At 38.1% G+C, this 288,358-nt stretch overlaps 2 protein-coding genes across 2 annotated transcripts; one reads left to right on the forward strand and one right to left on the reverse strand.

The window, feature by feature from the left end:
* Positions 1 to 16,317: 16,317 nt before the first annotated feature.
* Positions 16,318 to 39,077, reverse strand: DHFR (dihydrofolate reductase). Its single transcript, XM_065874250.1, has 6 exons — positions 38,992 to 39,077; positions 38,617 to 38,666; positions 36,068 to 36,173; positions 29,173 to 29,299; positions 24,130 to 24,245; positions 16,318 to 16,396 (listed from the first exon to the last, which is right to left on the reverse strand). Exons 1-6 carry the CDS (start codon positions 39,075 to 39,077, stop codon positions 16,318 to 16,320), a joined length of 564 nt encoding a protein of 187 aa, XP_065730322.1.
* Positions 39,078 to 39,333: 256 nt separating this feature from the next.
* On the forward strand, positions 39,334 to 222,407 carry MSH3 (mutS homolog 3). Its single transcript, XM_065874063.1, has 24 exons — positions 39,334 to 39,540; positions 40,795 to 40,915; positions 51,969 to 52,189; positions 56,192 to 56,398; positions 58,031 to 58,147; positions 58,540 to 58,657; positions 59,612 to 59,757; positions 70,391 to 70,557; positions 97,535 to 97,647; positions 100,271 to 100,385; positions 105,802 to 105,886; positions 108,275 to 108,384; positions 126,651 to 126,783; positions 140,308 to 140,495; positions 141,226 to 141,394; positions 146,969 to 147,033; positions 149,425 to 149,541; positions 154,982 to 155,089; positions 160,823 to 160,934; positions 188,050 to 188,207; positions 207,322 to 207,508; positions 212,346 to 212,475; positions 219,176 to 219,347; positions 221,657 to 222,407. The coding sequence occupies exons 1-24, from the start codon at positions 39,334 to 39,336 to the stop codon at positions 221,763 to 221,765; spliced, it is 3,375 nt and encodes a 1,124-aa protein (XP_065730135.1). The 3' UTR covers positions 221,766 to 222,407.
* Positions 222,408 to 288,358: the final 65,951 nt, after the last annotated feature.

Raw genomic sequence — 288,358 nt, forward strand, 5'->3', positions numbered from 1 at the left:
GTTTTCTTGCATGTTTGTTTCTCAAATAGACTGCGAGCTCCTTGAGATCAGAAACCATGTGTTATTTATCTTTGGATCCCTAGTGCTGCTATGACTTCCAGTACACGCTTATGAAAAAGAAGGAAGGCATCTTTAACACTAAGTCTGCAGTGGGGCTGTAGGTGGGACGGTTGGGGCTGCTTTCAAAGATACGATCTTGTTTGATCCTGGATGGTCAGCTCCATGAGGGCAGATATACATCAGTTTTATTCCCTCTTGTAACCCCACTGCTAAGCACGATGCCTGGAAAGCACTCAATCAAAGTGCTTCATATAGAAGCTCAGTAAATGCTTTTGGGTGGCGCGGTGGTTGGGAGTCCGCCTGCTGATGCAGGGGACGCGGGTTCGTGCCCCGGTCTAGGAAGATCCCACATGCCGCGGAGCGGCTGGGCCTGTGAGCCATGGCCGCTGAGCCTGCCTGTCTGGAGCCTGTGCTCCGCAGCGGGAGGGGCCACAACAGTGAGAGGCCCACGTACAGCAAAAAAAAAAAAAAAGAAAAAAAATTTTATTGAAGTATAGTTGATTTACAATTTTGTGTTAATTTCTTCTGTACAGCAAAGTGATTCAGTTATACATATATGCAAATATATGTAAATATATACATTCTTTTTCATATTCCTTTCCATTATGATTTGTCACAGGATATATTTTTTTAAGTATTTATTTATTTATTTGGCTGTGCTGGGTCTTAGTTGAGGCACACGGGATCTTTGTCGTGGCATTCAGGATCTTTAGTTGCAGCATGTGGGATCTTTAGTTGTAGCATGCGAACTCTTAGTGGTGGCGTGTGAGATCTAGTTCCCCCACTAGGGATTGAACCCAGGCCCCCTGCATTGGGAGCATGGAGTCTTAGCCACTGGACCACCAGGGAAGTTCCTGTCACAGGATATTGAATATAGTTCCCTGTGCTATACAGTAGGACCTTGTTGTTTATCCATCCTATATATGATAGTTTGCCTCTGCTAATCCCAAACTCCCATTCCTTCCCTCCCCTACCTCACCTCCCCCTTGGCAACCACAAGTCTGTTTGCTATATCTGTGAGTCTGTTTTTGTTTCATAGATATGTTGATTTGTATTGTATTTTAGAGTCCACATATAAGTGATATCATATGTTATTTGTCTTTCTCTTTCTGACTTACTTCGCTTAGCATGGTAATCTCTAGGTCCATCTCTAGGCCCATGGTCCATCCATGTTGCTGCAAATGGCGTTATTTCATTCTTTTTTATGGCTGAGTAATATTCCACTGTAATATGTATACCACATCTTCTTTATCCATTCATCTGTCTATGGACATTTAGGTGTTTTCCATGTCTTGGCTATAAATAGTGCTGTTATGAACATATGGGTGCATGTATCTTTTCTAATTATAGCTTTGTCTGGATATATGCCCAAGAGTGGGATTGCTGGATCATATGGCAACTATATTTTTAGTTTTTTGAGGAACCTCCATACTGTTTTCCATAATAGCTGCACAGATCTACATCCCCACCGACAGTGTAGGAGGGTTCTGCACATCCCTTCCAGCATTTATTATTTGTAGACTTTTTTTAAAAATTAATTAATTAATTTTATTTATTTCTTTTTGGCTGCATTGGGTCTTCGTTGCTGCACGCGGGCTTTCTCTAGTTGCCACGAGCGAGGGCTGCTCTTCGTTGCGGTGCGCTGGCTTCTCATTGCAGTGACTCCTCTTGTTGCGGAGCACGGACTCTAGGTGCTCAGGCTCAGTAGTTGTGGTGCATGGGCTTAGTTGCTTCGCGGCATGTGGGATCCTCCCAGACCAGGGACCGAACCTGTGTTCCCTGCATTGTCAGGTGGACTCTTAACCACTGTGCCACCAGGGAAGCCCTGTAGACTTCTTAATGATGGCCATTCTGACTGGTGTGAGGTGGTACCTCATTGTAGTTTTGTTTTTCATTAATACATGATTTTGAATGCACGAGTGATAACTGTTGGCTGCGCAGGTGCTAGCATCCTAATACAGTTGAGGAACGGTGGTCTGGGAGAGGTTAAATAACCTGCTTAAGTGTGTTGGACAAGCCAAGCCTCAGAATGCCTGGCCCGCCACATCTCTTTAGAGAAGGAAGGAAGTGGGCTGCTCAAGGCAGCCGATTGACCAGGGGAGGGCCCTTGTCCCAAAGCGGCCAATCCTTACTAGGCTATTGTGAGGCCTGACTTTAAAAGCTGGAATAATCCTATTATTGCTTGGGAATTTGAATTAAGAAATGTGGAAATTGAGGAGTTAGTTAGTAGTGGGATCCCAAAAAAGGCCTTTGGGGATGGTAGGCTGGAGTTACAAGGGGCACACAGAGGAAATCAGACAGCAGGAAAGAAACCACAACTGACAACCAGCACAGCTCCATCCCCCCACCCCCTTCCCTACCCTGCTTCTGCTTCCAGATGGCCTTCACCTTCCTGTTGTAGTTTATCTTATGACAGGGCCGAAAGTAAGCTCATCACACGAGATGAATTTTGCCGAAGCATAGCAGTAGAGGGCTGCCGCTCGCTCAGGCAAAACAGCACCGTCTGTCCTGCTGTGGTAACTTTTATTAAAGCATTATCTAGATTTACACTTTAAGACTTGTTTTCTTAACATTTCAGAAGTGCCAAAGCGGCAGCCTATGTTTTTATTAATTATACAAGCAATAACTGGCTTTCGTGAGCACCTGCCGTGCTTCGTCCTTGAGCGCAAGAACATTATTTTGATTATACTGACGTAGCACAAGGACATTTCCTTGCGTTCCCACCACTCTGATTATACTGAGGACACCTCATGGATCAGTGCCCAAAGCACTCAATGCTTCTTTTGCAGGCCCCCGGTTTGCCGGGGGCTGGGTGGGGGGGGCGCTCGAAGCATACAGAACTGTTCACAACTCTGGCTTATTCGCATGCCCCCGGTTTGCGGTGGTGGGGGGGCGGCTCAAAGCAATCAGGACTGTTTGCAGTTCTGGCTTATTCGCCAGCCCCCAGTTTGCTGGGGTGGGGGGGCTCATGGGTCACGTCTCCTTTCCATGTCCTCAGTTATCTCACTACACCTTCCCATGTCAATTTGTGTGTATCTTTACAGTCAATACCCTGTCCCACCCAATCACATGAGGTGATTCCAGTGAGGATCTGTTCCTTGTAACTAAGGTTTTTAATGAACATTCCAGATTGAAACCCAGGCCTTCTTTCCCTGAGTCCAGTGCTCTTTTCACAATTTCAGGGCTAGGGATGTTGGCTTTGTGCAGATTTTAGCAGAGGGCCATGCAGAAATGGTGCATATTAAATGTATTTAATGAAAATGAAAAGAGCTGTAACTGAGTATGAATGGGAGGAAACAGCCCGTGAGGAGCACCAAATCCCCTCTCAATTTAAGCTAGACCAGTAGGACTTCCCTGGTGGCGCAATGGTTAAGAATCCGCCTGCCAATGCAGGAGACACAGGTTCGAGCCCTGGTCCGGGAAGATACCACGTGCAGCAGAGTAACTAAGCCCACGTGCCACAACTATTGAGCCTGTGCTCTAGAGCCTGCGAGCCACAACTACTGAGACCGTGTGCCACAACTACTGAAGCCCACGTGCCTAGAGCCCGTGCTCTGCAACAAGAGAAGCCACCGCAATGAGAAGCCCATGCACCGCAACGAAGAGTAGCCCCACTGACGACAACTAGAGAAAGCCCGTGCACAGCAACAAAGACCCAACGCAGCCAAAAAAAAAAAAAAAATATATATATATATATATATATATATATATATATATATATATATATATATATAAGGTAGACCAGTAGGAGGGTCCCAAGAAACCAGAAACAGGCCTTTAACGGAGTGCTTATTTGTACAATGCATCCATCTTCTCTGCTCTCTTTGGACCTAAATCCCTGGGTTTCCAGCTGCCCCCTCCCACCACTTCCACCTGCTACCCGGCTTGCCAGGCAGGCCGGTGGGAGAGGTTGATAGGTGGCCACCAGGGCACGTGGGCTTCTGCCCTTGAAGTCTCAAGGCTGCAGAGTGCAAAGAAATACCAAGATTATGGTTTCTATCCACGTGTGGCCTTTTGACACACAAGCTAATGAATATATTCCAGGTACAGATCATTCTCTCCGATGAGCTATTTCTGCAGGTCTCCAACGAGACAATTACTGGTTCCACTTAACAGAGTGACTCAAGGATGGATCTGACAGCTGGCTCGTATTGAAGCCTGGTTGTTTTCCTGCCCTCTTCCCCGGCTTTAGAATTTGTGTTGAAAAGTTACAGTACAAAACGCTGAAGCACCCCCACGCACCTGCCTATGGGGGAGCAGGCTCCACGGCTCCTGGCAGGCGCTCAGTGCCACTTTTCAAGGGCTGAACGGGCAGGTTCACGACTCTGGGCAGTGACAACACAGGCCCAGAGGGGTTTGCTCACCCCTGCGTTTCTCTGAAAAGATGCTTCTACTTGACGATTACCTACCTGGGGATCATCTTTTGAAACCGACTGAAGAGAGCTTATTTCATAATCAACATTTCCCAGAAATCACTCACAAGCCACAGGCTATGAAAAGAAACAGATTTTGACAAAGTTCATTCAATGTACATTATTGTCAAAAGTTCGCAGAGCTGAAGGCCAGCCCTTTGAATGTTTTCAGATTTGATTTTCCAAAGGAATGTTTTTTGAAACTACAGATACTTGGAGGCACTGATAAAAAGCAAGAGTGAGATGTTGTGTTGGAGCTGGATTTTCAGGGGCAAGGGGAGACAATCTGAAAAGTTAGAGTTCACTTTTTATTTTTAATCTAAGCTTGAAGCATCACTGAACTATGGAGGAGGTGACAATTAAGACCCAATCATAAATCAAAAACCTCCAATCTGGTTGATATTCCATTTAGACTGAACCACAAACTCTTTAAGAAAAATCATCCTGATAGACCAAGAAGTGTGACATTAGTGCTTAAGAGACTGTTGCCTTTATTTCAAAAAGCCTCCTGAAGTGAAAAGGAAATAACTGTAAGGAGGCATATGGCACGATCACATTTTTGATTACTTTGATGGTAAGTTTTCTGGGTTAACTTGGCCAGGCTGTAGTACTTGGTAAGTTAATCAAACATGAATCTAGGTATTGCCATAAAGGTGTTTTGTAGATATAGTTAACACCCACAATCAGTAGACCTTAAGTAACGGAGATGACCATTAACAACATGGGTGGGCCGGATCTAATCAGTCGGAGGCTTTAGAGCAAAAGCAGGTTTTTTTTCTGCCCTGATAATATTTTAAAATTGAAATATAGTTGATTTACAATGTTTTTTCAGGTGTAAAGCAAAGTGATTCAGATATATACATATTCTTTTTCAGATTCTTTTCCATCTTGGTTATTCCAAGCTATTGAATACAGTTCCCTGTGCTACACAGAAGGTCCTTGATGTTTATCTATTTTATATATAGTAGTGTGTCTGTTAATCCCAAACTCCTAATTTATCCTCCCCAGTCCTTTCCCCTTTGGTAACAATAAGTTTGTTACCAAAGTTTGTTACCATGCCTATGGGGGCGCAGGCAGGATGAACTTTCTTCTTTTTTTTCTATGTCTGTGAGTCTGTTTCTGTTATGTAAATAAGTTCATTTGTATCATTTTTTTTAAGATTCCACATATAAGTGATATATGATATTTGTCTTTCTCTGCCTGACTTACTTCACTTAATGTGATAATCTCTAGGTCCATCCATGTTGATGCAAATGGAATTATTTCATTCCTTTTTTTTTTTTTTGCTTTTTTGTTTCTTTAATTTAATTTTTTATTTGTTTTTTTACTTTTGGCTGCGTTGGGTCTTCATTGCTGCACGCGGGCTTTCTCTAGTTGCGGTGAGTGGGGGCTGCTCTTTGTTGCAGTACGCAGGCTTCTCATTGCAGTGGCTTCTCTTGTTGCAGAGCATGGGCTCTAGGCACGCAGTCTTCAGTAGTTGTGGCACGTGGGCTTCAGTAGTTGGGGCTCGCGGGCTCTAGAGCGCAGACTCAGTAGTTGTGGCACATGGGCTTAATTGCTCCACAGCATGTGGGATATTCCTGGACCAGGGATCGCACCCGTGTACCCTGCATTGGCAGGCAGATTCTTATCCAGTGCGCCACCAGGGAAGCTCATTTCATTCTTTTTTATGGCTGAGTAATATTGCATTGTATATATGTACCACATCTTTATCCATTTATCTGTTGATGGACACTTAGGTTGCTTTGATGTCTTGGCTATTGTAAATAGTGTTGCTATGAACATTGGGGTGCATGTATCTTTTTGAATTACAGTTTTCATCAAAAGCAGGGTTTTTTGAGAAGAAATTTTGTCTCAAGATTGCAACGTCAACTCCTGGCTGGATTTCCAGCCTGCTGGCCTGCTCTGCAGACTTCAGGCTTGTCAGTGCTCACAATTACATGAGTCAATTACTTAAAATAAATCTCTCTCTCTCTCTCTCTCTCTCTCTATATATGTATATATATATATACTTTTATATATATATACTTATATATATATATATATGCATGAATTGACATAGATATTTCACATTCTATGGAAAACTCAGACCAATTCAATCACATTTGTGTACCTGAGTAATAGCTGTAGTTTTTAAGATGGAAATTCAGAACCATTCAATCTGGATGAACTTTCTTCTTGCCCCTCTGAGTTTGTACTAAATGAATTGACAACACTCTTAATTTCAATTCAGATGCTACAAAGTCCTATCTGAGGGAAGTGAGAAAGATGTTTGGATGTCAGGCTGCCTGGAGATACACACAAGAGAACTCTAGGGAGTGAGAGGACCAGCAGGGAGCATTCACTGAATGAGACCCACAGAGTTCAGACCCGATTTCCACTCACAACCTGAAATCTTACTCCTTCCAGGAGTAAGTTTTGAGGACAGAATATAGAGAAGTCTGTGCTACTAATGGCCTGTTGGGGAAGGACAGGCTTCCTAGTCTAGAGGGAAGAGCCAAACAAGAATATATTCCACAACAGAAGAACACTTTTTACCTAATATAATGACACAGGCAATGAGAATATAGGTAATATGGAACTAAATTACAAGCCCAATCTGTAATGTTAAAAAAAGACTCTAAATGACAAAGTTATTTCCATGTGCAAAGACTGGTATTACTCTTTCCATTCTTTACAAGAGAGATCTAGTCTCTGCCTATGAATGAGTCACTTTCCTAAAATATGGAGTTCTTTCCTAAGAAGACCTGAACTCTGCTTATATTTCTCACAACCATTAAAGAACAATTAGCATTAACTCCTTCTAGCCTAATATTTTCAAAAACCTCAAGGACCCTTACTAGAAGCAAGAGGCATTTCCATACTATTTACCCACATCTCTTAACCCCAGAACAAAGATGCAAAAATAGAAAAATGGAGAAGCAGAGGTCAAGTTATAATCCTGGTATCTTTCTCTTTTCCTTTCTACCTAGCTGTTCACCAAATCTGTTTCCTTTATCTCCTGCTCCACAGCTAGACTACAGCCTCCCTGCAGTTGGGTGTGGTTATATGACAAAGTTTTGGTCAGTGGAATGTGAGGTAAAGTCCTGTGTGCCACTTTGCAGCCTGCCCTCCCCTTCAGACCTCCCACATGTGACCCTCCATGCTCTTTCCTTTTTGGCAACAATCTTGGAAATCCCTAGTTGAAGATAGAAGCCACAGGATGGAATGACCCTTGATCCCTGAATCACCACCTGGAGAGCTGCCTGCTGATCAGAAACACCTGTGTTGGACTTCATCTGAGCAAGAAATAAACTTCCATTGTGTTAAAGCACTGTGATTAGGGGTTTATCTGCCAAGGCAGTGAATTCTTTTTTTTTTTTTGCGGTACGCGGGCCTCTCACTGCTGCAGCCCCTCCCGTTGCGGAGCACAGGCTCCGGACGCACAGGCTGAGCGGCCATGGCTCACGGGCCCAGCCGCTCCGCAGCATGTGGGATCTTCCCGGACCGGGGCACGAACCCGTGTCCCTTGCATCGGCAGGCGGACTCTCAACCACTGCGCCACCAGGGAAGCCCAAGGCAGTGGATTCTTAATCAACACAGTGAGTGAAGAGCATTGCTGTCACCTTTAATGTACTGCAGGGAAAGCCCACAAGTTTATTTTAATCTATTGATTGGGAATGTCATTTATGGCAATGTGGCTGATATAATGAAATGCCAAATCAGCCCCAAATGTGGATGCCACATAGAATTTATTTAAATGAGATTGAATGTATGATAGAAATTAAATATGACTCTTCAGTTCTAGATTGCAATTCCCTCCACCCTCCAAGCGCTGTGTTGGAGTGTTAAGCCTTCATGGCCTGGAAATTTTTTATCAGCTGTGGAGAGTGGAGGCACTGGTAACCAGAGAGGAAAGTAGATGCAAGCTGGCTAGGGGCTGGGGGCAGCCAATTCTTTCCTCTCTAGGTGTTTTGCCTTCCTAGGTTTTCACACACAGCCGCCAGACACACAGTGAATAAGAGAGAAATTAGCATGTTTTTCTCTACTCTGTTCTTACAGAATAAAACCAACTAAAGAACACTTCATTAAAAGAGCTGTGTGTTGATTGTCTTGTTGTTGTTGCTATTATTATTATTGCAAATAACTCATTTGTAAATTGATTGTTTAAAACTTGAAGCCCATTTCCCTAAAGAATCAATGTTATATAGGCTATGAGGTTTCAAAGATGATATACAAAATTTTATTTAACCCACTTTGTTATCTATCTATCTGTCTGTTGGGAAAGGCAGTCTCATATGTGCCTTTCAACCCAAACTGCTGTAAGGCACATATTTTGACCCCTGCTTAGGCATATAAATATGGGCCTTGGGCCTAGAACGCTTCCTTACCAAGAGATAAAGAGCCACACAGCCTGTGCTGGGTTTACCACCTTGTGTAGGGTTATCTTTCCCTATTTCAGGCTCAATGTGGGCTCCTTTGTTCTGCTTAGGTATCTGCATCAATGACCTCAGGCACACTCCCAGCATTCAGTATTTCAGACTCCACGGAGTAGAGGTCGGGGTCCTTCTAGGACAGCACAAGATGGGTGCCAGTATGCCATTTGCCCTGCATTGGCTGCCAGGCGGACCTGCTTGCCATGGGGAACCATGTACACTATTGGAGCTGCTTTTGCTCTCTTTCTTCTCTATGTGAGTAAAGTGTTGTTCCATCCAGTGCTTGACTGTATTGTGTTTTCCTTGGCAACTCCGATACTTAAGATGCTGTGGGCAGAAGCGTTTGGAGTTCTATTCCTGGTGGCTGGCATTGTGATGATCTGTGCTATCCTCCGTGCAGTTGAATTCCTCCCCAGGCATGGTCCTCCCCAGTGTACAGTCCTCCCCAGTGCATGGCATTCTGTTCATCCATCTGTCTATCGATTGATCGATCAGTCAATCAACCAATATTTTTGAGATGTCAAAAACCAATATTTTTGACATCTTGAGGGCAGACAGAGGTGAATAAGATGTAGTTTCTGCCTTGAAACAGCTGTCAGGCAGAGTTGATGTAGCAAAAACACTGTTAATTATAGTCTCACATCCATCTTCCTGTCTTACTTGACAAGGGACCTCTGATTTTGTTGGGGTGGGGGCAATATACCAGCCCCAGGTGATAGATCAAGATTAGTTTTAAACCAGCGATCCTAAATTCTGATGTGCATGAATTAGAATTAGGCTCTAGTGTTAGGAGGATTTGGGACAAGTTTTGTTTTCCTGATGAAAGAAATGTGCCTGACATTGCTCCCTTTCTCTCTTCCTGCTGTGACCATGGACTTTGTTTCTGAAGCAGTATAAGCCATTCTGCAACCTTGAGCAAGAAACCAAATTGTTCTAAGTCAGCAAATCCCAATTTGCTTAAGCCAGTGCCAGTTGGGTTTTCTGGTACTCGCAGCTGAAAACATTCCCAGTTGATGAAGGAGAGATGAGAATAACATATAGCTGTGAGGCAAACCGCATTTAAGGGCTGTAACAGACAGGTAGTGCTGGGTGATTCAGAGAATGGTGAGATGGAAAGCTTCATGAAAGAGGTAACATTTTGGATTTGGGCAGGGCTCTGAGGATCAGGTACGGCTTAGACTGGAGGATACGGGGAGGGAGGAATTATAGGCAGAGAGAACTGCACAGGAAGGACATGTGTGTGGCAAAGCTTGGGTCTGTTGGGGGATTTGTGAGGAGCTGAGTGTGGTTTGTGTATAACATGTGGGGAGTGGAAATGGTAGATAAGTTTGGAGAGGTTGATCGATGCCTTCTGCAGAGGACCCTAAAGGCCAAGGTGGTACTTGTTCTTAGCTGGGTGAGCTTTAACGAGGTGAGACAGCAACATAATCAGAGATGCAGTTCAGAAAGCTGGTCTTGGTGGCCATGTTCATGAGAGATTGTTGGGGAAGGAGAGCAGATATGGAGAAACCACCAATTTAGGTTCCTCCAACTGTCTAAGTGAGAGAAAATAAAGACCTGAATTAGCTATGGTTTTGAAAAAGAACAGATTGAGAGGCACAGTGAAGGTGGAGTAGGCACTTGGCACTTGGTGGAGGCAGGGCCTATAACACCTACCTTCCTTGGTAAGGCCTTGTCCCGGCTTCTGGAATCTGGTTTATGGTCAGGCCATTTGAGATGGTCGTTCTCTTGCTCTCTGTATATCCCCTGCTCAACCACTCCCCGCTTCACTCACATGACCATCCAGTCTTCTTAATTATAGGGCTTGATTAGTAACTGGGTAACTGATGGGGCCACCTGACGTCAATGCCCCCTATAAGTGGTAGCCCCCTTCTCCCCGGAGTACTGAAAGACTGCTGCCAGGTCCCGCCTGCCCTCTGCTGCATGGGGGGGATGTCACTGTAGGACTTTGCTTCAGATATGCAAGATCCTCCTATCCAATAAACTGCTGATGTCTCTGTCTCTTTCTTCAGTCTTGAGGCTGGGTAACTACAAGGCTTGTGGGCCTGCAGGGTGCAACCCAACATCTGGAGATGAGGTTTCTTCATGGCTTTCCCTCTGCCTGGAGCATACCTCTGCCTTCTGCCTGTCACTCATCACCTCTCTAGACCTTTCAATACCAGGCTCAAATCCCACCTTAAAAGAGCCCTCATGGGGACTTCCCTGGTGGCGCAGTGGTTAAGAATACACCCGCCAATGCAGGAGACACGCGTTTGATCCCTGGGCCAGGAAGATCCCACATGCCGTGGAGCAACTAAGCCCATGCACCACAATTACTGAGCCTGCATTCTAGAGCCCGTGTGCCACAACTACTGAAGCCTGCCCGCCTAGAGCCTGTGCTCCACAACAAGAGAAGCCACCACAATGAGAAGCCCATGCACTGCAATGAAGAGCAACCCCGCCCGCCACGACTGGAGAAAGCCCGCACACAGCAACGAAGACCCAACACAGCGCCCCCCCCAAAAAAAGCCCTCATGTCCATCAACAGGAGAATGAACAAACTGTGGTACAGCCATACAATGGAAGACTATTCAGTAATGAAAAGGAACAAACCAGTGATACACGCAACAACGTGGGTGAATCTCAAATAAATTTTGCTGAGTGAAATAAGCCAGACCAAAAGAGTACATACTATGAAGTTCAGGAACAGGAAGAACTAATCTATGAGAAAAAAAGCCCAGAATAGTGGTTGCCTCTGGTGGGTGGGGATTCACTAGGAAGGGATATGAGGGAATTTTCTGGGGTGATGGACAGAGGTTTGTGTCACACAGTCATGCTTTTGTTAAAACTTGTAGATTGCTCCACGTAAGATCTGCATTTTGCTATGTAAATTTTGCCAGAATAGAGTAACAAATATTGAAATATAGTTAGTTAATGATATACAAGCTGAAGAATCTATGAATGAAGCATACTGATACCTACAATTTACTTTTGAGATGCATCAAAATATAAGATGTATAGATGGATGTTTGGCAAAAAATGTGATAAAGCAGAGACAGCAAAGTGTTAACAATGATAGAATCCAGGTGATGGGTAAATTCTCCCAACTTTTCTGTGTGCTTGAAAGAGTTCATAATAAAATGCTGTTGGTGGGGGTGGGAAATGCCAGGTTTAAGTTATGCTAATTCACCTCTCGGAGAGGACTGGCAGTGCAAAACCAACCTGTGGGCAAACTTTGGCCTTTTGAAGGGGGCTGTGACCAGAGGCTGAAAAAGGGGCAGTCTCATTCAGGGTCCCTTTCCCAAATGATTCTGGCTGGTAGATGGAGTAGAAAATCTCTGCTCTCTACAGTTTTTCCTGAGTCCAGTATCACCATGTCTCCTTGCAGATTAACCCTTTATTCCTTCAAGTGTTTGTGTTCTGTGTGTCCTATGGCCCTGGGGCAAGGAGGTAGAGGACACCTAAAATTTGTCTTCCAATAAACACATTTCACATTTATTTACTTTCACTATTGATTGCAGTTATTTGAAATAGCACACAACAACGTGATTTGCTCTTTTTTTGGTCCCTAGGATAAAGAGGTTTAACAGAAATGTCAATGTACAGCAGCACCCCCTTATCCAAGGTTTCTCTTTCTGCAGTTTTAGTTACCCAAGGTCAACCACAGTCCGAAATATTAAATGGAAAATTCCAGAAATAATTAAAGTTTTAAACCTCACACCATTCTGAGTAGTGTGACGAACTCTCACACGGTGGCCCACTTTGTCCCTCCCAGGACATGAATCATCCCTTTGTCCTGCCTGTTAGGACTTAGTAGCCACTCATTTATCAGATCAACTGTTCAGGTGTGCATCACCCCTGATTATTTGGCTGAGTATAGATTTATCAGTTGAAAATCTCTCAATTTTGAAGGCATTGTTCTATTATTTGTTTTTTTTTATTCCCTCTCTTTCTTTCCTTCCTTCTTTCCTTAAAGGTATCTCAAATTCAGTGGGTCCAAAGCCAAAATCAAACTCCACCAGAAAATCCCGTTACCTCCAACTTTTAAAAAAATTTAATTTTACTTATTTTTGGCTGCATTTGGTCTTTGTTGCTGTGTGCAGGCTTTCTCTAGTTGTGACGAGCAGAGGATACTCTGTTGCAGTGCACGGGCTTCTCATTGTGGTGGCTTCTCTTGTGGCAGAGCATGGGCTCTAGGCACGTGGGCTTCAGTAGTTGCAAGACACGTGTTCAGTTGTGGCACATGGACCCTGGAGTGCATGGGCTTTAGTAGTTGCTGTGCATGGGCTCAGTAGTTGTGGCACGCAGGATCTAGGGTGCGGACTCAGTAGTTGTGGCACATGGGCTTAGCTGCTCCGTAGCATGTGGGATCTTCCTGGACCAGGGATCGAACCCATGTCCCCTGCATTGGCAGGTGGATTCTTAACCACTGTGTCACCAGGGAAGTCCCTAATTCCAACTTTTAAATCTATCCTAAATCAAATATTTTTACTATGCCCAATCCTCTAGTCTGAATTACCATCATTCCTCTCCTGAACTTCTAATTGATTTTCCTGATTCTGTATATATTAAAATTGTAAAATATTTCAAACTAACTATGTGTGGCTTTATACTTTTTACTATATTAAAAAGTATGAAAATCTTACATACACAATCTTAAACATATGGAATTGCTTTAAGTGTTTAGCATTCGCTGTTCCTACGCATGCCAGCAGCCTTTTATTGCAAACACCTGGGACTCTAGCAGCTGGAGTGTGTTCAATACACAGGTCAGAGAGCTGACAAACCTGGGAGCAGCCCCAAATCAACGAGTTAGGGATAAATACTCCGGATTTCCTCCCCTCCATTTCCCAGATATTGCAGCACTATTGAGTTTGTTACCCAATGGGAATCTGCTCACTGACCTTGAACTGGCCTTCTTACCTTCCCGATTTTACTTTTCCACATACCAATTGGTGCTTTCTGGTGTCATCTATCAAATAAACTGCTTCATTCAAATTCTAGTCTCAGGATCTGCTCTGGGGGAGACCCAATATAAGACAGTAACGTACTCATTTTCTTGTCACTGGACTTGCAGGTTGTTTTGTTTTTCAGTTACAAACAAGGCCGCAACATTCTTCTACAAACTTCTCAAGATTTATGTAGGAGGTTTTCTCTTGGTATTGAGTGGAACTGCTGGGTCAAAGGGTATGTGCATCTTCATCCTTAATAAATATTGCCAACATTTTAACAGTCTGACAATGTTAAGTATTGGAGAGAATGTCACATCTGATGTGTATGGATGGTACCTTGCTGTAGTTTCATTTATTTTTAAAAAATTTATTTATTATATCTGTTTTTGGCTACACTGGGTATTCGTTGCTGCACATGGGCTTTCTCTAGTTGTGGCGAGCGGGAGCTACTCTTCGTTGTGGTGCATGGGCTTCTCATTGTGGAGCACAGGCTCTAGGCATGCAGCCTTCAGTAGTTGTGGCGCATGGGCTTAGTTGCTCTGCAGCATGTGGGATATTCCTGGACCAGGGCTTGAACCCATGTCCCCTGCATTGGCAAGCAGATTCTTTTTTTTTTTTTTTTTGTGGTACGCGGGCCTCTCACTGTTGTGGCCTCTCCCGTTGTGGAGCACAGGCTCCGGACACACAGGCTCAGCGGCCATGGCTCACAGGCCTACCTGCTCTGCGTCATGTGGGATCTTCCTGGACCAGGGCACAAACCTGTGTCCCCTGCATTGGCAGGTGGACTCTCAACCACTGCACCACCAGGGGAGCCCCAAGCAGATTCTTAACCACTGCACCACCAGGGAAGCTATAGTTTTGCTGTAGTTTTAATTTGCATTTCCCCAATTACTAGTGGGAAGGTACAACTTTTTATATTTTTGGCCCCTTGAGTTTCCTCTTCTCTAAATGGCTTGTTTCTTTTTCTTATCAGTATCTGATATCTATAAATTCTGGATACTAATAGTTTTCTGGTTATGTTCCTTGCAGAGAGCACCACTGTCTTCTTGTGGTTTGTAAGTCTTAGTCCGTATTGATTCCTATTCTTCTGTGTGATCTGTTTTTTTCCCTCTATGGAAGATTTTCGGACATTTCTTTTTATTCCTGATGTTCTGTAACCTAATTTTACTGCTAAGCATAAAGGGCTCAATTTATCATTTTAAGTAATTTTTCATGAAAATAAGTACATAATGCTACAAAAAATCTAATCACAACAGACATACCTAACGCAGAAAATAACATTCCCAACTTTGATACTGTCAACAGTTTGCAGCACGCTTTTTCCCACACATGAACATTTATTAAACATTTTGAGTATTATACACAATTTGCTTCTTTTATTTAGCAATTTTTGGCATTTTCCTGTCAGTATTTCATTCTTTTTAACTGCTGCAGATGTTACACTTTATAGACATATTGGTTAGTTATTTCTTATTAATCAACATTTGGGCTGTTTCTAAGTTTGAAAAAAAAAGTTGCAACAAATACTCTTGGGTCCATACCTTTGTTCAGGATTAATTTCTAGAAGTGGAAGTTCTGGGTCCAAACCCAGAATATTTTGAATTTTAATTGATATTGCTAACTTACACTCTAAAATGTTTGTACCAATTTATAAGGCAGAAAATGCTATTTTTTTTGGATACTTAATCTAAATCTTTGCTAACGTGATGGGTAAAACATGTTTTAATTTTCATTTTTTAATTCTGCGAAGTTTAGTTTCTAACTTACTAATTTTGGTTTCTAGCAATATTCATTCTCAATTTATTACCTCTTTGAATTTTTAACTTTAGATATTATGTTTGATATTAGATTATTCTTTTTCGTAAAGAGCAGCCAATTCTTGTTCTATCATTGTAACATCCCATGCACTCTCACTGAAGATCAGGAACAAAGTTTTTTAAGGTCTCAAACCTTCTCCTTTAACCACTGAAAAGGTAGTCTCGTACCTGCCTCTTTACTATCCCTGTGGAATATCCTGGACTTTTCAACTTATTGACTCCTGGTCTGAGTGAAGGGAATTTTTTTCAGAAGTGTGATATAAAGTAATTCACAGTCCCTCTTTTGATCTAATTTAAATAACTGAATGCTAGCTCTTCTGTTTATAATCCATTTCTGACTTTTGGACCCATCTGCCTAGCTCCTAGTGCTATATATAGGCTCTGGTTTCAGCTCATGCTACGAGGGCACTCTCCTACTTTGGGCTGTCTTGGTAGATATTCTACCCTAGGCAGGTGCTGGTTACCTGTTCTTGACTCTTGATGGGCATTCAGGAAGTTACAGCAAGATATGTTTCACAGATGGTATCTGATACAGTCTAGTTAAGATTAATGGGGAATAAAAGTACTTGGCTTAGAAATAATTATCCATAGATCTAATGTCAACAAAAGTCTTTACAACAAAAAATACATAATTTTGCTGGGGGAGGAGGAGGCTTGAAATAGATCAGAAAACACTTTCACATTAATTGTTCTTTTCATATACTTCAAATTTGTACTTAATGCCTTTCTCCTCCTGGACATCAGAAGGAACACCTGGATATCTGTAAAAGAAAAAGATGTATAATTAAATATTATGCAAATACACTACACATGCAAATAGTAAGAAAAATTTCAAACTACAGAAAGTTAGAAAATAAAAAGTATAATTCTTCCTTTCCTTCTAACTCCTAGTTTTTCTCCCCCAAACTAACCACTGTTAGGAGTTTCTCTTTTATGTTTCCACTCTTGTCACCCAGCTAATATGAAATTTCTTAAGAACTTTTTGCAAGTCTTACATTTGGTATCAAATCTCTTGTGTGAGCAAAGAAAAAATAAAACACAACCTTTAGCTGTTAGAGTGGAACTGAAGTTGTGTGTGGTGCATGGGGATTCTTGATTTGTTTAATCAGTGGACACCACATTGCTCTAATTCCCCACTGTGTGGCTTATTTCATATCCTTTACTAGAATCACTGTTTATCTGATCTTTTCTACTCCTAACACTCACTTAGGTGTGTGTTTCCTTCAGCTTCTAAGTCAAAACCCAGGCCCTCCTTTGGGTATATACTTAGAAGTGGGATTGATGGATCACATGGTAGTTCTATTGTTAGTATTTTGAAGAAACATCATACTATTTTTCATAGTGGCTGCATCATTTTACATTCCTACCAACAATGTACAAGAGTGCCAATTTCTCCACATCCTTGCCAACACTTATCTTTTGTAGTGATATTTGCACTTCCATGTTTACTGCAGCGTTATCCACAATAGGCAAGATATGGAAACTACAGTGACAGATGAATATATAAAGAAAATATGTATACATACAATGGAATATTATTCAGCCTTCAAAAAACAAGGAAGTCCTGCCATAGCAGCAACATGGATGAACCTGGAGGACATCATGCTAAGTGGAATAAGTCAGTCACAGAAGGACAAATATTGCATGATTCTACTTATATGAGAAATCTACAATGGTCAAATTCATAGAAACAGAGAGTAGAAGGGTAGTTCACAGGGGTTGAGGGAAGGAGGAAACAGGGAGTAGCTGTTCAAAGGGTATATAACGTTTCAGCAAGATGAGCAAGTTCTGGAGATCTTCTGTGTAACGCTGGGCCTGCAGTTTAAAATAGTGTATTGTACACTTAAGCATTTGTTGAGAGTAGATCTCATGCTGTGTTCTTATGACAACAAAAAAATTATTTTTCACTGAACACCACTGCCCCCCCCACCAACAAAAAAAACCCCAAACCCGGGTCTTCCACTGAAGGCTGTTCTGACCACTCTTGTCCACAACCCTAATCTTGGTACACTTCTGTAGGCTTGTGCTGGCTGTATCCACTGTGCTGGAGGTGAGGGGTCAGGAAGACTTGCTTTAGTCAGGCTTGTGTTTGAACCTGGTTCTGCTGTGTGACACTTAGCTATCAATAAAAAGTCTTCATCCTTATAGAGAATTTAGCACTGTGCCTGATATATTAAGTGCTCTACAAATGTTACCCATTAATGATATTAGTTTGTTTTGTCCCAACTATTTTCTAACCTCATCGTAGGCAGAGATAACATAGAAAACAAATTTAAGTCTCTTATGATACCCAACAGAATGCTGAGTAATAATAGGAATTAACCTTTTGTTGACCAATTAGAGATTATGCCATTTTGAAAAAATATATAATTAGAAACATGAAATAACAATAGCATAATAATATGTAAGAAAAAAAGGAGAATATATTTCAGAGGAAGAAGGTATGTTTGTATTTACTAACCATTTCTTAAGCTGTTTCTGTTCTACTGTTTTAGTAGCAATATAGTTTTTTCTTTGTTTAAAGAAATGATTTTACTAGGCCAACTTTAAACCACAATTTTACTTTCTTAGATGAGTCACCAAAAGCAACATTTACATTTGTGTGTGTGTTTAAAATTCTCAAGAGTATCAAGATTGTCAGCTAACAAGATAAAAGCAAAGTATCAAATCAAAGCTATTTCTAAAACCATGAATAATAATGATTTAGAAATAACTATGCTATGGGCTAGATATGGTCACTAGTCATGGTAATAATGTTTATTTTCTCTGTGAAATGAAAATTTAATTCTGCTTAAGATTAATTTTACTTTCCACAATATTCACATATTCAGTCTGTTTTAATAATGATAACTACCTCATAATCATAATTCCAAACTTTTCTGAAGAACAAACTGTCTAACAGCAACCTTTGAACTCCAAGTTTAAGTCTAACAGGATTTGGAAATACCACCTATTTATTATGAACCACCCAGATAGATGGTCTTTTCTAGAACCTTCAAGCATTAAAGAAGCAAATGAATCAAATAATCATAAGATCTGAACTGACAAAGGAGCATGAGAATAATGCAGAGATGATTTGATGGAAGGTCTAAAATAGAGGTAAACAGAGTTCCTGGAACAGGTATCTATAAGAACCAAATCATAACTAAAAATGATGACTGTACAGGAAGCACAGGCCCAGGAGGAGAGGAATCTACAAATAATACGGACAAATATGCCAGGATCCTGTTGGACAGTCAAGAAATAATGGGAACGGAAGAGGAAACGTCAAGCCACCTAAATCCTACTTCAAGTGTCTACTGGTGAGGGGCATCTGTCCCAGCTCTGGAGCCAATTACTGCCTCAAAGGCCTCTTCTGGTCTTTAATCCTATTTGACTACATGGTCACATGCAAGGTTGTTAACTAGAAGGAGAAGTCTGTTTGGGGCTCATTAAGTGGGAAAACTGCTGCTATAAAATATTTTGCTCTGATGGTTTGGTTGGATCCTGGTGTGAAATAGTCTGAGATAGAAAGACTTCTTCCAGGCAAGATGAATAAGGGCAGAGCCTTAATGGACAGGCTGGCATGGTGCTGTCAAAAAAAACGATTGTATTGACAATGACCCACTGGGAAAAAAAGGGAGACACCAAGTAATACCATCTTACTTCGTTAATATTCTGCTTTTAGACTTCTACCACTTGTGGCTTCATCTACATTTTAATTTATTCTCTTCTTGCTTCACAGTAGTCCTCTTTCATTTTTATTTCATTATACGGGTGCTTTTATTACCAGGAAGTTTGGTGTTAATAAAAGATACTGTGTTTGAACTGAAGCCTATGTAACCACAAGAGGCCTAGGATAGGGATAATGGAAGTCTAAACAAAGTGGGTAGCTGTGGGGAAAGAATGAAGGGGAGTAAAGAGTGATCAGAACTCATTTCTGGACAGTAGGGAGCAATTCTAAGTTGCCCAATGTAGAGAGATTTGGAAAGAAAGCTCCAGAATTGAGCAGTGTTACAGACGTCCAGGGACAAAGCATATTCTCTTTGCTTCAGAGGTTTCCTTTTTCTCTATTTCATGAAAGATTTATACTACTTCATATCTCCCTTATCCCTTAGGGGATTCCCTCCACCCCATGTTAAAGAGGCTGTTACTACGTTGCTACAGGCTTGAAAGTACAGATGACTACGACGTGCTGCAGTGGAAGAAAGGACTTTTTATTTTCTTCCATAGCCTTGTTTAGAATGTCCATTTTGGAGCAATTTCTTTGAATTTTGGCTTTGGATAGCAATTTCCTATCTCAGTCTATTCACCATTAAAAACTTCTCAGACATTTAAAGAAGAATTAACACCAGTCCTTCACAAACTCTTCGAAAATGTAGAAGAGGAGAGAACACTTCCCAACTCATTCTGTGAGGCTAGCACTATCCTGATAGCAAAACTAGATGAAGACGTTACCAAAAAAAAACCTACGGACCAATATACCAATATCCTTATGAATATAAATGTAAAAATCCTCAACAAAATATTAGCAAATGGAATTCAGCAACATATAAAAAGGATTATACATTACTACCAAGTAGGATTTATCTCAAAAATGCCAGATGGGTTTAACAGAAAAATCAACTGATATAATATACCTTATTGATAGCATATTAAGTATTAATTATATATTTTGTCTTATTAATGACAAAAACCACATGATTATCTCAAGAGACTCAAAAAAAAGTATTTGACAAAACCCAATACTCCTTCACGATAAAAACACTCAATGAATTAGAAATAGAAGAGATCTTCCTCAGTGTGATAAAGGGCATGTATGAAAGACCCACAGCTAACATTGTATCTCTAAGATCAGGAACAAGACAAGGATGTCTGCTCTTGCCATTTCTATTGAACATCATACTGGAGGTTCTAGCCAGGACAATTAGGCAAGAAAAAGAAATAAACAACATCCAGATTAGAAAGGAAGAAGTAAAACTATCTCTATTTGCAAATGATATATTCGGTATCTAGAAAATCTGAAGGAATCCATTTACAATCAGAATAAATGAGTTCAGTGAGGTTGCAGGATACAAGCTCATAAACAAAAATCAATTGTATTTCTATATATTAGCAATGAACAATCTGAAAATAAAATTAAGAAACAATTTGATTTACAATAGTATCAAAAAGAACAAAATATTTAAGAATAAATTTAACAATGAAGCACAAGGTTTGTACACTGAAAGCTACAAAACATTGCTGAAAGAAATTAAGGAAGATCTAAATAAGTTGAAAAGACATCAAATGTTCATAATACTGATGTGATGGCAATACTCTCCAAAGTAACCTACAGATACAGGGCAATCTCTATCAAAATCCTAGCTTGCTTTTTGGCAGAAATTGACAAGCTGATCATAAAATTCATGTGGAAATGCAAAGAACATAGAGTAGTCAAAACAACAAAGAACAACAAAGTTGGAAGACTAGTACTTCCTGATCGCAAAAGTTATTACACGGCTGCAGTAATCAAGACAGTGTGGTTCTGGCATAAAGATACACATGTAGATCAGTGGAATAGAACCGAGTGTCCAGAAATAAACCCTCACATTTATGGTCAACAGATTTTCCACAGAGGTGCTAAGACAATTCAGTCGGGGAAAAGAACAGTCTTTTCAACAAACAGTGCTAGGACAACTGGTGTGCTACTTACCAAAGAATGAACTTGGACCTCTTCCTTATAGCATACATAAATTAACTCAAACAGATCATAGACTTAAATTAAGAGTTAAAACTATAAAACTCTTAGAAGAAAACACAGGAAAAAATCTCTGTGAGCCTGGATTAGCTAATGGTTTCTTAGGTATGAAACCAAAAGGACAATTGACGAAAGAAAAAAAATAGAAAAATTGGACTACATAAAAATTAAAAACCTTTGTGCTGCAAATGATTAGGAAAAGCGAAAGTCGATTAGGAAAAGCGAAAGTCAATTAGGAAAGTGAAAAGACAATTCAGATAATAGGAGAAAATATTTTCAACTCATATATCTGATAAAGGACTTGTATCCAGAATATTCAAAGAACTCTTAAAACTCAGTAATAGAAAGATAAATAACCAAATTTTAAAAATGGGCAAAGGATGTGAATTGATATTTTCCCGAAGAAGATACAGTATATAAATCTCAAATAAGCACCTGAAAAGATGTTCAACATCATTAGTCATTAGGGAAATGCAAATCAAAACTACAATGAGATACCACCTCATCCCTACTGGGATAGCTATAACCACAAAGGCAGACAATAACAAGTGTTGGCAAGGATATAGAGAAACTGGAACCTTCGTATGTTGCTGGTGGGACTGTAAAATGGTACAGTCACATTATCAAAAGTTCAGCAGTTCCTCAAAATGTTATTCTTCTCCCAGATTATACCCAAGAGGAATGAAAATATACACCCCCACAAAAACTTGTACATGAATGTTCAAAACAGCATTACATTAACCAAAAAGTGGAAATAAATCAAATGTCTACTAATTGGTGACTGGATAAATAAAGTGTAGTAAATCTATACAATGGAATTCTTTTTGGCGTGAAGTACTGATACATATTACAACATGGATGACCTTGAAAACAGTATGCTAAGTGAAAGAAGCCAATTCCATGAAAGAAGCCAATTCCAAGAAGGACTTCATATTATATGATTCTGTTAACATGAAATATCCAGAATAGGCCTATCTATAGAGATAGAAAATAGATTTAGTGGTTCCTAGAGCCAGCAGGGGAAGGGAATGGAGAGCGACTGCTAATGTGTACAGGGGTTCTTTTTGGATGGTGAAAATGTTCTGAACTTAAGATTGTGGTGATGGCTGCACAACTCTGAATATACTAAAACCATTGAATTATATACTTCGAATGGGTGAATATTGAGATGTGTGAATCATTTCTCAGGAGATGTTAACATTTTCTTTTCTAAGAGTCAAAGAGCCAGAATTGTATTTGTTTTAAGTTATCAAGGATCTTGAAGGGTCATAGCTTTGGAAGAGGTCTAATCGAGAGTGACAGGGTTTACAAAGGTATTTAATATGAAGCTGAATCACACGGTAATCTATTCTTTTTGTTAGTAGCAAAAAGAAAGGAAAGAAATGAGGGATAGCAGAGATCAATATCCACATAATGTGAGAATCAGCCATCTAAGCAGTATAAGAGAAAATAAGGTGGGACAAAGAAACACAGCTGATTAAAAAAATATATATATATATGAAATCAATGTGATTTTTCTAAATAGTCACCTTTGGAGACTATAAGCAAAAGCTTGTACTTTAGCCGTTTAGAAACTTTTTAGAGTTCTTAGAATTTCCAGTTTTCCTTAGACCTAGTTAAGAGCCCAAGAAAATCAGTCACCAACTTCATTTGATTTGAGACCATTACCTATATTACTCTGTAAAGTAATATACTTTATTCTAAAGCTTGGCCATTCATTTATTCAGACTTGGCTCTGAATGCTGCTTTTAGGAGGTATTTCCAAAATCAAACTTGCACTCAAAGAATGACTGTTTTCAACTGAGAGTGTTTGAAAGAATGTGTTAAGTGCTAGTCTAAAAGTGTTGATATAATTAATCTTCTACTCTGCATAGCCAACAGTTGAAAAGTGCTTTTAAACTAAAATGTTTTCAAAAGCAGACAGTTTCATGCTAAAATCAAAGTAAATTACAGAGTAAAGCAAGTGTAACATCTTCTTCCACCTCCACCACTAAGTTAGTTCCTTCATCTTTCACCTGAACTACTGTAACTGGTCTCCCTGCTTCACTCTTGCCCCCTCCAGCCCACTGCCCATAAACAGAAGAGTATCACTCTCTATTCAGAACCCTCTAAACCTGCCCTGGGTCTGATCCCTCTTGGTCTCCTCCTCGCTCACAATGCCCACCATGGCTTTCAGGTTCAGGGAACACACCAGGCTTCTTTCTGCCCTCAGTTCTCTGCGCTAGCTACTTCTGGTTTCCGGAATGCTCTCTCCCGGAATGCCACTCCCGTCTGACTTGCAGTTTCAGCCCTTTGTGTGGCTGGCTTCTTGCCATTTAGATCTGGTGTAGACATCACTCTTCAGAGAGGACTTCTCAGACTACACAGTATCTACCACATCACAGTATTTCAATTTACCACACAGCAACTCTTTGGATGTTTATCTATTATTTGCCACCCTCCTCCTCTACTATAAACCATGTAATCTCCTGGAGAATAGTGACATCATCTGTCTTGGTAAACACTGTATCCCCAATGCCTAAGACAAAGTCTGATGCTAAATAAGCACTGATCTTACAGAATGAACTAATGCCTATTCTCTAGATTTCAGTGAAGTCATTGAAACCTGAACATTCCCAAGTCTTCAACATTAAAACATATCCAAAAATTCCTATAGTTTTTGTCTATAAAACACATTGCTACTTCGAATTCAATCTGAAGAGACATTCTCTTTTCTATAATTCTTAAGCAGGAAAGCCAAAGGTGCTTCAGACCAATGAATAACATTTTACTTACTCTGGGATAAGTTTATATTTTTCCAAATCAATTTCTGGAAAAAATGTGTCACTTTCAAATTCCTGCATGATCCTTGTCACAAATAGTCTAAGATGGCCTGGCTTGTTCATGGCTTCCTTTGAAATAAAACAAAAGGCATCAATTTCCTTATTTATCTGTGTCAAAAGTTATAGAAACTCTAATATTTTTGCTTTAATTACATACTGAAGTTTGTACTAGGTATTAGAGACATGCTACATATCTTGTTACCTCCAAAGCATGCTATTTAATTATCCTATTCTTTAGTTTGGGACCCTGCAAAGTATGACCTAGTTGGCAATGGCCCTAATCATTTATCAATAATTACAAGGGTGAGTTCAAACATACTCTGGGCTCTAGTATGCTTACATGAAATCTTTTTTCTCATTTTAAGCATTCAATTTTGTCTTTTATCTTTGGTTGTTGTTTAAGAATTAAAAACCCCAAATTATCTAGTTACCCTCCACAGAAAAAATTTACATATGTATATATGGATAGGATAGTAATTTCATGAGACCTTGACTAATGAAAATCCCAAGGGCATGCTTAGTACATATACATAAAATTTAATGCCTCAGTTTCTCAGCAGATAGTTACAATGCTAGTAGGTAATTTATTCTGTCTCTTGTTGCTAATGACTGCATTTGGCATTATATTGTTAATGACTTCTCTATTACTGCCTATAGTACTATTGATAGTTTATACAGAAAAAAAACTGCCCTGGAACAAATATCTTAAAATTCGAATACAAAGTCAGGAGTCCCAACTGCAACTCTAAGAAAGCAATAACTCTTGATTTTGAAATAGCTTTTGAAACAAAACAAAAACACATATACATATAAATTCAACTGTGTGTAATCCTTAAAATTCCATACAAAGGGCATAGAACAAATTTTACTTTTTATTTTCAATCCTATGGCTTACATTAAATCATTTATTCTCTTGCCCCAATCAAATCAGTATTCTACCAATTCTTACTGTACCAAAAATTAGAAAAATTGAAGGGACTAATCACAGCAGCATTTGAAGATCTGTATCAAAGTTAATGATATATGGCCCAACTTTTCTTTTTCTTTTTTTAACATCTTTATAGGAGTATAATTGCTTTCCAATGCTGTGTTAGTTTCTGCTGTATAACAAAGTGAATCAGCTATACATATATATATACCCCCATATCTCCTCCTTCTTGCATCTTCCTCTCACCCTCCCTATCCCACTGCTCTAGGTGGACACAATGCACCCAGCTGATCTCCCTGTGCTATTCGGCTGCTTCCCACTAGCTATCTATTTTACATTTGGTAGTGTATATATGTCCATGCCACTCTCTCACTTCGTCCCAGCTTACCCTTCCCCCTCCCCGTGTCCTCAAGTCCATTCTCTACATCTGTGTCTTTATTCCTGTCCTGCCCTATGGTTCTTAAGAACTGTTTTCTGTTTTTTCTTTTTTAGATTCCATATATGTGTGTTAGCATATGTATTTCCTTATTTATTTTCATTTTGGATGATCTGTCCATTGGTGAAAGTGGGGTGTTAAAGTCCCCTACTGTTACTGTATTGTGTTGATTTCCCCTTTTATGCCTGTTAGCATTTGCCTTATGTATTGAGGTGTTCCTATGTTGGGTGCATAAATATTTACAATTGTTATAACTTCTTCATTGATTGATCCCTTGATCATTATGTAGTGTCCTTGTCTCTTTAATAGTCTTTATTTTAAAGTCTATTTTATCTGATATAAGAATTGCTACTCCAGTTTTCTTTTGATTTCCATTTGCATGGAATATCTTTTTCCATCCCCTCGCTATCATTCTCTATGTGTCCCTAGGTCTGAAGTGGGTCTCTTGTAGACAGCATATATACAGGTCTTGTTTTTGTTTCTATTCAGCCAGTCTGTCTTTTGGTTGGAGCATTTAATCCATTTACATTTAAGGTAGTTGTTGATATGTATATTCCTATTACCATTTACTTAACTGTTTCGGGTTTGTTTTCGTAGGTCTTTTCCTTCTCTCGTGTTTCCTGCCTAGAGAAGTTCCTTTAGCATTTGTTGTAAAGCTGGTTTGGTGGTGCTGAATTCTCTTAACTTTTGCTTGTCTGTAAAGGTTTTAATTTCTCCATTGAATCTGAATGAGATCGTTGCTGGGTAGAGTAATCTTGGTTGTAGGTTTTTCCCTTTCATCACTTTAAATATGTCCTGCCAGTCCCTTCTGGCTTGCAGCTTCTGCTGAAAGATCAGCTGTTAACTTTATGGGGATTCCCTTGTATGTTATTTGTTGCTTTTCCCTTGCTGCTTTTAATATTTTTTCTTTGTATTTAATTTTTTTTTTTGTTTTTGCTGCACGTGGGCCTCCCACTGTTGTGGCCTCTCCTGTTGTGGAGCACAGGCCCCGGACGCACAGGCTCAGAGGCCATGCCTCACGGGCCCAGCCACTCCGTGGCATGTTGGATCTTCCCGGACCAGGTCACGAACCCATGTCCCCTGCATCGGCAGGCGGACTCTCAACCACTGCGCCACCAGGGAAGCCCTTTTTATTTAATTTTTGATAGTTTGATTAATATATGTCTTGGCGTGTTTCTCCTTGGATTTATCCTGTATGGGACTCTCTGCACTTCCTGGACTTGATTGACTATTTCCTTTCCCATGTTAGGGAAGTTTTCAGCTATAATCTCTTCAGATATTTTCTCAGATGCTTTCTTTTTCTCTTTTTCTTCTGGGACCCCTATAATTTGAATGTTGGTGCATTTAATTTTGTCCCAGAGGTCTGTGAGACTGTCAGTTCTTTTCACTCTTTTTTCTTTATTCTGCTCTGCAGTAGTTATTTCCACTATTTTATCTTCCAGGTCACTCATCTGTTCTTCTGCCTCAGTTATTCTGCTATTGATTCCTTCTAGAGAATTTTAAATTTCAATTATTGTGTTGTTCATCATTATTTGTTTGCTCTTTAATTCTTCTAGGTCCTTGTTAAATGTTTCTTGTATTTTTTCCATTCTATTTCCAAGATTTTGGATCATCTTTACTGTCATTACTCTGAATTCTTTTTCAGGTAGACTACCTATTTCCTCTTCGTTTGTTTGGTCTGGTGGGTTTTTACCTTGCTCCTTCATCTGCTGTGTGTTTCTCTGTCTTCTCATTTTGCTTAACTTACTGTGTTTGCGGTCTCCTTTTCGCAGGCTGCAGGCTTATAGTTCCCATTGTTTTTGGTGTCTGCCCCCAGTGGGTAAGTCTGGTTCAGTGGGTTGTGGAGGCTTCCTGGTGGATGGGACTGGTGCCTGTGTTCTGGTGGACGAGGCTGGATCTTGTCTTTCTAGTGGGCACGACCACGTCCAGTGGTGTGTTTTGCTGTGTCTGTGAACTTATTATGATTTTAGGCAGCCTCTCTGCTAATGGGTGGTGTCGTGTTCCTGTCTTGCTAGTTTTTTGGCATAGGGTGTCCTGCACTGTAGCCTGTTGGTCGTTGAGTTGAGCTGAGTCTTAGTGTTGAGATGGAGATCTCTGGGAGAGCTATTGCCATTTGATATTACATGGGGCCGGGAGGTCTCTGGTAGACCAATATCAGTCTCGGCTCTCCCACCTCAGAGGCTCTGGCCTGACTCCCGGCCGGAGCACCAAGACTGTCAGCCACACGGCTACTACTGTTGGAATGCTCCTGCAGAGGCGGGGGGTGGCTGGGGCTCACCACGGGGACAAGGACACTGGCAGCAGAAGTTCTGGGAAGTACTCGTTGGTGTGAGCCCTCCAAGAGTCCACCATTAGGCCCACCAAAGGGCCTGTAGGCTCCATTGCTGGTTTGCCTCAGGCCAAATAATCCTGGTCCACCTTTTCTGTACAGGGTCAGATGGTAAACATTTTAGGCTTTGTGGGCCATATGGTTTCTTACCTTTGTAGGCAAAAGCAGCCATAAACAACACTAAACCAATGGGCATGGTTGTGTTCCATTGAAACCTTATTTACAAAAACAGGCTGGTAGTCCTGAATGTTCTGTAAGTCAATGTGGTGTGAGGCGGATAATGCAAAAACCTACAGATTCTACTTCTTTATTATTTATATAAGTACAGATACATCAAATTATATAAATGTATTTAAGTACTTATATTGTTTAAAGAATACATTTTCAAGTGACTATGGTATTGAATCATTCAAAATGTGATCGGCACTGAGCAAAATAAACAACTTATTTTCTTAGAAATTCATTCTTGGCTGAAAAGATCAAAGGAAAATGTCCATTTCCCCCCTATTACAAATGGAGAATGTTAAAGATTGTAGAAACAGGAACCCAAGAAACAGAGTTTTTATAATGCCACCTAGGATCCTGGTATACTTCTTTCTAAAATAATTTGTGTTCATATATTATGACAAGCCACAAAGGGTAGGGGCTGATTTTTCCTCTCCATAAATGTCATCTTTCCTCAGTGTTATAAAAGAGTTATAAAATTCTATTTATTATCCTCAAAAATTTTTAAAGCTGGAAGTCATCTGGTATCAAGAAAAAGGAATATTTTCTATTTAACACAGTGTCTTCTCTTATGATACGAAATCATGTAACACTTTCCCCCTACCCTCACTTTATATGAAAATTGTTGAGGGAAAGTCTTGTGCTTTGAACACGTTCACATACATCTAGTCAGTGTATCTCAACGGAGAGCCACAGCCTCTCCTCAGCAAGGGACATAATATTTATCCTTGAGGAAAAGACGATAGCTTAGTGTACTTAGGTACATCCAGGGAGGAGAAGACAATGCAGTGCAAGTACAATTCTCAGGAAGGATTTAGAATGTTTTAAAAATTGGAAACATCAACTATTTTGAATTGAAAATAGACTGGTACAGACCTAAAAACTTACTTTAAAATTTTCATTTAGTTTGTATGACAGTATCAAAAAATGAATAGTGCAAATTGGCAATATGTCTAACTTCCAGGAGAAATAACGTGCTTCCTTTGCTCATGGCTTAATTTTTTAAAGTTGAGATGGCAGGGAAGCTGAAAGAAAGAGGGTAGACTATTTCCTTATAGTCCCAGATAACGTTACTTACCTTATAAACAGAACTGCCTCCCACTATCCAGACCATGTCCACTGTATTTGTTAATTCTGGTTGCTCAATAAGTTTTAAGGCACCATCCAGACTTTTGGCAAGAAAATGAGCTCCCTGTGGAGGTTCCCTGAGATTACAAGAAAGAATTACACATAATTTCTATAAACCCCATTCATACTAGTCAAATAATCTGACTAGGAGGCAGTAATTATAAAATTAAAATCATCATAAATATGAAACCTTTCAATAAAAAGCATTTAACTTCAGTATGGCCCATGGCCAATAATGCAACCCACATTTGTGTATGTATGGTCTACAATGAATCAAAAACAGAACCACTTGTGATACTGCATGATATTTGTGGTGGGAAAAAAATCACAACAGTAGTTATTTCCGGAGGGATGGGGTAAAGATTCACTGGGAAGGGGCTTGAGGCAGCTTTCTGGGAGTGACAGTAATGTCCTATATCTTTGATATGGGGTTACATAGGTGCATATATTTGTTAAAATATAGCAAATGTACATGTAAGACTTGTACATTTCATTGTACATAATATTTATTTCAAAAGAAAAAAAACAGTAAAGTAATATTAAACTAGTTAATGAGATATATAATGAATTATTTAGGGGAAAATATACTAATGTCTGCAGTTTACTTGGAAAAGCATAAAAATAACAAGACTGATGGATGGTTGGATGGATGATAAAACAAGCATAGTATAAAATAATCTATGTGGTAGAATCTATGTTGTGGGTATACAGGTGTTTACTGTAAGATTCTTTCTATAGGCTTGACAGTCTTCAGATAAAATGTTGGAAAAAGAGTGATATGTTTGAGTGACTGTAGTTTGGAATGATATTCAAACTGTTAATAAGTGGTTACCTTTGGGGTGTGGGGAAAGGATTCTCATGTTTCAAACAATATAGAAATAAATGAATTATCAAAAAATGAGCATGTTATTACTTTTGTAATTAAAAATCCCAAAGGGGAAAAGTCAATTAATTTATTGTTTATATTGACTAGCTCAGTCTCTCCCAACCTCCAAAAATGTTATTTTGGTGAGAGTTTGCAATTCCCTTTATAAATGAAGAAACATGCAGAATTGGCTTTCAGAGTAATTAGACACAACAGAAATTACAATTCAATGTCAAGTTCTTAGACTGATGCTTTGAAAAAATAATGTAATTGCCTTTGAACTAGTAGTTCTAACAATGATTAACTAAGAGCTAATGGGGACTACTCATTCTCTTTGCTGCCTCCTTTCTCACCTTCTTGATATCTATTTGACTTACTTCGCTCTTTGTCATCTCTCAAGGAGTTAAGATAGCACAAAGAATGTATTTTGATTCAAAGCTGAAAGAAGTCACGGAGACTAGGGTGAAGCTAAAGGTGCCAAGGGATCCCCAAAGGTATCAGGGCAGTTGCAGTGACTAGGATGGACCAGGCCATTCGAGGGGAGAACTGAATTTAGAAGAAACAGATTTGGAGTTGGGGGGAGAAGACAGTCTAGTTAATAAACCAAGTTTACAATGACTTTGAAAGAGTCAAGATGGTTTTAGTAACTGAGGATGTTTAAATCAGGACTGCTGACAGGAGTTAAGGTAGGATGTAAATCAGTGATTTAGGAACTGACAGACAAGGAAAACAGGAAGAGGTATTCTAGAAGTAGGTGGATTACGCAAAATGATTTAGAAGGTGGTATACGTGGTTGGTGTGGACTTCAAAGAAAGGGGACAATCTTTTTGTGAAGACTGTGGAACAATGGCTTGAGAATGATTCAAGGGATTAAGGTAAAGACTACTTCTTTGCCCTTTTGCAGTGAGTCTAAAAAGGAAAACAAAGAACAGATTAAGGATTTGTTTCCGATTTTAGATAAAACAAAGACATTGAGTAAATGCTTTAGCACAGTATTGCTACTTAGTGGTATAGAAATGTTTCACAAGAAACACTTGACCCTAGATGGGCAGAAAATTAGCAAAAATTTGAGCCAATGGTTCATCAGCCTCTTCACAGCACAAATCCTAGAAACTAACACAATAAATACCATATGGCAAGCACTCAATATTGTTACTTATTTCATTGCTAAATTTTCTTTCTATAATTATCTCAATCTGATCCAGATTGGATTCCCTCACAAAGGACAGTTGGTATGTGGTAGCACACACACTCTACATCAAGAAGTGTGTGGCCATGCTTGATATTTTGCTTGTTACCCAGAATCTTGAATTCCCTGAGGGTTGGCATGAAGATCAAGAGATAATGCACATAGCAGGCACTCCAGTGATACTTCCATCCCTTTCCTTAAAAGCCCTATTCAAGGGAGGCTGCTTTTTACCTGATGGATAGCTGTATTACAAAGAAAATATCTAACATTTATTGAGTGCCTACTTGCTCTGACAAGTAGTGGGTCAGGCAGTGCTTTATACTCATCATACCATTTAATGTTGCCAGCAGTCCAATGTAGGTACTATTATCCCTTTTTACAGATGAGGATGTTGAGGTTGAGGGATTAGGTTGCCAATAGTCACACAGCTAGGAAGTGGTGGTCCTAGGATTTGAGTTCCAGCAGCCTGACTTTGGGGCCTGAGGGGCACTTCTTATTTAGACAATAGGCTTTCAACTGGTGGTCATGGGCTACAAAAGGTGTTAGATTCTGGTTCCCTCAGGCTCAGATGGTGTGGCCTAGTTTAGGCAGAGCCCTCAGACCAGTGTTTTCTGGCCTTGAGCTGCCTCATTTGATTACTCTGGGGTATTATATAAACATTATCCTTTCCATTGTGCCTGATGAAAGAGGATGGCAGATAGAATTCTGCCCCAATTTCCCTGAGGACTGTTGGGAAAACAGTTAAAAACAAAAACCCTAGGCTAGAATCACATCTTAACCAGAATTCAGAAGTATGTTCACTTTAAGACCTTTAATACTCAGTCTTTAAAAATGTGATTTCTAACTATTAAAAATTGATTCAAATATGCTTCATCCTCATAATTGAATACTATGCGGCCACTAAAAATATTTATAGAAATTAATCTTTTAACATATTGAGTGGGGAAAAGGCAGGTTACAAAGTGTTGTTATGTGGGATGATTCTATTTTTATAAACTGACTACAGACCATTTATTCCATGAAAATTCTGGAACCCCTACTTTGCTAGGAGATATGCCAGGTGCTTGAAATAGAGATTTAAAAAAAAAAAGCACTTCCTGTACCAAAAAGATTGTGATGGCAGGCAGAGAAAGAGCTCAGCAGTGCCCATAAAAGTGAAAAGGACATGCACTGGGGATGTATGGAGGATGCTAGATGGGCACAGAGGTTGTGCATCATCTGGCTGGGGTGACAGGAAGAATTCTCTTTGGAGTCTGATCCCTTAGCTGAGTCTTGAAGGAGGTAAAAGCATGAGCAAAACACAGAAGTGACAGGCCACTATAAATATTATTGAGGCTTACATTAAGGTTATTTAACACAAGAAAGCTCCAGGAAAACTGAGAGAAGAAAAGTAATCTGTGGTGAGGTTTAAAATACTAAAGGACAGTATAACAGAGCAAGGTCCTGAGGACAGAAACAAAATGGAGTCTAGAATAAAACAGTGGAGGCGGGGGAAGGAATTGATTTTAAAAGCAGGGGATTTTTCTGTCTCAAGATTGAGGGAAGGAAGAACAAAGTGATACGTTAAGGTGAAAATAAGATCATGAGCCTGTCCATTGTGATCTCATTAATATTAATATTTTCAATAAGCTACAAAATTTTGTAATTTTGGTAAAATAGCAAGGACTGGGGGAGTAGGACCTGATATCTGTAGGGTACCTTCTGTGTGCCAGAAAGTTAACATATAAAATATTAATTAACCCTCAAAATCACCCTAAGAAGTTGTCATTAATTCCATTCAGTAGATAAGAAAGTTGAGGTTCAGCAAGGCTCAAAGTTAATAGGTGCCAGAACAGGTATTAGAAGCCAGGTTGCTAAGTCTTTGCTACACCAAGTATGTGAGTGGTGGGGAGAGAACTGAAGCTTTATGAAGAGAAGAAAGTTTTAATCACTGTGGAGAATATGATAGCACGACTGTAAAAAATTATTCTGCTATGAAATGTTAGACAACTTCACGGACTGAAGACAGTTTACAACATCTTATATCATGCAGGCAATTTTGGATTTTCTAAAGATGCTGCCAAAGCTGCAGCATTGCAGTAAAACTTCTTTATTTGATTTTTGGTTCCAAAGACTTTAAAGCTTATTCATGTTGTAGCATATATCAGTACTTCATTCCTTTTATTGTGGAATAATATTGCATTGCATGGATATAGCACATTTTGTTTATCCATTTATCAGCTGATGGACATTTGGGATCTATGAACATTTGTGTACAAGTTTTTATGTAATCATGTTTTCATTTCTCTTGGTTATACACCAAAGAGTGGAATTGCTGGGTCATATGATGATTCTATGTTTAACATTTTGAGAAAATGCCTGTTTTCCAAATGTGGCTGCATAATATTTCTTTTAAAGCCACAACTTGATTGTCTAGAAAGCTTTAGAAAGGCATTTTTCCTATACCTTATTAAGGGAACAGTTATGCAAAATGACTAGTATCTGGCAGCAAATTTTTGGATTACTTTGAGGATTCAGTTTCTTTTTACATTGTGGGGTGGTGGTGAAAAATTGAATATCTCTAAAAGCTTGCATGAGCAAGAGATTTACATGTATAAATCTCCCCCCTTTTATTTAGGACCTAGCAGTGCCTGGCACATAGCAGGTGCTCAGGGTATGTGTGGAACTGACCAGCAAGTAGGGAAGCAGAAGGAAGGACAAAAAATAACTCTAAATTTTTTCTCTAACTGGTATCCCTATTTCCTTGGTGTGCTTGGTGATAAAGATTTTAAATTTTCTCTATGCCTTAAAAAAAAAAAAGTGAAATGCACCAACAAATGTTACATAAAGGTTTAAAATTTTGTCTCTGCCTTAAAAAAAAAGTGAAATGCACCAACAAATGTGACATATAAATACATAAGAAACAACTGACTCCAATTACGTACACCATAGGGGGGTCATAAAGAAGAAATAAGACTCATCATTTGAGGAGATATGCCGGCCCAACTGAACATCTACCCCACTGAGATTTCTTTATGTTTGTTTTAGCTCAAGCTGGCCATAAATAAACTTGAGTAGTATTCAAGAGTATGTTATTAAAGAGTCTCTGGGAATGGCAATACGGTCTGTGAATTTGGATTCTATGAAGTAAAGATATAATCAGAATATCCTAGCAACCAGGAGAAAGAGAACAGCATGAAGATCGGGGCAGATGGCAAGATGCACATCAACATATTCCCCACCACCCAAAGGCAATCAGTGAAATATTCTGGTATACTTTCTTCCAGGTTTTTAACCTATACCATTCTAGGAGGGATTTAGGAGAAAATCTATATAAGCCTGAGTCCCCTTAGGCTACAGCTGTGTAGTGTTTTTCCTTCCGTGGTTGCATAGTCTTCAGGTGTTCACTTGCCTAGGCTATAGTACTGTTATTTAGACACTAATCTAGGTGTTGCTGTGAAGGTATTTTGCAGATGTGATTAAAGTTGATAATTAAATGACTTTTATCTGGGTGGACCTAATTCAAGGGGTTGAAAGGCCTTAAGAACAGATCTGAGGCTTCCTTGAAGAAGAAATTTCACCAGCGGGCAGCAGCTTCAGCCCCTCCTGCAGAGTTCCTCCCTGCCCTTCCTGATGGCCTGCCCTACAGATATCTGGACTTGCCTACCCAGCCCCACAACTGTGGAATTCCTTGCAGTAAAATTCTTTTATCTATCTATCTATCTTCTACTGGTTCTGCTGCTCTGGGTGAACCCTAATAATACACATGGGAAAGGAATACTATGACCACCGTTATTAAGCAAGCAGTGCCCCAGGATGCTGCATTTTTTTGTGTGATTATATTATTAGTTTAAGAGAGAACAATTACCATGCCAGACCTAAACCTTCCCTTATGGTATAATTCAGGTTCCCCTTTCCCCCCCGCACAGTAAACTCCTGCAAAACCCCTTGGGGTTCCAGAAGTTATTTTAGTGGGCTGGGACCAATGTAAAAAATAACAAAAAGAAACAAAATAGCAATCAGTTTGCACTACATGTAGAGTAAATGCCATGGAAGCCTTGGTGAAGGTAAAAAGCACTGGAGTTGACTTGATGAAGAGTCTTAATGCTTTTACCTAAACTGCTTCCCCCTCCTCACCCTGCCAAGTCCCCAGGGCATTTCCAGGCATCCAGAACTATGTTACCTAACGTTAAATTGGTAAACAGGAATATTCCTCCCCCAGGCCAACTAGAGACACTCCCTAGAATTCCTAGGAAATGCTTCCATTTCAAAACTTTGAAAATTTTAACCTTCAGATGCTGGGTAAAGAACAAAAGCACAAAATATTATTTGGCTGTTGTGGTAAACTAGAAATAACAGGGCACAAGACTAGGACCAGCTTTTAGCCCATCCTAAAATTTACATCTTATTGCATTTAGGGCTAGGTACAGAGACGGGATAACCACTTAAGTTTGTCAAGTTCCATAATATATGTATTTTGATTTTACATGAAACTAGAAAAGCTTATTAAATTACATTATATAACTGATATTTAAGTCTACTGAATAATGGTTCAAGGAAACGTGCAAATCTATTATTACCATAGTTAGATTTAATGTAATTTGTCAAGGTGATGAAATCAGTCACTTGAGTAACAGAATAAGTTACTGTCATACGGCATAAATAACTGCTTATTTTCTGTAATCACCTTTATGATATTAAGTAGCTTCATCCATAGTTACATTCATACTATTTTATTTTGTCCTATACTGACCTCTACCATAAGAAACGGAACATGATTTTCTTGTGGTGAATTTATGGTACAGTACTTACTTGAGTTCTCTACTGAGAACTATATTAATTCTGTCCTTTAATGGTCGATTCTTCTCTGGAATGGAGAACCAGGTTTTCCTACCCATAATCACCAAATTCTGTTTACCTGTAAAATCACACGCAAAAGATAAATATATTTTGGGAGTATACATATATATTTTTATATATTCATACATATACACATAGATCGTCATAGGGACACCTAGTGGATCTGCTTTAAAAAATTAAAATTTAAAACAGCTTTATCAAAATTTACCATTTGTCATCCATTATCGAAGTCTAGTAACTGTTATTTCCTTTGGCTTTAGCCAACTTATAACCAATATATACTTTTCATCAACTGTAGTCATGTATATTATAGTAGTTAAGAGCAAAGATTCTGGGTTGAAGCGCTCAAATTGAATGTATTCTGTCATCTACTAGGCGAGTCATGTTTATCTCCTGTGTCTTATTTTCCTTATCTATAAAACGGAGATAATGGTAGTTCCTACTTGTAGAGTTGTTGTGGCAATTGAAGACTTACAATACTCAGCATCTAATATGTACTGTAATAACTGATATAACAGTATTATTCATATCTGCATACTTTATACATTTAAATTAGTCATTTTTTTTAAAGACAGCTGCTTAATATTCCATGCAATTAGCTTAAAACTTTATCAATTGTGCCTCTGTGCATCTAGTTCAAGTATAACGCTTCTATAAAAACTATACACATGTAAAGCTTCCATTTTTGTTTAATTACTTAGGAGAAAAAACCCTTGGGAGTCAGGTATCTGGATCAAAGGAACATACTCATTTCTATGATTCTTGATATGTTCTGATAGACTATCAAAAGGAGTGCATGTATGTTTTCTTTTTTCAATGTAGTTTTGTTTTATTACTTTTTAAAAAAATTATTTATTTAATTTATTTATTTTTGGCTGCGTTGGGTATTCGTTGCTGTGCGTGGGCTTTCTCTAGTCGCAGTGAGTAGGGGCTACTCTTCGTTGCAGTGCACAGGCTTCTCATTGCGGTGGCTTCTCTTGTTGTGGAGCACGGGCTCCAGGAGCATGGGCTTCAGTAGTTGTGGCTTGCGGGATTCAGTAGTTGTGCTTCACAGGCTCTACAGCGCAGGCTCAGTAGTTGTGGCGCACGAGCTTAGTTGCTCCGTGGCATGTGGGATCTTCCCGGACCAGGGATCGAACCCCTGTCCCCTGCATTGGCAGGCGGATTCTTAACCACTGTGCCACCAGAGAAGTCCCTGTATCTGTTTTCTTAAAGAAACATCGTTTGATTTTATTTAAACAAAAACACTAAATTTACAAACTGCAAGTTGTAAGACTAAGCATTTTTCAGGTTTTGCTTCACTACTCTTACCAAATATTACCTCCAAATGTTGGAAAAAAATTTTTTCCTCCAAGAACAAACAAAAAACCCCCTGTAATCCAGAGTACCCTTATACAATATGCACTATATTTTCAAAGAGCTTTACGTGTTCAATAAGGAGATATCAACTATTAAAGATAATGGAGCTAACAGGTGAGGAATTCTGATGAGGAATATGGCACAGACCTGACCTAACAACTAAGGTAGAGATGATAACTGAAGGACATAGGGAGGCGTTTAAAAAAAAAAAAAAGCCAAGACGTCCTTGGTACCCTTTCATTCATTTATCCAAGTAATACTATATTTACTGAAAACCAGCAAACAGGTCAGGCATGGGATGCTCTTCCAATTAGCAGGCCATACTTAGGATTCTTGAGAGTGGTTCATGTCAATTTTTTAGCTTCAAGCTTTTGCCATCATGTCTCCAACTAGTGACTCAAGGGCCAAATTGAAGTACCTTTTATCTGTCCTGTTATAGTTATGCTGCATCTGCTCCTTTCTGATTTAGTTTCCCTGTTTACTCTGCTATTCCTCCTCTAATGAATAAACACACATGTCTCTTAGGTTTTTTCTCCCTCATGCCCACATTCTTATCCTTGGTTATCCTCTTCTCTCCAGTGGCTCAATTCATCTAGTTCCCCGTGCTGAAATTGTCCCGGATATACAACAAGCACTTTAAAATCATCATCATTACAGCTGCACGCTATTCCCCACTCCTTTATTTCCCATGTCACCCAGACTCTCAAACTGAAAATCTGAGAGTTCATCTTTGATGCCTTCCTGCATCACCTTTAACTTTCTAATCTCCAAATTGAGTATCTTGTAACCGCTTTTTGGACTTCTGTCCTCTCCATTGCCATTTAGGCACTATCATCTCTTCCAGCAGCTATTTCAAAGGCCTGTTCTGGTTTCCTTTGCCAGTGCTAACCTCCACAGAAGCCTCTACCTAGCTTCCAATTTTGACCAATACCTGAGTTGTACGCGCGCTCACATAAAATTTCAAAGAAATTTTTTCCAAAAAAAAATGTTTAATGAATCTTGGGAACTGCATCCTCATTTATGTTAGGACAAAAGGTCCCAGACTAACATGAAAAACTTTTAATTTAAGTAAAATTCGCACTGGTAAGCTTCCTTAAGCAAGACCCTTCGCAAATTTGAATCACTTAAAAATCCCACATTACCTTCTACTGAAGAGGTTGTGGTCATTCTTTGGAAATACCTGTATTCATTCCTACAAGTTAGAGAAACACATGGAGTTACTCAGAATGGGATCCCGTGGGCTTCAGCTCTAACGCACCCGACAAACTGTGCGCTGGGGGACCTCCAGGACTGGGGTAGGACGCGGGGGGAAAAAGCCTAGCGGGGCAGCTGGAGCGGGACGGAAATAAGTAACTAGCCGCCAGGCTCCTGACGCGGAAGGAAGTCTAAGCCTACCTCCCGCCAACTCAGGTCACGAGTCCGACCCCTTCTTTTCGCAGCGTCGACCCGGCCCGGCCCAGGTGTCCCGATTAAGCTCCGATCCAACACAATCGACCCACCTCCTGCCCAGCAGGTACCTGAGCGGGGGCCAGGGCAGGTCCCCGTTCTTGCCGATGCCCATGTTCTGGGACACAGCGACAATGCAGTTTAGCGGACGAACCATGATAGCAGCAGAAAACACTTCCAAGCTAGCACGTCACACTGACCACGGGGATTACCCGCCAGTTTGGCGCGAAATTTCGGCCACCCCGCCCCCTCAGTCCTATTTGTGCAGGCGAGACCCCGCCCTCGTCCCGCCCCCCGCCCCGGCGCACTGCAGGGTTGCGACGTGCTCGCGCCCGCAGACGCCCTGGGAACGGCGGCCGCGGGCTCGCGCTCCCAGCTCGTCCTGCTCCCGGGCTGTGGCTGCGTGCTCCGCGATGTCGCGCCGGAAGCCGGTCTCTGGTGGCGCCGCTCCCGCCGTCCCAGGCCCTGCGAGGCAGTCGGTTTTGAGCAGATTCTTCCAGTCTACGGGAAGCCTGAAATCCACCTCCTCCCCAACGGGTGCAGCCGAGAAGGCGGATCCTGACTCTGACTCCGCAGCGCCCCTAGCGGCCACTCTCCCGCCTCAGTTGCCGCCACACGTGGTGGGTTCGGTCCAGGGCGGGGCGGGGCCATCGGGGAGTGGGCGCGACCATAGGGCGGGGGCGGTGTTTGTGGGTGGAGCGGGACGAGGCGGGGACTGTGCGCGAGAATATGCGAGATGACTGGGCCAGGAGGGAAAGGGGCGGGGCTCAGGAAGGCGAAAGAGGGAAGAGGCAGGGCAGCGTCCGTCCTAGGTGCAGTTCAGACATTTTAGGGTAATATTACACTTGGGGTAATAGATTTGAGGCTAAGGTCACACCGGCTCTTAATGGCAGACCTTAGCTCATTCTGATGAGGTTAGAGTCAAAGGATACATATTTTAATCTCCATCCTCTCCCCTACCCCCCCCCCCGTTTTTTTTTCTGGATTGAGGGTTGAAGAGGAGCATTATTTATTATTTGTATGTGTTTGGTTAGCTGACTAGACGAAAACTGCCGTTAAATCTCTAGTTTTTAAGGCTGCAACAGCCTTGCTTAGTATTTCAAGCGTTTACGGGTCAAAGTCATGTGCAGTTCCCTGGTGACTGTACCCCTTGTAGTTCAGGTTATAAAGTCTGATACACAATTTGGGTGGACAAAGTTTCTTAAGATGATACAGATGTGATGACTAGTTGTATGCTTCCTGTTGCTTCAAAATCTTGTTCCCTTCATTTATGTTTCTTCCATAGATGATTGTTCCTCTCCTGTCTTTGTTTTTTGACCATAGCCTATATTTTCATGAATTCACCAAGATTTTATTTTATGCCTACCATTTAGAGGTTATTTGGTGAAGGACTTAAGTTTTTGACAGGTTTTCTGCCAGCATATAGTCCATAATCTTGTGGCATTTTCAGTGGTGAACATAAATCAAATTTGAATGCGAAACAGTTAAATGACAATTAACATTTCAAAAATGATACTGTTTTAAATTATCTGTCTAAATTCAACTTTTCTAAATATTAGGTTTTTTTCTTAAAGGTATTCTATTTAACATAGGTAAGTAGGGTGATTCATAATCTGAGATAGGGGAAGACTGATCGAGTGAAGAAAAGTAGCAGCCTTGGTTCTAATTCTAGGAGGGCTTGAGGTGCTGAGGCTCATGACTTGCCAGTCTCCACCTTGTCTTTGAAGATGGTAAAACAGTTCATCCATAACTCTAAACAGATGATTCTATGAAGGGTGGATGGCAAGAACCTTGCTGTCATTCAGAAGTAAGGTTTAAGTTATTTTGCATACATCAAGTTTTGAGATTAGAGATAATATCATTTTCTAACATAGGTTGCAGAAATCGATAGGAGTAAAAAGAGACCACTGGAGAGTGATGGGCCTGTTAAAAAGAAAGCAAAGAAAGTCCAAGAAAAGGAAGAAGGAAGTGATTCAGTAATGCCTGGGAACGCTGGTGAGTTCTGGGGCAATTTTTCTTCATTCTTACAAGTAATGACTCTGATATTCTCACATTCTCCTGAGGGCAGAGGAGACTGTTGGAGTATTGGGCCATTTTTTCCATTGTGGAGAAAGGTCTCCATTGTGCTTGAGTAGACTGGCCCCTTCATAAGGGGTGGTGTGGGTAAGAGGTTGGGGGAGTGGAGGTAAGAGATGGAGTTCTGCAATTTGGCTGTAGTTCTCCCAATTTTCTCTCTTATTCCCTCTAGCAAATTTTTGTCTTGATTATGAAAGTAAAACGTTCTTGTTATAAAAATTTCAAACAATACAGAAATGTAGAAGGTGGACAGTAAAAGACCTCATAATCTCTCCCTTTCAGTAAGGGCTACTGCTAATTTTTGGGGGTGCTGTACATTCTTCCAGGTTTTTCTGTTTATACACATCTATATGTACTCAAATAGACCCCAAAATAAGTTAACTAATAATAATATTTTATAAATTATATTATACTATATATACTAATTTGCAACTGTTTTTTTCCACTTAGCAGAACATTTTGAACAATTTTCAATGTCAGGACAGGTAGATCTACCCTGTCCTTTTTAATCATGGAGCTGCTTTTTCTGTATGCTAAAGGGTTTTGGGTAAAACCACTATTCCTGAGCTGTTGGACTTCTAGGGGAGGTATTGGATACAGATGGTTGAGCAGATTTTTCTCTAGTTTTTGGCCTCAGACAATTTGTGATAGGGGAGGACAGAAAATGCTTCTTTCTTCATTATCCCCAGGAATTTAGGCAAAGAAAACGAGACAAAACCAAAAAAAAAAAAAAAAGTTTCTATTTAGTGGATCAAGAGGTAAAGTTTGGATTTAGGGTTAACATGAATCATGCCTTAGTATGAAATAACTATAGAAATGGAGACGTATGGTTAAAGAGAAGGATAAATCTGATGATACCCTTTTTCTCCTCCTACCTGAAGGGGCCATGACGAGAGGCATGACTTGACAGAATTTGCATTTTCCAGGGTCGTCTACCTTTCTTTGCTTCATTACTCTACATAGATCTCATCTATTCAGTTTTTCAGTAAATTCGTCAAGCTGTTAATGAACCCTCTGTTTGCCTGCCATTGTTGTACAGGTTTTTGTAGTTCTTTTATTCTTCCAAACAACCCTTGCTGTCCTCTGGTGATAGGTGAGGTTGAGGGTTACCACACTTAAGTAACTTTTTCAGGCATCCAGGAGAGCTGAGGTGGACAAGGGGCAACAGACTTGGAATGTTTTGAAATAAGACCTTTGCTACTTGGTAAAAATCACACTCAGGAAGAGGAAAGAGCTTTCCCCAGTCAAACGCTGGGTGATTGCTCCACCTCGGGTTTTTTTTTTTTTAAATAACAGATTATTAAGATATAATCACATGTTATACAATTCACCCATTTACCATGTACAATTCAATGACTTTCAGTATATTCACAGAATTGTGCAGCCCTCATTAAGTCAATTTTAGAGCATTTTCCTCACCCTCAAAGGAAACTCAGTACCCAATAGCAGTCACTTCCCATTTTCCCCAAGCAGCGCCCCCCTCACCGACCTAAGCAACCACGAATCTATTTTCTGTCTATAGATTTGTCTATTCCGAACATGTCATATAAATAGAATCATACAGTATGTGGCCTTTTTGTCTGGTTTCTTTCACTTAGCCTAATGTTTCCAAGGTTCATCCATGTTGTAGCATGTATCAGTACCTCCTTCCTTTCAAAAGTTGTTTTGATTTGATTTCTTTTTATTGTGGTAAAATACATGGAACATAAAATTTTCGTCTTAACCATTTTTAAGTGTACAGTTCAATTAAGTGCATTCATAATTTTGTAAAACCATTACCTCCATCCACCTCTAGAATTCTTTTTGTCTTGCAGAATTGAAACAATAAAGCCATTAAATAATAGCTCCACATTCCCTCCTCCCCCAGTCCCTGGCCATCAACATTCTACTTTCCATGATTTTGAGTACTCTAAATTACATCATTCCTTTTTATTGTTGAATAATATGCCATTATATCCACTTCAGTTCTTAATTCTTCAATTTATAAGCTCATTTTTATGTCTAGGATCCACAGGGGAAGGAAGCTTTTATACTCACAAGGAAACTTGATACATTTGAAAAGTGATTTAAATATGTGTTTTGAAAACAAATTGAATAATAATAAAAAGGTAAAACATACATTTGAAAAGAAATTCAAATATATATCTCTAAAAGAAGAGAAGTCACAGGAAACTAGGTAAAGTATATATTAGAAAAGTCCTATATTTAAGAAGAAAAGGAGTCATAGTATTCCTTCAAAGGTTCTTAACCTTTAACATCTGTGACATCAAGGTTTTTGGTGTTTTTGAATTATGGTGTTGATTTCCCTAATATGTCTTTTTTCCTCTGGCTGCTTTTACGATTTTGTATTTATCACTGGTTTGCCCACATTTGATTTTTTTTCTTAACATCTTTATTGGGGTATAATTGCTTTAGAATGGTGTGTTAGTTTCTGCTTTATAACAAAATGAATCAGTTATACATATACACATGTTCCCATATCTCTTCCCTCTTGCATCTTCCTTCCTCCCACCCTCCCAATCCCACCCCTCCAGGCGGTCACAAAGCACCGAGCTGATCTCCCTGTGCTATGCGGCTGCTTCCCACTAGCTATCTACCTTACGTTTGGTAGTGTATATATGTCCATGCCTCTCTCTTGCTTTGTCCCAGCATACCCTTCCCCCTCCCCATATCCTCAAGTCCATTCTCCAGTAGGTCTGTGTCTTTATTCCTGTCTTACCCCTAGGTTCTTCATGACATTTTTTTTTTCTTAAATTCCATATATATGTGTTAGTATACGGTATTTGTCTTTCTCTTTCTGACTTACTTCACTCTGTATGATAGACTCTAGGTCTATCCACCTCATTACAAATAGCTCAATTTCGTTTCTTTTTATGGCCGAGTAATATTCCATTGTATATATGTGCCACATCTTCTTTATCCATTCATCCGATGATGGGCGCTTAGGTTGTTTTCATCTCCGGGCTATTGTAAATAGAGCTGAAATGAACATTTTGGTACATGACTCTCTTTGAATTATGGTTTTCTCAGGGTATATGCCCAGTAGTGGGATTGCTGGATCGTATGGTAGTTCTATTTGTAGTTTTTTAAGGAACCTCCATCCTGTTCTCCATAGTAGCTGAACCAATTCACATTCCCACCAGCAGTGCAAGAGTGTTCCCTTTTCTCCACACCCTCTCCAGCATTTATTGTTTCTAGATTTTTTGATGATGGCCATTCTGACTGGTGTGAGATGATATCTCATTGTAGTTTTGATTTGCATTTCCCTAATGATTAATGATGTTGAGCATTCTTTCATGTGTTTGTTGGCAGTTTGTATAACTTCTTTGGAGAAATGTCTAGGTCTTCTGCCCATTTTTGGATTGGGTTGTTTGTTTTTTTGTTATTGAGCTGCATGAGCTGCTTGTAAATTTTGGAAATTAATCCTTTGTCAGTTGCTTCATTTGCAAATGTTTTCTCCCATTCTGAGGGTTGTCTTTTGGTCTTGTTTATGGTTTCCTTTGCTGTGCAAAAGCTTTGAAGTTTCATGAGGTCCCATTTGCCACATTTGATTTTGATGAGCCTTAGTCTAGTATTTTAAAAAATTCTTATTTCTTCATTAATCTTTATCCTGTTTGGAGTTCATTTAAAGCTTCTTGGGTTCCATCGGTTTATAGTTTTCATCAAATTTGGAAGAATTTTTTGGCCACTTTTTTCTCAAATTTTTTTTCTGTCTCTTCCCTTTCTCTTCTTCTGAGAGTTTATTAATAGGGATGCTAGATTACTTAACATTATCCCTCAAATAAGGAAGCTCTTTTCATTTATTTTCCAGTATTATTTCCCCTTCTGCTTCATTTTGGATTGATTCTCCTGCTGTATTTTCAAGTTCAGTGATATTTTTTTCCAGTAGTATCTAATATGATATAAATTTAATTCAGTGAAATGTTCAGTTCAGATATTATATATTTCATCTCTAGAAGTTCTGTATTGTTCTTTTTAAAAAATATCCCATTTTTCTATGTAAATTGTATTTCAGTAAAGCTGTTACCAAACAAAAACCTTCCATTCTGCTCCTCTTTATTTTTTCCTTTTCATTCTTGATTATATGGAACATGTTTATAATATGTGTTTTCATGTCCTTATATGCTAATTCTGTCATCTCTATCATTTCTGGTTTGGTATACCTTGACTGATTTTTCTACTTTTTGCATGTTTAGTAATTAATTATTTGGATTGTGTTTTGTATTTTTGTTTTTTAAATTTATTTATTTTTGGCTGCGTTGGGTCTTCATTGCTGCATGCGGGCTTTATCTAGTTGCAGTGTGCGGGGGCTACTCTTCCTTGCTGTATGTGCGCTTCTCATTGCGGTGGCTTCTCTTGTTGCAAAGCACGGGCTCTGGGCACGTGGGCTTCAGGAGTTGTGGTGTGTCGGCTCAGTAGTTGTGACTCATGGGCTCTAGAACGCGGTCTCAGTAGTTGTGGTGCACGGGCTTCGTTGCTTCACAGCATGTGGGATCTTCCTGGACCAGGGATGGAACCCCTGTGCCCTGCATCGGCAGGTGGACTCCCAACCACTGCGCCACCAGGGAAGTCCTGATAATAAGTATTTTGAACTTTGTGTTGTTGTGTGCTGGGATTTGTGTTTCTTTAAAGAATGTTGAATTTTGTTCTGGCAAGTAGTTAAATTCCTTGTGGATCAGTTTGATCTTTTTAGGGATTGTTTTTAAGCTTTGGAAGAGAAGGTCTAGAGTAGCCCCGTTCTTAAGCCTTGACTTTTCTAGAGTTGGGAAAGGATGGATAGTTGCAATAGCACACCATTATATAGTATTTACACCATACAGAGACAATACATGTTAATAATCTTTAGATTATAGACAATAGTAAAATGTAATAAAAGTTTTAGGAAGCAATGAGGTCTGAGTATTTATTACCTTTGTTTTTTGTTTTTTTTTAAGCAGATAATTGGGGTAGGATTTTTTATTAATTAATTATTATTATTATTTATTTTTGCTGTGTTGGGTCTTCGTTTCTGTGCGAGGGCTTTCTCTAGTTGTGGTGAGCGGGGGCCACTCTTAATCGCGGTGCGCGGGCCTCTCACTATCGCGGCCTCTCTTGTTGCAGAACACAGGCTCCAGACGCGCAGGCTCAGTAGTTGTGGCTCACGGGCCTAGCTGCTCCGCAGCAGCATGTGGGATCCTCCCAGACCAGGGCTCGATCCTCCCAGACCAGGGCTTGAACCAGGGTCCCCAGCATTAGCAAGCAGATTCTCAACCACTGCACCACCAGGGAAGCCCCCTGTTACCTTTGTTTTTAATGTAATTCATTTAATTGTAAGTTTATATACTGTAACATAATAGCTGTGTTTTACAACTGGCTCACAAAGTTCTTGAAGATTTCACTTACCAGTATGAGCTGGCTCCATTGTCTCTCTGTGTGGGCTAATTTGAGCTTCCTCATAGCAGTGGTGGCTGGTTTCCAAGAATGAGTATCGTGAGAGAGAGCCAGACGGAAGCTGTATTGTCTTTCACAGTCTAGCTTTGGAAGTTATATAGTGTCACTTCTGCCATACTCTGTTGGTTGAATTAGTTACAAAGGCCTGTGTGGGTTCAAGAGGAAGGAACATGGATTCCACCTTTCAGTACAGGAGTGTCAGCATCACATAGGAAAAACATATGGGATGGAATATATATATGTCTGGCTACGTTGGGTAAATAAAATCTCCCCAGATTCAGACTTGACTTTTTGTTATTATTCTTATTTTAATTACAGATAAACAGTGTAGAACTCTGTCTCAAATGCATTTTGATAAATACAAATATCCATTATCTTAATACTATATAAATGTGGACTTTCCAAAATCAATTAAAGATATTATAAAATATAGCCAGAGTATATAAAAATAAGATACAATTTTTTTTTTTTTTTTTTTTTGCGGTACGTGGGCCTCTCACTGTTGTGGCCTCTTTCGTTGCAGAGCACAGGCTGCGGAGGCTCAGGCTCAGCGGCCATGGCTCACGGGCCCAGCCGTTCCGCGGCATGCGGGATCTTCCCGGACCGGGGCACAAACCCATGTCCCCTGCATCGGCAGGCGGACTCTCAACCACTGCGCCACTAGGGAAGCCCAAGATACAATTTTTTAAAAAGACCCGGGAAATGTATCAGATATTATACCTTTAAACCATATCCAGGAAGTTCAAATTGAAATCTGACTTAAATTCATTTTTTCCAGTTTACCCTAGACCATTTTATAAAAGACATCGATTAATATTTATAATTATTACACACTGCAATTAATATCCTAACATAAAGCTACTTAGTTATTTAAAATATTTTTTTAATTGTAAAAGTATAGTTGATTTACAGTGTTGTGTTAGATTCCGGTGTACAGCAAAGTGATTCAGTCAGACATATATATGTATTTTTTCGGATTTTTTTCCCTTATAGGTTATTACAAAATATTGAGTATAGTTCCCTTGCTATACAGTAGGTCCTCATTGTTTATCTGTTTTATATATAGTAGTTTGTATCTGCTAATCCCAAACTCCTAATTTATCTACACCGTGCCCCCCACCCCACCCCCAGCCTTTCCCCTTTGGTAACCATAAGTTTGTTTTCTAACTCTGTGAGTCTGTTTCTGTTTTTGTAAATAAGTTCATTTGTATCACATTTTAGATTCCACATATAAGTGATATCATATGATAAAAGATTTTGTCTGACTTACTTCACTTAGTATGATAATCTCTAGGTCCATCCATGTTGCTGCTAATGGCATTTTTTTTTTTTTTTATGGCTGAGTATAAAGCTACTTAGTTTTAGTGAAAAAAATCAAAATTTTTCATGGAATCAAATATGCCATTCCCCAAATTCCCATTTTTGCATTGCATGACTGCCTATTATACAGGGTAAAAAATTTTATCCAGCAAACTTTCCATTTTCATTTTATGCTCTTAAAAAAAGAATCACCTTTTGACGTTTAAAACAACATGCCCCAATTTGGAATGAATATTTAAAAACAAGGGCACTAAGATTAAAAAATAAGTCTTTTAAAAGAAGTTGTTCTGCCCTTTACCTGGGTTTCTGTTGTTAGACAAGATTTGAAACTGCCTCTTAAATCTATTTATTTTTCTTTTTAAGACTCTCCTCCTTGACTTGTGTCTTATTTTTATCTGCCTAAGCTTAAATATCTTCTTTTGAACTTAAACCCTCAAAAACATTGGGTGTAATTTATTTTCCCAAACAGAGAATTCTTGAGACCCTGAGATCTATGAACATGGACTTGTTGATGTTTTTAATTCATTATAGATGTTTAACACATGTAGAGAATCATAAGCTTGATAAATTTCACAAACTGAAGTCACCTGTATAACCATCACTTAGATCAAGAAACTATATTACGAGGACCCCCGGAAACCTCTCTGTGCTCCCTCCCACTGGCAACCCCTTCCCCCCACCAAGGATAACCACTATCCTGACTTCAGTATAGATTGGTTTTGCCTGAACATTGTGTTTAATTTAACTGATTTAAAATATGTTTGTAATATTCCAGAGGTTTTTCTTTTTTTCCTTTTTTTAAGATGAATTATTTTATCTGTAAAACAGATTCTTATACAGATTTTTAAAAAATCTGTTTATAGTGGCACATATTTATATTTCAGCATCTACTCTGTGCTTCCTTCTAGATTAAAATTCTTTATTTAAAATATGATAATTCTTCTACCTTCTTGATCCTTCATAACCTAGGCCTAGAGGAGGAAGCCTGAGTAGAGAAAGTAACTATTATGTATTTACATTTTATGGTACACAAAAAATTAAAGCTCAAACAGTGAAGGTGTTAATTCAGTGAAAGATTTTTACTGAAAAGATTTTGGCCTATTTAACATGTTGGGACAGCAACCGATGGCCTTATTTCTAGGGTATATCCTCTTAAGGGCTCAGAGACTTTAGTGATAATGCTGGCAAGTCTTAATCTCATATTGTGGCAATTTGATAGTTCATTTCATGGCATCTTCAGAAAAGGAAATAGTGTAAGTGAGGTTTTAAGTATAGGAGCAGAATATGGAGGTTGTTAAGGTTTGCTTGGGTACTGTTAAACTAAAACAGGAGAACAGCCAATTATTTTATCAGCAAAATGGATTTATCTGGGAGCAGGTAAGAACTGCAATTTAGGACATGCAACTATGGCAAACCACATGCAAATTCAGCAAGGCAAAGGAGAGGAAACTCTTTTATAGAGGAGAAGAGGAATTTGGGAGAGTCATTGGAGGAAACTGGGAGTTCAAAGTATAATGGCTTTTCTTTGGCTGAGTTGTGACAGTCTCTCATTGGTTGTACTGTTGCCAGGCAAGGAGAAAATCTTCCTCCTGGTGGTGGTAGTAAGCTAGTGTCATTTCTATAGGAGATGCAAGGTAAGTCTCTTCCTGTTGGGATCTGTATTGATGCTGGGTAGTATGTCCAAGAGAGCTCTCCCTGCTGGCCTCCCAACTCCATTTTAGGAGGTTTCCCTTTTAATTTTCATAGTACTCAGTTTTCCATGAGCCAGGTTTTTTACAGTAGTTACAGTCTTCCTCAAGGCCTAATTGAGGGACTGGTGCCTATATCTGTGTCCCTTCTCAGACATGAGGGTTTTGTAGCTCTTGGGGGCTTTGCACTTGAGAAGCCTTCCAATTTAGTTTTTTTCATTGAGGGCCTTATGAGGTGTTAGAATCTCTCTTAAGTATCTGTGAGGAAGGCAATGAAAGATTTTGGTTTTCCTGTGTAAGCTTCATTCTTCCCGCAGATAACATGTTCATATTTCCCCCTGGTTTTCTTTCAGATGGCTCAAGATTTGATGGTCCTAGGAGCATTAAGAAAAAAATGTAATTTTGGGTAATTGCTTGTGTACCAGTTCTTTCTCTTATTTTAGAGTTCAGGAATCATAATGGCTTGATATAAATGAACAAGTGTGGGACACTTTCTTTCCTAACTCTTGAGCTGTGGTGCACTCGTAGAAGGTCATTGTAGCCTAAGGATGAAAGATGGCTACACAGAAAAAGGAGAGAAAAAACTTTAAGAGATGTGGAAGGGTAGCAGAGAGGATGTACAGAAGCATGGGCTCAATCCAGGATCTTTCTGAACTGACAAAAACCTTTCTGTATTGAGCATAACTCAAGGATGGAGCTTCAAGGTGGAATCTTCCTTGGTAGTGGTGAGAGTAGGGTAGGGTGGAGAAGGATGGTAAGGAGGAGGGCAAGAAAGTGAGCCATCAAGGGCTCTTACCACATGCACGCTAAGTCCTTGCTGCACATCCAGCTGAGCAAACCCTGAAGTTTGTGGAAATAAGGCCATAGACATGGAATTTTTTGAAATATGAACTTTACTGTTTACTTAAAAAAATAAATAATGGGAAGAAAAGAGCAGAGCATTCACTAGCTAGAAGAGTCCCTGGCTACTTCACCTTAGTTTTTAACACTTCAGTTTTAGATATTCTTTTTTCACATGAGTGCAATTCTAAGACTTATGCCCCACTCCCATCCTGGGAAAGTTTTTTTGTATCGATAGGGGGAAGTCCTTATATAATATAAAAACTTACAGTATATGTTTGAAGAGTGATTCAAGTATACATCCTGAAAAGGGGAGAATAACAGTAAATAAGATGAATATATACATTTGAAAAGAGATTTCAAATATACATTTTTCTAGCTACAAGGTTAACAGGAGACAGGATAAAGTATAGATCTAAAAAGAGGTTTGAATATTAATATGAAAATATTTAAACTTTTAGAAATGAACAAAACCCAACTCTTGCCCTCAGAGTGTTTTTGCTTTAATGGGAAAGTAAGAGATAATAAATGCAGTCCCAGTTTCTTTATATTAAATAATAATTACCTAATAGTATTGCTCTAAAGGGTGAAAAGATGTATTCTGGCATATAGTAGATACCCAGTACATGATAGTTTCCCTTATTTTATGGGTTGCTTGCTTATTAATAACTGCTAATTGGCAGAGTGTGATAAGTGCTGTAGAGAGATGCGATCTTGTTATAGGAACATAGAGAAAGAAAAGATGACTTTAAACTGGGAGAATTAGCAGAATTTCATGAAAAAGTAGTTTTGAGATGGGTCTGGATGAAGTGAGTACAATTTGCCATGTGGAAATTGGGGTCAAGGGCATTCTGGGGAGAAAGAATAGCATGAGCAAAGCTGTGGAGGCAGGAAGGCACATGTCCTGGGGGTGGTTTCCTTGGTGAATTCCTGGTGTCAGTATCTTTAGGTCTTTCCCATGGAGCTGGTCAGTTTCCCCAGTCCAGAGTCTCGTGAGCTCCTGCCTGGAGGGAGAACTCTGGCTGCCTGTGTTCTGAGAGCTGGTGAGAAGAGGCTGGTTTCTCCACATACAGTAAGCCTGTATTCACATCATTCTTATGGCTCAGGCACAGTACTGCGTCTCACCTGTGCCTGTTTTGCCTTTTCCAGAGAAATCTCCAGTCTTCTTCTGAGGTAGAAGGAGGACAGTTACCCTTGAGTTTGGAGTAGGGTAGGGGTCTAGGGATTAAATTGTTTTGAACCAGTTCTGTTTATTTTAGAACCTCCCTTTTTTCCATTTCCAGAGCTACTGGTGCCCTGATTCTTGAGCCATTTAATAAACATTTTGTGTTCTAAGTAAGATTGGTTCCTGGTTTTATATATTACTGATTTAGGATTTAGCTTTCAGGTATGCTAAATTGGTTATTGCTTATCCATTTATCCTTCTAGCTTCAGATATTTTATTTGCAGTTGTCACCTCTTCTTTTCTGTCTGCCCTGTTGTAGTTTTTAATGGGGTTTCAGGACCAAGTGAAATTAGATCTATGTTTCAATATGCCATCTTCACCCTGAACCCGAGGTTTCTTTATTTCCTTATCACATTATAGTTAGATTCATTGCTTAGTGAGAAGCTCCCTCTTTAAAAATCCTATGCTAATTATGAATTGACATAATGAGATAAAATACTATTGTTATATTTTCTTCTGACTTGCTAAGAGCCAAAGAAACATCTGAGGACCAGGATCGTTTTAAAGTCTCTGGAAAAATTGAAAGAATTCTGCTGCGATTCTGCCCTTCCTCAAAATAGAGTCCAGACAGAGTCTCTTCAGAAGAGATTTGCAGTTCTGCCAAAATGTACTGATTTTGATGATATCAATCTTCTACGTGCAAAGAATGCAGTTTCTTCTGAAGATTCCAAATCTCAAACTAGTCAAAAGGTATGTAACTCTTATATAGATGAATATCCAGTTACTTAGAACTATAGGTTCTCAGGTGCCATTAGGTTTGTGGGTTCACTCAGGGCACTGGTTCCCAAACTTGGCTGATCATCCAAATGAGCTGAGGGAGCTTTTGCTTTTTAGGTTTTATTTTTTTTTTTTTAATTCTTGGAGATTGTGATTTACTATGTATGAAGGCAGGATGAATTAGTTTTATTAAAACAACAGAAAAACAAGAAAACCTCCCAGCAGATTCTGATATATACAGCCTGGATTAGGAGCCACTGACTTGGGGGGATTCTTTATTAACAATTAATACAAGCACAGTTTCTTATAGTCCTCCTTATAGTTTCCATGATTAGTCTGGAAAATCACAGTGAATAATTTATAGAGATGTTTTGAGGTTTTTAGTTGAAAGCTTGGCTGATATAATAAATTCAGAGTTTAACCAAACGTATATGGCTTCCTTACTTCTTCCACTGTTCGGTGATTATTAGTATTTTTCACCATTGCAAAATCAGGGAATTTAACTCTTGATCCATCATTGAAATCTATTATAATTCAGAATTAGTGGTTCTCAGCCCAGCTTTAAATTAGAATCACCTTACTGTCATCATTTTGTATGGTGACAGTTCATTACTGGACTTATGATCACTTCATAATGTATTTGATTATCAGGTCACTATGTTGTACACCTGAAATTAACATAATATTGTATGTCAACTATACGTCAATAAAAAAAATACCGATAGTAAGAACCCTTCTTCAGAATCATGTTTAGTTAGTTTTCATGAAAAACTGGGCATGGATATCGTTTAAAAGCTCTCATTTTAATTTGTAGCCATGATCGAAAACCATGGAGTTAGAGAACTAGTTCTTTACTTTTTTTTATGAGTCATTTAAATCTAATGAAAACTATGGGTTCATTACTCAGAAAAAATACTCAGACCAACACAATTTTGTATCTAATTTTCAGAAGTTCACACCCTTCCCACAAAGTCCAGATTCATGAACTCCTTCTTCAGCCAGGCCGTAAGATCCATTGACTTATTTTACATCATCAGAAAAAAAGTTGCTTTGTTTTCATTTTTAATCTTTTTTTAGTACTTAGAAGCAGTTCACCTGAGTGTAGTGGTCATAAAGTATAGAGGTCAAAAAGTTTGTCTGTGTATGTTCACTTTATTAATTGGAGAATTTATCCTAGGGTCTCATGAGATTTACTGTTGGTTTATACATAAAATGACCAACTTGGCATTTCTGATTCACAGCACATTAGAAGTAACCAGTTAGAAGGGACACCTAGAAATAGGTCCTGAAATTCCCATTTTATTATTCTGATCATCCTCAATTGTCAAGACAAAGTTAAATTGAGTTCAGAATGCTGTCTCTGGGAATATGAAAAAGAGTATATCTGAGAAATATTTTCACCCAAATGGTGGGGAAAAAAAGTTGCTTAATACTCAAGTATTCAGATTGACTTGTTTATTCGTATCCCATATGCTTAAAACTATTTGCTGGATTCCTACTTTCATTCCCTATATGAATAAGGTATAAAGTAAGAACTTTCTTTTTCCAGGAAATATATTTTTTTAAGTATTCATTAAGTTTTGCAATATGTGGTTTTCTTGAATTTTAGATAGCAGTCATGGAAACGAAGTAGAAAATCCATCGTAATTAAAAGCAAATGCGTTCTCCAGCCTGGTATATTGACCCACTTTTCTCCTGCCATGCCTGTCCATACCTTACCAGATCTCATTGCTGATCTTTGGAGGTTTGCTTGGCTTCACTTTTCAGATAAACTGTGTCTCTACCTGCTATTCCAGCTAAGCTGAATTTTTTAAACCTTTAGCAACTGCAACTGTAAAGAACGTCTTTCTGGGCTTTCCTTGGACTGTGGTCCCCTCCCTGGGCCATATAAGACATTTCTCTTTCTCTCTTCTCTGCCTCTGCTGGTCACTAGTCTTTTACGCCGTATTTTTAATTTCAGGGGTAGCTGGTAAGTTTTTAGATGTTGGCAGTGACCCAGTGACAGTTAATTAGAAGCTGGATTTATCCTTTTGACAAAAATAATTAATCAATAGTCAATCTAAGAAAGAAGTGAAAAATTTTATTTGAGCCAACCTAAGGATTATAACCCGGGAGATAGTCTCTCAGAGAGCTCTGAGAACTGTTCCAAAGAAGTAAAGGTGGGGGAGGCCAGCATATGTGTGATTTTGGTAAAGGGGGTATGTGCACTCAAGCACACATCTCGGTAGAAGGTTGCTGCCAGTCACAAGGAACAGACATCTTAGTTAATGATTTTAGTGCTTTTCTAAGTATGGGACGATGCAAGAATCCAGGTTTATAAAAAAATTTCACCTGAAAATATCTAACTATCTGAGGGCAAGTTTCACAAAGAGCCTCATCCTGATCTCCCTGAATTCCTTTCAGGGTGTAATATAGGTCAGCAACCACAGTAGCTAATGACTTCATTCTTGTAGAATTGGTTGATGGGCAAGCAGTCTTTATTTTATAATCGGTTCCCTTTCGGTCTTAATTTCAACCAAGGTTTGGGAGGCATTTTGTGATCAGTTTGTCCTATGGCGCTAGGAATACTCATCTCAGGTCAGGCAAGGATTTTGTTGATAGGCCACTCACTGTGCTGTTACTGGACTAGGCCCTGTTAACAGTAGCCGAAAGCCTCTGAACCACCTGTCTTATAGTCTGCTATGGTCTAGAAAAGGATTCCCTCTTGTTGCTTTTTCCCATATCTAGAGTTACACTATTAAAATCACTGATCATATAGGACTGTATATTTTGTCAATTGTTTTAAGTCGCCTAATCATTATTAATTTTATTGGAGGCTCAGTCATACATTTGGTAACGCAAGAAACAATTATAAAATAGGCAGAATACAAGTAATATAGCTAGTAACAATACGGCCATAAGTAAGTATTTAAGCTAAGAAGACTTCCATTAGGTGCCCAGTGTCTCCCCAGGTCATCTGACCGGTATGTTATGTACCAATGGCTATCTTTAAGGGAAATGGTATGTTGGCATTGTATATAAAGTTCACCATAGATGTCTGTGTGTACGAGGTGAGTGGTGGGTCATCGTGATCCCTTAAAGGATTGAGAAAGAAATGTTAGCTTCCAAGGAGTTATAAGGCTGGCACCAGAAGGAGGAAAATTGATCTTAATGGTTGAGCAGGTATTTCTGCTAAACCTAAGCATAAGGCAGATAGATGCACAATGCACACTGAAGGGGAGGGAGGGGGCCAAAATGGGGAGAGAAAAATTTTTAGATTTTTCTTGCCTTGCCTTAAAATATGAATTTTTATGTCATCAATTGTACAGATTTGTTTCATTTTACCTTAATAAGTCTCAGAAGCAAGGAATTCGCTCTAAGCTGTGAACTGGATTTAATTATGGTTTTCATATAGACAGGTGGATATCAGGAATACTAATGTTGAAAATGTAACCTTGTGCTTTATGCTTTCCAAAAGCTGTTTCTCATCTCTCTTTACCAAACAAATTGTGATTCTTTCTTGGAATAAAGATTATGGAATATACTATCTTTTAGACTGTACTTAGAAATTTAAACATTAAGTGCAGCTTTAGCTGCTGGCATGCTTGTTGAAAGTGGTTTTGCCTTACCGCTGAGGGAGACAGATGGATGCCTGATGACCTTTTGTGCCTTATATATCTGGGAATAAAGAAAAGAAAATGGTTAATTATAATTGGTTTAATGAAATCCAATTTAAAGAGAAGTATAGAAAGCTTTTTTAGTTTAGGCTTTCAAAATTTGCTCAAATAATTATACAGTAGTTTAGTTTGGCTCACTGTTTTAAGTCATTTACTTTGAAAAAATTCCAAACCTGCAAGAAAATATGCCTAATATATGATATACTCTTGTAAACTTTTCACTTGGATTCACCAATTATTAGCTTTGTGCCAAATTTACGTTCTGGAACTATTATTACAGTTAATACTTTTTAAACTATAAAAATCTTTCGGTTGCCAGGACAAGACACTCAGTCATTGTGGATCATCACATAGCAGTTGTGAAAACTTACAGAAAACTTCTGATTCTAAACCATCTAACAAACGGACCAAAAGCATCTACACCCCCTTAGAATTACAATACATAGAAATGAAGCAGCAGCAGAAAGATGCAATTTTGTGTGTGGAATGTGGATATAAGTATAGATTCTTTGGGGAAGACGCAGAGGTAAGTTGTTTTCTCAGACACTGTTTCCTGTTTTTTTGTCCAGCCTTAAATATTTTCCAGTATTTTTATTTCATTTTCTGACCTTATGGAGAAGCTAATGTGATCAATTACCTTCAAAAATACTTTCATTTAAAGTAAAAACTAAAAATAGACACAAGCAAACTTGGTGGATGCTAGATCTGTGGGGAAGGAAGTGAGGGGTCCCTATTGGAATGTTCGTGCTTATTCTCCATGGTGCTGTCCCAGTACCTTTCATCCATCGAAAGTCAATTGTGAATGAACCATAATCATGTGAGTATTCCTAATGAAGACTCAAGCAAGAAAAAGAAAATTGAGATGTACAGATATTCCTCTTTTTACCCTTAACTTATGAATTTTCATAGCCAGGAACATAGTTAGATCTCAGTGGAAGAGCACATTAACTCTGCCAGCCACCAACAAGTGTGTGAAGTCTTACAAGTCTCCGTATATCAGCTGTCTTGCTATCTTAGTCTAAGTTGGGTTTGTATTTAATTTGGGGTGTTTGATATAGGCCTAAGTTAAGAAGGTTAAAAGTAAATTTGAGCATTTAGGGGCAAGCTTAGGCTTGGTATTGCTGGTGGTGCTGTTGAAGTTACGAATGATTGTGATGATCCCTTAGTTTTAGGCCTGGTTGGATAGTACATCTTCAGAGAGTGATGAGGTGGCTCGTCTGCCACCTCATGAATGGGAAGTGGAGACCTGGCCAACTTTTGTTCTTCTAGTGTCCTAAGTCCTGTGGCAGGAAAGTGGTGTTCTCTAGTTCAGATGGCATGGTGCTCTCTTCTGTGTCATGAAATTAGACTTTGAAACGGCATCCGCGTGTTTCCTGAGGACAGGAACCACGTGGTTGGCCTCTTACAGATGAAGGGGTGAAAGGAAGTGCTGTTCTCTGCCTTTCTCTCTAGGTTGAGTGCTAAATTCAGCCTTGACCACAGTAAAGACTGATGTCTTCTTGCCCTGCATTGATGAACTAATACAGTTCAGAGACGGGTGGTATAGGGCAGTGAGAGTGGAGGAATGACTCCAATTCCGTGGCTCCAGTGGGCAAAATCTAAGCCCTGGGACTTTGTAGAAAAACGTAGGGAATCAGGTGGTGCTGCCTGATCCTGCATTCCTATCATTCATGCATCTTTAAGTAGCTAACCAGACCAGGGGGTTCTCTTCTCATGTCCTCAAAGATGCCCTCTGTCCAAGGAGGTTCATCATGTACATATACTCCGTGGTATCTCCTAATTTTCAGTTATTTGCATGTGCTAAGTAGCAAATTGTTATTCTACTTCAGTCTCATGGTCTCTGTGTTGTGCAGGGAAAGCTCAGCACTTTTAAGGTTTTGATAGATCTAAGGACATAAAAGAAAACCTGTTATTTTTCTGAGTTGTTTATAAATATAGATGTTGGCTTTGAGGTTAGGCCATGGACACTGTTAAAAAAAAGATAAAACCATAGGCTTCTACACAGCGAATGTCTTTTAAATTTTTTATTGACATACCGCACAGAGAAGTGCACAAATCCTAAATGTATACCTTGACGGATTTTTAACAAAGTGAACAAGCACTCACAGGGAATCTAGAAGTAGAAATTTATTGATACTTTCTTCTTAAATTTTTTTAGATTGCAGCCCGGGAGCTCAATATCTATTGCCATTTAGATCACAACTTTATGACAGCAAGCATACCTACTCACCGGCTGTTTGTTCACGTACGCCGCCTTGTGGCCAAGGGATATAAGGTCAGCTTTGGCTTCAACTTGTGGGAAAAGGGGATTAGAGTCTCTTCCAGAGAGGGAAATGTTTTCTAAGATGGTAGGCTATAACTGGTTTTGGAATTTGGTATTTTGGAGAAATTAAAATTTGTCATAATTATTGGATCCATGAGTTTTTAACATACTAGATATTTAGGGTAAAAAGTTTTTTCAACTCTGTGATGGAGTGTTTCATAGTGATTTATCCACACTTGCAAGGTCCTTGTGGTACTTATTACTTAAGCCCTACCTCTGGACATTGTGGACTAATTTGTTTACTTTAAATGTTTCAGAATTAACCTTTCAAAGTCTAGAATTAATGTTTTGTTAACAAATTTTCCATCGTATTTGATATGCAGTATTTCTTACTTTTGTTGAAGGTGGGAGTTGTGAAACAAACTGAAACAGCTGCGTTAAAAGCCATTGGGGACAACAAAAGTTCACTCTTTTCCCGGAAATTGACTGCTCTTTATACAAAATCTACACTTATTGGAGAAGATATCCTTTTCAAATAGGAATTGTTTTTCTTAAATGTTACAAGGGCTTTGTTTTAAACAGCATTTTTTAAAACTGTTCTTTGATTGGGTACCTTTTTGATGAGATGAGGCAGTATGGTTACCTTGACCTGTGATTAGTAAGGTACTGAAGAGAGAAGAGTTGATATTGGCTGGAAAGAAGCATTTTTCAAATGCCACAGTAAAAGGAGAGTTCATTGTATTGTAAGAGCAAGAAAAAAGAGAGCCTGATAAAAGATGATAGCAAGTTAGCAACTGATACGAAATTGCATCTTTCCTAGGCCTTTGTGGGCAGTGGTTAGATGCTTAGGGCTTACAAGCTCCTATAGATCTTCCTAAGATGAGACCTAAAAAATAACTTACTTACTTCAAAATGTGAAAAGAAAGCTACCAAGTTAACACACAGTTAACTGCTTATAAAACATAATAGTAGGTCATCTTCATTAATTGTTAGCATCATAAGAATTTTATTACTTTTGAAAATGGTTTGTAAGCTTTCTCACTTGCAAGAACCCTCAGTATATATAATGATGGCCCCCCAGTTTATGGTCATTGAAAAATTCAATGAGTTACTCGAAGCAAAATGATTTTAACAGCAAAGTCATAAACTTCTATCAACTATTTAAAAACCAAATAATTATATATCAAATATGATAAGGAAGCATTTTGTTTACTGTGGAATGGGGTCAGGTCTCTCAGAATAAAAGAATGTAGGGATAAGGTCTTAAATGATACTGTGTGAAGGTATTGCTGTTATGGTTTATTACAGATGTGCTTATTTAGAGGCCTGCTTAGCTTCTACACAAATTCTGAAGGCTGTTTTATTCCATTAATTTCCATTTTGCATAAAGCAAAAATGCCCAGGAAAATGAACCATTATTTTAAGGGAGAAAAGCTAATGGGAATGTAGCATTTGTTTTTCTTTAATGATTATTACATGTAAATCCTTTAGTCAAGCTGGATGATGCTGTTAATGTCGATGAGATAATGACTGATACTTCTACCAGCTATCTTCTGTGTATCTGTGAAAATAAGGAAAATGTTAAAGACAAAAAAAAGGGGAACGTTTTCATTGGACTTGTGGTAAGTACTTTGTAGGTGAAGAATGAATGATAGGGACTTCCCTGGTAGCGCAGTGGTTAAGAATCTGCCTGCCAGTGCAGGGGACACAGGTTCAAGCCCTGGTCTGCGAAGGTCCCACATGGTGCGGAGCAACTAAGCCCGTGAGCCACAACTGTTGAGCCTGTGCTCTAGAGCCCGCGAACCACAACTGCTGAGCCTGTGCACCTAGAGCCTGTGCTCTGCAACAAGAGAAGCCACCGCAATGAAAAGCCCGCGCACCGCAATGAAGAGTAGCCCCCGCTCGCCTCCCCTAGAGAAAGCCTGTGCACAGGAACGAAGATCCAACACAGCCAAAAATAAATAAATAAATAAATAAATAAATAAAAAAAAGAACGAATGATAGATGTTCAAGGAATCTTTAAATATGAGTAATCATGTGTGGTTTATAATGAGGCTATCTGATAGGTTGTGTCCTCAAGTAATTATACTAGAAAAGCATTTTCCTCCTAACTTTATATGTTAAATTACTATTTATAATTTTCTCAGGTGGCTACTTGGCACTCTGTGCTGTGGAGGGATCCAGATAGTTTCTGTCCATGGGCTCTAGCAGTTTAGGGTTGAAGATAGACCCAGTGACAGGCATGCATGTGGACAGTGTACAGATAGCAGAATAAAAGTCAACACATGCATGGATAACAAAGGGTTTTACAAATTTCCTCTAGGGATTTGAAGTTAAACACAAATGATTATGGGATTGTCATATCTAATCTAGAGGAAAGTTCAAGAGTTAAAGGGAAATGATAGCTGGCTAGTACAAAACTCTCTCTTTTTTTTTTTTTTACATCTTTATTGGAGTATAATTGCTCTGCAATGGTGTGTTAGTTTCTGCTTTATAACAAAGCGAATCAGTTATACATATACATATGTTCCCATATCTCCTCCCTCTTGTGTCTCCCTTCCTCCCACCCTCCCTATCCCACCCCTCTAGGTGGTCACAAAGCACCGAGCTGATCTCCCTGTGCTATGCGGCTGCTTCCCACTAGCTATCTATTTTACATTTGGTAGTGTATATATGTCTATGCCACTCTCTCACTTTGTCCCAGCATACCCTTCCCCCTCCCCATATCCTCAAGTCCATTCTCTAGTAGGTCTGTGTCTTTATTCCTGTCTTACCCCTAGGTTCTTCATGACATTTTTTTCTCTTCTTAAATTCCATATATATGTGTTAGCATACGGTATTTGTCTTTCTCTTTCTGACTTACTTCACTCTGTATGACAGACTCTAGGTCCATCCTCCTCATTACAAATAGCTCAATTTTGTTTCTTTTTATGGCTGAGTAATATTCCATTGTATATATGTGCCACATCGTTTTTAGCCATTCATCTGATGATGGACATTTAGGTTGTTTCCATCTCCGGGCTATTGTAAATAGAGCCTCAGAAGCAGTGGATTAAAGCAAAACTCTCTTTTTAATAAGGATTAGGAATACTTATAACCAGTCTTCCAGGTAAGTATAATTTGTGAATCATAGTTTTATTGATCTTGACTTCTGGCAATTTGTGAGCAGATTTGCCCATTTATAGACTTACTTGGACTCTGCTTAAAATCTTAGGTTTAAGGGCTTCCCTGGTGGCACAGTGGTTGAGAGTCCACCTGCCCATGCGGGGGACACAGGTTCGTGCTCCGGTCTGGGAAAAAAAAATCTTAGGTTTAAGGGCCCTTTGGAACTATTAGACTCCCTTGTTCTGTTAAGCACAAGTAGGACCCTTTGCCTAATAATAACTCATTCTCTTTGTTTTTTACAAACTTCTGCAACCAGCTACAATATTAACAAAAATTCTTACAACCCAAATGTCTCCAAAGTACCTTTTAATACCTCATTCTGACTGCATAACTTTGTGCTAACTTGACATTTGCTTAATCAGTAAGTCTTTCTCTCTGGAGTTTGCATTACTGTTGGATGGCTCTAAATGATTTTTTTACCCTTGAGAAGTACTTTTTATCTAGCTGCAGGCAATTGAACCTACCTACAAATAGTAAGGTTACTTGCTTTTAAGCTTTATCAGATGTAATGTGCTATTTTATATTTACCTGGAACTCAATCTAAGGAGCAGAGCTGATAGTATACAACTCCTACTTTGCACGGTTAGAAATATGCTCTGGCCTACTGCCAAAGTTAACCGTAGTGTATGAACTGGCATGCAAAAAAAAAAAAAACACAAAGAAATGATAGTTTGCATCTCAGGCATTTTCTTGGGACCCATTCTTTACCTCACCAACCACTTTTGGGCTGATGACATCCAGAGGTCTGGTCCAGGCTGCACCTCTCTTATGAGCTCCAGGCTCTTGCTTCCAACTCTTCATTGGCCAAGGCACTCAAATTCAGTGTGGCTGAAATGGATCTCATCTTCCTTTACCCTGTTCTTGCTGGGTTTTTCCCTGTTGTGGTGAGTGTCACATGTTCCCCAGTCACTACCTAGGAGTCATCCTTTGGATACTGGTAGTTAGTCTGAAATCAAAGGCTTTTGTGTTGTACTGCCACTGCCATCAGGCCCGCTACCGTCAGGCTGGGCAATGCACAGCTTTATACAGACTGACTATGGGTTTATCAATGTTACATATCACACAGAGTAGTACATGTTGCAGGTTTTATGACATAGACCATTTCTCTGATTTAAAAAAGCAGAGGGGAATTTATCTGGCTGATAAATTTATTACTTGAACTTCCGTTAATAGCTTTTGTAAAAATTTGGTTGTAGATTGGGAGATAAACTTATATGTGTATGCTAATGTACTTACAGTCCAGCTATCTGGCCACTAGAGAAGGCCTCTGGACTAGAATTAAGGAACTTCCTTGAGCCAAAAATGAGTGATTTTTTTAAAAAGTTATAAAATAATCGAGGAAAAAATGCATAAAACAGAAATTTACAGTGTAATATTGAGACAACCACCCAGGTTAGGAAATACAGCACTGCTCACAGAAGGGCCCCTTCCCTCTGGAGGTAACCATAATCCAGACTTTAAGATAATAATTCCCTTGCTTTTAGATACAGTTTTACGACCTTAAAAAGTATATAAATGTAAATATATTGTATGTATCCTTTTGGGTCTTGCTTCTTTGTTTACCATTTTGTACATGGGATTTATCAGGTATTACATGTGTTACCTTAGTAGTTTTTTTGTTGTCATTGCTACATTGTATTTCATTTTACAGTTTTTTCATTCTTGTGGATTCTTTCCAGTTTTTGCTTGTACAAAGGATACACTGTCAACCTTTTTGCACATGCCTTATACATGTGCCTGAGTTGCTCGAGTATATAGGTAGGGGAGGAATTGCTGAGTTATAGGATGTGGATGTTTTCAGCTTCCTTAGAAAATGCCAGGCAGTTTTCTGGAGAGGCTCTGTCAGTTGACTTTCCACCAGATGTCCATGAGTGTAGGGACTGGTTGTTTTTCCTCCTGTTAGCTCATGCAGTCTGTAACTAGCCCCATGCCTTTCATGATTGTCAGTAGTGAGTACGAGTGTGGCTTGTGGAGTCAGACTATGTGAATCTTGCCTCCACCACTTTATTGCCCCATGACCTTGAGTAAATTACTAAATCTTTTTCTTTTCCAAACTATGATCTTTTCCAGGTTATCTTGGCTATTATTGGCTTGGGGTGATGGAGATGGCTCTTGGTTATCATAGTTGTTTCCCTGGACAGACTATGTACAAGGTGTTTATCAGAGTTTGTTATATTTGATTTTTTTTTACAAAAATTATACTTTTCTTTCCTTCAACGTTTTTATTGGAGTATAATTGCTCTACATTGGTGCGTTAGCTTCTGCTGTATAACAAAGTGAATTAGCCATATGTATACATATATCCCCATATCCCCTCCCTCTTGCGTCTCCCTCCCACCCTCCCTATCCCACCCCTCTAGGTGGTCACAAAGCACTGAGCTGATCTTCCTGTGCTATGCGGCTGCTTTCCACTAGCTATCTGTTTTACATTTGGTAATGTATATATGTCCATGCCACTCTCTCACCTTGTCCCAGCCCACCCCTCCCTCTCCCCATGTCCTCAAGTATACTCTCCATGCCTACGTCATTATTCCAGTCCTGCCCTTAGGTTTTTCAGAATCTTTTTTTTTTTTGATTCCATATATATGTGTTAGCATACAGTGTTTATTTTTCTTTTTCTGACTTAGTTTACTCTGTATGACAGACTCTAGGTCCATCCACCTCACTACAAATAACTCAATTTTGTTTCTTTTTATGGCTGAGTAATATTCCATTGTATATATGTGCCACATCTTCTTTATCCATTCATCTATTGATGGACACTTAGGTTGCTTCCATGTCCTGGCTATTGTAAATAGTGCTACAATGAACATTGTGGTACATGACTTTTTGAATTATGGTTTTCTCAGGGTATATGCTCAGTAGTGGTATTGCTGGGTCATATGGTAGTTCTATTTTTAGCTTTTTAAGGAACCTCCATACTGTTCTCCCTAGTGGCTGTGTCAATTTACATTCCCACCAACAGTGCAAGAGGGTTCCCTTTTCTCCACACCCTCTTCAGCATTTATTGTTTGTAGATTTTTTGATGATGACCATTCTGACAAGTGTGAGGTAATACCTCATTGTAGTCTTGATTTGCATTTCTCTAATGATTAGTGATGTTGAGCATCATTTCATGTGTTTGTTGGCAATCTGTATATCTTCTTTGGAGAAATGTCTATTTAGGTCTTCTGCCCATTTTTGGATTGGGTTGTTTGCTTTTTTGATATTGAGCTGCATAAGCTGCTTGTATATTTTGGAGATTAATCCTTTGTCAGTTGCTTCATTTGCAAATATTTTCTCCCATTCTGAGGGTTGTCTTTTTGTCTTGTTTATGGTTTCCTTTGCTGTGCAAAAGCTTTTAAGTTTCATTAGGTCCCATTTGTTTATTTTTGGTTTTGTTTCCATTTCTCTAGGGGGTGGGTCAAAAAGGATCTTGCTGTGATTTATGTCATAGAGTGTTCTACTTATGTTTTCCTCTAAGAGTTTTATAGTGTCTGGCCTTACATTTAGGTCTTTAATCCAGTTTGAGTTTATTTTTATGTATGGTGTTAGGGAGTGTTCTAATTTCATTCTTTACACGTAGCTGTCCAGTTTTCCCAGCACCACTTATTGAAAAGGCTGTCTTTTCTCCATTGTATATTCTTGCCTGCTTTATCAAAAATAAGGTGACCATATGTGTGTGGGTTTATCTTTAGGCTTTCTATCTTGTTCCATTGATCTATATTTCTGTTTTTATGCCAGTACCATACTGCCTTGATTACTGTAGCTTTGTAGTATAGTCTGAAGTCAAGGAGCCTGATTTCTCCATCTCCATTTTTCTTACTCAAGATTGCTTTGGCTGTTCGCGGTCATTTTTGTTCTGGTTCTGTGAAAAATGCCATTGGTAGTTTGATAGGGACTGCACTAAATCTGTACATTGCTTTGGGTAGTATAGTCATTTTCACAATGTTGATTCTTCCAATCCAAGAGTAAATCTCCATCTGTTTGTATCATCTTTAATTTCTTTCATCAGTGTCTTATAGTTTTCTGCATACAGGTTTTTTGTCTCCTTAGATAGGTTTATTCCTAGGTATTTTATTTTTTTGTTGTTGCAGTGGTAAATGGGAGTCTTTCCTTAATTTCTCTTTCAGATTTGTCATCATTAGTGTATAAGAATGCAAGAGATTTCTGTGCATTATTTTGTATCCTGCTACTTTACCAGATTAATTGATTAGCTCTAGTAGTTTTCTGGTAGCATCTTTGGGATTCTCTATGTATAGTATCATGTCATCTGAAAACAGTGACAGTTTTACTTCTTTTCCAGTTGGATTCCTTTTTTTGGTTTTCGTCTCTGATTGCTGTGGCTAAAACTTCCAAAACTGTGTTGAATAATAGTGGTGAGAGTGGGCAAACTTGTTTTGTTCCTGATCTTAGAGGAAATGGTTTCAGTTTTTCACCATTGAGAACAAGGTTGGCTGTGGGTTTGTCATATATGGCCTTTATTATGTTGGGGTAAGTTCCCTCTATGCCTACTTTCTGGAGGGTTTTTATCATAAGTGGGTGTTGAATTTTGTCGAAAGCTTTTTCTGAATCTGTTGAGATGATCATATGGGTTTTCTCCTTCAGTATGATAATATGGTTTATCACATTGATTGATTTGTGTATATTGAAGAATCCTTGTATTCCTGGGATAAACTCCACTTGATCAGGGTGTATGATCCTTTTAATGTGCTGTTGGATTCTGTTTGCTAGTATGTTGTTGAGGTTTTTTGCATCTATCTTCGTCAGTGATAGGTGGCCTGTAGTTTTCTTTCTTTGTGACATCTTTGTCTGGCTTTGGTATCAAGGTGATGGTGGCCTCGTAGAATGAGTTTGGGAGTGTTCCTCCCTCTGCTTTATTTTGGAAGAGTTTCAGAATGATAGGTGTTAACTCTTCTCTAAATGTTTGCTAGAATTCGCCTGTGAAGCCATCTGGTCCTGGGCTTTTGTTTGTTGGAAGATTTTTAATCACAGTTTCCAATTTCAGTGCTTGTGATTGGTCTGTTTATATTTTCTATTTTTTCCTGGTTCAGTGTTGGAAGGTTGTGCTTTTCTAAGAATTTGTCCATTTCTTCCAGGTTGGCCATTTTATTGGCATAGAGTTGCTTGTAGTAATCTCTCATGATCCTTTGTATTTCTGCAGTGTCAGTTGTCACTTCTTTTTCATTTCTAATTCTGTTGATTTGAGTCTTCTCCATTTTTTTCTTGATGAGTCTGGCTAATGGTTTATCAATTCTGTTTATCTTCTCAAAGAACCAGCTTTTAGTTTTATTGATCGTTGCTATTGTTTCCTTCATTTCTTTTTCATTTATTTCTGATCTGATCTTTATGATTTCTCTCCTTCTGCTAACTGTGGGGTTTTTTTTGTTCTTCTTTCTCTAATTACTTTAGGTGTAAGTTTAGGTTGTTTATTCGAGATATTTCTTGTTTCTTGAGGTAGGATTGTATTGCTATAAACTCCCCTCTTAGAACTGCTTTTGCTGCATCCCATAGGTTTTGGGTCGTTGTGTTTTCATTGTCATTTGTTTCTAGGTATTTTTTGATTTCCTCTTTGATTTCTTGAGTGATCTCTTGGTTATTTAGTAGTGTATTGTTTAGCCTCCATGTGTTTGTATTTTTTACAGTCTTTTTCCTGTAATTGATATCTAGTTTTATAGCATTGTGTTTGGAAAAGATAATTGATACAATTTCAATTTTCTTAAATTTATCAAGGCTTGATTTGTGACCCAAGATATGATCTATCCTGGAGAATGTTCTATGAGCACTTGAGAATAAAGTGTATTCTGTTGTTTTTGGATGGAATGTGCTATAAATATCATTTAAATCCATCTTGTTTAATGTGTCATTTAAAGCTTGTGTTTCCTTATTTATTTTCATTTTGGATGATCTGTCCATTGGTGAAAGTAGGGTGTTAAAGTCCCGTACTATGATTGTGTTACTGTTGATTTCCCCTTTCATGACTGTTAGCATATACAGCACCTTATATATTGAGGTGCTCCTATGTTGGGTGCATAAATATTTACAATTGTTATATCTTCTTGGATTGATCCCTTGATCATTATGTAGTGTCCTTCTTTGTCTCTTGTAATAGTCTTTATTTTTTTATTCATTTATTATTTTTGGTTGTGTTGGGTCTTCATTTCTGTGCGAGGCCTTTCTCTAGTTGCAGCAAGCAGGGGGCCACTCTTCATCGCGGTGTGTGGGCCTCTCACTGTCGCGGCCTGTCTTGTTGTGGAGCACAAGCTCCAGATGCGCAGGCTCAGTAGTTGTGGCTCACGGGCCTAGTTGCTCCGTGGCATGTGGGATCTTCCCAGACGACGGCTCGAACCCATGTCCCCTGCATTGGCAGGCAGATTCTCAACCACTGCGCCACCAGGGAAACCCAGTAGTCTTTATTTTAAAGTCTATTATGTCTGATATGAGAATTGCTACTCCAGCTTTTTTTTGATTTCCATTTGCATGGAATATCTTTTTCCATCCCCTCACTTTCAGTCTGTATATGTCCCTAGGTCTGAAGTGGGTCTCTTGAAGACAGCATATGTACAGGTCTTGTTTTTGTATCCATTCAGCCTGTCTGTGTATTTTGGTTGGAGCATTTAGTCCATTTACATTTAAGGTAATTATTGATATGTATTTTCCTATTACCATTTTCTTAATTGTTTTGGGTTTGTTATTGTAGGTCTTTTCCTTCTCTTGTGTTTCCTGCCTAGAAAAGTTCCGTTAGCATTTGTTGTAAAGCGGATTTGGTAGTGCTGAATTCTCTTAGCTTTTGCTTGTCTGTAAAGGCTTTAATTTCTCTGTTGAACCTGAATGAGATCCCTGCTGGGTAGAGTAATCTTTTTCCTTTTCATCAGTTTAAATATGTCCTGCCACTCCCTTCTGGCTTGCAGAGTTTCTGATGAAAGATCAACTGTTAACCTTATGGGGATTCCCTTGTATGTTATTTGTTGCTTTTCCCTTGCTGCTTTTAATATTTTTTCTTTGTATTTAATTTTTGATAGTTTGATTAATATGTGTCTCGGAGTGTTTCTCTTTGGATTTCTCCTGTATGGGACTCTCTGCGCTTCCTGGGCTTTATTGACGATTTCCTTTCCCATATTAAGGAAATTTTCAACTATAATCTCTTCAAATATTTTCTTAGTCCCTTTCTTTTTCTCTTCTTCTTGTGGGACCCCTATAATTCAAATTATGGTGCATTTAATGTTGTCCCAGAGGTCTCTGAGACTGTCCTCAGTTCTTTTCATTCTTTTTTGTTCATTCTGCTTTGTGGTAGTTATTTCCACTATTTTGTCTTCCAGGTCACTTATCTGTTCTTCTGCCTGAGTTATTCTGCTATTGATTCCTCCTAGAGAATTTTAAATTTCATTTTTTGTGGTGTTCATCATTGTTTGTTTGCTCTTTAGTTCTTCTAGGTCCTTGTTAAACGTTTCTTGTGTTTTCCTCATTCCTCATTCCTGATCCATTTCCAAGAGTTTGTATTATCTTTTCTATCATTACTCTGAATTCTTTTTCAGGTAGACTCTGTATTTCCTCTTCATTTTTTTGCTCTGGTGGGTTTTTACCTTGCTCCTTCACCTGCTGGGTATTTCTCTGTCTTCTCCTTTTGTTTAACTTACTGTGTTTGGGGTGTCCTTTTCCTAGTCTGCAGGTTTGTAGTTCCCGTTGTTTTTGGTGTCTGCCCCCATTGGGTAAGTATGGTTGAGTGGGTTGTGTAGGCTTCCTGGTGGAGGGTACTGGTGCCTGTGTTCTGGTGGGCAGGACCACATCTGGTGGTGTGTTTTGGGGTGTCTGTGAACTTAGTATGAGTTTAGGCAGCCTCTCTGCTAATGGGTGGGGTCGTGTTTCTGTCTTGCTAGTTGTTTGGCATGGGGTGCCCAGCATTGGAGCTTGCTGGTCATTGAGTGGAGCTGGGTCTTAGCGTTGAGATGGAGATATCTGGGAGAGCTCTCACAGATTGATTTACATGGCGCTGGGAGGTCTCTGATGGACCAATGTCCTGAATTCGGCTCTCCCATGTCAGAGGCTCAGGCCTGACAGCCTGCTGGAGCACCCTGACCCATCAGCCACACGGTTGGAGAAGATGAGCTGTGAGTTGGGTGTCAGCCACTGCCCTGTTGTAGTTCTGTCACAGCTGTCTCCAAAGGTCACCCATATACATTGGGTTATTCCACCATTCCTCAGAACTTGCATATGCCAGTCTGGGATTTGTAGATGTCCTCCTGTTACTCTTCATTAAAATACCTTGCATTGGTAGTGAGAGATATGCTAATAGTGTTAGTTCTCTTCAGTTTAGAGACTGGGACAGTCTGAGCCTTCATGTGGCCAAGTCAGGAGCAGCTGGCCAGCGGTCCCAAAGTGATAACATGTCAGATTCCAAGAAGGCTTTTGCAACTAGAGAAAGCCCACGTGCCACAACGGAGACCCAATGCAGCCAAAAAAAAATCTTTTTAATTAAAAAATCCAAAAGAATGTGACTCCAATAAAGAAATTAACATGCCAGAAAGAAAAGCTGTGTAGTGGATGCTGTGGTGAGCCACCCAGACCTCACCTTCAGGACAGACATTCCCATCCCCCCTATATTTTTTATTTATTAATTTTATATATTGAAATAGTACCTTACTCCTACTCTGGTGGCCACGTTTCTAGAAACATGTCACTTCTTACTCTCAGTATTGGCAGCCACTATTTGTACAGTACTTTATAGCTTAGAAGGTGTTCATTTGTTTTCTGATTTGACCCTTACAATAACTCTGTGAGGGAAGTAGGCTGGTTTATCCCCAGTTACAGAGGATGACCTTGAGGCCCAGGAGGGTTTAATGACTTGTCACAGTCACTCAGTCCGGTGTGTTAGATCCAGGACTTAGTTGGACTCAGGGTGTCTCTCTAAAATCCCATGTAGCATAGTTTAGATTGGTGAGTCTGACTTCTTATTTAAGAGTCTTGGAAAGCAGACAGGTTTTCAAACATTTTAGAAATGCAGGTACTTGCTTGTGAGTGTCGTCTTTACTATTTCCATGTTTATTGATGCTGTGTCATAGTTATAATGGGGAAAAATATATATTTTCTGTGCCATTATATTTTTGTTTTTAGGGGGTGCAGCCCGTCACAGGTGAGGTTGTGTTCGACAGTTTCCAGGACTCTGCTTCCCGTTCAGAGCTAGAAACTCGGATATTGTGCCTGCAGCCAGTGGAGCTTCTGCTTCCATCAGACTTGTCAGAGCAAACAGAGATGCTCATCCACAGGACCACAGCTGTTAGGTGAGTTGGCACATTGCTGGAAAGTCATGTTGATTCTGAAACTTAGATCTGATTCCCAAACTGATAATAAAGTTGTTAAAAATGATTTTTCTTTATAAAAATATTTCATCAGTAGTAGTGGAAATTCCGAAAAAGAAAACCAAAATGACCCTTAATGTCACCTTAATGAAGGCTTTTAGAAGTTGCTCTTTTTAAAGGGGGCTATGATATTTAATGAAATTATTTGATATTAAAGGGTTTATGATATTAAATGATATTATTTGGTAATTAATCTTCAGTTTCTGCAGGTAATCATTTCTTAGAAAGTTTATATAATTTTGGAAATGCCTTATTTGTGCTGCAAGTTTCAATTTGTGGCTGAGTCCACTAGTTAAATTTATTAGATCTATGGTCACTCCTCTTATTTATGAGGCAGTGTGCTAGGCACGATGGCGTATGGAGGGAGAAGATGTGCTTTTGATATGTGTCTGGCAGAGTTTATAATCCAGCGGGAGAGGCAGATGTGTAGAGACCTAACTGGATTCCCAAAACATGATGTATTGCATGACAGGCATGAAGGTGCCTAGGTGAGAAGATTCTGTACTGTTACCCAAGGAGTTTGGTGGGAGAAGAGACTGAAAAGGAGGGCTGGGGCTCGGGTGAAGAGGACTTTATATATTGAGGAATTTGGACTTTAGACTAGGCCGGAGAGCCCACGAAGATTTATATTTAATAAAATCAGTTGGAAAATCAAATTAATTGATTCAGTGAAGTTCTGTATGTTTCTTTGTTCTTCGAGTTAAATGTTCCTTTTTCATCTGACTTGAAATTCTTTCAAAGTAGCTTTCAAAATATGTTTTTCTGATTGTAACCCTAATCCATATTCATTTAGGAAAAGTTGAGAGTTAAAAAAATCCCATAAAAATAATAAGCTATAACTCAGAGATAACTACTGTTAAACATCTTGGTGTGTTATTTCTGTGTATAATCATTTTTTGTTTATAAACTTTGATTCATGTTACGAAATCAGTTTTGTATTGTTTTATTTTAAATTCCCCATGTATTTTTTTACTTTATTATGGAAAATTTCAAACGTATATGAAATTATACTGAATAGTTTAGTGAACCCCATGAATCCATCAACCAGCTTCAGTATTTCTCAACCAGCCAATCTCATTTCATCTATAACTCTATGCTCTCCCTCCCTGGATTATTCATGTGAAGCAAATTCTAGAGAACATCATTGCATCTGCCAATATTTCAGTCAGTATTTATGAAGACAAGATGACTACATAACATTTAGTCATATAAGTGGATCATACAGTAATTTATCTATTCCCCTTTTGTTAGATTGTTTTCATTTTTTTCAGTATTACAAATATTGCTATGATGAATATCCATGCATAGAAATATTTGTGTGCATTTCTGATTATTTCCTTAAGCTAAATTCCTAAAAGTGGAATTAATTGGTTAGAGAGTATAAACATTTAGAAAACTCTTGATTGCTTGCTAGAATTGGTAATATTAATTTACACTTCTACCACTATAGTATAGGCAGGTTGTTTGAGCCCTTGCTAGTATGGGAAGTGATCACTGAAATAATTTCTGCCAATTGGATAGACAAAAAATTCTGCATGAATTCCCCTTATTTTGTTCTTAATCCTTTTCTGACAGTGTTCAAACTTGGATAATTAAAAGTCAGACAAGTAGACTGATAAGGGATGCTGCCTTTGGAGGGCTAAAAAAGTTAATAAAATCTCTAAAGATTTTAAAGATAGTCTTCTAAAACTATATTTCCCATATTTTATATCTTTGATTTTGTTAATTTTCCTTCATACCTGAGTGTATATTTGATTAAATTAGATGTAATTGAGATTAAAATTGATCAGTTGAATCAACACTCTCATTTTTCTGATTTCCACTTATTTTTTTTAGCTTTCATTTATTTATTGTCATAATTTATGATTTATTTTTAGTAGAATACTATGATTCAAACCAGTACTACTGAACAACAGCTAGAAATGAAGACCACGTTAAGATTTTGAAACAGCACATCATTTAGAAATCTTTCACACAAGATATAATGCCCAACAGACAAATGTATAAATTAATGTAGACAACTGGAAATTCTTCAGTTGGCATAGATTATCTATCCCATTTTGGTGGCAAACACTTTTTTAACTAGACAAAATATTTGAGACTATATTATCATATCTCATACTATGATTATTATTCATTCTCAGAAAATTGGATATATTCAATTCCAGCTACAGTATAATCACAGCATTCTAACTAGAAAGTCTTCTCTTTTTTTTTAACATCTTTATTGGAGTATAATTGCTTTACATTGTTGTGTTAGTTTCTGTTGTATAGCAAAGTGAATCAGCTATATATATATATATACATAGATCCCCATATCTTCTCCCTCTTGCATCTCCCTCCCACCCTCCCTATCCCACCCCTCTAGATGGTCACAAAGCACTTATTTTTATAAAACAATAAAGGCAAAATTCAATAAAACATTCCACAAAGACATTGCCAAAATGGAATTTTTTGGCTGGCAAGCCTGGGGATGTTCCTAAATGTTTACTCATCAAGTGAGATTCAAAAGCCATTTGGCATACCAAAGATAGTTTGGGTGTCATATGTGGGTTTTACCAAATTTGATGACTGCCTTTGTCTTGTTTTATTTTGTATTTTTCTGGTTAGCATTGAGAGTATGTAATTTTTTCTGTGTTTACTAACCACATGTAATTTTTTATTTTATTCACATAATGGACTAAACAGTCAACAGTTAATCCACGTTTCTGTGTAGTCTAAAGCTGATCCATATCTAGGTATAGAATGGAGCAGTAGAGATTCAAAAGTCAAACAGTCAAGCAGTGTGGTTCTTGTGACATAGGGTTTGGGTTCGAAAATTGGCTTTCCTCGTAGTGACTTTGGTTGAATTACTCAATTGTGTTGTCCTTCAGCTTCCTTTTCTGTAAAATAGAGAAAGTAAGAGTGTTTACCTCATAGGATTGCTGTGAGGATTAAATAAGTTAAAATAAAGGCAAAGTGCTTGAAACAGCACCCAGCATAGAAAGCTCTCTATAGATGGAAGCTGTTCTTTCTGTTATTCCCATCAGCCATTATCTCTCTGAATACTGCCTCTCCCCTCTGCTCCACTAGACCTCCTACTAGAAGTATGTTGGATATTCTACTCTCTGTGCATGGCCCTTTATGGTGTCATCTCCCATCCACAGCTATGATTTTCATGTGGTTTTTGGCCCTTGGGGATTTCCTTTTTTTTTTTGAATCTCTTGAAAAAACATTTTTGATTATATATTAATTCACTATTTCTCTGTATTTTTAGTGTACTGCCTGGACCAATTAAACCTCCATACTTAATGGTAGCATTCCATTATTTTTATGCTTAGAAATATCTCTCCTTATTCTGAAAACACTTACACAATTACTTATATTTTATTTTAGTCGATTTATTATTTAAAAAAAATTTTTACATTCAACTTCTAATTCACTTTTATTTTGCTTTACTGTGTGAAGTGTGGTCCTACCTTAATTTCTCCCTAAATGCTAGTGGGTCCACTTTAACATCCATAAAATTTAGCCTTTATCAACCTGAGATACAGTTTTTTTTTTTTTTTTGCGGTATGCAGGCCTCTCTGTTGTGGCCTCTCCCGTTGCGGAGCACAGGCTCCGGACGCGCACGCTCCGCGGCCATGGCTCACGGGTCCAGCGCTCCGCGGCATGTGGGATCTTCCCGAACTGGGGCACGAACCCATGTCCCCTGCATCGGCAGGCGGACTCTCAACCACTGCGCCACCAGGGAAGCCCGGGAATGCTTTTAATTAGGGTATGAAGAACAGAGCTTGCCAAAACTCTGTTCCATATTTACTACCAGTAAATAACATAGCATTGAATTTTCAAGGAGAAAAGTTTGTTTTGTGTGTCTGGTGGTATCGTCTTTGTTTTAAATAGTGATGGGTAGGTTCTTGAGTCTCAGGTTTAGAATTCCTTTTTTTTTTTTCTTACACTATAAACCTGAAGTTAAAGCCATCCATTTTTGTCACTTAGTGGTTGATATTTTATTAATACTGAAGACATAATAAAGCTTTGTGAGAAAAGGCAGAATGTTTTGGAATTACAGAATATCCATTTTAAGTACGTATTAGGTTTTTTGTTTTGTTTTGTATTTTTTAACTTTGACCACAAGAGGTCTCCAAAGCATTTCATATACCATGGATAACAATTGAAAGACTACGAAAAGCTTTACTTTTATTTTTATTTGTCTAGATACAGAATTAATTTGTATTGTATGATTTAGAGTAAATAACTATTAGTCAAAGATAGTACTAAGCTAAAGTTATTCTTTCTCAATAATGATAAACTATCAATTTTTCTTCAGTGAATTATCTTTTATAGATAATTTATGTAAAATTTTATAGATCATTTATGTAAAGTGTGTTTATAGATTTCAGTTTGGTTCTTAGGAAATTAGTCTTACTATATTAATTGTTATCTTTTCCATTTGCTGTAAGAATGTATACATTCTTACATTCTCTATAGAGAGAAACAAAGGGAAAGTAATGATTTTAAGCACTGTATTAACTGCAGTTAAGATCACTTTAGCTTAGAGATGTTATATGTTTATAAAACTGGTCAAGGGCTTCCCTGGTGGCGCAGTGGTTGAGAGTCAGCCTGCCGGTGCAGGGGACACGGGCTCATGCCCCGGTCCGGGAAGATCCCACATGCCGCAGAGCGGCTGGGCCCGTGAGCCATGGCCGCGGAGCGTGCGCGTCCGGAGCCTGTGCTCCGCAACGGGAGAGGCCACAACAGTGAGAGGCCCGCGTGCCGCAAAAAAAAAAACAAAAAACAAAAACTGGTCAAGAGGAAAGGTATAGAAAACAATAAACAAATATTAATGTTTACTAGTTCTCAAAGAAACTGATTTTTGAGGCAAGTCAGATGAACAGAGCAGATGATGGTCAACTTTGAGTACAGAGAGGGAGAGCTTTCTGGGCCCTGACATAACCAAGGAAGGCCTGTTGGAGGAGGTTGGCTGGCATAGGGGCATTTGCAGGACAGGGGGCTTTGAATTGGTAGTGGGGAGGGAGGACAGTATGTTGTGTGTGTGGAAACGACATGAACTCGGGGGCCCACAGGCTGGAAATATTAGAGGAAGCGTGAAAACAGTGGGGAGACTTTTCTGATTGGAGGAGAACTTTCATGTTGAGAGTTGGGGGAAGAGAGAGTCAAGGACCTTAAAATCCAGCCAAGGGGTGTGGACTCCTAATGGAAGGCAGTTGGGTCTCTGGGCAAAGAATGGCATGATAAAAGAGAAGAGGCCTAGTGCGAGTGTTGAGATAAAAGAAATAAATAAACAGTTCCCATAAAAGAAAAAAGTGTACAGAGAAAAGGATAAGATCAAAGAATTTGGAGAATGTCAGTAGTTGGGAGTCGGAGGAAGGATAGAAAGAAACATAAAGGGAGGAGATAAAGAGCCAGGTAGAGAACCAGGACAAGGTAGGGATATGTAGTTGTAGTCCATCTGTTGCAAATGATATGGTCAGTGGTGTGTGTGAATGTTTTACAATATTAACTCTTAAAATTTGCTGAAGCTGCATGACATTTAGAAAATTATACTTGGCTAAAAACTAACCGTGACCAGTTGATACCATTTGTCCGTCTGGTGAGAAAGGATGTCTGGGTTACCCCTTGGCCTGTGCTAGCATGGGTGGAGTTGGACCACATTTTTTTTACTGTGGTGTTTGGCTGGAGTAGAGTGGTTATTGTCTACGAGTTTTCTGTCTTGCTTGGCTGTACCTTCCTGGGTGTTTGGGGAGAGCAGGATTGTTGGACCTTTTTTGCCTGCTCCTGTTGGCCTTTCCCGATTGTCAGCTTCTTCACCTCCAAGGCTGGGATATATGTGGCAAAAGTAAACTCAGGGGACTCACCTCTAGGTCTCGAGTTCCCTGCTGGTCTGCTTTCTGTCTGCCTTTCAGAGTGTCTTCTGTTTGTTTTATGTATAATGTCCAGGGAATTGTACTCAGCAAGAGAAAGAGGGAAAAGTGTGTTTACTCCTCTTTCCCAGAGCAGAAGTGTTTCTAATCAAGATCTTATTTTAGAGATTGTTCTGAGTATGAATGAACTTTGCTTCCTTGATATTACTTTAATTTAATTAAAATAAAATTTAAAAAGCACTTGGATTATGTTGATAATCCAATGTGCAAATCTTTACTGTAGTTTTGTACGTGGGGTGAGTCTGACTCAGGGAAAAAGAAAACTCCGTTTTCAAATTTTTTATAATTTAACACTTTAAAATTTGTTTTGGTGTCACCTAAAGTTTAAGCATGTTAGAATATTTTTTTTTTTTTTTTTTTTTTTGCGGTACACAGGCCTCTCACCGTTGTGGCCTCTCCCGCTGCGGAGCACAGGCTCCGGATGTGCAGGCTCACAGGCCATGGCTCACGGGCCCAGCCGCTCCGCGGCATGTGGGATCCTCCCGGACCGGGGCACGAACCCATGTCCCCTGCATCGGCAGGCGGACTCTCAACCACTGCACCACCAGGGAAGCCCATGTTAGAATATTTTTAAAAGCACAACCAATGGGGAAAGTCCTTCTTCCATTCTTTGGTGAATTAACAATCTGAGCAGACAAAAAATAACCGTAGTGAAGTTTTACCAGTCCTCCATCAGAGTGCTGTCACGAGGATTAAGTCATATTAGCTTTTTATAAAGTTTCTCCTTTATTGCTTATTACCAAAAAAAAAAATAAGTATTTAAGTTAAAATTCGAAAAGAATTGAAGGAAACTCAAAACCAAGTGAATTCAGAGAGCCTGGAGAAGGGCATAAATCAGGTGTAGAGTCTTAGATCAAAAGAGGAGTGGCCCTGGAACAGGGAAGGTTGGGAGTGGGTGACTCTGAGCACTGGCCACCACTGGTGGAGCCGAGTCACACTTGGTTTACTTACTTGATAGAATTCCAAGCAGTTCACAAATAAATATTTTTTACTTTCATAGTTAAATATTTAAGGTATATTAAAAATGTATAATTAGTGAATCAAACCTGTGATTTCATAAATTTTTACGGCATAGGAAGATTCTTAAGTTGGTATTTGTGTTGAAAAAGCAGTGGGTTGGTTTACCAACAACTACTGAGTTGTAGTAGTGATGTACTTGCAGATGTGGGAACATTCTTGAAGGTGGAGGGGGAATGCCTGAGGTAGGGGGAACATGCTGGAGCATACTTTAGGGGCAGCATATGTCATGTTTATCTGCTTCTTGTCATTTAGGTTCTGTATGAGTGTTAGAGCTAAATCCAGTATAAATGGGACCATTGCTTGAATGAAAAAAATCCAAACCAGAGTTTAAGAGAAATACAGGTGATGTATTTGAGGTCCAGAAAGGGCATTTAAGCTCCCTGGAGTTGGGCTCGTCTCCATTTTTTATAGTAATTGACCTTTCTAATTGAGGTATTTTATTACACTTTCAAGTTTATTTTATTAATTTAGATAGCTGGCAGTAAATTCTGATTGATTATTCTTTTCTTATCCCTAAGAAATATTTGTATTGATAGATGTTTGCAGTGGATTCTCGCCTTTTGATCCATCCTCTGATTTGCACATTATCATCCATCCATCCATCCATTCATTCATTCTTAAAAATATTCATTGTGTGCCAAGCTTATTACTAGATGGTGAAGATACAAAAATGAGTAAGGTCGCTACCTTCCAGATTCTTACAGTCTACAGGGCTGGTAGTCCTGGAAACAAACAGTTACAACAAAAGTGCCAAATGTTATGGTCTTAGAGAGTCACTGGTAGCATAAGAACACGAAGCTTTGTCTATGCAGTTAAGCGAGGCTTCCCAGAAGAGTATGCCAGAGTTGAGACTCGAGAATGACAGCCAGGCTGATGGGGGTTTGAGAGAGCGTGGCTTTCTCAGGGAAAAGAAACTAGTTTGGTTGGCTGCCCTGCCAGGGTGAGCAGCCTAAGGCAGGACAGATGTGGGGTTTGGAGAGAAAGATTGTATAAAGTGGAACTGAAAGAGAATCAAGGTTGGAACAGTGGAGAGAGAGCAATATTAAGGAGGGGTTGGATTAAGAGTCTCCTCAGAAAAAGACAAAGAAGGGATGGCTCATGGCAGAAACTGTGTCATAATAATCTTTTGTGTCCCCAGGACCTATTATAGTAGCTTGAATATAGTAGGTACTTGATAAATGCTTGATGAGTGAATGACTAAACAAGTAACTTTTGGAATAAGGAGAATAATGAATATTTCCTGTTTGTTTTTCTTAGGAAAAATGAATTGGGTTTTATAAACGTGAAGGGATTGTTGTAGTAGCTGGAAATTCGTACAGGATATATGATGGTAAATGTGTATTTAAATGGTATGAGGATAGCCAACTCATTTTGGGAAGACCATATTAATTTCTTATCATTTGACAGCAAGGTTCCAACCTCATCTCTGGCATTTGAAACTTTTTCTACTGTGATGCTCATAGGAAATCTTTTTTTTGTTTTTTTCTCTTTCTGTTCTGTTTTTCTTATTTTCTTTATTCCTTGTTTCTAGAGTAGAAGATAAAAGGTAAAGTTGGCTCCTTTTTCATTCTGTTTCATTATGTTTATTATGTAATAATTTCCACTTCACTATTTAGAAAATTCAAAATTAGAATATTGATTGTGGTAGTAGATATGGTAGTGGATTAAGTAGCAGAAATAAATCTAATACACAGTAGGAAAATGTGTCTCAAGGCAAACATTTAAAGAGGAAGTCTTAATATATTAAAAATCTGTTTTATATTGATTTCCTTTTAAAAAATTATATTAATTCCTTCTCTGGTAGAAATGCCATTGTATTTTCAGTAGTTTTCTTGGTGCAGATAGTTTTTACATCTCTAGCTAGGACTTTTAATGGGTAGCACTTTTAAAAAAAAATTATTTATATATTTATTTATTTTTGGCTGCGTTGGGTCTTTGTTGCTGCACGCGGGCTTTCTCTAGTTGCAGTGAGTGGAGACTACTCTTCATTGCGGTGCGTGGGCGTCTCACTGCGGTGGCTTCTCTTGTTGCTGAGCACGGGCTCTAGGCACGCGGGCTTTGGTAGTTGTGGCTCTCAGGCTCCAGAGCGCAGGCTCAGTAGTTGGGGCGCAAGGGCTTAGTCGCTCTGCGGCATGTGGGATCTTCCTGGACCAGGGCTCGAACCCGTGTCCCTGCATTGGCAGGTGGATTCTTAACCACTGTGCCACCAGGGAAGCCCTTAATGGGTAGCACTTTTAACTCATATATATGAAAATCCAGATTTTAAAACACAATAAATTAATAGATATTCTACAAGAGTGTTTGCTGTGTGGTTTATCTAAATAGTGAGCGTCTTTGTGCATTTTCATTTCATAACTCCTCAGGAATATCTCTATTTTAGAAGAATAATGGGATGTACATGTTATAGGTTTATTGATAGTAGTTGAATAGGAAAAAACAGAATTTGAGGAGTCTGGAGGAATGATTACTACAGAGAATTCCCAAGGTGGGGCCAGTCTACTTGAACAGAAAAGTTGGCAAGCAATTGTGTGAGATGTGCAGAATTGTTCTACTTTTACTTGATTTTTGTAAATCACCTGTTTGTTTGGGGTTGGTGATTTAATTTCATAAAGTCTCCTAATTAACTAAAACATTTTATTCTGAAGTTACATGATCACCAAGGTAATTAGTGGCAAAGCCTACTAGATCTCCAGTCCTATTTGATGTTGATAAGTCCACCTCCTGCCATCATTAAGATATAACCTAACAGCAATATGAAGTACAAAAATCTCCATAATTGAACTCTTTAAAAAGGTAGCCATCTATCCTTAGGATCTCTTCAATTATTTTTCTTCCCTTTCCCTCTTCATAGTTCAAAGATTCATTTCACATTCTTCCCTTCTAACAAAGCTTCCTTTCATTGTCTACCTTAAATCAAAACCTTGGTTCAAAGCGCACCCCGCCTCCCCACCAGGCTTGCTTATGTCAGAGCCTTTGTGGTCGCAGACTTATCCATTAGTCTTTTCAATGACTCCTTCCTGTCAAACCATTCTGCTGAAAGGAGATTTCTTACTAATTTCCATTATTTTTGTTGATTACTCTGAAATTATTCCCTTATCTCTTATTTTCAGGCCAGGAAGTTCTTCTCCCTCCCATCCTCTTTTTGTGAATTCTTTTTAACCACTAACCCAAGTCTTCATCCCTAGAGCAATAAAAGTCTGTGAAGTCCTGGCTTGCCTTTTCCCTCTACCATTTTTCTTCTCTACCTCCCTTTCCCTCTTCCCTTCCTTACCCCTCCTCCCTTCACCTTTTTAAAGAAAATACCTGTCTAGTATTTGATTCAATATATAATTTGATTTAATATACATAATGCTGAGGTTGATGGCGTTTCTCCAGGCTTGCTTGGGAGCCCCTTCACACAACAGCAGCTCAGGAAACTCTGACAAGTTCTTAGGACTCTTTCCCTCAGCACCATCATGAGCTCTTTCTGTTACTTTGTACCTTCAGCTCTGATCCATTGGCCATGCTGAGCTGGGCTCTCCATCTCAAGGGAGTGGACATGGGCCCTGAACACACTGTACTAGATTGTGTACTAAATTGCCCCCAGCCCTAACAGGAAGGCTGGTGGAGAAAAGAATTCATGATGAGTGGATCTCTGTGTCTTCCCTGATGGCCATGTTGGACCATGACCACACCACAGGGTTAGTCTTTACCTGGTGGGGCCATTGAGATCAGGAGAGTGCTGAGTATCACATGACATCTTTAAGATGGTTTGTGTCCAGCCAGGGAGGCCTGCACGTGACCCACCCATCAAGGCAGTGCTTTTTGAGCTGTGGTCACAAATCATTAGCGGACTATGAAAACAATCTTATGGGTTGCAATTACCACTTAAAAAAAAAATACAATAGTGTAGAGTCAAAGATAGATGGGTGCGTTGTATGTAATAAGCTAAGTATTGTTGTATGAAACTTTGTTTTGCCATTTGCTATACATCCTAATCATGATTTAACCCAAGAAAAAGTTGCTTCAAAGACAGATTGACTTCTGGTCATTCCTGTTAACAAATCAGGTAAGGTATACAAAACACATTAGCTAAATAATGTTTCCCTTTCCATTCAGCTTCATAAACAGTTATTGTACAGTTACCCTGGATCTTCTTGAGATTAGAAGATCCATGACCTTTGCCCATTAAAGGCTACCAGTCTACTTGGAAAGCCAGCACATATACAAACCGCTGCAGTACAAAGTAGATTATATAGTGTGTGTGATAGGAAAGCAAACTAAATACTGAGAGAGTACATGAGAGGGAGAGGATAATTCTGTGTAGAGCAACACTCCTCAGTAGAAATGTAATGTGAATCACATATGTAATTTAAAATTTTTGGTAGCCACATTAAAAAGTAAAAAGAAACAGGTGCAATTTTAATAATATACTTTATTTAATTCAGTATATCCAAAATATCATTTCAACATATAACTGTTACATCCCTTTTTATATATTAAATCTTTACATTCCTTTTGACAAAGTTTTCGAAATCCAATGTGTATTTTACATTTATAGCACACTTCAGTTCCAACCAGCACCACTTCAAGTGTGCAGTAGCTCCGTGTGATTAGTAGCTGCTGTATTAGACAAATGCAGTTTTATGCAATGTAAGGAAGCATCACGCAAGAGAAGGCCTAGAAGGCTAGGCAACACTTAACTAGACAGGTGTTGGGAAAATACATTGCACAACGAGAAAAAGGTTTAAACACAGATGAAATAAGAGTTGGTAGGGACTTCCCTGGGGGCTCAGTGGTTAAGAATCCGCCTGCCAATGCAGGGGACACGGGTTCGAAGATCTGGGAAGATCCCACATGCTGCGGGTCAACTAAGCCCGTGCACCACAACGACTGAGCCTGCTCTCTAGAGCCCGCGAGCCACAACTACTGAGCCCATGTGCTGCAACTACTGAAGTCCACACGCTCTAGGGCCTGTGTGCCGCAACAAGAGAAGCCACTGCAATGAGAAGCCCATGCACTGCAACGAAGAGTAGCCCCCGCTCGCTGCAACTAGAGAAAGCCCACATGCAGCAACGAAGACCCAGTGCAGCCAAAAAAAAAAGAAATTCTAAAGAGTTTGTAAAAAATAGTGAAGCTCTTACTATATACCAGGTATATTCCATGATGATTACTCATATTAACTCAGGTAATCTTCACAACAAACCTTTGAGGTAATTACTATTATTATATAGTAATTACTATGTAATTTATAAATTATAAATTTTTTATAGTGAGGAATCAGGCACAGGTGGTCTAGTAGCATGTATGCATATATGCATGTATCTGTCTTTCTGTCTCCAAAGATTACCTTGTCCCAAACCCAGGACCTGTGAATATATGAGGTTAAATGACAGAGGGGAAATAATGGAGCTACTCAGCTGATTTTAAGGTAGGGAGAGTACCCTGGATTATCCAGGTGGGCTCAATAATCACAAGTCCTTTAAATGTGGAAGGCGGGGGGGGGGTGGTCAGAAGAGTCAGAGTGATGTGCTGTGAGTGTGTGACTCACCCATTTTGGCTCAGAAGATGGAGGAAGAGGCCACAAGCCAAGAAACGTAGCCTGCCTCTAGAAACTGGGAAGGGCAAGGAACCAGATTCTCTTCCAGAGCCTTCAGAAAGGGAACACAGCCCTGTCAATACCCTGATTTCAGCCCAGTGAGACCAGTGTTAGAATTCTGACCTACAGAACTGTGAGATAATAAATGTGTGTTGTTCCAATAAGCCACTAAGTGACAGGTGTTTAATACTGTTGAGATATAATTTTTGCAAGTAAGAATGTAAAAACTAGTTTGCTTCTGACTAAAATATTGGGAGTTTGGAAGTATTTGATAAAGTGATTACTGCCCTTTTTAAGCAATTCCTGGTTGCCAAGTCAGGCAGTCATTTAGGTATCGGTAAGGATACTTTACAGTCTTTATGTAACTTTTAACTCTCAACCCCCGGATATCACAGAGTTTACTTGTGGGTGATTAAATTGAGCAAGACAAGAGATTGCCCACCCATGGAGAATAAAATCCTATTTCTTCTCCCTTCTGGAGAACAGTGGGAACAGCCTGGCCTGTAGGTTGATTGTCATATTCTACCTCCTTCCCACCTACTTATTGCTACAGAGAGACACAGAACTTAGCCTCTCAACACATTCTGTCATTTTTCTGGGGCTGCAGAAGAAAGGGCTTCCTTAGGTTAGTTCCAAGGCCCTGTGAGCATAAAAGTATTTGCCTGTAAAAGGAGAGAAGCCTCTCTCTCCCTCCTTGTTTGCCTGTTTCCTTTCACTTTATCTTTCCCTCTGTACTGACAATGCAAAGATGTTACTTAAAGGGTATGTGTTTTATTCAGTTTTGCCATTACCCTATATACTAAAATACTACCTTTGTCAAAATGCTGATGTTTTACAGTGCTCTGCAAATACATAGATAAAAAGCATTCTTTTTTTTTTTTTTAGAACAATTCCAGAGTTAAATACTGGCTAAATGTTGGAAACAATAGTGGAATTCATTCGTTCCCCCCCCACCCCCACCCCCGGGGCCTCAGTGATGTGAAGTGTTTATAGGTGTCTTTCCTCTAACCTCAGAAGTGGAAAACTTAAGGCTTTTCGTGTGTGGTGCTGTCTTTGCCCCAGGAGCTTAGTGAGTGCAGCCCCATCTTCCAGAATTCTCTTTGTGGCTTAGGGAATGTGTATGATTTTCCTGCATTCCTTGTCGGAGGCTCTAGGCCACGCTAATTGCTCCTGAATGATGACAGGTGCTTGTTGCCTGCTAAACAATCCTTGTGTCTAAATCGTATTTTCGCATATAAATAAAGAGGTGGTGATTTTGTTTTACAGATAGATTTTCACTTCCAGACTTTTCTATTTGATTGGACGTATTTAAACAACAAGTTATGCAAGAAGGTTAAATTGATTGATTTTACGAGTTTGAGTTGAAAACCCATTGCTTAAGTAAGGTAACATGAAACCAGGAATATGGCGCACTTTCTCCTGTCTAGTCCCTTGTCCCTTTCTCTGGGCTCTAGTTGCACTAGACTAATTGCTGTGGTCTAAACATGTCATGTACAATGAGAGATGGCACAGGACAGTGGTCTGAGTACAGAGTCTGGGGCCAGACAGCCTGTGTTTGAATCCTAGCTTCCTTGGTTTTTTGTTTTTGTTTTCGTTTTTTAGCTGTGGATCTTATTAACCTCTCTGTGGCTCTGTTTTCTTATGCAAAACCAGGTATATAATAATGGAACTTTTTCACAGAGTAGTAGTGAGGATTAAGATAGTTAATACATATAATGGGTTTAAAACAGTGCATAGAACATAGTAAGTGCTCAGTAGATATTAGCTCTTTTTTTCATTCTTCACTTGTTATTTTGCCATTCTTAAGCTATTCTTATGTGGTGTGGTGTGTTTTCTCCTCATCTGTCTTCTAAAATAGTCTGTATTTTAACAGTCTTATTGCTTTTATGAAGCTGTCCTGCAATTTTCAGTTGGGATTCTAGCCTTGGCTGTACATTGGCCTGTGTATTAAATACTGATGCCTGCGTTTTTGCTCTGTGCTGGATTTCGCTTGTAGTGGCTTGTGAGAATGGATGGTTATATTTCCATGGAATTTTCTTTCAGGTAAGCTTTGGTAGCTTAAAATCAGCCATGGTGAGAATATTTACACTCTTGAAATTGGCAGATACTACCACAGGCATTCTTTTCAATCTACTTGGTATTTTAGTGATTTGTTTATAAGCACCTCTAAATAGATACTGAGCCCTTTAGTAGGGTTGTGTTAGTTTGCTAGGACTGATGTAATGAAGTACCACAGGCTGGGTGGCTTATTGTTTTACTCTTCCGGAGGCTAGAAATCCAAAATCAAGGTTCCAGCAGGGTTGGTTCCTTCTCAGGGCTGTGAGGGAAGGCTCTCCCAGGCCTCTCTCCTTGGCTCATAGATGGCCATCTTATTCCTATGTTTCTTTATGTAGTCTTCGTTTTGTGTGTCTGTGTCCAGATTTCCCCTTTTCTTAGGGACACCAGTCATATTGAACTAGAACCCACCCTAATGACCTCACTTCAACTTGATGACCTTTGTAAGCACTCTGTCTTCAAAAAAGGTCACATTCTGAGGTACTGGAGGTTAGGAGTTCCACATAGGGATTTTAGGAGGACATAATTCAGCCCATAACACACAGCAAGGAACTCCTTTTTTCCTTTTTTCCATTTATTCCTGTAGTGAAGATTTGTTGAATTGAAAAGGAAACATCAGTTAGTTATTCATGTACTATGAATTCCAGATCGTCAACTTGATTATTTTTTTTGAAGCAGCTGTTTCTTGGGATAATATCAGAGTTTGTTATTTGTAGAGAAAAATATCAGTTTAGGAAGATTGGTTCTTTTAAGTTGTCTGAGGCAGGCTCGAGCTTGTTAATGAACTCAAAGGCATATGATCCGAGTGAAATGGTCTTGATTTTGTGTCTGTCACTGAGAGAATGCTTTTAATCATGCATGAAAAAAATGTTTGAGATGAATTTCCACTAAGCTGAGAATGTTTTAATGCTGATCATTCTCTTCAGGATTATATAAGACTCTCAGAAAAGTAGGATTTCTTTTGCTTTTCCTCGAGGGCATATAATGTCAGGTAAAGATTTTGTGATTTTTGTGATTAACAAAAATGTCTTTGAACCACAGGAAGCGTAAATTATTTTGTAAAAATTTGCTTCTTGTTGGGATGATTGTGTGTATGTGAAATAGTGGATGACATTTAAACTATGATCATCTCAAAGCATATAAATATGGAATGTACTTTTTGAAGTTAAATGTTTTTATTCAAAATGAGATGCTTCTCTGCACCATTGCTTTTTGCTGAATAAATACTTGAATTAGAATCTTATTCCAAAAATATATTTGAAATACACACTGGCACAGGAATTTGTTGGTCTAAATGTTCAGATTTTTTTAGTTATCCATTTTATACACATCAGTGTACACACGTCAATCCCAATCTCCCAATTAATCACACCACCACCACCACCCTGCTGCTTTCCCCCCTTGGTGTCCGTACGTTTGTTCTCTACATCTGTGTCTCAATTTCTGCCCTGCAAACCGGTTCAACTGTACCAAAATGTTCAGAATTTTTAATAGAAAATTTTCAGCTATAAATTATATATGGCAAATATATAAAGCTTTAATTTTTTTGGAATAAAGCTTTAATTTTTAATCAACCTTAAGTATAATTTACATGCAATACAATTTACACATTTTAAGTATATGAGTCAAATCAATTTTGATAAATAATGCATCAATATAACCACCACTCCAATTAAGATATAGAACATTTCCATCTTCCCAGAAAGTTCCCTGTGCCTCTTTGTAGTCATTTTTCTCCCCATGTCCACCTCCTACGCCAAACAAATACTGATCTGAGTCGACTGTTACAGAATTTCACATAGATGGAATCATTACAGTATGTACTCTTTCATGTCCAGCCCCTTTCAGCATAATGCCTGTGAAATCCACCCATGCTTTGAGTGTATCGATAGTTTGTTCCTTTTTATTGTTCAGTAGAATTGCTACAAACTTGTTTATCCATTCACTTGCTGAACATTTGAGTTTTTGGTACTGTGACTGATTGAACGTGTCAAAAGTGGTTTGTGAAGTTTCGTGCTGGTGATTTCTCGATGGGCGATGCTCCACCATTGGGTAGACCAGTTGAAGTTGATAGCGATCAAATTGAGACATTAATTGAGAACAATCAATGTTATACCACACAGCAGATAGCCGACATACTCAAAATATCCAAATCAAGCATTGAAAATCATGTACACCAGCTTGGTTATGTTAATAGCTTTGATGTTTGGATTCCACATAAGTTAAGCGAAAAAAACGTTCTTGACCGTATTTCTACATGCAATTCTCCACTTAAATGTAACGAAAACGTTCTGTTTTTAAAACAAATTGTGATGGGCAATGAAAAGTGGATACTGTACAATAATGTGGAAGAATGGAAGAGATTGTGGGGCAAGCGAAATGAACCACCAACAACCACACCAAAGGCCGGTCTTCATCCAAAGAAGGTGATGTATTTTGTATATCGTGGGATTGGAAGGGAATCCTCTATTATGAGCTCCTTCCGGAAAACCAAACTATTAATTCCAACAAGTACTGCTCCCAGTTAGACCAACTGAAAGCAGCACTCTTATGAAAAGTGTCCCAAATTAGTCAACAGAAAACGCGTCATCTTCCATCAGGATTATGCAAGACCACATGTTTCTTTGATGACCAGGCAAAAACTGTTACATATTGGCTGGAGAGTTCTGATTCATCCACCTTATTCACCAGACATTGCACCTTCAGGTTTCCGTTTATTTCTGTCTTTACAAAATTCTCTTAGTGGAAAACATTTTCAATTCCCTGGAAGACTATAAAAGGCATCCGGGACAGTTCTTTGCTCAAAAAGATAAAAAGTTTTGGGAAGATGGAATTATGAAGTTGCCTGAAAAACAGCAGAAGTTGGAACAAAACGGTGAATACGTTGTTCAATGAAGTTCTTGGTGAAAATGACTTAATTTTACTTAAAAACTGAAGGAACTTTTTGGCCAACCCATAGATTCTTTTCCCATATGGGTCATTACAGAGTATTGAGTAGTATTCCCTGTGCTATACAGTGGGTCCTTATTAGTTATCTATTTTATATATAGTAGTGTGTACATGTCTAGGTAATTGGCTTTAGAGTTTAGCAACTTTTGTTAATTTTTCTAAAGGTAAACTTTAAAATTAACCTGTATCTTTTGTTTTGTCATCTTTGAAGACTGCTATTTAAGTGACCTTTGAGTGGCTTCTTTTGTTTCTACCTGTGAAATGAAAATGCTTTGTGTCTATTTAAAGGCATTTCCAGCATCAGAAGTAGGTGAGGTGCTATTTTGGGGAGGGGTAGTGGTTTCTGAAATCCCACATTAGCTTTTCCTCATCTTCATCCTGTGCTCCCCTGGAGTGAAAAAAGTACCATTAGAGACATCTTGGTAGCTACTGAGAATATTTTTCATTGCTGATGTGTTCTTTCCTTTGTGCCTGTCCTGCCCAATTTCGTCTGTTCTAAAGCACTCTCCCCTTTTTTGCCTTTTCCTTTGAGCACATGACTATTCCTATCTTTCATTCCTAAGTAGCAGTAATAACGTTAATAATAACAACAATTACTAACACTATGTATTAGACACTATTCTAGGGGCTTTATAATATTTATTGACTGATTTAATCTTCACAAACCCACTGTGAGGGAGCTACTATTCTTTTAATACAGATTTCCAGGAAACTGAGGCAGAGAGCTGTTAAGTCTGGTGTTATCCAACTACTAAGTGGCAGAACTGGAATTTGATCCAGACTTCCTGGCTCTGAAGCATAGGCTCTGAACCACTCCATTATACGGCTTCTCAGTAAAAACACACAAAGAAGCAACCATTCCCTTCTTTCACCTCTGCTTCTGGACTTCAAAATAAGTAATGTTTTATAGCACAGTTGACATTATTTTGGTTAATATTCCATGAACCTTTCATTCCTTTATAATGCATATTACAGTTTGTATTTCTATCTCTGGCAGTAAAGTTCCTGACAAAAAGCATGTGTGCTTCAAACAAAGTAGCTTTATTTCTGAAGGTATTACTTTACAAACTGCAGTCCCACATGTGCAGTAGAAAGCACAGGCCATCCTAGCATGTGGTTATTCTTCTGGGAAAACGTCTTAGAGGAGGTGAGTCTTGGCTGGCTTGTTAAATAAGAATATGTACACAGGGCTGGGGGTGTGGTATGTGGAGATGGGTGGCAAAAAGACCCAGGATTGGGATAGACTGAAAGATTAAGAAAGGATGGAGGTTTTAAAATATTGTTCCAAGGGAGTTCATCCTTAAGAGAAGATTTCCAGGGTCAGGGAAGAAGAGCTGGGAGGTTATGACTGTGGGCAGAAATGATGCCTTCTCTAGGCCCTTGGGCTTTCTGCCTCCATTCCCTCCCCCTTCGTTTTCTCTTCCCCCTGGTTCCTCAAGTTTGAGCACTCTAATCCTCTTAGTTTTCCTGACCTCATTGCAGATAGAAGTACTTCCCTGTCAGGTTAGCAATTTCCAGACAGATGAGCAATTTTTTGTTGGAGTGTTACCTTTTTTTTTTTTCTTAAAGTAACTACCATAAAAGAAAAAGTAAAATCAAAAGCTAGAGAAAATGTTAGAAAGACATGAGTTTACCTAGTGTAGACTTCTTACCTTAAGATAAGTTAAGATAAGACCTCCTGTCTTAGTCTTTTGAACAGCAGGCACAGCTGTCATTTGTGCAGGCCTTGGTTACTTCCTGGGCCTTAGGCCTCCTCTGTCTGAGGCCCCATGGAGTTTGCATAGTGAGTGAGGAGATTCTCAGTTCTTCTTCTGGCTCCCCAACAGGCCTGTCCTCTGGGGCTAGGTCCTAGTGTTTCCTTACTTCGGGTCTTTCTAACTCTGCGGGGGCGTGCCCTAAATCTGCTTTTAATTTCTATCCCCCGGTGGTAACTTGTCTAAGGTCCCTTTATCTCTGCTTGGTGGGAAAGTGTGTAGTGGTGGCCGGGGGCTTCCTGGTCTCTACAGTCTCTGACTTGTACCCTGTCTCCCTCTTGGTTTGGTCGGAAGCAGGCTCACCAGCCGAAATCAAACTGGGTCTTTCTCACCTCAGTTCACTATTGCACATCTGGCCAACAGTAGAGGTTGCCATCTTTCTAAGATGCTGTCGGTGTGATTGTGTCCACTTCCTTCTCTGGACAGCAAAGACTCTTGCTTTTTGAAAACTGTATACTTTATAGTGAGTTCTTATTGAATTTTTAAAAGTTAAAAATGAACATATTGGCTCATGTAAGTGAAAAGCTTGAAGGTAGGCTGGAATTGGGCATGGATTTATTTAGGGGCTCTTCTCCTTTGTCTCTCCCTCTGGCGTTTGCCCTCTTACGTTCCACAAGGTAGCAGGAAGGTTGCAGCCATTTCGTTTCCTGGACTCCTTAGCCTCCCAGGTTTAAGTCCAGGTAAGTGGACAAACATCTTCTCCTGGGAGCTCCTGTGTAAATCCTGTAATCCACTCTTTCCTTTTTCTTTCTTTTTTTTAATTCCTAAGAAATCTGTGCCTATACCAAGTTCATAGACATATTCCTCCATATTTTTCTGAAAGCTTTATAGTTTTAGCTTTTTGTTTATTTATTTATGGCTGTGTTGGGTCTTCGTTTTCTGTGCAAGGGCTTTTCTCTTGCAGCAAGTGGGGGCCACTCTTCATCGCAGTGCGCAGGCCTCTCACTATTGCGGCCTCTCTTCTTGCGGAGCACAGGCTGCAGACGCGCAGGCTCAGTAGTTGTGGCTCACAGGCCTAGTTGCTCCGCGGCATGTGGGATCCTCCCAGACCAGGGCTCGAACCCGTGTCCCCTGCATTGGCAGGCAGACTCTCAACCACTGCGCCACCAGGGAAGCCCTCTTTCTCTCTTCTAAAGAAACAATTTTATTTTTTGAATAAGTAGTATATAACAATGGTTCAAAAATCTAAAACTCTTTTAAGGATATGGGATGAAAAGCTTTTCTTCCATCTTGTCCTTTTTATCATTAAGTACCTCTCTTTGTCTTGTTACAATGCTTTTTGTCCTGAATTTTATCTTGCCTGGTAAGAATATCTTGTCCCATGCTTTCTTTTTATTTGCACTAGCCTAATATATTGATCTGGGCAATTTTTTTCCAGCCAACCTTTTCTTTCTAAACTTTCTGAATTACTTTAAGTTTTGCTCCTATTGGTAGTGTAGAAAGTTTTTCTTCTTCTTTTTAAAATAAATGAGTTTATTTATGGCTGCGTTGGGTCTTCATTGCTGTGCGGGCTTTCTCTAGTTGCAAGAATGAGGGGCTACTCTTTTTTTTTTTTAAGGTGTAAGTCATATAATCAGTCTCCAAAATTAAATGTTAGCAAACAGAATCCATCAGTATACTAAAAAGGATAAATAGAAGATAGTGTGATGCCTTAGCTGAAGAATATAAAAACAGTTCAACATAAAGAAACCTAATAATATAACCCATCACATTAGTAAGGTAAAGGAGAAAAATGTATGATCATCTAGACAGATGTGAAAAGTATTTTGATAAAATTCAACATCCATTCATCCATTATTAATTACAAGACAACACCAAAAATGACAGCAATGCTTCAGGAAACTTCTATACTGTGTAAGATTATACAACTATAACAATAGCAAGCACTAGTAATAGACCCAAAAAAGTCAGAAGAATAACAAGAATAGTTACTATGACCACTAGTAATCAGCATTAGGGGCTACTCTTCATTGTGGTGCACAGGCTTCTCATTGTGGTGGCTTCTCTTGTTGCAGAGCATGGGCTTTGGGTGTGCGGGCTTCAGTAGTTGTGGCTCGTGGGCTCCAGAGTGCAGGTTCAGTATTTGTGGTGCACGGGCTTAGTTGCTCCGTGGTACGTGGGATCTTCCCGAACCAGGGCTTGAACCTGTGTCCCCTGCATTGGCAGGCAGATTCTTAACCACGGTGCCACCAGGGAAGTCCCAGTTTTTCTTCTTTTGTAATCCAATCCGAGGTTAATTTTCTTTAAATAAGTGAGTTTAGCCCATTTACATTTGTCATTATGGTAGATATATTTGATATTAGTTTGTCCATATTCAGTTTTCTATTTTTATATCTTAAAGAATCTTCCACTATATGGTCTGTTTTCTTTGCTGTTCTTCTGGGGTTATTCTGATATTTTCATTCTAGTGGTTGTCTTTATAATTTGACCTAATGCCCTCAGTCTTCTAAGAAAGTGATGGTTCCCTATTATAAGAAGTAATAAATTAATGAATTTCATCCTAATTCTGATATAGAGGCATTGTAACTATGTTACATAGTCTGTTTTATTCAGTCTCGATCTGTATTGCATTCTGTCCTCAGAGGAAAGAATTAATCACTCAGCAAGCTTGGAACTCAATCCGTATTATTATTATCAATAAGGACACTGTCAGAAGAGGCCTTGGGTTTTCCTAGAGTAGATTGTCAGCCTTTAGCAAGGCTCTTTTTGTCTATAAAAATTATAGTTTCAAAAGTCAGCATAGATCATAAATTGGTAAGTTGACATTTGGTCACAATTAAACATTATCAAAATCTTTGTAGGTGGTTTGCTACTCAGCACCAGAGAATCACCAATTTTATGTCCAAGTTGACATTACTGGGTCTAAAGTTCCCCCCTTTTTTAGTGTAGGTTCCACACTTGTTGAGAGTTTTATCGCCACTTAACTTTTCAAAAACAATACATTTGGCAACACAGAGGCATGTAACATATGAAAAGGATTTTTTAAAATTAGAAATCTTGGGACTTCCCTGGTGGTCCAGTGCTAAAGAATCCACCTTACAATGCAGGGGACATGCGTTCGATCCCTGGTCAGGGAACTAAGATCCCACTCGCTGCAGGACAGCTAAGCCCGTGTGCTGCAACTACTGAGCTTGTGTGCCTCAACTAGAGAGCCCACGCGCCACAAACTACAGAGGACACGTGCTCTGGAGCCTGCGCGCCACAACTAGAGAAGAGAAAACCCGCTGCCACAGCTAGAGAGAAACCCGCACGCTGCAACGAAAGATCCCACATGCCTCAACAAAGGTCCCACGTGCTGCAACTAAGACCCAATGCTGCCAAAAATAAATAAATAAATAATAAATCTTCAAAAAAATAAAATAAAATTAGAAATTTTAAGACAGTCCAGCTTTGCATACCCCATGTAGTGACTGAGACTCACATGCTGACATTAGTCCTCCCATCCAGTGCAGAAGGGCAGTTGCCACCCCAGGCCCACGGAGGAGGAGCATAGCCTCTGTTCAGTCTCTTTTCTGTTCAGAAGGCTTCAGCCTCTGGTCACAAAGAGCCTCTGTAGAGGGTGGGAAGGTGTTTTTTAAATAATTTTTTAAGTCCTAGGTCAATTATGGGACCATCGTTGACTTAATTTTTTGGTGAAAAGATATTTACTGCTCACCTCTAATAGAGCAGCTAAAAACATAGACTGTCTTTGGAGACGATTTATATTTCCACTTTGTACTCTAGTCCTACAATGGCTGCCAGTATTTTTCGTGTAGATGAGTGTTTTCAGTATGCAGTTTGCCTGCGAGTCACCCCGAAAACCCTGTTGAAAATGAAAATACCCCCTCTCCTCCAGCTTCTTGCTGAATTCAGATGGAACACATTTGGGGTGTGGCATCTGTGCTTTTAATGTGTGTTGCAGGTGATTCTGATGCAGGTATTTCACAGGCTACAGTTTGAGGAAACCAAGATTGACAGTTCTCTGTTGAATATAGAAATTTTACTAAAATCTAGTTTGACAAAATTCTGGTCGGATATTACTCTCTGTGTATACAGTGTTTCAAGTAGACTTTTGTTTCAAAGATACAGTGATTTGATTTTACCATAAAGAAATCTAGGGAAACAGATAAGAGATTTCACATATAACTCCAATCAGTTTGTGGGAAAAAATGTTTGCATAAGGATATTTTATATACAGATCGCAGAATGTCGAATTTAACACTCTTGTGATGCTTCCATGAAAGCCTCAAGGGTAACTGACAAGTCCATTTTTATCAAAATTAATGTGTTTCTAAATTCTTATCTGCTTCTCAAACAAAATATTAGAACCGTAATTGAGTTACCAGCTGCCTCGCGTGTTCACTCTAGGGACTTGTACAAAAGCATTGTGGAACTCACCTAAGGTCATTCATTGCTTTTTGAGTTACTTAAATAGCTTTGCAGTAGGCGTCTAAAAATCCAGGTATTAAGGGTGTCTACAGGAAGATAAAAATTGATAAGAGATTTGCAATAGTTAGTCTGATACTCTCTCCATTGGATTAAGGTGGAAAAATCCTCTTCAGCACTACAGATGGGAGAAAATCCTCCCTCTTAGATTTCTTCCTGAAGCAGCTTATGCCTGTCTAGTCTTGCAGTAGAACAGAAAAAGCCTTTGGAGCTAGGTATGCTGGCACAGATTTTCTGGGGGAAAAGAAAAACACTAAGAAATCAAATTTATAACTATTTAAGCAACGCAGAACATCAGGACAAGTATAGTATATTCCAGGAATGCAAAGATCATTCAGCATCAGAAAATATGAATAATATCTTACCAGATTAAGTGAGAGGAAACAATATGATTATTTTAATACCTATAGAAAGAACATTAGCTAAGATTCAGTAATCCTTTATGACTAATTTTTTTTATTTTTGCAAAAACTGGGAAACTTACCAAACCTTGGGCTAATAAGTCATTTATTCCAAAACCCGTTAGTAAAAATCATATTTAAGAGTCAAAACTTTGGAAGCATTCCCATTAGTACCAGTAAGAAAACAAAGGATGGCTGTTAGCCTTACCTTTGTTCAACGCAGCCCTGAAGGTCTTAGCCAGTTGTGTAGTGAAACAGAAAAAAGAAATGAAAAATAGAAATTTTCTTCTTGAAGATTATATTAATTCATACATAGGCAATACAGGAAAAAAGTGTTTAGCATTGTTGCTACATATAAAAATTTAGATTCATGTACACCAGTGATAAGCTTTTAGTCAATGTAGTAGAAGAAAAGATTCCCTTCACAGTAGTATTAATCTATAATATATCTAAGAGTGAGCACAACCAAAGATATATATAACATGGAGAAAATTACAGAACATTATTGTTAGATATGAAAGACATGAATAAAGAGACATTATGCCATCTTTAACAATAGGATATCTTGATTTGTTAAGATATCATTTCTCTCTAAATTAATTCATTGCAAATCCAGTCAAAAGCCCAATAAGGTTTTTGTGAAACTTGACAAAATGAATCTAAAATTTCTAAAAAAATTCAAAAACCCAAGAATAGCCAAGACAATCTTGAAAAGCAAGGTAGGGGCCTTGCCACAGATATTGATACCAAGCCATGGAAATTACAATACTGTGCTCCTGATACAGAGATAGACAAAAAGATCAGTGGAATAGGATAGAAGCCAGAAACAGGGTCACACGTATGTAGAAATGTGGAGGCAGCATTCTAAATTAGTAGGATGGAATGTTTTATAATGGTGCTTGATCCTTAATTGAGAATCATATGGAAAATAAAAGTGTATTTCTACCTTCACACCATCCCCCAAAATAAATTCAGGTGAATTAAATTTGAAAAGCAAATCTTAAAAATTTACTCAAAAATAAGAAATAATTGAAAATTTAAAAACAGATACAAAGAAACAAAATTGAGCTATTTGTAGTCAGGTGGATGGACCTAGACACTGTCATACAGAGTGAAGTAAGTCAGAAAGAGAAAAACAAATACCGTATGCTAACACATATATATGGAATCTAAAAAAAAAAAAAGGTTCTGAAGAACCTATGGGCAGGACAGGAATAAAGATGCAAACATAGAGAATGGACTTGAGGACGTGGTGAGGGGGAAGGGTTAGCTGGGACGAAGTGAGAGAGTGGCATTGACATACATACACTACGAAATGTAAAATAGATAGCTAGTGGGAAGCAGCCACATAGCACAGGGAGATCAGCTTGGTGCTTTGTGACCACCTAGAAGGGTGGGATAGGGAAGGGTGGGAGGGAGATGCAAGAGGGAAGGGATATGGGGATATATGTATACATATAGCTGATTCACTTTGTTATATAGCAGACACTAACACACTGTTGAAAAGCAATTATACTCCAATAAAGATGTTAAAAAAAAATGTCCATCTTCATGTATAAATCTTAGAAATATAATTCTGAGTGCAAAAGCAAGTTGTAGAAGGATAGGTGTAATAAAGTACTGCTTATATGAAATTTAAAACATGAAATGGTATTGTGTAAAGATGCTAAAATATATTGTAAAGTATAAAAACATACATGGTGCTAATATACACCAAATTGAAGGTAGTGTTTACTTCTGAAGATGGTAGATGAATATGACTGAAGAGGGACGTGTGCAGGATACACCTGTATCTATAATTTTTTTTTAGATAAAAATATTCTAAAGCAACATGTGGCAAAATGTTAACATCAAGTGAATGTCCAATAGTAAAGAAATGGTGGAATAAATTATGGCTTTTACATACTATCAAATATTTTTCAGACATTAAAAAGAGTGAGTTGTAGCTAGGTCATTTTATATGGAGGGATTTCCAAGAGTTATTATTTAGTGAAGAAAAGAAGATGCAGGGAAGTTTGTATAAGGTCATCCCCATTCTATAAAACAATGCATGTATGAGTAGGTGTATATGACATACGTATGACCATATGAACATGAAAAAGATGAGGAAGGGTTCCTCCTAGGCTGTTAACGGGTTGGGAGTGAGGTGATTAGGAAAGGAGGGGAGGGGAGGGGAATGGGGAGTCAAGCAAACTAGAAAATGGAAGACAATGCACTCCTAGCATGGATGATGATTTGATGATTTTGTTTATGTACTTACGTAATCATTTATGTATATACACACACACACACACATATATGCATATTTTTTAAAAGTGTAGAACCACTTATAGAAACAGTGAGAGTTGACTTAAGGGGAATTTACTATATTTGACTGGAGGCTGTGGTAGAAGAAATGGACTTATTAGCATAGTGCCAACCAAAGATGCCACTTCAAAGAAATTAATGATGTATTCTGTTTCTAGTGGATTTAAACAATTGATGCAATTAAATTGATGCTTTTCCATTTTTCTCCCTTTTGTGTTTATTAAAGTAACTGACCTTAATGAGTTCTTAATAACAATATATATAAAATACAGTGCTAGGTGATATAAAATACTAGTAGTAAAAGTAATAATATTTTATGAAATGCAGCCTTTTGACCGGGAAACCTTAGCTCTTTGTCTCTTTTTTTTTCAACTTGGGAGAGAATAAGGAATGAGTCTTATTTATTTTGGTCAGGTCAAGGCCTAAATACAGATAGTGCAAGATTATGGATAATTAATTTTTTAATTTTGCATTATTTTCTTTCAGCGTGCGGGATGACAGAATTCGAGTAGAAAGGATGGATAACATGTGTTTTGAATACAGCCACGCTTTCCAAGAGGTTACAGAATTTTATGCAAAAGACATAGTTGACGGTAAATGTAAATATTTTATACATGTTAGCCATGTGTCCTCAAATTTAACTGAGTTGAGACTTGGATAAAGGTGCAATTTTGACTAAAACTCTAATGGAAACTAGATAGTTATTGATTAATAACTGGAAGTAGAGGGAAGAGTTCACTGTTCTTGCACTCATCAGAAGCACAACTGCAGCTGCTTCTTTGTAATTATGACCATTTAGTAACTTGATGTTTTTGGCATATTCATTGGAGTGTAACAAGTTAGTTTCAGAAGAACCTTCCTTTTTGCTTCCTTTAAAAGATAGTCCATGATTTTCCTGCAATTTTATAAAATGTAAATCTCCTAATGAAGGCTAGCATTTCCAAAAATTGATGGCCAGAATTAAAATACCAGAACATTAGTGACAGGGTCTTAATATGTTAGATTACCATTGTTTATCTAATTCACATTTTCTCAGCCAAGTATCTGTTTGATTTGGTCTGTACCCCTCATTCCTGCCAGTCCAGCTTATGCTAAGATCCAATATTATCCCCTATCACAAGCTGCAGAGCTTTCACTGTTAGACCAGCCTCCCCCAGCTCCCTCTTAGGCATCAATGTCTTGTTGGCATTTCTTTCCCCATCCCTTTTAATCTCATGGTGTCTTGGCCAAATTGAATCAGGCGTCTGAGAGTGTAACCCACTTATAATGGCAGTCCGAGATATCACCAAGGGATCATCATCTTATGTTCAACTAAAGACAAGACTAAGTCAGGAAACTATCATAAGCCACTCTTGGCATCAGATTCGCTTAGAAGGATATAGGACAGAAAATCCAGTTTGCCGACAGGACGCTGTTCCTCTTAGTGGGAGGCGTCCTCAGCAGTCTGCAGCAGTCCACAGAGTCATTGGGTGCTTAAAATCCCCTCCCTCCTCTAGTGACTGCTCAGTTGCAAAGAAAGCAGACTTTCATCAGGGGGATGCAGGATCTGCCCTGGCTTAGAAGCCCCATGACCTATAGGAAACCTTATCTCTTGCTGGAATTTCACCAAAGGACATGCCAAGTTTAAAGAGTCAGTGTACTCAAGGAAGGCCAAAATTCTGGAGTCAGGTATTTATAATTTCCCCTAGTTCAGATGCTGCAGTTTACTGATTTCAGGTCATTTTTACCATACTCAATGCTACCTCATAACACAATGGCACTTCATCTTTTGTCAGGTTTCCTGGGGAACAGAGCTAGACAGTTAAAAGATGAAATTCTCAGTAGAAGGGAAGAGTTTTGTTAACTCATCATTTACACCTTGGTTTTATAAAAAGCTATACTTGAAAGTAATATATTTTATATTACAGATTTGTAGAGGATATCTTGTAATTTTTTCTAAAGGTTATAAATACCTACTGCAAAAAAAGTTAAAACATAGTTGTGTGTAAGGAAGAAAGTACAAGTCCTTCCCCTCAAATCCTTAAGAATTTTTTGATGTACAGATCTACACATAAACATACATATTTCTATGTATTTGTTTAATATAACTTGTATTTATTCTTTCAACTAATTTTTATTGAATGCCTATTTGAGGTATTTTACATACTGTAAGGAATTAAACAGACAAAAATTCCTGCCCTTTTGGAGTTTACAGTCTAATAGGGGGAGGTGTACAATAAAATAGTGTTTAAAGGTGATGAGTACGATACAGAAAGGCAGGGAAGAGGTGAATTTTTAAGTAGAGTGGTGAGGGAAGCCCACACCGAGAATGTGGCAGTTGAACAAAGATTTGAACAAAGATTAAAGGAGTTAAGGGGGAAAACCACATGGACCTGTGAAGGAACAGTTTCAGGCAGAGACAACAGTAAGTACAACATATCTTAAGTGCTTGGTGTGTTTAAAGAATATCAAGGAGCCTGGGTGCTGGGACAGAGTAACTAAGGGGGAGAATATTAGGAGGTGTGCTCAGAGATGAAAGGAGATGGAAGGCAGGTTGTGTAGGGACTTGTAGACCCTTTACGAACTTGTGCTGCTTCTCGCAGTGAGTTGGGAAATGTTGGAGGATTTGTAAGCACAGTAATCCAGTTATGTGACGTACATTTTAAAAAGGATTCCTTTGGCTGATCTGTTACGAATACCCTATAGGGCACAGGGATAGAGGTGGGAGACCAGATGGAAAGCTAATGGGAAAGTCATTCCCATTAGTAGGTGCATAATAATCTGGATGTACTGAAATTTATTTAAGTAATACCATATCGATGTTCAATTAGGTTGTGTCTGATTTTTTAAGAGGGAAGAGATATGGGGATATATGTATATGTATATCTGATTGACTTTGTTATAAAGCAGAAACTACTAGAAAAGATTTTTCAACTCACTTTCTGGTATACACATCTTTAACGAGCAGTTTGGAATATTTCTGGGTCAAAGGGGATGAGCATTTTACACTTTGAAAATAGTTGCTCTGTTGCTCTCCAAAAAAGGGTCATCTACCATCAGAAAATGCCCTTTCTTTCGTACCCTAAGTATTTGTAAACTTCTATATTTTTCCAAAGGGTAATTTTGGGAGATAACGGTCTAAATTATTATTTCAAAAATCATAAACTAAATTTTATTTAACTTAATATTTGTTTTTAATAATGAATAATAACTTTAATGAAGGTGTATATTCTGTTTTTTTAGGTTCTCAAAGTTTTTCTGGCATCATTAACTTGGAAAAGCCTGTGATTTGCTCTTTGGCTGCCATAATAAGATATCTGAAAGAGTTTAACTTGGAAAAGGTGCTTTCCAAACCCAAGTAAGTGATTTTGCAAAAATAAAAGGGTGGTGTTATATTAAAAAACATTTCTTAAATTGAATTTGGTAAGTACTATTGAATTTTTTTAAGTACTAGGCAAGAGGTTTACCTGCTCTGGATAGAATATTCTGGGACAAGAATGAGCTGTGTGGTATTGTTGCTGAAGAATATTAAAAATATTAATTGACATAAATTAAAAGAAAGCTTAAGAATTCTGTCAATTTGTATTCATGATAGCTATTGAATGTATTATAGTGTTGACTACAACACCATAATATAAAACTGTGCTTTATACTAATGCACAGTTAGTTGAGAAGTAGTATTAAGAAGTGGTATTGAAAAGCATTCATAAAACTTCATCACCTTTCTTATTCTTGGTTTCAATTCTTATTTCACAGACCATAAAGTTGAAGATAAAGAGGACAGCTACTAACATAGACAGCTTTTTAAAAAATTTTTTTAACTTTTTTTACTTTTGACTGCACTGGGTCTTTGTTGCTGCACTCGGGCTTTCTCTAGTTGTGGCGAGCGGGGGCTACTCTTTGTTGCAGTGCGCGGGCTTGTTGCGGAGCACGGACTCTAGGCGCACAGGCTTCAGTGGTTGTGGCGCATGGGCTCATTAGTTGTGGCTCGCGAGCTGTAGGCTCAGTAGTTGTGGCGCACGGGCTTAGTTGCTCTGCAGCATGTGGGATCTTCCCGGACCAGGGCTCGAACCCGTGTACCCTGCATTGGCAGGCGGATTCTTAACCACTGTGCCACCAGGGAAGCCCTTTATAGACAGCTTTTTAAAAGAGTGATTAACTTTGTAGAGTTGAGAGATTTAAAAGCTGGCAATTGACATTCTAGGAAAATGCTAGTTTAAAAGCCAGTGGAATAAAAAAGGGGTAGCAGAATAATTTTCTTGCCTTTCCATATTCTACCTTCACTAGCCCCTTATCTTTGGCTCTGTGAAGAATTACCCTATATCATATAGATCCTGGATAAGTAAGCTACTTCCTCTTCTGCAGAGGTGGGGTGGACAGATAGGAGCTATCTCAGTAAAATGTCATTTAGTACCAAGATTGGGAAATCCTTGTCTATGTCTATTTTAATCCCACCCTGAAAGCAATACACTTCCAAGAGTTCTACCCAATGCCCTAAGTATTTTGAGGTATTTCTACTCTCTTTAGTCAGAGAGCAAACTATTCTAAGCCCTATGTGAACCCTTGTTCGTCCTACTGTTTCTTGCGGTTCTTTCCCTGATCTCATGTGAGGTCCTCCGCATATTTAAGGATCAGTGCTTAGCCAAAGACTTTGATGGGACCCTTCTGCATCTCTCTGTATGCAGCTCTGTCGTCTCTGACGTTCTCTCTCACAACTTCTACTTTCCTTGGTCTCTCCAAGGAGTTAGTCATAGTGTTTACCTCTTTTGTTTTTCTTCTCTCAGGGATCACAGTTCTATGCTGCCTGATGTCCAACTGCCCGAAAACAGTTTTAAATGTATATATATATGTGTGTGTATATATATATATATATATATATATATATATATATATATATATATATACACACACATATATATAGTGTGTATGTGTGTGTATATATATATATTTGTATAATTTTCTAGTTGTGGTTAAAGGACAGTACTCGTGCATTTAATCTTTTACGAATGAAAGCAGAAGTGAGGTGCCATGATTGAACACCATAAAAAAAAACAGAAGAGGGAGATGTGTAAAGTAACATCAGCTATCCTAAAAAATGTCTGTGTTCTGAAACTTCTGGAAAACTAATTTTCACTTAAAAATTAGCAATGGGAAAAGAACCAAATTGGAATCCCATATAAAATTATAACAAAAAAGAATAAGGAGCAGGATAATGTCCTTATAGAAAGTGAACGCATACCAGAAAGACATGCCCACAAATTAAATAAAAACTATAACCTATTACTTCAAAATGAGCTAAAAGGAAATGATGCTAAATGTGAAAGGACAAATGAGAATACATGAGAAATAGGAAAGATTTGAAATGAGGTGATAGGATTTGAGAATGAACTATATATTAAAGAAAAAGATCAATTTAGGAATAAAGAGTAAACTAGAAGGAATACAAAAGTAAATAAATACAACAGAGATACTTTTAAGAGAAACAGAATTTGAAAAGAGAGAGATGCAAGAAAAGATTAACATGGCAAACCTGATGAGACAACTATCCTTAGGAAACCCTACATGCAAGCTTGACCCTTGACCGGCATCTGAGACCTTGCCTTTGGGGAGGGTTTCCAGCATTCTCTGGTAAGAATGGCTCACTGTGCCTAAACGGTTTCTGCAGACAGTATGGTTTATGCTGAACACCTACTTGTTTTCTGGGAGCTGGAATTTTGGTACACGGTGGGGAAGAGGTGCCTATGTGAATGCAGCCCCCAGTGAAAACCCTGGGTGCTGAGTCTCTAATGAGCTTCTCTGGTGGATATTTCACACATGTTGCCACAACTCACTGCTGGGTAAATTAAGTACATCTTGTGTGACTTTACCAGGAGAGGACTCTTGGAAGCTTGCCCTTGGTTTCCTCTGGACTTTGCCTTATGTACCTTTTCCCTTTTCTGATTTTGCTTTGTATCCTTTCACGGTAATAAATCATAGCTGTGAGTATGACTATAAACTGAGTCCTATGTATTCTCCTAGTGAATCGTTGGGGATCTGTTATACACCCTTCTTCTTATTTTCTTCTTTAATATGCATACTGGCAGCATTTAGGAATGCAAAGATATTTGTTTTAATTGCAAATAAATTAGAAGTGAATCTACAATAAAACTGAATTTTTGTCGTATGATACAATTTATAATTCATAAATTAACCATCAAAAGGTTAGACAAATGGTGAATGTATGAACTCTGAAAACTACATAGAGAACTATTCTCCACTATAAATTTCATATGTAATGTGGTAGGGTGTCTTTTTTTTCTTTGTTTTCATTTTCAAATAATATTAATAGTATTTAAATAGAATCTTTGTAAGGGGTTGATCTTTCACATAAGGTCTACACCTTTGCTGCCTTTGTCTAAATCAGAAAGATTGGTTTTTGTTTTGTTTTTATTTAAGTAGTATAGGAATGATGTAGAATCTTAAATTTCTTTGGCAATTTTCAGCAAGAACATTTTTCTCCCATTATAAAACTTGAGGGGAAAAAAAAGCATCCTTTGTATTATTGTTGTTTGAAATATTAATGAAGTATATTCCCATGTTACTTGGAAGATTTCTATGGAAGTTCACACAGGATGAATGCTAGCCAGGCATTGTTTATAAGGTTTATTTCAAAGCACATAAAATTTGGTTTTTTCCAAAAGGATAAATAATTTAGAATTGCTTGATCAGTGATCACATACTGTCGAATTCCTAAGGATGCTGGCAGATATAACCCTGACTTCAAAAGTATATATATAGTTCCTAATGGAAATAGACACTGACAGAAGGAACTTTCTTTTGTATTTGTAAGGAAGAGTCAAACTCCAGAGTACATTATCATCCAAACATATGGAAAACCTGAAGCACAGTTAGTTCTTATAGTTGCTTGGTAATTATCATTCCATAGGAATCAGTCTAACTTAATATTGCCCAGTGGTTGATCTCTTTTATTAAGATCAGTGCAGATGTCAATGCTGCTGAATTGTGGGTTCTTGATGCCAACTAAGCATCCTTCGAGAGTCTGTCTTATTAAGGTACTCAAGTGTTCATTAATCACCCCTAGGGTGTAGGTTAAACCTATCAAGAACAGGGGAAGTAAATGACTTTTCTTTAAACACATAGGAACTGGTTAAATAGCAACTCAGAGTCCAGGCTAGCAATACTTCCAACTTGTATCTTTGACCATGAAGGTGTGTGAACATCTGTCAGCTGTACAGCAAATCACTGCCTAATTGTTTCTTCCTAAAAATAATGTTTTACATTTTATTACTGTCTCTGGGTGTTTCATATCCATTTCTGGGCTTTATAACTCAAAGGAAACTAAACAAACCCAAACTGGCCTCCCCACAGAAAGATGGCAGACCTTTGCTGAGCATATACTTTCTGCTAGGCTCTGCAGGTGCTGCAAAATGTATAAGACACAAAGAACCCATGCCTCCAAGGAGCTTAGATCTATTAATGAGGATAGCAGAAGAAGATAAATTGCTGTAATGCAAGGCAAATCAAGTTAACAGTTACAAGAAGGAGAGAATGGCCTACACACACCTACTATCAGTGTTGGAGTTGCTTCCCTCTAAAAATCATTAACAAGTCAACCTTTGGAAGCTAGGTCAAACCTGTTGCAGGTAAATTACACTGCCAGGGGACAGTGTTCAGTTACTAGGCAACATTCCTAATATGCAGTAAGTTATTTCTTTTTCAGGGCTCTGGAACCTTAGTTGTGGGAGTCATCTAGAAGTGGAGGTATCTCTCAATGAGGACTAGCTCCTTGGGCTCTGATTTTAGGCTCTAGATTCCTGGATGAAAGCTTGCTTCCATAACTGGCTTAGGAAACTGGATTTTATTTACATCTTATTACGGCCATGATGAGTGGGGTTAGTTTTATGATGCAAACACTCATGCTTTCCTTCCAAATAGTTTAGTGACTTGCCGTTATTTTTCTTGCTTTGAAAAATGAGCCATCAAATCTGTAAGTGCTGTGAACAGAAATGTCAAAGGACTGGCTTATAAAGGAAGTTAATTACTGGATTAGTAATGCATTGATTAATATACTTTTTAACGTGACAGGCTAATAAGGACAAAATTTGAATTGTGCATACATTTATTAATCACATTGAACTCAATAGTCAAGTTTATTTGAAATTTATTGAATTTTTAATCTAGTTTGGGATAGTTACAGGGACATATGGAGAATGTGAATTCTTTGAACTTAAGGAAGTAATTTCTACTTTTTCAGTTTTATACTCTACTAAAACATTAGCCACATTAATTTGTGGTCTTAATTATAGAGTAAATAACATTTGCACATACCGGAATGTTGATTAAAAGCTTTTAAAGTGTTTATCAGGATGATCTCATGCTAAAGAATAAGGAGAACGTTTTTAAGTACACTGACATATTTTTCTAGCAAATCGCATAGCTTTTCCTGAAGAGACCACCACTTGCTCTGCCAATGATAAAAGACTATGTTTGGTTCTATTACTGGAAATATAAAAAAATTTTAAAATTGTTGGTACCATTACTTTCCTTCCTTGTTCTTGGTTTTGGTGTGACAACAGCTGTCCTTTCACATCAGTTTACCTAACAGCGCCCAGTCGATAGAAGATACTCTCATAATGATGAATATTCTTTTTGGCTTTTTTTGGTTCGATTTCCTATCGCAGGAAATCATGTTACTGGAGTATTTCTGATGCCTAAATTAGTTTTTCTATTTCTTTATGCACTTGCATCATGGCTCATATTTCATTCTTTTACAGGAATTTTAAACAGTTGTCAGGTGAAATGGAATTTATGACAATTAATGGAACAACATTAAGGAACCTGGAAATCCTTCAGAATCAGGTCAGGTAAACATAAGGCCTATTAGATTCAAAATGGTTTTGAAAAAAAATGTGGGATAAGGTAGCAGTCTGTGCTTAGGTATGCAGGTGAAAACATTGTTGTCTTCAGCTGACAGCATTGCCTGACATCTACTGGTAACTGCAGTGCTCACTTTTTCTGAGGACCAAATACATGAAATACTTACTTGGGAGTACGTTGGGAGCTATAGAGCTGTGCTTTTTAATGATTGAAGCGACACGTCCATCCTGATAATTTCTTTATCAAATATTTCTTTGGAAAGGCATCATCTTTGGAAATTAATGTAAAGTGGATTTTTTTGGTCTGCTTGGTTATGTTTTTTTCTACATACTTTTAACTGATTGTTGAAATGTCTGCAGTCTTACTTCATTATCCAGCATATAAAACAAGTTTCTCTGATACTCAGTTTGACTGTAAGATGCATAATATTTCACTTCGCAAACTTCCATTATTGTTTACTTGCCCTTTATTGATGAATGAGAAGGGTAATGAAGACATTAAAATTATTGCTTTCATGTATTAAACTATCACTTGGAAATGTGAGATATTATATTGTAAAACTAATGTTATTATAACATAAAGTCACAGAAAGAAAAAGCAGTTCCAAGTCATTTGAGTAAGTAGTGGAAAAGCTGAACCATCTGCTGTGAATCACTAGAACTGCTGTGAATTAAAGTAAATGCTGAATTTATTCTCCTGACTCCTGGATTTGTATATTGCTGTCTAGTTTCTCTCACTTGGTTTCTCCCTCTGCCAGGCTGTCCTTGTATACTGGAGTCAGCCTTCCTTTTATGCAATAACATTTTTATCATGTCATTCCGTCATCCGGAAGTTGAGTATATTTCCCGCAAATCTTTCTCATCAACGCTGTAAACATCCCCGAGGTAGCAAACAAAAGGGCATTTCTGGGGTGAAGAAGAGCCCACAGTCAAAGCCTGCAGACACAGCCCCGGTAGTCCAAGATTTCTTTACTTCTGCCACATCCTCCCTGTTCACATCCTATTACAGTGGAGTCAATTCTGAAATCAAATTCCTAAGGCAAAAATCATCCGTCATCAGAATACCCTCTAAAATCCCTTTCTTTATCAGGACTTGGGCCCTTGTAGAAATAGAAGCTGAGAATTAGCATCTTCTGCTTGTCTTTGTGCTTCAGCTTTGTCCTCCTTTACTATAGAGCAATGGAAAGGGGTCATGAGGAGGGAGCTGGTTGCCAGGGAGAGCAAAGGTGTAACAGGACTCAGGTCTCCCCCAGCTCTCCCTCTCTTATCTGAGCCTGCTTCCCCAATGATGCCAGGTAATTAGAGAATGATTCCCCTCCACCGTACTCTTCCTGGGACCCTTTACTGTGGTCCAGGCAGTCGGGCTCTCGTCTCAGGAAGGGATGGTGCAGTCACTGATGTGGATTTTCCTCATAGTTCTGCTCTGCCTGCCCAGCTCCTCAGGGAGCCTTCCATGACACTGTAGTTTCCGTGTGTGCTCTGCTTTAAACTCCTAAGGCCTGGAGAGGCTATAGCACACTGTGTCCTCATTAGGAGTCTTTTCTCCCACACTTGGATGTAAGTGCCCTGAGGGAGGCACCATGTCTTAATATACCTTTGCCAGTTATTCTACTGAGCACACAGGAGGTATTCTGTAAGTACCTGCTCGTTGATTTGAAGGAAAGAGTAAAAAAAAAAAAAATCAGGTGAAAACAACTTTATGTTCCAAGTAGAACTTAAACCTATTATTAGATATTTTGTATTACAGTGAAACCTTGGTAAAATTTAATACCATCTCTAGTTAATTGTAAAAATTTTTTAATGACTTAACATTAAAGTGGCAAAGCATAGATAAATTTTTGCTAAGGATTTAATAAAAGAGACTAAAATCAAACCCTTCAGGGGTACAGTCCTAGAGTGCAGTACAGGTTCACTTCTCTCTGTAAACTTGTTCAGTGTTGTCATGAGAGTATCTGTCTTTAGAATGGCAACTCTTAGGTAGTGGGAGATACTGAACTGCCAAAGGAAAATGAAATTATCTTCACTGTGCTTTCCAAGGCAGGAAAGGATGCAGTTATATTTTTGAGATGTTTAAGACAAACATTTCAAAAGAGACTTCTCAATAATTTATTGTTAGTTAACTAAAAACTATACACAGACTATATCTTTCTTGTGTAAAATATAAGTACTTTGTGTGTGTATATAAGGATGTGTGTATGTATACATTCATTCATCTGACATTAAATGAACACCTGTTTTGAGCTCTGTTTTATGCTAGGGCGTAACATTTAAAATTGGGGTCTATGGAATAATGAGGACGCATGAACAACTAGCAGTTTTGGTACAAATACAATCATCTAGTTAATAAACCTTGTTTTCTGGTCTTTTTTAGACTGATATGAAAACCAAAGGAAGTTTATTTTGGGTTTTAGACCATACTAAAACTTCATTTGGGAGACGGAAGTTAAAGAAGTGGGTTACCCAGCCACTCCTTAAACTAAGGTAAAAGGAATTGTCTTTTGTGTGTTTAATCTGAACACTGTTTTCAGTCGGGGAAGATTTTATTTTGTATCTGGCAATAGACTATTATCGGGAAGATTTTTTTCCTTGTCCCTAAGAACGAGCCTACTTTCAGTTGGAAGACATGGGGTCTGCCCGGAGAAAGTGGGTTAACCAGTTCTTTTGGGTCATCAGTAACATAAACGTGTAGGGAGAGAGAGGCTGGGGCAATGGGGCACTGCCTTTTGTTGAGGGCTTTGAAGGCTGGGCTGAGGAGCTGGTAGCCAGAGGAGGTTAATCCAGTGATTCTGCACATGGGAGTGATAGGATCAGAGCTGGCTTGTGTGGGAGCAGACAAAGTGGTCACGGGTGGGGAACAAGCTGGCAAGTTCACGGAGAGGTTCTGAGGACCTGAGCTAAAGAAGTAACAGTAGGAATCTGAAAGAGGGCTTAGATGTGAGATGTTTAAGAAGGTAGGATGAGTAAACTAGGTGTGCTTTCAGGGAAGGTAGGTGAGTCTGGTGCCTGAAACACAGTGGTTTCCAAGCTTGTCTGCACGTTGGAATCACCTGGGTAGCTTTGAAATACTTAATGCCTGTATCCAGCCCCCAGATATTGTGATTTCAGTGGCCTCCAGTGTGGCCTGGGAGTTGGAATTTTTAAAAGCTCCCAGATGATTCTGACATGCAGATAGATTTGGGAGCTGTGACCTATGCCTGTCACGTTGTAGGAGTCCAAATAATGTTGACTGACGGACTGAATGAATGAATGCTATTATTTATTGTGCTTTTACTATGTACCAGTATTTAATATTCAGAATCATCCTCTGAGGGTGGGTCCTTGAGATGAGTAAACAGATTCAGAGAGCTTCAATAACTTACTTGATGTTTCACAGCTGGTAGAGCCTAGATTTAAAATCAGCATTGAATCCATCTTGAGCAGCTTCCCATATGGACGGACCAGAGAGAGTGTAGTGCTGGTGCTGTTAGTGGGCTCTGTCAACTGAGTCAGTCCCACTAAGGCTGCAGCTCACCACCCCCTAGCCCCCACCGTGTTCTCACCTTTGCAGTGGTACAGTACCTCCTCACAGGGCTGCGGTAAGGAACAGAATGAGGCAGTAATCTTCACTGCCAGTTTTGAGCTCTTTGTCATATAGCAAGCGCTATGCTAGGGGCTTTACGTGCATCGTCTCTTAAACTGCATAGCAGCCTCACTAATGGCTGCATCTTATGCTGTGCTTAGTAAATAGCCATCTTTGGCAAAGGATAGCAGATGCTGTTACTGTTAGTCCTAAGCTTTAAGATACTGTTCTGATGATGATTGGTTACTAAATCACTTCAGCTTTTAGTGGGTCATTACGGTTTCTTTTCTTGACCGTAAAGACCTACAGACAGGGGTAACTGACTAGGTAAAGAAGGAATTCTGAAAATGGAAGTTATCTACTTTGGTTCAGTATTCAAATGAGATAAAGATACCTCATGGAGCAAAAGCAGACAAGTTGGCTTTCTGTAGATAGTGTGTGGACAGCAATATAAGGGGTGTTGCCTTCTGGCTGATAGAAAGGCATCTAGAGCATCCACATTATTATTTTTATTTTATTTGGTTCGTTGAAATATTCAGCAGAAACAGACTTGCTAGCAGACTTTTACATGCAAATTAAATTTTTTATTTCTGTTGTTAAATTTGTTTTGTATAAACAGGATTAATTTGAGATAAATTCAGTAGACCGTGTTGTATGCTCTTTGGGGGTTAATCATGTACTCTTCGGGACCCTCCTTTCCCAGAAAGGCTGAGAGAAGGTACTCCATGCATTGAACTCCAGTGCTTTCAAGTATTGAACTTTAGACCAGCCTAAAACATATATAGCTGAAAACAGGCACACAAAACTTCTTCCTTTGCCATTTCTATTTTAAGTCATAGTTTTAAAACTTTAAGTTTCCTAATCCATTAAAATTGAATTCAGGGACTTCCCTGGTGGTCCAGTGGTTAAGAATCTGCCTTCCAGTGCAGGGGATGAGGGTTCGATCCCTGGTCAGGGAACTGAGATCCCACATGCCGTGGGGCTGAACTCGTGTGCCACAGTTAGAGACCCTGCACGCCACAACTACAGAGCCCCTGTGCCACAACTAAGACCTGACACAGCCAAAAATAAATAAATAACTATTAATAAATAAAAATGTGTTTATATGAAAAAAATTGACTTCAAAAGAATTCCAGTTATATCTTAATTGCACTTGCCATGTCTTCCAAATAAATACCTAGAGAAAATCTTCAGCTGATTAGTTAGTAGTTCAGCTATATATTTATTGTTGTTGTTGTTTTAGTACTAACATTAGGTGCCATGCATCCAGGCTAATATTCTGTCTCTGACATAGGCAGCCAAAGGTTAGTTTAGAGCCTAGTTTTCGTCTATAGTGAGATCATACAGCAAATAATTGGTGACAAGGGAACTTAGCAAGATATAAGGTGGATCTCCCAAAGTTCTTCAAGAGCCATTATTTGTCAGTCATCCATGAATTCTCTTAAATCCTTTAGGATCTTTTTTATATTTTCAACCTATTTTAGCTTCCAGGGCAATCACACAGTTCATAAATTCAGGACCAAGTGTCTCAAGTTTCAGAGGATTTTCCACTCCCACTACTTTTTATTCTGTAAAATGGCCTCTTTGGTGCAAATTTTTCTAGTGACTTTCTAGAAAGTATAAATGGCTTTTACCCTATACTTACTGATTCAAAGAATTCACTTGGGTTATTGAGGTCAGATGTTACTCTACTGAAACCACATTGGCTTTTATAAATAGGTTATGCTTTCTTATGTGTTGTGCCCCATACGTTTTATCAGTTGTGTAATTTTAGGCAAGAAGATTCTTCGGTGTAGGTCTCTGGCTTCTTATAGCTGAATGCCATGTTGGCAAGCCATTAGTCCTAAGACCTTTTAAAATTAAATTATATTGAATTCATTTTTTTCGAGATTCCATCTTTGAATTTCTTCTTCTTTTAGTTGATATGGTCTTGTCAATCTTTTATACATATACCATAGGTACTTTACTGGTTTTCTCCACAAGCCCCAAAATGCAAATTCTGCTTGTAAATAGTGACTGGTTGGGAGGGGGGAGGGGCAGAAAACTTTGAAAAGTGTGGGATGAGTATCTAAAACGGTATTTTAGGCAAAATATTAATTTACAAGGCAGGTTTGGTCATCTCAGAAGAGTATTCAAGATTCAGTAACTTACCCTATGTTTTGAAATATTAAGCAAAGGTAAGTTCTGAGTTTTCTTCGTGAGTACCTCTTCTTCTGACTGCACCTTAAGTGTTGATATTACCCGTGGTTCTTTCCTGGGGCATCTTCTTACTTTCAACACTACTTAGGATCTTATCTGTGGCCATGGCTTCTCCTGTAACTCATGTGCAGATGACTTTGTCTCCATTATCTCCCGCAGCTCCAGAACCACACATCCACTAGCATGTCTCTGCCTCAGGAAATGTTCGACATGAGTGTGCAGAACAGATTGGAAATAAGACATTTTCTTCAGTGAGATAGTGTTTTCTTGAAAATGCAGCTGTGTGTGTGTGTACATGCGTGTGCAGGTGTGCATACCACTTATAGAACAGCAGATTATTAACCACAAAGGGAACCTGAGAAATCAGTTCCTCCCCTTCTAGTGGATGAACTATTTTGATCAATGATGAAAACATTGTCTCTCTGCAAGAAGTAGTATTATATCATCTTGCCTTTTTATAAAATCACTTTTTATGAAAGGCACTCAGGTGAAAGCCCTTTCATGAAAGACTTTTTATTAAGGAAACTAAGCATCTCCATGCCTCTGGTATTGCCCTTCTCTGTTTCTATCTGCATTACCCAAAGATGATTTTTTTTAAAATGTATATCTGATTATGTTTTGCTCCCTACCATTTACAGTTCTCACAGCACGCTAAGGTGTGATTTATTTCTGGACCTTTGTACAGTCTGTTCCCTTTTTCTAAAGTGGAAACTACTCATTTTTGTCTCCCTAACTTGCTAGCTGCTTCTTCAAAGTTTCCTTTGCTCACTGTTCATCTTCTCTGTATCTTTTAAATGTTGGAGTTCCTGAGGCCTGAACCTTAGGAGCTCAGCTTTCTTCCTTCCCTTATCCTTCCTTCCCCTTCTCTTCTCTCCAATGAACTTACCTATGCCCATGACCATAAATATCAAAATGTCAGTGATTCTCAAATTTGATTCTCAAATACTCTCCTCTATTCTCCAGGCTTATATATTCAACTCAGGCTCCTAAACACATAGGTGTATCACAGGCATCTCAAACTTAACGTATTCAACCCTATTCCTCCTCCTGGTTCCCTGTCCCCTCCACCTAATGCGTTGCTTGGGCCAGAAACCTGGGAGTTACTCTGGACATTTCCTTTTGACAACCACATCCAATCTAATACTAAGTCCTATTGCTTTTACCCCTAAAATATATCCAGAGACTGTGCATGTCTTGCCATCTTGACTGCAGTCAGTCCCACATGGACTGCTGCAGTATCCTCCTAACTGATCTCTTTTTTGAAAATAAAAGCTGAATCATGTTACTCCCCTGCCTCAAACTCTTCATTGGCTTTCCATTGTGCTTCAAATAAAATTAAAATTCTTAAACATGGCTGTTCTGTCTGACTCTCCTCTGCATTCATGCATTCATTGTCATCTGTTCACTCTGGCCTTCCTTTAGTTCCTGAGCATCCCAGAGCTTTTTCTCTTCTCATGGTCTCTGCATTTACTCGTCTCTCTACCTAGAATATTCTTTTCTTTCTCTTCAGTTTTTACACAGCTAACTGCTTTATTCTTTAGGTTTTACCTTAAAGTGTTAGTTCTTCAGAGAGCTTTTCTCTGACCTCCTGATCTAAATTATGTTCTTCGTATTTGGATAGTGTATAGGACTTACTGTGATTGGTGTTTGTTTATCAGTGTTTGTTTAATATCTGCCTGTCTCACTCAACTGTGTGTTTCATTTATAACAAGCAATGGATAAGTATTTTTCCCCTGTGCTCATTTTTCTACATTTGCACTTTCTAAACAAAATATGTATTATTAGTGTCAAATACACATAATATAAAATTTATCTTAATCATTTTTATGTGTACATGTCATTAAATACATTTTAAGTGTATTAAATACATTAGTATTATGCAACCATCACCACAGTCCATTCAGAGCTCTTTTCATCTTGCAAAACTGAAACTCAGTACACATTCATGAATAACCTCTCATTACTCATTTTTCCTAAACTCTGGCAAGCACCATATTACTTTCTGTCTCTATGAAGTTGACTATTATAGGTACCTCATATAAGTGGAATAACACGAGGTTTGTATTTTTGTGACTATCTTACCACTTAGCATAATATCTTCAAGGTTCATTCATGTTGTAGCATATATCAGTATTCCTTTTTTAAGTTGAGGTATAGTTGTATAGTTGATTCACAACATTATCACTGTGTTGTATACCTGAAACATATAATATTGTAAAACATAGTGATTGAATATTTTTATAGATTATATTCAATTTAAAGTTATTACAAAATAATGGCTATAATTCCATTTGTACAATATATCCTTGTTTATTCTATACATAATAGTTTGTATCTCTTAATCTCATAGCCCTATCTTGCCCCTCCACCTTTCCCTCTCCCCCTTGGTAACCACTAGTTTGTTCTCAATGTCTGTGGAGTCTATTTCTGTTTTGTTATATAAATTTGCTTGTTTTATTTTTTAATTTTCACATATAAGTTATAGAGTAGAATATTTGTCTTTCTCTTTCTGACTTATTTCACAAGCATAATACTCTCTAGGTCCATCCACATTCTTGCAAATGGCAGAATTTTATTCTTTTTTATGGCTGAAGAATATTCCATTGTATAAATATACTAGATCTTCTTTATCGATTCATCTATTGATGGACATTTAGGTTACTTCCATTTCTTGGCTATTGTAAATAATTCTGCAATGAACATTGGGGTGTATGTATCTTTGTGAATTAGTGTTTTTGTTTTCTTTAGATATATACCCAGCAGGAGAATCGCTGGATCATATGGTAGTTCTATTTTTAGTTTTTTGAGAAACCTCCATGCTCTTTTCCATAGTGGCTGCACCAATTTACAGTCTCGCCAACAGTGTATTAGGGTTCCCTTTTTCCATATCCTCTCCAGCATTTGTTATTTGTAGACCTTTTGATGATAACGATTTTGACAGGTGTGAGGTGATATCCCTTTGTACTTTTGATTTGCATTTCTCTGGTGATGAGGGACGTTGTTCATCTTTTCATGCACCTGTTGGCCATCTGTATATCTTCTTTGGAAAAATGTCTGTTCAGGTCTTCTGCCCACTTTGGAATCCGGTTGTTTTTTATTTTTTTTTGATATTGAGCTGTATGAGCTGTTCTTATATTTTGGATATTAGCTCCTTATTGGTCATATCATTTGCAAATATTTTCTCCCGTTCAGTAGGTTGTCTTCTAATTTTGTTGATGGTTTCCTTTGCTGTGCGAAAGCTTTTAGGTTTAATTAGGCAACATTTGTTTATTTTTGCTTTTATTTCTTTTGCCTTAGGAGACAGATCCAAAACAATATTGCTACAATTTATGTCAAAGAGTGTTCTGCCTATGTCCTCTTTTAGGGGTTTTACAGTTTCAGGCCTTTCATTTAAGTCTTTAATCCATTTTGAGTTTATTTTTGCGTATGGTGTGAGGAATGCTGTCATTTCATTGATTTACATATAACTGTTCAGTTTTCCCAGTACCACTTACTGAAGAAACTGTCTTTTGTCCACTGTACATTCTTGCCTTCTTTGTCATAGATTAATTGACCATACGTACATTAATTGACCGTGGGCTCTCTATTCTGTTCCATGGATCTATGTGTCTGCTTTCTGTGCCAATATCATACTGTTTTGATTACTGTGCCTTTGTAGTATAGTCTGGTAAGTATTTATTGAATGGATAATGAAAAGAAAGTCCTTAAAGTCATTAAAGTCCTAACTCAGACTCCTCCTTTGAGAAGTCCTCCTTCTTCTCCTTCCTCCCGCTATAGAAAGTTATCTCCTCTCAATTATGTCCTGTTTCTTACTACTCTGCCCCAAACACACACATAGAATACACTGGCAGCTCATAGTACTTTGAATATAACAGATGATTAAGAAATTATGAACAAATGAATCCATTTGAAAATCTTAGGGTTCTCAGTAGGCTTTGAAAATAAAGACAAACCTATATAAGGGAAGTTTAATTTTCTGAGAAAATCTTCTTGATTTTAAAAGAACCTTAGAAGCAGTTTTCTTTCATGTGATTCCTTGTTTTAGTGCCACAGACTTGGTTCTGAGAAATCATTTCTTCTCATTTAGTGGAATAATTGCTTGTTCAGGTGTGAAAACATTGTACTTAACAGTGGAAGAAATGGTGTGGCGACATCTTGCATTCTTGTCAAACCCCTAGTGGAATTAAAATAGATAGAAGTTGATCAGAGAAAGTCATGTGACTTAGTAAGGAAGCCAGGCTGGGTGACAGGAAGGGGCTATCATCCACCTCAGGCATAGCTAGTTTTAAGTATCATGTAAAAAGGTCTAGCTCATAACTCTAAACCCATCTGAATCAGAATTTATTTGCTTAGAAATATTTGGGGTCAACGTGATTTTCATGTGGCTCTTAAAGACCATACCTGTAGAATCTGAATTACATAATTGGTGATTTAGACAGTGTATTAGTTTACTATGGCCGCCGAAACAAAAGTACCACAAACTGGGTGGTTTAAATGGCATAAATTTGTCTCACAGTTCTGGAGGCTAGAAGTCCAAGATCAAAATGTCAGTGGGCCTGTGAGGGAGAATCTATTCAGTGTCTCTCTCCTAGCTTCTGGTGGTTTGCTGGCATTCTTTGGTGTTACTTGGCTTGGAGATGTGTTGTCTTTTATCTCTGCCTTTATGTTCACATAGTATTCTCCCTGTGTGCATTTCTCTTCATGTGGCATTCTTTTAATAAGAATATAGTCAAATTGGATTAGGGGCCTACCCTATTCTAGTATGACCTCATCTTAACTACTTACATCTACAATAACCCTATTTCCAAGTAAGGTCACATTCTGAGGTACGGAGGTCTTCAACATATATTTTTGGGGGGACACAGTTCAATCCATAACAGATAGGCTCAGTTATTTCATATCTTTCCTCCTCTTGGCATGGGCAGATCAAATGTACACATCTCTGGAATGGAAACGAGTGTTTTGATGATTATTTAAATGTATCACACATTTATTCAATATCTGTAGTGAAGTTGTAAAGAACACTGAATTTTGTAAATTGCAAACATTATGCAATTTTGCTCCTATAGTACAGTATTCTGAAAAATCTTTAATCTCCCTTACCTTTGAAAGACATTCTGGATTGTATCTGTCCAGGTGAAGGTATTTATGCAAAATGTTAGATTGATTTTAGGGATGAAAAGGAAACATATTTTTTTAAAAAAAGAAAAGGAAATGTTTTGGTAGAAAGGAGCAGACGTCCAAATCTAAGAGTTAAGGAAAGAAGAGTAGCCAAGGTGCGAAGAGGGAAGTGCTTAGGCTTGAGAGGTGAGGTCTGTTCCTCTGTAAATTAGTCTCTGTGTGGGGGGAAGCAGAAGATGAAAACTCAAGAGGATCATATGAGTGGAAAGAAAATGGCCGAAAGGGAAACCAGTGTCTAACTGGTTTTTCATCTGGTTTTTCAGCTGCATTTTTCATCTGTGTTATCTCTGTTCTTTCAACTACCCTCAGAGATGGTTACTGCTTCTATTTTATAGATGAGAAAAACTGACACTCAGGTTCATTAATCGAGATCATCCAGCAAAGCACATAGGGCCACTCCAAAAGCACAGTTTTGGAGTCAATGAGACACTTGAGCTTGAGTTCTGATTCCCTCATTCAGTTGTGTCACTTGGGTCAAGTTATGAACTTTTGTACACCTCAGTTTCTTTACCTATAAAATGGGAATTGCATTACCTACCCCACAGTGGTGTTGTGAGGACCAAATAAGATGGTACATATAAAGGATTACTGTGGTTCCTGGCATCAGTTGTGTAGTCAAGAAGATAGCTGTGAGCTTTGTGATACCCCAAAATTGTAAGCAACCTAGTTATTAGTAGGGGAATGGAAAAATAGTTACCTGGTCATACATTAGAATATTATATGGCAGTTAAAATGAATGACTCAAGTCTACATGTTTCAATGTGGATAAATCTCATAAAAACAATGTTATAAAAGAATACATAGAGCACAATAACCATTTATCTGAACTTTGTAACACATTTGTGTTGTTTAGGGATTCAGACATAAGTGGTAGAAATATAAAAATAGGAAGTAGAAAGGATATTTACTAACATCAGGAAAATGGTCACTTCTGGGAAGGGAGGAAAGGGAAAGAAATGCAGCTGGGGTAGTGATTTGTGTGTGTTTGCGATGTTTTATTCTTAAAAAGTAAATAATATAGAGAATATAATACACACACACACACACACACACACACACAAACATATATGAAATTTTTAAATGGTACTGCTACCACCCCTTCACCACCATCTTAATCAGGTGAAAGTGAGATTCAAACCCAAGCCCATCTCTCTGGAAAGCCCATGTTAGACTTGAGAGCATCTGTTTTCTACCACATCTTGTTTTAGAAAGATGGGCAGACAGTCATAAGATGACCTGGCTGGGGGGGCTTCCAGTCGTGACAGGAAGGAGGCTGTGTGCCCACGATTGTCAGTTGTCCAGTATCTGTCCTGGTCAGTTCTCCTGAATCTGGTACTTCCCTGTATTTTATCTTTTGCCTGTAGCTATAGTCAGAATCGTGAGGAGAAATTTCAAAGACCACTGGTAAGGAGGTAGAGCCTTTGTGTGAGTCCCTTCTCAGAATGACGCAGCCATTAGCATTTGAGGACTGTCATTGTATGTGGTTGGGCTTGGATCACAGCCTTTCTCTTTTATTTAATACTTTAACTTGTCTGAGTCCTGGGAATTTAGGAAGCTCAGCTTTCTGTTCTGATTGACCAAGTGCACATTAACACTTAGTAGTATAAGATAGTTATTTTAAACTTATTTATTTATTTTTGGCTGTGTTGGGTCATCGTTGCTGCTTGCGGGCTTTCTCTAGTTGCGGTGAGCGGGGGCTACTCTTTGTTGTGGTGTACGAGCTTCTCACTGCGTTGGCTTCTTTTGCTGCGGAGCACGGACTCTGGGCTCACGGGCTTCAGTAGTTGTGGCACGCAGGCTCAGTAGTTGTGGCTCGCAGGTTCTAGAGCGCAGGCTCAGTAGTTGTGGCGTATGGGCTTAGTTGCTCCGTGGCATGTGGGATCTTCCCGGACCAGGGATCGAACCCATGTCCCTTGCATTGGCAGGCCGATTCTTAGCCACTATGCCACCAGGGAAGTCCCAGATAGTTATTATTAATTTTGTGTTGTTTAGTGTCAATGACAGTGTTCCTACTCTCAAGGAGTTTCTAATCTAATTTGGTCAAGGTGTAATCTAGTGAGGAGGAGGAGATGCAAGTGACGGAAACTTCTATACCTAAAATAAAATGCTTGTGACTCACTGTATAACTCAATAACATAATTAGAACAAATGAAGAATACTTTTATAATTCAAGTTAGATTTTTATAAAACTGCTTGAGAGAATTAAGCATGCTAAGTTTATTCTTGGTATTTAAATCACACCAATATTTAAGAAAATTGAAAATTGTTGGTTTTAGGAAATAGGTCCTTGACTAGATTTTTGTGTAATTTTCTAAAGTACATTTTAGTGATAGTTAATTTTCTTGAATAATTAAATGACTTTTATTTTGGTAAACCCATATGTTTAGAGTATTAATATTTGTATGTCTAATTTATAGCCCTGGCCTAAATGACAAAGTAATAGAATATTATATATTTGCTCCACTTAACATTTAGTTTATATTAGCAAAACTAAATGCCATTTTAACTCTCTGGAACTTCCTGAAATTAACTACACGAGACGGCCCTGTTTATTCTTTGTGGTTTCCCATGTTCCATGAGCCTGCCAACAGATGTTCACCTGTGGTGACTTTGCTCTTACTTAGCCCAGTGAGACACACTACTTCTCATAAATGGGAAGGAAGAGTGGTGGGTGAAGCATAACTGGGAGCTGTGACTGATTGGTGTTGACCCCATGCCTCTTTTCCTTTGCTGTGTGGATGCGAGTGAGAGCAGAGAAGGGGACTGCTGCCACCAAGAAAAAAGTGACCCTAAATGCCTCTTACCCAAACGTCTGCCCTGTTATTGCATATAGATTAACCAGCATCTTTTGGGATGCAGTCTATTCAGGAACATTTAGCTGGTCTCTGCTTTGTACTATAGTTGCCAAGTTTCCAAGAATTCTTAACCATAGGCCCACCTTCACTCAGGTTTGTTATTTTAATTTGTTTTATCTCTGTGGTCTGGCAGTTTCTAAGTTATGAAATTTATTTAAAATTGTCCCATTGTGCGTTATGGTTCCTAGCGAAAGCAAATACAGGTCCTCCCTGAAGGGATACAGTCTCATCTAGGCCTCCTAGGAATTTCAAAGAGCAAGTTCTGCTGTAAGCTCATAAACTGTAATTACAAAAGATGTGGAGAAACAAGTAATCATGAGTTGAGTCAGCAGAAATTATAAACAGTAGACTCAGAATCCCAAGACCTTCAGATAAGGGGATTAGAAAGATAAATATTGAACCACCAAGTTAAAAAAAACACAAAAGAGAATAAAAACATGAGCACAGAACAAGAATACCATCAAAAGACATCAGGTTGATTTTTTAAGAAGAACTACATACAACTTTTAGAAATGGTGGGTGGGTTAGACCAGAATAGATGCAATATCTGAAATCCAAGATGATATCTGAAGAAATTACCTAGAGTGTAGCACAGAGAGACAGTGTGGTCAGAGATAGAAGAGATTGAAAGACAAATCAAGTCTAACGTAATCCTCATCAAATTTCCGGTAGAAGAAAATGAGAACAGGAAAAGAGAGACAATATTCAAAGAGATAGAAGATGAGAGTTTCTCATGTTTCATGAAAGATGTGACTCCTTAGGTTTAGAAAGCACAATTGAATCAAAGTGCAATTGAAAACAAACAAGAAATCCACGTTTTGCTAAATCATGATGAAACTACACATGACACTGAATCCGAGATAAAAATCCTGTAGAGAGCAAGAGAGCAAAGAAAGATCACCTGTAAAGTAATGGAAATTATATAACTGATTTGATTTCTAATTTCTCTACCTGTTCTGTAATTCATCTGCTTTCTTTTGACAGTGTCTTTTGAATTTATTATTTTTTATCATTCAGCCCCACACCCCACAAAGCTCGGTAGTTTTTATGTCTCTTCCTGTTGTCTGTTGTTTCTATTGATTCTTACTCATCTCGTTTCTTTTTATGCTTGAATGCTGGTTATATTATTTAGAAATTTTATTTTTAAAAATAAAGTGAGAGAGCAGCACTATTTACAATAGACAAGACATGGAAACAACCCAAGTGCCCATCATCAGACAATTGGCTTAAGAAGATGTGGTGTATATATATGCAATGGAATATTACTCAGCCGTTAAAAATGAGTGAAATAATGCCATTTGCAGCAATATGATTGGACCTAGAGAATATTATACTTAGTGAAAGTCAGAGAAAGGCAAATACTATATGGTATCACTTATATGTGGAATCTAAAGATAATACAAATAAATCTATATATAAAACAGAAACAGACTCACAGACACAGAAAACAAACTTACGGTTAATGAAGGGGAAGGGGAGGGAGGGAGGGAGGGACAAATTAGGAGTATGAGATTAACAGACACAGACTACTATACATAAAAATAGATAAACTGTATAGCAAAGGGAATTATATTCAGTATCTTATAATAACTTATAATGGAATATAATCTGAAAAAAATGAAACACTTTGCTCTACATCTGAAACTAACACAATATGGTAAATCGACTATACTCTAATAAAAATAAATAAATAAATAACATGAGAGCTAAGATGAAGATGTCTTTTCCCAAAGAAGATTTTCATTTGTTCCTGCCAGATTCTCAGTGATACTTCCAGTCTGGGACATCTTAATCCAGGTTCAATGTTTGACATGTTTCAGTTCATCCAAATGATGCTCACCTACTCTACAAGTTTACCCTTACTATGAGGCCAGCTTATTTTTACAGCAGATCCTTCTGGCATATCTTTTTAGTGCAAAAGTGGTTTTTACTGCTGGATTATTTCTTTGGGTTCTTGCTTTCTTTTAGATTTTAGTATAGTTTTTCCTTACCATTTTGTTAGTCCTTTGATGCTTTCATGAACGTGTTTTATGTTTTGTTTGGCTTTTTGAATTGTCCGCAGTGGGAGGGGTGGTCTGAAAATACCCATTTCCATTATCATCAAAAACACAAATCATATTCATGCTCTTTTCAAAGACTCAGATTTGTGGCCTGAACCAATAATGGAAGGTAGCTGTCAGAAAATTGTTCTGTTTAATATTCTGAAAAGGGTGAATTGTCTCTTGGTAAAATGATGCCTCATTTGAACATGAGTAATAAAAATCCTTAAAAACTTGGGTGATATACAATTTGCAACAAAGTAAATATTGAGAATAGCTCTTTAGAATGTAATTTCATAAATAAAATAAACTCATGATCTATAAGATTTTGAGCGTGATATTTGCACTCTCCATCTTCTATTTTTGCAATTGGTGCTTTATAAGCACTCAGCAACTGTTCATTGAATGAATGAGTGTATAGTGTATGTGAAAGGCAAAGCTAGGTGGATTCAAATAATGATGGTTAGGTCCTAGGAGAAGGCCTGTGATTCATGTTTCTACCAGAAAGTTGTTTAGGTAGTTGGTTTAGCCATATTGCATGAGTAATGTGTTAATGTCTGAATTTAATTTACTCATTTTGTATCATCTGTCTTTAGAGCTAACCTTTCAGTAAAAAATCAGAACAGCAACAACAAAAAACCTCTCCCCAGTAGTTTATTTCTTTCCTCCCCAAATAACCTGATGTTAGAATTATAGAGGCATCTCCACAAATAGCAACCAGCAGGTACAGACTGATCACATGTCCTTACTATGGCAGTAGCTATAGGTGATATACTGTGTTTCTGAGTGACAGCCACATACAACAGATATTAACGTCATCACTCAGTTCATTTTCAAATGTGAAGGACTCCAGCAACACTCACATTTACTCGTTGGATCTTTGGTGGTAAAGAAGAATATTTGTCATCCCCAGGACCTCAGATTCATTGTTTTTTTGTCATATGGAATGAAATGAATGACTCAGGTGTCCTCTTTTCATTTGTTTAGAATGTATCATGTGATAAGATCAGTTGTAGAATACCATAGGGCATCTTGGAATAATATCTTTATCCTCATTTAATTGACAGTGCTATTTCCTGTTTTGTTGATCTCTCTCATTGACTGCACCAAAATAATTGTTTTCTGTTCTGGTGGTCTGACCTATTACTTTATTATGGTTATTTAGAAAGTCTTATACCTGCTAATTAAAGAACAGTTCTAAGATATACCATTTTATTTAAAAAACTTGATTAGAAGTCATTTTTTATTGATTTGCATTCTGCTTATAGGAGATAAAAGTGGAAGTATAGCTGCCCCAGTGATGAGAAATTCGTGGTGGTAGACAGTGCCTCACACCCTCTCCCCATCTCCCCCTCTCCCTGCCCGTGTTAGACATCTGTAGTTGGTTATGGCATTCTTTCTCAATGTACCTACTAACCAATCTTAGTACAGTACTTCAGGCCACTACTACCAGTCAGATGTAGCACTTGAGATGCCAGAACTAGCTTTCCTTGTGTAATCCTTTCCTGTTCACTTTGCACAAAACACCTTTTTGCATATCTATGCCTAAAGGCTTGTTTTCACATAGTTATTTCCAAGCTTATGTTTTGGGTGCTGTTTCTCCCTCCCCTGAGCTGTTCTCTGTGTTGCCTACCAAACAAATTTCATAACCAAATAAAGATCTCTGTAATAATAATGGTGGTAACAGCTAACAGGTATTGAGTAGTTACTATGTACCAGGCACTGTGCTAAGTGCTTAATGTGTATTATTTCACTGAATTCTTGTAACAACTCTATGAGTTAGGGACCATTATTATTTCCATTTTATAGATGGAGAAAATAGGGCAAGTCTAAATTACTGGTAAATGGAAGAGCCTGGATTTGAACTGAGGTCATTTACGTTTTCAGCCCAAATTCTTAACCTCTGAGCTGTTACCTCCCTAACAAGTAAAGGCTGGGTTAATGTGAAAGTGATTCATAGTGAACAGGCTTTTGTCTGGGCTGTCACAAGGCTAAAAAAAGCTACTACCTTTCTATTTTCCAAGAAAGTATTTTTTTAAAAGTCTTTTGGAAGACTTCATAAATGTGATTTAGGTTTTTATTAACCTCTTTTGCTTTTATCTTTCCATATTTCAGACAACCTGTATAATTTTTGAGGGAGTAGCTATCTGGCTGTCTTTTATACATTCACAGATGGCATTATTTTATCTGTCCTCATACCATCTGCAGCATCAACTTAGTCTATTTCAATTGGTGTCATCTTTCATTTGTGCAGGAGTGAGTTATTAAAATAAAACTTTATATTTGTATAGCATTTGGGGTAAACGTTGTGATAAAATAAATCAATGTTTTACCCTAACAATCTTATGCAAAGAAAATTTAATTTTTTATTTTTTCACCTCATCTTGATTTATTTTATATGTAGTCTTTGAAATTCAATTGAATCAAGTTCAACAGCTACTTATTGAGCACGTATCGTGATCTCAGAACTATGGGACTAAAGAAATGATCTCCATTCTCACCAAGCTTACTGTCTAGCGGTAAAGATAGTAGAGAAGTAAATACAGTTGTAAGTTCCACTATGGAAAGAAAACAGAGGGTTGTATGGAAAAGGATGGCAAAGGATGAAATACAGTCTAATGAGTCTAGAAAGCCCTTTCAGAGGAAGGGTGAGAAGGAGTTTGCCAAAGTGGAAGCTGGTAGGCAGTAGGAAAGGGGAAAGGAGTCTTCAAGGCAGAGTGAGGAGCAGATGATAAAGCCCTGATGTCAGAGAACTTGGAGTGACCGAGATGTTGGGAGAAGTTCAGTCCAGCTGGAACTTAGAGTGAAAGGAAGAGAGTGACAGGTGATCTGAGACGAGACTTGCGAGGTAAGCAGGGATCAGTTGTCCTATAGGTCAGTTAAGGATTCTGGATTTGAATCTAAGATTAATGGCAGGTCATTGATGAGCTTAAGGCAGAGGTATGGCATGAACAGGTTTGGGTTCTAGGAAGACCACTCGGGCTACAGTGTGGAGAATGAATTGGAAAAAGGGACAGAAGTGTGCATGGGGTGGAAAGTTAGGAGGCTTATTTGGTAGAACATTTCTTTTTGTGAGAAATGACTTTTACTTAGGCTAGGGTAGTGGCAATAGACATGGAAAGAACTGAATAGATTTAAGAGGCCATCCCATTGAGAATGGAAGAATCAGCCTGTGTGTCTACAAAGCTCTGGCCTGTTCTACTTTGTCATGCTAAACCAAATGCCTGTTCTACACAGCGGAGGATGAGCCAGAGAAAAAAATGGAACAAAAATGAGACTTGGGGACTTCCCTGGTGGTCCAGTGGTTAAGACTCTGGGCTCCCAATGCAGTGGGCCCGGGTTTGATCCCTAGTCAGGGAACTAAAGATCCCGCATGCCACAACTAAGACCCAGTGCAGCCAAATAAATAAATATTTTTTTAAAAAATGAGACCTGAAGTTAGTATCTGTTTTGTGAATTCACAGGATAGTTAAAAGGATAACAAAGATAAAAGCACTCAATTAATTGTGAAATACTCAATTTAATAGTTATCTAGGCAGGATTCTGATATAGGTTTGCCCTTCACATCAGTGTATATGATACCAACAGAACTTTGATAGATGTGTATTCAACAGCTGATGGCCCCATTTCCCCCCAAATGTCAGTTCACTCTTTCATTTGCTTGCTTGTTTGTTCATTCATTGATCCAAAAAGCATTTACTAAAGACCCGTTTTCTGCTAGATATGTTTACTTATTTCAGTCTTTTCACATATGGCCATCATATCCAGTGTAGGCCTTTGATGTGTATAGGTGCTGGATGGGCCTTATCTCATTTAGGACACATTTAGTCAGATTTCCACGTTGAGTTGACAGAGTCTCACCATTACTCCCCAAGTGGCCCATCACTTTGGGTGTAGCCATTCATAAAATCCTACAGCCCTGGCCTCCCACGTCTCCTGATGTTTTTCCTCTGCACTTTCCTTTTTGTTTTTTTGGCTGTGCTGTACGACATACGGGATCTTAGTTCCCTGACTAGGGATCGAAACCCATGCCCCCTGCAGTGGAAGCGTGGAGTCTTAACCACTGGACCACCAGGGAAGTCCCATCCTCTGCACTTTCTATTGCTGCTCCCAGTCTTTGCCCAGGCTCAGTGTGCCTAGTCCCATTTCAGTCAAACACTTGATCAATTCAACCACCACCACCAAGTATTCTCTCAAAAAAGTTGGTTATCTGAAAGAATTGCTTTTTGATTGAGATGGTCCGTCCTTTCAGTCAGAGTAGAAAATTCATTTGCCCACTCTAGACCCATTTTATTAGCCAGGTAATACAAGCAATGGTAGCAAGTAAATTTTCAATCTCAGTGGTTTAAATACAATACAAGTTTAATTTTTGCTAATGAAACGTTCATTTGGTAGCAGATGTGGGAGTGGAGGGTTTTCTGCTCTACTCACACACCCATGCTGATGGAGTCAGCAGGTGAGGGGCTCACAGAATTGCCCTGGACTCAACATCCAGTTGGCAAAGGGGAAAGAGTGAATGTGGAAGATCACAGGAGGTTTTATGGGCCAGGGCTAAAAGTGGTGTAATCATTCCTACCCACATTTCACTGGCTAGAACTTGGGTACACGGCCATACCTCACTGCAGGGGAGGCTGGGAAGTGTAGTCTGTGTGTTTGCTCTGGAGGAAGGAAAATTAAGGAGCCAGTCTCTGCTGGCTAGTTAATGACTAGCCATCTAGTTAATGACTTTCCTTGTGTGGTACCTGCTCTTCGATTTCGATGATAAGGGGCAGAGAAGGGCCAGAGGTATGGAGGAAGAGTCTCCTTTGTTCTTTTCTAAGTGGCTACTCTCACAGTGCTGGGCATTAGAGTGGGAAATGTCTGCAGTCTGAGTTCCTAACATATCTGATAATTGCCATTACTCTGTTCTCACAGGGAGATAAATGCTCGACTTGATGCTGTATCTGAAGTTCTCCATTCAGAATCCAGTGTGTTTGGCCAGATAGAAAATCATCTACGTAAATTGCCTGACATCGAAAGAGGACTCTGTAGCATTTATCACAAAAAAGTAAGTGTGATAGAAATCGAATCTTTTAAAACTGATAATGTTCTTCAACTTGAGGACACCAGGTGCTCATGGGAAACATCTCAGAGCTTTATTTTTATTTTATTTTGTAAAATCTTGCAGATAACATGAGAGAATCCTTAGAAATTTTAATTGCACAAACTGAGATTATTCCAATTTTTGCATTGTAAATAGTCAGGTTTGCCCACTTTTGTTAACTATAGCAATACATAGAGGCCCTTCTGTTATAATACAGGATGTTCTCCTGTTTCAACCTCAAAGTATGTACCATCATCAAAATAGGAAATTTACTTAGACCATCTCCTTCTAGAAAGAGATGCCTTATTTCTTTTGACCTCAGAACAACTTCTTATTTGACTTAACTGAAGGAGAAATCTGCTAGTAAAATATTTGTGGTGTATTAATATGCAGACGAGTTTGGATATTGAGTGTAAGTAAACAGCATTCCTTTGATTTTCATCACTTAAGCTTTACAGTTTAAGTCATAACAGTAACAAGTGAGGTTTGTTAGAGAAATAATTTGCTTTATCTTCAAAATGTGCCTAAAATTTTAAAAAATTATCAGTTATATTTATAGTTGTTAATAAACTTTTTATAGTGTCTTACCTACTGCAGAAGTCACTCACATACATTAGACTCTTTGTTCCTTGTAAAAAAAAACTTGGTGAGGTTGAGAAGGTTTAGCACCTTCTTACTGGTGGGAAATTATGTATATTGCTGTCTTTATATAATGCTACAACAGCTTGCATTACCTTGACTAAATGATGATGCTAAGAAGAAGGTTAGTAACTTGTTACTAAGTGACAGAATTCATATTTAAATGAGGGTCCTTGATGGGGTTTTAGTGGCTTACATTTTTGGACATTACCATTTTTGATGTAGTAGCAGTTTTGAATACCATTGCATTTTTTTCCCTGGTTGTCCCTACATAAGCAAATTTTATTTTTTGCCCAAATGTAAACCCTTGCCAATTTAATACTTTTATTGTAGAACTTTTTTTATGTGCCCAAACTTTAGTTGTGACCAATTTTTCATGAGTCTTTACTTTTTTTAGGCCTTTTCCCCCACAAAGTTTTACTAGAATAATAACTACTGCTTCCAAGAATACTTGCAGTGCCCAAGAGGACTTACGTAACTGTTCCATATGCTTCGGCTACATTTGAAAAGAAAGAACAAGTTGAAATTGGGAAATACTAATCCCTAGGGAAAAAATGTGTGCATTGGTTAAGGGGTTTGCGGCATCTGTTGTACCATTGCTTGGTGCACTGTGTTGTTTTTTTGCTGCCAATACTTAGAGGCTGCCCTGGTAGTTGAAAGTCTTATGGTTGACTCTTTTGAGGTTACAGAATGGATGTCAAACCATTTGTTATTTTGTTTTCGACCTTGACCCAGTGGCTGACAATCAGTGCTTATAACCGTTCATCAAGCAACAGATCTCCAAACACATTACCTTCACTACTTGAAAGGATTCACTGACAGATGTTAGAGGTTTTTGTTTTTCTCAAAAGAAAATAGGAGCAAAGCTGAAAAAATTATCAATTGCTAATCAGAAGAGCTGAATCAAACTATCCATGGCATCAAAATGGATGCTGTGATTTCTATTATGCCTTCCTGCCTCTCTTTAAACTGTACTTTAATATTTGCATTTCATAAAGTTTGTGAACTTATAAAAGTTTTAAAACTCTGGTAAATGTCAGAATCTAGTTCTTTTTTAAATTGAGGTGTAATTGATAAACAACATTATTTTAGTTTCAGGTATCAATATATAACATAAGGATTCAATGTATATATACATATATATATATATATATATATATATATATATATATATATATATATATAGCAGAATGATCACAACAGTAAGTCTGGTTAACATCCTTTACCATTGCATACTTGCAAAGTTTTTTTTGTTTTCTCTTGATGAGAACTTTTAAGATCTACTCTTTTAGCAACTTACAAATACTTTTCGACCATCTCCACTCATTTTGCCCACACAACCACCCCCTGCAACCACTAATGTGTGCTCTATATCTATGAATTTGGGTTTTCTGTTTTTGTTTTTGTTTTTAGATTCCACATATGATGGAATATGATCCTTTTAAAGGTAACCAACAGGCAGAGTAGGAATGACTTTTTAGAGTTTCAAACTATACTAAAAGAACTTGTGACTCACTCAGAAGCTGTTCCTTGTTGCTGTTTCAGTGTTTACACAAGAATGTGCCTAAAGATTTGAAAAGCGAAGATTAGAAATGATTTGGTAACAGACCAACTTTAGGAAGTCTGAATGCTTTAAAGCAAATTTTTATAGATTAGTTAGCTGGCTCTTGGAACATACCATCAAACACATGTCTGTTCTTTATCATTAGATTACTCTAAATAAGCTTCTGCTGTATGCACCAAATGGTGAGTGATATCCTGGGTACAGATTGTGCCAGTTATGTGAAATTCAGAAAATGGTAAGGAACACGGTTTGGATGTTGTGGAAGTGGTAGGCCTAGGCCATCTGGCTGTGTGGAAAGTGTCGTGGAATAGGCACAAATAGGTATTTTTATGTTGATAATAATAGAGGATACCAAGTGGGCCGACTCTTAAATAAAATAAGCATTTCTTTTGATAGTAAGACTTCAAATTTAAATCTTAGAAAATAGTGGTAGTCATAGGAATTCATATTAACTGCTCAATAACTATTTTGTAAAAAAATGATACATAAGTGCTAAGGGTGGTGAATACATTTAAAGGATTATAGCACTTAGTAAATGTTGAAAGGAGAGTGTTTCCAGAATTTTGTAGGCGAGAATAGTTTCATAGCTAGACTGGTAGAAGCCCAAAGCCGTGTGTTCAGTATGGAGCTTAGGCTGGGGTTCTTCCAGTCCTGCGATGACCTGCCTCTGCACTTGGACATGTGTTCTCAAGCTCTTCCACAGAGAAGGTTGCTGCCAGAAATGGGGTTGAACATGAGAGACTCCAGGAGCAACTGTTTTACCCTTATCCTCAGCTTTCTTACAGCTCCATTGAGTCATTTTGCTTAAGAAGTTTGGGAGCAACCTGCCATGGGCACTCAGGACTTGATTGCAAGCACTTCTGGTTTTCACCTTGCTTCTGTTGCTGACTTAAACTTTATATCATACCTGAACGTGAACCATCAATCCCCTTTTTTGCTTATCAAATTACAATAATTACAAGACATTATTATTCAGAAATTCTATTGAAAATGTTAGTTTTTGCTCTTTTATTAGAACGTACTATAAAATGACTCTAGGTCAATTCTAGGCTGTAAATTAATTCTGGGCTGCACATTTATACAAACAGTGCAGCTTCCTGTATGTATCTTTCCCAGCAAGCCATGGCCTTTCTGGAGAAAAGGTGCTTTATGATGCATTTTGAACTCAGCTTTTGTTCAGGTGGACCTAACTTCCTTCTTTTTCTTTTTGCGTAATTTACTTCATTCCTTGTAGTTAATTATTATCTTTCTAAATGTGTTCTTAGCATTCATCCATTTATACATATATGTGTATATATATGTGTGTGTGTGTATATATATATATATATTATTTATGTTGTGTACTTATCATTAACTCAAACTTATATTGTCCTCTCATCTCCAGATATTTATTTTCATCAAATATTCTGTTAATTTCATTTTTTTGGAGCCTTCCTACCTGATCCAACCTGGACTGATTGCCCTGCTATACCTGTTGAATAGCTATCTTCTTAGATTCCCTTTATTTCCCTTGAACTGAATCTTTTGTTTTCTGTATTCCATAACTTCCTCTTGGTTTATTCCATCATTTTGGTAGAGTACGTTCTCTAGAAGCATCCTGAGAAAGGGCACTGGAAGTAAGTTTTGAAACATAGATGTCTGGAAATGTCTTTTTTCTTTTACTCTCACATTTGATTGGTAGTTTGGTTGGGTATAAAAATTCTAAGCTATAAATTATTTTCCTTCAGAATTTTGTGTTACTTCATTGTCTTCTTCAATAGCTTCTACTATTGTTGTTAAACAGTCTGAAGTCATACTGGTTCCTGATTCTTTGTGTGACTTTTTGTTGTTGTTGTTCTTTTTTTCTCTCCTTCTGGAAACGGAAGATTCTCTCTGTCTCCAGTGTTTTAAAATTTCATGATGATTTGCCATGATTTGGTTCTGTTTTAATTCATTGTATTGGGCCCTTTCAAGCTGGCAACCAAGTTCTGGGAAATTTTTCTGAATTATTATTATTATTTAAAGTTTGGAAGTACAATTATAAATACAAAATTATTTTTTTTATTGAAGTATAGTTGATTTACAATTTGTTAATTTCTGCTGTACAACAAGGTGATTCAGATATGTGTGTGTATGTATATATATATATGTATATATATACATATACACACATTCTTTTTTTAATGTATTCTTTTCCATTATGGTTTATCACAGGATATTGAATATAGTTCTCTGTGCTATACAGTAGGACCTTGTTGTTTATCCGTTCCATATATAATAGCTTACATGTGTTAACCCCAACCTCCCACTCCACCCCTCCCCCAACCCCCTCCCTCTTGGCAACCACAAGTCTATTCTCTATGTCCATGAGTCTGTTTCTATTTCATAGATAGGTTCATTTGTGTCATATTTTAGATTCCACATATAAGTGATAATCATATGGTATTTGTCTTTCTCTTTCTGACTTCCTTCACTTAGTATGATAATCTCTAAGTCCATCCATGTTGCTGCAAATGGCATTATTTCATTCTTTTTTTATGGCTGAGTAGTAGTCCACTGTATATATGTAACACATCTCTGAATTATTTTTTGATGATTTCTTTCTTTCTGCAGCTCTATTATTTGAGTTGATTGAATCTTCTGGACTGATTATCGAACTTTCTTCTGTATTTCCATCTCTTTACACTTTTGCTTTACCTTCTTGGAAATTTTATCACGTTGATCTTCTGCCTCTTTTGTTGCATTTTTCATTTCTACTCTGATAGTTCAAGTTCTAAAAATTTTTGGTTGTTTTCTTATTCTCTGAATGTTTCTTTTTTAAAAAAATAACATGCCATTCTTACTTCATGATTCTCTGTTTATTTCAGTACTCTTATTTCAATAGTCTCTGTTTAACTGAGGATATTGTTAACTTTTTTTTTAGAAGATTTCTTCTACCTGTATAGGCTCTATTTCTTCTAGTATTTGTTGGTCCATTAATTGATTGTTTTAATTTTTACATTTCATGTTAGAATTTTTAATCTGGCTGATCATTTTGAAAGAGTGGGGAACTAAAATGCTGATAGCAAGGTCTGTGTAGTTGAATGTGGCTTGCAAATTATGAGGTGAACTGTAGTGTGAACTCAATGGTCCACTTATTGGGGGAACTCCTGGTATATGCTATCTTTAGAATTTTCCTCTTGGGCTTGTGAGATTCCCCGGGGACTCTTTCAGTTTTCTGACTGCTAATGTTCTGGGAGCTCAATGGGGACAGCTGGGAATCTCAGCATTCAGTTTGTACTCATTCCTTTAATCCCTTGCTTTTGGTGGTACTCTCATCCTTCACTGTGCCTGAAGCTGGTACACACACCCTATGTTTTACCTTCTCCAGAGAAGAAAACTACAGTTGACCCTTGAACAGCATGGGTTTGAACTGTGTGTGTCCTCTTATAGCAGATTTGTTTCAATAAATATGTACTACAGTACTACATGATCCATGGTTGGTTGAATCCATGGATGTAGAAACACAAATATGCAGGGCTGACTGTAAAGTTATATTCAGATTTTTGACTGTGTGAAGGATTGGCACCCCTAACCTCCACATTGTTCAAGGGTCAACTGTAGTCTTCTGTAGGGTAGGAAAATGGTGGTAGTTTAGGAGCATATAGAGGAATAGGGGATTGAGGGATTTAATTGCTGCTTAATTCACTTTCAACCAGTTGTTTTCTCCCCTCCCAACTCCCCTACTCCCAGCTTCCACTTCCACTTTGTGCCACCAGTTCCTGAGTCTTAGGATTCTGGGTATAACTCAAGTGGGGTCCTACTTTTTCCTCATAGCTGCTTAAGATTCAAATACCTTGAGGCTTCTAAGTCAATTACTGTTAGTCCATATTCTTTGTAGCTTCTAAGGGATTGTTGCTGTTGTTTTTTCTCCTAATCTTGAGGTTTCATGACTTTTAAAACAATCTTGGTCTGTAGTTTCAAGACAGAGTGAAATTAGATGCACTTGTTTAGCACATACTCTTTATTCCAAGCTCCAAAAGCAAAAATTATTCATGTTCGAAGATGGAGTAGAAGGACGTGTGCTCACTCCCTCTTGTGAGAGCACCGGAATTACAACTAACTGCTGAACGGTCATCGACAAAAAGGCACTGGAACTCACCAAAAAAGATACCCTACGTTCCAAAGACAAAGGAGAAACCGCAGTGAGACAGTAGGAGGGGTGCAATCACAGTAAAATCAAATCCCATAACTGCTGGGTGGACGATTCACAAACTGGAGAACAATTATACCACAGAAGTCCACCCACTGCAGTGAAGGTTCTGAGCCCCATGTCAGGCTTCCCAACCTGGAGTCTGGCAATGGGAGGAGGAATCCCCAGAGAATTGGACTTTGAAGGCCAGTGGGATTTGATTGCAGGACTTCGACAGGACTGGGGGGAAACAGAGACTCCATTCTTGGAGGGCACACACAAAGTAGTGTGCGCACCAGGACCCAGGGGGAAGGAGCAGTGACCCCATAGGAGACTGAACCAGACCTACCTGCTAGTGTTGGAGGGTCTTCTGCAGAGGCGGGGGGGTGGCTCACCGCCGGGAGAGGACACTGGTAGCAGAAGTTCTGGGAAGTACTCATTGGTGTGAGCCCTCCTGGAGTCCGCCATTAGCCCCACCAAAGAGCCTGTAGCCTCCAGTGCTGGGTCCCCTCGGGCCAAACAATCAACAGGGAGGGAACACAGGCCCACCCATCAGCAGGCAGGCGGATTAAAGTTTTACTGAGCTCTGCACACCAGAGCAACACTTAGCTCTACCCACTAGTCGCTCCCATCAGGAAGCTTGCACAGGCCTCTTAGATAGCCTCATCCACCAGAAGGAAGACAGCAGAAGCAAAAAGAGCTACAGTCCTGCAGCCCGCAGAACAAAAACTACAATCACAGAAAGATAGACAAATGAAAAGGCAGAGGACTACGTACCAAATGAAAGAACAAGATAAAACCCCAGAAAAACAACTAAATGCAGTGGAGATAGGCAACTTTCCTGAAAAAGAATTCAGAATAATGATAGTGAAGATGATCCAGGACCTCAGAAAAAGAATGGAGGCAAAGATCGAGAAGACACAAGAAATGATTAACAAAGACCTAGAAGAATGAAAGAACAAACACCTAGAAGAATTAAAGAACAAACAGAGATGAACAATACAGTAACTGAAATGAAAAATACACTAGAAGGAATCAGTAGCAGAATAACTGAGGCAGCAGAACGGATAAGTGACCTGGAAGACAGAATGGTGGAATTCACTGCTGCAGAACAGAATAAAGCAAAAAGAATGAAAAGAAATGAAGACAGCCTAAGAGACCTCTGCGACAACATTAAATACACCAACATCTGCATCATAGGGGTCCCAGAAGGAGAAGAGAGAGAGAAAGGACCCAAGAAAATGTTTGAAGAGATTATAGTCGAAAACTTCCCTAACGTGGGAAAGGAAATAGCCACTCAAGTCCAGGAAGCACAGAGAGTCCCAGGTAGGATAAAACCAAGGAGAAACACGCCGAGACACATAGTTATCAAATTGACAAAAATTAAAGAAAAAGAGAAATTATTAAAAGCAACAAAGGAAAAATAACACACAAGGGAACTCCCATAAGGTTAACAGCTGATTTCTCAGCAGAAACTCTGCAAGCCAGAAAGGAGTGGTACGATATATTTAAAATGATGAAAGTGAAGAACCTACAACCAAGATTATTGTACCCAGCAAGGAGCTCATTCAGATTTGATGGAGAAATCAAAAGCTTTACAGACAAGCAAAAGCTAAGAGAATTCAGCACCAACCACCAAACCAGCTCTACAACAAATGCTAAAGGAACGTCTCTAAGCGGGAAACACAAGAGAAGAAAAGGACCTAAAAAACAAACCCAAAATAATTAAGAAAATGATAATAGGGACATACATGTCAATAATTACCTTAAATGTGAATGGATTAAATGCCCCAACCAAAAGACACAGATGGGCTAAATGGATTCAAAAACAAGACCCATATATATGCTGTCTACAAGAGACCCACTTCAGACCTAGGGACACATACAGACTGAAAGTGGGGATGGAAAAAGATATTCCATGCAAATGACAATCAAAGGAAACCTGAAGTAGGAGTACTCAGATAAAATAGACTTTAAAATCAACAGTGTTACAAGACAAGGAAGAACACTACGTAATGATCAAGGGATCAATCTAAGAAAACATAACAATTGTAAATATATATGCACCCAACAAAGGAGCACCTCAATACATAAGGCAAATGCTAACAGCTATAAAAGAGGAAATCGACAGTAACACAGTAATAGTGGGGGAATTTAACACCTCACTTACACCAATGGACAGATCATCCAGGCAGAAAATTAATAAGGAAATATAAGCTTTAAATGACACAAAAGAACAAATAGATTTAATTGATATTTATAGGATGTTCCATCCGAAAACAGCAGATTACACTTTCTTCTCAAGTGCACACAGAACATTCTCCAGGATAGATCACATCATGGGTCACAAATCAAGCCTCAGTGAATTTAAGAAAATTGAAATCATATCAAGCATCTTTTCTGACCACAACACAGTGAGATTACAGGTAAAAAACTGTGCAAAATGCAAACACATAGAGGCTAAACAATATGCTACTAAATAACCAAGATATCACTGAAGAAATCTAAGAGGAAATCAAAAAATACCTAGAGGCAAATGACAGTGAAAACATGACAATCCAAAACCTATGGGATGCAGCAAAAGCAGTTCTAATGGGGAAGTTTATAGCAATACAATCCTTCCTCAAGAAAAATTTCAAATAAAAAATCTAGGGCTTCCCTGGTGGCACAGTGGTGGAGTCCGCCTGCCGAGGCAGGGGACGTGGGTTCGTGCCCTGGTCCGGGAGGATCCCGCGGGCCGCGAGGCCGCTGGGCCTGCACGTCTGGAGCCTGTGCTCCGTCACGGGAGAGGCCACAGCGGTGAGAGGGCCACATACCACCAAAAAAAAAAAAAAAAAAATCTAACTTTACACCTAAAGGAACTGGAGAAAGAAGAACAAAAAAACCTCAAGTTAGTAGAAGGAAAGAAATCACAAAGATCAGAGCAGGAATAAATGAAATAGAGACAAAGAAAACAATAGCAAAGATCAATAAAACTAAAAGTTGGTTCTTTGAGAAGATAAACAAAATTGATAAACCATTAGCCATACTCATCAAGAAAAAGAGGGAGAGGACTAAATCAGTAAAATTAGAAATGAAAAAGAAGTCAAAACAGACACCGCAGAAATACAAAGCATCCTAAGAGACTACTACAAGAAACTCTATGCCAATAAAATGGACAACCTGGAAGAAATGGACAAATTCTTAGAAAAGTATAATCTTCCAAGAGTGAACCAGGAAGAAATAGAAAATATAAACAGACCAATCACAAGTAATGCAATTGAAATTGTGATTAAAAATCTTCCAGCAAACAGAAGTCCAGGACCAGATGGCTTCACAGGTGAATTCTATCAAAGATGTAGAGAAGAGCTAACACCCATCCTTCTCAAACTCTTGCAAAAAATTGCAGAGGAAGGAACACTCCCAAACTCTTTCTATGAGGCCACCATCATCCTGACACCAAAATCAGACAAAGATATGACCAAAAAAAGAAAATTACACACCAATATCATTGATGAATATAGATGCAAAAATCCTCAATAAAATACTAGCAGACAGAATCCAACAACACTTTAAAAGGACCTACACCATGATCAAGTGGGATTTATCCCAGGAATGCAAGGCTTCTTCAATATATGCAAATTAATTAATGTCATACACCATATTAACAAATTGAAGAATAAAAACCATATGATCATCTCACTAGATGCAGAAAAAGCTTTTGACAAAATTCAACACCTATTTACGATAAAAACTCTCCAGAAAGTGGGCATAGAGTGAGCCTACCTCAACATAATAAAGGCCATATATGACAAACCCACAGCAAACATCATTCTCAATGGTGAAAAACTGAAAGCATTTCCTCTAGGATCAGGAACAATACAAGGATGTCCACTCTCGCCACTATTACTCACCATAGTTTTGGAAGTCCTACCCATGGCAATCAGAGAAGAAAAAGAAATAAAAGGAATACAAATTAGAAAAGAGGAAGTAAAACTGTCACTGTTTTCAGATGACATGATACTATACATAGAAAATCCTAAAGATCCCACTGGAAAACTACTAGAGCTAATCAATGAATTTGGTAAAGTTGCATGATATAAAATTAATGCACAGAAATCTCTTGCATTCCTATATATTAACAATGAAAAATTTAAAAGAGAATTTAAGAAAATCCCATTCACCATTACAACAAAAAGAATAAAATACCTAGGAATAAACCTATCTAAGGAGGTTAAAGGCCTGTATTCAGAAAACTGTAACACTGATGAAAGAAATCAAAGATGACACAAACAGATGGAGAGATACAGCATGTTCTTGGATTGGAAGAATCAATATTGTGAAAATTTGACTGTACTACTAAAAGCAATCCACAGATTCAGTGCAATCCCTATCAAAATACCAATGGTATTTTTCACAGAAGTAGAACAAAAAATCTTACAATTTGTATGGAAACACAAAAGACCCCGAATAGCCAAAGTGATCTTGAGAAAAAAACTGGAGCTGGAGGAATCAAACTCCCTGACTTCAGACTATACTACAAAGCTACAGTAATCAAGACAATATGGTACTGGCACAAAAACAGAAATATAGATCAATGGAACTGCATAGAAATCCCAGAGATAAACCCACGCACCTATGGTCAACTTATCTCTGACAAAGGAGGCAAGAATATACAATGGAGAAAAGGACAGTCTCTTCAATAAGTGGCACTGGGAAAACTGGACAGCTACATGTAAAACAATGAAATTAGAACACTCCACTAACACCATACACAAAAATAAACTCAAAATGGATTAAAACTTAAATGTAAGACCAGACACTATATAAAACTCTTAGAGGAAAACGTGGGAAGAACACTCTGACATAAATCACAGCAAGATCTTTTTTGACCCACCTCACAGAGTAATGGAAATAAAAACAAAAATAAACAAATGAGATATAATGAAACTTAAATTTTTTGCACTGCGAATGAAACTATAAACAAGACGAAAAGACAGCGCTCAGAATGGGAGAAAATATTTGCAAACAAATCAACAGACAAAGGATTAATCTCCAAAATATATAAACAGTTCATGCAGCTCAACATGAAAAAAATAAACAACCGAATCCAAAAATGGGTGGAAGACCTAAATAGACGTTTCTCCAAATAAGACATACAGATGGCCAAGAGGCAATGAAAAGCTGCTCAACATCACTAATTATTAGAGAAATGCAAATCAAAGCTACAATGAGGTAACGCCTCACACTAGTTAGAATGGACATCATCACAAAAATCTACAAACAGTAAATGCTGGAGAGGGTGTGGGGAAAAGGGAACCCTCTTGCACTGTTGGTGGGAATGTAAATTGATACAGCCACTATGGAGAACAGTGTGGAGGTTCCTTTAAAAACTAAAAATAGAATTACTATATGACCCAGCAATCCTACTACTGGGCATATACCCAGAGAAAACCATAATTCAAAAAGACACATGCACCCCAGTGTTCACTGCCGCACTATTTGTAATGGCCAGGTCATGGACGCACCTAAATGCCCATCGATAGACAAATAGATAAAGAAGATATGGTACGTATATACAATGGAATATTACTCAGCCATAAAAAGGAATGAAATTGGGTAATTTGTAGAGATGTGGATGGACCTGCACACTGTCATACAGAGTGAAGTAAGTCAGAAAGAGAAAAGCAAATATTGTATATTAACGAATATATGTGGAATCTAGAAAAATGGTACAGATAAAGAGTTTGCAATGCAGAAATAGAGACACAGATATAGAGAACAAATGTATGGACACCAAACGGGGAAAGTGGTGGGGGCGGTGGTGGGGTGAATTGGAAGATTGAGTTTGACATACATACACTAATATGTATAAAATAGGTAACTAATAAGAGCCTGATATATAGCACAGGGAACTCCACTTCACTGTACAGTAGAAAGTAACACAACATTGTAAAACAGCTGTACGCCCCTGAAAAAATTATTCACGTTCATGTTACAAAATTACAGCAGTATACAGGAGTGTAAAATAAAGAGTAAAAAGTCTCCCTTTACCACCCTCCTGCATATCCACTACCCAGAGGTAACTAGAGAAAGTTACATGTGTACTTTCCAGAAAATTTCAATTTATACTTTCATTTCTGTAGAATAATATATATAGTTCAGAGAATCACAAATGATATTTTACTGTGTAAATACATATATGGTATTTAGTGTAAACATATACTATGTATATTTAATATATGTTGAAACTACAGAGTTCCATATCAACCTGCACATCAGTATTTACAGATGTCTAAGTTTTTTAACTGTTTTATAGTATCACATTGAATGAGTTTTTCCTAATATCTCAATTGCTGGATACTTGTTTCTTATTCATCTTTTTAATATAATTACCAACAGGGCTACTGTAAAGATTTTCACTACTTGTGAAAAATAATTTTAGTTAAATCCTTTAAAATGGAATTGTTTAGTCAAAGGGTATATACTCTTTTTATTATAAATATATGCCAAATTGCTCTTCAAGACAGTTATGCCTCTACTAGTAGTATATAAAAGTGTCATTTTTCACACTCTATCTTATCTTATCATACTTTAAAATCTTTGACATTCTGATGAGTGAAAAATGCTATCTTGTCATTTTAATTTGCTTATCCTAATTATATGTGACATTAATCATGTGCTTATTGGACATTTTTTTCTATGAGCTTCATAGTCAGTTCGTTTAGCCACTATTCTTTGGATTATTCATTTTTTCCATGTCAATTTGTAAAACCTCATTATACTTGAGAGAATTTTGCCCTTTATCTCTTAAATGTTTTGCAGATATTTTCTCAGAATTATTCTTTTTATATGCGACATTGTTTACTGTATTTTTGTTATATGGTCAACATATTTTAAAATGAAAAAATACTGAACAAGTATTGGCTTTCCTATCCTTGACTCAAATTATTTTCTTTATAGCTTGAAAATATTATCTTATAAAGTGCTTAAACTATTAACATTTAGGACATATCAACAAAAACTTTATTTCAATTAACTAATTTATACAGTAAATTAAAATTTTCTTTTATTCTGATTCTACCTTTAAAACGACCACTAACTATATTTCATTTTCACATGTTATGCTATTTAGGAAAAATATTTCTATTTTCAGTGTTCTACGCAAGAGTTCTTCCTGATTGTCAAAACCCTGTATCACCTGAAGTCAGAATTTCAAGCACTAATACCTGCTGTTAATTCCCATGTTCAGTCAGAGTTGCTCCAGACATTTATTTCAGAAATTCCTGAACTCCTCAGTCCAGTGGAGCATTACTTAAAGATTCTCAATGAACAAGCTGCCAAGTAAGTAGCAGACCCTTAGTTCTTCCTTTCTAGCAGTGAAAGTAATGTATTTGCCATTTGATGTGTGGATACTTAAGCTTCTATAGAAGTAATGATAGAAGTTGCATGTAAAACTAGAAATGTGATCGGATACTAAAGGCTCTATATTACAGCTGGAAATAACACTTAGTGTTTAGGCAGTTCCGTCATATAGAACAAATGTGGTACTTCTCCAGGTATCAGGTGATGAAAAGGTAAAGTCCAGGCCGAGCAAGTAGTAGCAGTTTTATTAATCCAGAAATAGATGGCAGATGGCATCTTGTGCTTATTTGCTAGATATCCAGAGATCCTCTGCTTTATATTCAGAAACTGTGGAAGGAAAGTTATCCTCTAAGGAGTAGTCGTTTTACAATTTATCCCACAAAGAACTCTATGTATAAGAAAAAAGATTTGACAGTATTTACATTAGTGTTTATTTTCTGAATATACAACATGAAATGTTGAATTTCATCTCTTGGTTTCACCATGGCAATCATGAACTTGCAAAATGAAAATAATGTTAGGGTAATTTTGTCTGTCTTCAAAGAAATTAAGAAACTCACCCATAAGTATTTAGTGGAAGAGCTGGAATTAAAATCTTGTTCTCCTAACTTCCTACCCTTTGGTCTTTCATTATGTTTTGAAAAATAATTGTTAATTGGTATAAGTAATATACTTTAATATATGTATTTGCATTTTCTCATTTTTTTAGGATTGGGGATAAAACCGAATTATTCAAAGACCTTTCTCACTTCCCTTTAATAAAAAAGAGGAAGGACGAAATTCAGGAAGTTACTGACAAGATCCAAACACATTTGCAAGAAATACGAAAAATACTAAAAAATCCTTCTGCACAATATGTGACAGTATCAGGACAGGAGGTAGTATCAAACATACTTTTCTTTTACATTAGTTTTCCTCAATTGGAAAGGATATTTTAAAATGTAAATAAAAATCTGGGGATAGATGAAAGTATTATTGTTTTCTTTTTTTTCAGATTTTCTGTTTTGTTTCTTGGAAATATATTGTAATAGCTTGTTTTGATAAGAATTTTCTTTTAATAACAGTATTTGGTTTGCTTATTTACTTTAGTCTCGGTAAAACCATGGAACTTAATGTTACATGTGTTTTAATATTATCTATTGAAATTGTAGAGAACCTTGACTGTTGTAAATAATAACTTTCAAGACTTCATTTGCCCTAAATCCAGGAGAGAGAAGTTAGTCTTTGACTCCCGGCCTGCAGATGATGAAATGATACAAACCACCTAATGTAGTGAATAACCTACACTAATTGGATGACAAAGTGATTAAATGGCAGAGGTTCCTTTTGAAGCAGTATAGCTGCTAAAAGAACTGAAAAAAAACTATAGCAAAAACCTACATTTAGTGGATCTTCCATAAGATTATGGTGCTGTCTAGAATGTGTTTTTTGGTATGTGTATTTCTGTTTAAAGTTTGATAGTATCTTAAAGAGAACCAGGAATAAGTACGCTTTTTAAAGTGTACTTATATCTGTCGGTCCTATTCTGAGTCTTGATGTGTTGCTACTTCTACATCTTATGTTTAATAAAATATAAAGATTCCAACTGAGGGAATCTGAAAAATTCTACTTTGTTAAAATAGCAAATTAGGGAATTTGTGAATAATTTCTATAGGATGAACATTTTATTCAGAATTTTTAAAAATAGATATTTTTCTAGTGGGGAAAAGTGTAATTTCAAATGTTTTTAAAATATTTGCACTGCTTTATCTATTTAGCCAAAAGTGTTGATTTGTTTGATTACTTGAAATAAGAAATTCTACAGTAAATTATAATCTTGATTAAAATGTTTATTAATGTAACAGACCAGTGATTGAGTCAGCCTGTCTTCTAGACAAAATTATTATGCTAAGGCAGACATTTCATAATGCATTCCACATAGAGCTCTATATAACAGAAAAATGACTTCACCCTACGTATACTTACTTCTCACTCTTCCCCTGAACAGGCGAATACCAAATACTTAATTGTATCTCTTGGTTTCACTATATAATTATGACCTTGCAAACTAACAAGTGATCTCAGTGCCACTGTTCTGTTCTATTTGTTGAAAATGAGATGATCAAAATTGCTTGATACATTATTAAAAGATGTTTAGTAGAAAAGTGGTTACCTGGTATTACAGTGGGGAAAGCTGACATTTCTACCACTTACATGCTACATGACCATGGAGGAGTCACCTCTGTAGTGAGACTACTGTGAAGACCAATTGAGTTAAAATACATGAAAGTATTTTCTAATCGGAAAGCACTATGCACATATTATTCATATAATAATAATAATGATAGTAATATAGTTACCATTTGTCAAGCACTTGTTAATGTTTAGAATGGTGCTAAGTGCTTTGCATATGTTATTAATCCTTGTAACAACACAAAAAGGGATTATTCCAGTTTTGCCGGAAAGAAAACTGAGACTTGGCATAGTATAGTGAGATAAGTTACCCAAGTTAGAAGCTCATTTCCAGCCCAGGTCTGCCTCCAATCTTTATACCATGTCATTATTTCACTCAACTCACAAATATTAATACAAGGGATTATCAACGTCATAGATTTTATTTGATAAAATCCAGACATTTGAGAGCTCATACTATTCAGACTTAAATAAAGCTCAAGGCTTTGGAAGACAGCCATGGATTCACTTGGCAGTTTTAAAGTAAAAATGGGGAACACTGATTAGGAATTCATAAGGGATAGTAGATTAGTTATTTTGTATCAGTATAGCATTGACATTTAAGAAAAAGCACAGAGTGGAGATTAAGTAATTGGATTACAAAGGATTAACAAGGAAGGTAAATTATCTTATTATTTTTAACCTTTACTAAGTTAAGGTGATAAGTTTGAGACAAGAAATTTCTTAGTTTTTAACAATAGGATGGATTCTTGTTGTTGTTTTTTTTAAACCTGTAGAATCTTAATAATACATCAATACAGAATCACTTTTATAACATTTTTTGGGAATTAGTGATTCTGTTCATTCGAACACCAAATGATAGTCAGCATTGTTATAATCAAATTCTGTTTAAATATTTGTACTGAAGTTATAAGCAAATTTAGAGATACTCAAAGGAATAAGAACAGACTCCATCAAATATGATTACCTCTGAGAAGTGAAGGAGGAAAGAAGGAAAACCCTTGTTTTATATATATGTGCTTCTTATTTTATACCCTTCAGTTCTGTCTGAAATTTTATTTCCATACATATAACTTTGTAATATATTTTTAAAAACCTGTTATAGCAGCCCTATGTGGTACATGGATCTTGTTAATATTAGTAAAAATAGACTGTCAAGTCAGTGTTACTTTTGGCACCATTCATTTTTTTCACCTTTGTTCCTAGTTTTTACGCATTAGAATACTAAGCCTTATTGACTGTGGTGAATTACTGTGTCTGACTCTGAGAGTATTGGTTTAGAAAATAGTGAAAGAAAGAAAATCCTGGAAAGAAAATAATGAAAGCAGAAATTTACATAGCTTTACATAGTTAGTTCATTGCTTCTGTGGCAGTCTCTTTCATGTTTTATGTGTGGAGAGAATTGTTTCTTAACCTTGAATCAGATATGGAATAGGCATGGGGTGATATTTAGACTTGAGGCAGTGTTGATTAGTAGTTTTCTTAAGGAAAAGGAAAGAAATATTAGTGGAAAATCTGTAGAAACAATTTTATTAATTCACAGCATGCAGCATATCCAAATATCTGCTTAGCATGTTTAAGATGTGGGAAGCAATCTGTTATATTTTACATCTAAATAAAAAATATTTGCAAATTCCTAAGACATAGTGGGAAAGAAAGTGGGGAGAATAGGAATGGGTGAAGTGTGGCCTTGGAGAAAACAAAGAGCAGTTTCTGGAGTGTGATAAGAGTTTCAGCAAACTTAACAATGATGCCAGTCCAGTGATTCCATGGGCTGTAGATTGAGTAACAATATCTGACATTTAACCAGGACAGAACTGGATCCCAGCAGAAGAATATGAGGGTTTGTTACCATGAATCTGGACAGACTTCTAGCATCCACAACTGAGAAACACAGTCACGAACTATAGAGTGAGGGAAGTTGCTATGAGAACTCTCTAAGATTTCTGAAATATATGTTAATTTCCGATTTTTGTTAGTTTCCTTTTCTTTAGCAATAAAGTCTCTAAACAAAAGGCCTGTCTTCTCATTCTTAGAATGTTCATGAAATAGAAAATTTCCTATTCCATAGCTAGTGTAGAACAGAAAAAAATTTGCTAGTTGAAGACAATTCTGAGGAGAAACACAGGCTGAAAAGATGACACACAGGACCAGCACCTGAGGAAGTGACCCCAGGGGTTTAACAAGCAGGAGGTCCACGTAGCTTTCCTGATTCTCACTCTGTTTTCCATCCTGTATTGGCTCTATAAATGGCTTGCTTGAGGAGCTGTGGTCCTTAGAATAGACCCTGGATACTTACAGATTGAACAGTTATGGTCCAAACTATTCCCAAGGTGCTCCAAAGGGCTGTGACCAGTGGCAGTTGGCAATGAGTATAGGCATGGACCTGAATCCAGAGCTGCCATGCTGCAGAGTTATGATGAATAACTTAAGTACACTATCCTAGCTGGCTGCCCAGAGACCTCACTGAGGCAGTTGTAGCTTCTTTTCAAATTTCCACCATCCTTAGGCAGTAATTCCTATGGAGCTCTGTGTTACACATGTCCTTCCCAAATATTAGTGATCTAACGTGGTCCTGAATTTTGCTGTTTGCCTTTGACATAACTCCTCCCACAATTATTTTTTTAAAAGACCAATGTTTTCTCATAGAACATTTCAAAATAATATTTAAGCAGAATTTTTTAGCCTACTCTTGAAGTGATTTCTCATCAGTGATATTTATTTTGTGAATTTTTTTCCTTAGTCACTTTTTTTTTTTAGCCAAGGGGACTTTTAAAGACTTTTCACTCTTAACTCTTTAACGGGATATATCAGATTTGAAATTGTATTAATTCCCTGTATAAAAGAGGACATCATTAGTTACAAAATCTTTGCTAAGGATGAAAATTCTTAAAATTAACCATTAATTCCTATTATAATTAATGTAAAAGCTACAATGTTCCTATTAATAGAAAAGTAAACTGAAAAGCCAGGCTGATACTTTTTTTTTTTTGGCTGTGTCGGGTCTTAGTTGCAGTTGCAGCATGCGGGCTCTTTGTTGTGGTGCATGGGTTTCTCTCTAGTTTTGGAGCGTGGGTTTTCTCTCTCTAGTTGTGGCATGCGGGCTCCAGAGTGCATGAGCTCTGTAGTTTGCAGTGCGTGGGCTCTAGTTGAAGCACACGAGCTCAGTAGTTGTCGCGCACGGGCTTAGTTGCCCTGTGGCATGTGGGATCTTAGTTCCCTGAGCAGGGATCGAACCTGCATCCCCTGCATTAGAAGGCAAACTCTCTACCACTGCACCACCAGGGAAGTCCCAGGCTGATACTATTAATAATATGCCTATTATAAATACCTGAAATGTTGTAAAACATGTGACAAAGTTCCTGTAGCCATCTCAAAATTAGTGGCCGCCACAGAGCTTCTGGGTCCCATCCCATACAAAATAAGTGTATTTTTTATTTGTTTATTTATTTAAATAAAACATTAAATTTCATTGCAATAATACGGGAAAGTGAACAGGAAGAAGAGATGATATATAACTAGTGCTAAAAATGGAAGGTGTGATTGAAGTAGTGGTTTCATTTACTTCCTGGATGATTTCAGAAAAGCTTGTAGAGTACAGTTGGATCTATAAAGATATGGTTCATATAAGTGAAAATTTAAAGAAGACACTTGTGAAGAAATCCCTTCCTCCCTTAATTGCTGAGGAAGTTAAGTGCTTTGTCTGAGTATACTTTTAGAGGACTTAGGTTTCTTGGATAAAAACTATTACGATGAATCCTCTTCTGTTCAGAATTAGGGACTGACCATATCTCAAACTGATATAACATCTAATAATCAAATATTTTAAAATTTTATGCACTTAGAAATTCAGTCTTATTACTGAGTAATAGAATTCTTAAGATAAGTGGGTAGTAATAAATGAAAAAGGTCATTAAAGAAAAATCACTATTCGTAGTATGAACACAACAGTGTTACAAACATTAAAGCGCCAAGTTATATCCTTTATCACAAACTTTTTGCTGAATACAAATTGTACTTTATCCCAAGTATTGAAACCCTAATTAATAATATTTGTTTGTACAGACATATATGAACTCTCCCAATAACAATACTGGATTTATTTTGAATGTTTAGATTAATATTTGCTAGACTATTATAGCACCGGTTTTTTTTTTTTGAATTACAATCATTACATTTATTTTCGGCTATTATAGAACAATTTTGAGGAAGATTTAAAAGATTTAAAAATATAATCGTTAATCATTTAAATATCTAACCTTTATTTGTATTTATTTTAGTTTATGATTGAGGTAAAGAATTCTGCTGTATCTTGTATACCAACTGATTGGGTTAAGGTTGGAAGGTAAGTTTAAAAATACATGTTTTTTCTTATTAACGTGAATTATGACATGTGTTTACCTGCCTGCTTCTGGTATGTTAATAACCACATCCTTGACATTAAAAGCAATTTTGGCCCTTCAGTTTCTTTATGGAACTTTAACTAGATAAATAATTATCTTAAACTCTTTTTATCTTGGATTTTAAAACATTTTTTCCAAAGGGTATCTTATTTGTGTACACTTTTCTTGTTTTGTGAACTACTGTTTTATTCTTATACCTCAGAGAACACTTTAAACGCATGGAAAAAGAAAGTTGCAGAACCTTCAGTTATAAGATTAATTTGGTTGCTTGGACTTCTTGATGAATGTATACCTGACATTTCTTTTAAGAAGCTGACATTTCATTTTGTGCCTCACTGAGCTTGCTTTCCATGGCACAGTTATAATAGTTCTTTACATGTTCTTTTTTTTTTTAAGTTATATCATGAATTGATGAAAATAATCAGAAACAAAATTAGAGAACCACGTTGAGACCCTGCCTTTTCTCCTTGGTTAGGCATTAATCCCCAAGAGGGGACTCTTTTAAAGAAGTGACTTTAGAGAAGTGTATTTCCTCTTGTGAGTAGCATTGTTTGTGAAATATTTATTACTGCTGTTAATATGTTTGCATGAACTTGAGATGAAAATACTACATTCGCCTAAGATAGCAGAAGAGGGACTAGTAGCTGGTGATGGTATGAAGGAACTCTATGTTAAGAATGGAAGGAAATTTTAACATTATTTTGACATGTGTGAATGATTATGAATTTTAATTATTATTTTAATTAAAAAAGAAAACTATTTATTATCCATGGCCACTATCAAATGATCCTGAAGGCATAGTCATGGGTTTCTTTACCCCTGATACCATCCTTTTTTTTTCCTATGTTACCAGAAGCTATAATTGAATTTTGGGTATTATTGATTTTAGGGAATGTTTCCTCATTTTGCAGGCATTCTTTATCTATTTTTGTCCTGTGCTACAGCTAATGAATGGCAATATGCTTTGTGAAGAGAAATTACTAGAAATCATGTTAGTGTATCTAGAACAATCACTAAAATGTCTCACTAAATGAGTTTTGTCAGAAGAGAACTATGATAAATATGTTTGCATAGAAATCTAGATGACATACTTTAAAAGCAATAAGCAAGGCATAAATCAGTGCCAGCGTCTTTTGAACATTTCAATGATGTAAATTGAATGAATAAATAAGACGGTATGGGGGAAGTTTCACTGTTATTTTTTATCTGTTGTTTAGCTATCAGAACCTTGACAGGAATAGGTTAGAATATCAAGTCAGATTTCTAATGTGAAAGGCTCACTTATAATCCAGTAGCTTGCCAAATTAAAGGTAATTGTGACAGCATGTTACAGGAGTGAGGGTGCAAACAAAGAACAGGATACACTCTGTCATCACCTGCCTATCACTCAATCTTGACCTTTTCTTCTTAAAGTTCCCATCATAGTAATAGCATCAATAGCAGTAATCCCCAGCACCATGGGACAACTCCTAACATTGAGTACTAACGACATAGGTACTCTGCCTAGCACTATCTGATCCTCTCAGCTGTACCTATAAGGTAGATATTATTATTATCCCTATTTGATAGATGAGGAAGGTTTTTAGTTTAGAGAAAGCCAGTTTTATTGGCCCAAAGTCACATAGCTAGCAAGTAAGTGGCAGAGTTGAAGCCTTGGTCTGGATTCTCTGACTGGGGACCCATAGCATCCCCCATTGTGTTCTGCAGCTTCTTGAGGAAGAAGCAGAGATTATATGCAAGCCCAAAAGAGGAGTACATGATATTTCTTCCCATCCAGGGTCACTGTGAATCTATAGTTAGATCATGAAGAACTCTTCTTTGACTGCTTCCTGAATTAATACATTGCTATTCTTTGTAATGCTTTTTTTTTTTACTGAAATACTTTAATCATACAAAAAAGTATAAAATATAAAAAATAATACCACCCTCACCAATATGTCCAACTCCCTGCTTTGTTAGGACTTCCTTTGTTATATTTGCGTCTGATCTTTTTTTAAAAAAGCAAGCATTTTCATTTAGTATAATTTAAATAAAAAAGCTCTTTACTTATGAAACAGAAATTCTAAACTTTGACTTTGCCATATGGATATAACTTGAAATGAATTTTAAAAGCTTCCTGAACAAAGTCCTGTGAACTTCAAGTATTTTATTTACAACAAAGATCTTTGGAGTCAGTAAAGTTCAGGATCATAATTGAAGAATGTTCTGTATTTACAGCTATTTACTTTCAACGCTCATCAGAGAATAATAACTACTTTAGTTTTCTGAAGTGATGGCATTACTGATTTCTTAGTAACCTTGATTTCCTATTTATGTTTTTTCTTCTCTTCCAGTACAAAAGCTGTGAGCCGCTTTCACTCTCCTTTTATTGTAGAAAATTACAGACATCTGAATCAGCTCCGGGAGCAGCTAGTCCTTGACTGCAGTGCTGAATGGCTTGATTTTCTAGAGTGAGTTTACAATGAAAAATATAATCTGACTTTTTGCTATGAGAAATAGACCAGAAAATCTTTCCATCAAAAAGGAAAGTAGAGATTACTGCTTGTGACCTGCCATAAAATAGTTGAGTACATGTGTTCTCTGATTTTATTTTTAATCCTTTGAAATGTAAGCTCACTTTAGTCTTTAGTAAGAAACCAAATATACTTTATTGTTACTGTACTAACATTTTGTTGCTAAGAATGTTTAGTAGTGTCACTTTGAAATTCTACCTTGGACTTTGTTTACTTTTCTTATATAAAGGCTTAACATTTTCAGAGTTGGACAAGTATGGGTTAGTTATTTTGTTTTTATCATTGCCATTTAAATTTTTTCTTATATTTTTACATCCTTTACATTTTCCCCCTAACTTTGTAATTTGAAAAATTTTACATCTGTGGGAAAATTGAAATGAAGATCTATATACCCTTCACCTAGGTTTATCAAGTGTTAACATTTTGCTACATTTGTTTTACATCTCTCTCATACACTTTTTTTTCCTGAAACGTTTTAAAGTAAGTCTTAGACAGTGTAATACTTCACACCTAAATACTTAAGCATACATCTTCTAAAAATAAGGACATTTTGCTTTGTAATCTTACATCATACCTAAGAAAAATTAATATTAATTTAAGAAATATTGAATTGCCTCAATTCCCCCTCCCCCCATATTTAATTTTTCTTATTGAAGTAGAGTTGATTTACAATGCTGTGCCAATCTCTGCTTTACAGCAAAGTGACTCAGTTATAGACATTTTTTTTTCATATTCTTTTCCATTGTGGTTTATCACAGGATATTGAATATAGGTCCCTGTGCTATACAGTAGAACGTTGTTGTTTATCCATGCTGTATATAATAGTTTACATCTGCTAATCCCACACTCCTAGTCCTTTCCTCCCCCACCTCCCTCCACCTTGGCAACAAGTCTGTTCTCTATGTCTGAGTCCTCCTCCCCCCATATTTAAAAAAACTTTCACATGTTGCATTTGGTTATTACGTTTCTTTAGTGTATTTGAATCTAGAATAGGCCCCTACCTTTTCGGATTTTTATGAGATTTTTTTTTTTTTTTTTGAAGAGTCCTGCCTTTGTCTTAAAGAATGTCTCATTCTGGATTTATTAATAGTCACGTGCTCATATTTAATTTAATTTGCTCGTGTGCTGGTAAATGGTTAACAGCCAACTCTCTGGAAGAGTAGTAGTGTGTGTTTGATTTCTGTTGTGTCACTACTCCCACCTGGACTGATTGCAATCTCCTGCTGGACTGGACTGGGAAGAGATGTGCACAGCTGAGTTTCAAGAGTCAATGGGAGCTGGCTCCAGACCACCACGCATCTAAGCACTTTATATATGTTAGCTCATTATTCCTCACAAGAACCGTATTAGTGAAATATTATTATCATCCCCAATTTACAAATGAATAAAGTGAGATGCAGAAATGAAAATTAAGTTGCTCACAACAAGAGTAAGGATTGGAGCCCAGATGCAACCCAGGGTATCTGGTGGTAGGGTGTGTGCCCCTTACCATCAGGCTGTAGAGCCCGCCCATGGTGAATCAATCCATGGGCATCAGTCTAAACAGAAATCTTTCTCTTTAAAAACTTGAACAGTATTCAGTGAAATCTTCAGGGAGCTTTATTCCATTTAAATTAACCAATCTGACAAGTGGAAAAAAAGGAACAAAAAAGATAATATGTGAGTTTTTAAAAGGTAATAAATTGGTACCATCTCTTTTTGCCCAGCAAAGTTTTGAATTATAGCATCAGAAAGAGATTTTGTTACCGACCAGGGTTTTTGGCCTCCTTAATCAATAGAAATTGATCAGAGCCAGACAAGAAGTTCAGGCAAGGCTTTATTGGGGCCCCTGCTGCAGCAGGGGGGAATGAGAACAAGCAGCAGGTTCCCTTGCTCGCTCAGGGGGGCCAAGCTCGTTCCTTATACGGGGTGAGGGTAGGGGTGTGGCCAGGGGTCAGGCCGGAGGGGTGGCTTAGGTGGCTTGCCCACCCCTTAGGTGATGTTGTAAGCTGGGGGCATGTGCAGCGCCCTGCTTTTGCTTCTGACCCCGTGCTTTTGCTTGGGGCTTTTCAAAAGTGACAGTTGGGTTTTTTGTTCTCTTTGTATCTTTTGTCCAGAATTTGCCCTAACTGGGCATGTGAGCAGTTAGTTTTAGTCCCATATAGTTCCTTTGTATTTTGTTGCTCGGGGAGAGGTTTGTCCAGGTGTGTATCTTTGGAGAAGTGTGTGTGTGTGTGTGGGGGGGGGGGTGTGTATCGTCTCAAATATTAAGTGATTAATTCTGGATGATGAGGTTACTGGAAATTTAATGTACTTTGCAGATTCATGATATCAAAAGTTTCTATAATATACATATATTACTTTCAAAATGAGAAAAATCGTTAAATTTTTTATCTTAAAAAAGAGTATTGACTGAAATTTAGCTATAGCATTTGCAACTAGAGCCCCAACTTGAGAATAGCATTGATTGTTATGGCATACTGTTTACTGAGGTGCCAGATGGTGTGAATATAATGTCATTTCAGAAATGATTAACCTCATTGAACGTGACACCAGAGGATTGAATACCAGCTATACAAAGTGTTTTTGTCTCTTACTGAGATACTAACAGTTGTCCATTAGTCACATTACTTTTTATCAAAATATCGTAAGAAATCAAGGCTGTAAGAAAGTCTGTGAATAGAACCCTCTCTCAAAAAACTGTCTCTTCTTTTGTGTTCTAGAAGATGGGCTGTGGATATTGAATAATCTCAACTGCAAATTCTTTAAAAATTGAATTATAATACCTCTCACACAGTCATTTGATTATTTTAGAAATTCATTTGCAAATAAAAATAAAATATCCTCCTTTTTTATTAACTTCAGATATCATTGAGCAACATTTGATAGTAAACATATGATGGTAAACTGTCATAACAGCTTTAGAACACAAGTGTCTTAATCTTCTTCCCATGGACCCAGCAATATCTTTTGACCAGAAATTAAATCACAGTGTTTAGGTGAAGTTGTTTGGTGGCCTAGTGATAAGGTTGCACGTTGTTATGACATAAACACAGTCTATCAGATTGTTATCTGAACTGCCCATTTTTCAGCTTGTCATTTTTCTAAGTATGAATGATCTCTTTGAAATTTGGCGAAGTGTAGCAAATAGACAAAGACCGAGAAGTCAAACAAGGCTTCTTAAGAATTATGAAGTTATGATTGTGATGTTTAAGGTTTATGATAGTTTTAAAATTTTTTTCACATGCCTTATTTATATAATTGACGTGAAAAAGAACATTGTCATCCATATCAAAATAATTACCTTCTCTCTCCTGCCTTTTCTGTTGTTAAACTGAAATGGTACTGGCTGAGAGTTATGTTACTCATTTCAATCCCGGAAGTTAGAAGATCATCAGGGACAGTTACCCTCAACCTAAGGCTGTTGGGTAGTGGCAAATTAGGGTTTTAGTAGCCTGGACAGGACTTGAGAAGAATGGAGTGAGAGTAGGAAAAAATTGGCTGCTTTTTTTTTTTTTTTTTTTTTTTTTTTAAGTGCCACAGGTACTTTGACACTCAGATCCAGAGAGGCAAGAGCAGAAACATCAAATGTGGCTGCTCTCTGGCAAAAGAGAGAGTGCCAGGATAGGAAGACCAGATGGGTCAGTAATTAGAATTAGGGACAGAATCAGCCACAGTCCGAGGGATAGATGAGTGGTCAGATCTAAAATTGAAGCCAGACCAGAAATGACAAGGCCTGATCACTGGGCAACCACTCAGGGGTGTTACATCTGTGCATCACGTGGCATCTTCAAAACTGAGGTTTTTTTGTTTGTTTTTTGCGGTACGCTGGCCTCTCACTGCTGTGGCCTCTCCCGTTGTGGAGCAGAGGCTCTGGACGCGCAGGCTCAGCGGCCATGACTTACGGGCCCAGCTGCTCTGCAGCATGTGGGATCTTCCCAGACCGGGGCACGAACCCGTGTCCCCTGCTTTGGCAGGCGGACTCTCAACCACTGCGCCACCAGGGAAGCCCAAGAGTCATTTTTAAGGTGACAACTTGGTGCTCCTGTCTGATGGCAGGGGCCAGTCTCCTTTGTGTTCGGGATTTTGCACAGACTCTTAATACTGTTAGTGGGATTCATGTTGTTTGTTTTGATTAACTTTAATTCAGGGAGAAATAGATAAATTGTATTCATTGTGCTCCATCTACTCAAAGAAGTTTAAAATACACTGTAATGTAAAAATATATTTTTCAGTTCACAAATTTTTCAATTCACAAAGTTAATGCAGAAATAAAATGATATTTAACGTGTTGTTTCTAGTATCTGAAAAAGTCATTTACATAGAATAGATTAGTCTAATATTAATAAAAAATCAGAAACTACAGATTCTAAAAAATCAATACAGTATTATAGTAATAACTAATCACATAGTAGCTTAATCTGGATGTCATTTTCAAGCTAGGAAGCACTCTAAAAACCTTCGGATTTAAGAAGCAAACAGACTAAATCTCTAAGTTTCTGAAACCCACAGTACAATACAGAAATATTTTTTAGGAGAAGCATTCAGCATAACAGTCATCACTTTTGTGGGGATCTTCTTTAAAAGGGTATAAGGAACTCCTGTGACAAGAGATAATGGGATAATCTAAGCAAAAAAAAAAAAAAAAAGAGAAGGAAACCCCCTGGATACATTCCTATATTTTTTCTTGAATAAGTCTTTCAGTAAAGTCTTTTAAGCTTTTAGATCACCAGCTACTTAACTGGCCAAAGATTTGAGTCAGTGGCAGACCTATCGAAAAACAAGTCTAAGGTTTAATTTCTATATGAATTATTAATAAGACAACTGATGGTTACTGAAAAAAAGTACCTTTCTTCTTGCTTGCCTTCAATGAAATTTATTACAGTGTCAACTCTATGGGCTAGGTGTTAAATAAGTAAATCAGATGGATTTGGGCTCTACCATCGAGAAGTTTCCAGTCATTGTGAGAGAAAGATAATAAGACTGTTATACCTAGCGTGGATGATGCTGTGAAGGAGAAGCACAAAGGGAGGCTGACCCATTTGGCTGGTTCATGACATTGTTTAAACTAAATGAAAATGATCACTACATTAGTGTTCATTAGGTCTGAGTTGAAGTGTCATGGTCAGATGAAATGTGCAATAAGGTATTCATAGTAGACATCTTTTGTATAGAAACTTTTAAATATATATATTTCTTTCCAAGTGAAAGAAAAAGAAGCCTCAGTCAAGTTATTAAACAGAAAAGTAGTTCACTGTAATCTCCACCTTTCTTAACTGCTAGGTATGCCAGGTTATTTTGTTTATGCTCATCTTAGCTAACGAAGTGCTTACTTATTGTGCAGCTTTTACAGGCCTAAGAAATCAATTTGCTCACCTTTTTGTTGTTGTTTCTGTAGGAACTTCAGTGAACATTATCACTCCTTGTGTAAAGCAGTACATCACCTAGCAACTGTTGACTGCATTTTCTCCCTGGCCAAGGTCGCTAAGCAAGGAGATTACTGCAGGTGATGTGTTTTTTCATTTCTCCCCTTTTCCAGTGCTTTAGAACAGATAGAATTATTCAATTAATTTCAGTGTTTTTATTGTAAGGTATTAAAATTACTCAAATATGTTGAACTCTTGGTAAAGCTGAATGTCATACACATATAGCTTGATTTAAAATTAAGAAATTCCTTTCTTGCTGTACCATTGAGTGCAGTGAAAGCAGATATTCACTATAACTAGAGGGGAATGTTACATATTTCAATTTTTAGGTTTATGTGGGTGACATTTTCATAAAGGAGCAATCCTTTCATTTGTTAGCGTTCACTGGAACACTTTATGTTTAACTTTATAATTATAAAAGTCTCATTTAAATATCATCTAAATCAGATATGGGGGAGAGTTAAGGTATGATTCATTTTGAGGCAAATTGCACTCAGTTGCTCTTCCTGAAGTCCAAATCTTAAGCTTCAGCTAAATCTTTGACCCAGTTCTCTATCCTCTAGGCCCACTGGGGCACAAGGGTCCTGCTTTCCCGACCCACGGGGGTGGCAGTCCTGTTCCTGTAGATTTGCTTGGCAAAGGTTGGGCCCCTAGGGCTCCAGGCCACCCAGCTCCCACAGTGGCTCTGTGCCTGGGCCCTACCCATGAGGTAGGTCTCTTTGGTGGCCCCACTTCTGCTGGTGCTCTGTGCCTGAGCTCACTCTGGCAGCTGCCCCAGACCGGAAATTTGCACTGGTGGCTCTCTGTGACTCCTGTGGGCATTGCCGTATTGGGGGCTCTCTGGGGTCTCTTTTATAAGAATACTAGCCCATTCTTGAGGGTTCTGCCCTTATGACCTAATCATCTCTTAGGGGCATAGTTTTGAATACCAGCCTGGTTTTTGACAACTGACTTTAAACAAGTTTCGTAACCTGTCTGATCCTCAGTTTCTGCATTGACAAAATAATACCTGCCTCTTAGAAATGTTGTGCAAATTAAATGTGATAAAGACATTATGAAACTTCTAAGCAGGACCAGGTAGATGATAAACACTTAATAAACTGCAATTGTTACTCACAGATGTTTATTCAAAAATCAGAAAGAATTAAGTATTGTAAAAGTTTTTTGTCTTTAATAAAAAATATCTGAGCCTAAGGGTTTTTAGTATGTTTCATACCTATAATAATTTATTTTTTAAAAATCATTTTTCGTTTTCTATCAATTCGCAATCTTGTCTGTCTCTTTGAACATGATAAGCATAGTTATCTTAAAGTCTGTGTCTGATGATTCGAATATCTGTAGTCCTTGTGGGCCTGTTTCTATTGTCTGTTGTTTCTGTTCATTTTCATTCATGTATCTCCTTGAATGCCTGGTTGTTTTGATTATCTTGTAGGCATTGTATTTGCAAAATCATTTGTAGAAATAATTTGATGTTGTATTTCTTCTGAAAGAGTCACATCTCAATACACTAACGTTCTGGCATCACTTAGTCCTTATCAGGGCTTGAGGTGATTCAGAGATTCAAAGGCTCAAATATTCAAAGGTTCAAAGATTCAGAATCTGCATTTCTCACTTCATATGCACTCTTATGCCTGGTGCGCAGCCTTTGGTATCTCAATCCAGATTAAAGCTGTCCATAGTGCTCAGTGTCAGCCGTTCCCTCAGTAATTGGCAAACAGTCTCCCTGACCCTCAGTTCTACCCCAGATCCTGCCCTGGTAATTCCTTGCTGTCCTGTTAGTTGTCAGGAGCCTTCAAGTAGCTGTTTTCTGTACTTTATCCAACCTCTTACTTGTCCTCAGTAGGATTGTTCCAAACCACCTCTTCTATCAGTAAGACAATTTCAGGAAATGTTGCTCACTAAAATACTATTCTAATTGGATACTATATATTTTATATTAAGAAAAATCCACCTGAAAAATTTAAATGAAAAATCATGCCATAACCTTTAAGTAATATACTCAGTTTCTTTTTTAGCAGCCATAAAATTGAGTGTAAATAGCCATGAAATAGGAAACGTTTATCTAAAATACCTTTTAAACTAGTACTTAAGTATCTGAAGTTTATACTTTTTTTCCTTAGATTTCCAACTTGTTTAAAGATTTCAGTGCGTCTGAGTTATTGCAGTTAAAATTGATTATTTGGCTTCATAATTACAGTCTCTTCTTTCTAAATGCTATTAGGACACTTTATTCACTAGAGTCTAAATCTTTATGCAGAAGTTCTTATTCTAGGTCTTTCTATCCAATTGGTATTCTGGACATTATACTGTTTTATTAATATGGATTATGTCTTGTTTCTCTGGGGCATTTAAAGGAGAATGATGCAATTTTAAAAATATAAAATAAGTAAATTTGTTCAAGTTCAATGTTTCATTCTTTTCAGGCAGAATCCAGATTTTCTCAGTTCTTTCTCTTCAGTGCCACAAAATGCCCTCAACAGGATTTTCATATCTTTCTTGCTGTAACTGTCCTGTCCTAGTATATCATCTCAGCTCTCTGAATAATCATTTGCTTCTTACTATACCAGGAAGTGTTCTGTCATTATGTAATTTTGATAGTAACAGAATAAGTCAGTGTAGATTTTAGAGCAGAAAAAATCAAATTTTTATTTTAAAGTGAAAACCTTCCTGGGAAATCATATCAATGTCATGAATATATGTTGATTTCACTTGGCAGAGCACTTAGAATTTTATTTTAAAACTGGTATCGCTTACAGTTGGTTTTATCTTTTTTCTTTTACAGTAGATTCATAACCCATTTAGGTAAAAATTGTATTTTAAAATTATACCCTAAAATTCAAAAACTGTCCTTTTCTTGTAATTTTAAATGTCCTTTTCCAAAGGATGATTTCGAATTGTTTACTCAGAAGATACTTTAGTGACTTTCTTTGAGACATGTGAGTGTACATTCTTGGGGTTTTGTTAGCCAGATATATTTAAGAAGAATTTAAGTATTTATTTAGGAAAGTAGTATTTCTTGGTGTTTTGAGTAAGTTCAGAAATGTGCTTATATGTGAAAGTTCTGAGTCTAAGCACTTGAGGAGGTCGTTGATAGGATGTTAAGATGAAAAAGACCAGCAAGTGGCCAAGAAATTGATGAAAAGACGTTCAACCTTAGGAATCAGTGATTGCAAATTAAAGCAATGAGGTCACACTGTTAAAAATTAGAAAGTTTGATAATACCAACTTTAGATAAGGGTATGAAAAGTCACCTTTCATATCCTGCTGGTAGGAGGCTAAATTGATACAGGTATCTCATCTGTTAACAAATATGCATACCCTATGATTTGGAAATTCTGCTTCAGGAATTTCCTCTGGCTTAGAGAAACACTTGGAAATATGCACATGCACACGTATATATGGGTGTTCATTGGAGCATTGTTTATAACAGTGAAAATCTAGGCAGTCTAAATGTTCAACAGTGGAGAACAGCTAACTTATTATTCAGCACCTTCCAAAGAATGCTGAAGTTCTGACAAGAAATGATCTGTAATCTTCTGTATTCCATGCCATCAGGGTTCACTGGACCTAATTTCAGCTTAGAGTTCTTTAAAGGTCTTCCAAAGAACAAAGAGACAATTTACCTTTTTTTTTTTTTAAAGGAAAATAAAATTTATTCTGTCTTGCATTTACCAGATGGGTCCATTGGACCCTTTTATAAATCAAAGATGCATTTTGGGATCTTTAATGATTTTTATCTTGCTTATATCTGGAATGCTTTACTATTTCATCATCCTAGGAATGATTTCATCACTGTTTGTCAATTTTTCCCAGTATGCTGTAAAAGTCTAAAATAAGAAGGAAGCTGGAGAATGATGATACAAAATTAAGATAGAAATCACTGTCACATCATTCTTCATTTTTCTCATTGTATTTTCCGAAGAGTTATATCATCTTTCAAGAAGGTATATAAGAAGACTGGAGATGCCACTCTTGTAGTTTGCTTCTAACTTTGAGTGAACACAGTTGAGAACTCAGAATTTTTCATTTCTCACCCATAATAGCAAAGAAAAAAAAACTGATGGGAGACATTTCATTGTTACTGGGTTATTCAAAAGATGAATGTGAAGAGAAAGATAGCAGTGCTCTAGATACTAATGATGGTGGTGAAATTTCTGGTGTAAACAAAATCTCAGATTATGAGTGTGTGGATAATAATATCCTAGGTGCACTCTCTCCAACTCAAGAATTAGTGTGTGAGTAATTTATTTGTGAGGGCAAAATGAAATGTAGTATTCTTATCCAGTTTGTTATTCCAAAGGAAACACACAGCATGCAATACTTAGTGACAAGAAACAGGACCATCCTGTTTTGCTATAAGGACGTCTGGGAGTATTCTTTTATGATATTTGTGCGCTAAAATTTACTTGATGCTGTTTGCTGGTGGATAGGTGCTGAAGGCAGGAGATTGAAAGAAAATCGATGATATAAAATAAAAATACTCATTTGATTGATAATTCTAATTGTATTTATAAACGTAAGTGCAAAAATGTTTTGCAGTTATGGAACAAAGAAGATGGCTTGTCTTCTCTTTTACAAAATTAGGAGCTTTAAAAGATTTCAAAAAATTCTTCAAACATTGCATTTTTGTTGCAAGTGGTAAAAGAATCAGAAATAATGATAAGCTAAAACCTATTAGAAATGTATTGAAATCTAGAATTAGTATTTATAAATGAATATGGTCCAGGTACATGCATGACAGCTTATGAACAGTTATTTACATTCACAGTGTGTTGCCCATTCCAGGTATATATGCCTTCAAAACCAGGAAAATATAGAATAAAAATTTGAGATTTGCTGTATTTGAATTCTTACTAAAATTTGTCATGATTTTTTTCACTATTCTTTTATTTGCAGTTCTACAAATTACTTGTAAAATGACTTACAAATATTTAAAAAAGAAATGAAAGAGTCCATTGGACCCATATGGTAAATGGTGAAATCTGCCTTTTATATGTATTGAGGAATATTAAGGGGGAAAAAAAGTAGTTGTGGAATGATATCTTACAGTATGATTCTTTTTTTTTTTAAGAAGAAATCACAAAGCAATACAATGAGTGTATATAAATTTAAATGCAGAGAAGAAGGTTGGAAAGAGTAGACTCCAAACTGCTCTCAGTGGTAACCTCTGGGGAGGAGACTGAGAGAAGGACAGTGCTCACAAGAGCTTGGATAGATAAAGCTATAGATAAAAAGAGAAAGATAAAACCTTAAAAAACAAAACCAGCAAAGCAAACAAACATTTTTTTATATCAAAAAAAGTGAAAGATACTAAAGACCATATAAAGATGTTTTAATTAAACAGAATATGAAAATTTTAGGTCCTTCTGTTCCCAAGTCCAACACACAATTTTTATTAATGTAATAATTAAATCTAGAAATAATTTTGCCTGATTTTCTTTATTTTGCTTATTACTAAAAATGATTTAAGTAGTAATAATCTGAACTGTAAATTTTATTAATGAAAATATTTTAGAGAATAGTAGAAAAATAAAAAGGATCTTATAAAGGTAGTTACGGAGCCATCATAAGACTCTGCTAAACTTTGTGCTTCAGAGCACTATAATTATAATAATTGTCTTTCCAATTCTGATTCTACAGTTGAAATTTAACTTTTATACTCAAAGACTTATTCTGAACATATGTTCTTAAAGTCCATGTTTAAGGTTTTGTTGTGTGTCTGACAGACTGGCCACAAAAATTTTCATGCTCTTAGAGATTTTTTTAAAGCCTGTTTCGTTGCCTTGTAAATTGAAACATGCTTCTTTTCGCAGACCAACTCTACAAGAAGAAAGGAAAATCATAATAAAAAATGGCCGGCACCCTGTGATTGACGTGCTGCTGGGAGAACAGGACCAGTATGTTCCCAATAGTACAAATTTGTTGGTAAGTACCACATCATGGCCAAAAATAAGTGAAAGATGGTAACACTAATCTCAAACTTTTAAATACCAAATAATGTTTTAAAAATTTACACAAGTTTTACCTTAGGCTTTAAATCAACTAATCCTTGGCTGTAGTTTTATATTCACCACCAACTATGGAATCAGTGCTATTTCCAATGAAAGACTATCTATAGAGGGAACAATTTAGCAACTAGAGGATTAGCCTTAATTAGTTATCCTTGGTAATCCAGGGAAAATATTTTATATGTATAAATGCTCGCAGATGCTAATGGGGTAGAATCATACCATGGTTTTGCAGATTCCTGTTGGTGTATAGTATAGGCTTTGTCTTGTGCCCTACTGTTTTCAAACATTCTGTTAAAGAATCACAGATGCTTCAGCTGATTTCAATGATAAGAATTTTTGTTATATGGGCTAGAGTTCTCTTATACTACATTAATGATTTAAAATACCTATTCATTTAACACATACTTACTGAGTTCCTATTTAGCCCCAGGTAGTGAAGCAGAGTATTAGGACAGAGAGTGGGAAGCAAGACAGAAATATCCCTGCCCTTAGAGAGCCGGTGGTCTAGCAGAGAAGATAGTTTATTACAATACAGCTTGGTCAGGCTAGGGTATGGGAGACCAGGTGTCATGGAGCACGTAGCAGGTTGACCTAACCCGATGTAGGGGGAGCATTTGCGAAGTTTCCCAGGGATGAAATATTGACTGAAGAGAGTGAGTCACTGCAGGCCAGGGAAATGGAGAGGAGTATTCCAGGTCAGAAACCAGCATGGTAGAGTCTGGGAGTGAGACAGGGTGGGTTCAGGGAACTGAAAGATGTTGAGGAAGGTTGGGACATAGAGTGTAAAGAAAAAAGTGTCAGAAATAAGGAAGAGGCCAATTTGTTTAAAGCCATGTTAAGGAATTTAGATTTTTTTTTTTCCCTAAAGGATTGAGAATACTAGCAAGAGAATGATTAAAGCTGGGGGAAAAAGTGAACTCTGTGTGTGTGTCTGTGTGTGTGTGTGTGTGTGTGTGTGTGTTAGTGTGTTACATAGAATTACATTGTCAAAGATAAACAGAGCTGTATACTACCACACACTAATTAAAGTGGCAAGGGTGGTTTTATTCAGTAATATTGCATAGGGAAAAGAGTCCAGCTTGAACTGAATTCAACTTCAGTTTGTACAGAGGTGACTGGGTGTCTTAAAGGGAGAATGAGGGAGTAGGGAGGAGTGGTGGGCGTGGGCAGGTTCAAGGAAGTGGGAACAGAAAAATTGAGAAAGGGGTTTGGTTAGTGTGAGACCCTTCTGGGTTTATTAACTGGCAACTGTTGCTAATACCCTCCCACAGGGACTGAGAAGGACAGTGAGAGTTATCTCCATGAATGTTTGCATTTCAATGAATGGTTGCATTTCAATGTTTGCATTTCACACAGCTCTAGGTGGTAGAAGATTTACCTCTTAGAGGGGCAGAGAAAGGATTTATAATTGCAAGCTCTCTGAAGTAACTGCTCTAAGAGAAGGTTCGGGGTCTATCTGCCTATCACCACGTTTTGGCTGGAACAAGTATAAATTCTCTCTTGGCAGTGTTGTGCTTTTGTAGGCAGGCACTTTAAGGGGGACTGGGGTCATCCCAAGAATGCAGCCTTGAGCAGTTAGAAGCTCTGCTGGCTTTTGTTCTGGTCTCTTAGTGGGGAGGGTAAATGAAGTCATTTGTGCTGAGAGGGTTGCAGTTGTTATAGGCCAAGGTTGTGGCCTAGTCAAGAAGAGGGCTCAGAAGAGCCTGACTAGAGTTTAGTCAAGGAGGGAGTCTTTGTCAACACAGAGGAAAATTATCTGGTGATGAGATGAAAGAATTAATATGTAGGGAATAGTTAAGTGAGAGAGATTGTATCAGAGAATGAGATGCGTGACTTCAAGATTTCAGAGGTAGTGTTCTGGGTGAGGGCAAGATCCTAGGTATGGCCATGGAAGGTGAGTAGCGGAAGTGGAGAAGGTCTTCGGAGACGAGGAGATCAGGGAACAGCATTTGAGAAAAAGGCAACCATATGCACATTGAAATCGTCTAAAACAACAGGATTTGTAGTGGAAGGTGAAGGTGGTCCAGGTGTCAGAGATTGTGAGGGATGGAGACTGGTGACCTGGAGGTGGATGTAGATGCCTGTGGTGAAGACAAGTAGAGATGGTAAAGCCCTGAGGAAGCAGATATGGGAGAACGTTTGAACCCTGAGATACATGTGACAGGATGTGGCAAAAAACTCATCCTTGAAATGAGAGGACTGCAGGGGAATAACGGCCAGCTCTCAGTCTAAGTCAACGTGTGAAGGAAATGTTAAGCAAGGAAGTTAGAAACATAGAAGTATTGGGGAATTTTTCAGAGGATAGTGAGAAAATTGAAATGTAGGGGAGCAGTTGGAAATTAGGTCAGAGAAAGGAAGCCCAGGAGAGCAAGGGAGTTGGGAATATCACAGAGTATTCCATCTTGGGCTGTGAGCAAGGGTGACAGAGATGTGAGCCTGGTGAATTTGGTTGACCACAAGGGTGGTGAGTGAAAGGAAATGCTTTGAATTACATCAAGTTTAACGATACATTCTGATATTGCCGACTAAAAAAATGCATGCACAGTGTGAGAGTTGTGAGTTGAGTTTTATGTGGGACAAAATGAGGGCTTTAGCCTGGGAGACAGCATTTCAGATAGCTCTGAGAAACTGCTCCGAAGAGGTAGGGGGAAGGTCAGTGTTACGTATGACTTCAGTGAAGGGGGTGCATGCAGTCAAGTGCACGTTTTCGCGGAGGCTTGCTGCTAGTCACGAGGAGCAGATGTCACCATGAAAGATTTTAGTGCTTTTCTAGATATGAGGAGATGCAAGAATTGGGCTCAGAATGTCCTCCTGAAAACACCTAACTATCTGAAGGCCTGTTCTGCCAGTTTTTCCCAGAGCACAGAGTGCCTCATTCCTGATCTCCACCCTGAAATCCTTCCAGGGTGTGTTGAAGGTCAGTGGTTGCAGTGGTTTGTGACTTAGTCCTTGTAGAGGCAGATGGCGAGTGGCAATTTTTCGTTGGCAGTATCATCCAAAGACTTGTAGGAGTACATAACCAGATCCCCAGTGCCTGTAAACATGTTTATTCTCATTAGGGAATTTGTAAGTTACTTAATTTATCAAACCAAGTTAATAAGTACCTGGAAGTACTTATTACAGGAAGTCTCTGTGAACATAAGAATTTCTTTTTCAGTTTCCATAATACCAGTAGGGTGTAACTTTTCTTGAGAAAGTAATAGAGTTGTACCATATAGTACCTTGGTTTACTTATAAATCACTTGAAGCATCATTTCCTATCCCCCAAAACACCAATCAAGTATGTTATTCTTGACATTGAATTTGTTTTTTCCTTTTTTATTCTTTTTTCCCCTATCTTTTAAGTAATGTATTACACTATTTAAAAAAGCAAGATTTGAGAAACTAAATTAGCCTAATCACAGGAATGTTTCAAAGAAACGTTGAACTCTTACTTTTAAAATTTTACAAAATAAGTGGAGTGATTTATTCCAGCAAGCACCTCAGAATATTCCAGAATATTCATTTCTTTTACATATGCTTTTTCTAACTTGAGTAGGAGTTGATACAGAACTGTTGCTATGGTGAAGTGCATTCTTTTTTGCAGGGTATAAATTTCTATATAGGGATACTGTTGAAAAAGAACTTACTATGTAAAACTCAATTTTAAATATTTTATAGGTGTTAATTATAAAATACACTCTGAAAATAATTTCCTGAAAGTCAAGTGGCATCGTTGCTTTTGATAGTCATGTAATTTTAAGAAATGGTCTTTTGCACATGTAATTATACTTTTCTGGATTCTGTATTATATGAACTCATTGTAATGCTTCTAAACAAGCCAACTTACTGCCCGCTTTTCCTCAACCGGTTTTAAGAATACTCATTTTTTTTCACATCTCACAATCTTGCATTGATTTATGAAATTTTTACTAGCATTGTTTTATGAATATTTTATTCTTACAGATTTTGACACAGTTACTTTGTGTCAATATTATGCTTGATTTCAGGCTTACAAAGAAGAGACACAATACCTCTCTAATTTGGTGGGAGATAGATCCAATTAAATTAACACTGATGGAGTACTTATAAAGGCTATGAGGGAACTAACGGATTATCCAGTAGAAAAATTGGCAACAGATTTCAACAGGCATTTCACAGTAGAGGATATCCGAATGGTCAATAAACAAACTAACATTTTTTTTTAACCTGCTACATTGGGTTTTCTGGCAGGAATGTAACAAAGAATCAAATAGAAAGGAACTGTGACTTTGAGGTGCTTGTGGGACATTTGGTGGAGATCCCAATGTGAAGGTGGATATAAAAGCCAGGTGAGAGGGCTGAGCTGGATTTAGGGATTTAAGAATCATCATGATGCATGTACAGGGAGTTTAGATTCTGGGTCCGTCACTCAGAGAGATTGTATAAAAATGTAAAGAAGGCTGAAGAAAAAGCCCTCTCAGGCATGACATAGAAGAGTCATTTCACTGAAAGTGGGTTTAGCTGAAGAGAATTTTTCAAGTATCTTTTAAATATATCCCTACCTAATTTTTAGCATTCAGTTATTGTTTCATCTGAACATCAAAAAAAATAGAAATACAAAAAATTAAAAAAAACAAGGTGCTATTGTATATTCCTTTTTATCCTTTAAGACCTGGCTCTGCCTCCTCTTCTAGGAAACCTTGTTTGGCTTCTGCAAGCATAATTGAAAGGAATACGCTTTTAAACCCTCCCTTTTTGGTTCCCATCCCTGACTCATTACATAATCTGAGTATTTGTAGACTTAGCAGCCACTGAATCTGCCCACCTCCAGTTTATTCTCCACTCTGCAGCCACAGGGCTTTTCCTAACCTGTCATATCACTCCCTTATTTGAATTAATGCTTAAAATTCCAGTCGTATAGTTCCCAACGTACTGCGCCACTAAGGGACTTGGCAGATGGTCTTCCCTCTGCCTAGAATGTCATCTTCCCCTCTTCCCCCACACCGTCCGCACCCACCTCCCACACACCCACCTCCCACCCCACATGCCCTCCAGCTCCTGCTTTTCTTTAAGTCTGGTCCTGGTGTCACATCCCGCACTAATGCTTCCCTACCAAAGCTGGGATGGGTACCCCTGTCACATACCCACAACACTCTGTATTTCTCCCCAGTTTAGTCTTTATGCCACTAAATTGTAATTGCCTTTTTTTGGTTTGTGTTTCCCAGTGGATTATAAGCTTGAAGAGAACGGGGACTTTGCTTCTCTGCTTTAGTTATAATCCTACTGTCAATCACGGCTCTCTGGCACCTAGCAGGCATCTAATCAGATTTGTTAAATAAGGATTAACTTGAAGTCTTGAGCAGTCTCCAAGTCTTACTCCAAATCTGTGCTTTTTTCTTCTTCACAAAATGTTATTTTTCAGGATGTTATATGGGAAGTTCACAACTTACGCAGTAATTATACTGTAGAACTAGAAAGGGACATTAGGGATCATTTAGTGTAACCACCTCTTCATGCTTGTGAGTAAACCAAGGCCCAGAAAGGGGAGTTGACTGCCAGGGGTTAAGTTGAATAGTCTTGAACTATTTCCCAAAACATGAAAGTATGCTAAGGCAAGCCAGTGCTTTCCAACCTTTTTCACTTCGCAGCACACCAACAAAATGATGCTAGTGCTGGTACACTGGCATAAAAGGAGAAGGAAAAGGTTGCTCGGAGAAAAAGGAGGTTGTCCTGGGAGCTCTGACTGCCCCAGCTCCACCTGCCACTTTGAGGGTCAGCATCTTGGAACACCTGTAACCTGTGAAGCAGACCAAGACAGTTTGCCAAGACATACTGTTACCAACCAGGGTTCTTAGCCTCCTTAATCAATAGAAATTGATAAGAGGCCAAACAAGAAATTCAGGCAAGGCTTTACTGGGGCCCCTGCCTCAGCAAGGAGGAGCGAGAACAAGCAACAGGTTCTCTGGCTCACTCAGGGAGGCCAAGCTGGTTCCTTATATGGGGTGAGGGTAGGGGTGTGTCCAAGGGATGGGCTGGAGAGTGGCTTAGGGGGTTTGCCCACCCCTTTGGTGGTGCTGTATGCAGGGGGCATGCTCAGTACCCTGCTTTTGCTCCCGGCTCTTCAGAAGTGGCAGTTCAGTTTTTGGTCTCTTTGTATGTTGTTATCCAAAATTTACCCCAACTGCTCATTCATGCAGTTGTTTTTAGTCTCATATAGTTTCTTTGTATTTTGTTTCTCGAGGAGACATTTGTCCAGGTGCAAGCACTGCAGCAAAGGGTCCCAGGTCCCAGCCTGTCTCAGTACTGCTTGGGAAATGCCACCATAACCCACAGCAGTCTCAGGATTGCTTACTTTTTAAACCAAATGACTTCGTAATGGATGGATTTTTTTTATAGCAATCCAAGGTGGAGTTTTTAGTTCGTTTGTGGTTTTTGTTTTTGTTTTTTTAAATATAAATAATATAAATTTACCTTTTTGGGAGGGAGAAAGGGAAAAGTGTGGTTGGTGGCTTCTAAATTTGTAAGAGGGAGGAAAATGAGTCAAATACGCACAGCAGGAAGATTCCCAGGAAGTGCTCGAACCCTGTGGATCTCTGTAACCCAAGGGAAATGCAGAGCCCAAGTATTCTAGAGTGGGGCAGGATGGACACTAGAATCCTGGTCACAGTTTCTTACCCTGAGATCAAGAAGGTGCCTTAGAACCTACTACCTTGTGGGCACATAGTAGGAGCTCACATATTTGTTACAAGAATGATACTTGAAACTAGTCAAGTTGAGGTAGTGTGGGAGGAGAGCAAAGACCACAAACTTTCCATTTCCTCTCTTCTCCCAGAACAAATACTCCCAGAAATGCTTGTTTTGCCTATATAAATGTTAAAAGTAAGAGTGATTACAATAATGTGCATACCCTGTTGACTTTGTACCTAATGACAGAGCAGAGCAACAATAATGCATACCATAAAATATGTTTGAGTTGTAAACTTAATTTAATTCTATGGCCAGATTATTCTCATGATTCTGCTATAAATGTGTTTTCTTTTTAATTGAAGTATAGTTGACTTACAGTATTATATTAATTTCAGGTGTACAATATATTGATTCAGTATTTTTATAGATTATTCTCCATTTAAAGTTGTTACAAAATAATAGCTATATTTCCCTGTGCTATACAATAGCCTTGTAGTTTATTTATTTTACACATAGTAATTTGTATCTCTTAATTCCCTACACCTATCTTGCCATTCCCCTGTTCCCTCTCCCCACTGGTAACCACTAGTTTGTTCTCTATATCTGTGAGTCAATTTCTATTCTATTATATTCCTTCGTTTGCTTTACTTTTTAGATTCCACATGTAAGTGGTAACATAAAATATTTGTCTTTCTCTGTCTGACTTATTTTACTAAGTGTAATACTCTCTAGGTCCATCCACATTGTTACAAATGGCAGAATTTCATTCTTTTTTATGGCTTAGTGTTATTCCATTTTATATATATATATATATATATATATATATATATATACACCACATCTTCTTTATCCATTCGTCTGTTGATGGACACTTAGGTCTCTTCCATATCTTGGCTATTGTAAATAATGCTGCTGTGAACATTGTGGTGCATGAATCTTTTCAAACTAGTGTTTTTTTGTTTTCTTCAGATGCATACCCAGCAGTGGAATTGCTGGATCATATGGTAGTTTTATTTTTAGTTTTTTGAGGAACCTCCATACTATTTTCCATAGTGGCTACACCAATTTACACTCCCACCAACAGTGTAAATGGGTTGCCTTTTTCAGCATCCTCACCAATATTTTTTATTTGTAGACTTTTTGATGATAGCCATTCTGACAGCTGTGAGGTGATATCTCATTGTGGTTTTGATTTGCATTTCTCTAATGATTAGTGATGTTGAGCATCTTTTCATGTGCCTGTTGGCCATCTGTATATCTTCTTTGGAAAACTGTCTCTTCAGGTCTTCTGCCCAATTTTTAATGCGGTTGTTTGTGTTTTTGATGCTGAGTTGTTTATATATTTTGTATATTAATTCCTTATTGGTCATATCATTTGTAAATATTTTCTCCCATTCAGTAAGTTGTCGTTTTGTTGATGGTTTTCTGTGCTGTGCAAAAGCTTTTAGGTTTAATTAGGTCCCATTTGTTTCTTTTGGCTTCTGTTTCTTTTGCTTTAGGAAACTGATCCCCAAAAATACTGCTATGATTTATGGAGTTTTATGGTTTCAGATCTTTAATTCATTTTGAGTTTATTTTTATATATGTTGTCATAAAGTGTTACAATTTCATTCTTTTAAATGTAGTTGTTCAGTTTTCCCAGCACCACCTATTGAAGAGATTGTCTTTTCTCCATTGTATATTCTTGTCTCCTTTGTTGTAAATTAATTGATCATTAGTGTATGGGTTTATTTCAGTGCTCTCCACTCTGTTCCATTGATCTTTGTGTCTGTTTTTGTGCCAGTACCATGCTGTGTTGATTACTGTAGCTTTGTAGTATTGTCTGAAGTCTGGGAGGGTGATACCTCCAGCTTTGTTCTCTTTTGTCAAGATTGCTTTGGCAACTAGGGGTCTTTTATGGTTCCATATAAATTTTAACGTTATTTGTTCTAGTTCTGTGAAAAATGTCATGGGTATTTTGATAGGAATTGCATTAAATCTGCAGATTGCTTTGGGTATTATGGACATTTTAACAATATTTTTTCCAGTCCATGAACACGGGATATCTTTCCATTTCTTTGTATCACCTTCATTTTCCTTCATTAATGTTTTATAGATTTCAGAGTATAGGTCTTTCAGTTCCTTGGTTAGGTTTATTCCTAGGTATTTTTTTCTTTTTGATGCGATGTTAAATGGATTGTTTTCTTGCTTTTCTCTTTCTGATAGTTCACTATTGGTGTATAGAAAAGCAACTGATTTTTTTATATTAGTCTTGTATCTTGCAACTTTACTGAATTCATTTATTAGTTTTAATAGTTTTTTTGTGGAGACTTTAGGGTTTCCTATATATAGTATTATGTCATCTGCAAATCGTGACAGTTTTACTTATTTTCTTCCAATTTGGATGCCTTTTATTTGTTTTTCTTGTGTGATTGCTGTGGCTTGGTCTTCCAATATTATGTTAAATAGAAGTGGTGAGAATTGTCATCCTTGTCTTGTTCCTGATTTTAGAGGGGAAGCTTTTAGCTTTTCACTGTTGAGTATAATGTTAGCTGTGGGTTTATCATATATGGCCTTTATTATGTTGAGGTATGTTCCCTATATACCTACTTTGTTTTTATCATGAATGGATTTTGTCAAATGCTTTTTCTGTGTCTATTGAGATGATCATGTGATTTTTATCCTTCCTTTTGTTAATGTGGTACATCACATTGATTTTGTGAATATTGAGTCATCCTTAATCCCCTGAAATAAATCCAACTTGATCATGGTATATGACCCTTTTTATATATTGTTGGATTTGGTTTGCTAATATTTTATTGAGGATTTTGGCATCTATATTCATCTTAGATATTGGACTATAATTTTCTTTTCTTTTTTTGTAGTGTCTTTGATTTTGGTATCAGGGTAATGGTGGCCTCATAGAATGAATTTGGGAGTGTCTGTCATCTTAAGTTTTTTTTGGAATAGTTTGAGAAAGGTAGGTATTTGCTCTTCTGTGTATGTTTGGTAGAATTCCCCTTTGAAGCCATCTGGTCTGGACTTTTGTTCACTGAGAGGTTTTTTAAATTACAAATTCAATTTCACTACCAGTAATTATATGTTCAATTTCACTCCTAGTGATCATTTGTTCAGATTTCTTCTTGATTCAGTTTGGAAGGTTGTCTCTTTCTAGAAATTTGTCCATTTCTTCTAGGTTGTCCATTTTGTTGGCATATAACTGTTCATAGTATTCTCCTATGATTTTTTGTATATCTGTGATAGCAATTATTATTTCTCTTCTTATTTATTTGGGCCTTCTCTCTTTTTTTTCCTTAATGAGGTTTATCAATTTTGTTTATCTTTTCAAAAAATCAGCTCTTGGTTTCATTGATCTTTTCTATTTTGGGGAGGGTGGTTGTCTCTATTTTATTCATTTCCTCTCTGATCTGTATTATTTCCTTCCTTCTTCTGACTTTGACCTTTGTTCTTCTTTTTCTAATTCCTTTAGATGGTACGTTAGCTTGTTTATGTAACATTTTTCTTGTTTCTTGAGGTAGGTGTGTATTGCCATAAACATACCTCTTGTAGCTGCTCTTGCTACATCCTATAGATTTTGGAGTGTTGCATTTCCATTTTCATTTGTCTCAAGGTATTTTCTGATTACCTCTTTGATTCCTTCATTGATCCATTGGTGTCTTAGTAGCATGTTGTTTAGTCTCTGTGTGTTTGTGCTTCTCCCATTTTTCTTCCTATAATTGAGTTTTAGTTTCATATGGTTGTGATTGAGAAATGCTTGATATAATTTCTACCCTCTTAAGTTTGTTGAGGCTTATTTTATGGCCTAGCATGAGAACATTCCATGTGCAGTTGAAAAGAATGTGTATTCTACTGCTTTTGCATAGAATGTCCTGTAGATATTAAGCCCAGTTGGTCTAATGTGTCATTGGAGACACTGTTTCCTAATTGATTTTCTGTCTGAATGATCTGTGCATCGATGTAAGTGGGTGTTAAAGTTCCCTACTGTTATTATATTATTGTCAATTTCTCCTTTTATGTCTGTTAGTATTTGCTTTATATACTTAGGTGCTCCTCTATTAGGTTTATATATGTTAGTGAGTATTATAGCCTCTTCTTGTATTGATTCCTTTATCACTATATAATGCCCTTTTTTGTGTGTTTTGTTATAGACATTGTTTTAGAGTCTATTTTGTCTGATATAAATATTGCTACCTCCACTTTCTTGTTGTTTTATTAGCATGAAATACCTTCTTCCCACCCTGACTTTCAGTCTGTGTTTCTTTAGCTCTGAAGTAAGTCTCCTGTATATAGATGTGTCCTTTTAAAAAAAATCTCAGTAGCCACACTATGTCTTTTGACTGGAGCATTTAGTTCATTGACATTTAAAGTGATTATTGATAGGTATGTACTTATTGGCATTGCCATTTTGTTACTTGTTTTCCGGTTGTTTTTGTAGTTCTTCTCTGTTCTTTTATTATTATTTTAGTTGCTTCCCTTTTGGCTTGATGATTTTTCTTTAGTGGTATGCTTGTGTTCTTTTCTCTCTAGTTTTTGTTTATTTATTGTAGGTTTTTGATTTATGGTTACCTTGGGATTTATTTATGTTGACCTATAACTATATCTACTTGTTTTAAATTGGTAGTCATTTAAGTTCAAACACATTCTAAAAGATGTGTTTGAACAATTTTTTACTCCCCCGTTAGAGGACAGTGGGAATGAAAAGTCCCACCCAACTGAGAAGGCATCTTGAGACCAAACGATGAGGGAGGCAGCCCCATATAATCAATGGGTCACTTTATTATAGGGTAACTTACTCACAGGGTGCAATTGGGATTGAGGAGACAGTGATACGGAGACATTCGTAGGTGCAGTCTGCACTGCCGAGGGACCATTGAGACAACTTTATAATTGACCTAGGGTGTGGGGGATAGGTGCTTGGAAACAGAATGTGCATTCCTAAATTAAATTTATGAATGGGTAACTAGTCTTGTGGGCACTAGGAATATATCAGTGAAGGTTTTCATCATTGTTTGGGGACTAACAGAGCATAGAGGCCACTTGATCCTAATTATTATTAAACAATATCTGTTAACTCAAAGCCCTTAATGACAGAGAAGTGATTTACTGCATAGTACAGTCCTGGGTAGTGTCAGTGGAAGGACAGGAGGGACTCTAAGGGCCCAAGATGGCATCAGTTAGCCTAACAGCTATATATCCCCTCTCCCACATTTTGTGTTTTTGATGTCATATTTTACATTTTCATGTTTATCCCTTTATGGTTGTTAATTGTAGTTATAGTTCCTTCTACAATTTTTTGTCTTTTAATCTCATACTAACTTATTTAAGTGGTTGATCCTCAGCTTTTACCATATATTTGCCTTTACTAGTGGGATTTTCCTTCTCTATAGATACTTACTTCATGTTATAGTCTCTTCCACTTAGAGAAGACCTTTTAACAGTTCTTTTAGGGTAGCTTTAGTATTGATAAACTCTTAGTTTTTGCTTGTCTGAGAAGTTCTTTATCTCTCCTTCAGTTCTAAATGATAATCTTGCTAGGTAGGTTATCCTAGTTTGCAGGTTTTTCTTTTTCAGCACTTTAAAAATATCATACCACTCCCTACTGGCCTGCAAACTTTCTGCAGAAAAATCAGCTGATAACGTTATGGGAGTTCCCTTATATATGACTGTTTTTCTCTTGATGACTTTAGAATTCTCTCTTTAACTTTTGCCATTTTAATTATGGTATATCTTAGGGTGGGTCTATTTGGATTCATCTTGTTAGGGAGTCTCTGTGCTTCCTATACCTGATTATCTGTTTCATTCTTCAGGTTCAGGAAGTTTTCAGCCATAATTTGATCAAATATATTTTTGACCCCTTTTTCTCTCTCTTCTCCTTCTGGGACCCCTATAATGCAAATGTTGGTTTGCTTGATGATGTCTTAGAAGTCCCTTAAACAGTTCTCATTTTTTAAATTTGTTTTTCTTTTTGTTCTTCTGATTGGGTGATTTCCATTATTCTATCTTCCAAATCACTTGTGCATTCTTCTGTATCACCTAGTCTGCTATTAATTCCTTCTAGTATGTTTTTCATTTCAGTTATTCTTAAGTTCTGACTGGTTCTTTTTTATACTTTCTTGGTCCTTGTTACAATTCACACTGTGTTCCTCTATTCTTTTCCCTAATTCAGTTAGCATGCTTATTACTAATGCTTTAAACTCTTTATCTGGCAAATTACTTATTTCTGTTTCCTTAGTTGTTTTCTCAGAGGTTTTCTCTTGTTCTTTTGATTGAAACAAATTCCTTTGTCTTATTATTTTACTTAACTTTCTCTGTCTGTGTGAAATTAGGTGAAACAGTTACCTGTTGTGGTCTTGAAGGGGTATTCCTTGTGTGGGAGCAACTTATATAATCTGAATGTGCCCAGTGCCTTTGGTGGGAGAGCTAGATCTCACGTGAGCATGAGTCACATCTTTCCCCAGGGTGTGCTAGAAGCCATCACCTTGGTAGGCAATGGGATTGGAGGTGGAAGGCCCAGGGCCAGAGCCAGGTGAGAGCTGGAGCTTCTCCTCTGCTCTGTGGCCAACACCACCCTATTGGGGGCAGGGGCAGGTCCCAAGGTACAGGAGCAGAAGCCCTGAGAGTTGGGTCCAAGCTGGCTCCATTCCCTCAAAGTGTGTGCTCTTGTTCTCCCTGCTCCCGGCACCAGTACCCTCATCCCAGCAGGGAGCGGTGCTGGAGCAAGAGGGTCTGGGTGTTGCCTCAGCCACTGTCGGATCCTGAGACTGCTTCTGATGTGCTGCCTCTGTAAGTGCCAGTAACGGCTGCCCCTGCCCTGTTCATATGCTGTTCCCAGTCTGAGCCGCCTTTTTGCTTTACAACTGAGCACTCCCCTCGGCTGCTGCAGCTCTCACCCTAGTGTGGAACTGCGCCGTAGAGCAGGCGGGGCCGTTGTGGGCACTTGGCCTAGATCTGGGCACGGGCTGCGGTGGTCCTGGCCACAGTCAAAGCCCAGGACCACTTCTGATGTGCTGTTTCTGTCAGCACCAGTAATGGCTGCTCTTACCCCATTCAGATGCCATTCTGGGTCTGGGCTGGCAGTCCCTTGCAAGTGAGCATTCTCCTCAGCTGCAGCAGCACTCACCCTCGCATGGAGCTGTGTCACGAAGCAGGTGGGGCCTGAGCGGGTGCTTGGTTCAGACTAGGGCATGTGCTGGAGTGGTCGCAGGAAACCTTCCAGAGTCCAGTGTAGTTTCAATTTGCTTTCTGCACCTTGTTTCAAGAGTACGGAAGTTTGTGTGCACTCTTCGTGAACGTTGTCTAGGTTTCTTTCAGCCTTCCTGTTGGTCCCACTGGCTTTCTAACCAGCTAAGGGGACTCTTCTTCCCTGTGTTGGACCCCAGGCCTGGGGCGCCCAATATGTGGCCTGAACCGCTCACTCCCCAGGGAGGATCCCCCTTCTCTTCTATGTCCTTTCCCAGGGTCATATGTCCTGACCTGATTGCTTCTCTTCCCTTCCTACCTGATTCTTTGTGGATCTTTCTTTTTATTTATTTATTTTTGTTTAAAAAAATATTTTTTATTGAAATGTAGTTGATTTACAGTGTTTCAGGTATACAGCAAAGTGATTCAGTTATATATATATACATATATGTATATATATTCTTTTTTGGATAATTTTTTGTAATAGGTTATTAGAAGATACTGAAAATAGTTCCCTGTGCTATACAGTAGGTCCCTGTTTTTTATGTATTTTATATATAGTAGTGTGTATCTGTTAATCCCAAATTCCCAATTTATCCCCACCACCCCTTCCCCTTTGGAACCATAAGTTTGTTTTCTGCATCTGTGAGTCTATTTCTGTTTTGTAAATAAGTTCATTTGTATCCTTTTTTTTGATTCTCTCTGTGGATCTTTCTTACAGCTTTGGTTGTACAAGAGTCTTTCTGCCAGTTTCCAGTTTATCCTCAGTGAGAATCACTATAAATGTGTTTTTCACATAGCATGATCATCATATATTGTTAATGATTGGAGGAAATATTAATGGCATTTGAATGTTATTTTCTATCACTTCTGTCTTCTTGTGCTCCTTTCTTCCTGGATAAACTGCTTTTTTTTTTTTTTTCTTTTTCTAAATCAACAGTTTTTTTGAAAACCCTTTTTTTAATTAATTTTTTTTATTGGTGTATAGTGGATTAACTAATGTTGTGTTAGTTTCTGCTGTACAGCAAAGTGAGTCAGTTATACATACACATATATCCACTCTTCTAGATTCTATTTCCATACAGGTCCTTTCAGAGAATTGAATAGAGTTCCCTTGCTAGGTTCTTCTTCTTCTTATTATTATTATTTATCTGTTCTATATATAGTAGTGTGTATATGTAGGTTCTTTTTTTTTTAACATCTTTATTGGAGTATAATTGCTTTACAATGGTGTGTTAGTTTCTGCTTTATAACAAAGTGAATCAGTTATACATATACATATGTTCCCGTATCTCTTCCCTCTTGTGTGTAGGTTCTTATTATTTATCTATTCTATATATAGTAGTGTGTATATGTCAATCCCAGTCTCCCAATTTATCGCCCCCCTTCCCCCCCGCCAGGAACCACAAGTTTATTTTCTACATCTGTGACTCAACTTCTGTTTTGAAAATAGGTTCATTTATACCATTTCTTTAGATTCCACATATAAGTGATATCATGATATTTGTTTTTCTCTTTCTGACTTACTTCACTCTGACAGTCTCTAGGTCCATCCACATCTCTACAAATGACCCAATTTCTTTCCTTTTTATGGCTGAGTAATATTCCATTGTATGTATATACCACATCTTCTTTATCCATTCCTCCGTTGATGGACATTTAGGTTGCTTCCATGTCCTGGCTATTGTAAATAGAGCTGCAGTGAACACTGGGGTGCATGCATCCTTTTCAGTTATGTTTTCCTCTAGATGTATGCCCAGGAATGGGATTGCTGGATCACATGGTAGCTCTATTTTTAGTTTTTTAAGGAACCTCCATACTGTTCTCCATAGTGGCTGTATCAATTTACATTCCCACCAACAGTGCAAGAGGGTTCCCTTTTCTCCACACCCTCTCCAGCATTTATTGTTTCTAGATTTTTTGATGATGGTCATTCTGACCAGTGTGAAGTGATACCTCATTGTATCACTGTACAGAAAATTAGGTGATACTCAAGTCTTGGAAATTAACATTGAACATTAACATTGAACAATTTTAGCTTTTTTTTTTTTTTTTTTTTCTGCTATGCATCTCCTGACTTCAGGGATATTCTGACTGATCATCGCTGTAGTTTACCCAGTGAGAAATCCAATGAGGTATGAGGTATACCTCATTGTAGTTTTGATTTGCATTTCTCTAATAATTAGTGATGTTGAGCATCTTTTCATGTGCCTCTTGGCCATCTGTATGTCTTCTTTGGAGAAATGTCTGTTTAGATCTTCCACCCACTTTTTGATTGGGTTGTGTTTTTTTTGATATTGAGCTGTGTGAGCTCTTTGTATATTTTGGAGATAAATCCCTTGTCTGTCGCTTCATTTGCAAATATTTTCTCCCATTCTCTTTCGTTCACTCAGAGGTGGATCAAAAAAGATCTTGCTGCAATTTATGTCAGAGAGTGTTCTGCCTATGTTTTCCTCTAAGAGTTTTATAGTATCCTGTCTTACATTTAGGTCTTTAATCCATTTTGAGTTTATTTTGTGTATGGTGTTAGAGAATGTTCTAATTTCTTTTTTTTTTTTTTTACACGTAGCTGTTCAGTTTTCTCAGTGCCATTTATTGAAGAGACTGTCTTTTCTCCATTGTATATTCTTGCTTCCTTCACCATAGATTAAAAATATGGAACACTTCATGAATTTTCTTGTCAAGGATAACTGCTTTTTAAAGTGTTCTGACCTGTGCAGAATGTTCCTCTTCTCTTTTCCTGTCTCTTACTCATCTCCAGTGATTGAACTACTCAGCCTTCAAGACCCAAAATATGCTACTGCCTCCTTAGAGCCTTCCCCATCACTGTGGCCAGAAATAATTTCTTTCTATTCTAGCACTTTCTCTATTCCTTTTTTAAAAAATTCTTATCGTGTACTACTTTTTGGTACATGAGTGTAGTGGGAAAGTGCCTGACTGATGGGAGATGTAAATTCAAATCCTGCTCTGCTGTTAGTTTACTGTCATCTCAGATAGGCCACCATACTCGCTGGGTCTTGATTTCTTCATCTATAAAATGAAAGGGTTGGGCAGAGTAACAACTAGCTCTCAGTGGAACGTAAATTGGAAAGCATGTAGATGTTGGAAGGATTTGGACTTTTATCTTGGTATCTCACCGTACAGCCTGTACTTCTCTCCAGCCTCATTCTCCCCCTTTCTGTTTGGAGTTTGCCTTGGGTTAAAAGTGCAGGGATTTGGCTGAGAGCTTGTCTGGACGAAGCTTTCACTGAGGAGTCTCTTACTGTAACGTGCCACTGATTGACGTTTTCAGGGAATAAAACACTTTGATACCGTTGAACTTTTTCAGCAGTCTGCAACTATTATAAAAGTAGTTCTACCGTGATTCCTTTTTTTTTTTTTTTTTTCTCGGTACGCGGGCCTCTCACCTCTGTGGCCTCTCCCGTTGCGGAGCACAGGCTCCGGACGCGCAGGCCCAGCGGCCATGGCTCACAGGCCCAGCCGCTCTGCGGCATGTGCGATCTTCCTGGACCGGGGCACGAACCCGTGTCCCCTGCATCGGCAGGCGGACTCTCAATCACTGCGCCACCAGGGAAGCCCTACCATGATTCTTTTAAAAGGATAGATGTCAACATCTGTACTTGTCAAGGAAGAAAGCAGTTTTTGCAGAAAATTAGGTGATACTCAAGTCTTGGAAATTAACATTGAACAATTTTAGCTTTTTTTTTTTTTTTTTTTCTGCTATGCATCTCCTGACTACAGGGATATTCTGACTGATCATCGCTGTAGTTTACCCAGTGAGAAATCCAAGGATGCTGGCTCTGAGCTAGAGCAGCACTCTCATTTAGTGGTGACTGTGATTTCTTGTCATTGAGTAGGGATTCCCTTGAGACATCTGTCAGGGTGGTCTTCACTTAGCATCCCAGTTCTACTACTTAGTAGTTCTGCATTACTGGGCAAGGTAATAGTTAGCTTCTCCAAGCCTTTCTTTCCTCACCTGTAACATGAAAATACAGTGATACTAATATTACCCTATGAGACTGTTCTGAGAACTGGATGAGATGACGAATATAAAATCTTGAGCACAGTGCCTATGATTTTCTTATGATACCTTGAAGTTTACCTTTTATTTTTTTTTTTATCTTTACCTCTTTTTTCTCCCAAAGAATATGGCATTAAATGTGGAACTTGATTAGCTATCTTAAAACGTACTGATTTAAATTCAGTGTTTTGACTCTTAGTACACAATACTAAGATCTTATGACATGCTATCCAGACATTGCCAATACTAAGGTAAAAACTTTAAAGAATGAAATTCTAGCCTCTCCAAAGGTTCATCAGAGTAATAGATGCTATCCAGAAACAGTCCCCTTGGTGCAGTACTTCAGCTTTTGTTCCCTGTCATTCATCCATCCATCCACCCATCCATGTGTGGTTTCTTGAGAACTTGCTCTGTGCATGGCATCTTGCTTGATGCTACCACAGGTTTGGGCACTGTCTAGGCCAGTCCTGTTGGGTGCATTACTAGTGACTTTAGTAGGCTCCAGAGTGGGTAGTGGTTTTTTGCCAACTTTTGGCTTCTGGCTATTCTGTTAGAATGCTTACTCATCCAGACTGGTCTTCCAGATAGATTTAATGTATCTTTCATATCTGACACCCTTTGATCTGTGGTGCCTCAAATACATATTATCCTCACTAAAAGATAGATAAACACATTAGATAGGTGAAATTCCTTGATCATGTATGTACTTGCTATGTCATCTTGGGAACTAGAGAGGAAAGGTAGTCACATATCCCTGACTAGTTTTACAGAGAGTACAAATGACTTTTTGAAATGTGAGTTCTATATACTTTATAAACTTGGGTTATATATTAATCTTTTTGACCAATCTTTATAAAGTATTCACCTATAATTTCTTTTTTTTTTTTTGCGGTACGCGGGCCTCTCACTGTTATGGCCTCTCCCGTTGCGGAGCACAGGCTCCAGACGCGCTGGCTCAGTGGCCATGGCTTACGGGCCCAGCCGCTCCGTGGCATGTGGGATCCTCCCGGACCGGGGCACGAACCCGCGTCTCCTGCATCGGCAGGCCGACTCTCAACCACTGTGCCACCAGGGAAGCCCACACCTATAATTTCTTAAGTTTTACTTTTCAGGTTTAGGTCCTTAATGAATCAACCTAAAATCTATTTTTATATCTTGTGTGAGGTGGGATTCCAATCTCATATCTTTCTATATAATCAGTTGTCCTACATCAATTTTCAAATAATCCATTCTTTCCCATCAATCTGCAGAATTATTTCTGTCATATATTAACTTTTCATATTTTCATGGAACTGTTTTGGACTCTTATTATTTTCCACTGGTCAGTTTTATTTTTTTTTGGTGGTTGTTGTTTTGTTTTTGGTTCCTAAGCCAAAATCACAGTTTTATTTACTATAGCATTTAAATGATGTTTTACATTTCCCCACCTATTCTTCTAATAGAACATCTTGAGTTTTCCTTAGCATTTGCTTCTCCATTTCATTTTAGAGTCAACTTAATTAGTTCTCTGTGGGGGAAAAATTGAGATTTTTATTGGAATTGCATTGACCCTAGGGATCACTTTGGGAGAAAGTTGGCATTTTTATGATATAGATGTGGCATATAAATTTGTTCCTCTATGAATGTAGTATATACTTATTTTGGTTTTCTTTAAGTCCTCTCAAGAAAAGTAAAAAATGATTTTCATAAAGGTTTTTTTACATCTTTATCATATTTATTACTAAGTATTCCTTTGTTGCTATATATAGATCATAACTTTTTTTTGAATTTTATTTTATTTTTTTTTACAGCAGGTTCTTATTAGTTATCCATTTTATACATACTAGTGTATATACATCAATCCCAATCTCCCAATTCATCACACCACTTTTTTACAATTATTTCCTAATTATTTGTTGCTCTTACAGAAAAATGAAGTTTATTTTGCATTTTGATCTTAAATCTAGCCACCTTGTTAGACTCTCTCATTAGTTATAATAATTCGTCTAGCCATTCTTCTTGGTTATCTTTGTAAACCATCATGCGTCTGTGAATGACAATTTTGTTTTGTTCTTTTTAGTCCATAATTATACCTTTTATTTTTTTCAGTGTCATGTTATGCTACCTGGGGCCCCCAGCATAAGGATGAATAAAAGCAGTAATAGTGGACATCTTGTCTTGATTGATCTAAAGGAAATGCTTTTAATATTTGATCATTAAGTCTGATGTTTGTGATAAGGCTTTGGTGGATACCCTCTTCCTGGTTAAAGAAGATCTCTAAGGGTCATTTTGCTTTATCAGTCATTCATCACTTACTGGTGTATAGTGTCAGGGAAAGAGACTTGTTTTCCAGCTAAATAAACATTATTTAAATATTAGAACTCTGAAGTCTAAGTTTTTATGTGATATTTTTCTCTATATATACAAAGAATTGATTTTTGTGTATCAATTGGCTCTGAAATCAAATAAATTGAAAACTTTGTTTTCCTGTATTGAATGCTGGAGAGATGAAGTATTCAAGGAACATGTCTGTGATCATGTGGTTCTAAACACCAGCAGTTTCTGTGTAGTTCACTGTAAAAGGAAAATGTCATTCCTTTTGAAAATAATGGGAAGTACCAGATTTGCTTATTAATTTTTCGCTAACTTATATGCAATTTAAATCCAAAAGAGAGTAACATTTTTATTTGTGTAAGTGCCATTCACATACTTATTTTACTAATCAAACTCTTCCAATAAGTTTCACATTTGACTTTTACATTAAGCCTAACAAACTTACTTTCATTTCCTTTTATCCATTTCCTTTAATTCATTTTTTCTGTTTCAATTAGAGTGTGTTGTGACTTTTTCTTCATGTGGCTTAGTGTTAAGAAACATGATTTACAAAAACTGTTACAGCATTTATAATTTTGAAGGAATTTCATATTTTGTTTTCTTATTTACTTTAAATTTCACAAAATTCATGTAAGGCCAAGATTTCTGTTATTCATTCTTACAGATGAGGAAATGAGATGTACCTACCTAGTTAATGGCAAAGCCAGAAACTGATATCATCTTCTAACAACACATACTATTATATTTTGCTTTATCACTGTAGATCTTATTTGCTAAAATATTTAGTTATTAAATTAAGATTTTTTTAAGATACCCTGTCAAATTTATTGATTTTCACTGGATGAAAAAATGGAATCGAACAATAATTACTTTTATTTTTCAAGGCATTGGGAGGAGTAAGGTTGTCTACAAGATAAAGGGTGTATGTTTTTCTTACAGCTTTCCTTAATTACTGATTTAAAAAAAATTTCTGCTCCTGCATTCCCATTGGCCACCCTCACGTGCTCATTGAATTTGGTAGTTCCGCTTCAGGCAGCTCCATAAACAATGCCTTCTCAGTTCAGGGGGTCTTAGCAAGGCACGTGTAACCCTTCTGTGGGTTATCTCCTTTGTGTTATATTCTTTCACTTTCCATTATGTGCTTTTCTATAGTACTTTGTTTTTGTATAATATGCTGGAAATCTAAGTAACAAAATGTCGTTTGGAACTTATGTGAATTTTTCTGAAATTATATGTGTTTTTGCAAAGAGTTACTTGATTGTTCGTGATTATCCATGAAATAATTAAATCTTAAAGTAATTCACTTAAATAACTTTCAACTACCTGATATTTCAAACAAGTGGAAAGGTACAGAAAACAGTATAACATTCATTTACCCCTCAGATATCATAGAGACTGATATTTTGTAATAATTTAGGGTTTTTTTAAGTGAATAAAATAGTATACATAGAGCTAAGGTCATATGTAATTAACTGCCATCTCTTTTCCTCCCTCTTTACCTCCTGCCGTCATTGGCAACCATTATCCTGATGTTATTTATTATCCTTATGTATGGCTTTTATTCTTTGATATAGATGTATCTTAATACTATATAAATATTTTCGTATATACTTAAAGTTTACATAAATATGTGCCACTGAACCTATCTTATTGTATTCTACCTTGTAAATAATTGTTTTAATAATTGTACAAAGTAGATCTTTTCATTTTCCTAGTGATAGACAATTTCTATGTTTTGTCTATGACGAATACAAACAGTATTAGAGTGAACAGCTTTATAAATGTCTTTTTGAGCGCTTGTGTATTTTCCTAGATTTCTAAAAGAGGAATTGCTGTGTCATATGTACCAGTATATGGACTCTTTAACATCAGTAAACATTTCCAAATTGCTGTCCACATTCTTGCCAACATGCTATGTAAACAGACTTTTAAACTTTTTGATGGTATGATGAAAGTAAAAAGTTATTTCTTAAAATTATTCCTTCAAAAGTTTTCACTATGGATATTTCTTTATTTTTTCATATGAATGTAAGGAATAGGTCCCTTGAAAATACTGCTGATTTCATTTTCCTTTCCCTGATTAACATGTTTTTGGCCTTTCATGCTTCTTTTTTTTATAAATATCATATTCATGTCCTTTGCCCATTTTTCCATTGTTTTGGTATTATTAATAAGTAGGAGTACTACTTCTTTGTTATATGCCTTTTCATTTTGTGTTTGATGACTGCTTTTAACAGTGGTTTTAAAAATTTAATCAAATGTTTTAGTCTTTTCCTGTATGATTTATATTTTTGTGTTGCTTTTCCTATCTTGTTCAGTAAATCATTCTCTACCTTCATGTCATTAAGTCGTTCTCCCATGTTTTCTTCTAAAAGTTTAAGATTTGCTTTTCACATTTCTTTCTTTCATCCATCTAGATTCGATTTAGGGACTCTGTGAGATTCAAGCCTAACTCAATTATCATATGGATACCCAATTGTCCCACCATTGTTTATTGAACCATGGTATCTTTTTTGCTTACGTATAAAATAAGCAAAATACCAAGTGCCATGTATACGTTTGTGTCCGGGCTTTCTGTTACTGCTATGTTTACCTGTGCCTAAAGCAATATTGCACTTTTAATTACTATAGCTTTATTACAAAGTCTCCTCTCACAATTGTGGTTCTTCAAAATTGTATTGACTTTCCTTTGTTTTTTGTTTGTTTGTTTTTAATCTATCAAAGAAATTTCAAAATTAACTTCTAGAATTGTATTGCTTGGTATATTAATTTGTGAGAATATATTCATTTCCTTTTTAAAATAACCTTTATTGAAATATACAGAATTATGCACAAATCATAAGTGTACAGCTTAGTGAATTTTCACAAAGTGTACCCATTTGAGTATCCCAAAACCAGGTTGAGAAGTAGAACAATAGAATGGAAATGAACACATTCTAAAAGCTCCACTTGTAGAGTATGAGAAGGCCTCCCAGTAGCTACTTCCCCCCTGAAAGTTAATCACTGTCCTAATATCTTTTACCAAAGAATAATAATTTTGGTTATTTTTGCTTGTTTTTGAGCCTTATATTAATAGAGACATACAATGTCTCTGGCTTCTTTGATTCAACATTGGTTTTATACAGTTCATCCGTATTTTTTGCATATTATTTATTTCCATTGTCATAGAGAATTTCATTGTATAAATACATAACTTTTCTGTTCTATTGATAAACATTTGAGTTACTTCCAGTTTAGTACTATTATGAAAAGTATTACTGTGAACATTCTTTTACATTTTTTTTAATATACATCGTATACATTTCTGTTAGACATGTACCTAAGAGCAGAATTGTTCAGATATGTTTACTTTCAGCTTTAATAGATTCTGCCAAACAGTTTCCCAAAATAGTGTACAATTTACTTCCCCAGTAGCAGTATATAAAAATTCCATTTGTTTTGCATCTTTGCCAAAGCTTAATACTGGCAGTTTTTGGTTTTAACTTTAGCCATTTAGTGAAGTGATGTGGTCTCTCTGATTTGGTTTACATTTTCTTAATGATTTCAATGATGTCATCTTACTGGCCATTTGTGTTTTTTCTCTTGTCATTCATTCATTCATTCATTTAGGCTGCATTGGGTCTTTAGTTGTGGCACTGCGAGGTCTTTGTTGTGGCCTGTGGGATCTTGCACTGCAGCACATGGGCTTCTGTCTAGTTGTGGCTTGCAGGTTTTCTCTCTGTAGTTGTGGCACATGGGCTCCAGAGCATGTGGGCTCTGTAGTTTGTGGCATGCAGGGCTCTCTAGTTGAGGCGCTCATCAAGCTCAGCAGTTGTGGCACATGAGCTTAGTTGCCCCATGGCATGTGGGACCTTAGTTCTCCAACCAGGGATCGAACCCACGTCCCCTACATTGCAGGATGGATTCTTTACCACTGGACCACCAGGGAAGTCCCTCTCTTGTCATTTAAAAATTTTTTTTTCAGCCATATTTCTTGACGTTGTCTTTCTTTTGATTTGTGGGAGTTCATTTTGTATACTGTATTCGGGTCTTTGGGAAATACTTAGTACATATATCTTCTATTCCATAATTTTTCATTCTCTTAATTACATCTTTTAATGAATAAAAGTTCTTAATTTTAATGTACTCTAATTTTCAGCGTTTTTCTTTACAATTAATTGTGATTCATGATCAGCTTATGAAATCTTCATCTACCCCAAGGTCATATGTTATTGTCTAATAACCTTATAGTTTTTCCCTGTCTTTCAAATCTGTAATCCACCTGGAATTAATTTTTATGATGTAATTTAAGAAATCAAGATTTAAAATTTTTCTATATGGATATCTTTTTGACTCAGCATTAGTTATTAAAAGGAACATCCTTTGTCCACTGTGCTACAGTGTCACTTTTGTTGTAAGTCAGGAAACTGTATACATGTCAGTCTGTTCTGGACTGTATTCTGTTCCACTGGTCTATTTGTGTCTGTGCCGGAATCACACCAGTTTAATTATTGTAGCATTACAATATTGAGCCTTCTAGTCTATGAACATGGTGCTTCCTTTAATTTACTTAGGCCTTCTTTAATTTCTTTCAATAATGTTTTGTAGTTTTCTCTTTAGAAGTCTTGGTCATTTTGTTAGGTTTGTTCCTAGGTATTTGATTTCTTTTGATACTATGGTAAATTATATCATTAAATTTTTAAAATTTGTAATTGTTGCTAAAATGTAGAAATAAAGTTGGCATTTGAATACTGAACTTACGCCCAGAGCTCTTGCTCAATTCATTTGTCAATTCTAATAATTTTCATAGATTACTTTAGATTTTTCTGGAAACACAGTTTTTCCTGTATGTCATTATTCCTTTATGTAGGAATAATGACAGTTTCGTAATTTCATCATTTTCTTTCCAATTCTTATACCTTTTATTTCCTTTTCTTGCAATTTTTTAAATGAATGGATATTGAATTTTATCAGATGCTTTCTTTGTGTCATTGGAGAGCATCATGATTTCTGTATTCTGTTAATGTGGTGAATTACGTTGATTGGCTTTTGAATATTAAACCAACCTTACATTCCTCAAAAATTCTAAATGGTTTGTATATCCTTGGATTGTTTTATTAATATTTTATTAAGGAGTCTTACATATATTATATATTTATGGATGAAACTGACCTGTATTTTTTTTCTTGTAATGCTCTTGTCAGGTTTTGATGTCAAGATTATGTTGGCTTTCGGAAGTGATTTGGGAAGAGTTCCCTCTTGTTCTCTTCTCTAGAAGAGTTTTTGTAAGATTGGTGCTATTTGTTTCTTATATGTTTACAAGAATTCAGTGGGGAAGTTATCTGGGTTTGGGGTTTTTCTTTTGGAAGGGCTTTTAATTACAGATTTAATTCTTCAATAGGTATAGGATTATTCAGATTTTCTATTTCTTGTGTAATTTCTGTCAATTTTAAAAAAGAAATCTGTTCATTTAATTTGAATTTTCAAAACATTTCATATGCCAAATGTTCATCTGTTTATAATAGGCTTATTATTTTTTAACATCTGTAGGAGAATTTTAAAAATTTTAATCATAAGTTTTATCATTCTACTTGTACCAAGTTTGTTTCCTTTGCTCTTACTGTGCTAGGCTCTTTCTGTTCCAAGAAACACAGATTCACTCAAGTTCCTTCAAGTAATGGAGATTCATGAGGCTCATTATAAAGCCATATGTAATCCTAAGAGAAAGGAATCACACAGGAAGAGCAAGATCTCTAGTATACCTTGGCTTTAGGGAGACTGGAAATGTATGGTTAATAAGGATATGGGATATCTTTAGAGATGGGAACAGGTTTACTTTTTAATACCTTTAATAGTAAGACTTTCTAATGCTTTACTCTAATGCCCCCATTATTTGCATGAAGTTTCTTAATTCCTCTTGCCTCTTCTGTATTTTTTCTTTCCCTGCCCTACCTTTTGGTTACTCATAACTTCTTACTCATGGTCCCCAGTGCCTCGTAGCCTCATTTTGTGTTTCTTTTCAACCTCTCCCCCAGTTTGACTGAACCTCTCCATGGTTCTCGATTTCAGCTCCCAAGAGATTAGTTGAGTAGTTTCAGAAGACCGATATGTGAAGCCACCTCTTAGGCTGTTGGTCAGTTACCGATTGGTTACTCTTGACCAGGCAGGTATTGCCAAGAGTGGTGGGTCCACATAGCATAGCACATGGATGCCTTAGGCTAACTCCTCTGTTGGGGGCTGCAGCTGGACAGTTTCTCTTAGGATGAGTCTATACATGGCAAGTACTAGAATTAGCTAATACAGGTAAGTTCTAGAAATTAAATCATAGCAAGTGTTGCAGCTTTTCTCCCATTTTCACTTATTCTGGTGAAATACCAGTGAGTAATTAAATCCTGATAAAACCAATATCTAGAATTTGGTATTATCCATCCCTTTAGCAGTTATCCCTCTTTAACTGAAAATATTCATGTGCTACCAACCCAGATTAGGGCTTTCTGCAATTAGATGTGTAATACCTATAATTTTAGTATGGACAAATGGAAATTGATAGATTTTAAATGTAAGTAATATAAAAAACAGACATAGGCAGATTAATGATTATTTAAAGAGAAAGCCATAGTATTTATCTCGTTTGGGTTGCTTCTTGTTATTTCCTTTTTTAAGTCCAGAAAGAACCATGTGTGCTGCTAAGACTTCACTGTTCTGTAATAGCACAGGTCAAGTTGAAAACAAAGAGGTCCTCTTTCCTTTTGTGATACTTAATGGGTGACATATTTAAACACGACACCTTAATCTTTTGCCTAATGCATTCTCATTTATGGAATAAATTGTAGCTATTACATAGAAGCCCCTCTAGTACAATAAGTGAAATTGCTTTTTAATTTTCTAGGGGGACTCAGAGAGAGTAATGATAATTACTGGACCAAACATGGGTGGAAAGAGCTCCTACATAAAGCAAGTTGCATTGATTACTATCATGGCTCAGATTGGCTCCTATGTTCCGGCAGAGGAAGCAACAATTGGAATTGTGGATGGCATTTTCACAAGGTAAAAACATTAGTTCTGTTTGAATATATTTCTGACAATAAGTCAAGCCCACGTCGTCACATGAATTTTCTTCTTACGTACATAGTTAGGTGAACAGATTTGCTATATAGGATTTTGCTATTTAAAATTTCGGAACTTAAAGAAATCATTTCATCATGAAATTAATATCAGAAGAGACCTAGGAGATCATTTTTTCTGGTCATTTTCAACTTGTTGTTAGTAACCGAGTTCTTTCTTAAAGGAAATTATTTGTAGAAGTTGAAAATTAAACAGATAAAAGCAGATCTGCTCTGCCTTAATCAGAGGTAGAAGGCTTGAACCTAAATGTCCATCGACAGATGAATGGATAAAGAAGGTGTGGTACATATATACAATGGAATATTACTCAGCCATAAAACAGAATGAAGTAATGCCATTTGCAGCAACATGGATGGACCTAGAAATTATATTAAGTGAAGTAAGTCAGACAAAGACAAATATCATATATCACTTATATGTGGAATCTAAACAATGATACAAATGAACTTATTTACAAAACAGAAACAGACTCACAGACTTAGAAAACAAACTTATGGTTACTAAAGGGGAAAGGTGGAGGGAGGGATAAATTAGGAGGTTAGAATTAACATATACACATTACTATATATAAAATAGATAAACAACAAGGACCTACTGTACAGCACAGGGAACTCTACTCAATACTCTGTAATAACCTATATGGGAAAAGAATCTGAAAAAGAATAGATATATGTATATGTATAACTAAATCACTTTGCTATACACCTAAAACTAACACAACATTGTAAATCAACTATACTGCAATATAAAATAAAATTTTTCTTAATTTAAAAAAAAAGAGGTAGAAGGCTTGGAGACTTGGCTTCTAGGCTCTATAAAGCAGTCTGCAACCTAGTCTACCCTCCTTATTTTATAGGTCGGGAACTGACAACAGACTGGAAAAGGCACTGGCCCAAGATAATTTAATTCATATTCTTTTTTGCTCTAAGGACATAACATACAACTGGCTAAGATTTACCCTCAACCTATAAACCTAAATTGCATGCCATATTAGGAATATAGGTGAAATATCGTGGTCTCACCAATTAGGATTCATAGTTTAATCTATTTACTCAGATTTATCAGTTCTTAAAATATTATTTATACTTCTTATACTTACATTTTTAGAAAAAGGTAAATATAGTCTATAGTGTATAGTCAAAGTATATGTGTAGAGTGTCTGATTTATTTTCCTGCTTATTTAATATTTGACCCTTGAACACATCAGAATATATCACATGCTAAGGTTCATGCAGTTGAGTAGACATTAAAACACTTTAAGGCTTGGGTTTTAATCAGAGAATGAACAAAGCAAAACAACCTAAATTCTGTTGGGTTGGCTAAAAGGTTTGTTCCTTTTTTACCGTAAGATGGCTCTAGTAGTTCTTAGCTGTCTTTAACTTCATTTGAAACAGTTTTGTTAGATTGTATTGTGACAGCTGTCACATCAGCGTGCATTTAAAAAAAACATCAAAATTGGTGAATTTTTATGTAGCCATTTTAATATTGAAGATGGAAGAAGAAAGCAACATTTTCAGTGTTTTATGCTTTATTATTTCAAGGAAGGTAAAAAGGCAACTGAAACGCAAAAAAAGATTTTGCATGTATGGAGAGGGTGCTGTGACTGATCAAATGTGTCAAAAGTGGTTTGTGAAGTTTTGTTGTGGAGATTTCTTGCTGGACGATGCTCCACGGTCAGGTAGACCAGTAGAAGTTGATAGCGATCAAATCGAGACATTCAATGAGAACAATCAACGTTATACCACGTTGAGATACCCAGGAGATACCAGGAGATACCGACATACTCAAAATATCCAAATCAAGCATTGAAAATCATTTGCACCAGCTTGGTTATGTTAATCGCTTTGATGTTTGGGTTCCACGTAAGTTAAGTGAAAAAAACCTTCTTGACTGTATTTCCACGTCCGATTCTCTACTGAAACGTAATGAAAATGTTCTGTTTTTAAAACAAGTTGTGACGGGCAATGAAAAGTGGATATTGTACAATCATGTGGAATGCAAGAGATCGTGGGGCAGGCGAAATGAACCGCTACCAACCACACCAAAGGCTGGTCTTCATCCAAAGAAGGTGATGTATTGTGTGTATCGTGGGATTGGAAGGGAGTCCTCTGTTACGAGCTCCTTCCGGAAAACCAAACGATTAATTCCAACAAGTACGGCTCCCATTTAGACCAACTGAAAGCAGCACTCTATGAAAAGTGTCCATAATTAGTCAACAGAAAATGCATTGTCTTCCATCAGGATAACACAAGACCACATGTTTCTTTGATGACCAGGCAAAAACTGTCACAGCTTGGCCAGGAAGTTCTAATTCATCCACTGTATTCATGAGACATTGCACCTTCAGATTTACATTTATTTCGGTCTTTACAAAATTCTCTTAAAGGAAAAAATTTCAATTCCCTGGAAGACTGTAAACAGTTCTTTGCTCAAAAAGATAAAAATTTTTGGGAAGATGGAATTATGAAGTTGCCTGAAAAATGGCAGAAGGTAGTGGAACAAAACAGTAAATATGTTGTTCAATAAAGTTCTTGGTGAGGGCTTCCCTGGTGGTGCAGTGGTTGGGAGTCCGCCTGCCAGTGCAGGGGACACGGGTTCAGGCCCTGGTCCAGGAGGATCCCACATGCTGCAGAGCGGCTGGGCCCGTGCACCACAGCTGCTGGGCCTGCGCTCTAGAGCCTGTGCTCCGCAACAAAAGAAGCCACCGCAGTGAGAGGGCCGCGCACTGCAATGAAGAGTAGCTTGCACCCACGTACAGCAATGGAGACCCAATGCAGCCAAAAATAAGTAAATAAAAAAAAAAAAAAAAGTTCTTGGTGAAAATGAAAAATGTGTCTTTTCTTTTGACTTAAAAACCGAAGACACTTTTTGGCCAACCCAATATTTGATGCCGTATCACCAAACAGATGTTATTTTGATCTCCATATATTTGTAAATGAACTCAATATAATAAATTTTAAAAATATTTCTTTAGTTTTTAACATTATAATTAATTTTCTATTTCCTAAGAAAAAATACTAGGTATTTTATTTTGGTTACATTATTAGGAGGAGTGACAAGAGAAATTTCATCAATAGAAAAAAGATAAAAGGAAGAGAAAAATAAAAAGAAAGAGAAAAAATATCTTGGGCAATGTAAGGTAATTTGTCTGGAAGAGAATCTTGTTAGCAGAATATCAGGAATGTTTTTAGATACAAGTAATAGAAAAGAAAATAAGGCTTAACTTTTCTCATTTAACAAGGAAGCTTGAAGTAGGTGACCACTTCTGATGTTTCAGTGGCTCTGCAGTTTTGTTGTCTTCTCCTCATAGTTGCAAGATAGTTGCTGTGACTCCAGACATCACATTGATATTCATATGAGGAAAAAGGGAAAAGGAATGCAAAAGCTTCTCCTTTTTTTCAGGAAATCAGTACCTTTTCAGAAGCCTCCCAGAAAACTTTCACTTACATTTCGCTAACCAGCGCTGTGTCTCATGGCCATAATTACAAGCAAAACAAAGTATGAATTTGATTTTATCCAGCTTTTGTAACGGAGTTAGGCAAGGGACAGGTGTTTAGGAATGGATTTAGAGGTAACCAGAAAATAGTTTCTGCCACAAGGAATGAATTCAATGATAATAACAATAACTAACCTTTGTGATTATAACATATTTATAATATTAGTATAATAAAATTCTTACTAATGTATAGAACCTGTTCTATATATGTAAAATATTTATATAAAGTATATTCGATGAGAGCAAATATAAACCTTCTGGAAAAGGACGAAGTGCATTAATTCAACAAATTTGGATCTTTATCCATTCATTTTCATTTGTTCATTCATCCAACATATACTAACTTGGCATCTAACATATGACAAGCACTCAGAATACAAAGCAATCATAGTTTCTGTTCCCATGAAGTTTACCTGATGGAGAAGATCAGCATAAGCCAAAAACTTGTATAAAGAAATGTAAAATTGCAGCTGTGACAAGTCTACAAAGGCTAGGTATATGAGGCTGTGGCAGCCTGTGGTGCTGGGACCTGATCTGGTCAGGAACGTCAGGAGGAGGCTTCCTTTAGCAAGTGATGTGTAATCTGAAGGAGGCGTTAACTAACCAAAGGAAAGAAGAGCATTTCAGACCAAGAAAGCAGCGTGTGCAAATGTTCTTTCACATTAAAAAAAACTATAGTGAGACAGCAGCTGAAGGGTGGCCCTCTAGGGGAGCAAGATTCTCCATGAAGCTGAAGACGATAGGTAAGGGCAAGTTACACAAAGTGTAGGCCGTGTTAGGAGTCTGTGTAAGAGCCATGGGAAACCATTGAAGGGTTTTAAGCAGGGCTTGGTATGATCACATCTACATTGGCTGAAATGCAGAGAATGTTTGGAGGAAGGACACAGTTGATCAGTGCAGTCTTATCAGTAGGCCCTTGCGGTGGCCTTGGTGAGAGGTATCAGTAGTTTGGACTGGGTTGTAGTGTTAGTTTAAATGGAAAGGAGTCGTATTTGAAAGGTAATAAATAACAGGAAATAAATCAACAGGATTTGGTGATAGATGGGATGTGAGGCTGAGATAAATGGAGTTTTCAGCGACGACAGTGGTTTGTGCATCTGGGTGGAGAATGCCGGCATTTACTGGAAGAGAGTGATTTTTTTTCCTTGGATCCTGACTTTATTTTTGGTTTTTTGATTTACAATGTTGTGTTAGTTTCAGGCATACAGCAAAGTGATTCAGTTATACATATATTCATTCTTTTTCAGATTGTTTACCCATGTAGGTTATTACAGAATATTCAATAGGACCTATACAGTAGGTCCTTGTTGGTTATCTATTTTATATACAGTAGTGTGTATATGTTAATCACAAGCTCCTAATTTATCCCTCCCCCACTCATTTCCCCTTTGGTAACCATAAATTTGTTTTGGAAATCTGTGAGTCTGTTTCTGTTTTGTAAATAAGTTATTTGTATCATTTTTAAAAATTAGATTCCACATATGAGTGATATCATATACTTGTCTTTGACTTATTTTACTTAGTATGCTAATCTCTAGGTCCATCTGTGTTGCTGCAAATGGCATTATTTTGTTCTTTTTTATGGCTGAGTATTGACTTGGTTTTTGTATGCAGTAGGTAGCAATACTCTGAGACCATAGGGAAGCTGTCATGTAGTCAGTTGGATGTAAAGTTTGAGTTCAGAGAGAGAGATGAAAGGTAACAATATAGATTTGTTGTGAGACATCTTTGTATAAGTGGGAAGTGAGATCCTGGGTGTGGATGAGATCATGTTGGCAGAGAGTAAATATAGTGAAGAAGATAATGTTCCAAGGCTGAGCCTTAGAACTGCCAACATGTCATTGCTGAGTAAGAAGATAAGCTTGAAAAACCAACAAAGAAGGAGTACCCAGAGAGGTAGGGGAAAACCAGGACATCCCAGTGTCATGGGGGCACGGGGAAAAGTGCTTCAAGGAGGAAGGAAGTGGTCCACAGCACTGAAAGACTGAAAGAGATGAAGCCTGAAAAGTCCACCTTGGTTTTAGCAAAATGGATATGACTAGTGACCTTTGCAAGAGCTGTTATGGTGGAGTGGTGGGGCCTCACTCCAGTTAAAGAGGGTTAGAGAGTAAGTGAGAGGTTAGGATATAGAGTTTGTAGGTGACCCTGGAGCAGATTGGCTGGGAAGACAGGGTGAGAGATCCAATAAGGGACTTGTTTTATTTTTGAGTGGTAGACTTGAACATGTTTAAGAGGGGTATCCAGTGGAATATGTTATGTCCATGAATTTATGATTCTAAAAAAATGCATCAGTCACCTTAGAGGATATTAGAATGAATTCATGATACTTAAAACAAAAAATCATTAGTCACTTTGGAGAATAAAAATTGAAAAATAAAGGGGAAGAATCATGCAGCTACCATGCCTTTCCAAAAATATTATGAGAAGAATTTTCTCTTTATGGAAGTGTTCCAGCTAACAGAGAAGGAATAGTAGTATTAGACTATCACCCCCTCTCTTTTTTTGCAATCCCTAATGTAGTTATAGATCTAGGCAATAATTAGAAATGGCTGCTAATGTCATGAAAAGAGAGACGACCAGACATTTGGCCAAAGTTTGTAACACAAGCTATGAAGTCTGGGCAAACAAATCAAACCTTAATCTATTTGAATATCTAGATCTATCTGAAACACAGGGAGATATTGACCTTTTATACTTCAGGATTTTTTTGTGGGGGAAGGGCTGCACTGGGTCTTAGCTGCGGCACACGGGATCTTTGTTGCGGCATGCAGGATCTTTTTAGTTGCGGCATGCGGACTTCTTAGTTGTGGCATGCATGCGGGATCTAGTTCCCTGACCAGGGATCGAACCTGGGCCCCCTGCATTGGGAGCGCAGTCTTACCCACTGGACCACCAGGGAAGTCCCTATACTGCAAGATTGGTCACAACCTTAAAACATTAATTAGCAAAGAATCATTTCAGTCAGTTAAAGGATATAAAGATATAAACACTGAAATATGGGACACTCTCTTATGCTTTACCATTTAAGTAGCTGTTGTTTCATGGACCTTAAGGTCATGTTTATAAAAGCAGTCTGCCATAGGCCCTGAGTGTCCCTGCATGTCCCTACTGAGTACACCAAGAAAGCCCCTGATTGCTCCCTACCTGGGCATTTGTCAGGGTTGGGCTTGCAGCAAGCAGTCTTGAGGGAAGAGGTAATAACATCTCCCCACAAAGAGGAAGCTTGCTTCTTTTTGTTGTACACGTAGTGAATCCTCAAGTTCAGTTTTCTGCCTTGTAATACAACCCACTGCATGCACAGCATCCATGGTGAGCCCTTTGCCTTGCCCTTACGGAACTTGACAGCTGATGCAAACCAATATGGGTAAAAGTCCGTTGTTTCTGATTCAGGATTTTCATGTCTTTTGCTAGCATCTGTGAAACCATATTGGCTTAACTTGATATAAATAGGGTAAAATCCCAGACTTTGCCCAGTTCTGGATGGGTCAGTAGGATTCTCTTATCCCTTGCTAATAATAAGTGCTCCTAAAATGTGAGTAGATAGGTTATGTGTGGGAAAGGATGAAAGCTTTAGAGCCAGAAAGCTCAGGTCTCAATACAAGTTCACCAATTCCCTGACTGTGTGCTAGTTACTTCATTCATCTAGAGCCTTGAAAGAAGTATGGTATCATGGAATTAAAAAAAAAAAAAAAAGTGTTATAGTTGGGTACAAAGCCCACTTTTGCTACTTAACAACTATCTGACCTTTGGCGAATTACTTGACTTCTCAATGTCTCAGTTTTTTCATCTATAAAATGGAGATAATACTGCTTAATCACAGATTATTGTGGGAATTAAGTACATGAAGTGCCTGGTATGTAATAGGTACTCAATAAATTTGAGTTTTGTTCCTTCTTCTAGAGTCTGTGTCATTAGTATTTTGGATTTAAAAGTCTGTCTTCACATATATGTTAGTATAGTACTCCTTTTCTAAACTTAGCCTCAGGTCTCACATCTATAAAACAAAAAGTTTGATAATACCAGGTTTTGAGAATAATTTTTAAAGGGTGTGAAATCACTACGAATTGCTGGTCTTAGCTGTCATCCTTGAAAGAAGTTAACCAAATATTCCGCACTCTAAACCTTGCCAACACCAAATTCATTGTTTCAGTATAGTAGCATTCATTCTGAGTTAACTCCTGCAAACACATTAGTTTATTCATCTACTTGGGGATACATTTTACAGTTACCTAGTCCTGATGGGCCAATCCAGAAGTAGTATCACATGAAAGAATATTCTTATTACAATACATGAAAAAGAGCTGGTTATGAAGCTTGGCATTCAGTGTGATTCCACTTTTGTATGACAAATTGTATATGTAAATATATGCAGAGAAAACCATCTAGATAGAAGGCTGCATTCCAAAATATTGTAAAAGATATAGGATTATGGTGACTTTTCTTTAGTTTGGCTTATGAATATTTTCAAAATTCTGAAATAAACAGGTAACAAAAGTACTCCCCTGCCCAAAAAATGTTAAGGGTTATATCAGTCAAAATGAGATGTTTCATAGGCGTCTAATGAAATGCATATATGGTCTTTGTCTGGGAATACTTTTTTCCTGGACAGACTTCTCTTCCCTACTCAATAGCATGGAATTTGGGGTTCTAAGCTTTAAACCTTCCCAAGAGCATATCAGACTTTATTTTTCCGAAGTTGTAACCCAGCCTGTAAGTAGCCCTAGTTCTTCCTCCTTTAGGAATTGATGGCTTTCTGTCAGATCAGTATGCAAGACTGGTGTCTTTAATTTTCATAACAGAAACATTGCCCTTTGCACATTTAATATCTTTGATTTTTTTAACCCTTAATGTACATTGGATTTTTTTTTAATGGAGCTTTTAAAGTATATTGAAACCTGGACCCTGCCCTCAGAGGTTCTAAGTTGGCCTGGGGCAGGGTTTGGGAATTTGAATTTTACATGTGTCCAGGTGGTTTTGAAATGTGGGCAAGGCTGAGAAGCATTTCCCCAAGCCCTTGCTGGAGAGCTCAGTTATTTAATTCTAAAAGTAAGAGAAGCTTATTATGAAAACTGTTTACAGTGTAGTAGGGTATTAAGTGAAATGTTTACTTCTCTACAGGTCAGCATCTCTTTATGGTTTTTCATGTAACTTTCCACAAGTTTAGAGGTATACATAAGTCTTCTCTCTTAAGTGGTCTTATACTAAGCATTATTATTATGTAGCTTGCTTTTATTTCCTAACCTGGGGGAAACTGAATTTCCCTGTCAGTTCTTACAGATTAGTCTCACACTTTTATTGGCTGTGGTGTGTCTGCTATGCAGAGGTTCCCTGAACTCTTTAACCTCTGAGACCTCCATCTGGGATGCACTGCTCTAGTAGAAGAACCCTGTTCCTTGTCCATTCCCCCTGTCCTTGCCTTCTCTTCCTATTACCATTGGAAAGGAGTCTATATGGACCACATTCAGTTATATCCCTAGGATTTTAAATTTTTACTAGGATATGGTTTAATATTATAACCTCATATTTTTCATTTATTATGAAATTATTCAGACATATTACAGTCCCCTTGTAGCTTCCAACCTACTAAAGAAATAAAGCATTGCAAATCCAACTGAACCCATAACCCTCCCTGGTCCTGTTCCCCTCCACCCCATCCAGAGTAACCCTTTTTGACTCTGGTTTTTATCTCATGAGTTTCTCTATATTTTTACTACATAGGTATGTTTTGAAATAATATATGGAATTATTTGGTATGCTTTTAAACTTTATGTTTTGTATGCTTTTAAGCGTCATTCTTCTGCAAGTGGCTTTTTCCCCCTCAATGCTATATTTATGAACTTCATCCATATGGATGCATATAATTCTAGTTCACTCATTTTTCTCTAATTATGATAGTCCATTGTATGCATGTACCATAGTTTATCCATTTTTCTTGATTAATATCTAATATGATTCAAATTTGTTGCAAATATCAACAGTGCTGATACCTGTCTTACACACATCTAGTACACGTGTGAGTTTTCTGATTCTGGGCTTTACCTAGGAGTGGGACTGTAGAGTGTAAGGAATGTGCATCTTTCTGGTTCTTCAAGGAACATGGACCAGTTTAGAATCCTACCAGCAGTATGTAAAAGTTTGTCCCTACGATTTAAATTAATTAGAACAAGAAATACCCATTTGATATGTTTCTATATAGTCTCAAAAATTGGTCATAAGGGCATTTTCATTTCTATTAATATGTTTTACATGAAGTACCATCTGATAAATGACATTTTATTAATGCTAAGGAATTTTTTTCTCTCCATGTGCGTGCTGTGCCTGTTTATAAAGAGATTTGAAGCACTTTATTGGCCTTCCCTGACAAACTGCCAGGCCTCATGTTTTCAGCCAATGGCTGCTCCCCCTTTAATTCCTTTTTGTCTTGACTGCCAAGAGGTTAAGAGCTAAATTTAAGGCGCAAGTGTAGAAACAAATTTGGTTTAGTTTTCCCCATCTCTTCTTATATGGGAGTATTTCTCCATGAGTATTTCTCTAGCATGATTCTTAGAACAGCTGCATCAGAATCAGAGATGCTTGTTAAAAATGCTGCTTTCTAAGGCCTGTCACAGACCTATTATATTGGAATCTTCAGCGTGAGACCCTAAAATTAGCATTTTAAAAGCTCATGCTAAACTTGCTGTCTCAAATTTGAGCATCTACTATATGGCTTGTAATCTTACTTTCATATTCATTGTAACTCTTCTGTTATAAATATTTTGTTATTCTAAATCACTTCAGATCCTTTTTTGCGCTCAATGGAAAAAATATTAAAATCTAGCAGATGTGTGCATAAAATTTGGCTCCAAACTTTGTCTTTTTTTTTTTTTGTTCATGCCGCGTGGCATGCGCGATCTTATTTCCCCAGCCAGGGATCGAATCCGTGCCCCGTGCAGTGGAAGCATGGAGTCCTAACCACTGGACTGCCAGGGAATTCCCAAACTTTATCTTTAAATTGGTTATTTTTGCATTATTAATTGGACATTTACAACACTAGGTTTAAATTCATGTTTTCCATAAATATTCATTGAGTGCCTACTATGTGGTGTGTGCTGTGCCGTAAGAAGAATAAATAAATGCGTGAAAAGCTATAAACAGGAGGCTTTGGGAGTCTTTTCCTGGATGTTGTAACCTCATGAACCTTTCTCTGAATAAGAAGGATTTTTTAAAAGTAGAATTTTGGCAAACATATACATTTGGCCCTAATTGGTGATATATGTACTCATTGGTGAAATATTATATTTCTAGACACATATTTCCAAGGATTATTAACATCTTTGAGTGCATCACTCAATTAAGATCTGTTTCTTATTATCCTGATAAGTGCAAACTTAAACCTCATTCAACTTTTTGGACTCAGTATTTAAGTTTTAGAAAAGCGATGAATTATTAAGTCTGGTTGAAAAAAAACAAAACAACTGGCTTCTCTCAGCATAATTTATTTCTATTTATGTCAATTAAATGTTGGTAGAAAGGAGTATTTACATTAAGTGGCCTCTGGTTAATAATTTTCATGCCACCCTCCCCACGTAAACTCTTTCTTATGGTCCCCAGCTTCAGGAATGCTTTGTACTCAGAATCGCACCATTGTGTTTACTTTGAGAGAGAATTGGAAGGTAATAGGTCTTCAAATGCTTAAATTAAATTATCTTAAATGTTTGCTTTTGGCTGTGTGGATGATAACTGGTTTGTTTGCTGAATTTAGTTTAATTCAGCACATATTGATTGAGTACCTACTGTGGAGTATTTTTACTCTGTTAAAATATATGTATACTTCTTGGACAGAAGGAAAATATCTTGACTGAGTACATGTCTTCTAGTTGGTAGTAAATACCAGCACTAAAAACCACATTATATTTTACGAAATGAGTGGGCTGTTGAGAATTTTATTGGCAACAGAAATGTTGCCTTGTGAGTGCCTCTCTGGTTTATTTAGCTCCTGTAGCTGTGTCTGCCAAACAGGAGATATCTCACTTCATCTTTTTGATGGGAAGTGGTCGTATGAATTTAATGCTTCAAAGTCACCTGAGGGTTCGGTTTCGTTTAGTTTTAAGTGCAGATTCCAGGCATGTCCCTGGAATGTAGATTCCCTGGAGGTACAGTTGTTATCGGTATGATGAAGGAGACTCCTGGACTTTGTAATTAAGAACTCGTGCTTAGGTCTTCCCATTTTTGATTGGGCTGTTTGCTGTTTTTATATTTTGGAAATTAATCCCTTTTCAGTTGCATCATTTGCAAATATTTTCTCCCATTCTGTAGGTTGTCTTTTCATTTTGTTTACAGTTTCCTTTGGTGTGCAAAATCTTTTAAGTTTAATTAGGTCTCATTTGTTTATTTTTGTTTTTATTACTCTAGGAGACAGATACAAAAAAATTACTCTAGGAGACAGATACAAAAAAATATTGCTATAATATACATCAAAGAGCTTTTTGCCTATATTTTCCTCTAGGAGTTTTATAGTATCTGGTCCTACATTTAGGTCTTTAATCCAGTTTGAGTTTGTTTTTGTTTATGGTGTTAGAGAATGTTCTAATTTCATTCTTTTAAATGTAACTGTCCAGTTTTTGGAGCACCACTTATTGAAGAGACTGTCTTTTCTCCATTGTATATTCTTACCTCCTTTGTTGTAGATTAATTGACCATAGGTACATGGGTTTACTTCTGGGCTTTCTATCCTGTTCCACTGATTTGTGTGTCTGTTTTCGTGCCAGTACCATACTGTTTTGATTACTATAGCTTTGCAGTATAGTCTGAGGTCAGGGAGCCTGATTCTTTCAGCTGCATTTTTCTTTCTCAAGATTGTTTTGGCTGTTCAGGGTCTTTTGTGTTTCCATACAAATTTTTTAATTTTTGTTCTAGTTTTGTGGAAAATGCCCTTGGTAATTTGATAGGGATTGCATTGAATCTGTAGACATTTCTCCAAGGAAGACATCCAGATGGCCAACAAGCACATGGAAAAATGCTCAACATTGCTAATTATTAGAGAAATGGATATCAAAACTACAGTGAGGTATCATCTCACTCCAGTCAGAAGGGCCATCATCAAAAAGTCTACAAATAATAAATGCTAGAAAGGGTGTGGAGAAAAAGAAACCCTCCTACACTGTTGGTGGGAATGTAAATTGGTACAGCTACTATGGAGAACAGTTTGGATGTTCTTTAAAAAACTAAAAATAGGGTTGCCATATGATCCAGCAGTCCCACTCCTGGGCATATATCTGGAGAAAACTATAATTCAAAAAGATACATGCACCCCAGTGTTCATTGCAGCACTGTTTACAGTATCCAAGACATGGAAGCAACCTAAATGTCCTTTGACAGATGACTGAATAAAGAGGATGTGGTGTGTGTGTGTGTGTGTGTGTGTGTGTGTGTGTGTGTGTATGTATGTGTATACATACACAATGGAATATTACTCAGCCATAGAAAAGAATGATATAATGCCATTTGCAGCAACATGGATGGACCTAGAGATTATCATGCTAAGTGAAGTAAGTCAGACAGAGAAAGACAAATATCATATGATATCCTTTATATGTGGAATCTTAAAAAAAAAAAAGGTTCAATTGAACTTACTTACAAAGCAGAAATAGCCCCACAGACATAGAAAGCAAACTTATGGCTATCAAAGGGGAAGGGGGGGGGGTGATAAATTAGGAGGTTGGGATTAATATATACACAGTACTGTTTATAAAATAGATAACCAACAGGTACCTACTGTATAGTACAGGGAATTGTATGCAATATTTTGTAATAACCTATAAGTGAAAAGAATCTGAAAAAGAATATATACACACACACACATATATTTACATATATATAACTGAATCACTGTGCTGTACACTTGAAACTAATATGACATTGAAAATCAACTATACTTCAACTGAAAAAAATATTTTTAAAAAAAGAACCTCTGCAAGTGACTCAGAAACATATCCAGGTTTAGGAGCTATTATTTAGTTTCAACACTTGACATTTTACAGAAGGAAAAGCAGAAACAGAGATTGTGATTTGCTCAAGCTCATAGTGTGAGTTCAGTTATAAGAATGCCTCCTCTGGTTGTGTCGCGTTTCCCTGTATTGAACTTATTAATTAATCTAGTTAGTCTTTTCCCTCATGACTGATTTATCCTTGCTTTGATGGCCTTAATTATTTGTGTTGTTTCACAGAAAATAGTTAAGAAATTCTTAACTATTTTCCTTTGAATTTCTTGGGACTATCCCACTGAATAGACAAGTAGATGTGTTGGGGAGTAATTTGCCCAGTCAGCACACTGTGGGTTTCCTTTGATAGGAAAACACCTGTGTCCTTATGTGGCCTGCATGTGCTTTGTAGGTGGTTCTAGTGAACATGGTGTCATGTGAGCCAATACAAGTTTGGCATTTTCCTGGATTGCTGCCTTGATTTTCAGCTATGTTTCCATTGACACTGAAAGACTGTTGTAGTGTTTTTTTGCTTGGTTATATTTGCAGTTCACTGTAATAGCTGTTATAAATTGACTTTAAATACCATAGTGTGATCTGATTGCAGCTGTTAGTAGAAACAATTACCCTAGATAAAGAAACCTTTTTCATTATCTATTATAATAATTTCATTGCTGCTAATGAGGTGTTTTTGATATTGGTAGAAGAAAGCTGGTTATTTATCTTGCTAATTGCAGTCATTTTGCCTTGTCTTAACACAATGGTACAGTCGAGTATAAAGTGTTTTAAATGTATCAGTAGAGTATAAAGTGTTTTAAATGTACTGTGATTTTTAAAATAACATTTGTTTTTCTAATGATACCGTAAAGCTTATTCATTGTGCAAAATTTAAAACTATAGAAAAGCTCAAAAAGGAAAAAAATTTAAATCACCTGTAATTCCACTACCTGGAAATCGTCCTTTAGGTGTATGGCCTTCCAGCCTTTTAAAAAATGCACATGTGTAGTGGTAAATTATTTGTGATTTCATTCCATTGCTGGGTTAATGTTTATGTGTAAATGTGATACAGATCTACTACTTCACATTTTTTTATACCTTTTAAATACTATGCTGTATCCACACATCTTTCAATATTTGGTATTCTTTTGAAGCCTTTTTTCTCTTCTTAGACTTGAACTTTTTTTTTCTTCCTTACACCATCCTTCTTAAGTTAGAGTACTTTGCTATTCAGGAGATTATTTCCTTTTGTAAAAATTACATAATATGCAAAAAAAAACCAAGCTAAAACACCCATACTGTACAGAATTCTGCAAAGTTTTTAGCGAAATGAAGTGAGTAGAACATCTTCAATTCCAAAAAGAAGGCAAAATTAGCTAATATAAAAGCCCTCCTATACAAAACACTTAGAGGACAAATAGAGTATGATTTCACTTATCTGAGGAACTAGAAGAGGCAGATTCATAGAGGCAGAGGCTGAGGGGAGAGAAGAACAGGGAGTTATTTTTTGATGGGTTATTTTGAGATGATGAAGAAGTTCTGCTAATGGAAAGTAGTGATGACTGCACAACGTTGTGGATGTGCTTCATACCACTGAATTATACACCTAAACAGTGTTAAAATGGTCAATTTTACGTGTGCCACAACTACTGAGCCTGCGTGCCACAACTACTGAAGCCTGCGTGCCTCGAGCCCGTGCTCCACAACAAGAGAAGCCACCACGAGGAGAAGCCCGCGCACTGCAACGAAGAGTAGCCCCAGCTCGCCACAACTAGAGAAAGCACAGCAGCGAAGACCCAACACAGCCAAAAACAAATAAATAAATAATTTTTTAAAATGCTAAATTTTAGTTATATATATGTAAAATATATGTATTTATATATTATTTTAAAAGCACTTAAAGTATGTCCAAAAAAATCCTGATGCAGTACAATAATCATTTCCTCTAGTTAACAGTTTTCATAGTTAAGCTGCAGTGACTTATCATTCAATATAAAGAATCCTTTTTTCCACCTGTTAATTTCAGAATTTCTCCCTCGTGCTAGCATTTTCCTTTCATAAGGCCCAAAGATTGTGGGTTGAAGGGACAGAGCCCCACCCTATTTGCTATAATTTAGAAACATCTAGAATGTTATCTGAAAATATCAAGACCTCATAAAAACAAACTTGTTCAAATTTTCATGAAAGTGTTCTTGATTTTAGAAACTGATTCAAAAAAGTAGTAATTTCTTTTCTCCATTAATGCTTTATTAAGCTTTGTTGACCTATATAAGGGTTAGACGAGGAGGGAGTAGGGGATTAGAAAGATTAGTCAGCCGCCACTCCTAAAAATATCAGAGTGATTTTTTTTTTTCTTAATCACATATCTGTAACCTGTCAGAGCAAACTTACTCTGAGATGAAACCTAAAGAATGCATTTTCCATTTTTCCCTGCATTTGAATACAAATACAGGCAGAATGATAATAATGACATATGTTCTGAATTCCTTAAATCTCTAACATATTTTAACATTTGAAAAATTTCAGAATCATTGTCCAGTAGGATGTGTTGTAAATGCTTGTTGGATTAATAGAAAATTACAGACCTTTTGTTAATGGTGTTATACCCTGCCTTATTTCCAAAACTTATTTTAGACAGTTTACTGGGATATATACAATAGAGCAGGACAACAAGAAAGTAAAATGGTATTCAAATATCAAGGACAAGTAAGGATAGAAACCTAAGATAAAGTCAGTGTTGCTATTTGTCATTATAAGGTGCTATCCAGTTGTTTCCTAGTAACCAAGACCAAAAGGAAAATGGATTTATTGATAAAATTCTGTGTCCATCAGAATCATATAAAATCTTTATATTGCTGAAATTTATTGGAAAAATAAATTTAAGAAGAGGAATTCCTTAAAGGAAATTTCTTAAGAGAAGTTAACAGAAAAAAAAAAAAAATATATATATATATATATATATATATATTTTTTTTTTTTTTTTTTTTTTTTGGCGGTATGTGGGCCTCTCACTGCTGTGGCCTCTCCCGTTGCAGAGCACAGGCTCCGGACGCACAGGCTCAGCGGCCATGGCTCACGGGCCCAGCCGCTCCGCAGCACGTGGGATCCTCCCAGACCGGGGCACGAACCCGTGTCCCCTGCATCGGCAGGCGGACTCTCAACCACTGCGCCACCAGGGGAGCCCCAGAAAATATTTTTATCAATAAACAGTTCCCACAGTTACAACACATACTTCCCCAGTGGCCTCAGTGACTGGTTAAGGCGCCACCATTTCTTTAGTGTCTGCTGGGCAGCATTGCTACTTTATCATCAGGTGCTATGGAAAAATAGAATTGTGAAAAAATGTTTTGGCTCGTATAATGGAGTGGCTTTCAAACTGTTCTACAGGGTGTTAGGAATCCCACAGCGCCCCCTCTAGAAGGGAAGCGAGGCCTCAGTGCTGGGTTCTTGACCAAATCAGTGTTCCTTTGATATCATTGGCAGAGTGAGTTTCTTTGTAAAATTTCATGTGAACAAAGGATTTAACAGGTAAAAGGTATTTAAAAACTACTGGTCTAATAGTAGAGTTGGGACCATTGTTTAATAAAAATACACCCAAGATCCCCTGAAATCTAGCCTGACCTCCTTAAGGATAGAAACCCTGTAATACCGTAGGACACATTGGTACCGTGGCGTTTTGCTACACACATGTTTTGATGCCATGTATATAAAGCCATCCACCCACCTGTCTAGAGATTAAATTTCATCTAGACTGCTTGGTATGTGTATGGTTTCTATTTTTACATTCAACTTTTAAATTCATATACATTGATTTTGGAATATGGTGTAAGTAGGGACACATCTTTGTTTGTTGTCGTTTTTTTTTTTTTCCTGAAAGAACCAATTAGCTCCCATCTTTTTTTATTGACTGATCATTCAGCCTTCCCTCCTGTTTTGAAATCTCACCTTAGAATGTCTTTCCCCAAAGCATTCTACAATTCCTGCAGTTCCCAGTGAGACCACTCTGTTACCGTAGTATTTCTAGAAAGCACTTAAGTATACATAAACTGTTTCATTAAAATCTTAGCCAGTGCTTGCTTGGTTTTCTAACTCTTGAATCAAAGATACCCCCCCCCCCCGATATTTGCCTTCTCAGAGCTATTTTATTATCAGCGAAAGATACGTTCTTTTTGTCAGTTCACAACCTGTCAGGAATAAAATCAAACATTGTTAAGTGAGAATCAAACATTATGGTTCTGAAGAATTCAGAGTGGTTGCAGGGATAGGAAAGTTTAATATTCTTGCTTTGTGGTAGGGAACATATTAGTAAAGTAAACACTGAAAATGGAGGTAAATAACAGGATTTAAACTTTGAAAAAGTAACCAGAATGCTCCTGAGTTAGCAGCATTTCAGAAATTATGTTTTGTAGTTATCGATTTTAAAGGAGACAGAATCGACAGCATTATCACCTCCATCATAGATGTAGTTAATTACAGTTTCTAAATGCCACTGATCAGTGGAGCAGTTCTCCTAAGGTGCCACCAGTCTTTGGAAGTGAGGAGGTGGGGATTATACTCCATTGCTCCTGCCCAGTACGTGGCTCCAGCCACAGGATAGTTAAGGCTCGGTTCTACCATGAGTTTTTCCAGAAATAAGAGACATATTATGCTACTGTAGGTCACACGTGAACTGTTGTAGAAAAACTAAATTGATGAAGGTATTTTGCTGAGAAAATAGTCACCAGCGTCCACAAAGCTGGCTAGTGGGTCGGAGTCTGAATTCTAGGTTTTGCTGCAAACTCCATGACCTGGAGTTCAAATACCTAATTTTTCCCCCCAGATTTTTTTTTACATTCTCCCAAAATGTGTTCTGTAAACCATTATTGTCAGAAGGTGCTCCAGAAGTTTCAAGGGTCCATGGTTAAATGAGTTAGAAATGCTGTGTACTAGATCAGGTATAAGAAATGCACAATATGTAGTAGAATATTAAAGGCTCTAAGAAGTCTTACAGGAAAGAGCCCTTACAACTTTTGAACCTGTTTCTTGACATCTCTAAGAACATTGTTCCATGAAGTCCACTTTAGGAACCTGTATTAGGTGTCTGAGGTTATTTAAACCTCCATAATTCTAGTTCTAGTAAAAAAAAAAAGAAAAGTTTTATTTCAACATGGTACTTTAATTTGTAATATCGGTGTGGAATCTTCTTCAGGAAACACTGGAAAAAGCCTTTGATTGTACAGCATCCTAGTACTCAAGGATTTTGCACACAGTGATACAGAGAAGCGTTGTTTTCCCCTGTGAGTACTAAAACCTTGATTTGAAATGATTGGTCAGAAAGAGGCTGAGTCAGAGGTTTCCCTGCTTTTCAAGAGCTCTGTCCAGTACCTCAGGTTCTACCCGGAATGTTTCTATAAGGTGCCATTTGATGTTAGACACTCTTTATATCCAACATATTTTCTTTTGTTTAATACAATTTCAGCTGTTATTGGCTCAAAGTACATAGACCCCTGTAGGGATCTTTTATAGTTATTGCTCAGAAAATAATGTCTGGCTTCCTAATAATGAAGTTCAGAGGAAAATCAGGATTTTGTCATCTTGTTTGTAGGATGGGGGCTGCAGATAACATATATAAAGGACAGAGTACATTTATGGAAGAACTGGCTGACACAGCAGAAATAATAAGAAAAGCAACATCACAGTCTTTGGTTATCTTGGATGAATTGGGAAGAGGGACAAGCACCCATGATGGAATCGCCATTGCTTATGCTACACTTGAGCATTTTATTAGAGACGTAAGTATCTTGCATACCTTTTTGTACAGGAATGGTGCATACTATACAGATTGTTTTCCTGACCTCAGTTTCAAAATATTCAATATTATCCTGCAGTTGATCCTGTTCCTGCAATTGATCATTCAAATGCTATATATGGAACTCAGATAGATTGGCCCTAAGTAACGTTTGTAGTTCTTTGATGTGTCTTGCTTTCTTTTGCTGAGGCAGAATAAACCTGGTCAGTAGGAGAAAGGCCTCCTTGGCAATATTTCCACCTAGAACTGTATCTTACTCTCCTTAGCAAACTAAATCAAGAGCAGGGCCCATCACCTGCAACCCAATCCTTGAGAAAAGAACCAAATAAGAGATAGTGCCATTTTTGCCTTTTTTCAACAATATCCTAGAAGATCTCCTTATAAGACCTTTGATCTGATCTTTAGGTGTCTCTATCTTAGTAACACCTTCAGTGCATGTGTCTTTTTTTTTTTTAAGAGTTCATTTCTTTTTTTTTTGGCTGCATTGGGTCTTTGTTGCTGTGCGTGGGCTTTCTCTAGTTGTGGCGAGCGGGGGCTACTCTCTTCCAGTGCATGGGCTTCTCATTGCGGTGGCTTCTCTTGTTGCGGAGCACAGGCTTTAGGCGCGCGGGCTTCAGTAGTTGTGGCTCGCGGACTCTGGAGCGCAGGCTCAGTAGTTGAGGTGCACGGGCTTGGTTGCTCCACGGCACGTGGGATCTTCCCAACCAGGGATCGAACCCATGTCCCCTGCATTGGCAGGTGGATTCTTAACCACTGCGCCACCAGGGAAATCCCAGAGTTCGTTTCTAAGCATCTGAATGTGAACTTTTGTTTGTGTCAAACTTTGCACCCCCGTCATCTCCATCAAACTGTCCCCGTTATTAACTGTCTCTGGTTTTGTTCATTTTGATCTCTCCTTTTTTTCTCTCACCTTAGCACCTGCCCCTGAACCTTGTCTCTTCTTTGGTTTTTCTTTTTCTATTTTGTTCTCTACTTTTTAACTTTTCTTTGTCTCTGTCTTCCTTCCATTTTCATTTCTTTCTTTCTTCCTTAAATAGCCAATAAAAGCACATTTTTGCTCGTATTTCTTTGCAAAAATAAAATCCCCTTTTCTTTAAAGTTTTGTGGCCCTCAGTTTTTTGTTTAAACATTTAGTTAGATTACATAGTTAATGATGACATATTTTCTGTTTTAAAATAAATACTTTTTACTTTTAAAGAAATTCTGTATTTTCAAAAAGATATAGCTTAGGAACTTTTCTTTAATCATTGTAGAAACTACAGATTCAGTATAGTTCTATATCTGCCTCCAAAACACACTTTTTAAACATTCATTTAAGAATACTACTCATGCAAGTGGGAGGAGATATGGGAATATATGTATATGTATAGCTGATTCACTTTGTTATAAAGCAGAAACTAACACACCATTGTAAAGCAATTATACTCCAATAAAGATGTTAAAAAAAAAAAAGATACTACTCAGCTGTAAAAAAAAAATGGAATTTTGCCATTTGCAGCAACATGGATGGGCATTATGCTAAGTGAAATAGGTCAGACAGAGAAAGACAAATACTGTATGATATCACTTATGTGGAATCAAAAAATACAACAAAGTAGTGAATATAACAAAAAAGAAGCAGACTCACATATACAGAGAGCAAACTAGTGGGGAGAAGGAAGCAGGGAGGGGCTTTTTACGGGTAAGGGGAGAAAGGGTTATTATGGGGATATATGAAATCATGTGCGTGACACTTCGGAAAATTGTAAAGCACTACAGAATTTAAAGAATCTTTCATTTAATAAAAACTAGATTAATTAAGACATTCCTTTGTTTTGAGCCTTCAGGAACAAATTATGACAGAGCTGAATTTGTCAACTTTGAGTTTCCTTTAATTGTATCTACTCTATAGCAGTGTATCAGTTACTATGACTGCATAACAAAATACCCTGAAACTCGGTGGCTTAAAACAACAATAATCATTTATTGTCTCTCAGAGTATCTGGAGGTGAGAAATTTGGGAGCAGCCTGCCTGGGTGGTTTTGGCCCAGGGCCTCTTCTGAGGTTGCAGTCAAGTTGTCACCCAGGGCTACAGGATCCTCTTCCAACGTGGCTCACGCACGTGGCTGGCAAGTTGGTGCTGGCGATTGGCCAGGGCCCTCAGTTTCTTTCGCTGTGGGCCTCTCCACGGGCTGCTTGAGAATCCTTACAGAGTGGCATCTGGCTTCCCCCAGAGGAGGCATTCCAAGAGGCCAAGGTAGAAGCAGCAGTGCATTTTATTTTGCCATCATGTTGTTGAGTACACAGGGCCAGCCCTGATCTGCGTGGAAGAGGCCACTGAAGAGCATGAGCATTGGGAAGCGAAGATCTCTGGGGCCACGTTGGAGGCTGGCTGCCAAAAGCAGTTTGTCACAATTTCAGAGTCATTTAAGAACCTTCAGGAACAAATTAGGACAGAATTGAATTTGTCACTTATGTTTTCATTGCTTCTGTAGCAGTTTTTGGATATTTTAAATGTTGATGAAGAAAGTGTTAGTTTTAGATAGTTTACCTTGGAGTTAAGTCATTGAAGAGGATTCTTCAGGAACAAGAGTCCCTAACTTTTTTATGGATGAAAATCTTTATTCTTCATGATGTCTTTTGATTGCTGGGATGGGGAAGAGAGGAAAAGGAGAAGTCAGGGAGGCTACGTGTTGCTGCTGCAGGGTGAAAATGGCCTTGAGGGGGGCAGGGGTGTAACCCAAACCCTTAGGTCTTCCAGCTAGAAATGCCCGTCAGCTCAGGGAAGGGACACTGGGGAGACAGCTGGTCCTAAGATATTTCAGGGCAGATTTTAAGAGCAACTTGTCAAAGAAATTCTGCCTTAATAGGTTTATTGGTAATTGTTTTTAGAGAAAAGGCATATGTTCTGACTTTTAATAAGATGAATAGCAGATGAATCAAAACTGGAGTTCTTCAATTTGATTACCCTCTTCTGCTAATGTTTAGACCAAGATTTGGTGTTAACTTCCCTTAAGATAGGGATTTCTAGAACACATATAACTGTGCTTTAAAACATTGCTAATTAAGTAATCCACCAGTCTGTACTGATACTAACAACACAAAAATAAATTTTAAAATGGTGAGGGTCGGGAGGAAGAAGGGAAAGCTCTACTTTACAAAATTCCAGCTAATAGAGAAAGCTTTGTTTTGTTTTGTTTTGTTTTGTTTTGTTTAACATCTTTATTGAGGTATAATTGCTTTACAATGGTGTGTTAGTTTCTGCTTTATAACAAAGTGAATCAGTTACACATATACATATGTTCCCATATCTCTTCCCTCTTGCGTCTCCCTCCCTCCCACCCTCCCTATCCCACCCCTCCAGGCGGTCACAAAGCACGGGGCCGATGTCCCTGTGCCATGCGGCTGCTTCCCACTAGCTATCTACCTTATGTTTGTTAATGTGTATATGTCCATGACTCTCTCTCGCCCTGTCACAGCTCACCCTTCCCCCTCCCCATATCCTCAAGTCCGTTCTCCAGTAGGTCTGTGTCTTTATATCTGTCTTACCCCTAGGTTCTTCATGACATTTTTTTCTCTTCTTAAATTCCATATATATGTGTTAGCATACGGTATTTGTCTTTTTCTTTCTGACTTACTTTACTCTGTATGACAGACTCTAGGTCTATCCACCTCATTACAAATAGCTCAATTTCGTTTCCTTTTATGGCTGAGTAATATTCCATTGTATATATGTGCCACATCTTCTTTATCCATTCATCCGATGATGGGCACTTAGGTTGTTTCCATCTCCGGGCTATTGTAAATAGAGCTGCAATGAACATTTTGGTACATGACTCTTTTTGAATTTTGGTTTTCTCAGGGTATATGCCCAGTAATCGGCATTTATTAACTACCAGAATAATAACTGATTCAGGCAATGATGATCAACAGATAGTAAAACCTTTGGATGAAAGATTGTTGGAGAAAATGATATTCACACAGTTTCAAAGTATCACCCCCCAAGTTATTTATTAATTACAAAGGAGAGAGGTGTCAGTACAGTGAAGGAATCTTCAGGGCACACACTTAAACCAAATAATCAGCTTTAGCATCTCCAATAATAGATCAGACTGACATCATGTACCTCCTGATGTGATATGCTGAAAAGGGTATGTCACCTACGTATATATGTAATATTGCTGGTAATAAGTTTTAATCTGAATTGAATGAGGCAAATCCAAGTTGAGGGAGATTATGCAAAACAGCCCTCCTGGATGCTTCAAAAATTTTAAAGACATAGAAGTGAAAAAAGAGAAGTCTGGGAACTGTTCTAGATTAATGGGAACTAAAGAGGCATGACTAAGTGCACCACATGAGTCTTGATTTTTTTTTTTTAATATAAAGAAATTTCTGAAGAACATTATTGGGACAGTAAGGGAAATTCATGGACTATATATTAGTAAATAGTGCTATATCATTGTTAAACTTCTTGAGTGGAATAATTTTATTCTGGTTATATAGGAGAATGTTTTTGTTCTCAGAAGATAGAATCTTAAGTATTTAGGGACCAAGTGTCATGATGTCTACAATTCTCAAATGGTTCAGGAAAAAAAGTGTGTGTGTGTGTGTGTGTGTGTGTGTGTGTGTGTGTGTGTGTGTGTGTAGAGGGGGAGAGAGGAAGAAAGGGGAAATATGGCAAAATACTAACAAATGGTTGTTTAGATAAAGAATACGTGAGTGTTCATTGTACTTGTCTTGAAGCTTTTATGAAGGTTTGAAATTTTTCAAAATAAAGTTGGAGAAAAGTTTAAATTAAAATTTAAAAATAAAATAACTTTCATTGTGTCTCACTGCTTTAGGTGAAATCCTTAACCCTCTTTGTTACCCATTATCCACCAGTCTGTGAATTAGAAAAAAGTTACTCACAACAGGTGGGGAATTATCACATGGGATTCTTGGTCAACGAGGATGAAAGCAAACAGGACCCAGGTATGAATTGTTCCTGCAGTAAGTACAACTAGAATTCTGTTGGTTTTCATAATTTATAACTTGAAGTTCATAGGAGCATGAACTTATTGCTTATTAATCATGAAAGCTGTGAATGTTGATTGTAATTGACATTTGTCCAAATTCATTTTCTCTAAGCTTAGGGTCAGATAGAATTTGCATTTATCCTCACCATGTCTGAATCCTTCTCTGGCCCTCCTTATCTCATTTTTCTGCAAGAAGAAGGTGGGGTGAGGGGGTCATTTAGGTTTTATTCTTAGATCCATCTCAGAAAAGATGCCCTAACAGTCAAGTGTATTAGTTATCTTTAAAAATACTCAGTACATTTCCCAAAATATCATTTAGCATTAATAACTTACTAAGAGCAATACTCTATACTGGCCATACTTGTTATCTTAATTTGACAAGGAAAGTGAATCTCAGGTAAAGTGGGTTCCCCATGTCAGCCACCTGGGTGGGGGTTGAACTGAGCCTAGAATCCATGTCCTCTGCCTGCAGGCTCTCTTCTGCTCTGCTAGAAATGGTATATGGGAGCTACAGTATTTTTCCTAGCCTTCTGCTTACTACTCATGTCACAGAAATGAAACATTTCATGAAAAAGAACATCATTAGCCAATAGAAAAAATTCAAGTGCTGTAAGTAATATAGTAGATTTTAGCTTTTATTTTCCCCCTGTTCAATAATTTTTTTTTTTTTTTTTTTTTTTTTTTGCGGTACACGGGCCTCTCACTGTTGTGGCCTCTCCCGTTGCGGAGCACAGGCTCCGGACGCGCAGGCTCAGCGGCCATGGCTCACAGGCCCAGCCGCTCTGCGGCATGTGCGATCTTCCTGGACCGGGGCACGAACCCGTGTCCCCTGCATTGGCAGGCGGACTCTCAACCACTGTGCCACCAGGGAAGCCCAATAATATTTTTTTTTAAGCTGTGGGCCAGTGATGGCTTATGCAGTTGGTGCGCTACAATGGAAAATCCATTATCAAAGATACTCCAGAGTCCAAATTTTATTTTGGAAAAGTAATAAGTAAGGATGGACCTGAAAAAGATATCAGGCAACTGGCCCAAATAAAACAAAGCACTGGACCAAAGATAAATGTAATGTTAGGCAGTCCTGGCCTTTCACCACCATGCGGTCTTGAAAAACACATCATAAATTCTCTCATGGAAGCAGTTTTGTATCTATTCATCTGCATCCAAAGTGACAGGAGGAGCTTATAAGCTAAAATCCAATGGGATAAACAAAACAGAGTTCACTAGCAGGGAAGGGTCAGTGGTAAGTGTTTGATGTGAACTGACTACTAACCCAGACCCTTACATCTTAAGTGTTTTGGCATTTTATTTTATTGATTTAGATTTTTATTCGTGAACATAATTTTTAAAAACTAGATAAAGCTAAAGACTCATGCTAACAGGCAGTGGTCCCCTGCTTCCATCCTTTTATTACTCCACGGCCCCTCCCCATTCCAGTCCCAAGGCAACTGCTTTTGACTCTTTCATCCATTTCTTCCATAGTTCTAAATACTGTGCTTATTTTCCTATCTCCTGGTTCATCAACCTGACACAATATTTACTGACTTCTGTTAAATGAGAGTCTTCCGCCCTCCCTTGCCCTTCCTCCTGGTATAATAGTTTCACATTTTTTCCGTTTCATTCACATTCATTGTTTTCACTATTACTGCCAGTAGGTATTGCTTACTCATGAGCCAAGTATGTTTTCTTTCTTGTACAACATTTTTCTTGAAGGTAATAATTGTTTTCATTCTTTCATTGTTTTATTTGAGTCTATTGTTGAAAATTCCTGTATCCTCCAATAGCTTTGCAAAACACCTCTCTAGACAGTTTTCCACATGACTGAACCTGTTGGTTCCAGTTTTCCCCACTGGTGTCATTCTTCCTGGAGCCCTTTGTCCTCCTGCTCGTCTGAACTGGTTGTTTCCTAGGCCTGCTGCCCAGATGTTGCTGTCATCCTAGGAAGTCTCTTAACCTCTCCTCTGTGCATTGGATTGCACGTAACAGAACACTTGGGCCCACACCAGCTCAGACGATGAGGATACATATAATCTCGTATTACAGGAACCTCAGGAAGGGTGGGCTTCAGCTCGTCTTCTATGCAGTTCTCCAGGCTTTGTCTTCCTGCCCTGCTGGTTTCATCATCAGACTAGCAGCAAGATGGCTGCAGCTCTTTTGGGCATCGCATCCAGAATTGATGATGTCGGAAGGAAGAAAAGGGACCAGCTTTTCCTGTGACTCTTTCTTAGGAGCAAGGGAACTTTTCTTAGATACCCACTAGCTTCTCCTCAGTGTCCTATCTTATTTTCAGGATTGAATCACATGATCATTCTTAAACCAATTCCTAGAAGTAAGAACGGAAGGGATAACTTTGATCAGCCTAGACTAATTGGGGTCAACATTTGGAGCTGGATATGAGGACACTGCTCCCTGAGATAAATGGTCAGGGAGTTAATTCCTTTATAAATCAGGGTTTTCTTAGAGGTGGAATAGATTTTGGATAGGCTACTAATAATATCAACTAAAGAAGGTAAAATTTTTAAGATTTTGCGTGAATGAAAATGTCTCCATACCTTCACACTTGATTTATAATTTAGCTAGGGCTAGAATTTTAGGTTGAAAATAATTTTCACTCAGAAACTTGAAGCATTCCTCCATTGCCTGCTTACTTCCAATATTATCCCTGACTGTATCTATGCTTCATCCTTTACCTCTGACCTAATTCCTCTTCTGTCTAGATTAGAGGCCATTGGTCGTCAGTAAAATGCCCCAGTGACCTTCTGGGTGACTTCCAAGATACTATGCTTATCTATTTCTTTTGGTGTGGTAGATAAAGCAATGGACCAGCAGTAAGAAACCTGCGTTTTAGTCTCTTCCAGTCCATAAGATGTTGGAAAAGTCTCCTAACCTCATCCATCTCTAAATTTTTATGAATCTATCCTAAAAGTGACTTCAGAAACTGATCAGCACACATCTCTTTAATATCTGTCTAGAGGAGTTTTGCTTTAAAACAGTTTTGCTAAGTTTCCCTGTAACAAACAGAAACTTGAATGATTACTTTCAATGATTACTTTCAGCAGTGTCAGGTAAGCTTTTCAGTAATACCTGTTTAAGAAATTGGTCATAGCTTACAAGTAGGGTCCTCACTAAGAACTTTTATTTGAAGCTGTAAAGAAATGAGTCATTTTACCATCTGCTCTGCGACCTGGCTCTCTCCACCTCCATGTTTCCTTTGTACATGCACACACGCCTCCCTCTCTCTTTCTCTCTCTCTTCTCCCTCTTCTTCCCTCTCTCTCCCATGGAAGAGTGGTGAAAGATAGTCTTGAAGTAGAACGTAACTATAAAAATATTTCCTTCAGGTGATTATGGAAGAGTGGTTACATTATTTACCTTGATGCTGTAAGAACTACCATAATTAGTACTAAAGTAGAGACCAGCATATGATGACAAATTCAGCAGTTGTTTGTACTGAGTTATGTTAATGAGTTTTTGGGAGCAATATCATATTTTATATAATTTAACTATATTTTATAGCTATATTTAAGAAACATTTTTTAGCTAGCTATATTATATATACTACATCTTATATGTATATAAAGCAAAAAAAAGGAAAAAGCCGTCAGCAAAGCAGTGTTTAAATGAGGGGGTTTTGTGGCATTTAGTAGGCTTTCAGAAAAGGATGGATGGATGGATGGATGGATGGATGGATGGGTGGATGGATGGGTAGATGGATGGGTGGATAATGAATGGATAGATGGACTGATGAATTAATCTCTTTTTTAGAAAGGTCAGTGTGGAGGCTAGATTATAGAAGAGAGGCTGGAGGTGGAGAAATCAGTTAGGACTAACCCAGTTGAAGTGATAAAGGCAATACTTGTCTTTGAGATGAAAAGAATTGGCTTTTTTGATACCCCACTGCTGTTCACTTCAGTTTGGGTCTTGTGAGCATTGAAGGGTAACAAAAAACTATCCAGGTTAGCCGGTACTGGTTTCTACATGCTTCTTTCCTAGTCTTTTCCCACCCACTTTGTCACCTGTTCTTTGTGTTCCTTAAGTTTTATTTGGAGGCAAAAGGTATTCTTAGTGCTTTGTAATGTGAGTTTTAGTCTATGTATTCCTGAGAGTGTCAGCATTCTTTTCACCTCCCACCTCTAGCACCCACTCTTAGAAAGGTATTATTTGTCTGTTGCTGAATTCTTAGAGGAGATTAAAGAAAATTCCATTATCCTTTTTCTCTGTTGTGTTCAGTCTTGGCTTTTTAGCTTTTAGCTGGATAAAAGAATAAAGCATACACATTTATCCAATGAAATAATATATGAGAAAAGCTCCTGATAAACTTATAATAAGTATACTAGGGTCTCAGAAGTCATTGTGAATCTGGTTCATCTTGGACATTTTTGCAATACCGTGCAATTATATTGAATTTTGTAATAAAAGCTGCGTAATCCCGAGCTGCTTTAGGTTTATCAAAGATTAAACTGTATGCAGCCGTTGGGGAAGAATTTGTTCTCTACCCTTCTTGGTTCTTTGGCTGGTCTAATAATCAAATTAACATAAGACAGATTAACAGGAGAAAACCAAATTTAATTATGTATCTACGGGGGCCTCATAAGAATATGGGGGCAAGTCAGCAGTTGAGGCTTCTGTGCCATCGTGAGCTAAGGAATGGGATAGGAGACTGGGCATCAAAGGGGAGGGCGGTGATTCACAGGGAAATAAGAAAAACAGGTATTTGGCAATTAGATGTTTGTCTTGCCCTATACATAGGTCATTCAGATAAACGTTATCTGTGGTAACAGTCTGTCTTTGAGCCAGGGCCCCCCCTACCTCCATCTAAATTCTTTCAGGCCGTTGAAGGGGGAGCTAAAAAGCCTTTCCTGAGCTTGCGGGGCCTCCCCTGTCTTCAGCCTCAGACACTCTGCATGCCAGAGTGACACATCTTGGGGAGGCTTGTTCTGAATCCCTTCACAGTCTTGTCTTTGTATTATTGTACTTCATTATATCCCAATTCTTTAGAAGTTTTAACTTCATGTATATGTACTGTGTGGTAGACTGGTTCCCCAGGAAGCAGATTCTGAGGTTTACATGCCAGAGTTTATTGGGGAGTGCTCTCACGATCAACGCTGGGTTACAGTTATAAGGCTTCAGCCCACCCTGCAGAGAGCTCTGACGAGGGTTGGTCCTTCAGAGTTACCTCAACTTCGGGTGAGAGAGCCAGGCCTTATACCTTTTATTAGTTATCTACTGTTGCATAATAAATTACCCCCCAAAACATAGCAGCTTAGCACAGCAAATATTTATTATCTCATAATTTCTGTGGAGCAGGAATCCAGGGGCAGCTCAGCTGAACACCTCTGCCTCACAGTCTCTCACAGGCTACATCATGGTATCGGCCAGGGCAGCAGTCGCTTCAGGGTTTGACTGGGGCAATCCACTTCCCAGCCCACTCACATGCTGTTGGCAGACCTCAGAATAGCCACTTCCAAGTTCACTCACGTGGCTGTTGGTAGGCTTCCAGGCCCTCACTGACTTGTTGGCCAGAGACATCAGTTTCTTTCCATGGGACCTCCATAGGGCAGCCCACAATATGACCACTGGCTTCCCTCAGCGCAAACAAGCCAGAAAGAAAGTGAGAGTGCCCAAGACAGGCCACAGTCTTTCATGATGTAATCTCAAAAGTGACATGCCATAATTTTTGTCATATTCTATTCATTAGAAGCAAGTCCTTTGAACCGGCCCACACTCAAGGAGAGGGAGTGACACAAGGGCTTGAACACTAGGAGGCAGGGAACTTTGGTGGCCATCTTAGAGGCTGCCTACAAACCCCCATAGCAACCAGTCACTGGACGCAGGTTTCCCAAGATGGGACGCGACCTTGGGTGAAGCAGTTCTCTTCAGCTGAGGACGTTCCCAAAGAGAGCACACAGCTGAGCGTTGCAGGCTTAACAGCCTTCCTGACAGTTGGGGCAGTAAACCCTTCAGTCCTGAGTGGGATTTGGGTGGTACCAGACAGCATCCACTTCAATATGTATAGCTCTTAGTTAACTAGGATGTTTAATAAGCCAGAATTTCTCGGTCTTGTTATTTAAACTGTACAACATGTAATATTTCCTTATCTGTTTTTGTGGTTTTGTTTCTAGCACTCTTAGAAACATCTTTTATATATGTTACTTTACAGAGTGTATTACAAGACTGGTGCATATATTCTTCCACTGGAAAACACTTTTTTTTTTTAATCTATTTTTAAAGGAGAAATTGTATTTGATACAATAAATACAAAAAATCTATTTTTAAAGGAGAAATTGATCTGATACCATGTATCAGAATCACTCTTTTTTTGATATAGAAGGTCAGTGGAAATTTTTCAGCAAACAGCCTAAAACTAAATACTTCTTAGCTTACAATGAGTAATTGTTAAAAACCATTTTAACTGAGCTAAAAGATAGATTCTAAATGCAAAAGCATTTTCAAAGCAGTATTTACCCTTTTCTAGATATGTAGTATTGATAAAAGGAGCTAACAAGGGATTAGGAACAGTGGATTTCTTTTTCAGATTATAAATTTTAATTGAATAAAGTTATAAGAATTTGTATGTTGTCTTTAATCCTCTAATTTCTTTCAACTTTCAAGCACGGTTTTCTTTCTCTCTCTCTCTTTTTTAACTCTATTTTTTAGGTGAAGAAGACCAGGTTCCTGATTTTGTCACTTTTCTTTATCAAATAACCAGAGGAGTTGCAGCAAGGAGTTATGGACTCAATGTGGCTAAACTAGCAGATGTTCCTGGAGAAATTTTAAAGAAAGCAGCTAGCAAATCAAAAGAGCTGGAAGGATTAGTAAATATGAAAAGGTCAGAATGATTGTGCTGCATTTTTTGATTTATAATGAAATCTTCCAGGTTGTCCCAGGAAGAGGATTGTCCTGTAAATGAACATCAGAACTTCCTTCAAGTGTCTCTTCAAGTATTGTGAAACATTTAATTACGATAAAATGAAAACAGCTCTTACCAAAGCTCACGTGAATTCACTCATGCCTCTCTAGTCAGGTCTTTATTAAGTTGATAAATTGGTTCTTTTAATCATTTTTCTAAAGAATTAACTCCTTAATATGTACCAACACATTCGTTGCCTAAAATATTCGTTTATGCAAAAAATTACTAATGGAAACCTCAATATATAAAATGTTTAGAGTACTTCTTTTATTCATCTATTGCATTCAGATATGCAGTAGTTGCCTTCAGAGATGAAGAATTCTGTCAGGACAGGAATGAAAATAATAATATCACATAACTAGGTGGTTAGAGTCAGTATCCACACGTCACTTACTTTGTGGATTTGTTTGTGACAAAGTTTTCATTCTAACCGACTTCTCCATCATCTAGGAACGCTTTTGTGAATGCACTCACTTTTTACCCTGGATAGCCAGCAAGTATATAGTCAGTATATATACTAATCTTCATATAAACTTGAGACATACTTTGGAAGGAAGATATTCCTAGGAAAATATCATACTAATAAATAATAAATTATAGCCTTTTTTCCCCAAATATAAGATTATATTATAAAACAACCTAAGCTCCTCACCTACCTCCTACCCCACTCCTCTGCTTGGAGAGTCTGATCGGCCTGGGGCAGGACATGATTGCCCTGGTCCATAACCATATGGCCAGGAGTGAACAGGCTGTTGGTCCAATAGAACATCTTGGCTGACCACTATACCGTAAGAATATGTTTTAGTTCTGGAAATCATCCCCTATTTAAATATTGAGATATTAACACCTAATGTTAGTTAAGCACTTGCCAACTTGTATACTGACGTACAGTCGTGCAACCAGCTTCTCTTTCTCCTCTTCCTGCCTCTGTGGTTCTGCCTTGCACTCCACACTTTGCAGTGGTAAATGGTGGTGAACCAGGTCCAAAGTGCTGGAATACTATAAAAGACATGTCGTTTCCTCTGTTGACTTTCTCTTCTGCATCCTTTCCTCAATGCCAAGTTAGAAACAAATGTTGTAATCAGTGACCGCTTATTTCTAGTTATTTGTAACATAATAGATTAACATAAAATTTTTCTAGAGAGAAAAGTAATCATTTGTGAGAGTTTTAAAATAAGCTTAGCCCGTAGTTCTTTGGGCTGATTTAAATCCTCTCTTGTTGTCTTCTTATTTTTCTTTTTCCCTAAAGAAACTAGAATAAAACTTTACTACAAAAGATACATAAGCACGATGGTGATAAAATATGAGAGTTTATACATGTTGCTGCTATATAGCCTATAAAGCAAGAGCAGTGAAATTCACAGGTTATTTATAAATATTTTAACCCTTCCGACTAGTATCTGACATTTTGAAATCTAGAAAGTTATCTTAAAAAGACAGAATTATAGAAAGAGGTTGCATTGGGATGGAATCTGATGATTTATCAGGATACACTGCATTTATTGTTTTTCCTTTTCACTAAAAGTGCCTGTCACATCGATTCCATTGGTGAGATCAAAGAAAGCAAACTGAATCCAGTGCATTCATGTGGGTTTGGTAATAGCTAATATTTATTGAATGCTTGCTGTGTGCACCAGCAAGTCTGGGCAGTCAGTCCTTTGCAGCAGCCTAGACACTGTGCCAGTTACTGTTCTTATTGCTTACGACAGCCTTGTGAGATAGGTACTGCTGTCATCCCCATGTTATAGTCGGGGAAAATGAGGCCAGGTGGGGGTAGGAAGCTGACCAGGAAACCAGGGTCACGCAGCTAGTTGGTGCTGGAGCAGTGATTGGAACTCATATACTCCCTCTTCAGACCCTAAGTAGGTCTCTGTTATGTTGGCATTTTACTCTTTCCATAGCCTGCATTATATTATTAAATCAATTTTACTTTTCATCCTGTGAGCACACATAGCCTCTGGCTGAGTTAGAAGAGGGAGGAAGCTGGGCTCTCCCCTCCCCGGAGTCAGAGAGCTGATCAACAACTTTGGTCTCTTGATTATAATAGCAGCACTGAAAAACTTGTTTCTCAGGAAGGCTGATGCTTCCTGACATAGCTTCCCAACCACAGCTTCCCAATTACCTTGCCTGTGAGTCTAATGTTACAGGCTTTTCATAGCTTTCCATGAGATGTACTGGCCTCTAACAATTTCATTTATAAAAGAAATAGTATTTTATTTTCTCTCCAGGAAAAGGCTGAAGTGTTTTGCGAAGTTATGGACGATAAATGATGCAAATGATTTGCAAAAGTGGATGGATGAGTTCAAACTGGAAGAAATAACAGACTTCTCTTCCTGATGAAAATGAAGACTACGTTTTGGAACCAAAAAATAGAGAATTAAAAATACCAACTGTATAAAACAACTCTCTAGTAACAGCCCATCTTTGTGTGACCTGAGCATAAAACCTGACCGTGGTATATTCCTGTTAGAAACAGGGAGGCCTTTTGTGTAGAAAGTCTGTTTCAGGTTCCTGCCATCCTTTTAAAAGTATAAACACTTTTGAATATTAAGATTTCTATCATGTCATTAGAAAATCTCATGGACGGTAAGATTCAAATAAAATCAGAAACTTCTAAGTAAAACCTGGAGTGGTAGAATATATAGTTCATGAACTTTTAGAGTGATATAAAAATTTAATGCATAATTTTATTTGTTTCAGTTCAGATAATTTGCAACTGGTTGAAATGTCTTGCAGGAATATACATTTTCATTCGAACTAAAATAATTTTATAATGCCGCCAGTTTATTCACTGTAAGCATAAGAATTTTGGAAGAGAAATAGAAGGAATTATCAGGCTTTTAGAAACTAGAGCACAGAAAGAGTAAGGTCATATGAAATTTGAAAAGCTAAATATTGTCATAGTTTTAAGTAATTTGAAGATTGTTGGATTAAATTATTTGTCATTCATTCAAGTAATAAACATTTGATGAATACTTGCTATAATATATGATTTTTTTCATGTTGAATTTGGGGGTTCTCAACTATTTGGGACATTTGTTACTTTTTAGGTTTAATTGTGGAAACAAGGTTGCCGCTCCTTCCAAGTACACAGAACTGAGCTTTCCCATTTTGGACCTTTCTACTAATTGATATAGCAAATGTATGGTCTTCCCGGTATTGAACCTTATAGCTATGTTGATTCATAACAATGCTCCCTCCCTGCATGTTTAGGGTGACAGCGCTCAGCTTTGTCCCTGAGCTTTTTATAGCACTTACAACCTGGCTTCTCATATCTATTCTTTTTGTTTCTAAATATATGATCTTGCACAAAGGCTTTCCATCCTGTTTCTCACTCGGTTTTCATTCCTACTCAGTGAAATGCCTTCACTTGATGGCCACATTTCTAATTTCTTCTTTAGATTCTTTCATTTTTTTTTTTTTAGCTGCATTGTGCAGCTTGCGGGATCTTAGTTCCCCGACCAGGGATGGAACCTGCGCCCCTTGCAGTGGAAGTGTGGAGTCTTAACCACTGGACCGCCAGGGAAGGTCCCTTTAGATCATTTCTTACAATGGCCCTAACAGTGAGCCCTGGACACAGTCAATTAAGTCTCCCCAAGTTGATGACGAGCGGTTGGTTGCTATACTTTTGGGTCACTCACGCTGTAGCCCTGTGATTCCCTACCTTTATGGAGTTAGAATATGATGTAGTCTGATTCCTCCATCCTTCCAGAAATATTAACATACAGTGAAATTCTCAAACGTATCTCCAAATAGAATTAGTTGGGATTTACTCTTTAAATTTTAAAAATAACACTTTTTAAGCAATGTTCCAATAAGACCATAAATGTTTTATATTAACAGAGGTAGTGCTGTAACCTTACTGGCAGGCCAGCAGAAAAAGGAGATGAATCCGGGAATGTCACGCTCATGCCTGAGGGAGCTGCAGGGACCAGCAATCACAGGTCATATCCAAGTGGATAGTTGGGGCTATCTCTGGCTTGCCCAGGCCAGTGTCAACCTTCAAGCAGGTAAGAGTTTCAGGAGCAGTGTGTCCAGGCAGTGACGGTCCACAGTGTCTGGCAAGTGACAATGTGGAATATTGCAAGGTAGATTCTCTAACATAAAGCAGATATCAGCCAACCAGCCAATTTGCAGGAGGTCAGGCCTGCTCCAAGTTTGGAAGAAGATCAGCATTGCCAAACTGCAATTCTAAGTGAGGCTCCTTCCCAGCCAGGGTGCTGAGGTGTTGAAGGGAAAGTTGTGTCAGAGTCCTAGACATGAAGATTGCACACGTGCCATGGAGATTGGCAGGAAAGATGCCATTGATTGGGTATGTACTCGAGGTATCACACTTAAGGAGTGCTGCAATTCTAACATTGGATATGATGTCTTTGAGATCCTGATTTGATTTCTTTTAGTTATATACCTGGAAGTGGGATTGCTGGATGATATGGTAGTTCTATTTTTTATTTCTTGAGCAACCTCCATACTGTTTTCCATAATGGCTGTACCAATTTACAGTCTCACCAACAGGGTACAAGGGTTTCCTTTTCTCCACACATTCACCAACACTTGTTACTGCTTGTCTTTTTGATAATAGCCATCCAAAGGGGTGTGAGCTGATATCTCATTGTGGTTTTATTTGCATTTCTCTGATGATTGTAGTCAGTTTTATAACGTTTTTATCACCCTAAAATCTGTTCTTATTAGCAGTTACTCTCCATTCCTCCCCCAAATCCCCAGTCCTAGACAGTCACTAACCTGCTTTCTGTCTCTATTAGATTTGGTATTTTGGACATTTCATATGAATGGAATTATACAATATGTGGTCTTTGGTGTCTGGCTTCTTTCATTTAGCTTACTGTTTTCAAGGTTCATCCATGTTGTAGCAGGTAGCAGTACTTCATTCTTTTTCATTACTGAAAACTATTCCGTTATATGTATATACCACATTTTGTTTATCTGTTCATCAGCTGATACACATTTGGTCTCTTTCCATTTTTGGGCTATTATGAATAGTTCTGTGAACATTTATGTACAGATTTTTATGTGGCAAGCCACAAGATTTTTTGTTTTAATTTTATTTATTTATTTATGGCTGTGTTGGGTCTTCATTTCTGTGCGAGGGCTTTCTCTAGTTGCGGCAAGTGGGGACCACTCTTCATCGCGGTGCACGGGGCCTCTCACTATTGCGGCCTCTCTTGTTGCGGAGGAGCACAGACTCCAGACGCGCAGGCTCAGTAATTGTGGCTCACGGGCCTAGTTGCTCAGCGGCATGTGGGATCTTCCCAGACCAAGGCTCGAACCAGTGTCCCCTGCATTGGCAGGCAGATTCTCAACCACTGCGCCACCAGGGAAGCCCCCACAAGATTTTTTTTAGAGCTCCCCCCCAATAATTCTAAAGTGCAGACTGGTTTGTGAACCACTAGTCTCATAGATTACAAGTGACTAAACAGTATTGTTCATTGGATTGACAGTCATTTGGTCTCTCTCCTCTGCTTAATCTATCATTTAGACAAAGCATGGCATACTGTAGAACCCCAATAAATATTTGTTGAAATAGAAAAGAAAAACCAAACCCTTTCATATTAGAAATCCAACGAAATGACTCTTCGTTTCATAATCAAGATACTATTTCACTAGGGATTCAAGATCCATATAGAAGTATACTATATCTTAAAACAAAAAAATTAAAATTTCTTCTGCCAATTTGTCCAGGTTAGAGCCTGTTGTCTTGGTGGTAGTGGTAAGGTAGCTGGTGAAATAGAGCTCACTGCATGAATTCCAGAGTAAAGACTAGGTTGAATCCAATGTGGTCTACAAATTATTGTAGAGCTTTACTAAGTTCCAAGATCAGTATTAATTACTGCTGTGCCAAGTAATTATAAAAGTGTCATTTGATGGTTCACACTAAGAACATGGGTGGAGAGAAAAAGGAACTTGGATTAATACCATCTGCGGTTTCTAACTTTGTAATTACCATCAGTTCCTCTTTGGAACATTGTGGTTAGTATAGATGATTATCGTTAGGTTTATTAATGTTCAAAGAGGTATTACCATTAGGGAGATATCCATTCTGGTTTGCCTGGGATGAATCTGGGACGTTCTGGTCTACACCTGTTTTCCTGGTGTACTTGTTAAGAGCCTCTTTCACTCAAAAGTGTCCTGTTCTGAATAATAAATTACGTGGTTACCCTAGTTTTAGGTGCTAATTCATGGACACACTTACCGACTCGACGGATTTTGAATGTCGTCTTTAAAAATTGATTTTCTTAACCCACTGTATGAACTGATTTTTATCTGAACGATCTGCCAGTTGTTTTTTGCTTGTTTATAATAAATGCTTTACATTGTGGCATTTAGAAACTACCACTCTGGGAATTGGCATGTTAGGGCTTTACTACCTAATCTGTTTTTGAGACTAAATCCCCAGAGATAACTTTGTCATCGGCCTCGTCTCCATGAAGATGGTGAAGAGTGTGCGCCTATATGATCACGAGACACATAGCAGGGCTGTCGTCTGGCAGAAATAATTATTGATCTCAGGACGAAGAACCCTTTTCTCTAGCTGTTTTGTCCTTTGCTCAAATCATCTTTTCATTGCCTTTGACTGTATCCTTTTTCTTTTTAACATTCAGAACAGTCATTTTATTTTCTACATCAGAAATATTATGTGCCATTTTAACCTCCTTTTCAGCCCCACGCTCCTTTTTTCTAAAACCTTACTTCCATGAAGCTCCTTCATTGGATGTAGGGATGTCCCGCCCTCTATCAGAATCACCTAAGGAGGTTTAATTCTATTTTATTTTTTAAAATTTTATTGAAGTATAGTTGATTTACAATGTTATGTTAATCTCTGCTGTACAGCAAAACGATTCAGTTATACATATTTATATTCTTTTTCATATTCTTTTCCATTATGGTTTATCACAGGATATTGAATATAGTTCCCTGTGCTACACAGTAGGACCTTGTTGTTTATCCATCCTACATATAATAGTTTGCATCTGCTAATCCCAAACTCCCATCCTTCCCTCCCCTATCCCTCCCTCCCCCTTGGCAACCTCAAGTCTTTTCTCTTTATCTGTGAGTCTATTTCTGTTTCATAGATATGTTCATTTGTATCGTATTTTAGTTTCCACATATAAGTGATATCATATGGTATTTGTCTGTCTCTTTCTGACTTAACTTCGCTTGGTATGATAATCTCTAGGTCCATCCATGTTGCTGCAAATGGCATTGTTTCATTCTTTTTTAAGGCTGAGTAATATTCCATTGTGTATATATACAAATATATATATACAGACACATATATATACACAATTATACACACACACACACACCACATCTTCTTTGTCCATTCGTCGATGGACATTCAGGTTGTTTCCATGTCTTGGCTATTTTAAATAGTACTGTTGTGAACATAGGGGTGTATGTATCTTTTTTTTTTTTTTTTTTTTTTTTTAAACATCTTTATTGGGGTATAATTGCTTTACAATGGTGTGTTAGTTTCTGCTTTACAACAAAGTGAATCAGCTATACATATACATATGTTCCCGTATGTCTTCCCTCTTGCGTCTCCCTCCCTCCCACTCTCCCCATCCCACCCTTCCAGGCTGTTCCAAAGCACCGAGCTAATATCCCTGTGCCTTGCGGCTGCTTCCCCCCAGCTATCTACCTTACTACGTTTGTTAGTGTGTATATGTCCATGACTCTCTCTCGCCCTGTCAAAACTCACCCTTCCCCCTCCCCATATCCTTAAGTCCGTTCTCCAGTAGGTCTGCGTCTTTATTCCTATCTTACCCCTAGGTTCTTCATGACATTTTTTTCCCTTAAATTCCATATATATGTGTTAGCATACGGTATTTGTCTTTTTCTTTCTGACTTACTTCACTCTGTATGACAGATTCTAGGTCTATCCATCTCATTACAAATAGCTCAATTTCATTTCTTTTTAAGGCTGAGTAATATTCCATTGTGTATATGTGCCACATCTTCTTTATCCATTCATCCGATGATGGGCGCTTAGGTTGTTTCCATGTCCTGGCTATTGTAAATAGAGCTGCAATGAACATTTTGGTACATGACTCTCTTTGAATTTTGGTTTTCTCAGGGTATATGCCAAGTAGTGGGATTGCTGGGTCATATGGTAATTCTATTTGTAGTTTTTTAAGGAACCTCCATACTGTTCTCCACAGTGGCTGAACCAATTCACATTCCCACCAGCAGTGCAAGAGTGTCCCCTTTTCTCCACACCCTCTCCAGCATTTATTGTTTCTAGATTTTTTGATGATGGCCATTCTGACTGGTGTGAGATGATATCTCATTGTAGTTTTGATTTGCATTTCTCTAATGATTAATGATGTTGAGCATTCTTTCATGTGTTTGTTGGCATTCTGTATATCTTCTTTGGAGAAATGTCTATTTAGGTCTTCTGCCCATTTTTGGATGGGGTTGTTTGTTTTTTTGTTATTGAGCTGCATGAGCTGCTTGTAAATTTTGGAGATTAATCCTTTGTCAGTTGCTTCATTTGCAAATGTTTTCTCCCATTCTGAGGGTTGTCTTTTGGTCTTGGTTATCGTTTCCTTTGCTGTGCAAAAGCTTTGAAGTTTCATTAGGTCCCATTTGTTTATTTTTGTTTTTATTTCCATTACTCTAGGAGGTGGGTCAGAAAGGATCTTGCTGTGATTTATGTCATAGAGTGTTCTTCCTATGTTTTCTTCTAAGAGTTTGATAGTTTCTGGCCTTACATTTAGGTCTTTAATCCATTTTGAGCTTATTTTTGTGTATGGTGTTAGGGAGTGATCTAATCTCATACTTTTACATGTACCTGTCCAGTTTTCCCAGCACCATTTATTGAAGAGGCTGTCCTTTCTCCACTGTACATTCCTGCCTCCTTTATCAAAGATGAGGTGACCATATGTGCGTGGGTTTATCTCTGGGCTTTCTATCCTGTTCCACTGATCTATCTTTCTGTTTTTGTGCCAGTACCATACTGTCTTGATTACTGTTGCTTTGTAATATAGTCTGAAGTCAGGGAGCCTTATTCCTCCAGCTCCTTTTTTCGTTCTCAAGATTGCTTTGGCTATTCGGGGTCTTTTGTGTTTCCATACAAATTGCGAAATGTTTTGTTCTAGTTCTGTGAAAAATGCCAGTGGTAGTTTGATAGGGATTGCATTGAATCTGTAGATTGCTTTGGGTAGTAGAGTCATTTTCACAATGTTGATTCTTCCCATCCAAGAACATGGTATATCTCTCCATCTATTTGTATCATCTTTAATTTCTTTCATCAGTGTCTTATAATTTTCTGCATACAGGTCTTTCGTATCCTTAGGTAGGTTTATTCCTAGATATTTTATTCTTTTTGTTGCAATGGTAAATGGGAGTGTTTTCTTGATTTCACTTTCAGATTTTTCATCATTAGTATATAGGAATGCCAGAGATTTCTGTGCATTAATTTTGTATCCTGCTACTTTACCAAATTCATTGATTAGCTCTAGTAGTTTTCTGGTAGCATCTTTAGGATTCTCTATGTATAGTATCATGTCATCTGCAAACAGTGACAGCTTTACTTCTTCTTTTCCGATTTGGATTCCTTTTATTTCCTTTTCTTCTCTGATTGCTGTGGCTAAAACTTCCAAAACTATGTTGAATAAGAGTGGTGAGAGTGGGCAACCTTGTCTTGTTCCTGATCTTAGTGGAAATGCTTTCAGTTTTTCACCATTGAGGATGATGTTTGCTGTGGGCTTGTCATATATGGCTTTTATTATGTTTAGGAAAGTTCCCTCTATGCCTACTTTCTGGAGGGTTTTTATCATAAATGGGTGTTGAATTTTGTCGAAAGCTTTCTCTGCATCTATTGAGATGATCATATGGTTTTTCTCCTTCAATTTGTTAATATGGTTTATCACATTGATAGATTTGCGTATATTGAAGAATCCTTGCATTCCTGGAATGAACCCCACTTGATCATGGTGTATGATCCTTTTAATGTGCTGTTGGATTCTGTTTGCTAGTATTTTGTTGAGGATTTTTGCATCTATGTTCATCAGTGATATTGGCCTGTAGTTTTCTTTCTTTGTGACATCCTTGTCTGGTTTTGGTATCAAGGTGATGGTGGCTTCGTAGAAGGAATTTGGGAGTGTTCCTCCCTCTGCTATATTTTGGAAGAGTTTGAGAAGGATAGGTGTTAGCTCTTCTCTAAACGTTTGATAGAATTCACCTGTGAAGCCATCTGGTCCTGGGCTTTTGTTTGTTGGAAGGTTTTTAATCACAGTTTCAATTTCAGTGCTTGTGATTGGTCTGTTCATATTTTCTATTTCTTCCTGATTCAGTCTTGGCAGGTTGTGCATTTCTAAGAATTTGTCCATTTCTTCCAGATTGTCCATTTTATTGGCATAGAGTTGCTTGTAGTAATCGCTCATGATTTTTTTTATTTCTGCAGTGTCAGTTGTTACTTCTCCTTTTTCATTTCTAATTCTATTGATTTGAGTCTTCTCCCTTTTTTTCTTGATGAGTCTGGCTAGTGGTTTATCTATTTTGTTTATCTTCTCAAAGAACCAGCTTTTAGTTTTATTGATCTTTGCTATTGTTTCCTTCATTTCTTTTTCATTTATTTCTGATCTGATTTTTATGATTTCTTTCCTTCTGCTAGCTTTGGGGTTTTTTTGTTCTTCTTTCTCTAATTGCTTGAGGTGCAAGGTTAGGTTGTTTATTCGAGATGTTTCCTGCTTCTTAAGGTGGGCTTGTATTGCTATAAACTTCCCCCTTAGGACTGCTTTTGCTGCATCCCATAGGTTTTGGGTCGTTGTGTCTCCATTGTCATTTGTTTCTAGGTATTTTTTTATTTCCTCTTTGATTTCTTCAGTGATCACTTCATTATTAAGTAGTGTATTGTTTAGCCTCCATGTGTTTGTATTTTTTACAGATCTTTTCCTGTAATTGATATCTAGTCTCATGGCGTTGTGGTCGGAAAAGATACTTGATACAATTTCAGTTTTCTTAAATTTACCAAGGCTTGATTTGTGACCCAAGATATGATCTATCCTGGAGAATGTTCCATGAGCACTTGAGAAAAATGTGTATTCTGTTGTTTTTGGATGGAGTGTCCTATAAATATCAATTAAGTCCATCTTGTTTAATGTATCATTTAAAGCTTGTGTTTCCTTATTTATTTTCATTTTGGATGATCTGTCCATGGGTGAAAGTGGGGTGTTAAAGTCCCCTACTATGAATGTGTTACTGTTGATCTCCCCTTTTATGGTTGTTAGTATTTGCCTTATGTATTGAGGTGCTCCTATGTTGGGTGCATAAATATTTACAATTGTTATATCTTCTTCTTGGATCGATCCCTTGATCATTATGTAGTGTCCTTCTTTGTCCCTTTTAATAGTCCTTATTTTAAAGTCTATTTTGTCTGATATGAGAATTGCTACTCCAGCTTTCTTTTGGTTTCCATTTGCATGGAATATCTTTTTCCATCCCCTTACTTTCAGTCTGTATGTGTCTCTAGTTCTGAAGTGGGTCTCTTGTAGACAGCATATATAAGGGTCTTGTTTTTGTATCCATTCAGCCAATCTGTGTCTTTTGGTGGGAGCATTTAGTCCATTTACATTTAAGGTAATTATCGATATGTATGTTCCTATTTCCATTTTATATATTGTTTTGGGTTCGCTACTATAGGTCATTTCCTTCTCTTGTGTTTCGTGTCTAGAGAAGTTCCTTTAGCATTTGTTGTAAAGCTGGTTTGGTGGTGCTGAACTCTCTCAGCTTTTGCTTGTCTGTAAAGGTTTTATTTTCTCCATCAAATGTGAATGAGATCCTTGCTGGGTAGAGTAGTCTTGGTTTCAGGCTATTCTCCTTCATCACTTTCAGTATGTCCTGCCACTCCCTTCTGGCTTGTAGGGTTTCTGCTCAGAGATCAGCTGTTAACCTTATGGGGATTCCCTTGTGTGTTATTTGTTGTTTTTCCCTTGCTGCTTTTAATATGCTTTCTTTGTATTTAATTTTTGACAGTTTGATTAATATGTGTCTTGGCGTGTTTCTCCTTGTATTTATCCTGTATGGGACCCTCTGTGCTTCCTGGACTTGATTAACTATTTCCTTTCCCATATTAGGGAAGTTTTCAGCTATAATCTCTTCAAATATTTTCTCAGTCCCTTTCTTTCTTTCTTCTTCTTCTGGAACCCCTATAATTCGAATGTTGGTGCGTTTCATGTTGTCCCAGAGGTCTCTGAGACTGTCCTCAGTTCTTTTCATTCTTTTTTCTTTATTCTGCTCTGCAGTAGTTATTTCCACTACTTTATCTTCCAGGTCACTTATCCGTTCTTCTGCCTCAGTTATTCTGCTATTGATCCTATCTAGAGTGATTTTAATTTCATTTATTGCATTGTTCATCGTTGCTTGTTTCATCTTTAGTTCTTGTAGGTCCTTGTTAACTGTTTCTTGCATTTTGTCCATTCTACTTCCAAGATTTTGGATCATCCTTACTATCATTATTCTGAATTCTTTTTCAGGTAGATTGCCTATTTCCTCTTCATTTGTTAGGTCTGGTGGGTTTTTATCTTGCTCCTTCATCTGCTGTGTGTTTTTCTGTCTTCTCATTTTGCTTACTGTGTTTGGGGTCTCCTTTTTGCAGGCTGCAGGTTCGTAGTTCCCGTTGTTTTTGATGTCTGTCTCCAGTGGCTAAGGTTGTTTCAGTGGGTTGTGTAGGCTTCCTGGTGGAGGGGACTAGTGCCTGTGTTGTGCTGGATGAGGCTGGATCTTGTCTCTCTAGTGGGCAGGTTCACGTCTGGTGGTGTGTTTTGGGGTGTCTGTGGCCTTATTATGATTTTAGGCAGCCTCTCTGCTAATGGGTGGGGTTGTGTTCCTGTTTTGCTAGTTGTTTGGCATAGGTTGTCCAGCACTGTGGCTTGCTGGTCGTTGAGTGAAGCTGGGTGCTGGTGTTAAGATGGAGGTCTCTGGGATATTTCCACCGTTTAATATTATGTGGAGCTGGGAGGTCTCTTGTTGACCAGTGTCCTGAAGTTGGCTCTCCTACCTCAGAGGCAGAGCCCTGACTCCTGGCTGGAGCACCAAGAGCCTTTCATCCACACAGCTCAGAATAAAAGGGAGAAAAAGTAGGGAGAATTAGTAGAAGTATGAGTAAAGAAAGAGGGAAAGGAGGAAAGGAAGGAAGGAAGAAAGAAGCAAAGAAGGAAAGAAAGGAGGGAGGGAGGGAGGGAGGAAGGAAGGAAGGAGGGAAAGAAGGAAAAAAAAGACAGAAAGAAAGATGATACAGTAAAAATAAAATAAAGTATAATATAGTTATTGAATTAAAAAATATTTAGAAAAAAAAAAGGGATGGATAAAACCTTAGGACAAATGTTGGAAGCAAAGCTATACAGAGAAAATCTTACACAGAAGCATACACATACACCTTCACAAAAAGAGGTAAAGGGGGAAAAATCATAAATCCTGCTCCCTGAGACCACCTCCTCAATTTGGGGTGATTCGTTGTCTAAAGGAGGGAGGGAAGGCAGGAAAGAAAGAAAGAACGAAGGTAAAGTATAATAAAGTTATTACAATTAAACTTAATTATTAAGAAAAGGAATTTTTTAAAAAAAGTCATGGACGGATAGAGCCCTAGGACAAATGGTGGAAGCTAGAGTATACAGACTAGATGTCACACAGAAGCATACACGTACACATTCACCAAAAGAGGAAAAGGGAAAAAAATCATAGATCTCGCTCCTAAATTCCACCTCTTCAATTTGGGATCATTCCTTGTCTATTCAGGTATTCCACAGATGCAGGGTATATCAAGTTGATTGTGGAGCTTTAATCCGCTGCTTCTGTGGCTGCTGGGAGAGATTTCCCTTTCTCTTCTTTGTTCTCACAGCTCACAGGAGCTCAGCTTTGGATTTGGCCCTGCCTCTGCGTGTAGGTCGCTGGAGGGCGTCTGTTTTTTCGCTCAGACAGGACGGGGTTAAAGGAGCCGCTGATTCGGGGCCTCCGGCTCACTCAGGCCGGGGGTTGGGGGATGGCGGAAGGAGGGGCACTGCGTGCGGGGCGGGCCTGCGGCGGCAGAGGCAGCGTGACGTTGCGGCAGAGGCCGGCGTGACGTTGCACCAGCCTGAGGCCCGCCGTGCGCTGTCCCGGGGAAGTTGTCCCTGGATCCCGGGAACCTGGCAGTGGCGGGCTGCACAGGCTCCGCGGAAGAGGGGTGTGGAGAGTGCCCTGTGCTCGCACACAGGCCCCTTGGTGGCGGCAGCAGCAGCCCCAGCGTCTCCCGCCCGTCTCTGGGCTCCGCGGTTTTAGCCGCGGCTCGCGCCCGTCTCGGGGGCTCGCGCCTTCAGCCGCGGCTCGCGCCCGTCTCTGGGGTTCGCGCTTTTAGCCGCGGCTCGCGCCCGTCTCTGGAGTTCCTTTAAGCAGCGCTCTTAAACCCCTCTCCTCGCGCACCAGGAAACAAAGAGGGAAGAAAAAGTCTCTTGCCTCTTCGGCCGGTGCAGGCTTTTCCCCGAACTCCCTCCCGGCTAGTCGTGGTGCACTAACCCCTTCAGGCTATGTTCAAGCCGCCAACCCCAGTCCTCTCCCTGAGCTCCGTCCAAAACCAAAACCCGAGCCTCGGCTCGCAGCCCCGCCCGCCCCGGTGGGTGAGCAGCAAGCCTCTCGGGTTGGTGAGTGCTGGTCGGCACCGATCGTCTGTGCAGGAATCTCCCCGCTTTGCCCTCCGCACCCGTCGCTGTGCACTACTCCGCGGTCCCGAAACTCCCCCCTCTGCCTCCCGCAGTCTCCGCCCGCGGAGGGGCTTCCTAGTGTGTGGAAACTTTTCCTCCTTCACAGCTCCCTCCCACTGGTGCAGGTGCCGTCCTTATTCTTTTGTCTCTGTTTTTTCTTTTGCCCTACCCAGTTACGTGGGGAGTTTCTTGCCTTTTGGGAGGTCTGAGGTCTTCTGCCAGCCTTCAGTAGGAGTTCTGTAGGAGTTGTTCCACGTGTGGATGTATTTCTGGTGTATCCGTGGGGAGGAAGGCGATCTCCGCGTCTTACTCTTCCGCCATCTTCAAGGTCCCCCCCTGTATCTTTTTAAATTATAGTTTTGTCTGGATATATGCCCAGGAGTGGGATTGCTGGATCATATGGCAACTCTATTTTTAGTTTTTTGAGGAACCTCGATACTGTTTTCCAATAGTGCCTGTACCAGTTTACACTCCCACCAACAGTGTAGGAGGGCTCCCATTTCTCCACACTTCCTCCAGCATTTATTATTTGTAGACATTTTGATGATGGCCATTCTGACTGATGTGAGGTGGTACCTCATTGTAGTTTCAGAATCACCTAAGGAGGTTTTAAATACAGATTTCTAGGCCTCACTTTAGCTCTGCTGAATCTGAATCTTTGAGGTTGGTACACAAGAATATCAGTCAATGTTACTTTTGGTCCTCATCTCTTCTTTCCCATTTTCTCTCTCCTTTCCTTTTCTCACTTCTCCCTACATGATTAGTGGTCTTATCTCCAAAGAGATTTGCTAAAACTCATATTCCTCAGATCATAACACTTCTCCAGGATTCTGTCTGATTCAGTAACTCTGGTATGGAACCCAGGGAACTTTTTTTTTTTTGGATAGACTTTATTTTTTAGAGCAGTTTTAGGTTCACAGCAGAATTGAGGAGAAACTACAGAGACTTCCCGTGTACCCTCTGCCCACACAAGCACAGCCTCCACCACTGTCAGCATCGCCCACTAGAGCAGTACATTTGTCACAATCGATGACCCTTCATTGTCACATCATTATCGCTCAAAGCCCTTGGTATATATACTAGGGTTCATTCTTGGCATTGTACATTATATGGATTTGGACAAGTGTTTAGTGGCATGTATCCACCATTATAGTATCATATAAAATAGTTTCACTGCCCTAAAATTCCTCTATACTCTGCTTATTCATCCCTTTTTCTTCTCTAACCCCTGGTAACCACTGCTCTTTTTACAACCTTTGTTTTACAGTTTTGTCTTTTCCATTGCCTCTGTCATTTAGTTGGGATCATGCAGTATGTAGCCTTTTCAGATTGGCTCCTTTCACTTAGTAATATGTGTTTGTTTCCTCCGTGTCTTTTCATGGCTTGATAGCTCATATTTTTAGCACTGAATAATATTTCATTGTCTGTTTTTATTACAGTTTATCCATTCAACTTACAAAGGACCTTGTAATTGCTTCCAAGTTTTTGGTAATTACGAATAAAGCTGCTATAAATATCTGTGTGCAAGTTTTTGTGCGGACACAGTTTTGGGTAAATACCAAGGAGTGTGATTGCTGGGTTGTATGGTAAGAGTAAGTTTAGTTTTGTAAAAAGTTGCCAAACTCTCTTCCAAAATGACCGTGCCGTTTTGCATTCCCACCAGCAATGAATGAGAGTTCCTGGTGCTCCACATCCTTGCCAGCATTTGGTGTTCTCGGTATTTTGGATTTGGGCCATTCTAATAGGTGTGTAGGTTTATTGTGGTTTTAATTTGCAATTCCCTAGTGACATACGATGCTAAGCATCTTTTCATATGCTTATTTGCCATATGTATCAATATATCTTTGGTAAGCTGTCTGTATAGACCTTCTGCCTGTTTTTTTAATTGCAAGGTTCATTTTCTTATTGTTGCATTTTAAGAATTCTTTGTATTTTTTTAATAACAGTCCTTTATCAGATGTGTCTTTTGCAGGTATTTTCTCCCAGTCTATGGCTTGTTTTCTCATTCTCTTGACAGTGTCTTTTGCAGAGAGAAGTTTTTTTAATTTTGATGAAATCCAGCTTATCAACTATTTCTTTCATGGATCGTGCCTTTGGTGTTATATCTAAACAGTCATTGCCATACCCAAGGTCATCTAGATCTTCTCTGTTATCCTTTAAGAGATTTATAGTTTTGCATTTTACATGTAGGTCTGTGATCCATTCTGAGTTAATTTTTGTGACAAGTGTAAGGTCTGTATCCAGATTCATTTTTTAAAATAGACTTTATTTTTAGAGGAGTTTTTGGTTCACAGCAAAATTGAGTGGAAAGTACCAAGAGGAAAGTTTATTTTTGAAATGAGTCTCATAAGTGATCTTGATGCAGATAGTTAAAGAATTGAGTTATGAGAAGCATGGTCATAATGCCTTCAAATTCTTATTCATAAGAAGTCAGTTCTAAAAAAAAAAAGAAGTCAGTTCTGCAAATAATGGTGGGCCTTTAATTTCTCCAAACTCCTTGCATTTCTTTGTAACAGAATATTAGGCAAAAGAAACACATAAAGTTGCATTTTTGTGTTATGAAACTTAAAGGAGTGTCCATAAAGAGCATGCATGATGCCTCAAACTGTGCGTAAGCGCTCTGATATAACGGTACTTTATATTCTAAGTAACATTCCAGCCAATGTAGAGCATAATCAGGAAAGGAGATAATGAAAATCTTTCCAAGCATCAGCTCTGCTTCATGACCTTGAGCACTATAATTTTCTAGTGACCAGTAGCTTTGATATTATTAGTACACAAGCTAAATTCTAAAATATTCTTTCACTGTAGGCACAAAAATAAGATGACCTTAGAAAAGAGTTGTTGATGGAACCAAAAATAAACTCTCACTTTGTAAGCAACAGGCTTACAGGTCCCTGTGTAAATTAATGCTGGTCAGCAGTGGTTTAACAAACCTGCAGTATTAGAAGCTCCAGAACAATCACTCCTATGTCAGATAGAAACCTTGAGTGAGGTCTGAATAAAAAAGTTATTGAGTTAGTGTTCTCTTGCAGTGAGAAAATGCAATTCCTTATTTACAGGAAGGAGCAAATTGAAAATATAACTTTTCTACAGAGGAAAGTACCAGAGACTTCAAGGCATCTTATTTAAATGTAAAAACTACATTTATTAGTAGCAGGTGAGTATAGGTAGCCAATTGCAAGACATCTTACTATATTCAGTTTAGCTACTGGCCTCAAAACAGAAGAAATAAAATGTTACGTAAAAGTCTAACCACAGTTAAGATATTTTTTCGACTAAAATGATTCCTTCAGAACAGCAATTTATCATAAATTCATTGATCTGTGTTTAAGTGAATAACTGCAAACTTAGTTAATAGTGATAGATTCTATTTTAAGTTGCAAGAACAGAAAGACACTAGAGGATACATTGAAAGTAAGGAAAAGAGAAACAGCAGCCTAACTTGGGCTTATGGAAGAGGAGAAATTTGAATGATTTTCAGAATATAGCATATACAGTTCTATTTCTGTTATTTAGTTATTTCATCAGCAACAGGGTTCGTTTTCTCCCTATGTGGCAGCTGTTCCACCATTGTAGTGAATCAGCTTTTCTCTGTTTTTGCTGCCTCTGCCATTACTGACTTTGTACTCTGTTTCTCTCTGTTTTCTGGCCTCTGCATTTCCGTCACTTATGCTTACTGCCTTCTCTCCAAGGGTCTCTGTTTCTGCCCCCACTACCATTTTCTTACTTCCTTTTTTCTTCAGATGCCCTAAGAAGGCAGACTTGATTGGTTCAGTTTATCATGGTTGTTCCTGTTGGGTAGCTTGTCTTGGGCCGCCACATGAGCAGCTGGTTGGCCTGGAGAGTAGCAACCCCAAGATCAAGCATCTACTCTGCTTAGTCAGTTCTGTCCAGAATGGCAGCTTCACTTTACTATGAGCTTGGCAGCAACTTTGGGCACCAGTACAAGTGATTGATCTGATTTCATGAAAGTGCTGGAGGTTTGTGCAATATGTGAATACACTGGAAATCAGCCTTCTAGAAACAAAAAACCTCACTGGTTCAGCCTGGTTGGAGGAGTATTCCGACATACTCATCTGAATTAGTGAAATACCTGAAGTACAGAACATTTTGCACTATCTGTTTATAGATTCAGTAACATATTAAAATTGAAAAGGAGACTATAACTAAAGGAAAGATAAAAATATCTGATCAGAAATACCATATGGTATCACTTATATGTGGAATCTAAAATATACTAATGAACTTATTTAAGAAACAGAAACAGACTCACACATAGAAAACAAACTTATGGTTACCAAAGGGGAAAGGGGGTGGGGGAGGGATAAATTAGGAGCTTGGGATTAGCAGATATAAGCTACTATATATAAAACAAACAACAAGGTCCTACTGTATAGCACAGGGAACTATATTCAATATCCTGTAATAAACCATAATGGAAAAGAATATGAACAAGAATATATATATGCATATGTATATGTGTGTTTTTTATATATAGAGAGAAAACTGAATCACTTTGCTGTACATCAGAAACTAATCCCACATTGCAAATCAACTATACTTCAATAAAAATAAACAAATACATATGTATAAAATAGATAACTAGTAAGAACCTGCTGTATAAAAAATAAATTAAATAAAATTTAGGGCATCCCTGGTGGCGCAGTGGTTGAGAGTCCGCCTGCCGATGCAGGGGACACGGGTTCGTGCCCCGGTCCGGGAAGATCCCACATGCCGCGGAGCGGCTGCCCCCGTGAGCCATGGCCGCTGAGCCTGCGCGTCCGGAGCCTGTGCTCCGCAATGGGAGAGGCCACAACAGTGAGAGGCCCCCGTACCGCAAAAAAATAAATAAATAAAAATTAAAAAAATAAAATTTAAAATAAATAAATGTATAACTAAAAATATCTGGTAGGTATGGAGAAATATAAGTGTTTTCATTACTACACAATAAACTTGATGAAATGTTAGTGTGTTCATGAGAGTTAAGATCTTTAAATGATGAATCCAGAGTTAATGTCGAAATGTATATAGCATGACATGGAAAAGCTTTTTACAATTCTTGGGGAACGGAATAAAACTAGATACTGGTGGGAATACATGTACTAATGATAATGGCAGATCCTTATACTCTTAAGGTATTTAGGATTAAATCTCTGTTGAATGGGTTATAGAAAGAAATCCTGATGAAATACAAATAGGAGTGTGTTCTCTCCTTAGTAAATAAAAACCCTCTCAAATCCCATGACTCTAGCAGGCAGCCTAAAGATACTTCTAGATAAAAATATAAGGAAAATATTACAGTGAGTCTAATACTTTTTGCTTCCTAGCTGAGTTCTAAATTTCTGTGCCCTGCCATTTAGTATCTTCAAACAAGTCATATAAAATATCTCTGGAACTTGATTTTCTCCTCTGTAAAATTTTAATCAGTATAGTAACAAGTGACTCACTTAGCTTATTTGTAGGGTTGTTCTAAGGGTCAAGTAGAAATGCATAAGGAAGAGCTCTATAATTATAACATGTCTGATAAATATCAAATACTGTTACAAATGACATGCTTGTTGTTTGAGTATGACTGATAGAGATGACTAAATGGCCCAAGTTAGAAATCCCACAATACTGGCATTGAATGTATTATGAACATACTTGGGGAGACTTGATTCAGTCTAATTTTGGATAGCCTCTAAAATAGTTTTAAAACTTCTCTCACCCAGAATCAGGAGATTCTAACACAAATTGTTTCTATGAGAAATCCTCAAGGATTTTTTCCTGGGGCAAGGTTCCAAATTCTTTCATTGCTTTGAATAGGGTTGTGACAGTCCTAGAGCCTACTGAAAGCAAATGAAGGGTAGATATGGAATTTCTTCATTGAGAAAATTCTTAAGTTTTCTAACTCCCCTTTTACTCTCCCCTCCCTTTGTTTTCCTCTAGCGAGAGACTGGTTTATCCATTTTCTAACTCCTTATGATGATAATTAATATTGTTTGAGTGATTATGCTAAGCACTGAGCTGAGTACTTTAGATATTTCCTATTTAACCTTTGTAACAACCTCTGAGGTAATATCTCCATTTTTCAAATAAGGAAATACAAGCTTGGAGGGGAACTAAGTAACTTGCCCGTAATCATACATAACTGAGTTCTAAGCACTGAGTTAAAGAGTCAATATTCAAACAAAGGCAGTTGACCCCAAAGTCCTCATATTTAATAATGATACTTGTATGTTAACATTTTACAGCTATGAATTTTCCTCTAAATACAGCTTTAGGTATAATCCCATAAATTTTGATATTTTCATTGTAGTTAATTTCCAAACATGATATAAGTGCAGTTTTTATGTCTTCTTTGGTGTAAAGTTGAGACAGTTTTAAAATCATCAAGTAGTTGGGGTTGTTTTGGCCAAGTTCTTAGTTGCAGGCAATACCTTTCCTTTGCAGTTCACAAAAGATAATTACTAGACACCAGATGTTCTACTATAACTGCTGTAGAGAAACCACATTCCAAGACAAAACCTGCCTGAGGAGGCATGTGATCTTCACTTTACAAAGTCAATTCTGCTAAGTCTCACACAACTATGTCTTGTTGGCGAAAGGTAGTCCATACATAACTTTAGCTTCAAGGGAACAGGAGAAATCCCTTTGGTCTTTGGCCTTCCAGCTCTTTTCTAGAGGAGGAAATACGACAGGTGAGTTGAAGTTATATTGATTGAGCCAACCTGCAGCATCTGCTTTTGTTATTAATTCTGAGGGGTTTTTTTCATCGTGGTCTGAAAATATCAGTTTGAACTGAGTGGGTCTATTTATATGAGGATGTTTTTAAATAAATATATTGGAAAATTTTTGGAGATTTGTGGCAATTTGAAAAAACTTACAAATCAAGTAGCCTAGAGATATTGAAAAAGTAAGAAAAAGGGATGTTATCCATGTATAAAATATATGCAGATACTAGTCTATTTTATCATTTATTACCATAAAATGTACACAAATCTACTATAAAAAGTTAAAATTTACACATGTAAACACAGGCCATATGGCACCATCTGCAGATGAGAGAAATGTAAGCAAACATAAAGATGCAGTATTAAGTCATAATTGCATAAAATTAACTGCAGTACATACTACTATAATAATTTTGTAGCCACCTCCTGTAGCTGTTGCAGTGAGCTCAAGAGTTGTCAGTATCCACTTAAAATGCTGTGTGACGCTAGTCATCTCTGTGTGAGCAGTTTGTTTCTCCAGTAAATTGTGTGTCACAGTAAAAAGTGATCTCTCATGGTTCTTGCATGTTTTTTACCTTGTTTAGTGCAATACCACAAACTTTGAAAAACACCGTGAGACCCATACAAAGTGCTGTTAGTGACGCTGGAAGTGCTCACAAGAAGCAGAGAAAAGTCATGACATTACAAGAAAAAGTTGAATTGCTTGGTATGTATTATAGATTGAAGTCTGCAGCTGTGGTTACCTGCCATTTCAAGATAAATGAGTTCAGGGTAAGACACACTGTAAAAAAAAGAAAAGGAAATTCATGAAGCCGTTAGTGCAGCTACACCAGAAGACACAAAAACCTTGCACTTTTTGCAAAATACATTTTTAGCTCGTATTGAAAATGCAGCTTTTATGTGGGTGCAGGATTGCTATAAAAAAGGCATATCTATAGACTCTAATATGATTTGAGAAAAAGTGGAGTCATTATATGCCAACTTAAAGCAAAAGGAATGTAAAGGATCTAAAACTGGAGAATTTAATACCAGCAAGGGCTGATTTGGTAGTTACAGAGGTTTGGCTTAAAAAATGTCAAGTAACAGGAGAAGCAGCTTCTGTTGACCAAGCGGCAGCAGACAAGTTCCCAGATGCCATTATGAAAATTATTAAGGAGAAATGATATCTGCCTGAACAGGTGTTTAATGCAGATGAAAGTGCCTTATTCTGGGGGGAAAAAATTCCACCAAGAGCACTTATTAGTAAAGAAGAAGAGTGTGCGCCAGGATTTAAGGCAGGAAGAGATAGGCTAACTACTGTTTTGTGAAAATACAGTCAGGTTTATGACCAAGACTGCCCTTACCTATAAAGCTGCTGACCCCTGGACCTTAATGGGCAAAGATAAACAAGAGCTGTCAGTCTTTTAGTTGTGCAACAAAAAGGTCTGGACAACCAGAACACGTTTTCTGGATTGATTCCAACAATGCTCTGTCCCTGAAGTCAGGAAATACCTTGCCAGTAAAGGACTGCCTTTCAAAGTTCTTTTGATATTGGAAAATGTCCTTGGCCACCCAGAACCCCATGAGTTCAATACTGAAGACATCAAAGTGATCTGCTTGCCCCCAAACACATCTCTAACTCAGCCTCTAGATTAGGGGGTCATAAGGACCTTTAAGGCTCATTATGCATGGTCCTCTATGGAAAGAATTGTCAGTGCTATGGAAGAGAATCCAGATACAGAAAACATCATGAAAGTCTGAAGTGATTACTCCATTGAAGATGCCATCATAGTTATAGAAAGAGCTGTGAAAGCCGTGAAGCCCAAAGCAATAAATTCCTGCTGGAGAAAACTATCCAGATGTTTGCATGACCTCACAGGCTTTACAAAAAAGACAGTCAAGGAAATCATGAAAGAGATTGTGGATATGGCAAAAAAAAAAAAAAAAAAAAAAGGTGGAGGGTGAAGTGTTTCAAGATATGAACCTTGGAAAAATTCAAGAGCTGGTAGACAGCAAACTAGAGAAATGAACAGAAGACAACCTGATGGAGATGGGTGCTTCCAAACCAGTGACAGATGATGAGGAAGAAGATGTAGAAGAAGCAGCGCCACAAAACATATTGACATTAGACAATCTGGAAGAAGAATTTTGATTATACAAGACTGCTTTTGACTTCTTTCACGACGCAGGCCCTTCTGTGATATGGACACTGAAACAAAAGCAAATGGTGGAAAAAGGATTGGTGTTGTATAGAAACATTCTTTAGATGCATGAGAAAGCAAAAAAGTCAGACAGATTACTGTGTGTTTCCATGAAGTTACACTGAATGCGCTTGCCTCTCCTGCCTCCTTTTCCACCTCTGCCACCCCTCAGACAGCAAGACAAAGCCCTCCTCTTCTTCCTCTCCTCAGCCTACTCAATGTGAAGATGACAGGGATGAAGACCTTTATGATGACTCACCTTCACTTAATGAATAGTAAAGAATCATTGTGCCATGCAGTTAATAAACTTATCTGTTGTGTATGTTTGTGTATCTTTGTGTGGAAATCTAGTAACTACGGCAAGAATTATATGAGATGTTTTTGTGTCATCATGATCATCTTCACTGCCTAAATATTCATGTTGTAGAACACTGTGTGCAAGACTTGCATGGAAGCGGATAGCCTATCTTTCCATAGGCATAAGGTGAGTGATATTTAATATAAAATTAATAATGTGTTAGCTTTCTTACTGCTTTATAACTTTGCTGTCACAATTACAGTACCATACAGTATTCCTCTCTTTTGTAACTGAAGAAACCGCATATCAGAGTATCATCACAAGTAAGTGGTTTTTTTAAAAAATTAAAGTATAGTTGATTTACAGTATTAGTTTCAGGCATATAACATAGTGGTTTGTTGTTTTTGTAGATTATACTCCATTTAAAGTTATTACAGGGACTTCCCAGGCGGTCCAGCTGTTAAGCTTCTGTGCTTCCAACGTAGGGGACATTGGTTGGATCTGTAGTCGGGGAACTAGGATCCCACATGCTGCGTGGTGTGGCCAAAAAGTAAAGTTATTACAGAATAATGGCTTTATTTGCCTGTACTGTACAATATATCCCTGTTGCTTATTTGTTTTTTACATAGTAGTTTGTATCACTTAATCCCCTACCCGTATCTTGTTCCTCCCTGCTTCCCTGTCCCCACTGGTAGCCACTAGTTTGTTCCTGTATCTGTGAATCTGTTTTGTTATATTCATTCGTTTTATTTTTTAGATTCCACATACAAGTGATAACATAGAGTATTTGTCTTCCTGTGACTTATTTTACTAAGCATAATACCCTCTAGGTCCATGCACGTTGTTGCAAATGGCCGGATATCATTCTTTTTCTAATGGCTGTGTAGTACTCCATTTTTTATATATATCACATCTTCTTTATCCATTCATCTGTTGGTGGACACTTAGTTTGCTTCCATATCTTGGCTATTATACATAATGCTGTTATGAACATTGGAGTGCATGTATCTTTTTGAATTAGTGTTTTCGTTTTCTTTGGATATATTCCCAGGAGTGGAATTACTGTGTCATATGGTAGTTCTATTTTTAGTTTCTTGAGGAAACGCCTTACTGTTTTCCATAGTGGCTGTACCAATTTACATTCCCACCAAAAGTATACTAGGGCCCCCTTTTTTCCACTTCCTTTCCAACACTTGTTATTTGCAGACTTTGATGATAGCAATTCTGACTAGGTTTGAAGTGATATTCATTGTGGTTTTGATTTGCATTTCTCTGATGATTAGTGATGTTGAGCATCTTTTCATGTCCCTGTTGGCCATATGTGTATCTTCTTTGGAAAAATGTCTATTCAGATCCTCTTCCCATTTAAAAATTTTTTTTTTATATTGAGTTGTATGAGCTGTTTATGTATTTTAGATATTAACCCCTTATTGGTTGCATCATTTGCAAATATTTTCTTCCAGTTAGTAGGTTGTCTTTTCGTTTTGTCGATGGTGTCCTTTGCTGTGCAAAAGTTTTTAAGTTTAATTAGGTCCCATTTGTTTATTTTTGCTTTTGTTTCTTTTGCCTTAGGAGACAGATCTAAAAAAAGATATTGCTACTATTTATGTCAAAGAGTGTTCTGCCTATGTTCTCTTTTAGGACTTGTATGGTTTCAGGTCTTATGTTTAGGTCTTTAAAAAAGTAAGTGTGGGACTTCCCTGGTGGTGCAGTGGTTGAGAGTCCACCTGCCGATGCAGGGACACAGGTTCGTGCCCTGCTCCAGGAGGATCCCACATGCCACGGAGTGGCTAGGCCCGTGAGCCATGGCCGCTGAGCCTGTGCGTCCGGAGCCTGTGCTCCACAACGGGAGAGGCCACAACAGTGAGAGGCCCGTGTACTGAAAAAAAAAAAAAGAATGTGTGAGTGGTTTGTTTTTTTGTTTGTTTTAATGTAGCAGTGTTTCCAGTACTGTATTATGAATATGATTGTAAGCTGTATGCCATGAAAATTTTATGATCATTCATTAGTGTATAGGCTAGGCTACTGTGAAGCAATTGTATCAGTTACACTAGGCTACCATCAAATGATCATATTGCTGCTTCCTCATTATCAATGCATGATTGTTATATCTGTAAATAAATGTGAATTTCTCTTTAACATTATCTTTTCATTTTTCATGTCTAGTGTTAGTAATACATATAGCATCTATAGCGTTTTGTATCATATAAGACAATATTGATATAGGTTCTGACAGATGACTCATCTTGTAAGCAGATGTACACTTACAGTATCAATAAATAGAATACATTACTGTAAATGTATTTTCTCTTCCTTATGATTTTCTTAGTAACATTTTCTTTTCTGTAGCTCACTTTATTGTAAGAATGCAGTATATAATACATATACCATGCAAAATATGTGCTAATTGGCTGTTTATGTTATCAGTAAGGTTTCCAGTCAACAGTAGGCTATGAGGAGTTTAGTTTTGGGGAAGTCAAAAGTTATATGTGAATTTTCAACTGCCTGGGGTGACAGTGCCCATAACCCTTGCATTGTTCAAGTGTCAATTGTATTTAGCTTTTCTTCAAAAAATTATAAAAATTATAGTCTAGGGGCTTCCCTGGTGGCACAGTGGTTGAGAGTCCGCCTGCCAATGCGGGGGACACGGATTCGTGCCCCGGTCCAGGAAGATCCCACATGACGTGGAGCGGCTGGGCCCGTGAGCCTGCACGTCCGGAGCCTGTGCTCCGCAACGGGAGAGGCCACAACAGTGAGAGTCCCGTGTACCGCAAAAAAAAAATAAAATAAAATAAGATTATAGTCTATTTGGTATCTACACTTGCCACGTATGTTTGTATTTATTTCTTTGTTTAAGTGAAAATCATGCTTATCTCCAGCTTTTTCATACCAAAACTTTTCTATGAGTTCTTTATTGTAATGCAGCAGCTTAGTTAGATTATAGTTTAACAATATTTTTTACAAAGGTTTCATTGGTTATTGTATTTCCTGAATTCTTGCATATATGGGCATAGTTTATTTTGCACATATAAATGAATGGAAGCTTGGCTTTTTAGGATCTCATTGTTTCATTCAAGCACCATAGACTTTGCATCCTTGCCTTTTGGTATCTAATGTTACTGAAGAAGAATATGCGGTCAGTCTTACTTTCCTTTAGGATGACATTTTTCCTGTGCATAGATACTTGTATGATTTTTTCTTTATCCTTGAAGTTCATCAGTATAACCAGAATTTGTTTCATTAATGACCATATTCTATTATTTTTTTAAACATGTTGATCCCTTTCATTCTGCATGTTCTAGCTTTCCTTTCACATGGAAATTTTTTCTTCTATATATTTGAGCATATTTTTTTTTGTTTCATGCCCTGTTATCTTCTTGAGAAAACTCAGTTACCATATGTTGACTCTTTATCGTTTTCTGTATGGTTACTCATTTAATAATAACGTTCAAATCTGTATCCTCATCTATTATTTCTTATCCTCCATTACTATCCCCTTCTCTTTACTTTTGTTTTTTTCAGATGCTAAGACAGCATAGGACATATTTTCCCCTAAAAGTTTATCAAATTGTCTGGAGGAATTCTTCAGATGTATATTCTGCTTTTATCTTTTCGTGTTATAACCCTTTTCTTAATTATAAAAATTATTTTTGCATGGATCATATACAATTATTTTTTTTTATCTTCGAATTGAGGCAATTCTATGTAGAACTGCTCTTTGCCCAGTATAGTAAAAGTAATAATTCTTCTGCCTTTTTCTTTATGTTTTCATCTTATAATCTTTATGCAATCATTCAATTATGTTCCGGGCAGGCAGGCAGGGAGCAGTGACATTAGGCAACAAGAAATCAGCCAACCCACTTCAGGTATGCTGTCTCCAAATATATAATCACATAGTTATTGCATCTTCCATCACTATCTAGTTTGGGGTCTATCTAGTTTGGCATAACGGGGAGAGGATTCTAACAATCCCAGATTTCTCATGTCCATCTCACTTCAGAGTGCAGGACAGTGTGAGGTCCTGCCTCTCGCAAGCCCTTTGTTTGGAAGGTCTGGTCTTACCTATTTCTGTACAGTCATCTTTGTTCTGGTAGAGCTAGTTTCATCATCTCCTCACCTTCCTCCCTGGTTAGGAAACCAGATAGGGGGAAATAAAAATGACATGGCTGACAGACAAAATCATACATATATATATATATATATATATATATACACACACACACACACACACACACATATACATGTATATCAAGTACAGAAAGAAACAAAACCAATATATGTTGTTACAAGGGCTCCCATGGAAAAGGACAATAGGGGCTTCTGTAGTGATGATAATATGCTTTCTTGAGATGATGCTAGTTACATGGGTGTGTTCATTTAATTCATTTTGTGTGTGTAGTATACTTCAGTAAGAAGGTTTTGTTTTTAATAATATGCTGAAAGGTCATTCTTCAAATGCTTCACTGTAGGCTGGTGTGAAGGTGAGTGCTTACTTCCCCTGCTGTGTTTATCCACACCCTCAATCTAGCTATATCCAATGTAAGCATTGTTGAGAGGGCTCACCATATTTTCCCCTCCCTCCCTACACCTGTATCCTTGAGATAAGACTAGATGTATGTCAAATTTCTGCATCCTCCTTCAGTTTTTTTATCCCAATTTTACTGTATTTGACAAACATTCTTCAGAGTCTATTCAATGGGATTATGGCTGCACTGATTTCATTATAGATATTTCCTTCTTCACGTTTGGCCCTGTTTGTTATTTCTGGGTATCAAAGGGGAAAAAATAGATTTATGCATCTTATGTTCCTCTCATGTTTCCTGGAACTTTAATCTTTCCTCTTTTTAAAATGATGAATATAGGCACAATTTTGACCCTAAACCAAATCATAGACGTCCTGCTTGGGATCAGCTCATTTTTTAAAAACAAAAAGTCAATCACTATTCCTTCTGAAGAATCCTTTTAATATATATCTAATGCACATGGTTTCTGAGGCTATTAGGTGTGTTCTGAGAAGAACTTTGCTTAAGAATTCCTTGTTAGTTCTCTGCTGCCTCTTTGTAGCTGCATCTTGCCCTGGTGGAGCAGCACATAGAACTGTTTCTTTGTGTAAAACATGCCACTAATTACTGTAGTCTTATGCATTTTAACGATTGTTGTGCTTTGTACTCAAGCTCTGAGGTATACTTGTTGTGAAGGTTGAATCAAAATGAAGTAGAGGTATAGCAGTTTCCAATGACCAAAGCAAAGAAGAAAACTCAAGGATGAGAAAATCTGTCTTTGAAGCTCATACTCTGTTTGGGTTGTGATTGATTTTTTTTGTGCTCTATTGGTAATATAACAATGTCTAATATTTGTAATTAATTAATAATATTAGACACAACTTATAATATTCATATCAACAGTTGTAAGATAGATGATAAAACATCTGACTACTCTCATGCTTATTTCCCCAAATATTCCATTTCCCTGATTAAGGAATAATATCAAGGCCCTTAAAAAATAAAAATGAGTGCAGACTTTAATTTCCACTTAAGGTGCAGTAAGCACCCTCCTCTTTGCCTTACCTGTGATTAGCAGAATAACTGAGGCAGAAGAACAGATAAGCGACCTGGAAGATAGAATAGTGGAAATAACTGCTGCAGAACAGAATAAAAAAAAAAATGAATGAACAGAATTTAGGATAGCCTCAGAGACTTTTGAGACAACATTAAGTGCACCAACATTCAAATTATAATGGTCTCAGAAGAAGAAGAGAAAAAGAAAGGGTCTGACAAAATATTTGAAGAGATTATAGTCAAAAACTTCCCTAACATGGGAAAGAAAATAGTCAATCAAGTCCAGGAAGCACAGAGAGTACCATACAGGATAAATCTAAGGAGAAACATGACAAGACACATATTAATCAAACTATCAAAAATTGAATACAAAGAAAAATATTAAAAGCAGCAAGGGAAAAACAACAAATAACTTACAATGGAATCCCCATAAGGTTAACAGCTGGTCTTTCAGCAGAAACTCTGCAAGCCAGAAGGGAGTGGCAGGACATATTTAAAGTGATGAAAGGGAAAATCCTATAACCAAGATTACTCTACCCAACAAGGATCTCATTCAGATTCGACAGAGAAAGTAAAACCTTTACAGACAAGCAGAACTTAAGAGAATTCAGCACCACCAAACCAGCTTTACAAACAAATGCTAAAGGAACTTCTCTAGGCAGGAAACACAAGAGAAGGAAAAGGCCTACAAAAACAAACAAAAAACAATTAGGAAAATCGTAATAAGAACATACATATTGATCATTACCTTACATGTAAATGGATTAAATGCTCCAACCAAAGGATACAGACTGGCTGTATGGATAAAAAAACAAGACCCATATATGCAGACCCATATATATGCTGTCTACAAGAGACCCATTTCAGACCTAGGGACACATACAGACTGAAAGTGAGGGGATGGAAAAAGATATTCCATGCAAATGGAAATCGAAAGCTGGAGTAGCAATACTCATATCAGACAAAATAGGTGTAAAAATAAAGACTATTACAAGAGACAAAGAAGGACACTACATAATGATCAAGGGATCTATCAAAGAAGAAGACATAACAATTGTAAATATTTATGCAGCCTACATAGGAGCACCTCAATACATAAGGCAAATGCTAACAGCCATAAAAGGGGAAATCAACAGTAACAATAATAGTAGGGGACTTTAACACCCCACTTTCACCAATGAACAGATCATCCAAAATGAAAATAAATAAACAGAAGCTTTAAATAACACATTAGACCAGGTAGAATTAATTGATATTTAAGGCCGTTCCATCCAACAACAACAGAATGCACTTTCTTCTAAAGTACACATGGACAATTCTGCAGGATAGATCATATCTTGGGTCAATTTACCCATCAAGCCTTGGTAAATTTAAGAAAATTGAAATTGTATCAAGTATCTTTTCCAACCACAACACAATGAGACTAGATATCAATCACCGGAAAAAAACTGTAACAAATACAAACACATGCAGGCTAAACAATATGCTACTAAATAACCAAGAGATCACTCAAGAAATCAAAGGAAATCAAAAAATACCTAGAAACAAATGACAGTAAAAACACAATGACCCAAGACCTATGGGATGCAGGAAAAGCAGTTCTAAGAGGGAAGATTATAACAATACAATCCTAACTCAAGAAACAAGAAACATATCAAATAAACAACCTAAACTTACACCTAAAGCAATAGAGAAAGAGGAACAAAACAAAACAAACAAACAAACAAAATCTTAGCACAAGGAAAGAAATATAAAGATCAGATGAGATATAAATGAAAAAGAAATGAAGGAAACAATAGCAAAGATCAATAAAACTAAACGCTGGTTCTTTGACAAGATGAACAAAATTGATAAACCATTAGCCAGACTCATCAAGAAAAAAATGGAGAAGTCTCAAATCAACAGAATTAGAAATGAAGAAGGAGAAGTAACAACTGACACTACAGAAATAAAAAGGATCCTGAGAGATTACTACAAGAAACTCTATGCCAATAAAATGGACAACCTGGAAGAAATGGACAAATTCTTAGGAAAGCACAAGCTTCCGAGACTGAACCAGGAAGAAAGAAAATATAAACAGACCAATCACAAGCACTGAAATTAAACTGTGATTAAAAATCTTCCAACAAACAAAAGCCCAGGACCAGAGGGCTTCACAGGCAAATTCTATCAAATATTTAGAGAAGAGCTAACAACTATCCTTCTCAAACTCTTCCAGAATATAGCAGAGGGAGGAACACTCCCAAACTCATTCTACGAGGCCACCATCACCCTGATACCAAAACCAGATGAAGATGTCACAAAAAGAGAAAACTACAGGCCAATATCACTGATGAACATAGATGCAAAAATCCTCAACAAAATACTAGCAAACAGAATCCAACAGCACATTAAAAGGATCATACACCCTGATCAAGTGGGGTTTATCCCAGGAATACAAGGATTCTTCAGTATACACAAATCAATGTGATACACCATCTTAACAAATTGAAAGATAAAAACAATATGATAATAGATACAGAAAAAGCTTTTGACAAAATTCAACACCCATTTATGATAAAAACTCTCCAGAAAGTGGGCATAGAGCGAACCTACCTCAACATAATAAAGACCATATACTACAAACTCACAGCCAACATCATTCTCAATGGTGAAAAACTGAAACCATTTCCTCTAAGATCAGAAACAAGACAAGGCTGCCCACTCTCACCACTATTATTCAACATAGTTTTGGACGTTTTAGCCACAGCAATCAGGGAAGAAAAAGAAATAAAAGCAATCCAAATCAGAAAAGCAGTAAAATTGTCACTGTTTGCAAATGACATGATACTATACATAGAGAATCCTAAAGATGCTACCAGAAAACTACTAGAGCTAATCAATGAATTCGGTAAAGTAGCAGGATACAAAATCAATGCACAGAAATCTCCTGCATTCCTATACACTAACAGCGAAGAATCTGCATGAGAAATTAAGGCAACAATCCCTTTTACCATTACAACAAAAAGTTTAAAATACCTAGGAATAAACTACCTAAGGAGACCAAAGACCTGTATGTAGAAAACTATAAGACACTGATGAAAAAAATCAAAGATGATACAAACAGATGGAGAGATACACCATGTTCCTGGATTGGAAGAGTCAACATTATGAAAATGACTATAGTACCCAAAGCCACCTACAGATTCAATGCAATCCCTATCAAGCTACCAACACATTTTTCACAGAACTGGAACAATAAGTTTCACAATTTGTATGGAATCACAAAAGACCCTGAACAGCCAAAGCAATATTGAGAAAGAAAAACGGAGCAGGATGAACCAGGCTTCCTGACTTCAGACTATACTACAAAACTACAGTAATCGAGACAGTATGGTACTGACACAAAAACAGAAATATAGATCAATAGAACAGGATAGAAAGCCCAGGGATAAACCCACGCACATATAGTCACCTTATCTTTGACAAAGGAGGCAAGAATATACAGCCCCTGCAATAAGCGGTGCTGGGAAAACTGGACAGCTACATGTAAAAGAATGAAATTAGAACACTCTCTAACACCATACACAAAAATAAACTCAAAATGGGTTAAAGACCTAAATGTAAGACCAGACACTATCAAACTCTTAGAGGAAAACATAGGCAGAACACTCTATGACATAAATCACAGCAAGATCCTTTTTGACCCACCTCCTAGAGAAATGGAGATAAAAACAAAATTAAAAAGTGGGGCCTAATGAAACTTAAAACTTTTGCACAGCAAAGGAAATCATAAACAAGAAAACACAACCCTCAGAATGGGAGAAAATATTTGCAAAGGAACAACTGACAAAGGATTAATTGCTAAAATATACAAGCAGCTCATGTAGTTCAATATCAAAAAAACAAGCAACCAAATCCAAAAATGGGCAGAAGACTTGAATAGACATTTATCCAAAGAAGATATGCAGATTGCCAACAAACACATGAAAGAATGCTTAATATCATTAATCATTAGACAAATGCGAATCAAAACTACAATGAGATATCATCTCACACTGGTCAGAATGGCCATCATCAAAAAATCTACAAACAATAAATGCTGTAGAGGGTGTGGAGAAAAGGGAACCCTCTTGCACTGTTGGTGGGAATGTAAATTGATACAGCCATTATGGAGAACAGTATGGAGGTTCCTTAAAAAACTACAAATAGAACTACCATGTGACCCAGCAATCCCACTGCTGGGCATATACCCTGAGAAAACCGTAATTCAAAAAGTCATGTACAAAAATGTTCATTGCAGCTCTATTTACAGTAGCCAGGACATGGAAGCAATCTAAGTGTCCATCAACAGATGAATGGTTAAAGAAGATGTGGCACATATATACAATGGAATATTACTCAGCCATAAAAAGAAACAAAATTGAGTTATTTGTAGTGAGGTGGATGGACCTCGAGTCTGTCATACAGAGTGAAGTAAGTCAGAAAGAGAAAAACAAATACTGTATGCTAATATATGGAATCTAAGGGGGGAAAAAAAGGTCATGAAGTACCTAGCGTTAAGACGGGAATAAAGACACAGACCTACTAGAGCATGGACCTGAGGATATGGGGAAGGGGAAGGGGAAGCTGTGACAAAGTGAGAAAGTGGCATGGACATATATACACTACCAAATGTAAAATAGATAGCTAGTTGGAAGCAGCCGCATAGCACAAGGAGATCAGTTAGGTGGTTTGTGACCACCTAGAGGGGTGGGATAGGGAGGGTGGGAGGGAGGGAGACACAAGAGGGAAGAGATATGGGAACATATGTATATGTATAACTGATTCACTTTGTTATAAAGCAGAAACTAACACACCATTGTAAAGCAATTATACTCCAATAAAGATGTTAAAAAAAATAAAAAGTAAAAACAGAAAAAACACAAAGAAAAAAAAGAGTCATGTACCACAATGTTCATTGCAGCACTACTTACAATAACCAAGATATGGAAGCAACCTAAGTGTCCATCAACAGATGAATGGATAAAGAAGATGTGGCACATATATACAATGGAATATTACTCAGCCATAAAAAGGAATGAAATTGAGTTATTTGTAGTGAAGTGGATGGACTTAGAATCTGTCATACAGAGTGAAGTCAGAAAGAGAAAAACAAATACCATATACTAACACATATATATGGAATTAAAAAAAAAGGTTCTGATGAACCTAGGGGCAGGACAGGAATAAACATGCAGACGTAGAGAATGGACTTGAGGACAGTGGGGGTGGGAAGGGGAAGCTGGGACGAAGTGAGAGAGTAGCATTGACATATATACACTGCTAAATGTAAAACAGATAGCTAGTGGGAAGCAGCCGCATAGCACAGGGAGATCAGCTCGGTGCTTTGTGACCACTTAGATAGGTGGGATAGGGAGGGTGAGAGGGAGATGCAAGAGGGAGGGGATATGGGGATATGTGTATATATATAGCTGATTTACTTTGTTATACAGCAGAAACTAACACACCATTGTAAAGCAATTTTCCTCCAATAAAGATGTAAAAAAAAATGAGATCCAATAAAATATGTATACACATTAAATAAATAAATGAATACATTAATAATTTTTAAAATTGTTATTACAAAATCAATCGATGTAATCCACCATATTAACAGACTAAAGCATAAAAACCATATGATCATATCAATAGATGTAGAAAATGCACTTGACAATATTCAACATCCATTCTTTATTTAAAAAAACAAAAGAAAACAAACTGGGAATACAAGATCCTTAAGTTGATGCAGGGAAAAAAAACAAAAACAAAAAACTTACTGCTAACATAATTCCTAATGGTGAAGGACCAAATACTTTTCCCTAAGATTGGGAAAAAGGCAAGAATATCTGTTCTCAGCATTTCTATTTAGCATGATAAGTTCTGGCCAGTTTAATAAGACAAGAGACAGAAATAAGAAGCATGCAAGTTGGAAAGGAGAAAACAAAACTTAATTCAGAAACAATATGATTGTCTATGTAGAAAATCCACAGGAGTGTATAAAAAAGCTAGAACTAATTAGTCAGTTTAGCTGCAGGATACACAGTTGACATAAAAATCAAGCACATTGCTGTATACTAGCCATTAGCAATTAAAAGATGAAATTTAAAAAGAAGTACCATTTACATAGTTCCCCCCCAAATAAAATACTTTTGTTTAAGTCTAACAAGATATCTACAGAATCTATATGTTGAAAATTAGAAACATTGATTAAATAAATCAAAGAAGACCTAAATAAATGAAGAGATACTACTCATGGATTTGGACATTCAGTATAATTAAGATGTCAGTTCTCCCAAATTGATCTATAATTAATGAATTCTAACCCAAATCTCAGCAGACTTTTTTTGTAGATATAGACAAGCTTGTTTTAATATTTGTATGAAAAGGCAAAACAACTTTGAAAAAGAAAAAAGTTGAAAGACTCATCTTACTTGATTTTAAGACTCAAAAAGTACAGTAATCAAAACAGTGACATTTGCAAAAGGATAACTGCATAGATCAGAGGAATAGAATAGACTAAGTCCAGAAATAAACCCACACAAAATGGTCAATTGATTTTTGACAAAGAAGAAAGGCAGTTCTCTGGAGAAAATATAATCTTAGATGTTAGAACTACTGGACATCCATGTGCAAAAAAAAAATGACCCTGACCTCTACTATACTCCTTGTATAAAAATTAACTCAAAATTTACTGCAGACCTAAATGTAAATGTAAAACTATACAATTACTAGAAGAAAACATAGGAGAATAATCTTCATGACCTTGGATTAGGCAAAGAGTTTTTAGATATGACATCAAATACAACACAATTTAAAAATGGACCTTCATCAAAATTTTTTAAAAAACACTTTTTTTTAACATCTTTATTGAAGTATAATTGCTTTACACTGTTGTGTTAGTTTCTGCTGTATAACAAGGTGAATCAGCTATATGTATACATATATCCCCATATCCCCTCCCTCTTGCATCTCCCTCCCACCCTCCCTATCCCACCCCTCTAGGTGGCCATAAAGGACCAAGCTCATCTCCCTGTGCTTTGCGGCTTCTCCCCAGTAGCTATCTATTTTACATTTGGTATTGTATATATGTCAATGCCACTCTCTCACTTCATCCCAGCTTCCCCTTCCCCTTCCCAGGTCCTCGAGACCACTCTCTACATCTGCATGTTTATTCTTGTCCTGCCCCTACGTTCTTCATATCCTTTTTTTTTTTTAGATTCCATATATATGTGTTAGCATACCATATTTGTTTTTCTCTTTCTGACTTACTTCAGTCTGTGTGACAGACTCTAGTTCCACCCACCTCACTACAAATAACTCAATTTTGTTTCTTTTTATGGCTGGGTAACATTCCATTGTTTATATGTGCCACATCTTTATCCATTCATCTCTCGATGGACACTTAGGTTGCTTCTATGTCCTGGCTATTGCAAATAGTGCTGCAATGAACATTGTGGTACATGACTCTTTTTGAGTTATGGTTTTCTCAGGGTATATGCCCAGTAGTGGGATTGCTGGGTCATATGGTAGTTCTATTTTTAATTTTTTAAGGAACCTCCATACTGTTCTCCATAGTGGCTGTATCAATTTACATTCCCACCAACAGTGCAAGAGGGTTCCCTTTTCTCCACACCCTCTACAGCATTTATTGTTTGTAGATTTTTTTGGTGATGGCCATTCTGACTGGTGTGAGGTAATACCTCATTGTAGTTTTGAGTCGCATTTCTCTAATGATTAGTGACATTGAGCATCCTTTCATGTATTTGTTGGCAATCTGTATATCTTCTTTGGAGAAATGTCTATTCAAGTCTTCTGCCCATTTTTGGATTGGGTTGGGTTTTTTTTTTGATATTGAGCTGCATGAGCTGCTTGTAAATTTTGGAGATTAATCCTTCGTCAGTTGCTTCCTTTGCAAATATTTTCTCCCATTCTGAGGGTTGTCTTTTCCTCTTATTTATGGTTTCATTTGCTGTGCAAAACTTTTAAGTTTCATTAGGTCCCATTTGTTTATTTTTATTTCCATTTCTCTAGGAGGTGTGTCAAAAAGGATCTTGCTGTGATTTATGTCATAGAATGTTCTGCCTATGTTTTCCTCTAAGAATTTTATAGTGTCTGGCTTTACATTTAGGTCTTTAATCCATTTTGAGTTTATTTTTGTGTATGGTGTTAAGGAGTGTTCTAATTTCATTCTTTTACATGTAGCTGTCCAGTTTTCCCAGCACCACTTATTGCAGGGGCTGTCTTTTCTCCTATTCTTGCCTCCTTTGTCAAAGATAAGGTGAGCAAAGATACGCAGCAGTGAGAGGCCCACGTACCGCAAAAAAAAAAAAAAAAAAAAAAAGAATCCTTGCATTCCTGGGATAAATCCCACTTGATCAATGTGTATGGTCCTTTTAATGTGCTGTTGGATCTGTTTGCTAGTATTTTGTTGAGGATTTTTGCATCTATGTTCATTAGTGATATTGGCCTGTAGTTTTCTTTTTTTGTGACATCTTTGTCTGGTTTTGGTATCAGGGTGATGGTGGCCTCGTAGAATGAGTTTGGGAGTGTTCCTCCCTCTGCTATATTTTGGAATAGTTCGAGTAGGGTAGGTGTTAGCTCTCTCTAAATGTTTGATAGAATTCGCCTGTGAAGCCCTCTGGTCCTGGGCTTTTGTTTGTTGGAAGATTTTTAAACACAGTTTAATTTCAGTGCTTGTGATTGGTCTGTTTATATTTTCTATTTCTTCCTGGCTCAGTCTCGGAAGCTTGTGCTTTCCTAAGAATTTGTCCATTTCTTCCAGGTTGTCCATTTTACTAGCATAGTGCTGCTTATAGTAATCTCTCAGGATCCTTTTTATTTCTGTAGTGTCAGTTGTTACTTCTCCTTCTTCATGTCTAATTCTGTTGATTTGAGTCTTCTCCCTTTTTTCTTGATGAGTCTGGCTAATGGTTTATCAATTTTGTTTATCTTCTCAAGGAACCAGCTTTTAGTTTTATTGATCTTTGCTATCATTTCCTTCATTTCTTTTTCATTTATTTCTGATCTGATCTTTATAATTTCTTTCCTTCTGCTAATTTTGGGGGGTTTTTTTGTTCTTCTTTCTCTATAGCTTTAGGTGTAAGTTTAGGTTGTTTATTTGAGATTTTTTCTTATTTCTTGAGGTAGGCTTGTATTGCTATAAACTTCCCTCTTAGAACTGCTTTTGCTACATCTCATAGGTTTTGGGTCCTTGTGTTTTCATTTTCATTTGTTTGTAGGTATTTTTTTATTTCTTCTTTGATTTCTTCTAGTGATCTCTTGGTTATTCAGTAGCGTATAAAACATAACTTTTGATCTGCAAAATACACTGTTAAGAGAATGAAATGTCAGCTATATACTGGGAAAAATATTTGCAAATTCCATATCAAACAAAGGACTCATAGCCATAATATATAAAGGACTCTCAAAACAGCAATAAGGAAACAAATCAGTACCTGAATTGCCAACAGATTTTAACAGACTGGTCACCAAAGAAGAGAACTGAATGGGAAATAAGCACATAAAATGATGTGCAACACCATTAGTTATTATAGAAGTGTAAATTAAAGCCACAGTAAGATACCACTGCACACCTATTAGAGTGTCTTAAAACACACGAAAAAACCACAAAACCAAATGCTGGTGAGAATATGGAGCAACTGGATTTCTTATACTTTGCTAGTAGGAATGCAAAATAGTACAGCCACTTTAGAGAACAGTTTGGCAATTTCTATTAAAGTTAAATATGCATTTGCCATGTCATTTAACATTCCTACTCTTAGTTATTTACCCTAGAGAAACAAAAACTTGTGTCCACACAAAAACTTAGACATGAATGTATATAACAGCATTATTCATTATGGCCCATTACTGGGAACAATCCAAATGTGTTACAGCTGGCAGCTGGATAAACAAACTATGACAGTTCCATACAATGGAATACTTTGCAGGAAGGAAAAGGAACAAATGATTGATACAAACAACATGGGTCAATCTCTCATGTATTATTCTGACTGAAAGAAGCCAGTTCCAAAAGGTTACATACTCATGATTTTACTTATGTGACATTCTGGAAAAGGCAAACTACAGGGAGGGAGAACAGATTAATGATTGCTTGGGATTAGCATTGGAGGAGGGTAGAATGTAACAAGAGAAATTTCGGGGAGTTCTGTATCCTTATTGTGTTTGTGATTACACAAACCTGTGCATATACTGAAGTACATAGAACTGTACCTCAAGAGTACATCTAACTGTGTGTAAATTAAAAGTAAGACAAAACAATATTTAAAAACAATGCAGATCATTTTAAAATACATTATCATCTATGTCAGTTTAAAAATTAATAGTCTTATAAATGAAGGAAATTCTGACACATGCTGCAACATGGTTGAACCTTAAGGACACTATGCTAAGTGAAATAAGCTAGTTATAAGATGACAAATACTGTATGATTCTACTTATATGAGGCACCTAGAGTAGTCAAATTCATGGAAACAGAAAATAGAGTGGTGGTTTGGAGGATGGAGTAATGGAGAGTTACTGTTAAATGGGTACAGAGCTTCTGTTTGGGGTGATAAAAAGTTCTGGAGAAGGATGGTGGTGACATTTGCACAAAAATATGAGTGTATTTAATGCCACTAAATTATTCACTTAAAATGGTAATTTTATGTATATTTTAGACACACACACAAAGTTAATAGATCACATAATATCACTTTTCTATAGGTCTTGACAGAAATACTAGGGGAAAATGCCTTACGTATGCCCAATTCACGTTAATTTTGAGTTCTTTAGAGAACAAAGAAGTTAATTTATTAACTGTTTCCAAAAAGTCATATATGATTTCTCTATTATATGTTGCCGTAGAACTTTGTTAATCGCGAAATAAGTTAAAATAAGCTCTCAGGGCAAAAACTTGCTTTAAATGCTTCTGCAAAACCCTAGGCAACAAGAAAAGCAATGTTTCTTCCCATAATTAAGTGCAGAGAAATCACAGATAGTAACATAATTGCCCTGATTCTCATCCTGAGGATACAGGAGCGGAATGAGAAGGAAACTCTCTCTGGAAGAGAGTTGCTTTGCAAGAACTTTATCAGGCTATGTCCTGGGAGGATTAGAATAGAACTTTAGAAAGTGTGGGATTTGTCCCCAGTATCAACAAACTTCTCAACAATAAAATATGTTTTTTCCAACTCGGCCATATCTGAACTGTGAAAGATTAGGCTATTGTGGTTGTGTCAGAACTATTTCTTGAGCCAACCTAATTCTAGATTTAAAAGAGAGAGAGAGAACATGAGGTGTTAGGAGGACAGTTAAAAATCTTTTCTGCACTCAGAATGAATTAAAGCTAAGGGGAAAAGGGGAGATGGAGCTCAGGAAACGGAACTGTTTATGGGTGTTTTAAATTATTTTTTATATGGTTGCATTATTCTATTGAAAAAAATTAAACAACAAATGCTGTTGTACATTTACTTGGTTCTTCAGGTGGCTTATCATAGGATAAATGGCAAGGACTGTCTTTAATGGTAACAGAAACATTCAAACTAGATTGTTGTTTTAAAAAAGCTTAATGCTGAGTCACAAATGTGCATGGCCACATTGAAGTGAATAACGGGTAAATGACACATCCACCCTTTTGGTAGATTGCATTATCATTCAAAATATTTGTTGCCCTTCCCTGAGATCACCTTCCTGCAGGAGGATAATACTCCTTGGCTGTTGAACTCAGGCATGACCAAATGATTTCCTTTAGGTAATAAATTATGGGCAGAAATGACCTGTGTCGCTTTGGAGCAGAAACATTAAGAACGAGCATCTTGTTCGCCATGTCTTTTATTCCTCTGCTGTAAAGCCAGCAGCATTCCAGATAAGAGCTGCTCTGTGAGCCTTGGTCTATGAGTGGAGCAGACCCGTGATAGACATGTAACGTGAGTGAGAAATCAACTTCTGTTTACTCGGGGTTGTTTGTTCCTGCAGCATTACTTAGCCTATCCCGATCTTTGCATGTTTCCATCCACACCGCAGCAGCAGCATAAACGTTTATGTAGTCTGTAGAACATTTTGCTTACGCTTTTTATTTACCTATTTATCCTTTCCTAAAGGACAAGTTTGTATACTTTCTTCTTCCTTCTTTGATAGCAGAATCCCAACTTCATTCTAGCTGCAATGTACCCAACTAATAGTTCGATGAGTCTAAGTCAATCATAGCAACTCTGTTCCTCCTTGAGAGTAAGTGGTCTAGGGATGAGCATCTGATCTAGTTCTGAACAATGAAATTTAAGGGGAGTCTGCCAGAGAATTCAGGAGATTCTTTTCCTTTCTGATAAAAGGAGCATGCAAAGAGAAAGGTTTTTTTGTCCACTTTTCTCCACTTCTAGCTTTGCAAGCTGTAATGTAAGAATGTGATGCCAGGAACTATGACCATGAGAGCAGTGAAATCAAGGATAGAAAGAGCTGGAGTCTTCAATGACACAATTGAACCATCAAATCAACCTTAGGACTGCCTGCCTAGACTTCTTAGTGAACTATTCATCCTTATAGTTTAAGCTATAAGTCTGATTTTTCTGTTCCTTGCTGCCAAAAGCATCCTAACTGATGCAACACATGTGGACAAAGCATTGTTCACTTGGTCTGTTTCACAATTCATCTTCTTTATGACTACCCTAGATAGGCCTTAGGTTTACCAGTTCTTTTTTAAAAAGTACAATGGAAGTTAAAGGTATTTGGGGATTTTACTTAATTTGGCCATCCTAGTGCAGCTCTAACCTTCATGAAGTCCTCTTTGGTATAGGCACTGAACGAAGCTCTCAGCTCCCTGTGGACTTTTGGTGTGGAGTCCTGTATCTCTAGGTAGTCCCAGAAGCTACCTGGGCCTTGGTTATTTCCGCAATGGGGACAACAAGTTTTTCAACCACCAAACCCCAATATGAGGTTTCTCCAATGAAAGATAGTCAAGCCAGAAAAGCTGCCAATGCCATTGTCTTGATCTCTCTCTGTTATATTGTATCCTAAAGCTGCAAGTAAATGTGTGCAGAGGGACCCATGGCTTCAGCCTCAAAGAGTACTCTGTGGGTCATTCCTCTGAAGCAAGACTATTCCCCCACTGCCAGCCGCTGTCTCAAGCGACTGCAACCACCACAGGGTAGATCATGGGTTTAGGCAAGCAGGCCTGCCTTTCGATGCTCAATGTAAGCTTTGTCTTTTTATAGTTTCTTGGAACAACCTCCATTTTGGCATTCTGTTATCATGCAGTATTTCCAGATGTTTCTTGTTTTTATTCTAGTTTTCTATTTCGCAAACCATGTTTTATTATTTTTAATCCTTATGTCTGTGTTTGTGGATCCTCGAAAAGGTCTCAGAAATCTGATCATTCATTAATTTTTCTAGGTATCGTTTTCTTTGTTGTCATAGCTGAGTGTGGCTTCTGGACATGATGTAGGAGCGTTACTTTAATTTCAGGTTTCTGGAAACACATAACAAATATCTCAATTGTTCTCGTGCTACTTTCCTTTTATCTCTGTTTTATACATATTTCATCTTTGCCAAAAATGTTGTTTTAATACTTGGTGTCTCTCTTTATTGCCTATGCTACCATGTAATTCTTTTCTCCTTGTAAATAAGAGAGAAATATACAAAATTTGTCTCGTACAGTTATTTAAATCAATCCTGGTAGCTATTTTGAAAAATTCCACTAAGAGCAGTTAAATTGCTATTAAACCAATAGTTTTTGGTTTTTTTTTTTTCTGAATGGTCCAAGTTCATAATCATCACAATAACTATCTCTTTTAGTTTGTATTTTCCTATTTTAATTTGCTTAGTATAGATAGTAATTGACTATATTTGCAATTTTTCTCCACTTTTTATGCCCTCCATTTTATAGATAGGTTGATTGCCCTTAGGTCGTTTTGTTGCTACTTGGCACCTGTGAATTCTTAGCATTCTTTCTTAGATTTATGCCCTGAATCAGAAAAGCTTTATTAAAAAATCTGTTTGTATACATTGTCCCATAAAATTTTCTTTGGATAGACTAACGCACCCAGTTCTCAAGGAGTTTAATGACTATTTCACCTTGTTGATTTATTGTGGGGTTTTTTTTTGTTGTTTCTGGAGAATTTCCATTCTTCCATCAGCTCACAGAAACCTTGAAACATCTGTGCTTGGGAGAACAGTGGTCACATAGAAATGAAAAACACATTTAGCTGCTTTGTTGCTGCATATCGAGTGGCAAATTAAAAGTCATAGGCCCTTGACATTCCAGACAGCCAATGGTGTACAAATGGCTTGTTTTCTAATCGTCTATATATCAGCTTGCTATTTGAAATGCATTTCCCCATGGAAACAAGGTTAAGAGGGGCACTTAAGTTTCTAGCTTAGTTCATAAAAGCCTATTTCACCCAAAATAAAACTAAAATTCTATAGATTACAATAAGTAAGAGCAGAATATTGTTGTAATATTGGTAAGTCTTACATAGCCAGAAAAGCAATACAGTTGAATAAGAAAGAAGCTTTAAAAACATATGTTGAATGCTGATTGTCAAGGTAAAACAGATTTAACTAGATGGGAATATAATTGGCAGGGGTGTTAGGAGGGCAGTGGGGATATGAAATTGGTGGGGAGCCCATTTCAGCACAGCCTGGAGGGAAGGGGCTGTTTTGCAAGGTGGATGTTAGAAACTATAGGAAGTGAAGCAAAGGGAAGGGTAGATGATTTGGCAGCAATTTCGCTCAGATAAATTCCATGGTTTCAAAGAGTAAATCATAAGGGATAATTTGAGAAATGTCCAGAAGTTTCAATTCAGATCTATTTTTTCACAATAAAAAAGCTATTTTATATTTGTTATAATGTGTGATTACTTATTGTCTAGTATATTTGGAGGGACAGAGTTGGAGAGAGCTAGCTAAGTAACTGGATCCCCAGGAGTGAAGAATAAAATGGCTCCCCATGCAGGGCGGGTAGGGAAACTGATACAAACTGACAACTTGCTCACCCCTTTCTCAGCTTCCTTGAATTGCATTTATTTTTATTGAGATAGCCTTATTTTCACTTATTATCCTTATTTCAAGGTGTTCTTGACATTTGTTGTAAAAGTATTTAAAGTAATGCACATCCACCCAGTCCCTACACCCTGGAAAGATAGCCCCACCACACATAGTTCCCTTAAAGGGTCAGAGGAGCACAGGGGTTAACAGCATAGACTCTGGAGTCAGAACATCTGGATTTGAATCCTGACTCAAAGGACACAGTCATTTCCTAGCTGTGTTGTGTGACTTTGGGCAAGTTACTTAACTTCTCTGGGCCCTAATTCTTTATATGTAAAATGGCATAATAATAGCACATAGGTCACTGGGTTACTTTAAAAATTGAGTGGGTAATGTATATGAAGCTCTTGAAAAATGCCTGCCTCTAAGCAGTGTTAGCTTTAAAAAGCAAAACAGAACAAAATACAACTTTAAAAAATTCCTGCCCCAGTTACTTATAGTTACCGAAAACAATAGCAAATGTTTCTGAGGACATATTCATTTGCCTTCAGAAACATTCTAGTAGGGCTTCCCTGGTGGCGCAGTGGTTGAGAGTCTGCCTGTTGATGCAGGGGACACGGGTTCGTGCCCCGGTCCGGGAAGATCCCACATGCCGTGGAGCGGCTGGGCCCGCGAGCCATGGTCACTGAGCCTGCGCGTCCGGAGCCTATGCTCTGCAATGGGAGAGGCCACAACAGTGAGAGGCCCACGTACAGCTAAAAAAAAAAAAAGAAAGAAAAAGAAACATTCTAGTAAGTGCCTGGGATCATGGAAATAGTTAGAAGCTGGCTTAGCTCCTTGGGCTCAGACCACCCCCAGCACCCACCCATCTGAGGAGCTCTAAGTCTGTCACATCTGAATCTGGTTCACTTGAGGTCCTTAACCAGGCTAAACTTGTTGGTTACACTTTGGTATAGCAACGTTAGGAACTGCATACATACATGCTCTCAGTCTTCCTACTCAAAGATAGTGATGATTTTTATCTGTTTGTGGATGTAGCTAAATTTCTTTTAAGTGGGTCATGGAATTTTCTTTTAAGTGGGTCATAGAATTTTCCCTTTCTTCTTTGGATGCCTTCCCTCTAGCAGAGTTTATCTGGACCAAGAAAATGTCTCTCTAGCCAGATAAGGCCCCACACAAGCCAGTGATGTAACCAAAGTTCATCCGTGGGGCATTTCCCACCTGTTTTAACCCCCAGTTAGAGCCCTGTTGCCACACACGCTCCATAACCACCGTCATCCTAAACTCTGTCTTAAGAAAAACCTATATTTGTACTTAACTTTAAACAGGTGAATGTTAGAGGCCAAACACACAGCTCCCTACCTCTGAAAAGCCTGCCTGTTTCTTGCTTGTCTCCCATGGAAGGCCTGCCCTACTTCCTCTCTTTCTGCACTGACATAAAATATGCCACTGATTCCAGAGGGATTTTTTGAGGGAGAGTCATCATTAATGAAGCGGATACCAAATAAATTTTTTTTTCATCGTAGTTGGGGAAAGAGGAAAAGGTAGAAAAAAAACAAGCACAACAAAATAGTGGGGGAACCAAAGCAGAAAAAGCATGAGAGAGAGAAAGGGACTGATTGGGAATAAAGAAGAGAGTTAGCTACATTAGTGACTGGAGTCATGAGAAGCAAGTTGAATAGGATTTAGGACAGAAGCACCTACTGGCCGATTTAGGAAGTCAGGTAGGGAGGGTTACTGAAAAGCCTTAGTCATCAGCACACTGAGGTGACAGCATGCTCAGTCAGACTCGGGGTGCAGCAGAAGTATTAAGTCAATAGCAAATACAACCCAAATTGTTGGGGCAGGCTCTGGCCACTTAAGCCAATTGGGCAAAGGTCAGCACCATGGATAGTCCCAAAGGATGATTACTGCATGGACTCTGGAAAGAAGCAAAATGAACCCTAGGTATTTGAAGATAGACTGAAGTTTATTTTTTTAGCTTTGTCCCTAAGACCAAAGCCTTCTTGTCTGTCTATGTTAAAAAAACAACAGAACATTTGTTGAGTACCCACTCTTTGCCAGGCATACTTGCTAGTGCTGGAGAATGACAAAGGAATATTCTTCTGCCCTCAAGAAGCTTACTATCCCCTGGATAAATTAGAAATTTTAGAAAACAACAATAATGATAGGTCATTTTTTATGGATCAATTACTATGTGCCAAACATAATACTAATTTCTATAGATACATTATTTATCTAAATAATAAAAGCTAAAAAAATAAACTTCAGTCTATCTACAAATATCTAGGGTTCATTTTGCTTCTCAGCAACCTTATGCAAGAGGCATTATTATCATTATGTTATAGATGAGGAATCTGAGGCACAAAGAATTTAAGAAGCTTTACATCACATTGTCTATACTAAACAAAGCCAGAATTTAAACCCAGACATTCTGACTTCAGTGTCCCTACTTTTAATTACCACACGACACTGTCTACATGTCACAGGAATACCATGTATACCTATGGCAGAGATATACATAAAGTACAGGAGGAACATATGGGAGATGCACTTGAACCAAAACTGGGGTTGGGGGACTTCCCTGGTGGTCCAGTGGTTAAGACTCCACGATCCCAATGCAGGGGGCATGGGTTCAATCCTTGGTCAGGGAACTAGATCCCGCATACTGCAACTAAGACACCGCATGCCACAACTAAAGATCCCACGTGCCACAACAAAGATCCCGTGTGCCACAACCAAGACCTGGCGCAGCCAAATAAATATTTTATTTTATTTTAAATTTTATTTATTTTACCTATTTATTTTTGGCTGTGTTGGGTCTTTGTTGCTGAGTATGGGCTTTCTCTAGTCGCAGCAATGGGAGCTACTCTTCATTGCGGTGCACAGGCTTCTCATTGAGGTGGCTTCTCTTGTTACGGAGCACAGGCTCTAGGCACGTGGGCTTCAGTAGTTGTGGCACGCGGGCTCAGTAGTTGTGGCACATGGGCTTAGTTGCTCTGTGGCATGTGGGATCTTCCTGAACTAGGGATGGAACCCATATCCCCTGCATTGGCAGGCGGATTCTTAACCACTGTACCACCAGGGAAGTCCCTAAATAAATATTTTTTTTAAAAATGGGGTCGGGAACATGGAGAAATTCAGGGAAGTCATCTAGCAGATGTGGCATCCAACTGAAGAACGAGGAGAAATCAGTCATGGAGAATGACATGAAGCAGAAGGCACAGCTTATCTCATAGGACCAGGCCTATTAGAGGTGTAAGGAGACATCAACTGTCCCCTCCATTCCTCAGAATCTAAATGGTGGATAAAGGACCTAAACAAGCACCAAAGGATGAGCCTTACCTAATTCCTTCCAAAGTACAGGACTTCCTGGTGGAGGTCTAGAAAATACAGACAGAACAGAGAGAATGATAGATAAGCCATGCTGCTTTTGCTTTCCTGTCCCTCAGTCAAAAAAGAGTTGAGATTTCAGGTTAGTTTCTGGATACAAGATATCAATATTCAATAAGAAATACCTTTGCTACTAAAAAATCCTCAACAAAATATTGGAAAAATAAATTCAATAATATATAAGAAGGAAAATATTTCATGACCAAGATGGGTAATGAAGTAATGATGCTGAGTATATTTTCATGTGCTTATTAGCCATTTGTATAACTTCTTTGGAAAAAAAGTCTGTTCAAATCCTTTGCTCACTTTTTAATTGAGTTGTCCTTTTATTGTTCAGTTGTAAGTGTTCTTTATATATTCTGGACACTAGCTCCTTATCAGATATACAATTTTATATAATAAAGAATTGGGCTAGCCTTTGTCTCCGGTTCCTGGGAGGTAACCTCTAAACCCTTAGAGTTTCCCAGCAATAGCAGTGTCTTTATTATACATGGTGGGCCCCTCAGACCATACCAGTTACACATTCAAGTTTAGAGATATTATAAATCATATTTAAATGACGATGGTTTGCGATCAGTAAATACTGTAGGTTCAACACAGTCCCTCAAAGTAATGTTAAATAAACAAGGAGACCATTAGACTGAGTTGGTTCTAAAACCATAGTAGCCCACATAAGCAAACCAAAACATAAGCATGTAAATTCTTCAAGATTAAGAAATTGAGACCTAAGGACAACCAATCACACATCTCCAACCAGGCTTTCCCAAATACAAATGTTTAAGTCATCGCCAATCAAATAATCCCCTTGCTTTGCTTCCTCTTCTTCTGTATAAAAGTCTTTCCCCTGGCTCCTGTTGATGGAGCACTGCCAACCACTTCCAGTTTGGCCCTGCCGATTAAAATAATTTTTTGCTCAAGTAAACTTTAAAAATTTTGATATGCCTCAGTTTATTTATTTATTTTATTTTAAATTTTATTTATTTATTTATTTTTGGCTGCATTGGGTCTTCGTTGCTGTGTGTGGGCTTTCTCTAGTTGCCACAAGCGGGGGCTAATCTTCACTGCGGTGCATGGGCTTCTCATTGCTGTGGCTTCTCTTGTTGCGGAGCATGGGCTCTAGGTGCACAGGCTTCAGTAGTTGTGGCACATGGGCTCAGTAGTTGTGGCACATGGGCTTCAGTAGTTGTGGCTTGTGGGCTCTAGAGCACAGGCTCAGTAGCTGTGGCACACAGGCTTAGTTGCTTCGTGGCATGAGGGATCTTCCCGGACCAGGGATCAAACCCATGTCCCCTGCATTGGCAGGTGGAATCTTAACCACTGCACCACCAGGGAAGTCCCTGCCTCAGTTTATTTTTAACAGTTCCCCTTTATATCTCAAAGGCAGTTTTGGTCACCTCTTAACCTTCTGAATCCAGGCAAAATAACTCAAATTCTAAAGGCTTTCAATTTCGTTAATAATTCTGTTGTATTTTTTTCCCAGTGCTCAAATGATCACATCCTGTTAAATTATAAAAATGGGCTCTAAATTCATGTTATGTAGTAATTCCTTAGTATAGTATGTTATGAGAGGTAAAATATGCCCCTTTTTCACATAAGTAATACATTGGTTGGGTTATAGGTGCAGTTAGCCAGTAGCATAAGTAGAAAGCATGTATACTTGACCTTTTGTTAGCTTCTTAGATAGTTAATATTTCAACAACAATCAGTTGTCTCTATAAAAAAAAAAACCTGTTTGTATGGAGAACAGGATGACTTTACTGGGTTTAGAAGGACAGCACTTTCCACCTGTACTGATATGTAAAATTGTCCTCTTTGCTCTGAAGTGTCTTGTTTCTTTCAGTCTCTTGTTTTGAACAGTGTTTTGAACAATATTGTTTTGAACAGTGAGTCTTCTGGGTACAAAAAGAGAAACTGTCAGTTTAGGTGCAGTCAGACTGAAGATTACAATGGATTTGTGTAACTTTGCCAGTACTTTGACTTTAATTCTTCTTTCCTCTCAAATATTAATGAAACTAAAATAAAAATATAGCAACAAACTGGCTAAAAGAAAAGCCAGCCATTCGTGATTAACATTTCTAAGGGATCGCTGTAGAACTATAGCAATGCAGAGGAATTTAAATTTGTTCAGGAACTCTTTATTATTAATTAGTTACTCCTAGATAAGAGAAGATTACTAGTGATTTCTATTCTGTGCATTATATTTGTGGTAATATCTATTTTTGTTTGTTTTTAAAATGAATCTACCTTTTTGGTGATTTTTTATTGTGGTAAAATATACTGAACATGTACATTTATAATTATAAAAACTGAACTGTTTCCATTTTAGGATAATTGAAACCAAGATCGATGGAAGAATCTTTGCTGTGATTTGCATGAAGACAAGTTCATGTGAGTTATAATGGAGTAAACATACACATTCTACTGAAGAAATGATTTAGTTGCTATGCTTTTAAAAATATGTGTATGAAATAGTGTTTTGAGCCCTTGTTAAATGGCCATATGCTCTCTCACTCCCCACTTATGTCATCCTGGGCTACTCACTCAACCTTGAAGGGTGTCAGCATCCTAGTCTACAAAATGGTACAATCCTTACTTTGTCATGAGGTTTACAGCTCTTGGTAGTAGTGACATATAGAAGATACTAAAAAAAAAAATGGAGCTACTTTATTCTGACTGGGCAAAACCAAATGTTTCGTTTATTTACTTATATGATCTAACATAGATTTCATATACTTATATGATCCCATGTAGAATTTCTTCCAACACTTTGAATTCTGGACAGTATTTCTTCCTATATTTAATGTTTCCACATGGTCACAGCCTTCAGGTTTCCTGGACATTTTTTTTCTTCAGAGGTTCTTGACCACTGTGTCGTAAAGAAAAGAAGTTAAGATGTAACTTTAATGCCATTGGGGTGTTCATTCAGCACAGATTTACAGCGACATATCTAAGTTGTACATTGGTCCAGTTTGCATGGAGGGAATATCCAGCTCCCAAATGGTGGCTTGTCTGTCATGGGGCTGCCCAGTGCCTGGTTCTTCTGACTCCTGCCTGAGGCTGGAAAGTTTGAGCATCACCAGACCCAGAACTAGAGCAGGCATGGGCAGAGTGCTTGGGCCATTCTGCCAGAAGGTGAGGAGGCTATTGACTTTCTTGGAAAGAGGTGATAGGCAGCAACATGTGAGAGGAAGATGAATAACAGCAAAGTAAAAGGTCAACCCACACATATTAATTATATGTAAGGTCCTGGTACTAGCTGCTTAGGGAACCACAAAAGACAATGTCGCACCCTTCAAGGAACTTAGTCAAGATGGACATTAGGGGTCAGGTACATGAATTAATCAGAGTTAATATTAACATTAAAGATCCCGGAAGGCAGCCTGTGAATACAGTTACACTGCTAGGGTGATCCAGAGGGAAGGGTACTGTGGGCTGGAGGGATGTACAAAGGCTGCACAGAAGGGTTGGAATTGGACGGATAGTAGAAATTAAACAGCCAGAGGAGAGCGATGGCATGAGAGCCGGAGGGTCAGGGAGTGTTTGCGTAGGGATGTCAGATATTTTGTGAGAGGAAGCAGTGGGGTATGAGTCAACAGGGATGTTTGGAGTGCATGGCTTTGTTTGTATAAATCATGGGACCTCAGTTTGCTCATCTTCCTGAGAGGATGGAGCGTTTGCTTCTTACACCCCTTACAGTTCCGACCCTCTACGATCCCGAGCGCTGAGCTGAGGATAACAACTTGCTTGAAAAAAGGGGATCTATTGGCTCTAGTAACTGAGGAGGATGAGAGTGGACCTAGGGAGGCTCTGTTAGGACTTACTCTGCCTCCTGTCCCTCCACCTTGGAAGGCAGGTATGATGCAGCGGCTGAGATTCTGGGCGCCTCTCAGACGGCCTGGGTTCACTCAGCTCGCCCTGTTACTAGCTGTGCCTCAGCTTTTTTTTTTTTTTTTTTTTTTTGCGGTACACGGGCCTCTCACTGTTGTGGCCTCTCCCGTTGCGCAGCACAGGCTCCGGAAGCGCAACCTCAGCGGCCATGGCTCACTGGCCCAGCCGCTCCGCGGCATGCGGGATCCTCCCGGACCGGGGCACGAACCCGTGTCCCCTGCATCGGCAGGCGGACTCTCAACCACTGCGCCACCAGAGAAACCCTGTGCCTCAGCTTTATCCTCTGACAAATGAGGATGAAAATAACAGCACCTACCTCCCAGGCTTCTTGTGTGACAGTGCTTCGGATGGTGCTGGTGCATAATGAAGACTTAATAAATGTGACCCATTAGCTTTATCTCTTTGGCTGACTCCCTCAGGTTCCAACTACATAGAGGCATCTTCTATACAGAGGGGACAGTGGCTGCTGGTTCCATACCCCATCTTTTTGATCCAGCCTTACAGCTGAGAGGTAGGGACGCTGTGATTGGCTGCCCTAGAATCACATGAGGGGACCCAGAGAGAAGCCTGGGGTGCGTCAGAATAGAGTTCTAGGTAGACAAATTGTGGTCTGCTACCCACACATCTGATCTCACGACTAACTTCACAGAGGAGCAAAGCACACATTCTACGGTTTTGGGCGAGGACACCAAGGTACCAAAAACTTAAGAGGTTCATGGGAAAGTGATGCAGCCAAGAATCCACCCAAGCCTGTCACTCCACATCTCTTTTTGCTCTATTTCACTGTTATAACCAAATCTCAAAATACTCTATTACAATAAAATAAAGGCTGCCTTCCATTTCCCCTGGAGATGTTTTCACTATGAATGGAGGTTGCTTCATAGTCAACACAACATATATTTATGGAGCGCATACTGCATGCAGAGTGCCAAGCATTCTCAGGGAAGTCAAAGCACAAAGATGAGTGAAACATGGCAGCTGTGCATGCAGGATTTTTAAAGACAGCGGAGAAGACAGCACCCCTGAAACTTGAATACAGTGTAGCTTTTGAAAAGAACAGATCAGTGGATCCAAAGTTGTTTTTTTTTAAACTGGAGGTTGGAGGGTAGAGGACAACTTTTGTTGTCAGTTTCTTATTTTGCTAAGGATATACATTTTCTAAACATACTGTCAACAATAACTATCATTTATATAAAAGTGATATTTTAATTCCTAAAATAGGAAGGGCAAAATTTTCAGAATAAAAGACAGGCCTTTAAATTTTAATAAATGTCGTTGTACTACAAACTTACTACATTGTTCTTACTTTTCTCATTTCACAGAGAACAGTGAGACTTTGTAAACCAATGTTTAGAGATACATGGTCTAGATGACTTCCTAAATGTCTTTTCTGCAAGATGACATATAGGCACACTTTGATATATTTTGAAATGAAAGCCTGCAAAAAATATGAGGAAGTACTGTTGTTTTATTTTGTTGCCCAAGCAGTGCCCCGCCAGTTGCCCTAATGGGAATATTCCAGTGATCCTGGCCTCAGTGGGCAATGGCTCTTTAGGATGAACTTAGAATGGTGCCACTGCTGGAACCAGATGTGGCCCAGGAGAGGTTTAGCTGCTTCCTGTGGCCTCAATCCAAAGCTAACCAGAGAAGTGCCTTTGATAAAGGACTTTGAAAAATAATATTTTTTCTTTTTCTTGACCATTTTGACAATTTAGAGTTGAAAATGCTCAAGGGATAATGTTACTGTGGTCATATAGCAAAGTTAGCAATAAAGTTCCCAAGGGGGTTTCAGTGACTGGAAACCAAAGAATTTCCCAACGTCTCAGCAACTGTTCATCTGTGCTAGTCCTAATCAGCAAAACTCTCTTTCCAAATGCACCGAAGTCCACCCATCTGACCCTGTACAAATCTAGTTTTTTTCACATCTTCATTTTAAAGCAATTTCAATATTAATTTTTGTTCTTAAAAATATAGCAGGGACTTCCCTGGTGGTCCAGTGGTTAAGACTCCATGCTCCCGATATGGAGGGCCTGGGTTCGATCCCTGGTCAGGGAACTAGATCCCACATGCCTCAACTAAAGAGCCCACACAAGGCAACAAAGATCCTGTGTGCCACAACTAAGACCTGGTGCAGCCAAATAAATAAATCAGTATTTTATATATATATATATATATATATATAGCAATATTCCTTGCCATTAAGACAATGAATATATTTTAAAAGTTGCCATGATCTTTCAAGTTTATTCCTGCAGTGATCTGACAAGCTACAGTAATGGCATAGGAAATAAAACCAGGAGATCATGAGCTAAAATTCAGCCTCTTAACTCCAAAAATGTCATCGTCAAAGTCATTAGAGTTGCGGCAATTTCTCATTTTTCCTCAGATGCTATGTATTTACTTAATTTTTATTGGAGTATGGCTGCTTTACAATGTCGTGTTAGCCTCCACTGCACAACAAAACGAATCAGCCATACACATACAGATATCCCCTCCCTTTCAGACTGCCCTCCCATTTAGGTCACCACAGTGCATTAGGTAGAGTTCCCTGTGCTATACAGTATGTTCCCATCAGTTCTCTATTTTATACATAATATCAATAATGTATATGTGTCAATCCCAGTCTCCCAATTCCTCCCACCCCACCCCTTTCCCCCTTGGTATCCATACATTTGTCCTCTATGTCTGTGTCTCTATTTCTGCTTTGCAACTAAGATCATCTATACCATTTTTCTAGATTCCACATATATGCGTTATTATATGATATTTGCTTTTCTCTTTCGGACTTACTTCACTCTGTATGACAGTCTCTAGGTCCATCCACCTCACTACAAATAACTCAATTCTGTTTCTTTTTATGGCTGAGTAATATTCCATTGTATATATGTACCATATCTTCTTTATCTATTCCTCTGTCGATGGACACTTAGGTTGCTTCCATGTCCTGGCTATTGTAAATAGTGCTTCAATGAACACTGGGGTGCATGTGTCTTTTTGAATTATGGTTTTCTCAGGGTATATGACCCATAGTGGGATTGCTGGGTGATATGGTAGTTCTGTTTTTAGGTTTTTTTTGTTGTTTTTTTTTTTTGCGGTATGAGGGCCTCTCACTGTTGTGGCCTCTCCTGTTGCGGAGCACAGGCTCCGGACGTGCAGGCTCAGCGGCCATGGCTCACAGGCCCAGCCGCTCCGTGGCATGTGGGATCTTCCCGGACCGGGGCACAAACCCGTGTCCCCTGCATCGGCAGGCGGACTCTCAACCACTGCACCACCAGGGAAGCCCTGTTTTTAATTTTTTAAGGAACCTCCACACTGTTTTCCATAGTGGCTGTATCAATTTACATTCCCACCAACAGTGTATGAGGGTTCCCTTTTCTCCACACCCTCTCCAGCATTTATTGTTTGTAGATTTTTTGATGATGGCCATTCTGACCAGTGTGAGGTGATACCTCACTGCATTTTTGATTCGCATTTCTCTGAGAATTAGTGATGTTGAGCATCTTTACATGTGTTTGTTGGCCATCTGTATGTCTACTTTGGGGAAATGTCTATTTAGGTCTTCCACCCATTTTTTGACTGGGTTGTTTGTGTTTATGATATTGAGCTGTATGAGCTGCTTGTATATTTTGGAGATTAACCCTTTGTCAGTTGCTTCATTTGCAAATATTTTCTCCCATTCTGAGGGTTGTCTTTACATCTTGTTTATGGTTTCCTTTGCTGTGCTAAAGCTTTTAAGTTTAATTAGGTCTCATTTGTTTGTTTTTGTTTTAATTTTCATTACTTTAGAAGGCAGGTCAAAAAAGATGTTGCTGTGATTTATGTCAAAGCGTGTTCTGCCTGTTTTCCTCTAAGAGTTTTATAGTGTCTGGTCTTACATTTAGGTCTTTAATCCATTTTGAGATTATTTTTGTGTATGGTGTTAGGGAGTGTTCTAATTTCATTCTTTTGCATGTAGCTGTCCAGTTTTCCCAGCACCACTTATGGAAGAGGCTGTCTTTTCTCCACTGTATATTTTTGCCTCCTTTGTAATAGATTAGGTGACCATAGGTTTATCTCTTCCTCAGATGCTATTTATTTTTTAAAAATTTATTTTATTGAAGTATAGTTGATTTACAATGTTGTATTACTTCCTACTCTACAGCAAAGTGATTCAGTAATATATATATACACACACACATACTTTTTCATAATTTTTTCCATTATGGTTTATCAGAGGATATTGAATATAGTTCCCTATGCTATACAGTAGGACTTTGTTGTCTACCCATTCTATGTATAATAGTTCGCATCAGATGCTATTTAAAAATAAGGTTTTAAGTATCTCAAGGATATTTTGTCTTCATAAAGGCAATTTATTTATTTATTTTAATTTTTTTTTTTTTTTTTTTTTTTTTGCGGTACACGGGCCTCTCACTGTTGTGGCCTCTCCCGTTGCGGAGCACAGGCTCTGGACGCGCAGGCTCAGCGGCCATGGCTCACAGGCCCAGCCGCTCCGTGGCATGTGAGATCTTCCCGGACCAGGGCACGAACCTGTGTCCCCTGCATCGGCAAGTGGACTCTCAACCACTGCGCCACCAGGGAAGCCCCATAAAGGCAGTTTATAATCCCACTTCCTTGTTCTCTTCCACAATTACAGTGGTTGCCAATTTGTATTTGAGATTAAAATAACACAAAAATAGACGTACTCTGTGAGTGAAAATTTACTACGCTTACCAACAGGAGCTAATTTTGTCATAAATAATAATCACAGCAGTAGATATCAGCAACTATAATACCATGAGAGTCATATAAATAAATAAACCCATTGACAGTTAACTTCACACAACTCATGCAAACAAAGGCAAATGAAAGCAAATGAAAATGCACATATAACACAGTGTAAAAACTCTCAGGCTTGAATCTTCTGAAGTTTCCTCTTGCCAGCCTAGGGTATATGGATTTCTGAGCTTTCCTTTCTAATCTCTATGGTTCACGTTGCCTTCTTAATAGAAATATCACAGAATTTATAGACCTAGTGAAGACCTAGAGGCTGCTGCTACATAGAGCAGTACAATTTTAGAAGATGAATGTGCATTTCACGCCTAATTTTCACATTTGATTCTAGCACTAAAGGAGAACAGAGCTATAATTTGTACGAAATCTGAATCCTACAAGAGAAAATGAAATGTTCTCCTGTGCTCACTGCCAGGCAATATTCCTGGCTCCAAGGGCTAGCTGGGGGCAATGCCAGATGGTCCTTCCCAGGAAATTGAGCTTATCCCCAGCACAGGAAATCCAGATGACTCTTTCCCACAGGAAGTGCTTTATTGTCCATTACCATAAACTTTGTGAGAAATAAAAGAATGAGGGTGGCAATAGCTGAAGACTGATCAAAGGAAGGAAGCTGTTAAATAATTCAGGCTTCTGCTGATTTCTTGGCATTTTGGCAAAGACCGGGGATTGTGGTCTTAAAACAATAGGGTAGAATTATTACGTGGGTAAGAATAATAATAGCTAACTAATGAATACATACTATGTCCCTAGCACTGTATTAAAAATATGCACACATTAATCTTTACAACAAACCTATGAGGTTAGTTCATTATCATCATCATCCCTACTTACAGATGTGGAAATCAGTAGACACATTTCCACTGGATTCTGAAGTACCAGCTCATAGAGTTCCCCAAAGTCTTACTTTTGATGAATAGCAGAGCCAGGATTTGAATTCTGATCTCTTCGACTTAGAGTCTGAGGTTGATATTATGCATTACAGTATCGTGACCTCCCCCAGCATTTATATAAAACAATACTGCCTCAGACGTGCTATCTTTTGAGTGTTAGGAGGCTCCATCGTGCTTTGCCTTTCTCAGACAACATTGTCAGGGAGCTTCTCTATCTTGCTTCTTGCCCCCCAGATCCTTACTGTTGTGTCTCATCCAGGTCTGTCTTCCTTAGTTCAAATTACATATGCTCTGGTTTCTGCTAAAAATCGGATTATGTCCATTGATCATTTAAAAAAACGGTTTCAGTGGTGACATTCATCTTCTGTTAAAAGAGGCTTTTAAGTTTCATAGTGCTGTGGATCGGCCACAGCTAAGCCTGGAAAAAAGTAAAACCTAAAGTAAACCAAACCCTATAAATTCTGTTGTTATTTGGACAACTGGGGACTTCCCTGGCAGTCCAGTGCTTAAGACTCCATGCTTCCAATGTAGGGGGCGTGGCTTCAATCCCTGGTTGGTCCGCATGCTGTGACATGCGGCCAAAAAAAATAAATAAATAAAGCAGCCTTTACAGGCTAGGACTATTTGGACAATTGAGTTCTTATATAAATTCTGAAAGGTGAAAGGCAGGGTCATATTTATACTATTGTTCAATATACAGCCTGGAACCCACAGGAGAGATGTGACCATGAGCTCCTTCAAGCCACCTTTCTTCTCGTTTGAACCTTTCCCTAGCAAAACTCCTCTCGGATGGCCAAAGTCAGGTGCCTCACCTTCTTTATGTTCTGAGATCTATGGCTTCAGGTGAACTTTTTTTTTTTTTTTTTTTTTTCCCGGTACACGGGCGTCTCACTGTTGTGGCCTCTCCCATTGCGGAGCACAGGCTCTGGATGCGCAGGCTCAGAGGCCATGGCTCACGGGCCTAGCTGCTCTGCGGCATGTGGGATCTTCCCGGACTGGGGCACAAACCCGTGTCCCCTGCATCGGCAGGCGGACTCTCAACCACTGCACCACCAGGGAAGCCCCCAGGTGAACTTTTAAAGGTGCCCTAGAGTTAAAAATAAGAATGAAAAGATTAACTACAGCTAATATGCATAATGTACTTAGTATGCCAGGCTAAGTGATCATTAACTACCCTTTAAAGGACATCCTAGGGTCCTGAGTGGTTAATTCCCTTGGGTTATTCACTTAGCCAGCAAATGGCAGATTTGGGATTTGAACATTGAACCTTGAACACGAAGGGTTTTTTTCCATCAGAATCCGTGTGTCTACAAGTTACCAAACACTGTCTGTCTGGGCAGGTCCCTGTGCAATACCTTGCAGGGAAATTAGATCTATTATCAGCTATGATAGCTCTTCAAAACGTCCACAATATGACTAATAAGATAAAATATAAAATGGGAGTTACTGACCTCCAAAAATGTAATATTTCAAGAGATGTTGCCTGCAATACATATTGGTCGTCAACTACATCTTACCAATTCTAATTGCCATGGGAGTTCAGAGGAGGCTAAGGGAGTATAGGGTTAGAGTAGGGGCCTCAGGGCAGAGGTGGGGCTTAGTTGGCCTGCGGAAAAGATCAGATTTCCTAGTTTTCCCAGATGGTGGACTTTCCAGGTGAGAGCAGGGCCAACCCTAGGGGTTAGGGCAGGTGAGCACAGTGTGCTGGACACAGATTGGACTAGAAAGACCCTCGCAGGGCAGTTTAAGGAACTTAGGTATTATCCTCCAGTCTACAAGGAACCACTGAAGGTTCTGATCAGGAGATGGATGCAAACAAAATGATTCATTTGCTCAATCACTTAACAGAGGGTGGAACAGGACAATTGCTGATATTTATCAAGTGTGTAGCTGCCCAACATGTTTTTTTTTTAATTTATTAATTAATTAATTTTTGGCTGTGTTGGGTCTTCATTTCTGTGCGAGGGCTTTCTCTGGTTGCGGCAAGTGGGGGCCACTCTTCATCGTGGTGCGCAGGGCTCTCACTGTCGCGGCCTCTCTTGTTGCAGAGCACAGGCTCCAGACACGCAGGCTCAGTAGTTGTGGCTTACGGGCTTAGTTGCTCCGCGGCATGTGGGATCTTTCCAGACCAGGGCTCGAACCCGTGTCCCCTGCATTGGCAGGCAGATTCTCAACCACTGCGCCACCAAGGAAGCCCCCCAACCATGTATTTTTAAGTAAACACTTTTGTTGAAATATAATGCACATACAGAAAAGTGCACACATCAAAGCATACAGCTCTTTAAACTTTTATAACATGAAAAAACTGTGTAACCGGCAACTACATCACAATTTAGAAAACTGCCATCACCCTAGAAGGCTCCCTCCTATACCCACCCAGTTAATACTTTCCCAAAGGTCAGCACTATTCTGATTTCTATCACCATACATTAGTTTTGCCTGCTCTTTAATTAATACATAAATGGGATAATACACTACATACTCTTTAGTGTTAGACTTTTTTCTCAACATGAGAAATTTTGTGAGACTTATCCATGCTGTTTCTTGTAGACATACTTCATTCATTTCACTGCTGTATATTATTCCACTGTATGAATATACCTCAGTTTGTATATCTGTTCTGATAGCGAAGGGCAGTTGGGTTGTTTTCAGTGTCGGGCTATCACGAATGATGCTGGCACGAACATTCATATACCCAGCATCTTTTTCAAACCCAGGTTATGAGTTTCATCTCCCCAAAGTAGAAATCAGAACTCAATTATCCACTTCCCTGGCAGCACTGGCATGTGACCTCGGCTCCGCCAGTTAGACATACCTACCCGTCACTTCAGGTAAGGAGAAAATCATGAGGAAGCAGCTGGTAAGAGTGGTGGAGAGTGACCAAGAGACTCTGCCCTTCCAGGGACAGAGTGGCAGTGGTGATGCCCTGTGGATGACACCTGCGAGGCCAGCACCAGATGTGGCATGTCTCACCTTGAGGCAGTCCTGGGAGGTCCCCAGCTATTGTTCCTGGCTCCATGCCCCAAACTTTGAAGCCTCGTTCTCTTACCAGGATTCTCTGAACCTCTTTATTAAAATCCTATTTTGCGGGCTTCCCTGGTGGCGCAGTGGTTGAGAGTTCGCCTGCCGACGCAGGGGACATGGGTTCGTGCCTCGGACTGGGAAGATCCCACATGCCGCGGAGCGGCTGGGCCCGTGAGCCATGGCCGCTGAGCCTGCACATCCGGAGCCTGTGCTCCGCAACGGGAGAGGCCACAGCAGTGAGAGGCCCGCGTACCGCAAAAAAAAAAAAAAAAATCCTATTTTGCTTAAAGAACCTAGAGTGGGTTCTATTACTCATGAAGAGAAGTACTATTAGAACAAGACTAGATAAGCCGCATTTGACTAGTATGGGAACAGGAGATGTAATGTCCCTTTTACAAATATGGACAAGTACATAGAGTCAGACTGCCTGAGTTCAAATTCTGTATGTTTCATGAGCTCTGTGTCCTTGGGTAAGTTACTCAACCTCTCTGTGCCTAAATTTCTTCATTGTAAAATAGTGGTGATAATAAAATGCAGGTCAAAATGTTGTGGTGAGGATTAAGTGAGTTAATTTATGAAAAAGACATGGACTGACACGGAGCACATAGTAAGTGTGTTTGCTGCTATTACTATTACCTGTGACACTACCATGCCCCTGGGCTTTTTCAGATGAAAACTTACTTTGCAGGAAAATGCCAGCTAGAACTAAATGACTCACCTGACCAGGGTTATCTGCACAGCAGGAATCTATAGTATGTTTATTTTTTATTTTATTTTTTTTAAACATCTTTATTGGAGTATATTTGCTTTACAATGGTGTGTTAGTTTCTGCTGTATAACAAAGTGAATCAGCTATACATATACATGTATCCCCATTTCTCCTCCATCTTGCATCTCCCTCCCACCCTCCCTATCCCACCCCTCTAGGTGGTCACAAAGCACCGAGCTGATCTCCCTGTGCCATGCGGCTGCTTCCCATTAGCTATCTATTTTACATTTGGTAGTGTATATATGTCCACGCCACTCTTTCACTTCGTCCCAGCTTACCCTTCCCCCTCCCCGTGTCCTCAAGTCCATTCTCTACATCTGCATCTTTATTCCTGTTCTGCCCCTAGGTTCTTCAGAACCTTTTTTTTTTTTTTTAGATTCCATATATATGTGTTACCATACGGTATTTGTTTTTCTCTTTCTAACTTACTTCACTCTGTATTACAGACTGTAGGTCCATCCACCTCACTACAAATAACTCAATTTTGTTTCTTTTTATGGCGAGTAATATTCCATTGTATATATGTGCCACATCTTCTTTATCCATTCATCTGTCAATGGACACTTAGGTTGCTTCCATGTTCTGGCTATTGTAAATAGTGCTTCAGTGAACATTGTGGTACATGACTCTTTTTGAATTATGTTTTTCTCAGGGTATATGCCCAGTAGTGGGATTGCTGGGTCATATTGTAGTTCTATTTTTAGTTTTTTAAGGAACCTCCATACTGTTCTCCATAGTGGCTGTATCAATTTATATTCCCACCAACAGTACAAGAGGGTTCCCTTTTCTCCACACCCTCTCCAGCATTTACTGTTTGTAGATTTTTTGATGATGCCCATTCTGACCAGTGTGAGGTGATACCTCATTGTGGTTTTGATTTGCATTTCTCTAATTATTAGTGTTGAGTATCCTTTCACGTGTTTGTTGGCAATCTGTATGTCTTCTTTGGAGAAATGTCTCTTTAGGTCTTCTGCTCATTTTTGGATTGGGTTGTTTGTGTTTTTGATATTGAGCTGCATGAGCTGCTTGTATATTTTGGAGATTAATCCTTTGTCAGTTGATAATCTCAATAGATGCAGAAAAAGCTTTTGACAAAATTCAACACCCATTTATGATAAAAACCCTGCAGAAAGTAGGCATAGAGGGAACTTACCTCAACATAATAAAGGCCATATATGACAAACCCACAGCCAACATCATTCTCAATGGTGAAAAACTGAAACGATTTCCCCTAAGATCAGGAACAAGACAAGGTTGCCCACTCTCACCACTATTATTCAACATAGTTTTTGAAGTTTTAGCCACAGCAATCAGAGAAGAAAAAGAAATAAAAGGAATCCAAATCAGAAAAGAAGTAAAACTGTCACTGTTTGCAGATGACATGATACTATACATAGAGAATCCTAAAGATGCTACCAGAAAACTACTAGAGCTAATCAGTGAATTGGGTAAAGTAGAAGGATACAAAATTAATGCACAGAAATCTCTTGCATTCCTATACACTAATGATGAAAAATCTGAAAGAGAAATTAAGGAAACACTCCCATTTACCATTGCAACAAAAAGAATAAAATACCCAGGAATAAACTTACCTAGGGAGACAAAACACCTGTATGCAGAAAACTATAAGACATTGATGAAAGAAATTAAAGACGATACCAACAGATGGAGAGATATACCATGTTCTTGGATTGGAAGAATCAACATTGTGAAAATGACTCTACTACTCAAAGGAATCCAGTATGTTTAGTTCAAAAGAATGGAGAGAGGTAGCCACAGTGGTCAAAGCAGCTGGGTAGAGATGCCCTTGACTGAGGCTTGCAAGTCTCACTTCCAGAGTGCTAAAGGCTCACCCTGCTCGTCATCACCCTCTTCTCTTTATTTCTGCCCTCCTCAAACTCCAGTACCTGTTTTCTCTACATGAAATCAAGTGTGTGTGTGTGTGTGTGTGTGTGCGTGTGCATGCATGTGTCCCCGCCAGGCTCTGGGTCTTACATTACCATCTAGAGTCCCTACTTTTCCATTGAAGCCTCATTGTTTTTCAGTAATTTCTAAATCTAGAGAGGAGACCTCCTTTGTGGGACACAGAGGCTTGCTCAGTAGATTTTCACCTCTTGGGCAGGGATGCCCTCATTGTGTGGGGTAGGTAGGGTTGCAGTATGATAAGCCAGAGAAAGCATCAGAGACTCCTTCCTAAGAGCCAGGGTGCCCCACAGCAGGGATTGCCACTGTCAGAGCAAGTCCTACCATGTGACAAATTTGAACAAGGGTCTGGGCCTGGGATGTGGGGCAGAAGTGTACACTCCCTTCTCTGAGTTCTTCCCTTGGAAGTAGTCCAACTTCCCTGACTCAGATGGGGTAGCAATTGAGCAGTGAGTATGACCCTCTTGGGGGACCAGGACTGTCCCTCCTTCACACATTCCCCCCTGTTTTCCCTACTAGGAAACTCCAGTTTCTCAGTTTGAGTGGCCTGATTTCCACTTCAAAAAATGTGTTCAGCCCAGGTGGGAGTTATCAGTCTAAGAGGGCAGAGAAGAGGGCAGGTGGTCCTCCCCGAGCCTAATCCGGGGCGTCAGCTGCACTGAATTCTGCAGAATAGAAGGGGTAGGGCACATGCTTGGAGAAAGCACAGGGGTGGTTCCCACTGCCAGCGTACCAGCAGGTCTTATCCATATAAGTCCAGATGCTCCTTCAGCTGTATTGAGCCACTCAGCCTGAGACCATGGGACCAGCTGTACTGGGTCCAGGGGTGTCAAAGTTGAGAACAGCTGAGGTCCTGTCCTGGGGAAATTTCCACTATGAGGAAAGAACTGGACAAGAATGCAAACAACTGCAGTATGAAGAAGAAAACAGAATGAAGTACCTATAAAGGGCTGGACTAGTGATTGGAGAATCATGTAGTTTCGTCAACGCTGCCCTTTACTGTTTCCTGATTGTGTGCTTAATGCTAGAGATACTAATCTTTTCCTAGTGTATCACACCAACCTCGTTATACTGCATATGACAGAGAGCCCAACTGAGAATGCAGACTTCAGTGCTGGTTTGATCCAGAGGTTCAACAATGTCATCAATCCTCTCACTCCCTGAACCCTTTTCAAACATGTCTTTCCATTTTGTCTTCCGCAGCACTGATCCCACCCTAAGGCTGGCTGTCCTCATGGTTGCGAGATGACGGCTGATGTTCCAGAGGCTCCTTGGCTCTCATCCACATCTAAGCGAAGAGAAAGCCTTAGCCTTTGCCCTAGAATTTCAATTCACTCTGGTTGGACTGGCTCAGATCGATCACTCTGAGTGGGAGAGGTGGAACATGCTGGTGGCTTGAGCAGATTAGAGCCCACTCCTGGAAATACTCTTAATTTTAGGGTACTGTTAGGGAAGAGAAGTGGAGAGGGATTTGGGTAGCAATTACTAATGTTGGTCATAGCTAGGTTCAGTGCAGATGAGTCTTTACAACGCCCAGGATTGGGACCTCTGTTGAGGCTCAGAAATGAGTAAGACAGGGTCTCTAGCCTCAAGGATCTTACCGTCCAGTATCAGAGACAGACATGTAAACAGATAATTCCCAAACTGCGGTAAATGCTAAAAGAGAGATAATGCAACTAGAGCACATGGAAAGAAGACTAAATCCAGCTGGAGGTTCAGCGAAGCCTCCACCGGAGAAAAATAAACAAGCCATGTCTTGCAGGATAAGCAGACACTTGTCAGGTGAAGACAGAAGGCTGCTCTTACAGAAGCAAATAAAGAGCTAGAGGCATGAAACAGTCACTTACTCGACAAGCACTGCTGGACATCGTAAAAGCTGAGATCTACCAGAAATATGGAGTTACTGGAGATTAATATTTGAAGTGCCTGGAGATTAAAATTTGAATTTTAAAGTTCCTGGAGATTAATATTTGAAGTGGTAGGAGATGAGACAAACCAGGAATCAAGACCAGGTCACAGAGGACCCTCTGTGCCAGGGGAAGAAACTTGGGCTTTATCCAGTGAGAGATGGAATTTGAGTCAGGGAATCTGATGTGGACTTGTGCTAAAGAATTTCACCTAATCAGTCTCAGCAAGTCTCTCCTGTACTTAGTCTTACCGTAACTCACCAGCCTGGAAAATACAAACTATGAACTATGATTTGGCTCTCTTTTTATTAATCATCTAGCTCAGTCACCTTGCTTTTCTGATGGCCACAGGGAAAACTCATTTTGGCCTTTTGTCTTGTCTTGCATTATAAATAGTTGTGTATTTGCTTGCCCTCTCGTTTAAAATGGGAAACTATTGGAGGTTCTAGAGTCTTACTCCTATTTGTTTCTACCATCACCACCAAAACAAGTAAGAAGTTGATAAATGTTCATTGAGTTGACCTCTTGATGATCTGGGTCACAGAGGCCATTCAGCTGGTTACAGAATAAACTTATTTCTAGTTTGGGACAATAGGGTTGGGAGTTTTGGAGAGCTGCCTTCAAGGCTGTATGTTTTGAAATCTAGGGCTGGAGCACCCAGTGCTGAGAGCATGCCACTGGTGTGCTCATGAAGCAGAGAGGCAGATATTTTTCGGGTGTTTGCTAATCTTGGGTCTGTTTGCTCTCACATTCACTTCTTGCCCTCACCCTGCTCTGCATCTGTCTGCCAGGCTCAGGGTGAGTTCAGCCAACGAGAGACATTGGTGAGTTTGAAGGCAGGAGAGAGTAAGCAAGTTCTTTCTCTCTCTCCCCCATCTCTGCCTTGGCTAGTGTCTGCAGCAATAGCTGAGTCTCTTCCATGGCTTCAGCTCCTGCCAGACAAGCCCACAAGACTCCTGCTTTTGCCAGGTGACTCCAGGTGCCCAGGAGTTCATCTTCTCCCGTTGTCTCTACAGCCCAGAAGTTGTACTGACTTCCTGCAGTTCTTAGTCTCGGAGTTTCCACCCTGAACCCCATTTGACTCCTTTGGTCTTCTATCCCTGAATTAAATTCTCTCTATTTAAAATATTCAAATTTTCCTTACTGGATCCTGAATGATATAAGATCTCCCCATATCCCTCCCCCCAATTCTTTTAACTATATATTTTGTCTAGAATTCAATGTCACACTCCACCTCTCTTCCCCTCCCTCCCTCCAATTTTTCCTCCTTTTGATCCAGGGCTTTTGGGCTGCTCTGTTTCTCCTGTTAGGAAGGCATATGAGTTGGTAAACGCATTCACACAAAGGTGTGTGCCCCTACTGAGAGTATATGCATTTTTAATAAATGTACAGGGATATAGTAATAATAAACTCAAAGTGATGACTCACAGATGGTGGAATTTCTCTTCCTTAAGTGTCCTTCAGAGGCCCATGCTGTCTCTGCATACTGCCACTTCTAGGTTTTGTGTGAGCATCACTCTGCCCCTCGCAGCATTCCTCGGTCCAGATGTCTATCCTTGGCCCCTAGGAATGTGGATGGAGCACCAAAGTCCACCTCTGGCACTGGAAAATCAATTCAGAGCACATGCTTTGCTAGTGGTTGGTAAGTAAATGCCTTTTTCAAATATAAAGTACACACCTGTTGTTATTCTTTGTATACGTTTTTAAATAATTTTTACCAAAGTCCGCACAAATAATAATAATCCACATTATAAAATTATCTTCCCATACTACTTGAGAACTAAGACTAGCAGTTACAGAATCACATTTTCTTTGCCTCAGGCAAACATATGCTACTCTATGTGTGTTTTTGACTCTGACACATTTATGAACATGATAATTTTACCATTTGAAATAAACTATGGAAATTTAACTGCATAAAGATTTGATAATAAGCTCCAGGATAGTAAGTCTTAGGTCATTGGTAACTTGCCACTTCCACCCTCAAGTACTCAGATGGACTTGAACCTTCAATGGCCTTAAAAAACAAACAGCTCTTGGGAACAAAGAAGTCATGCAGTGGCTCCAGGATTAGGGAGGTCAGTCATCTCATTTGTTGGGGACTGAGGGGTTTCCCAGGATGGAGAACTTTCAATGCTAAAACCAGGAAGTCCTGGGCAACCTGCGACAAGGTGGTAACCCTGTGAAGACCAGATTTCAGGAGAGAAGCAAGGCTCTGAAACTCACGGCCAATGTGCTATGATTGACCAGGCTGCTATGTAGAAGAAAAGTAGCTCCCTGATTGGCTATGGAGGCTGACACCCAGAAGGAAAGCAGCTCTCTGATTGGCTGTTCATGGCTGGGTGAGGTTAGTCTTCTAAAGGCACAGTGCTGTGGATATAGGTGAAATAAACCAATATAAGACAGATTGAGGAAAAATAGACACAGAAGAGTAGTGAGAGGGTGTGAGAGGAGCAGTAGTCACCAGGCAGCCTGCAGTGGATCCTGGCAGAGTAAGAAAGAAAATGAAGAGGAAGAAGACAAGCGGTTTTACTGTGCAGGCCCAGATGAGATGAATGGTTTTGTACAGGCGTATATGCCTCAAAGGCCTAGGGCAGTGGTTCTTAACCCTAGCTAGCCATTCAAATTACTTGGAAACTTGAAAATGCAGATGCCTGAGTTATACCCCAGAGTAATTTGAATTAGAATTTCTGGGGGTGGGCAGAGTCACTGGTCTTTTTTAAAAGCTCCCATGATCTTAATATGCAGCTAAGGTTGAAAACCACCAACCCTACACATCTCTTTGCGTATGCCTAGACACCAACAGTCAGGGAGGGTAAATAGGAAACATGTCTGTTAATATCTAGACTGATTATCATGCTTTCATACCCCCATCGGTTGACTGTAGAAACCTTGCCCTCTCAAAATGTTTTCTTTGCAATATGTACATATATCAAATAATGACGTTGTATACCTGCAACTAATATAATGTTATATGTCAATTATATCTCAATAATTTCTAAGAGGCCACTGGGGTGCTTCCTTATGAGGGTTCACCAAAAGATCTGCATATGGTCTCCTGCACCAGCCTCCTCATTGAGTTGCCAGCCCCAGGGACCTTTGTCTAGTGTCTCCTTGAAGCTGGAATCACCTCCATGCAACTATGGGCCGCTGTCCACCCTCAGGCCAGTGGGAAATGAGATTGGCAAGGGGAAGCACCACTCACCTTTACCACCCCCTCTCAATGATGGAATCGTTCCTTTCTTTCATTTCCCTCAGAACAGAGAACAGAGGGTTCCGACAAAACAGAGAATGTAGATGTTAACATGGAGACTAACTTAGGAGTTCCCTGCTGGAGAAAAAGTTTCTCTCTCCCTTTGACACAAACTTTCCTCTTCAGTTCTCACTTGTCCTAGAATCAACCTCCTCTCAGGATGATTTTATGAAAGGAAGAACCACTCTCATTTGGAGAAAACACATGCCCTACCATGAGGGCTTATTTTAAGGCTCTAATGGGACTTACTAGTCCAATATGAGCCATCTGTGGTCTTTGGTGTTAAATAACACAGCTCGGGTAGGGAGGACATCAATGGTCCAGACCACAGTGAGGCTCTGCCGAGCTTGGTGCAGCTCCTCTTCAGTCCCTCCTACATGTGCGTTGAAGCTCCTACCTGTCTTTTACTTTGTAGATATCCTAGCAACATGAATTCTTCATCACCTATGAGCAACCGCCAAATAACTTCTCAAGAACGAAGACAGAACTTCTACCTCCTGCCTTAAACAACCACAATCTAGGACGAAATAGATGAAGCAGTGGTTTCCAGACACAGGACAATAGGCAGGAAGGGACTGTGATCCTTGAGTGAGGGAGGCAAGCGAGATGAGCCCTACAAGTGCCACCTCCTCCCCACTCCCCCGCCATCCTGGAGAGAG

This window comes from Phocoena phocoena, chromosome 3, assembly GCF_963924675.1.
Source record: "Phocoena phocoena chromosome 3, mPhoPho1.1, whole genome shotgun sequence".
In the NCBI taxonomy this organism is placed as follows: Eukaryota; Metazoa; Chordata; class Mammalia; order Artiodactyla; family Phocoenidae; genus Phocoena; species Phocoena phocoena.

What these genes read in the sequence shown, in the direction of transcription:
- DHFR (XM_065874250.1), bottom strand. Translation starts at nt 39,077, where the DNA reads ATGGTTCGTCCGCTAAACTGCATTGTCGCTGTGTCCCAGAACATGGGC. An exon ending in CACAACCTCTTCAGTAGAAG is followed by an intron (nt 36,174 to 38,616) that starts GTAATGTGGGAT and finishes GTGATTTTACAG; the next exon opens with GTAAACAGAATTTGGTGATT. An exon ending in GTTCTCAGTAGAGAACTCAA is followed by an intron (nt 29,300 to 36,067) that starts GTAAGTACTGTA and finishes TTGTAATCTCAG; the next exon opens with GGAACCTCCACAGGGAGCTC.
- MSH3 (XM_065874063.1), top strand. Translation starts at nt 39,334, where the DNA reads ATGTCGCGCCGGAAGCCGGTCTCTGGTGGCGCCGCTCCCGCCGTCCCA. An exon ending in ACGTTTTCATTGGACTTGTG is followed by an intron (nt 59,758 to 70,390) that starts GTAAGTACTTTG and finishes TTTTGTTTTTAG; the next exon opens with GGGGTGCAGCCCGTCACAGG. An exon ending in TGACAGTATCAGGACAGGAG is followed by an intron (nt 141,395 to 146,968) that starts GTAGTATCAAAC and finishes TATTTATTTTAG; the next exon opens with TTTATGATTGAGGTAAAGAA.